The 288,358-nt window shown below is 38.9% G+C and overlaps 13 protein-coding genes, 3 non-coding genes and 2 pseudogenes across 21 annotated transcripts; 9 read left to right on the forward strand and 9 right to left on the reverse strand.

The window, feature by feature from the left end:
• The first annotated feature begins 302 nt into the window (after positions 1 to 302).
• LOC139939449 (uncharacterized) lies at positions 303 to 7,665 on the forward strand. Its single transcript, XM_071935419.1, has 5 exons — positions 303 to 604; positions 3,465 to 3,768; positions 4,969 to 5,025; positions 6,450 to 6,752; positions 7,439 to 7,665. The coding sequence occupies exons 2-5, from the start codon at positions 3,508 to 3,510 to the stop codon at positions 7,514 to 7,516; spliced, it is 699 nt and encodes a 232-aa protein (XP_071791520.1). The 5' UTR covers positions 303 to 604; positions 3,465 to 3,507; the 3' UTR covers positions 7,517 to 7,665.
• A 156-nt stretch (positions 7,666 to 7,821) lies between these two features.
• LOC139939403 (neuronal acetylcholine receptor subunit alpha-10-like) lies at positions 7,822 to 18,455 on the reverse strand (annotated as a pseudogene).
• A 3,530-nt stretch (positions 18,456 to 21,985) lies between these two features.
• LOC139939741 (UPF0669 protein v1g209471-like) lies at positions 21,986 to 28,301 on the forward strand. The gene is made up of 2 exons (XM_071935879.1): positions 21,986 to 22,146; positions 23,707 to 28,301. The coding sequence occupies exon 2, from the start codon at positions 23,754 to 23,756 to the stop codon at positions 24,294 to 24,296; it is 543 nt and encodes a 180-aa protein (XP_071791980.1). The 5' UTR covers positions 21,986 to 22,146; positions 23,707 to 23,753; the 3' UTR covers positions 24,297 to 28,301.
• A 1,168-nt stretch (positions 28,302 to 29,469) lies between these two features.
• On the reverse strand, positions 29,470 to 113,598 carry LOC139939520 (uncharacterized). Of its 4 annotated transcripts, none has more exons than XM_071935602.1 (43): positions 113,249 to 113,598; positions 81,537 to 81,607; positions 80,046 to 80,318; positions 74,851 to 75,033; positions 73,030 to 73,092; positions 72,441 to 72,566; positions 71,417 to 71,572; positions 70,022 to 70,048; positions 65,101 to 65,232; positions 63,725 to 63,850; positions 62,761 to 62,889; positions 61,796 to 61,921; positions 60,853 to 61,005; positions 60,188 to 60,388; positions 59,575 to 59,670; positions 58,837 to 58,962; positions 57,705 to 57,830; positions 56,948 to 57,073; positions 56,467 to 56,592; positions 56,127 to 56,255; positions 55,504 to 55,623; positions 55,105 to 55,230; positions 53,697 to 53,822; positions 52,782 to 52,910; positions 51,849 to 51,974; positions 50,715 to 50,840; positions 50,047 to 50,175; positions 49,412 to 49,531; positions 48,704 to 48,829; positions 48,085 to 48,204; positions 47,414 to 47,533; positions 46,757 to 46,882; positions 44,301 to 44,420; positions 43,023 to 43,148; positions 40,489 to 40,620; positions 39,269 to 39,394; positions 38,624 to 38,755; positions 37,533 to 37,718; positions 35,971 to 36,096; positions 35,052 to 35,240; positions 34,357 to 34,516; positions 33,397 to 34,034; positions 29,470 to 33,041 (listed from the first exon to the last, which is right to left on the reverse strand). In XM_071935602.1, exons 1-43 carry the CDS (start codon positions 113,428 to 113,430, stop codon positions 32,890 to 32,892), a joined length of 6,258 nt encoding a protein of 2,085 aa, XP_071791703.1. In that variant the 5' UTR covers positions 113,431 to 113,598; the 3' UTR covers positions 29,470 to 32,889. The 4 variants fall into 4 exon arrangements, with proteins under 4 accessions (XP_071791703.1, XP_071791637.1, XP_071791781.1 ...); XM_071935536.1 differs by having other exon boundaries at positions 69,977 to 70,048; XM_071935680.1 differs by lacking the exon at positions 46,757 to 46,882 and having other exon boundaries at positions 69,977 to 70,048.
• Positions 113,599 to 119,655: 6,057 nt separating this feature from the next.
• On the reverse strand, positions 119,656 to 119,728 carry Trnat-ugu (transfer RNA threonine (anticodon UGU)). The gene has a single exon. It is a non-coding gene; the product is annotated as a tRNA-Thr (tRNA).
• Positions 119,729 to 121,031: 1,303 nt separating this feature from the next.
• On the forward strand, positions 121,032 to 121,104 carry Trnat-ugu (transfer RNA threonine (anticodon UGU)). The gene has a single exon. It is a non-coding gene; the product is annotated as a tRNA-Thr (tRNA).
• Positions 121,105 to 122,858: 1,754 nt separating this feature from the next.
• LOC139945021 (fibrinogen-like protein A) lies at positions 122,859 to 123,836 on the forward strand. Its single transcript, XM_071942257.1, has one exon. The coding sequence runs from the start codon at positions 122,859 to 122,861 to the stop codon at positions 123,834 to 123,836; it is 978 nt and encodes a 325-aa protein (XP_071798358.1).
• A 135-nt stretch (positions 123,837 to 123,971) lies between these two features.
• Positions 123,972 to 131,832, reverse strand: LOC139939821 (mediator of RNA polymerase II transcription subunit 29-like). The gene is made up of 4 exons (XM_071935995.1): positions 131,506 to 131,832; positions 131,010 to 131,071; positions 130,664 to 130,748; positions 123,972 to 126,716 (listed from the first exon to the last, which is right to left on the reverse strand). Exons 1-4 carry the CDS (start codon positions 131,749 to 131,751, stop codon positions 126,495 to 126,497), a joined length of 615 nt encoding a protein of 204 aa, XP_071792096.1. The 5' UTR covers positions 131,752 to 131,832; the 3' UTR covers positions 123,972 to 126,494.
• Positions 131,833 to 132,076: 244 nt separating this feature from the next.
• On the forward strand, positions 132,077 to 142,440 carry LOC139939910 (RNA polymerase II-associated factor 1 homolog). Its single transcript, XM_071936109.1, has 14 exons — positions 132,077 to 132,245; positions 133,511 to 133,537; positions 134,055 to 134,269; positions 134,612 to 134,678; positions 135,111 to 135,212; positions 135,781 to 135,829; positions 136,192 to 136,248; positions 136,545 to 136,613; positions 137,387 to 137,490; positions 138,116 to 138,232; positions 139,135 to 139,263; positions 139,556 to 139,661; positions 141,030 to 141,249; positions 141,373 to 142,440. Exons 1-14 carry the CDS (start codon positions 132,178 to 132,180, stop codon positions 141,780 to 141,782), a joined length of 1,740 nt encoding a protein of 579 aa, XP_071792210.1. The 5' UTR covers positions 132,077 to 132,177; the 3' UTR covers positions 141,783 to 142,440.
• An 8,765-nt stretch (positions 142,441 to 151,205) lies between these two features.
• Positions 151,206 to 199,059, reverse strand: LOC139940778 (beta-1,4-glucuronyltransferase 1-like). 2 transcript variants are annotated; one of them, XM_071937251.1, is made up of 4 exons: positions 198,915 to 199,059; positions 193,611 to 194,595; positions 169,796 to 169,930; positions 151,206 to 158,392 (listed from the first exon to the last, which is right to left on the reverse strand). In XM_071937251.1, exons 2-4 carry the CDS (start codon positions 194,580 to 194,582, stop codon positions 158,195 to 158,197), a joined length of 1,305 nt encoding a protein of 434 aa, XP_071793352.1. In that variant the 5' UTR covers positions 194,583 to 194,595; positions 198,915 to 199,059; the 3' UTR covers positions 151,206 to 158,194. The 2 variants fall into 2 exon arrangements, with proteins under 2 accessions (XP_071793352.1, XP_071793294.1); XM_071937193.1 differs by having other exon boundaries at positions 198,768 to 199,059.
• Trnan-guu (transfer RNA asparagine (anticodon GUU)) lies at positions 188,409 to 188,481 on the forward strand. The gene has a single exon. It is a non-coding gene; the product is annotated as a tRNA-Asn (tRNA).
• A 1,969-nt stretch (positions 199,060 to 201,028) lies between the features above and the next one.
• On the reverse strand, positions 201,029 to 207,212 carry LOC139941122 (monocarboxylate transporter 14-like; annotated as a pseudogene).
• Positions 207,213 to 209,452: 2,240 nt separating this feature from the next.
• On the reverse strand, positions 209,453 to 212,714 carry LOC139939941 (cytosolic beta-glucosidase-like). Its single transcript, XM_071936112.1, has 4 exons — positions 211,765 to 212,714; positions 210,545 to 210,776; positions 210,178 to 210,397; positions 209,453 to 209,815 (listed from the first exon to the last, which is right to left on the reverse strand). Exons 1-4 carry the CDS (start codon positions 212,661 to 212,663, stop codon positions 209,526 to 209,528), a joined length of 1,641 nt encoding a protein of 546 aa, XP_071792213.1. The 5' UTR covers positions 212,664 to 212,714; the 3' UTR covers positions 209,453 to 209,525.
• A 2,205-nt stretch (positions 212,715 to 214,919) lies between these two features.
• Positions 214,920 to 221,614, forward strand: LOC139945120 (lactase/phlorizin hydrolase-like). The gene is made up of 6 exons (XM_071942392.1): positions 214,920 to 215,376; positions 216,202 to 217,253; positions 217,697 to 217,707; positions 218,567 to 218,886; positions 219,560 to 220,614; positions 221,297 to 221,614. Exons 1-6 carry the CDS (start codon positions 215,078 to 215,080, stop codon positions 221,611 to 221,613), a joined length of 3,054 nt encoding a protein of 1,017 aa, XP_071798493.1. The 5' UTR covers positions 214,920 to 215,077; the 3' UTR covers position 221,614.
• Positions 221,615 to 224,523: 2,909 nt separating this feature from the next.
• LOC139942084 (exosome complex component RRP46-like) lies at positions 224,524 to 231,364 on the reverse strand. Its single transcript, XM_071938816.1, has 6 exons — positions 231,159 to 231,364; positions 229,298 to 229,411; positions 228,820 to 228,941; positions 228,184 to 228,324; positions 226,736 to 226,825; positions 224,524 to 224,659 (listed from the first exon to the last, which is right to left on the reverse strand). Exons 1-6 carry the CDS (start codon positions 231,256 to 231,258, stop codon positions 224,567 to 224,569), a joined length of 660 nt encoding a protein of 219 aa, XP_071794917.1. The 5' UTR covers positions 231,259 to 231,364; the 3' UTR covers positions 224,524 to 224,566.
• Positions 231,365 to 231,629: 265 nt separating this feature from the next.
• Positions 231,630 to 236,910, forward strand: LOC139942825 (peroxiredoxin-5, mitochondrial-like). Its single transcript, XM_071939644.1, has 6 exons — positions 231,630 to 231,796; positions 232,471 to 232,605; positions 233,103 to 233,234; positions 233,563 to 233,601; positions 233,997 to 234,052; positions 234,295 to 236,910. Exons 1-6 carry the CDS (start codon positions 231,698 to 231,700, stop codon positions 234,398 to 234,400), a joined length of 567 nt encoding a protein of 188 aa, XP_071795745.1. The 5' UTR covers positions 231,630 to 231,697; the 3' UTR covers positions 234,401 to 236,910.
• LOC139942670 (Fanconi anemia group M protein-like) lies at positions 235,675 to 265,518 on the reverse strand. 2 transcript variants are annotated; one of them, XM_071939552.1, is made up of 26 exons: positions 265,411 to 265,518; positions 264,327 to 264,449; positions 263,400 to 263,774; positions 262,725 to 262,886; positions 262,208 to 262,380; positions 260,911 to 260,988; positions 259,878 to 260,036; positions 259,032 to 259,163; positions 257,852 to 258,104; positions 256,705 to 256,803; positions 255,998 to 256,206; positions 255,025 to 255,231; positions 253,701 to 253,938; positions 252,616 to 252,770; positions 249,265 to 251,989; positions 248,141 to 248,313; positions 247,678 to 247,795; positions 246,500 to 246,609; positions 245,493 to 245,676; positions 243,707 to 245,025; positions 243,239 to 243,422; positions 242,318 to 242,450; positions 241,454 to 241,533; positions 240,113 to 240,210; positions 239,620 to 239,714; positions 235,675 to 239,146 (listed from the first exon to the last, which is right to left on the reverse strand). In XM_071939552.1, exons 2-26 carry the CDS (start codon positions 264,394 to 264,396, stop codon positions 239,029 to 239,031), a joined length of 7,647 nt encoding a protein of 2,548 aa, XP_071795653.1. In that variant the 5' UTR covers positions 264,397 to 264,449; positions 265,411 to 265,518; the 3' UTR covers positions 235,675 to 239,028. The 2 variants fall into 2 exon arrangements, with proteins under 2 accessions (XP_071795653.1, XP_071795603.1); XM_071939502.1 differs by having other exon boundaries at positions 255,998 to 256,209.
• A 5,077-nt stretch (positions 265,519 to 270,595) lies between these two features.
• Positions 270,596 to 277,967, forward strand: LOC139943923 (uncharacterized). Its single transcript, XM_071940857.1, has 6 exons — positions 270,596 to 270,707; positions 272,131 to 272,247; positions 273,270 to 273,486; positions 274,378 to 274,560; positions 275,042 to 275,253; positions 275,651 to 277,967. The coding sequence occupies exons 1-6, from the start codon at positions 270,651 to 270,653 to the stop codon at positions 275,858 to 275,860; spliced, it is 996 nt and encodes a 331-aa protein (XP_071796958.1). The 5' UTR covers positions 270,596 to 270,650; the 3' UTR covers positions 275,861 to 277,967.
• Positions 277,968 to 288,358: the final 10,391 nt, after the last annotated feature.

The following is a 288,358-nucleotide window of genomic DNA, read 5'->3' on the forward strand; positions in this document are numbered from 1 at the left end:
GGTGCTCACAAATGCTGTTTCACATAATGTTCCTGGTTTATTTACATTTAAAATAAAATAAATACTAATACTGCGTATATCGCCATATTAAATAATTTCTTTTTCTGGTATTATTTGTTAAAAAAGAACTCGGTTGAATAAAAAACAAAATAGTCGTCGGCTGCGATGCGCGCAGTCGGCGGCAAAGATGGAGAGCCCCGTAGGGCCTACGTCATCATCATCGGACAATAATAATATTACATGCGCTGTCGCCATTGCACCCCTCTTCGTACTCACTACTGCTACACACGGCGGCGGAAATGCGCTGAGTCCTTCCCGCGTAGATCAGTTGTGTGAGGCGGGAATTGCACGGACACGAGGCGACATCCAAACCGTCCACGGTCGAACTCGCGCAATAACTGCATTGATAATAAGCTGTGCATGGTCTACAGTCTCTACAACGATAACTGGATGATCAGCTCGCGATTCACAGCATCATCAACATAGCCGTGTAGTAGACTGCATGTTGGGGTGAAGATACACAACATCGGTATCCATTGCATCTTTAATATAACATCAACTATAGGAGCAATAACATCAGCTGAGGAGATAGTGTGCATTGCAGGCAAGTACAGTTACTTCACCCAATGTCAATTTCATTTATGTTATATTCATTGAATATAGACCTATAATATTATTACTGTCTACTGAAAAGGAAGATACCACTGGTGTTATGTTTTGAAGGTTGCACTACTATTATGCTATACCATGGAGGTAGAAATATATTTTTACCTCCATCTTTTAAAATATGGTGACACTATACAATAGGAATACACTGCGATGTTTGGGTGTATAAACAAGTTTACCCCCGAAATAGCAATGTGTTCACCATATCTACAAATGACTTATGGTTCTGTATCTGCATGATACTCTTTTGAAGCATGGAGGAAAAATCTTGTGATAATCACAATTACGCTGAGTGAGATAGCACTGGTTTATTTACACATCGGCTATTAGGCTCGTACATAACTGGATATATAATAACGTTGGGCCAGCAATGGAAATATTGTTTGAAAAATAAGTTGTGTATACTACATCCCAAAGATGTGTTTTTTTTGCGGGAAGGCAACACTTATTAATATCATTATGTAATGTTGATAAAGCTAAGTTAAAGCCATTGGACACTTTCGGTAAACAGTTTTGTCCAAGGCCCACACTTCGTATATCACAACTTCTATGTAAAATAACAAACCGTTGGAAATTTAGGCTCAATCGATCATCGGAGTCGGGAGAAAACAACGGGAAAACCCATCCTTGTTTCCGCACGTTTCGCCGTGTCATGACATGTGTTTAAAACAAATCCGTAATTATCGATATCGAGAATTGATAATGTTTTAATGTTTTCTCAAAAAGTTAAGCATTTCATGGAAAAATATTTCAAGAGAAGTCTTTAACCATTACCTTCTGTAAACCCTGTAAGTTATTTGTAAATCTGTGAGCAGTAGTTTTTTTTCTGTACCGAAGGTGTTCAATGGCTTTAAACAAAATATTATAGCAACGTGTCACATAAAATGACAGATTAAAAAAAACGATTCACACCTTTTTTTCTTAAATCTGAAGTGAAACAAAATCTTTGGTTTATTACAGGTTTGAATTGCTGAATAGCAAACGATCATTATTGATGCCTACATCTTGTCAGTTGTTAAAGATATTCTTGTTGAACCCTCTATTCTACAAAGATTAAAATGCTTTATTCTTGGACGGCTATCATGTGAAACCAGTTTCTAGCCACAAGGTCATACATTCGTTCACTGTATATAAAATATTGATAACTTGGAGCATCATATTTCACTTGACATTTTAAACAATTATTTCTTTGTTGTTGAATATCTGCACTTAACATCCTGAATAATCAAAATTTTGAAATTGAATCTTCTTCATACAATAATTTACGTCCTCCATGATACAATCATCAACTCTATTAGACACTGCCAAAATTAATTATTTATTCACAGCTAGAAATAGCAATAGTCCGTTGTAATCGATTGAACCTGACACGGTGAACAGTGTTGTATTACGCTCTGGAGTTAACCAATTCACACACACATGATAGCTATACACATGGGGTTGTTGTGTTGGGGTGACGATAATTGCACGAGCCATTGTCCTTATTTACTGTGATGTATCACAATAATTCACCCAGTCATACAACAAACAGAATTGAGTAAAATAACATCGGGTTATACCAATTATTTACACACACTTCTACAATGCAAGAATCACTTAATTTCCACGACAGATAATTGCATCGGCCATTGTCCTTATTTACTATTCTGATGATGTTTCATAACACCTTATTTACACAGTCATATTATAACAAACAGAATCGAGAAAACAAAATCTGGTTAAATCAATTATTTACACACACTTTCTGCAGTGCAATCATTTTTCCACAACAAAAAATTTCCACAACAAATAATTCTGCTTCATAAGTGAAGATTATCGCACTGCATCGGCCATTGTCTTAATTTACTAGAATGCATCATAACATCTTATTCACACAGTCATATTATAACAAACAGAATCGAGAAAACAAAATCTGGTTATATCAATTATTAACACACACTTTCTGCAGTGCAAGAATCGTTTAATTTCCACCGTTGGGTAAACGCACTGCACACGGGCATGTGCTGCCTACGCATGGAGGTCGGACTGAAATTAAATAAACTCGAGCGACCGCGTCTCGCGGTAGAGTGAAATTCGTTGTCAGATGTATTTATAGCCTGTGCAGTCGCTACCTTAAAGGTCAAGATAGAATACAAAACCTATAACAAGATTGTGCTTGGGTTTAAAGACAGAGTTCTGGTAAAAATATTAGTGTAATTTGTTTTAATCTAAAAAAAAATACCGATGATATAGCGTGGCCAGCACCTCCAGAGAAACATGTTTGTAAGGCTCACGAAATCCATACAAAACAAGTTGTTTTAACCATGTTTACCAAGGAATTTAGAGGAATTTTTCTCAGAATGTTCGTTTAGACCAATTGTAATTGAAAACTATTGTTTTGATCTCGTGACTGTTTACCATAGTGGGTTTAAGAATACATGCAATTCATAATTTATTTGAACCATAATAAGCATTATTTGTCAATGTCTGTCTTTGTAATTACATTTTGTAAATATGTGATGCTTATTGTTGTTGCTAACTGAGTGCTTGGCCGATTTTAAACTATAGTATTTGATATTTACTAAACATTAGGTCTTCAAGTTGTTTTATCTTTGTTGAATTTTTTGCTTGTTTGATGTGTAAACCCACCCCTTGAAAACCGCTCTTGTCTCTCAGAAGAACAGACACATTGTAATTTCAAAATGATGTACCACGACTGTGTATGGCTAATGCAAATATTCATGCTCCTTTATTACAATTATTCATAACCAGTAATTTTTTTTCTAAATTCAAGCTTTATGTGCCCTATTCATCAGCAGATTAACCAACCAAGTAAAAGACCGAGTAACATACGACCCCGCAATGACTACAGACACCAAATGCACCACATCTGCCGAGGAACAGCCTGCTGTTTCCCAAATAACATCAGAAGAAGAAGGCGCCCAGCCCCCTCAGAAGGAGAGAGGCCCTAGTATGAGGGTTATCACGTGCTTCCTCGTCATCCTTGCATTGCCCCACTTCATCCTCGGTGGTGTGAGTGCTGGGGCAGGTATCATTCTCTTTGGACGGGCGCCATCAACGTGGCTTGCCTATACTGTGGCGCCTATCTGGAGCGGTGGTTGCGTAAGTTATTACTATAACAGACTTGACTCAAGTCCCAGTCCTGTTTATTTTTCAGTCCCATCGCCTAATCATCAGAAAATTCCCCCAAATAGGGACCTCTCGCACGAGAACGGGACTTGGATCGAGTCTATTATTATACGTGTTAGCTTTTTAATAACATAGACGTACTTTTGTCTCAAACTCGGGTGTTATGTTAATACTGAAAAGGTGTTCTTGGGGTGTGACGAAACCTTGGAACAGAATAAACCTGCAGTACAGCATCATCTGTGGACGTACAGTGTTCATGTACCATGTGAACTTATACTGCAATGATCACCATGTATTATCAAACAAAGCTCCCTGAAGCGTCATTGTAAGGGCGACAAAATGATATTATTCAATAGTGCTTTTAATGGAATTGCCCCGGGTCCAATTAATTGGAGAACATCTGGGGCAACATCACATCATGAACATTGCTCAACCATGAGCATTAATTTGAAAACAAAATACTTGCAATTGATGTAGACAAAACCGCAGTTTAGTGGCGTTGTTTAACCCCTTATTAAAGGTGCCAACCCTGTAACCTATGGGGGGTCCAAAATGAGCGTGAGTTTTATTGTGTTCACTCATCTTGTGACATTCCTAATTCCTAATGCCATGTGCCCCATTTTTGCCGCCTACATTCTTAGTGGTCTGATTGTTGATGATGCCTTTTAAAGAAATTATCATATCTTGGTTTTTGGACCTTTATCAACAAAATCTGTAAACCAATTATTATCAAGAAATATACAACAAAATCCACATGTGAGAGATTCAGCTGCATACATTGACTATTGTTAAGAGAACAGCAAAAAGTTGTCATGCTGGCCTATACTTAACGTCGAATCCATCCGGTTATGTGTATACCAACTGCCTCTCTTGTACTGCAGCAATCACAAACGGATAATCACAAAATTTTAGTGATTCATATTTGCCTAAATACCTTTATATTGATTTCTAACCAAAAGGAGACAACTTCAGAACAAATAAATTGGCGGGATGCATATTTACCGTTGTGTTTTATAAAACTTCGGATAAAAATTATACATATTTTTCAGGGTCATTACAAAATTATGATCCTACACCTTTAACACCACATTGTATTAAGTTGTGTTCAATTGTAAACTTCCAAACAAGTTTTTCAAACTCATGATGTTTGTTGCTCATACCTTTGTGTATTAGGTTGTTGTTTGTGGAGCATTTGGAATTGCATCAGCGAAACACAAGACAGCATATTCGGTATGTATTAACCGCTCAGTGTCACTGCTTTTTGCCAATGGATTCCCCTGTTGCGATAAGAGTGAACAATTCTTAACATGTACCTCAGCTCACAGGCAAAGCATACCTTTTGATTTTGAAACAGTTAGTTTATACTCCTATGTATATATCATCTTATACTATAAAACTACATTAGTCACGGTTTTCTTTTAGATATCGTCGACTTTTTTGAGAGAATACGTCCATCACTCTTAGGAAGAATATTCCCGAATATGAATACACACTCTGCTGAGAAGCGTTACGGACAGTAACATCCGCTACTCAGATTCACATTTTGTCGCATAAAAACTGATATACTTTTGCATAACCAGATTATTTTGTTATACATGTATATGTTTCTCAAAATACCATCTAAAGTTGTTGAAGGATTCTTACCAATAGTTGTTATTCCCGTATACCTTCTCTTTAAGACAAATTCTAAGTTCATGTAAAGTGCGTACTTGACGCAACTGCATAATGGAAAAGTAAATACGAACCGCCAGAAACAAGTGGAAGTTCTTGTCTAAGACACATTACCTTAGGGAAGGTCATTGACGCAATGACTTTGTGACCATAAACGTATTCCGGTATGCTTTTACATGATGATTAAACTTGAGATATCAGACAGACCATTCGGCACTCGCACCTCACATTAAACCTCCGAAGGACCTCCCCAAGGATGTTCTCAATCCATTATTCGAATCAATAACTTGAATATGAAGTGCCTGTCACAAAAAAAAGTACTGCCGAAATGACGAGCTAAACGCATTCCGGTATGCTTTAACATAATGATAATCTTGAGATACCATTAGCCCACCAGCACATTCTTTCGTACTTTACGTTCAACCTCCGAAGGACTTGGTCCCACTAAGGTGTCCTCAATCCATAATCCGATTCAATGATTTCAATATGAAGGGCCTCTCATATTTGCATTGCCATAAGCTTCACAGGAAGGAGACAGTACATGTGTCAGATGCAATTGTGTCCGCCATGCAATACTGTCCGCTCCGGACACTTTTGTATATGCAATCGTGTCCGGGGCTATGCAAGAACCGTCCGGTGGACATGTACATGACAGTACATGTGCGTGCGTAAGCGATCGTGCAAGCACTGAACCTACGTATTATGCAGCATGAATAATTCACGTATTTTATGATTGGAGCGGATACCCAACGGCCGAACATTTCCCATGTCATTCATGACATGCACTTAGCTTGTAAAAAATGGCGAACATGTTCCGTCGACCAAGGGCGTTTAATTTACTGCAAGGGCGGTTTTGCACGGGGGCGGACACAACTGCATATGCAAATGTGTCCGGGTGGATCAGATCATCATTCGTCGTTTGTTGATTTTATAGTTTCAGTATTCTAAGCCCGTTCTTTCCCAATTTGACCAATTCCTAACAGATTCTGTGCTTCACCGCCGCCTCAGTCGTGAGTGTAATCGTGTGTTGCATCTGTATTCAACTGTTACGGCTCGGCCTCGTAGATCACACCACGGACGGGCAAACTTTCATCAAGGAGACCTTGGATACCACGGTGATGGTTGCCTTGGCATCAGCGGCCGTCTCCTGTGCGTTCAGCACTGTCTCGGCAATTACCAGCAGCCTTATTGCATGGCATCTCAAGAAGGAGGAGAAGATTAGGGGACAGCGAAGGGTTCTGAATAAAGAAGAGCTGATTGCCGAGAGGCAGAAACAGCTTAGACAGGTTTGTCAATCTTTATAGTTCAGTGGTTGAATTGTTATTAGATTCCAAACGTGTTTAACCTCATCCACAAAAACTACCCTCTGACTTTCTTGCTATATACGCGGCAGTGTGGCGCATCTATTTCGGGGCCGAAATGGTGAGAGCAAGGGCCAATGCAGACATGAGACAACACTTTGTAGGGAGCGTTTAAACTGTACTTTCTTGATGGAGAAAGACAACGAATTATGTGTAGTTCACTAAAACTTGGTTCGATCAGCTAAGGAGGGAAAACAACTTTTGGCTTGATTTGAGCTAAAAGGGATGGAAAATTCGATTTCCTCCTCTTTCGGCAGGGTTTTTGTACCAGATTCTTAATTTATTATCCAAGAAAAATTTGTTGAAAAAAACAGCACAATTTAAACATTTTGAAATTTTTGAACTTCAAGATTTTGTTTTCTAATATTACCCACAAAGTATATAATTTGAGGTAGTGGTGATATTGTTGTATACTTCCTGTGATCATAAACGATTCATATTCACTGAGTCTCGTGATGACGACAAAAACGCACTTGGTGGGCACCAACCGGCCACTTTCAGAACCATTGAACTTCTTCTTAGAAGATAGTTATACAATGGTCTGCCCGGATTAATTAAAACTACGACGTATGGTTTTAATTAACCCCTATACATTTCTTGATTACTTTCAGCAAAAGGAGCAAGAGAAAAAAGTACTGGATCGGATGGAAAAGGAAAGAAATCGAGCTGGACGGTACCACCGAATATGAAACAAGTCCTCCGAAAAAGGGTGGTGACAAATTTTATTAATGTTGCACATTTCCCGAATATAAAAAAACATTTTATACTTACACAAAAAGATTTATACAAATTGCAATATAAATATAAATGGCTGAAATTACTTAGGAATTTTTCACTCGAACTGTATGGACTGTAATTAATCGTTTTATAATACCGTGTTTTAGCAATGCAGATTTCGATGACCGCAGTTTGTCAAAAGAATTATGGTATAGTGTTCAATATGTTGTTTTGTAGTATTGTCTAGTTTGCAAGAAAGAGAACTGACGCACTGTAATAGAATATACGAGCCTTTATTACAAATAGATACCTTGCGTAGAAATAAACTATCAATACACGTTACATACGAATTTCTTCAGATGAAGATATTTTGTTATTATGATTAGGCTAATGTTGGACCTTTTGGACGCTAGGTGGCAGCATACTTATCAGGTAAATCCATTGTTCTTGTGTGCGCAAGCTCAGAACAACGTAAACAATCATGTGAACATAACCTGGGCCCAATTTCATGGCTCTGCTTACCGTAAGCACAGAATCGGCGCTTACGGAAGCAGGGAATTTTGTGCTTACGGCAAGCGTATTTCACGGGTTAGTGGCGAATTTTGGCTTCTGCGCGTGCGTACTTCACATAATAATAGGTATTCTACGCTTACAAGGCCAGGCTAGCGCAGAAATTAGGCGCTTGCACGTAAGCGGGAAATCGTGATCGTAAGTGCAGAATTCGGCGGTAAGCAGAGCCATGAAATTGGGCCATGGTAAGTCTGATGCCCCCCCTTAGCGTTTCAAAGTCTTACATTGAAGATGACAGTGGGAAGACATTTTGTTTATACGATTTGATGACACTGGAAGGGCTTGTCCGAATTAGCGGCTACAGCCATGGCTATGGCTAGAGTTCCATGTCATCATGCGTTGAGGTATAGGATGCCTTAGCAACAGCCGTAGCCGTAGCCGCCGATTCGGATAGGGCCTTAGACTGCGTATAGACCTTTCTATTGCAACGTCACTGCCCAAGTTTTAGCCAACCGAGGTTGCAAAAATATGGAAAGCCATAAATGCAAAACAAAAACAGATAGCTGTTCTTATAACAATGTTTACACACGAACAATACTCAAACAGTGTTGAACGACCAATCATAGGAGGTATTTTCTTAAATTGAAAGTTTGCAGGAACTATTGAATTTGATAAAACAACATCTGTAAACACGAGGTAGCGTTTTAAACAACCGGCCGTCTATGCCAATCGGCGTTGTTTGTTTCAATGAAAATATATATAGGTTAGTTAAAAGTTAGGTGAAGTTAATATTTACAACACTAAATATAACGCTGTGGATAACTCACTGCAGAAGTAGTTCCAGCTTCAATGTTTTTTACTTTTTTTGTAAATATATATAATTAAAAGAAATGGTTTAAACTCATTCAACCAGGTGTATAGGTCACATACCAGAGTAACATAAAAAAGAAGTAAAAAGCACGTATATAACAAATAAAATCTTGAAACCTTTTTGTTTAAAGGCAGTGGACACTATTGGTAATTACTCAAAATAATTATTAGCAGTAAACCTTTCTTGGTGACGAGTAATGGGGAGAGGTTGACGGTATAAAACATTGTGAGAAACGGCTCCCTCTGAAGTGCCATAGTTTTTGAGAAAGAAGTAATTTCCATGAATTTGATTTCGAGACCTCAGATTTAGAACTTGAGGTCTCGAAATCAACCATCTTAACGCACACAACTTCGTGTGACAAGGGTGTTTTTTTCTTTCAATTTATCTCGCAAGTTTGATGACCAATTAAGCTCAAATTTTCCCAGGTTTGTATAGATGTTGAGATACAGCAAGTGAGAAGACTGGTCTTTGACAATTACCAATAGTGTCCATTGCCTTTAAAGATAGCCTATAAGTAAATACAATTTTATTTTATAAAGTAGAGATGAGTTATATACACTTGTTGCAAAGTTGTTTACCCCAAATCTCAGTGTTTGATAGATACTGTTCACTATTGTCGTCATTGTCTTGGATACAAGAGTCATCAATGCCACTGTCATTGCCAACTTTTGCCACAAAGATGAATAGTAAACGAGGTAAATTCAACGCGACCCCAATGACATGTTCCTATGAGACAATACCATTGAGCAAAATCATAACAAAAAGTATCAAAGCGATTACATAGCATTACGTTATGAATAGTACAAACTATGCATTTCAGCCCGGTGATGGACAAGTCGTTAAATGTTTGTCACGGTCATACAGTAAAGACTGGCACGTCCTAACCCCACCTGCACTTTTGTTGTTGTTGCGACTATAGGAGCCAGCATTATTGTGATGGGAGTCGTAGACGCGTTACGAGCCGCTTCAATGACAGAAACGTAATACGAACTGTCCACCATCTGACAGGGTCATTACAACCTTGCTTGACAAATGTTACTGTATAAGGACATGATTTTTACCACATTATGTACAGAGCAAACCACACAGATTTTTACAAAAAGTAGGCGATAGCCAAAATTATCGTTTTCACAACAAAATATTTTACTGAATATGTTCTTGTCCCTCGACATGGCCAGTTAAAAGAAGAAGATAAGAAATCAACACCATCACACTAGCTGCCATTAAAAACACAATAAACATGAATTTGTCGACTGCCTTGGCGACCAACTTCCACGTCATGGTGCTCTTCCGAAGCCTTATAAATGAAGAGAATCGAACGTATGCTTTTGGTATGGGTTCGTCTTCAGGTTTATGGAACAACCTGAGCACAAACACGGTTTCTATGATGGATGCAACGCCCAGTATCACCATACTGAAGAGATATGTGGCTGTAATTTACAAACAAATATAATGTTGTGGTTAGTAAAGACAATGTCGGAGGGAGCAATCAGGCAACCATTTCCAGGCAATCAAAAAAGAAACTTAACAAAACCAATACTTTCACATTTTGACGCGCATTTTGGGAAACAATTAGGTTCGAAGCAAACTATTAAGCATGGTGGTTCCTTTTTCCACAATACGCTTCACAGCACATTTGCATCAGTCAAAAGTTGGACAGGGCTTTTAGTTTTTTTTTAGGACGGGTAACAAAATATTTTATAAAGCAATATTGCATTGATAAATTATTAAGACTTACTAATTACGGGTATTTCGTCACCCTGTGGTGGCATGTTGTCAGAAATGAGCTGCTGGAAGAGTATAAACGCCAACAGATTGGTGATGCCGAGAGCAACTTTCTCACCCGACTCGGGGGGAATGGCGAGGACCATCAACGTGATAACAGTCAGCAATACAGACGGTATTAGCATGCTATAGATGTAGAACTCAGACTGTCTCTTCAATGTTAGCGTATAGATGACTTGAGTATAGGGGTGTTTGCAACAGACATACTTCTTTTCCACACGCTTAAAGTCCAAATTGACGAATCGCCAGACACCATTTTCATTGAATATTCTCTGGTTGGAATCATCGTCATCGACGAAGGTGAGATCCAGGGATGGCATGTCGTATGCCCAAGACATAAAGGTCAGCGTGCACTGTTGGACGTCGAACGGGAAAAGTCGGGTGTGTATTTTGCACGAGACTCGCAACATGGTCAGCGTGTACCAAATCACACTACCGTCTGCGGCAATGATCAGTACCACATCTTCGTTATAGTTCGAAAAGTAGAAATCCACGCTGGAAATGTAACAACATCAATAGGAAGTTAGTCTCAGATACCATAAAGTAGAAAGCAAGAATAGAATGCACCACTGAGAGGAATGGCATGCATCAACAGCAGAAACGTTTTGCCGATTGTTCTCAACGGACACAAGAAACAATGTTCGACAGCACATTCAAGAATTAAAATTCGAATTTAGAAATCAAGCATTTTATTGTCTGCATCATAAATATATGTAATTTAGTTTCCATGGCACATAAGAATAAATTAATAGCTAAAACAATTATTACAACGTTACACAGATTAAAGGAACACGTTGCCTTGGATCGGTCGAGTTGGTCTTTCAAAAGCGTTTGTTGTAATATGCATATCGGTAGAAAGATGCTGTAAGAGTAGAATACAATGATCCACACAAACATGCCTCAAAATTGCACGGTTTTTCTTTTACCTCGTCGACTAACACGGTCGGCGATTTATGGGAGTCAAATTTTTGACTCCCATAAATGGCCGACCGTGTTTGTTCGCACAGTAAAAGGAAAACCACGCAATTTCGAGGCAAACTTGTGTGGATCATTGTATTCTACTTTTACAGCATCTTTCTACCCATATGCATTTCATAACAAACGGGTACAAACGCTTTTGTATAGACCAACTCGTCCAATCCAAGGCAACGTGTTCCTTTAAAGGACAGAACTCATACACAATCAAATAAAACATCAAACGGGTAATGAGAGCTATGAACTAAGACGGCAGTTTCATTGACAATGGACTGAACATTCCTGCTCGATGATACCCCGACACATTGTTCACTTCGCAAAAAAACTTACCTATAAAACTGAACATTTTGGTTTTAGTCCGGGTTTTCATTTGAGCATAATAATGATATCATGAAATGTCACTGTTACGAATTGTTTTATTTTATTACAAACTACTGGTGCCAATATCATAAGAATCGAAAAACAACAAAATGCGATTAGTAAAATTATGGTGGGACGTTGTGCACATCCAACCATCTAATCTCAAGCAGCCTATAGAGTATCTGACTTACTTTTCAACCAATATGATGTTTGGTTCCATATTTGGGATGGAAGGGCGTGTATCACGTCTAGTCCACCGTAGTCGTCAGGATTCCAGACCATGTACTCGTCTTTCCACGACTAAATTTGAAAAGAGAGTAACGAATAGTGTTATGTTTTGTTTATTTAAAAAAAAAAATCGCTCAAATTGCACAGCACTGAAGGATAGAAAGTTGCTACAAACAATTTTAAGATTAACTAATTTGGCCTATCGTAAAACGTTACTTTTATTCCAATTCCAAACTATTGTACATTTAAAACAAATTTATACGTTTTCTTTTTTACTAAAAGGGAAGGTATTTAGGCCTACGTTTGGTGTAGCCACTCTTAAAATTACTGACAGCAAAATCATTTGGTAAGATGGCTTCATACAACAGCGTTTGATAGTATAAAACATTTTGAGAAACTTTCACTTGGATGTAACATGGTTCTGCAAAATGATAAAAGTCGGTAGGCTATGCCCCCAAATCTGAATCCGAGAAGCGTTACAGCGTAACGTTTCTCAGAGTGTTCCTATCTAGGGATTATTCTTCCTGCGTGTATGGACATATCACTCAGAATTTTCGGCGATATTATCTCAAAAACGCAACCACATTTTGGTATAATTATTGCTTACCATTTTTTGCCACGTGTTGACAGTCAACTGCTGTTTAGGCTCGTCCTGTGGAGGTAAATATGACAAACAAACACGGGCTATTGAATAACACTTCTAATTCTGCAAACAATAATTTATCAGGGGTGTGCTGTGCCGCCATCGCTGCGGCAATGGGACTCGGGAAGCGTAAGGTTTTGGACAGCGCACGTGACATAAAATAACTGTTTTTCTTTTGAAAAACTTGTTATGTGGAGGTGTCTGCCTCAATCTCCGACTAGACAGCTTTACAAAATGATGCAGAGCATATGTGTTAAACTTTTTTAAACTTAAAACAGAAACTTAATCTGAAATTCTATCGACAAAATCTTGTTGATTTAACACGTTTTATAAACAGGCAACAGTTTCATTGTCTGCGCCGTCATGCTGTCAAACAGGGTAAATCGTTGAGAAAGACACCTTCTCTACAAAAACAAAGTTTTAAAAAGCAAGGGTTTGTCCATATCTTTGTTTACAACACTGCCAGCGTCTCAAGGTGTGCTTGGCTCGGTCTGTATAGTACAGTCACCATCAAATGTTCAATCCAAACAGTACGCTGACTGATGAGAATCCAGCCGTCGATTTCACAATACTCTTCCTAACTTAAGATTAACCTTTATAGGACTTAGGACGAGTCCCAACCCTGCACTGTAGCACGCAGACCTTAAGATTAATCCTAAGTTATGACGAGTTACTCGTCCTAACTCGAGATAAGACGAGTCCTAACTCTTTGTGAAATCGACGGCTGTACCAGTCAGTGGCGTAACCAGAGGGGGGGCAGGGGGGGCCGGCGCCCCCCCCCCCCCCCGCTCAGAACCCTTGCCCCCCCCCTCTTGCCCCCCCCATATGAAATCAGAGATAAGTATATTCTTATAGGCCTTATATATAAATCGTTTAAGGCTGCATAAAATGCTGCCGTAAAACGGAAAACTTTTATTCATTATCAGTAGGCCCTATGTGGACTATAACATGAAAAATGCGTGGAAACGCGCGCGCGATCGTATTGGCGGTAAATGTTTGTTGTGGTTTTGCGGTTACAGAGAGTACAGGATGTGACAAAGTTCTGTTAAATACGTGGTGGTCTGAACGCAGACCAATAGCTCCGTAAACACAAAGTCAGATCATGGAGGTAGAAATTTCTACCTCCATGGTCAGATGCACTACAGAGAAATTTACTACAGCACAAAAATGGCCAGCGAAAAAGGTTGCTTAGACCATTTCTTCTCCTTTGAAGCAAGCGGTGCAATTGAGAGGTAGGCCTATTATTTTTAAATATCCGTTTCGTAACTAAAATGTGATTATTAAACACCCACAATTTCGATCCTGTATTTTTGGCTTACACTTGTTACAATAAGGCCGAGTAAAAAAAGAAACATGTTTAGTGTCTGGGTTTCTCAAAAATAAGGAAGGAGGAGGGGCTTTTTATTTTTTATTTCAAGATGGTCGCCATGAATGTCAAATATCAACTGGTTTTTTCTGCTGCTGAAATACACAAAACATTAATGAAACAGTTTGGTCAAGGCATTCAGACAAGACATTCAGATTTTTAACTTTTTTTTGCTGAGATCATTTAAAGTAACCCTTTTTCAAAAAAAAAAAGAAAAAAAAAATGTGCATGAAAAAACTTAAGAAAAAAAAGAGGTGTCCTGTAAAAAGGAAGCGGGCGGGGACGCTAAACATTTCTATTTTTCTATTTTTACTTGGCCTAATATTATTATGTTTTGGGTATTTACACACCCACAAAGCCTAGTTGAGAATACCGTGTACAACTCTAAATTGGTACTTGTTGACCACAGTTGGTAATTTAATCCTTTTATACAGTCAAAAAGTTTTATCTTATACAAAACGACATGTTCTCTAAGATTTTGTTGTTTTCGCAATCTTTTGTTACATGCTGACTATAGACTGTTTTAGAACTGCATTGGTGTGTATCAACTATATATCAGTTAACATATTTAATAATAATCTTGCACTTCTTTGGCCCCCCCAAATTTAATCTTTGCCCCCACTTGCCCCACCAAATGAAAATGTCTAGTTACGCCACTGGTACCAGTACATGTCAAATACAACCGTCACATTAAAGGAACACGTTGCCTTGGATCGGACGAGTTGGTCAAAACAAAAGCGTTTGTAACCGTTTTTTATAAAATGCATATGGTTGGAAAGATGTTTTAAAAGTAGAATACAATGATCCACACAAGTTTGCCTCGAAATTGCGTGGTTTTCCTTCTACTGTGCGAACTAACATGGTCGGCCATTTATGGGAGTCAAAATTTTGACCCCCATAAATGGCCGACGTGTTAGTCGACGAGGTAAAAGGAAAACCACGCAATTTCGAGGCATATTTGTGTGGATCATTGTATTCTACTTTTACAACATATTTCTACTAATATGCATTTTATAAAAAACGGTTACAAACGCTTTTCAAAGACCAACTCGACCGATCCAAGGCAACGTGTTCCTTTAAAGGCCACCTATGACGCGATATTGTGATGCCAATGGATAAACATGAGTAGGACAAGAGTGAAAAGAAAACCGCTCTTTGAGGAGCCCTATGAGGAACAATTCTTTTTTTCGAGTGACCTTCCACTCTTTTAATAATAATTATATTTATTGACCAAACCAACAGCGGACGAGCCGCTAATTACAGGAAAGGATTAAAAACAATTAGAAATAATAGCCTATATAAAAACAATCTGATATGTACAAAGTTTGAAGTTTGCATCTTTTTGAATGATTTTATACACTCTGTCCTGGAGTGAAACCCATCTTAGAGTGAAATAACCACCACTCTTTTTAAAGAGCTATTTGAGGGACAACTCGAAATGTAAAGAGTGGTGTTTTTCACTGTTTTACATTTAGAGAGTAACATAACAGTCTATTGAGTTAACAACAAAGTGAGACTCGTCAGACTTATTTGACTCGTGAGACATTTATGTTTGACTCGTTTGAGTGCTAAAACGGATAATTATTAGTATTATGGGCAATTATCAATAGTAGTATTGCAAATGTTCAAAATCTCATTTAAATGTACATGTACATATAGATGAAACGGCTTAAGCCCGGTTCATACTTCCTGCGAATGCGAATGCGAAGCGAATCTTGACGTCACAAATTCGCAACGCGCAATTCGCAGCAGTTGCCCTCTGCTCTATCCCTTGCGAATAATCGTTGCGAAAGGAGGGTGTGACGTCAAATTCACGCCAAATTCGCTTCGCATTCGCATTCGCAGGAAGTATGAATCGGGCTTTAATCAAACATTTTGCTGAAATTTGTACGAGTTGTAATTATTTGCAGCTCATATGATTCTGGTGACATTGACCCAAAACGTATACGATCTCAGTAAACACACTTTGAGTAATTATGTTTTCACCTATCCCGCTTACGAATTTTGTGTTGGTGCCTGCCCCATCTATCAGAAATTCCGGTTCGTACTTCCTACGAATGATAATGCGATACGAATGTTCACGTCAAAGCCCTGTTTACACTGCTAATGTTTCGCAGCAGTTGAGCACATTTCAAACAGATTTCGAATTATTCGCGTCAAAATTCGTCTCGCGTTTGCATTTGCAGGAAGTATGAACCGGGCTTATTATTAATATTATTATTTTATTTGCCATAACAGTACAAATCAAAATACAAGAAAATATACCCCGAGACATGCGAGGGACAGCAAAAGCAAATACATAAGAATGACTGAATATTAACTCACAAGATCGACGATTTGCGCTATAAGAATACGTAGTTCCACATGTACGGTGTCCGAAGCGTTGCGGACAGGTCTGACCGCTTTACTGTGGGTTCCATAATTGCTGAGAAGATGCTCTAAGACATCCCTCTCAGAACTTCCTGAGGCTGGACTCACTGTACAAGAGAAACCATTGAAGAAATCAAAAGGCATCGGTGGTGGATTTCACAAAGAGTTAAAGACACTGGACACTATTGGTTGTCAACTACAAGTCTTCTCACTTGGTGTATATCTCAACATATTATGCATAAAATAACAAACCAGTGAAAATTTGAGCTCATTATTGGTCGTCGAAGTTGCGAGATAACAATGAAAGAAAAAACACCCTTGTCACACGAAGATGTGTGCTTTCAGATGCTTGATTTTGAGACCTCAAAATCTAGTTCTGAACTCTCGAAATCAAATTCGTGGAAAATATCTGCTTTCTCGAAAACTACGTTACTTCAGAGGGAGCCGTTTCTCACAATGTATCAACAGCTCCCCACTACTCGTTAACAAGAAAGATTTTATGGTAATAATAGCTTTGAGTAATTGCCAATAGTGTCCACTGCCTTTAAGACTAGCATCTCGAGTTAAAACGAGTAGCTACTATTCATAAACTTATGACGCCTTTAGTTTGTATTTACTGCTGACGAGTCGGCCACTGGTCCTCAACTAGACTTGTGGACAAGTCGTTTATGTCTGTCGCGGTGATAGCGAAGGCTCTCTCGTAAATATCGCCCGGCTCTGTTTGGCATTTTATACCGGGTATTACTGTAGTGTTACATTAATTTTCATGGAAGATACAATGACCTGGGGCGGATTGCAATAAAACGGTCTTAGTCAGCGGTCTAATCTCTCTTAGACGGTCTTAGCTTAGTCAGTCAAAGCCGGTCTTAGATAAGTCGGCGAAAAGTAGTGCAATACGAACAAATGTCCCATTATACTTAGCACTTCTGCAGTCACTGGCAGTACGGCATTCTTCTTATTGCTTTGGTTTAAATCATTGGATATCAAATCTGTGAGTTGTATCATTTTTTACTCTTGGGAACATATATTTACGATAAACTGTATCATCATTCTAATGCCTCTCATAGGTGTAATCTATTTCTAAAATACAATCTCATCGTAGAGCTCTTTGTATCAAATCATCTACCAACTAACAAATTCAGCGCCATCTTAAAACAAATGAAAAAAAAGACTCATTATAACCAGCTCAAAGCAGGCTTAAGATTCAAGACTGGCTATAATTATAGACCGCGCTATTGCAATCGGTCTATATTTAAAGACTGTCTAAGCGCGTTTCAAGTTAGCCGGCTATAGCGCATAGACTGGTGCAATCCACCCCAGGTGTGATATACAAATAGGCCCACATACGGTAGTTGATTGTATAAAATCGAAATATTCAATTGCAAGACTAACTACAGATGATCCTGGTGCCGGCCGACACCACATCACATGTACATTACGCCATAATATCAAAGCTCATAAAAATATGATGTAGGCCTACATGATGTAGTGGTGACTTTCTCATTGTCCCATAAACGTTTAGAGAGAGGTTATATTACACCAATAATTGTATAAAACATTGCCGAGCTGATCTATCACTTCGACGTAATCATCAACTTACCAATCAATCTTAGAGCAATTAGTACAGCAAAGATATTCATCATAAGACACCGGTAATCAGCCGCCATCTTCCAAGTCGAACGTAAATTCCTCTGTAGCGGCCCACTGTAGAACTTATTTAAACGATGATGTTTTATGTTGTGTTGACGCGCAGAATATACTCGATCCTTGGAAAAATATTGCTGGTATTTTTTTGGTTATTTTCCGAAAGCCATCTTGCAAGTCGAACGTAAATTTCTCTGTATCGGCCCACTGTACAACCTATTTAACGATGATGTTTTATGTTGTGTTGACGCGCAGAATATACTCGATCCTTGGAAAAATATTGCTGGTATTTTTTTGGTTATTTTCCAAAAGCTTTCAATCTTTTGTGAAAGTACAGAGATGGTAAGACCCGCTTATTTCTTCCATTTTCTAGCTCAGTGAATACAGAGGTTACTGGCACGTTGGACCGTGGTCAGTAAACTAATGACAACCAATCTACCTCGTAGTTAGTTTTGGTTCCAAGACCATTGGTGTTGCGCGGTCACACACAACCAACGTTCCGATTGTGCACAGCAAAAACTGTACACGCTTGTAATGAACGAACGCTAGCGGGCGCTCTGTTTCTCTGATTTCCGGATCTCACCATGTCTGTGCTCACCATGGTGAGATCTAAATCAGAGAAACAGAGCGCCCACTAGTGTTCGTTCATTACAAGCGTGTACAGTTTTTGCCGCGCATAGTGACCGCGCAACACCAATGGTCTTGGAACCAAGACTACCTCGTAGTATTAAAAAACACAAGGTCATATTAACGGTTGTGGAATCCAAAGTATACCTCGGGCAGCTTCGAGCCATTGGTTTTTCAAATCCTATTTACAAAAAAACCCTGATTTGTTAAGACATAGGTTTGCCTCAGTCACATCGTATCCGCCGATACCACCCAACAAAACACAAACAAATAACAATTTGCACAATACAGAAAAACGTAATGTTGTGATAGATTTTTGAGATCACTTGAGATATTCTCTATGGACCTGTATGCACTGACGTCACACACTGCTATACATTGAGGTAAAACGATAGCGTACGAGCCTTGCTCAAGGCAGTCGCATTATTCGCTCCGAAAAGACGTCGCTGTAAATCCACCCGTATACCCTGTTCATGGTGCATGCGATCACACCGCATGACCCACCCGTATACGCACTGTTAGATCGTACGACTACTGTCCACACACAAGTCATCGCACTCGTACCACTAACCGCATGCGGAGGCCGTCAGGCCGACAGCCTTGTCGGGTCTGTATCTTCCGGGTTTAATGTGTTGTATGGAAAAAATTCCACTAGTGGAAAAAATTGGGGGGCTCTCGGATATGCTAGTATGCAGCCCATGAATATATATATCTTTCGTCAGACCTATCAGACAACACAGGATGTGAGGCAAATGAATTATTCATTTTGACGTCCAATCACGCACTTCCCTTATCACGACCTTTGGACCCTATCATGCTCGTGTGTGATGTAAACATGTCTCGTCTTTCGCGGGCATTATGGTAATGAGCTGACCGTGGGAACTCTTCGCTTATTATAGTAATGAGTTCAGTGGCTTCAACACAGACCCTACAAGGCTGACGGCCTGACGGCCTCCGCATGCGGATAGTGTACGGGGGCATCGTGTCGTGCGATGTTACGCACAGTGGATACGGGTGGGTTTTTATACAGCGGCGATCTTTTTTCGGAGTGAATAATTCGACTGCCTTGAGCAAGGCTAGGGATTGAACATTTCCATAGTAAAGGCTTACTTTTTTTTGGGGGGGGGGGGGTATATCGCTTTATAATGTCATTACCGTGGCAAAGATGATCATTGTTGTCTTTTCAGTTGGACGTCCATAGTCTGGACAAAATGGCACTGATGACGATCGAGGAAATGTACAAACTTTACTCCTGATAGCGCCCTCTACAGCCCATGTTGATTTCCCAGATTGGGGGGGGGGGGGCAGCAGGCAGTCAGAATTTCCTGGGACACCGATAGGGGCAGTTTCTGTATGGTCCATATTAATATTATGATATGTTCTTACACAATCATGAGTAGCAGTTAGAGGCTGACAAACTTGTGGGAAGGAAACATTGTACAAGCAGACTTGCAAAAAGGCGATTCATCCAGAAATGTAATTTATTCTTTCATGGTGAGAGGTACTCTTAGATGGACGTACAGCATGCCTGCGAAAGCTCAAATAGTAAACAATAAGGCGAGGTTCTTAAATACATTGGACACTATTGGTAATTGTTAATGACTAAATAGCCATCACAGTTGGTGTATCTCAACATATGCATAAAATAACAAACCTGTGAAAATTTGAGCTCAGTGGTCGTTAAAGGTGCGAGATCTTAATGAACGAAAAAAACACCGTTGTCACACCAACTTGTGTGCTTTCAGATGCTTGATTTCGAGACCTCAAATTCTAAATCTGAGGTCTCGAAATCAAATTCATGGAAAATTACTTCTTTCTCGAAAACTACGTCACTTCAGAGGGAGCCGTTTCTCACAATGTTTTATACTGTCAACCTCTCCCCATTACTCGTTACCATTATGAAGAACGCTTGACACGCCTACCTCACCAAAAAGCTAGAAGAGTGTGTGAATAAATTGGTATGATAAGGTAAAGGACCAAGGAAATTATAATTGCTAGCGGGTATCAGGTTGGTCAGGTCAGCTACCTAATACATTGGTACATTGACACGTTCCGTCGGATCCGTCATCAAACTAAAGACGGTTTCAAGTTTCATGCTGCAAGATAATTTGCATCAAAATTTACAAATTTCTCTTAAATTTTGGAAACTTACACTAAAACTTACTGCATCACTTCGGAGCAGACACCACTGCAAGTTTCCCATTGATCTCAAATATAATAGAGACTATTCCATCCGTATAAAGAATGTTGGAAAACAATTATGGTGGGATATTTAAAAACAGTGGACACTATTGGTAATTACTCAAAATAACTACTAGCATAAAACCTTATATTGTTGACGAGTAACGGGGAGAGGTTGATTGTGAGGCGGCTCCCTCTAAAGTGACATAGTTTTCGAGAAAGAAGTAATTTTCCACAAATTTTATTTGGACCTCAGATTTAGAATTGGAGGTCTCGAAATCAACCATCTGAAAGCACACAACTCCGTGTGACCATTTCTTTCATTAATATCTCGCAACTTCGACGACCGATTGAGCTCAAATTGTCACAGGTTTGTTATTTGATGCATTTGTTGAGATACACTAAGCATAATATAGAGGTCTCTGTCCTTCCTCTATTTGACAATTACCAATAGTGTCCACTGTCGGGCATGCACTCATGGGTCATTTTGGGATTTGTTTTGTTGTATGTCTTTGTTTAGTATTGCTAGAAAGCTCGTGATCGTATGCCTTGTAAGGCCTTACCCAGTTATGCTGGTCACGACAATATTTCTTATCATTACGAAGGGTACAATTTCTGTTCAAATTATGGTTTTGTAGTGCATTTTGCCTCGGTGTTTGCAATCCTCCATGGTGTTTGCGGCTCATTTTTAAATATTTTGTTTGCTCTCCAAACATTAAAAGCCATTCAATTGTAAAATTATCAAATAACAGTGTCTAATGTTATGGTTTAAGTTTCAGTTCTCGTTTGAATAAAAGAACAAGATCCACCTTCAGAAAATGAGCAAAATGATACATTTTGTCACCTCCCTGGACTGTATGTGTTCTATTTTATGAATTTTAATCGGCTGGCTGCGGCTTGAAATCTAGACGTCTATTATCGTAGTGGTGTTTGAGAGCCATGACTGTAAAGAAGAGAACCCGACTACCAGCAGTACACCACACACACATCACACTCGAACGTTGCTAAACACATTTCGTGTGTAGTCGTTAAATTTCACAAGGTAGGATACATTTGCAAAAAGCTCCTTCTCAAATGTAGCTCGTGTGTTTTTCTTCTCGTTGTTAATTATACTAAAATGGGATGACTGCCACTTGTTGGGTTGTGGGTAGAGTAGCTGCTTGACATTTCAATCATTTTGTGAAAATTTGTTGTTGTCTAGTTTCCGGACATTACTAACAATAGTCAACTACTTCCACAGAATGGATACATTCTTCAATTTAATGATTAAACTATTTTAAACTCTAGTTGGACGATCCTTAACCCCATCCTAGGCTGCATCCTAGGCTGCTGCTCTAGGCCGCTAGAATCTAAATTCGGACCTTGGCCACACCCACCCACTGGCTGGCAGCTGGGAACACTGTGTCCTACAGCAGTTCTGTTCTGTACATTTACACAGCAACCTTTGTAATATAGTTAGTAAATTGTATTATAGTATCGTATTGAACCATTTCTTTGAAGGCGGACCAGCAGTTTATAAACCAGATAAATATGTTCATTAAAAATACCTCTACTCATAAACAAACCACACCGTTTTACACAAAGCATTCAAAATCAAAGCAGCTTTCTTCAAATTACTTTACACAGACATAATGCAGTTTTTGAAAAGGGGGGAACTGACATTTGTGTTGTAGATGCCTTCTTAGTGTAATAAAACCCTAAGCTGTCAAAAAGGTACCACCATACAGCGCAGTCCTCATTGTTACCTAATAAGAGTAGACCATATAATAGTTGTAGTCCTCATTGTTACCTAATAAGAGTAGACCATATAATAGTTGTCAGTGTTTTCGTAAAGCCGTTCGTCCCATGTGTTGTGTAACGCATGTAAAAGAACCCAGTGCACTTATCGAAAAGAGAAGGGGTTCGCCCCGGTGTTCCTGGCTGTGGCTGCTATATGCGCCGTAGCACCTTGTAAACCCTTATTAGGTGCTAAATAATAGGGTCTCACAATTCATCAGTGCAATAACCAATCTTTCTGAAAGTTTGTATATACTCAGTACCTTGTTTGGTAGATACGTGCGCTATATAAGACTTTGATATTATTATTATATTATTGTATGGACATGATGTACCTGTCAGTGATGTAGAGCAAGGGTAGGGGTGTTCTACTGGATGATTAAACCAGGCCTGCAATTATGTAAGCAGAGGCCACAGAGACCGTCTTTATGGCTTCTGTTGCTCTTGGGCCACTTTCATAGAGCTGCTTAAGCAAACAATTTTTGCTTAAGCAAAAAATTCATTACTTAGTAAAATCAGATTACCGCTTAAGACTCCAATCAATTGTAATGCTAAGTAAACAACAGCTTAATACTAGTCATAAGCAATGTATATGGCAGGACATTTTGGCCAGTAACATGTGTAAAATAAGGGAGCTTTTTTCGTGCTTAAGCAATTTTTTTGCTTAAGCAGCTCTGTGAAATTGGCCCCTGGTCTTGTGCTTGGTGCTGCATCAAAACTTTCCCACAGATTCAAAGCTTTTCCTACGGAAATACCTTAACTGCAAAAAGAAAATTATCCTTCAGTAGACAAGATTAAAGTTAAAAAACTTTCAATTTCTCAACAGTCTCCATTTGTGTTGATGATTAGCTCAGCACCTTCTGGCCAGCCATCATGTACATGTTCGTCAGTCTTCGTCTTTCTACCATCGTACTGTTCCTCCATATTTTGTTGTCATGGTTGCATGGCTACATCTGTGAAACTCACATACTCTTGCAGACAGTAACAGGGTCTGTCCCATCGGGAAATTTCACCTACTACAAACTCAGTCGCAATGGGAACATTCGCTTCAGTCTAAGGACCCTGGAAGGCGATGCTGATGTGTACGCGTCGTCGACCACGATGCATCCAACGTATGATGACTATGATATGAAGGCGGCAACATTCGGAGAAGAAATCGTTGACATCTGCCAGTCAATAGAACGTCCCGTGGGGATAGGGGTTTATGGACATCCGCTTTATCCGAATGTTACTTTATACGAGTTTGACATTTTACTGGATCAGACATTGGAGGAGGTTGATCCATGGAGAATGGAAAGTGAGCAAGAGCCGTCGGTAGGGAAGCTTTATCCGATGGATGAAGAGCCGGAAAAAGAATCTTTATTGTGGAGTCTGTTTATTGGGATCTTAAAGGTTGCATTGGATATCATGATCTGATCCAAGCATCCACTAACTCTTTCCTATTAAAAAATGCACTGTCTTTGTACCCGACCGAGTCCTGGCAAATCATGAATTGTTGTTGACATGAGACAACAAAAAAACCTGTAGAAATTTGTTTGGTCCACTACCTGACTGCCAATGGATCCTATTCTTTGACGTAATCCTGCCACCATCAGAGCTAAAAACGATGAGGTGGAATCGTAGTTTTGTAAATACCCCTCACAAGATGCGCCAATAAGCAAAGGTCGAGGGCGGCCAACTCAAACGACGTGAAGTGCATTAAGGTCTATTAGCAAAAAAGTTGCCTAACATTACAATCTGTGAACACAAATATCACATTATGGACTTCCATATGGAGATTAGAAGACAAAAACAAAGATGCAACTCTGTTGTGATGAGAATTGTTTTAGAATTGAAGCTGTACATTAAGAAAGTCCAAATACTTGAAGATCGGACTAGGATCCATTTAAGATAAAGGGACCATTGCCTTTTGGATTTGGCACATTATTGTTTTGAAATGAGTATGGTTGGAAAGATGTTTTACGTGGAATACTAGAATGTAATGATTCACACGCAATCCCTTGTGTGGTTTTCCTTTTACTTTATGATCGAGCGTCTTCCACTATTTTGTGGAGTTTAACATTTTGGGACAAAATGGGGGACCCTTTTAAGTTCGCAAAGTAAAAGAAAGCCAGGCAATTTCGGGGGAAAGTTGTGTAAATTAATGTATTCTACTTTTGAAAGATAAGATCTCCAACAGATTAATCATTATGACATGCTGTTTTAAGAGACAATCTAGAGACTGAAATCATGTGCCTGAAGGATCATTAAGTACTCAAATCTTAGCATTGTGTTTTTTCCCCACCAAGTTCATATAAACCTGGTGTGCATTAAGAAAAATCATATATTTCTACATGTAGTCTACTGGTCGGCAAATCTTTACATATGACCTAGAATTCAAAATGTGAATCCGTGAATCCAGTCAGCAGAGTATAACTAAACATTTTTTTGACCGCTTGTTATAAATTGTTAATAGATTTGTCTCCCACCAAATTGACAGTTAAATTCCTGTAAAAATTCGCATTTAATTAATTTGATAAAGTTGGGGAGGTAGTGCTTTCTGCTCTACCAGCCAGGCTTCTGATGTATGATACCCAAGCCTACATTCGTATGGACTGTAAAGGGGTAAACCTGTTTCAGCCCAAGGAGTAGGTGGCAATGGCCCCTGGAAAAATGGTCGATTGTTGCCCACACCTTGAAGCGGCCTGTCAGGCCTTGTGTTTCTGGTGAAAAAAAGGGACCAGGGCGTGTGATGGAGAATGTTTTCAATGACACAACTTTATTTGATGTAAACTTGATTAAAGACATTGGACACTATTTGTAATTGTCAAAGACCAGTCTTCTCAATTAGTGTATCTCAACATAATGCAGCATAAAATAACAAACCTGTGACAAATTGAGCTCAATTGGTCATTGAAGTTTCGAGATAATAATGAAATGGAAAAACACTCTTGTCACACAAAGTTGTGTGCTTTCAGATGCTTGATTTTGGGACCTCACAATCTAATTATGAGGTCTCAAAATCAAATACGTGGAAAATTACTTCTTTCTCAAAAACTATGTTACTTCATTACCAAGTAAGTTTTTATGCTAAGTTTTATACGGTTGAGATTCTGAAAGGAAGATTCTAAGTTGCTAACAATGATTGAAATTGTACCCGGGAAAAGAGGAATAGATTTCTGAGACTGATGGGTGAAAACTTAAAACTATTTTTTTTCCCGACTAAAATTATCTGTAAATAGAATCAACGGTGCCTTAATCAGTGACCAAGGATTTTCTATTCATGAAAGTTTGATACTCGTTAAGATATTATAGAAGTATAACTTATAAAAGCCAATACCGGATAGTTTGACTTTGCTACATGTATGTTTTCCGGCTAAAAGATTTAAAGTAGGAATTTAAAACTTTGCATGGTGGAAATATGATATGGAAAGGTTTGTGGTAACAGCATGTAATGACTATCTCTAAAGAGTTGGGGTGATTCTGAAAAGAACTGTTCGTTTCAACTCGTCGTCTTTCTCCAGAAGACGATCAGAGCATGAAGACGATCAGAGCAGCCTGATCGAAACGTTGAGTTGAACCCAACGTTTCATTTCAGAACCACCCCAACTCATTAGATTTAGTCATTACATGGTGTCACTGCAAACCTTTCCAAATCTTACCTTAATCTTGTTTCAGATTTTACTAATAATCAATCCCTTTAGTTACCGCACGTCTCCAAATATGTTGCATTTAACGATTGGGTCACGATTTTGGTGAAAATGATCTTTTAAACAAACTGTGAAATTTTTATTTGAAAGCCTATTGGTATAATGGTGGTAAACATTTTGCTAAATAATTTTGTCTGGCATACCCCCAGCGAAATCAATAAAAGCGGATGAAAAATATGTTGCAAAATTTGAATCAGCAAAAGTTGAGATGAAGTTGTTCTGTTTGTAGTACTTGAACCTCATCGTTCTTAGTGAAAATGTGTATTTGCTTTCGCTGTTTTCAACTAAATCTTTCACAGGTGACTTATATTGTATCTTGATAGTTGTGCCTATAAATATGTTTTACATTGACAAAAATTACCAAACCTTTAAACCCAGACAAACAGCTTTGTGTTTGATCAGTTGAACACACTTTCTACTGTAAAGTGTTATTTCATTTTTATATGAGTTTTGTAATGCCCTTTAGGCAGTGAAGCATGAAGTTGTTTGACTTGATATGTACATGAAAAATCAATGAGCCCACAATCATATTTAAAGAAACCCTGAAAACCCCCAACGTTTGTTTGTTCATGTAATAGTATTACATGGTATTAAATTAACCATGTGAGCATAATCCTGTGTAGGCACAATTTGCCTTAGTATGCTTATAGTCTATCAAAAGAAACGACAGACAACAACGCTCTATGTGTGACATGTATACAAATATAGAGTTATCACAGTAAACCCTATCCAATTCACTTGGCAGCTACATGTAGGTAACGCATGTAACAGTCTAAATCTAAGACACTTGATGCGTTATAAATCAATTCCATACATGTATGCCATGTACCAGTGTTTAACACCAGAAGTGGGACGCTTTTACTCTTGTGTTTAGGTGCTGCCTTTAACTGCCAACATACCTCTTTAGATGGATATCCCTGTGTAGGCACTAAAATGAACACCGGGTGTGACATTCAGTAATGGCAAACAAAAACCCCACCAAAAACACATACACAGAACATTTCCAATGGATTTGTATATAGTGTTAAGGACTTATGTAACAGTCTTTATTTGTATTCCTATTGAAGAATTCACCTTCGTTTAAAAAGAAAGTATGACCTGCTACAACCTAGACTATTTCCTGGTGGCCAAAGTTCGCATGTGGACTTAAAACATTAAATATCATCAGGACACAATGCACTGCTATCTCTCTTACAGTTAACATGATGAGTATTAAAGCAGCTGAAATTTGTACAAAAATGATAACCTTTGATCTCTTGTTCAATGGGCTCATTTGGAAACTGAGAGTGTAATTAATCTCATTGCATGTAAAGTTTGTGCCAGATATTTGGTTATTGAGAATTGGACTCGAGGGAAAAATAGATTTTACATTTTTTATTTACATGTATTAGACACTGATAGAGGGTGAATTATAGACTGGCTCCGCTCTGAGGGACTGGGCAAGTCTCTGTTTGTGTGATACAGATCATATAATATCAAAGTCTTAAAAAGCGCACGTATCTACCAAACAAGGTACTCAAGGCGCTGGGTATTTACAAACTTTCAGAAAGATAGGTTTATACTGCAGCGATGCATTCTGAGACCCAATTACTTAGCACCTTATAAGGGTTTACAAGGTGCTGCGGCGCATGCAGCAGCCACAGCCAGGAACACCTCTTCTCCACTAATTTGTTTTAGAATTAACAGGCGACATTTTAGGAAATTTAACATTGCCAAACAATGCTAAGTAAGACGTCCCTAAGTAACAATCAAAGTAACACCCAAGATTAGATTCAAACAATTTCTTTTGCATATTTTGCTTTTATTGACCGTCATAGATTCAGTACTTACAGTGTACATGGCAAATAACTTACTACATGTATGTAGATGTCATCTTGGGCAGATGACATAGATGCACGATCAAATTTGGAGTGCCATGCAAACATACTGTTCCAATTCTTTTACTATTTTCTCTGGTCAAGTGTTTTATGCACTGAACTCTCTGGACTATATGTATAAACAAAAGTATTTGGGAAGATTATTTTAGGCACTGGACACAATTGGTAATTACTCAAAATAATTATTAAAATACAAACTTACTTGGTAACAAGTAATGGGGAGCTGTTGAACAGCTCCAACTAAAGTACAGAGTTTTTGAGAAAGAGGTAATTTCTCCCTCAAATGTTAAGACTTCAGGCCTGAAGCCTTAGGCATCTGAAAGCGCAACATTTTGTGCAAAAAGGGTGTTTTTTCTTTCATTATTCTCTTGCAACTTTGATGACCACTTGAGTCCAAATTTTTACATGTTTGTTATTTTAAGCATAGGTTGGGATACACCAAGTGAGAATACTGGTCTTTGACAATTATTACCAAAGGTGTCTAGTGCCTTTAAAGGAACACATTGCCTTGGATCGGACGAGTTGGTCTATAAAAGGCGTTTGAAACCGTTTGTTATGAAATTTATATGGTTAGAAAGATGTTTTAAAAGTAGAGTATAATGATCCATCCATCCTCTCAAAAGTGCACCGTTTTCTTTTTACGTTGCGAACTATCACGGTCGGCCATTTATGGTAGTCAAAATTTTGACTCCCATAAATGGCCGGCCGTGTTATTGGCCGAGGTAAAAAGAAAACAACGCAATTTTGAGGCATATTTGTGTAGATCATTGTATTCTACTTTTGCATCGTCTTTCTAATCATATTATGCATTTTATGATAAACCGTCACAAAACGCTTTTCAAAAACCAACTCGACCAATCCAAGGCAACGTGTTCTTTTAACTGACCTCAACTGTGCATAGAGAGTCAGCATTGGATGGGTTGTGAACACTATCAAACAGAATTGGACAGCTTTTTGTAAAAATGCTAAATCACTGGTGTCACAGAGTAGTATGGTATTGGGCACTAACATAGTGCCTTTGAATGGTGCTATTTACATATGCTGTGCCTTTTGGCAAACTGGGTTTTGTTGTTGCTGACAGATCAAGTGTTAGAATCGGTTGCTTTCACCTTACTACTTGAGCATTATCCAACCAGAAGTTTGTTCAGGAAACACACGGGAATACATAGCAAGTTCAGGCCTGGAATCTCATCCGAGAAAGGGAAATTTTTTAAGGGGCACCAAGACCAAGACACGGGGGCAAAGACGCCATAATTTCAGGCCTGAAATTCTAACATCTGATGGTGTAAGATTAATTACCACACCTTTGGACTGTTTGAACAATTCCTACATGTACCTCCATGGTTTGAATAAGCCATTTGCAAGTTTGAAATTATGTCTGATAATAAAGTGACTTACTTAGTCACAACTTACCACTTAAATTTGACTTCCTCAAGACTTCAGAGACAGTTGCTATGTTCCCTGATTATTGGTAAGCTTTTGTGTGATAACACCCATCACAATTTTAAATGGATGTCTATGGCACAATGGTACCAGGTTTTGCTATTTGATTTGGAGGTTGCTACCCAAAAGCTTGCCCTGAACTATTTTAACTGTCTTGATAATGTGATTACATTTGTTTGGGTACTCCTTATCTGTATGTTGTTTGCAATCTTTTGTTATTGTGTTTGGTCTCAGCTTTTTAAATCGCATCCTTGTAAACCGCCCTGATTGTCTTTTTAGGCGAAAGCTATCATTATAATTAAAATTTAGCTGTAGTTTGTGACTGAATAAGTTGTAGCAGAAATAATTTCAACTCGCAAATGGCTTATTGGTATGCATATGTTGTTTGAGCCTTTGTATTCGGTACCTGTATTTTGTTTTAATGAAGTTTATAGGATAATTAATATGGTAAATACATAAAATTTATCAGATAAAATTTATCATTAACAGAATGCAAATGGTAGTTATAGACAAAGAACAGTGCCATACTTCATTAACTAAAATATAACTTCCATTTCCAAACATGCATTTAGATTTACGACTGCATTGGAAGACGATGTACATTACTTGATACCAACTATTTTAAGCAGACGATGTTTGTTTTATATATACACTGCTACAAATACTGAAGCCAAATTGGCAATGCTAACAGTTGGGTATATAATAAATAAAAATATTGGTTTTGAGTAAATAAAAAGAGTCTGGCTTATGAAACAGAGTATGTCTACAATGGGAAACATTTTTTGGTTAATAAAAAACAAAACGAGTAAGATTTTTTGGCTGTTGATAATTTTATGTAAAATTTGGGTATTTCAAAATATTTGGAAACATAATATGCCAATTTACTTCCCTAAACTGATGAATAATTTAAAAAAAGGAAACGTTTTTGGGGGGAGTACATACTATCTAGTAAATAAACAAATAATGTTTTTAAAAAAACTATATATATATTTCTTTGGAATAGGTGCTAATTTGTTCTTAACTGTTTACTAATTTAATGTATGGTTTTATAAATGTCTAATGAAATGCAAGAGAAGTTGGCTGCAGACTCAATTTCCTTGAAGACGTCAGTAAATTTGAGAGCTAGAATGCCAATAAATGTGATCAGTCTCTGTTGAATTTATTTGGGCAGTATATACTGCAAATTTTACATGAAATAACAAACTTATGAAAATCTGGGCAGGGAGAAAATAATGTACCCCAAAAGTTAGAAACCTTGCACATTTTCGGACCATAATAATAATGTCCTTATATTATACTTTTTGTTGTAACAAACTGAAATCTTGTTGCATTTTTGTTAAGGTTTTCATACCCAGTTTGATTGAGTATTACGACTTTAATTTAAGAGGGAAATATTTCACAGAAAAAATTATCCTTGAGCTTTATAACCTGTAAGGTTTCAGACTAAAATTCAACAATGGTGTTTTTCCATCCTTACTTATCCTTTACGATACCTGTAAAGGCTCGGTCATAGATAATGTACTCTCAAAATGAATGGGCATGAAACTTACTTGGTAAGAAGTACTCAGCAGCTGTTGCTAGCATAACAATTTTTGGGAAAGGATTCCCTTCATAATAATAATATCAAAGTCTTATATAACAAGGTACTCAAGGCGCTGAGTATATACAAACTTTCAGAGAGATATAGGTTATTGCAGTGATGAATTCCGAGACCAAATTATTTAGCACATTACAAGGGTTTAAAATGTGCTACGGTGCATACAGCAGCCACAGCCAGGAACACCTCTTTTCGATAAGTGCACTGGGTTCTTTTACATGCGTTACACAACACATGGGACTAACGGCTCTATGCCCCCCATCCGAAGGACGAAGCAATGGTTAAGTGTATTGCTTAAGGACACAAGTGTCAGGGCTGGGGATTCGAACCCATTTGAATTTGGTGCTCTTAGCCGCTCGGCCATGACACTTCCACTTTCATAGTAATATGGTTTGGATAACTTTTGATCTAAAAACATTTCAGTCTGAGAAACGATTCATGGATGAATCGGTTCTCAGACTTCTGAGGGTTGACTGAGAAGTCTAATTTTCTTGTTGTCCGTTTGTGAATGCTGCGGCCAGAGATGTTGTTGGTAATCACCATCCACTCACTAAACAGGGATGGATTCAACATTCTACCACGCTTTGTTTGCTGTACAAACACTGTTTTCAGCTGAAACTTTCACAGGTGACTGGCTTTTACTTTATGTTTCTTGACAATTTCGTCTATAAATCAGTATTTCATTGACAAAAACCAACCTAAGACTGAACCTTTAAGACGAACATGGGCTTCAAAATATTTGCACAAACGGCAAATCAAAAGCAAATGTGTCATGTAATAATAATATACAATTTTCAAAGTTAAACTTCTAGATATTTAAAAGATTATACAACAGATTAAAATATATTCATTTGTTGATATTTATTTGGAATTTTTAAGCTGTTGCAAGTTTAAAAGTCGATTTGACTGCCGCTTGAGCTGAATTATTATACTCGCCTCAAACTAAATCCAGTATTTGATTATGGGGATCTCGAGTAAGCATGGAGAGACAAGTTCATGTGACTTTATGTGACTGCTGGAGTTTCTACGAAACACACAAATACAGTCAAGTAGGCCAAATGATTGCTTGTAAACCTCAAAATATAGAAATTTTGAAACTGACCAAATAAACAAAACAAAAACCCCACCAATAATTAACAATTACCATTACAGAAATGAATGAAGATGTTTCCAATGCTCCATAGCTTAAAATGCAGCATGTTAGTTCGTAGTCTGGGTACATTGGCTCACCATGCAGCTTTGGGGAGGGGGGGGGGGGGGGGTGATAACCACGCCCCGACCCTTCCAATGTGCGTAAGCTGCTTCTTGATAATGGATTTTGTACAATGGAAGGCACAACCGATAAAAACCACATCAAAACATACACAGAAAAAGATATTAAGATTTTAAGAAAGAGTTGCAGATCAGCCTCTGTTGTATCTTGCTCGTACGCAGCGTTTTTGGTCGTTATCAAATGAGAAGCCAGCGTAGCACTGGCATGTGTAGGTCCCCTCCACATTGAGGCACTTCCCTTGACCGCAGATGTTTCGTGGTAAACTATCACAGGCACCTGCACCTGAAGTTTGTTGAGAAAACAAAGGAGTATTTATTAAAAATCAAGATATTTTTGTGTGAATTATTATCATTTGTTTTTTTTCTGTTTTTTTTTGTTCAGTTACTTTGAAGAGCCCATAGTCTATCAATCCAATAACATGGAAACATAAATTAAAGTTAACAGAGAGTTTCAGATTTTCAAATGGCTTCCTTGAGAATCGATTTCAGCTTATAATCTGGCTGTGCTCAGGGGTCATATGGGTCAGTGTGACTGGCTGCAGCTCAAACACGTGGATGTGTCGTGCATTATTCAACTTCTCAGTTGGGAGTAAGGACGATTTAATAGCCACCCAATTTTGTTTTACCATTGTTCTTACCTTGCCCAGATGTGCCCCTGCTTGGCTGTCCTCCACCTCCAGTTTGAGGTCTAGGATTAACACCTTGTGGCCTGGTGTTAGGGTTGGGGTTATAGTTGGGCTGTTGTCGGCCAGGGTATGTTGGTTGCTGCCCTCCTCCTTGGTAGTTCTGCCCACCACTAGGGTATGGTTGCTGCTGCCCTCCGTAGTACGGAGGCTGACCGCTTGGTGTTTGTGACTGACCACCTGTGTAGGGAGGTTGTCTGCCAGTGTACGGGGGTTGACCGCCAGGGTTTGGCGTCTGCCCACCGTAGTAGGGATTTGGACGGACAGGATTTGGTGACTGGCCACCATAATAAGGTTGTTGACCGCCAGTGTTAAGAGGTTGACCGCCAGGATTCTGTGTCTGTCCCCCATAGTAGGGTCGTTGACCGCCGGGGTTTGGTGACTGACCACCGTAGTAGGGAGGTTGACCAGCAGGGTTGGGTGACTGACCACCGTAGTATGGTGGCTGACCAGCAGGGTTTGGCTGTTGACCGCCAGTGTAGGGAGGTTGCCTACCAGTGTAGGGTGGTGAACCTCCAGTGGACTGACCAGTCGGATACGGTTCTCTAAATGGACGAGGACCACCTTGGTCTGGACCAACATTTGGATCAAACCTGAATACAAAAATTTAAAAAAAAAGATTTGTTATCACCATTAAGTACATTTGGAAAATGGAAGATACAATTTCTAGCTAGTTTTTGCTTCGCATTTATAACTACATTGTTTCGTGTTGATCTGTGTTTGATCCTTTGAAACTCTATTTTTCCGTACTATTTCAAGGACATAATTATCATGACTGGGAATTGCACCCACACACCTATCATTCAGCCATCAGAACTTGCCAAGTCTGAGGCAGTAGACTGCTCAAACAAGACATGCCCTAAAAAACAACAACACAACAACAAAACCAAGAAAAAACACTGAACACTAACTTACACTTCCACTACACTGGTCGTCCCTTCAGAAGCGTGTGCGTATATTCCATCCTCACCAGTTGGATGATAGAAGCCGTCTTGGTACTCACGGATAGCGGCCGGTCCTGAGCCAGTTTGACCCGATGGTTCCTGACCAGTCTCACAGAGAACTCCTTGTTCATCTACATTTGGAATACATTCATATAAATATTTATTATTGATTATTGATTGGTTTATTTCAGAAATAAAAGTTTCACAGCCTTCAGGAGGATGAATTGAGTTACTTTTTACATCATTGAAAACAGTTTTTTAAAAACACAAAAAAAGTAGCAATTTAAAATCGATGATTAAAATATGTGGATAGACTTACATATGACTAGAATGATCAAAATTTCTCAAAGCTAGGCAGAATACAGTTCACTGTTTACTGTGGATTATCATATAAGTATTAGGGGCAAGCGCCATCGCTGACAACAAAGTAAAAATACTAAGATCTAAATATCAGGCGGTATGTTAAAATTTCCACCTTTCAGTAACCCCAAGAGTTGGAGATTGCAAGCAGCTTTTGTGAACATTATCCTCAGCACAAGAGAAGCAAATCAGAGAGCAGGATTTCTTTATATTCAGTGAGAAATTTAAAAGTTTCAGTTTTACCACTATCGTTTGTGCGAAAGACAAGGTACGTGAAGTACATAGAAATGTTTAAGATTGACTCACATCCACCGTTGGGAGGGCAAGGGTCGCAACTTGTTCCCCAACCCACTCCTTCAGAGCAGCAACATTCCTTGTAAGTCAGAGCTGTATTAACGATCATTCCACACACTGACTCGTACCCGGGATTATCTGTTTTGTGCCAGCAAAGACTCTTTCTATTGTCTCTTTCTGTACCGACCACACCGATAACAGCTGGGGGGAATTAAGCATACAAGATTGATTAAGAACATATACTTGCTTACTAATAACGACAACTAGTTTTTATAAAGTGCTGTCTTTGCCGCTGTATCAAAGTGCTTATTTAAATTTGTTTTAAAGACAGCTTTTTGAGTTATGAGACAAATTTAGCAGCTCTATGAACCTCAGCCATAATATCGCCATCTTCTTGCTCCTAGAACTTGGGAGACTCCCAAGTAATATCATACTTTTATTTCAATCCAGCTCATTGTAACCAAATTGAGGCAAGACAAAATAGTCTGGTTCCTTAGGTAAAAATGAATATTAGCATTCATTACTGTTTATTAGATACAGGGAACTTGACCAAGATGGCGGCATCATGATAAAGGTCTATACATGTATAGACATATCCATTGTTGATCAACAAACCGAGCCGTTTGGTATGTACGGCCGAATGTTAGCAAAACATTCAGTTGTGTAATCAACAATGCGCATTACAAGTCTTATTATTATTATTATTTTTTGGCAAACTTTCAATTTAATAAAATACCTCCCGTGATTGGTATCAATTGGCTATGACATTTTTACAAACAGTGGCTATCTGTTTTTGTTTTGCATTTATGGCTCTTCATAGTTTGCCACCCTTGGTTGGCAAAAACTGTGGCTGTGAAACATTGCGATAAAAATATCTTTATAGGAAGTACAGATTAACTCCATGAAGAATTTTAAAGCTATTACTACTTACAGATACATCTACGGCCAGTGCTATCCAGGGTCAATGGTTCTCTGCATTCACAACGGAAGGAGCCCTTCTCATTAATGCAGTTACCATACAGACAAACCTCTTCCTGAGATGCACATTCATTTATATCTAGGACGGATAGAAGACAAAAGTAGAAATTAAAGAATATATTGATGTTATTTCTGGTTCATAAAAAAAAGCTGGTTGTAGCCTAGGGGATAGATTACTGTAAAAATTAAAATTTAAAAATTTAAAAACAATAAAATGTAGGCCTACAATAAATTACATATTTAGCATTTACATTTGCAGCTAACAAATTATAAAAAATATTTTTGGGGTTTATATTGAAATTATAAAAAAGACAGAAAAAACCCACACACTTTAAAAGAGAAATTTAGACGTTCAAAATACTGACAAAGACTAGGCCAAACAAACAGCAGTAATTAGCATACTCAACTAAAATAAAAAAGTCTTTAAAGATGGCAATAATAATAAATAGAACTTATACTGTGCATAACATCTAAACCATAATACAAGTAATAATAATATACATTTATGATTATACAGTGCTTAATACTACCAGTAAGTTTTTAAATGCTATGGTGCTGATGTCCTAAAAGACTAATTAGTAAACCCAGGAGATCAACAGCACCACAATACAGTGATACAAACTTACAAAAATAATGCAATAATAAATGCAGAACAAAAATATGAGAAAGGTACACAATTTAAAAGAAAGCACTTAACAACGAAGGAAATAATGATCGATGGAACAAATTTAAAAAGGACTAAAACAAGCACTTTAAAACGTTAACCGAGAAGCACTCTGTTAACAAAATCTGGACTTAAGTTATAGCCACAAAAGCTAACACAGATTTTTACAACAATAGAAACATGGAAGCCTGTAAAAGGAAGCATGGGTCAAAATAAAAAGAAATTAAATTGTGTACAATTCTGTAAAAGCAAAATGCAGAATATACATTAGATAACACATTTATGCAGTGAAACTATAACGCAAACCAATAAAACACAGATCAGCATATTCAATTCAAAACAGTGAGTTTTTAAAGATGGATATAAAGTTAAGAAATGAAGGATGAGAACGAAATATGTCTCGTTTAATGTTTAGAAATTCACTGCAGGCTTGGAAAAGAACACATCAATGTTTTTTGAAGAAATAGTAGACTCTATGACAAAATAAATCAAAAACTATTAAAATTGCAGCACACAGTTCTTGAACCACACAGTTCTTTACTTTCATGAAAACAATAAGTGTCAAAATGTAAAGGCCCTTTTTGAAACCACCTCTTGGGCTCAGACCTTGGCCTTGGAACCATCAGTAAGTTTAAAAACATTAACTCATGGTGCAGGACTTCAAACTGACAAATGATCCATAAGGGTTTTTGTTTTGCTTTCTCTGTCCCAAGTTTTCTTTCGTCTTACTGTGCTACACCTCTACCGAAGTAACACCATTTTCGAAAAAAGCAACCACCCAATCCTTGACAACATTTGCCCTTTTTGAAACCACGTCAAATTTTTGTTTTGAAAAGTAACATGTGACTCACCAACACATCGGTTCTCGTCCTCAATCAGTCGATACCCGTCGGTACATTGGCATCTGAATCCTGCATCAATATCAATGCATATTCCATCGGTGCATGGGCTGGGTGTTTGGTTACATTCATTGATACTCTCCGTGTTGCCGCCGGTGAAAGCGCGTCTAGGGGGCTCTGGCAATGAGTTGGGGTCACCTGAATGGACAGAGGAATATTTGTAACAGTTGTGTTATTGTTCTTTTATGTTGTCTTTTTTTATATTTTATTCTGATGTGTGATCAGACATAGTGGGCCTGGGGGCCTGTTCGGGGTTTCCCTTTTGCCTCGCATTGTATTTTGACGTTTGTGCAATTCAGAATTCTTCGATGCACTTGGCCTCATGCTAAGGGTGTGGTTTTTGGTACCAAGTCCCATCAAATTCAAGTAAAAACCATATGATGGATTTTTGATACAGAAATGAAAAAAGACATTGCATAAAAAAAATTAAAAAAATAACAGTAAAATACATCTTTAAACAGATGTTAGATTTGCATTGGGGATAAAGAATATTATTTGTTTCTACCATAAACCGGTTTGAAATGCACTGTTTACTCAGTATTTTCCCCAGAGTCATGAGAAAAACAAATCCACAGGCACTCGGGTGGGATTGAACCTCAGACCTTTGCACTGCTAGAGCAGATGTTTACCACTGGACCACCGAGCTAGGACCAAGCTCGGTGGCTAGAGGCAGTATGAATCCTATGTGGTAATGCAGCAGTGGGTACCAAACCGATTTAATGGATTATAATTTTGGTTTCCCTTCAACACCGATGTGGGCACTAGGGTGGGATTGAACCTCAGACCTTTGCACTGCTAGAGCAGATGTTTACCGCTGGACCACCGAGCTAGGACCAAGCTCGGTGGCTAGAGGCAGTATGAATCCTATGTGGTAATGCAGCAGTGGGTACCAGACCGATTTAATGGATTATAATTTTGGTTTCACCCTAACACAGATGTGTGTTAACACTGTATACTCATACTCCTGAGTTTTACATATTACTCGATCGGGATTCGAACCCATGACCTTTGCAATTCTAAAATATATATCTTTCAAATTCTACCTGTTGGCACACAGAACATGGAGTTGTAGTCAAAGGCTGAGCGTGCAGGGCAGATGCACAGGAACCCGCCATCCTCATTCACGCATAATCCATTGTTACATATGTCCTCATTCACTGAACATTCATCTATATCTGTGGGCAGAGAGACAAAAACAGCTGAATGATTCATTTTGGAAGACAACAGTTTGGGGGATCATTAATGAAACAATTTATAAAACAAGAAGAACAGTTTGTTTGGTGATGGATCGGGAAACCGTTCCTCTTTAAAGACACTGTACACTATTGGTAATTGTCAAAGACCAGTCTTCTCACTTGGTGTATCTCAACATATGCATAAAATAACAAACCTGTGAAAATTTTAACTAAATTGGTCACCGAAGTTGCAAGAGAATAATGAACGAAAAAACACCCTTGTTGCACAAATTTGTGTGCTTTCAGATGGCTAATAAAAGGCTTTAGGTCTAGAATTGTTTAATATTTGATTACCTCTTTCCCCAAACATCCCTCAACACAAACCCAAAATCAACCAAACAAACGGACAACAAACTAAATCAGAAACCTGACCTAAATAGGAAGAAATTTATCGAAGTTGGGGAAAGGGGGCTTGAATAAGATAACAACTCTGCTTGGTTAACCGTAACTAACCAATACATGATCTGGATGATGCATCGTGTTCATAGCCTTCAATACAAGCACAGCTATAGTCTCCATACGTATTGATGCAGTTAGCCTGGCCACAGATTCTAGGGAACTCTGCACATTCATTGATATCTACAGTAAAAAATTGTTTTTTTATAGATTAGAATGGTTATAGAATAGAAATAGAGTAGCAGTTTTATTAGCAACCTTAATATATAAATGGTTGGATTAAATACACTTGATACAAAGTAACAATTTCTTTAAAATTGCTTAAATGCTACAACGCAAAAGATTTAGCTGAACACGTTTGAAAACATCGAGACCAATGATATGTACAAAACAATGGAAATGCGACTGGTATAAAAGTCTTAAAGGACAATGGGTATGAAACATATAACTAGCAATTGAAATAAAGAGAGAATGGCACAATGAGATCTCAAAAAAATACATATGGCAACAAGAAAAAAACAGCAGAGTCTAACGACAAAAGTTGAGCCAATGATTAAAAACAATCACAGGAATTTGTAGTATTGGACTCACATCATTAAAACATAGTTATCCTCAAATACAATACAATAAATACACAAAATTTATACACAATTAGAATACAAAGATACAGTTAATTACTCCAATAAGAAATATTTGTTATCAATCGAAGTGGGGGAGGGGGTTGAAAAAGGTTGAATGATTGAAATTAGGAAGTCTACATTTCTACCAGGGGCCAATTTCACTGAGCTGCTTCATCAGCAGAAAATAGTGCTTATAAACCAACTTGATGCCAAGTGGTAATCATACAAATTGTACATATTAATGACATGGTATTTTAGCTGGTGTCCTTATTCTAGAAAACATAACTCTGTTGTCTTTAGCAAATCTTTGTGCTATGAAATTGGGCACAGGTAGCTAGGCAGATAAAAATATTGTGTGACATTAAAAATATATACCTATTTATATAATTTCTTGAGCAAGAACATAAAAATGGCAAATAGAAACGACATGAACCAGCAAGATCCTGACGGACTGCCTAGTGCCTGAAAGAAACAAAGGGGGCTCCCTCTATAGATGGAACAGACACAAATATAAAGATATAATGTTACTATAAGTATCACTGGTGGTTTTTACATCAAGTACGTTCTCTCATGGGGGTGGGGGGGGTGGGGGTTCCAACTCTACTTTGAACGCCTTAAATGGCTCTGGAGGCATTGAGTTTGAGATGATTTTTTTACCTTGACAGTGATTACTCTGCCAGCTAAATCTTTCTCCGTCCGGGCATTCGCAGTCATGATCGTCACCGTTAGGTACACAGGTACCGTTACCACAAATACCTGGCACACTGGTGCAACTATTTCCATTCTCAGCTTTAATAAGAAAAAAACATCAAAACAAATATCAACTGGATGATAAATAATTGTGTGTCATTGGTAAGTGTCATTGGTACCAAGTGAGAATTGGTATTAATACTACAATTACCAGGAGTGCGTTTTGGCAGTCGTAACCAAAAACTGTCTTGGTCGATGGCCAGTGATTAACTAAGTGAGTGGTAAACTCAACCGAAACAGTTAGTGGTAACGACCGCCAAAATGCACCCCAGGCCAGGGCTTGAATTTAACACTAGACCGCAAGCCCGAGGCAAGTGGTTTTAGTGTCGGGCCAGTAAACTTATAATTAAACAAGTCCGGCAGTATTGTGTTTTTCAATTGGAAAACATTGTACCTCCCTATGTGTATTATATTAATATATTTCAATAGTATGAAAACAACTTCTTTTGGGTAATACACTGTAGAGCTGCTTAAGCACGAAGTATTGCTGAACCATTTTCTGCTTAGCAAAAATGAGCAGGATACCAATCATGGATTGTACATGTGACATGTTATTTTGGCTGGTAATTGGATTGTTGTTTGTATATTGTTGTCATGCTTATCTAGTTTTTGTGCTTAAGCAGCTCTATGAATGTATCTGATTGTCTTCACCATGTGCAAAGACATTGAGACCACAGATATCTAATAGCCTTGTGCAGCAGTTATCAGAGTTATTGAACAAAATATTGTATGTACATGTGTATAATACTATGGGTAATGGTCAATGGATGTAATTTAAGATAAAATGAATGATGTTGATGACGTGATGTAATGACCACTTTCATCTGAGGTGTCTGACGCTTAAGACTGTGAGGGCTCGACGTAGTCCTTTCAAGAAAAAAACACAAAAGTCGAGGAAGGTTTAAGACAAATCCTGAAATCAGGAGGAATCTCGACAAATCACTGTCTGTTTAGAAGTAAAACAGCAGGAGTTTTTTCCCTAGGTACATATCCGGGTTTTGCTTAGTAAGTTTCATTTCATGCTTAGCACACTTGCCTAACATCTTTATACAATCGGATAACTGAAACAGTGCATGTTATTACAGTGCAACATAATGCAATATAAAAAAGGCATGTGATGTTAGCAAACACCATAGTTTGAAATCAAAATATCAATTATGAATAATCAATGGAGATAAGTATTGTGGAGGATAAGAAAATCAGCATTATCTTGTGGTACTACCGACCATTTTTTGTGTTAATATATCGAAATAAATAAATCAATCAATCAATTAAGAGGGCTCCAAACACCACCACAAACTCATTATAAGTAGCCTTTGCCCTAGTGAGTAGTCTCATAGTGTCAGAGTACGTCAACCCTGCTTGCATTGTGATTTCCACTAACTGCTAAGCATAAATAAAAACCAAAGCAGTCAGAACAAGCTAGGCCGATGCATCGCGGTGAAAGTCACGTCTGGATGAATTAAGATGATGAAGATGCATATGGAGATGATTGATGATGATTGCCAGCCGGTTTCACCAAACTTTACACAAATGTGTGTAAGTCAACTTTTGCAAGATTTGTTTGTTAGTGGAGCACAACTTGGGTGGGGGGGCATTCAAAATAGTCAATGTTGAATTGCGATTAGTTTTTCTTCTTCGGAATTGTGGGTTGGTAGGTCAGAAGAAATAACTGAAAATCTAAAAAAATAAAATGAAGAAAAAATACCAAGCTGGCCACGATCGTCAGATTAAAGGCAGTGGACACTATTGGTAAATACTCATAATAATTATTAGCATAAAACCTTTCGTGATAAAGAGTAATTTGGGGAGGTTGATAGTATAAAACATTGTGAGAAACGGCTCCCTCCGAAGTTACGTAGTTTTTGAGAAAGAAGTTATTTTCCACAAACTTGATTTTGAGACCTCAGATTTAGAATTGGGGTCTCAAAATCAAGCATCTGAAAGCACACAACTTTGTGTGACAAGAGTGTTTTTTTCTATCATTATTATCTTGCAACTCCGACGACCAACTTGAGCTCAAATTTTCACAGGTTTGTTATTTTATGGTTATGCACATGTTGAGATACGCCAAGTGAGAAGACTGGTCTTTGACAATTACCGATAGTGTCCACTGTCTTTAAACTACAAAGCTGTTTGCTTTAAGCCAGGAAAAAACCCATTGAAAAGTACTTGCATGGAGACCTTCCATCTAAAATATCTGGTTGATTTGAGGCATCACTTTGTTCTTCAGTGTAGAAATAACATTATGGAACCATTGAATATTTAAAAACCAAAATTTGGGGTTGGTGGGTGGGTAAAAAAAAAAAAAATCAATAAATAAATAAACTGTCGACTATTCTGAATGGGGGCATTCTGAAAACGTTGCACAAGAGCACTCACAAATTTGCATAAAGTTTTGTGAAAACGGCTCGGAGATGATTGTTATTAACACAACCCACCAAGGCACAATGAGAGCAGGTCATCAAACATATAGCCAAGGGGACAGGTACACAGATGGAATCCATCAAAGTTTTGGCAGGTTCCGTTGCCGCAAGTCTGGAAATCAACCTGGCATTCGTCATAGTCTGTGATGACGACCAGAACATGGTTATAGGAATCCACACTGATTGAATACTAATGATATCAGAGTTGGTCAATGACAGTAAAAAACAATGGGGTAAAGGGGTAAAGTTTCAACTTTTTCAATAAATGTATTTTGTTCTCTCGGTTTGAATAAAACACTTGACAATTTAATACTTTCAAGTATGAGATATCTCACAAAATAAATCTCAGGTTACCAAAATCTTGTTCTGTTCTGATTTGAGGTTGAACACAGACAAATTGACTAGAGTGGGATTTGAACCAACAACCTCCAGAGTAACTTGCTGCCACTCTACATTTTGAGAGAATCAAGTTAAACAGTCAAACTGTTTTCTCTTACGAGTGTGGGGTAAAAATCTTTTAAGAAGTTACTGCCCATACCAGCTTCATCACAAGGAAGCTTTTTGAGGGAATTTTTTCACATTTGAGTCTTCTAAGTTAGGAGGGATGCAGTGCTCTTTAAACAAAATCAAAATAAATATTTCTTTTGAGCCATTCAAATAATTAAATTATGTTACTTTCTAACACCAGTGGTTAAGAGTAAAATATGTTTTATTTTACCGAATGTTTAATTAATCAAGTAAACTCCACCTCTTTCAGTGATAACCGCTTTGGTTTTTTGGTGAAAACAGGAAAAATAATTTCAATCACTGGTTAAATAACAACTACACACTCACATAGATTCAAAAACAAATAAATTTATGAAACTTTGTATCTCCTAAAAGCACTGCAAATTTGAAGGTTTGAACTTGCTTTATTTCACAGAACGATTTTTATCATTGTTATATTCTTAAAAAAAAAAAAAAAAAAAAAAAAAATGAACACAAGAGTGTTCTATTTTGCTTTATCTTATTTCATTGTCTTTTCTCCTGTTGTTGTGTATGTATTTTTGGCATGTTCTTGATGTAGATTTATCCGAATAAATTCAATCAATCAATCAATCAATCACCAAACAGTTATAGACTGTCACCAATTTGATGTTTGCCACTACCCTCAAATGATAACTAAATACCAGAGTGCAGTTAAAGTGCTAGGGTGTCATTACAGGTTTCCACAAAAGAAAAACTACATTATTTTAAAATCGAGCAAGGTTAGTTTTAAAAAAAAAGAGAAACTATATTTCGATGAAAACTTACCTTCGCACAAAAGAGACTCTTGATTAAAGGCGTATCCAGCTGGACATTCACACAGGTGGGAGCCCTCCAGCTCTAAACATCTTGCATTCCCACACGGTCTAGCTTCACATTCTTTGATATCTGTGAGTAATTGTTAACAATGTACACAGTTTAATTTAAAGGGTCTATGTAACTTTTGTAGGACAAAAAACACAATGTCCACAGATTTACACTTAACTTACAGAGTTTGAAGATAATGATAGTAGAAAGCTTCCCTGAAAATATTACGAGCTGATGGGCTGTAGTTTTTGGGAAATGAGTAAAACAATGTCATAAAAATAATTTTCGTCTCATGAGACGAAAATTATTTTAATCATTTACAAACATATTTTCATGACATTGTTTTACTCATTTCTCAAAAACTACAGCACCTCAGTAAGTAATATTTGAAGGGAAGCTTTCCACTATCATTATCTTCAAACCTGTAAGTTAAATGTAAATCTATGGACATTTTGAAAAGGTACTCAAATCCTTGAATCAAGTGTATGAGACATTTTATCTACTCAGGACTACAATGTCATTAGTGCAATTTGTATGGGTTTGATAAACTTCATTTTACACGACCGGTGCTAACCGTATTGCTAAGTGATACTAATAAACTTCAAAGCATGACGCGGCGATCCAATCGTAGTCATACCCACCAACTCGGACATGACAATATAATATTGCCTGGTTCTGCTAAGCAAACTTTTGACATGCTAAGTAAATCTGTTTAGCGTGTTTTCAAGAACAGCTATATTAAAGTAAACAAGTATTAAGGCCAGTATTAAGAATTTGTTATACTTTATGATGCAACATGCTCAAATGGTTTTAAATGGGTCTCTACCCGCCTGCCACCATTAAGATGCAATATCATTCCGGTCACATATAAATTATCTCAGCTTTTATGCACAAATAATACATAGCTTATTAAACGACTTATAGCTAGTTGTCATAAATGCATTCAGTTTAGCTGCTGGCTGGACGTCAACAATTAAAAACCAAGAACAAACAGACAAATAATGCACACATTTAATAATTAATAGCTGCAAAATAAATAAGCAAATTAAAGCAAATTACCACGGCCACATTCAATAGAGCTGCTTTTATAAGCACAAAAAATAGCTAAGCGCACACAAGTTATGCTTACCAGTCTTTTCATTACCAACCAAAATACTATGTCACATTTATGGCTGGTATCATGCTAATTTTTCGCTAAGCAGCAAATTGTTAGCAATATGTTCTGCTTTAAGCAGCTCTATGAAATTTGGCCGAGTATTAAGTTCATCACATTATGGCCTGTTTAAAATTTTAAGTTCTCCCTGCTCAACCGAAATACAATTTCATCCATTAAGGAGGATAATTGTGTACTTGCTGTGGATTCAACTCATATAAACTCAGTCTTTATGATGAGATATATAACAATAGACTTACAAATATGAACATAGACTATGAACTTCCTGTACAAAACTGATGCAATTGAAATGTTTCGATTGAGTTCCGCACAACAAATCAAGCTCGGCATGAGGGGCAATTGTACCAAATGAATTTAAGTAACTCAGGAAGAAGCAAAGAACAACTTTGGTGTTACCGATCAAATTCAGGAGAACAAACATGTATACACACATGGCCTGGGAGGAGAAATACACTGTAGAAAATGTCAGTTGCAATAACAGAAATGCCAAGGCACTGGCTTTGCAAAGGAAAGAACAAGTTGAATTGATTGAAACAACATAATTTCAGTAGACATAGACGATCGCAAATAAAAGAATACATTAGCTGTGTTTTTGTAGTCTAGTTCCATGCTTAATAAACCGGGCAAGGAGGTAGACAGTTTAACTACTTCAATGTCTACAGTAAAGGCTGGTTCATAATCATTGAATGCAAATAATTTTTCATTTCAAGTTGAGCTATGCACTTGCACCAGTGCAACATAGCTAACCGCTGATTCAACAATGACTAGAATAAGTATTGTCATCTTGTTACTGTTAATCGCAGTTTCTTGGTTTGCACAATTCATAATCATCGATGTGAAACCAATGTTTATATGAGAGAGATTGGCTGTTGCTAGCTTGGCATTTATACCCCCTTTTGGGAGTTCCCTTGTATCGGGAAGATTATCTTAACAAACAAAATCTGGTTTTGTTGCGTCTCAATACGCTTTGCATTCCCATATCATATGAACCAGGCTTTACAGGCTACATCTGAAATAATAGGCTGCTTCTGGCTATGGCTGTTACTGTTATAGCTGTAGCGGCATTAATAAAGTACAGGCAAATGCGAAGCGGCTAGCCGTTAGCTGTAGCCAAAGCCGTGGAGTCAGTAAAAAAAAGCCTCATCATCAGGCACCGACGCTACACACAAGCCTTGCATGCTGTAAAGGCTAGGGAGCTTAAGGCTGGGGAGGCTGCTGTCATTCACCAGGCTGGAAGACTCACCGAGACAGGCACGCAAAGACCTGTCAAGTCTAAATCCCGCCGCACATTTACAATCAAACTTGCCAACATAGTTAAGGCAGGTAGCGTTACCGCACACCCCCGCGTAGTGTACACATTCGTCCAAGTCTGAAAGAAGTTACAGTGCTTTTAGAAGGTGAGGGTACAGATTATAAAGAGAGAAACAGGAAAATAAGGGTATACCTAAAACCCTTGGCATGTTTGTTAGCAGTTAACAGTTGGAAATATTGAAAGAAAGAGTTCAATGCAGACATGATTAATCAACAGTATGCAAATTTTTTCCGGCTTTCAAAATAAAACTAATAGTGCTGGTTTTCAAACTTTGTTTGGCATCAAGAGTTTTTTGCAGAAGATTTTTAACAACATATATTCCATTACTTTGAAAAGTTAGACATGTTTTTAAAGCACTTCAAGTCTTGAATGCAGTGATTAGTGAACAAAAATAGATAAAGAGTCAAGATTTGATTTTGTTAGAAATTGTCAAAGACTCAAGATTTGATTAAGTCAAAGCATCAAGTTTGATATTCTAGACATGAATAAATCACGAGGGGAGAAACTACTTAAAAAGAAAAAGAGAATTTCAAGAAGTGCAGAAATAAATGAACATTATTCTAAGGAAGATTTGTGGTAAATTCTTACCAACGCAGATTTGTGCCTCGTCATCAAATATGAAACCTCGTGGACAGCTGCATGAGAAGCTACCTTTGGTGTTCACACAACCAACTCCACCACATGGGTTGGATTCACACTCGTCAATATCTAAAGAGGAACGAGAAAAGTTACAAATAATAATGGTGGCTTCTCATATAGCCCGCATATCCGTCACTCAGTGACACTCAAGACGCTTTAACATAGAGTGTTTCCTGCAAGGTATGTGGGACTACGTTTGAATTATGAGACCTACTTCTTTTACATAGCACCATGTAATGGTTTACAAGGTGCTGTGGCGCAATATTCTGCCAATCAAACCAGAAACACTGAGACAAAGCCCTTCTTTTTTCGATAAGTGCACTGGGTTCTTTTACGTGCGTTACACAAGACACAAACAAAATTACACTTCTAAACAAACATCTAATCAACCACTGAAATATCTGCCCGAATTCAAAAAAGGGTTTCACAGGTATGTGTTTTTTAATACCTTTTATATTAGTTCTAGATTGTTTCAGGGACTGAAAACCCATTAGGAACCAGGGTCCCATAGGTGAAAGGCAATGAAGATACCACTACACCAACCTGACCACCAAAAGTGATTAAATAAACAGAAGTTTTATCACTTCAGTTAAAAAAAAACTTGATACAAAAATGCTCACCAAGACAGCGCCTGTATGAATGGCTATACTCATAACCATCCTGGCATTCGCAGGTATAACTCCCTTCAGTGTTGAAGCATCGACCACCAGAGCAGGGGCGTCGTTCACACTCATTAACATCTACGAGACAGAACACAAACAAAATAAGTAAAATCAGCTCATCAACTTTCTGCACTCTAGTTTTGTTTTTACCCCTACAACAAAGTGTAAACTCAGTACTTCCGTGAAAATCCAGAAAAATCACTGGGTTTGGATTCGAACCCACAACCTTTGCATTGCCATAGAGCAGATGTCTTTTTACTTGACCACCGAGCTAGCGGTGGCTAGAGGCAGTTTGAATCCTACGTGTTAGAAGTGGGTACCACAACGATTTAATAGATGTTAGTTTTGCATCGGGACAAAGAATGTATTTCAACACTGAAAATAAAAACTTAACAATATTTCTGCAGACATTTTCTGAATCATACATGGGCATATTGAAAATCAATTTAAATCAAACTTTGATTGCGTTTGTTTTTAGTTCACAGATTTGTTCAGCTACACATTTTAATGAAGTATCTTGGCTATGGGGATACTTGCTGTTAACTTGAAGTTAAAATAGCACACCAAGATGACCTACCTATACATGTAGTCTGGCGCTCATCCAGAGTAAACCCAGAGTCACATTCACAGGTGTATCCCGGTACATGATTGACACAACGACCTGAGCCACAAATATCTGGATCAGACCTGCAGTCATTTATGTCTAGATGAAGAAATAACAGCAAGAGATAGTCAAGAAATAAATAATCATTGACAAACTTAACATACGTATACAGACTATATAATAGTAATTTCAGGTTGAAAAGGCAAAATTTACTAGAGCAATTTGAACCTGTGACTCCCTGGTTAGCATGCCAGCCATCAATTTCACCAAACTCTTCCTAACTTAGGATTAATCTTAGGAGTTAGGACGAGTTTCCGTATCCATTGACGTTAGGGCGCATTGAGCCTACCCTAAGTTAGGATGGGTTACGCGTCCTAACTCGAGATAGGATTAATCCTAGCTTTTTAAGAAATCGCCTGCTGCGCTCTATCAACTGAGCTATCTAGCCATTTGTTGGCAGCCTCCCTATTTTGTCAATATGTATGTTTGGGGGTGCCAGTCACAATCCCTTCAACATGTGCCTAATAAGACTAGCACCTCCGAACAAAGATATAGCCAAAATAGGGCTTGATAGCTCAGTTGATAGAGCGCCAGCACGTTAATCCAGAGGTCCCAGGTTCAAGTCTCACTCTAGTCAAAATTTCTTTGTTCAGCACAAATTTATTTAATTGTCATACTTACCGAGACAGGTGTAATACTCTGGTCTATATTCAAAACCTTCTGGACACACACACTGGAAGCTATCGGCAGTCTCTTCGCATGTACCATTACCACAATGACTGTTCCGACACAAATCTTGCCCTGTAGAACGGCACGGTTGGTTCATATATCAGGGATGTAGAAAATAATAATAGTGACTTCTTATAGAGTACTTTTCTCATGAAAATTATGGTCAGTACATAATAGTGAAATAATAATAACTAGTTCTTGTATAGCGCATTTCACAATAACCGTCTCAATGCGCTTTACATTAGTGCCATTCATTGGGTCAATAACACTCCTTTAATCTTTCTCAGCTCCCTAGGGAGTATACAGCCCAGAGCTGCCGTGGGACTCCAGTGGCTCTGTCAAACACACTATCAACCTGTACCCTTGCAGGTACCCATTTATACACCTGGGTGAAGAGAAGCAACTATAGTAAAGCATCTTGCTCAAGGACACAAGTGTCACGACCGGGGTTCGAACCCACACTCTAAACCACTCGGCCATGACACCCTAAAATGCAATCCTAAAATGCAACACTAGATTTTCCATAATGCTACATTGGCAAGCTGTAATCTTGTCATTTTCAAAAATTCAATGGAAGCCTCATTTACCTTGACAGGTGCGTGTTGAGCGAATGAACTCCTGTCCTTGTGGACAGGTACATTGGAACCCTCCAAAGCGATCCATCACACACGTCCCCTCACCACAGATGGTCGGATAGCGGGTACAGGTGGTGATTTCTGGAGAAAAAAAAAGGATTATCTTTACAAGTGAAGGTTTACGTTAGGCAAATTAAATCAGTTGTAAAGTTCATTTACCTGTACATGAATGAAATACTTTTGAATAATAATGGCTCAGCAACAGTGGAAATTAAGACCAAAACAAAACGGTCTTTTAAGACAACTTTATAATTAACTATACAGCTATGTGGCAATTATCTTTACATAGGGTGCCCTTTACCAAGGAGAGAATGCCTTGGTGCCCTTGCCTTTTCAAAAATGAAGCATACAGAAAGCCCGGTTTATACTGACGCGAATTTGACGCGAATTTGACGTCAAGCACAACTCTGTTTTTGCTGCGATGTTCGCAGGAGAATTGCCCACAACTCAACCCCTGCGAATTATTCATTGCAAATTTGTGACGTCAACATTCGTATCGCATTCGCAATATTGCTGGAAGTATGAACCGAGCTTTACTCCCTCCAGCCAGCAAACGGGCAAACGGGCAAACCTGCACCCCCCATCAGCGATTACTACGTCCATATTTACAGTAGACTTACCTACACAGACTCTCAGAGTAAGATCAAACTGGTATCTATTGGGACAGAGACAGTTAATGGTGTCACCGACTACCACGCATGTTCCGTTATTGCATGTACTGCCGTGGATTCTGCATAAGTCAAGTACTAAGGGCAAAATATACAAAAGACTTTGATCAACAGAAATATTGAAAAGTAGGATACGTCATCCCACTTAGACAGAAAATATATTGTTAGGGACTTCAGGAATCAGCGCACATGTAGATAAGAGCAAACACTAAGAAATTAAATAATAAAGAGAGTCTAAAATGGAACGCTGTTTAAAACAACATTTTGCTTCAAAAATAGACTGTTTTCTTATAGTGGAATTTTTTTTTTTAAATAGTATCAATTAATTTTTTTTTTATTACGTGACAAATAGTGTTGACTTTATTAAATACTAAAATAAACTTTTTTATATTTGAAAACACAATGTAATAACCCACAAGGGAAACTGACTGGGTAAATTGTAAATAATTTGGGGTTTAAATATTGAAGACAGCAAGATTTGAACCAATGACCTCTGGATTGTTGTGCCAGCGCTCTACCAACTCTGCGATCTACTAGCCCTATGGCTGTAGCTCAGTTGGTAGAGGGCCAGTACATTAATCTGGAGTCATCGGTTCAAATCCCACAGTCAATTTTTCTTTGTTTAACTCAAAATTATACTTGCAAATAATAATAATACCATTTAAAAACAACAATGGGAAAGAAATCAGAAACCAAGAAGGAAACCACGACCAGGCCCGCGGCACCAGGCAAAGAAAGTCCAGCAAAAGCTGGGCCCAATTTCATGGCTCTGCTTACCATAACACAGAATCGGCGCTAACGGAAGCAGGAAATTCTGTGCTTACATTTCGTATTTCACAGGTTACCGGTGAATTTTGGCTTCTGCGCGTGCGTACTCCACGTTATTAGGCATTCTACGCTTACAAGGCTAGCACAGAAACTCGGCGCTTGGGGAATCATGATCGTAAGCGCAGAATTCGGCGGTAAGCAGAGCCATAAAATTGGGCCCTGGTCTCTCTATGACGAGAACGTGCAGGCCAAGCCAGGCGAGAATTAATGATATTAAAACTGACTAATGACAAGGATGTTCATCAAACTGTTTCCTACCTGCACAGAATCCTAGAGTTCCGTCCCATTCGTAGCCGTCGGGGCACATACACTCATATCCAGCTGCATCACTGAAGCACGTCCCATTGCTACATATATCTGGGTACGCTAGACACTTGTCAGTCACTGGTCAAGAAATAACAAACAATATTGTTATACCTCATTAACAAACAGCGAAGTTTGATTGGTCGAGAACCAATCATGTGACGAGCAACAAAAACGCATGTTACATGGCTCGACGGGCCCAGGTAACATGAAAAGTGATGTACACCGGTGTACATCGCCTTGACCGTTCCCAGCGTTGGTCAATTATACAAAGGGATAACAAAAAAATTGTTGCACGCTGTGACTGGGGTCCATGGGTTTTGTACACCCTCAGTGGCAAATGGCACCCTCGGCTTCACCTCGGGTGCCATTTCCCCCCTCGGGTGTACAAAACGCCATGGACCCCGTCACAGCGTGCAACAATTGTATAATGTCAACTTTTTGTAGATCAGATTTTGGGACATGACATGAATCCCTACTGACTGTGAATGAAGATGTATGTAATATAATTCACATTGTACCTGTAGAAGTTTCAGCTTCATTAGTTGACAAGTTTAAAAAAAAAAAAAAAAGTGAAATCACAGAGACATGTTTTCAGGAGAGTCGCATGAATTCGTTGTACATGCAAAAATAAATTTTGTCTCACTGAGGAATTTTGTTTTACTCATTTCTCAAAAACTAAAGCACCTCAGCAAGTACCGGTAATATATTTTAAAGGAAGCTTTCTATCATCATTATCTTTAAACCATAAACCTTTAAGTACCAAAACCTTTTAAATAATTGCACTTAATTTGTTTATTATTCTCCTTTTTTTCACCAATGTGGAAATAGATGTTGATTTGATTGAATTGAATTTATTAACAGATAAAAAAATTGATTTATATTTACTTATGCATCCTCCAGAGGTGTAATCATATTCGTAACCATTCTGGTAGCAAACACAATGATAGCCATCCGATGTCATGACACATGATCCATTACCGCAGATGTCATTGTACGCTAAGCAGTCATCCGTTACTGCAATAAATCAATCAAATAATAGTAACAATAATGACAATTTAAACTTACAAAACATTAAAATCAATACAGTTATAAACCTTAGAGAAAATACAGGTATTAGAGGCAGTACCTGTACACTAACGAATCAAATAAGTAAAAACAGTTACGATAAAAGCTAATTCAAAAACCCATAGGTTTGTCTAACGGCTAGCCTTGAATCTACATGTACCAACATTGTTGGCTTCCCCAAGATGCTTAGGAAGTTTATTCCAAAGTTGAGGGCAAATTACAGAGAACATCCTATCGCCTGCAGAAACCAGCTTGGAATGTCACATGTCATTCACTGAGTTATAACAAGTTATCAATGGGAGACTTTGGATTGCTAGCTGGATGCAGACTCTCAGGATGCTGGCGGCAGACTACCAGGTAATTTCCACTACATACATAGTTCTGACCATGCGCAAATTTACCAAGAATATTGGATTTACAAAAGTACGTGGTTGGTCTGCCGCCGCCTAGAGCTAAAATTATTTATTTTACTTTTTGACCAAAAAGTGTTGATATTCTTTGACCGAAAAGGTATTTATGAATGGGAATCAAAGTGTGTTGAATTGGTTTTCAACTAGTGGTTTACACCCGCCGAGGCCTGTTTCTTGATAATTTACCTTGGCCTCGGCGGGTTTAAACCACTAGTTGAAAACCTCTTCACCACACATTGATCCCCTTATCAAACAAATTTGCCAACACCAGGATGAATAGGGAAAAAAGAAGAACTGTGCAGTTTTAAGATGTGTTTGTACTTACAAATACAATGACCATGTTCAGTATCAAAGTTATAACCAGCTGGGCATTGGCATTCATAAGAGTGGTCTCCGTTCACACAGGTTGCATTTCCGCATATATCGGGATATGCTACACACTCGTTGGAAACTGCATGATTCACAAAAAAACAAAGATTATTGATCACCCTGATCCTTAACTGTAACAAGTAGGATTTGAAACTTTGCATGGTTTCAACTCAACGTTTCGATCAGTATGCTCTGATCGTCTTGTGGAGAAAGCAGTAATAATGAGTATTTACTAAGTTGAAACATACAAAAGTGTCACATATTCTGTTACCTTTTTGGATTTTTTTACAAATTGGCAAAAAGAAACAAAAAACATTTGAATATACTGGTGCTATGAATTGGAAGAATAAAAATGAGAGATTGTTCTATCAGGACAAATCTGTTTCATGTTTAGTTTAAAAAAAACCCAAAATTTAACATATTTTCTAATGAAATATCGCCCGCATCATAAGTCCGGATGGCCACTTCAACGTTACTGCTACACTTGACTGATTTGGGCTATTGACCCGAATCAACTGCAATCCAGGGGCATGTTGCCACCTACTCCTTGGACTGTTACCCCACTTCACAGTCCATTAGGGAGGTATGCATGGGCATCATCCACTAGGAGACTGGCTGGTAGAGCAGAACTTTATACTCTGTCATCAGTTTCAGAGCAGTGAACATTGTGCACAGTGTTTCAAACATCAAGTAGAATAATATACAATTCGCCTCGGGAACTAGTTTGTTAACTTCCAATACCTCGGGGAGCTAATATCGACTAGTCACCCGAATTAAACCATGTTACATTTGTTTTACTATACTTCATACATATTCAGTTACCGGACACATGAGTTTGAGCAAGAGAAAATGATATCTGTGAAACAAAATGCACATGATAAGTTTGTGTATACAAAACGGTGCGTGTATACAAAACGGTGCCACGATCAATAGCGCCTGGGAATGAAGTCGCGCAATGGTAGTGCGCATGACAAGTAGAATAGCTCCCGGGGAACTATTACTTGTCATGCACATTTACCACTTGCGTGAACACTCACGTGCGCGCTTGGTAGTTACCAAAATTAACACCTGGCACGTGATGATGAATGGACCAATAAGAACTCGACTTTCTGTCATGAATATGTATGAGGTATAGTAGTAACAACTATCTTTATAAAGCAGCAATTGCCAAAGAATACAAAGCGCTGAAGCAAAAAAGGGAAAAAAGACAATACAAAGACACTGTCGACCAGCTAAGACTAGGGGAAATAAGGTGGGTCTTGAGAGCCAGTTTGAAGGCTGAGACACTGTTGGAGTTCTTGGTTTGGATGGGTATCTATTCCTTAGCTCAGGTTTAGAGAATGCTTAAAGGCTTATATATTTACCAACGCAAGCACGGTACTGATTCTTGAATTCATATCCGTCCTGACACTGACATCGGTAGGAGCGATCCCTGGCCACGCAGGTCCCATTGCCGCAAATATCTGGATATCTTCTACACTCGTCAAGAGCTTCAAGGTAAACAACAACAACAACAGCACATCGTCAACAATAAACACCTTCTATGATAGACATTTATTTGCTTTGACTTACAAAATGCTGCAAAGATTATGTGGGTTTTTGTTCATTTGTTTTACTCAAATTTTTTATTTCTTGTTTTAATTAAATTTCGCTTGATATCCATGTAGCTTATTAAATAAAATCAAAGTCTTATATAGCGCACGTATCTACCAATAACTTAAAGTAATCAAGGCGCTTAGTATATACATTTTTAGTGGACTAACCTAGACAGGTGTAGTATTCTGCTCTATATTCAAATCCTTCTGGACACACACACTGGAAGCTGTCTAAGGTCTCCACACAGGTTCCATTACCGCAATGGCTGTCTCGACACCAGTTCTTATCTGAGGAATTAAGAAGAAAAAAACCAAAAACTTCACTACTTCAGAGGGAGCGGTTTCTCACACTGTTTTATACTATCAACAGCTCTCCTTTACTTAGTAAGTAAGTTTTTATGCTAATAATTATTTTGAGTAATTACCAATAGTGTCCAGTGCCTTCAAATCATTGCAGTGGCAGTTGCTAACAGTTGCGATTGCCTCTAGCTAGCAACAATCTAGTTGGAAGCTCTGCTCTAGAATTGCAAAGGTCCAAGGGGTTCGAATCCCACCCGAGTAATATGCCTGTGATTTTTTTCCACAGAATTCGGGAAAGTACTGAGTATACAGTGGAACACACATTGGTGTAAGGGTGAAAAACAAAATTAATAACAACATTCTCAATTCTTCATCCATGAATTAGGAATTGATGAGGTTGATGAAAAGTGTAACAATGATCGAGTTTCATTTATACGCCTGCAAGTCTATTTATGTATAACGGGACACCCAATTTAACTGTTAAACATTACCATGACAGGTGCGACTGTTGCGTCTGAACTCCTGTCCCTGTGGGCAGGTACATTGGAATCCTCCAAAGCGATCAATCACGCAAGTCCCCTCACCACAGATGGTAGGATAGCGGGTACAGGTATTGAGTTCTGGGGAGACAAAAATGTTAAGACATCTTACAATCAGAGGTTTACATTATGGGGGGGGGGGCAATATTTCAACTTTTTTGTTCATATTCAAATCAGTGACAATGGCAGCTACAATTAGCAATCAAAATGGGTTAAAGTGCCATAAAAAATGGTTATAAAACAAAAATTGTGTGACGAAAATCAATTTATTTTAGCAATTAAGATTTTGTACCTTCACAGCGTCTGCTTTCTCTATCGTACTGGTACCCATTAGGGCAACGGCAGGTATACAGTGTCTCCAGATCCTCACATGGCAAACTCCCACAGATTCCTGGGTTGACGTCGCACTCATTGATACCTGATGGAAAACACATCAAGCTTTTCTTTATAACGTAAACATGACCACTCTAACCTTTGACCTGCTTGAGGCGCAAATGAAGGAAGTCAGCAAGGGGAAAGGCTCACCAATCCTCCCACCCCAGTAAAGATTTGAAAGGAGTTAATCCACGGAGACTGATCGCCACCAAATGGGAGACTCTTAGGTGGTAGGTGGCTGAAGACTCACCAGGTAAGTACATTGTTCTCTATTTACACAAAACACGTAGTTGTGCATTAAAGAGAAAATGGTTCAAGTTTAAGTCAAACAGGAACTATCTATCAAGGTCAACTATAAATACCGTCTTTTCTTTTTTGTAGAAGTTGTAATGACTTACCCTCGCAGCGACTGTTCTCTCTATTGTAGCGGGTACCCTCGGGGCACTCACAGGTATACATCACCTCAAGATCAACACATTGCTTCCCTTGGCAGATATCAGGGTCCTCTTCACATTCATTGATGCCTTGAGGAGGTCAGACAAGAAAACCCCAAAAGTAAATTTAACTTTTTTTTAGACAATCAACAACTAAAGCAGACTACACTCATCATACTCCCCTTTTAAAGGCAGTGGACACTATTGGTAATTACTCAACATAATTATAAGCATACATGTAAAACCTCACTTTGTAACGAGTAATGGCGAGAGGTGTTTAGAAAACATAAAACATTATGAGAACTGGCTCCCTCTGAAGTGACGTAGTTTTCGAGAAAGAAGTAATTCTCAACGAATTTGATTTCGAGACCTTTGATTTAGACTTTGCGGTCTTGAAATCAAGCATGTGAAAGCACACAACTTTGTGTGACCATGGTGCGACAAACAATAAACCACAAGGGAAAACTGACTGGGTAAATTTTCAATGATTTGAGTCAAAGAAAATCAATATGACTGGAGCGGTTGTATGACTTCCAACTGGCACCCCCAATCAAAAACATTGACAAAATAGGGAGACCGCCAACAAATGGCTAGGTATATTTGTGCATAGCTCAGTTGGTAGAGCGCCGACATGTTAATCTAAAAGTCGTTGGTTCAAATCCTACTCTAGTAATTTTTCTATTGTCAACACCTGAAACAATGTTTTGAGCTAGAAACACACCTTCACATTTTCTGTCGTCGAGGTTGTACCGGAGACCATCAGGACATTGGCAGGTATGAGAGACCTCTAGATCAACGCAGGGGTATCTCCCACAGACACCTGGGTTTGTCTCACACTCATTAATGCCTGCAGAAAGGGGAATTCAAATGATGGCTTTAGTACACACCCATCCGTCTGCTTTTAACACCTGAGCCCAATTTCATAGAGCTGCTTAACGGTAAGCAAATTTTTGTGCTTTATTTGCCAAGGTGTAAGCGTATTTTAACGGGTAAGCTAAAAAACTAGCTTATAAGCCATATTGCCCGTTCAACGTTAATTTGCATTATTCCGTCATTCAATTTGATAAAGTTAGCATTCGAAGCTTTGCTATGAAATGGAAATTGCACAGTAAGCACAACATCGGCAGTTAAGCAGCTCTATGAAATTAGGCCCTGGCCTGCCACAGTAGAGAGGGTTAGCTATACATTTTCTCTTAAAGTTTTTACACAGGTCTGTTTAAAACAGATGCAGACAGTGTTCATGTTTTGTGTGTTCAACCCATAGAGCTATATATATTGACTAGAGCGCTAACTTGCTCTGTCTGGACGCAGACATGTTTGATGTGTTGAGTAACACACATTGCCACGATTTTTTTACATTTGGCGTGTGCACTTACGTACGCGACTGCCCATTCACGAACGTCCGCGCTACGAAAAACCGTAAGTTCAACTTGATTGACGTACTAAAAAAAAAGTATACGCGCCTTTTAAACAGGACGCACAAGACGCTCGCAGTTTGTTCGCTCATCAGGAGATTGTGCTTTCACATTTGCTGCATTTTCTGTTTCGATGACACATAGAAAAGAACAAACACACTATCATGCAAATAGTCGTACAATTGGCGTACAAAATTTCAAGCTTTTGTATTGGTTTGTACATAAACATGGATGCGCCCACACGGCTTCAAAACCTTAGTGCGTGTACAACAGGGTGTTAGTGCTCTAGTCGATATATATAGCTCTATGGTTCAACCACATACCCAAAATAAAAAACAACAAGCCAAGGTGTGAAAGATACAACTTCATAAAAAAATGTATTAAAGGGGAGCACTCTTTACTAAAGAATGGCACGGGGAGCAAAGACAATGAACATACCTTCACATTCCTTGTTGTCCATGTTGTATTGTTGGCCTTCTGGACATTCACATGTGTACATCATGTCTAGATCAGAGCAGGATAACTCACCACAGATCTGTGGAAATACTTTGCACTCATTGATACCTGCAAGGATAGAGAAACGACATTCAAACTAAACCCCGAATGAGTTTTCACATGATTTGATTTGATTTTTATGCAAGTTTTTTCAGGGGCCGTTGCCACCTCAGTACTCCCGGGCTGAAACAGGGTAACCCCCTTCACAGTCCCTTACGGATGTAGGCTCGGGTATCATCCATCAGAAGCCTGGCTGGTAGAGCAGAAAGCACTACCTCCACAACTTTAGGAAGCAATCATGGTTATGTGTCTTGCTTAAGGACACAAGTGGCACGTCCGGGACTCGAACCCATACTCTGCTGATCAAACACCAGAGCTTGAATCTGGTGCTCTTAACCGCTAGGTCATGACGTACCACCAATATGATAAATAAATTTAATTGAATAGAATAGACCCTTCCAATGAAATATGTAAATTGCACGTAGCGCGTGTGCACTAACGTTTTGGTTGGCAAAATGAGGGAACATCACGCTGTTTTGCCCAAACTGGTAATGGGTGCGTGACGCAGACGCGATTGCGCGTCTATTTAGTGCACAACTCTATGGAGTTTGCCAACCAACAGGGTCTTTATGCATGGGTGAATGTAATTAGCATATTTCATGGGAAGGGTCCATTGCTCACCTGTGTCTCTCTGTGCTGCTAAAACAGGATGCAATCCCTCTATGCCTTCAATCGCTGCATGCCCTCGCCCCATTGGACAAACCTGGTTGTATTCAACTGAAGAATACATATAAAAATACAAACTCCTAAGATTTAATCACAAAGTTCAACCATTACTTGTACATTTATTGTGTTAGTTACATATCCTTATTTCAACTTTTTAACCAAACTTGTTTTCTACTAGTTAAAGGGACTCGTTGCCTTGGATAAGAAGCGTTTCTTATGAAATGAATGTGGCTGGAAAGATGCTGTAAAAGTAGAATATAATGATCCAATCAAGTATGCCTCAAAGTTTGTGGTTTTCCTTTTGCTTTGTAAACTAACACAGTCGCCATTTTGTAGTGTCAAATATTTTGCCCAATTGGCAATGACCAGGGCACTAATGTAAAGTGCACTAATACATTATTGTTTCATGCACTAACTAATAACTAGTCATTAGGATTAATACGGTTATCAATATCAGTACAATATGGTATTCGATTGTGAAACAGTGGGCTTATCAATCTACCTAATATCAAATCAATATCAAAACTTTTATGAAATTATTGGCACTAGCTCAATTTGAGTGACTTACATGAGTCTTCCGGCGGGCAAATCCAGAGCTGGCAATCATCTCCCCAGCCAGCACCCACGCTGCAGCAGCATTCCTGCCTGGTAGCATTAGAGGATAAAGTATTGCTGCAGAAATTGGGGTCGTCAACAGAAGCGTAGCAGTCCTTCCTCTCTGGACCTTGCTCTTCTTCATCGGGCGTCACGGGAGAAGCTGGCGTTGTTTCTTGAAAGAAAAATTGAATAATAATAATAATAAATCAATACAAATAAAATGAGAAAATAATCCCTCACATTAACAAAGTAACAACTGGTATGCTTAATCTGAATAAGAGATTCGTAACTCAGTAATTTTTCCCTAAAATGTGTTTTTACTGCTGACAGTGCAAAAAAAAAATTGGCAAACATTTGAAAATTATATTGATCATGGACAGAAATGTAAGCTAGACCAATTTTAGTGGTGGGCTCTAAATCCAATCTAGTCCACCAAGGGCGAGCAGTTCAACAAAATTATTCATGTTTAGAAATGGGGCCATGATTGCTGAAGTACAATCTGGGGGAAATCTGTGCTGGGCCGCACAGTGTATTTTGCTGCGAGTGCTGTGCAAAATTTGTTAGTCTTAGGCAGGGGCACTGCCCACTGTGGCTACAACACTGATCATAGTAGAAGAAGTGATTTTGTATATTTACCAACAGTAAAGGTGTCCATGTAGATGCAGCCGTTCATGTCTTCAACATACATGGCACCATTGGGGCACTCACAGGTGTAGCTACCGAATGTATTGGCGCAAGTAATTCCATTTCCACCACAAACATCAGGTGACTCGCTACATTCATCAACATCTGCGGGGAAAAAAAAGATTGGAAGCTTAACTGCACTGGATTCAGAGGGTGTCACAGCCGAGTGGTTAAGAGCATCGAATTCAAGTTCTGGGAGTTTTGTACAGCAATCAGGAAAATAATTTTGGGGGTTGAACAAAGAATTGACTAGAGTGGGATTCGAACCAACGACCTCCGGATTAACCTGCCGGCGCTCTACCAACTGAGCTATCTAGCCCTATATTTGCGGTGTCCCTATTTTGTCAATATCTTTGTTCGGATTGATATCAATCAGGAAAATATTTAGAATTACATTCAAAATAAAGGGAACAAGTTTCCATCATCAGGGAGATTTTCAAATTTGTTGATCAGAACATGGAAAGATTGGTTTATTTTTAGGGAACTTTCCTCAGAATCAGGGAGAGTAGGCAGATTCTGATGCACATTATGTAGGCATTTTGGACTTTTAACCCTTATTAAAGGCACTGGAAACGTTTGGTAATGTCAAAGACCAGTAAATTCTCACTTTTTATGCATAAAATAACAAACCTGTGAAAAGTTTAGCTCAAGTGGTCATCACATTTGCAAGGGAAAGAAAAAACACCCTTGTTGCATTCCTTTTTTTTATTTGAGTGAGAAATTACCTTTTTCTCAAAAAGGACGGGCAGAGGGAGCCAACAATTATTTTGAGTAATTACCAATAGTGTTCAGTGCCTTTAATGATGATGTTTGTGACTTTTGCAAGGGCCAAAAAAGGCAAAAACCCCAAACAGCCTATAGTAGGAAGAAGATTATGCCTGCTGATAATACTGACCAATGCATGTGTTATCCTCCGTTGTAGACATGTGTGTTCCTGTCGGGCATACACAGCGATAGGATCCTGGTTGGTTGACACACTGACCATTCACACAACTGTCGTCATCATTACATTCATTGATATCTGAAGAAGGAATAAAAGATTGTAAGCAAAACATTTCAGACAGTTCTCAGCCTGAAGTGTGAAACCTTTTTCCTTTACATAGCACTGTGTAATGGTTTACACAGTGCTGTGGCGCAATATGCTGCTAATCAAACCAGGAACACCGGGGCGGACCCCTTCTCTCTACGATAAGTGCAATGGGTTCTTTTACCTCTATTACACAACACACATGATCTATGACGTTATGTCTCATCTGGAACGACAAAGCAATATCGGTTAAGTGTCTTGCTTTAGGGCACAAGTGTCACGACCGGGACTTGAACCCACACTCTGTTTATGACAGGAGGTGTAGACGAAGGCATGACTAGGCAAGTCAAAACATACAGCAAAGAAAGGCTGTTAAAGGAACACGTTGCCTTGGTTCGGTCGAGTTGGTCTTTGAAAAGCGTTTGTAACCGTTTTTTATAAAATACATATGGGTAGAAAGATGTTGTAAAAGTAGAATACAATGATCCACACAAACATGCCTCGAAATTGCGTGGTTTTCCTTTTACCTCGTCGACTAACACGTCGGCCATTTATGGGGGTCAAAATTTTGACTCCCATAAATGGCCGACCATGTTAGTTCGCACAGTAGAAGGAAAACCACGCAATTTCGAGGCAAACTTGTGTGGATCATTGTATTCTACTTTTAAAACATCTTTCCAACCATATGCATTTTACAAAAAACGGTTACAAACGCTTTTGTTTTGACCAACTCGTCCGATCCAAGGCAACGTGTTCCTTTAAATCCCTCCATAGCATTTAGTAAGTTTCCCCGGCCTGCAAAGTGGGCACCCTATTTCAGTGTTGAGCATTACCTCTACAGTGATGTGCCCTGCTGTCATAGTGGTACCCCTTGATGCATGATGAAGGCATACAGTAATAACTGCCATATGTATTCAGACATGCATTCACTCCGCACGGACTCTGTAAGCACTCATTGATATCTGTGGGTAGAAGAAAACACACAAAATAACAGTTTACAACACTCCCTAAAGCCTATGAAATTGGTTACATACAGTTCCACACTCAATCACAAGCTGGCCTGAGGGCACCAGTGCGTCCCTTGCTAGCTATTGCTTGAATATTGAGCTACACAAACAGGATGCCACGGCCTAATGTCTCCGAGCTGCTAAAGCACAAAAAATGGCTAAGCATAAACGCATTTTGCTTACCAGGAAGATGGTAACCAGCCAAAATACCATGTCTGGGGTACTGATTGTTTCCTGATTAAAATTTGCTCATCAAAAGTGTTTACTGGTAAATTAATATAGTCGCTTTTTAAAAAGAACCTTTTGTGAATCCTAGTCAAAAGTACAAATCACTGCACTGTATATAGCCGTGTCTGAACTGGCTTATATGGCTATGGCTGTTCCTAAGGCTGTTGCTACAGGCATCCTATGCTTCAACCCAATGTTCACATGACATTAAAGTCAAAGCCGCTAAATCAGACACGGCGTACAGTTCAATTAAAGTGAAACGAGATCAAATGAGGACAATTGTAGTTTACTCTGACAAGAATATATGTTGCATTTTATTTTGTTTCAGCTCATTGCGATCGCTCATTCCAACAAACCAATGTCAATGTCAGCTTTGAAACATGGACAGGTCAATCTAAAACAACCAAACTGATGTTAGTAATTAAACTGCACGAACACACACAACACTCGTGTATCATGCAGTAGAGCAAAGACCTTTTTTTCCCCATTAGCTTCTTGAATCAATACAAACTGCCAGGCATAAGAAGGATTTTGACTGTGGTTTATGGTTTATCATCTTCACCTCGACATATGTTGCCGTTTTGTTGCAGGCCTCCGCTGTTTGTACATCTGCAGAAATAGCTACCCATCGAGTTGATGCACCGTCCACCGTGGCATATATCCTGATTTTCTCGACACTCGTCAATATCTGGAAATGAATCCCATGTTTATTTAGTCAATTTTTTCTTTCTACTTTTGTTTGGCTTTACGCGTGACCCAATTCAGGATGCACGATACAAGAAAAGAAAAAAAAATAAGTCTTGTAAAAACAAAAAAGGTATGATAATAATAAGAAACAGATGTGTTCACAATGACATCTTCAAACAATGCCAGATGTGGTGCCATATGTTATTATCTAGTCATACACTCTAATAGACATCTGTGGATATCTCGGAAACCTGATACATGTACCCTGTTTTCAGACTTGCTTTAAACCCTTAAAATAGAATTACACCAACTGGTATCGGTTTAACTGACCAATTGGAACAACGGTCTGCTGACCAAAATGCTTGTCAAAACACCAGGGGGACCAGTCAAAATTCTCTCAAAGTGGTCCGGCTGGCTAGTTCAGTTCTTTAGAATCATCCCTAATTATGTAAAATACGGACGAGTGGGAAGCTTGTGAATTAGTGAAAGGACAAGCTAACCCGGGCCTAACTTCATGGCTCTGCTTACCGCAAGCAAAGTACCATATTGGTATAATGCCCCATGGGAAATATTTTTTGTAACAATCTGAGAAACGTGTCATCATGTATGCATCGCCAGTAGCGTTTCAGTTTCACATTTTTGGGGATAAAAGCTTTTTCCATAACCGCATTACTTTGAAGTGAAATAATTCTCAAAGTACTTTATACTATCGAAAGCTGCTGTACGTCTATCCAAGTAAGGTTTTTTCCCTATTAATTTTAAAGGCAGTGGACACTATTGGTAATTACTCAAAATAATTATCAGCATAAAACCTCACTTGGTAACGATTAATTGAGAAACGGCTCCCTCTGAAGTGACGTAGTTTTCGAGAAAGAAGTAATTTTCCACGAATTTGATTTCGAGACCTCAGATTTAGAATTTGAGGTCTCGAAATCAAGCATCTGAAAGCACACAACTTTGTGTGTCATAGGGTGTTTTTTTTCTTTTATAGTTATCTCCAACTCCGATGACCAATTGAGCTGAAATTTACACAGATTTGTTATTTTGTGTTTATGTTGAGATACACCAAGTGAGAAGGCTGGTCTTTGACAATTACCAATGGTGTCCAGTGTCTTTAAAGAGTGATTACCAAACGTATACATTCCCTTTCAACTGATGCCACAATAGAAATCAGCATATCAGAGTGGCATAATATTGGGTAAAATGTAAGAAATAAACAGTTAACCCTGAGGAAAAAGAAAAGAACCCTACCTTCGCATGCTTGTCCATCGTTGATAGATCTAAATCCCCTTCTGCAGTTACACTTGTACCCATCCTGTGTGTTAACACAGTCCCCATATGTACACAATAGACTATTTTCTTCACATGCACTAGGGTCAATGGCTGTTGGGAAAAAGAACATGAAATTGGGGAAACAAAAAAAAAACGGAAGAAGAAAATATGAATACAGAGGGTGAGATGAAGAAAGTGGCTTATGAGGCCCCCAAGCTAACCATCTATAAAATGGCAGTCATGGTGTGGTTGCAAAGCCCCCCCCCATCCCTAAGTTAACCCCACCCACCCCAACAAAGTGAAATATCAATTCAAGAAAAGTTAAAGAAAACTTGATTAAAACATCAGCAATAAACAACAAATCACGGTAATTATCAACATCCACTTGGTTTGCCCAGTAAAGGTTTTCTAGGAAAAATCTTCATACTGTCATTAATAGGTATATTTCATTATTGAATAACCAGCCAGGAAACAAATCAGCCGATAGGCAATACTCCCCAAACCTCATTTAACCTAACCTCATTTTAAACAATCATCTGCAAGTGCAATGATAAGATAAACTTAATTCCAAATACTAGGTTTGTAGAACTCTTTGTTTTCCTCTATATGCCTAGAAGTACAATATCTAATTTTAATCAAAATTTGCCGTGAACAAGATTGGTGTTTCAAAATAAGAAAGTTTGGAAATATTATTTTAACAAGTTGAAAAATTGTCGTATAAAATAATCTCTGACAGCACTCTATAAAATAAAAATATTTAGGATAAAAAGAAAGAAATGTTATCAAGCATGTGAAAGCTAAATTGTAAGAGGTATGTATGTATTATGCTAAGTAAAGAATAATATTTAGGGATAGCTGTAAAATGTTTTATCAAAGTAAATCAAAATATAGGCCAGGTTAATAAAAACTACTGATGAATGAAAAAAAATAAAAATTATATACTTTTTTTAACATGCACAAAACTACTTACTTATTTTGGCAAGCAAAAAATTAATAAAATCAATAAACTAAATAAATGAGTATTCAGATTTAAGTTTAAATAAAATATCAAAAAAATATGATAAATAAAAACTTGTGTTTGTGTATATAAAATGTGATACATTTGTGGACAGTATTCAAGTCTGTAATTTTTTATGTTGAATGTTTAAGTTGATTTGGGGTTAAGCAACACTTCACAGACCATCAGTAAAAACATCAGACATGTCAGATATGTACAATTTTTGTTGTCAATACAAGTTCTCAAATCCACGATAAATTGTGTTCCCTTTATAAACTAAATGAACATTCCTAGTTAAATATGTGACAATGCTGCACTTTATTTCTCAATGTTATACTCTACACTTGTATTTTTGTAATGTAACTGTCTGGTGTTGCTACGATGATTGTTATCTGCTGGTAATAATAGTAATAATGGAAATTTGTACTGCGCCATGTCTGTCAGAAAGACACTTCTGTGTCATAGAAAAGGATTCCGCTAATTATGGCACTTAATTCTTAAAAGCCAAGACTGAAAAAGTGATATTTCAAGTTAGTTTGGAAGCTGGGTGGAGAGGGAGAGTGCCTACTAATCATGAGGAAGAGTGATCATAAATTACTTTTTAACCAAGGCCAATTCTCTTGTGAAGAAAAACTTTTCACCAGGAGACCTAAACAAATAACTACATTTTCAGGAAAACAAAACGAAGACCAGACGGTAAAAACTTCTGTATCCGGCAACTACCAGACTACTTTATCACTATCGCTTATTAGATTTTTGTTATAAATGTGAGACTTTATGCCCCTTTTTAAAATAGTTATCTTGAGAAATTGGTAATTAAAACGCTAAATTTTTACCATTAAATAAAAAGGCAAGTTTACATGCACATTATTTCATCACGCGGACGGAACACTGCCCACGGCTGTCGGAAATACACGCACATGGGCTGGGTTTAAAACCCCTTCTCTCGTTTTGTTCTCAGTTTCAGTTTCTCACTTAGTTGAAAAGTAAAACAAGGCTTACCCTACATGCCCTAAACCAAGCCTCATAAATCTACTTCGCATCACATCTTTGTAAATAGTATGTAGCGTTGATTGGAACGCAGCCATACTCGCACAACTTTTCACAGATGTTTTTGTAGAGGCCGCCATTTTGTACCTTATCAAAACCTAACTCATGGGGGCGCTCCATTTAGCACGACTGGCTCTGCACAAAAGAACACACGGCTGCTTCTGAGCAAATTCAGCGGGTTCGAGTTTTGTGGTACTAAATCCAATAGACCGATACACAACTAGATACCAAAGTAACCAAAACAAATATACATTCAGTAAATATACTTAATCAAACAGGAAATTCAGCTTTAGTTTAAAGTTTAAATGTTGGTCATTAGTTGATCATTAAAAAGTTAACTTTAGGCCTAACTTGGTTTCAAAACGACACGAAAGAAGTTCCGCTCAGGTGGTGCAGGGATGACAATAATAACTTAATATAAAACAACCTTCAGTTCGGATGTTTGCTGTCACTAGTGGTCATTGTAACACTTCATGAAGGTGCTGGGACCGGGGATACAATTATCGTCGAAAGCCATTTAGCATCTTTTGAAAGAACTTGCAAATTAGGGTATGTCTTAGGATCCTCTTTTAGTAGGAACACGTTGCCTTGGATCGGTCGAGTTGGTCTTTGAAAAGCGTTTATAACCGTTGGTTATAAAATGCATATGGTTAGAAAGATATTTTAAAAGTAGAATATAATGATCCACACAAGTATCACTCAAAATTGCGTGGTTTTCCTTTTACCTCGTCGACAAACACGGTCGGCCATTTATGTTTGACTCCCATGATGGCCGACCGTGTTAGTTCGCAAAAAAGTAAAAGGAAAACCACGCAATTTTGAAGCAAATGTGTGTGGATCATTGTATTTTACTTTTAAAACATCTTTTTAACCATATGCATTTTATAACCAACGTTTTACAAAACGCTTTTCAAAGACCAACTCGACTTATCCAAGGCAACGTGTTCCTTTTTAACAACCTCATCATGTTTTAACAAGATATACTAATACGGGGATTGATGTTAATTGGTTCATATAATGATAAGACCCTAAACTTCACACCTGCAAATTTACGTCAGCCAATATTTCTAAAGTCGAAGGGTAAAATATTTTAAAAGATCCCCCACCCAATGACCCCCCCCCCAAACAAACATTCACACCAACTTCTGTTGCCACAAAAAAACTACCGCAAGTGTTCGCTAAAACCGTACTACCCAGCAGGTTCGGGTAGCGGGATATCGGAGGGATCATTGTGTGTTGAGGTTGGAGGATGGAAGTGACTACTCTTCACAAAACCCAAAATAAACTGTCCCTACTTCAAGGAAATCAAATTTTATCAACCAGGATATTACTCGCTTCAATGCCGAACGTGCTCCGTCTTGTTTAGTTGGTAGCGGATTCCTTCCAATTTACGGTCGTCTCAAATGGTTCCGTTTCAAATTTAAAGATTGGAAATCATTTAGAGGATACATACTTTCCATTAGCTTATGTTAATAGTCCTAGGCCTATGCGAAAAACATCAAGAACGGGTTGTTTGGGCGGAACACCTGATCGAAAATAACATTAAAAGTTAACTAACTTTTGAAAAATAGCATCAAACGACCGGATCCTTGGTAACAAAAACATTTATTTCCTAATCCTTATCTATTATTTATTTTGATAGCCGCAATCGAAATAAGCAGGAAACTGATTCAGACTGTGTTATTTCCCAAACCGTCGGAAAAAGAAACTGGGTTTTTGTTCAAGTAAAGACGACATAAATGAATTGTCATGGAATAACAGCAATTCACACTTACTATGAAATATTTCTCATACCGGTCACCTTAGACCTTCACAAACCGTGCATATACACACAGCCACAATCCTGATAAAACATGGCGGTTTTAAAGAAGATCATGCACGCCCAATCATACTTTCTACACAGGCCTTGCCTACACCATGCACACACATTACGAAAATGCCCTGACATCGTGTCGACTCGTCTCACCTGTGCAGCTCGTCCGCCGTCGTTGGTTAACTCGACCTCTGCTCGCTGACTAGAACAATGCAAGACTTTATGAAAAACACGAGGAAACAGTGTACAGCGATCTACCAACGGAATACTATACTATCTATTTTGATTGACTTGTAAAAACGCACGGTACCTACGGTAGTAGGGTTTGAAAGTTTCTTTTATGATGCATGACGAGTAGGCCTACCGACTCTGAAGATACGGTATTCCATAATCTAGGCCTATAGGTTATAACGATAATGGTGTTCTACAAAAAATTGAAAACAATTAGGCCATAATTATAGGCCTATATATTATGCCTATGCTGACGTGCGAAACTCAATTGAGAATACAAAATATGGGATTACCCTATAGAAGTTAGCTAGTGACTATAGGCCTACACACAGGTGTAATATTGTAAGTGAAAGTGTTGGTGTTCTAAGTGTTGTCCGATATGTTATTAGTGTAACTTGTATTTTCATTTTTTTTATAGAACAGAATAGCCTATGTTTCTATAGTAGTGCTGTGCAGACAATGCAACGGTGGTGCGAGTAAAACGGTGCAGTCAGAATGCACGAAGAGGGCGGGAAAGTACACATTAAACACATCACTTCAATTGCAGCCGCTGTCTTCCCTTTATTTTGTTTAGCACACTGGAAGACAATTTGTGCAACAAGAGGAGGTAGGTAGGTAGTTACAGGTGAACAAACGTGCTTGATGGGGTGTATGTGTGTGTGCATATCTCTTCACTGCGCATGCGTGCTGTGCTACACGGCAAAGATGGTGAAGGCAGTCAGAAGGGTTGGTGAAGAGTGGAGGGAAAAGTGGAAATTTATTACCGTTACTAGATAGGCTCTTCCCAGGAACATAATGGTATCCCGTACCTTGTGGGCACATAGCGCGGTATTCAGCTGCAGAGAGTGGGTAAAGGAGAGAACAATAGGTTATAAATCAGGTTAGCATGTTGGGATAGACAGCAATAAGGGCCGAGTATAGTCGGTTGAGTGATATTAATAGATGATTTGCACATGACGTCATTGGCCACCATCTTTGATGAAACATACACGCGCGAAAGGTAACTGGCTGAGAGCTTTGAACAGCGCGTACACACGTGCACTTTTCCGTTGTTCATCATCATCATCATCTCGTATGCTGCTGACCGACAACGTAGCCTCAGCGATTCTATACACTGTTTTTATTATTTCATTAATTTATCACTTTTCGTTATAATAATCGCGCGTCAATGTTTTACCCGCACGACCGACCCAATCTTGAGATCGACGACCCTTATCAGATGGCTTCGGCGGTGGCTGCGGCCGGAACAGCCGGGACACAAAACGGTCTTTGATTCTCAAACGTTGTCATTGCCCGCAGCCAACGGCAATAGGCCCCCTAACCGTATTTTTTTTCCTTCTTTTTTTTAACAGCAAAAGTCACTTAGTGTCGTCACCAGCGGGCCGGAGCTCGGGCCGGATATCGCATAATATCTCAAAATGTACGCATGTACGTATTCGATGTCGTGCTTTTTGTGCGACTTTGTGCGCATTATGCGATGCCGTGAGGGTTTTTCTCGAACTATTTTATGTGCGCATTCGTAAGATGTCGCATACGTATGGGGCACGTATTTGCGATGGCCCGTTTCATGATCATCGAAACATGATAGTCACGTAAACACATAATCAAAATCACCGAGAAAGGGTAGAACATGCTTTATAAACCGTCTCGGAATGCTGGAACGGAAGTGTTTTTTTCATGATGCTCCAGAATGCCTAGTCATCTAGACAATGTATGAGGTGTTGCAGTGCACAAAATGAAAGGTTACGCGCCACACCACAAATATTCCTCCGTAATTTGACTCAGGTGTGGAACTATGTAGAGCACATCGGCTGGAAATCAATGTGAATTAGACTGTGTAGCTAAAGTATCACATACTTTATATTATTTCCGCAAGCTCTGCCCCAAATATCAAACAACAGCTGTCCATGTTCGAATCTCAGTTGATATGGCGGTTTAAAGGGTTGGTATGCTTTGTATTATGTAGCTAAAGCCCCGTTCACACGGCAAAATTGTAACATGGGTGCACAGTTTTACAAGGTGTACCTCGTACGACAGGTCAAAGTCTTGTCCAGTGTCCCTTGTTAAAATCTCGTCAAATACACAAAGAAGTGGCACCTCAATTGGAGTCATACCCGAGGATTTTGCCGCTAAATAAAACATTTGAAAAACAAGAAAAAAGTTTTGCCGAAGTATGTAATAAGCGAAGCTCTAATCACTCTTACCAGATCCTTTGGCCGGGCAAAGCGCACACGCCGTTGAGCCCCATGCCAAGCCGATTCCGCAGCAGCACTCCATTCGTGTAGTCGGCCGACCAGAGGCGCTCGAAGCCAGGCAACGACCGTCGTATATCCGTCTGAAACATCTCCGTTTGGCCTCCACTTTGTTATAAAAAAAGAGAGAAAATTCCAGATATTAAGTGATTAATTCACAGACCCTCACATGTTATGCTTTGTTGTTCCGAATGCAACACCCTTTAAATGCACTGGACACGTTTGATGTATCCCAACATAATTGTGTTTTATTCAAACAATAAAACATCTGTGGAAATTTCGGGCTCATCAGTGAGTCACTGAGGTTGCAAGAGAGTAATCAAAGAAAAATACCTTTTTAATTTACTTTACTTTTTGTGCTTTCAGATACATCATAAAAGGCTTCAGCAGAAGTCTTTTATTATTTGAGTGAGAAATAACCTTTTTTTCTAAAAACTATGTTACTTCAGAGGAAGTCATTTCTCACAATGTTTTTACTATCAATGGCTCTCCATTGCTCGTTACGTGTAGTAAGTTGTTATGCTATCAATACATTTTTTTATACCAAATTTGTCAAGTGCTTTTAAAATGTAATGTCGTTAATATTGTGTGATTCCGTGACATGATTAACCATTTAAAATTGAATGTGGTTAAATATACCGAAAGGGTCATAACTCGAAATGATTTTACAAAACATGTTCAAGGAAGTGCAATGTAGCCCAATTGTCTCCAGGTCAGACTCAATCAAACTTTGAATAACAACTTTTTAAAGTCTACAAATTTGAAGGCAAAACAGTTTGCTTGACATAATTGATACCTTCCTATGCTATTGTCCATAAACTTAGTTCTGCTGTAGCGGACCAGCCACAATTAAATTTCCTCGGCTCTAATTGGTAATGTTGTCTTGTATGCAACAACATGCAGTTATTCAGGAACCAAGGATACATGACTCCTGCACTAGTCATTGTGTGATCCGGATGAATCCGGCTCTACTTACTCGTGCACATAGTTCCGGTCGGATCCAATGAATATCCGGGCCTGCAGTGACAGCGGTAACTACCACGTGTGTTAACGCAGTTGCCATTCATACAAATGTTGTCGAAAGCCGTACACTCATTTACATCTGGAAATAAACATTAATTTATATAAATAAATTTGGCATCTTGTTTAAATGAAAAGTTCATAAACCTGAGTTCATAGGTTTGCTTGAAGTGAAATGCTGCTTTGGGGAGGTCGGATCTGGGCCCAAATTTTGTTATGAAGCTGTTATGCAGATAATACTGCTTAGTAAATGTCTTTACCATAGGCAAAAAGTGAGTGGGCACCGGATGCAACAATGTTAACTTTTTGGAATTTCAGCTGGTAACAAGTTTCTATAAAGCAAGATCTTTCTGTGCTTCGAAAGGTTTTATTCTTACAGGCTTTATGTAGTTGGGCCATGGTGTTATAATAATAATAATTAATACAACCAGTTCACGGAAGCAGACTACAGCCACAACTTGAGAGTTGAGAAGAAAACAATACTGATTTTATCCTAAGACACACTGCTCCTTAGAATTCGAAGAAGGACCCATACCGGTACTTACCCATGCACATTGTTTCCGATCCTGGAACCTTCTTAAAACCGCTATTGCAATGATTTTCACGTCCTGTAAACAAACAAAAAACAATATCATTATGAGCAAATAATGGGAGACTTTGTAACGCTAGGTGGCAGCAGATTGCACATTGTTTCCGATACTGGAACCTTCTTAAAACCTTTATTGCAATGATTTTCACGTCCTGTAAAAAAAACAATATCATTACGAGCAAATAATGGGAGACTTTGTTACGCTAGGTGGCAGCAGACGCCGTGTAAATTTTCATTTCTTACGTAGTTCTGGAGGGAATTGGCAAATCGGTTTGTTTTGATCCAGAAGTCCATGTGATACAAGTATCACACTCCTCCAGTACTTCGTCGAAAACTATTGCCCCTTTCGAAACAACGGCTTCAGCTCTAGATTCGGCTAAGGCTAGCTTGGCCACGCGGTTGTTTTGAAAATTGCGCGTGCTTTGCGTAAACGTGCTCAGGGCTTCAGACGAGAGAACGGAGCCTGAAGCAAAATTCAAAGCCGATGCCGTTGTTTCGAAAAGGGTATATTATACTGTCACTGACTCTTTGTGCTCGAAAGATCCCTCGTTTTTACAACTCAAAGTTCTCCTGATTCCTGATACGTGATCCTGGTTTCCTCTTGGTAGACAGGTTTCACTTATCGGTTCCTTACAGCTGCAAACTATTCCCCATAATGCTGCGTGTGCCAAGGTGCAATTAGTCGTCTGGGGTCTAGACATAAATCGTTTCCCGTATACAATTCCAGCTCTCTTCTTCGTCTCAGAGGAATACGCAGTGTACTTTCACGTTAATGATTCTAGGTTTCAGTTTTCAAGGAGTTCTAAAAAGTAAGATGTTGACTGGATTTTATTTCTTCATCGTATCACACAAAGTTGGAGGATTTATTTACGTCATGACCTTTTCGACTGGACCAATATTACCGTAAGGGTTTTAGAATTCATTTTCATTAGTGAACCCTTTGGGGATGTGGAACGTGATGTCAATGGGCCTGTGAGGTTAACGAGTTCTGTGGAAAGTAATAGAGGTGTTATCTCAAAGATTCTGTCTTAGAACTGTTGACAATCACATTTTGAAAGTGTCCAATGGCCGACATGACATTTGAAATCACCAGCCTGATTAGTTTGGGCATTTTGACAGCTCCTGCCTTTCAGTCCAAAATCGGCATCTCACCCACTTGTTGGAAAGTTATGTCCGAGGTGGGGATGCGGTTTTAATATTGTCAGGCACGGGAGACCAATTTGAGGTGATGTCCAATGTTATTACAATCCTTTTGGAAGCATTGGTAATCAGCACCTTGCCGGGAAACAAGCGATAGCGACTGCCAAACACCTGAGCAATACTAACACACAGGAACTATGTTGGCTATGGGGTTTCATTCCCTGCCTTTCACCTCTGTAGAGCCCGGTTCGAATCTTACCTCAGACCCGAGCCTTGCGTGTTGATATGGGTTTTCAGTCCCCACCTAATTGCGTGGGTTTTCCCCTATCATTTGTGGTTTTCCTCTCAAATCTAAAACTGAGCATTTCTTTTCACTTCCTGTTCCTGTTAATGTTATTGGCGCGAATTGTGCAGTTGAATGTGAAATCAATACATAGCTGTAAACCAAAGGAAAACTGACAAGGAAAACTGACCGGGTAAATTTGAAACAAATTGGGGAATAATATACAATCATTTGACAAAATGACCACTATCACCACAGTGACCATAGTTTCACCACAGTGACACCTACCGGACGTGCTTGTATCTATTTTGTTGGGACAGTGTATTTATCTTTAGGGACAACAATGACACTCACCGAGTTGTTGGGGACACATGTGACAGCTAGTGCCCCAAGCCTGACCGACAGTGGCGCAGCAATCGTCGTGGAGAGTGGTAGCGTCGGACATTGGGGCGAGGCATTGGTTTGTGGTGACTCGTCTAAAGCAAGGCCCTCTAATGTGGTACCGTGCCAAGGGGCTGTTTCCTGCCAGAGTGGAACCTGTACATTAAAAAAGAGAGACATTAGAATAGATACAGATCATAGACGCAATTATGATAGAGTTGATCGAGGTAACCGGGGCAATAAATTCATGAATAAAATGTAGTGTTTCGCAATCACATCCGGGAATCATTCCTTCCTCCATGGTCACATCAAGCGAGTCAAAATAACGACGAGCTACATTGGCGTCGATTTGATATCTAGGTTCCAGTTTAAAGCAAATCCCACTTCGCAATGTTGAGTGAATCTGGGCGCCAATGTTTCTGAGACTTCTTTTTACATTAATTGGCAAAATATCCCACAAAAGACTGAAAAGAGGACTGCTACAAAATTGATGAAGCTGCCGCCTGTAACGGTTCACTGATTTCTGGTTCTGCGGAAAAGAGCAACGCGTTCACACCTACTCGGTTTAACCATGGAGACATCGCTAAACCTTTACTGGAGGAATAAAGAACACTCCTCAATGGTTTAATTGCATCAGTTAAAATGGGCGAGAACCCCCACCAATGCAAAGAAACAAACAAACCAACAAACCCAAAACCCTAACACCCAAACAAACAAACACCCACAAACCCAACAAACAAACAAAAACGAGCTTCAGACCTATGGTAGCCATGTCACACGTACATTGAAGTTTCAACGGGCCATTATTTCAAATTAAGATTGACTTAAACATAAGAAAATTTAAAAAAACACTACAATTAAAAGAAAAATACAAAACCCAGAAAATTTGGTTCGTATAATAAAGACGTCAACCAACACTTCAAATGTTATTCCTGTTACAGCAAATTATTCCTGATTAAAATCTCACTCCACATTCCCAACTCGTTTTCCGCGGGGATTCAAAGCACGCCACCAAGAGTCCCCTAAAGCCCTTGTTGAATAAACCCTGTGTGTGAACACAATAACAAGATCGCTATCTGGGGAGAACAGTCAGCAGAAACTCAGTGGATTTGACTAATTAGATCCTTAGGCAGTGGCACTGGTTCAGTCGATATCACATTTGGCACGCGATTCAAACTCAACGACTCCAATGAACCTTGCTTTGTCTACCTTGTTTTTGATCACAGAGTTAAATAAGAAACATAGTGTAAAACGTTTTGACAGTGTATTCTTTTCATAAAATTGTGCCTTTTTACACCAAGAAGTCAGCAAATCTTTCAAGCTCAACGAAACCCTGGCATCTTTCCAGGATGCCCTCCAAATCAAGACTGGTATTTTTCAGGCAAGCAAAACTGAAAACGGGGACAATATTAATGTAATCCACAAGAGACCAGCGATGAGCCGCTAAGCCGCGCATCCTGGTGGTGTGTTGACATTTTTAGTTGGCCCCTATTCAAGTTTAAGTTCCTTTTTGTATTGACAGGAGACCTTCTGAGAACAAGTGACAGAGGTGTCAAATATCACCCACCCCCACCAATTCCTAAAAAACAAGCACAATCATACAAAAGTTTTGATCTTTATCTCGACACAATCTGACCCATAATGGGTGTTCAATAATAAACGCTGAGGCTGCATAACGGAGCCTTTTCGAAACAAAGACTTCGACTTAGGCCGTGGCTTAAATTCTCCCGACAAATTTGGAAATGCAAGCTTTCGGCCAAGGCAAACTTCCGAAACCGAAGCAAAAGCCGAAGCCAGCCATCCGAGTTGTCTCAACGTCGAGTTGTCCGAACCATCGAGTTGTTCGAACCGTCGAGTTGTCTGAACACCGTCCAGACGCTTGAATGTTGTTGAGAAAACAGCAAGATGTCGGCAATGGGGGAGTAAAGGCCTTTATGACACTAAGCAAGTGTTCAAACCGATTCTTCGACTGTGCCTATATGAAAATATAGCCGAAATTAAAGTCATTGGACACTATTGGTAGTTACTCCAAATAATTATTAGCATAAAACTTTACTTGGTAATGAGTAATGGGGAGAGGTTGATGGTAAAAAACATTGTGAGAAACGGCTCCCTCTGAAGTGACATAGTTTTCGAGAAAGAAGTATTTTTCCACGAATCTAATAGCACACAACTTCGTGTGACAAGGGTGTTTTTTCTTTCATTATTATCTCGCAACTTCGACGACCGATTGAGCTCAAATTTTCACAGGTTTGTTATTTTATGTATATGTTGAGATACACCAAGTGAGAAGACTGGTCTTTGACAATTACCAAATAGTGTCCACTGTCTTTAAGCCCATTCTTCAACGCCGCCATATATACCATAACCGAAGCTGATAATTCGGATGCAGCCTAATAATTAGTCGGGCGAAGAGGAAGCTTTAGGCATCCCATGAATCCTTCATAAGAATGTCCCCACCATTATCAATTGCTCATTTATTTATTAGTAATAGTTGGTACAGATCTTGATAGATATACAAATGCAGCCGAGGTCACTTGAGGTACGCTGCCACTTTAAGAGATACACCCTGTACACAAAGTGATTGTACGAGCATAGTCAAGTGATGAGACACTATTGTTTTGACAGGATACTATTATTGGACAGTCTTGCGCCCTTTTTAGGTTCACCAACCTCGAGGTCATTTTTTATTTTAATTTGAGGGATACACGGGAAGAGTAAACGTAGCTTCACGAGTCCACTAACAAGGGTCCAACACTTCCTCCAGGGATGAACTATTCATTTTATCACGGGTATGAGTCATTGATTTATGCATCATTTCTGTCGAATAACGGTCTGCTTTAAGGTTAAGGCGGCGTCCGAATTGAACATTTCGGGCTGGCCACGGCCAGAACTTCTGCACTGTAAAGGACATAGAAAACCTTTCTCTATACGGCAAGTTTAAAGACACTGGACACTATTGGTAATTGTCAAAGACCAGTCTTCTCACTTGGTGTATCTCAACATTATGCATCAAATAACAAACCTGTACAAATTTGAGCTCGATTGGTCGTCGGAGTTGCGAGATAACCATGAAAGAAAAAACACCCTTGTCACACGAAGTTGTATGCTTTCAGATGCTTGATTTCGAGACCTCAAATTCTAAATCTGAGGTCTAGAAATCAAATTCATGGAAAATTACTGCTTTCTCGAAAACTATGTCACTTCAGAGCTAGAGGGAGCCGTTTCTCACAATGTTTTATACTATCAACCTCTCCCCATTATTCGTTACCAAGTGAGGTTTTATGCTAATAATTATTTTGAGTAATTATCAATTGAGTCCACTGCCTTTAAGGCCGTTTAAGAATTAGCGGATATGGCTGTGGCTGCAGCTTGGTCTCCGCGTCATCTTGCGCCACCCCACTAATGCAAGTTGTTCTCGTAATGGAACCAAGGTTTCCAAACCACTATACGCGATACAGGCAGGAGGCCTGTCGTAACCAGACACTCAAGACGACGGGGGGGGGGGGGGGGGGGGGCACGTGTTAAAATGTGACGGAAGGGAAAACCTACAAGAAAGGACTCTTTAGCAGAGGTCGCCGAAGTCGGATTTGAACCCGTATCATAGGTACCCACATGGCAAATTAATATGGCCAGAATAATGGATAAAAAAGAGGACGATAGATTTTACAAACTTTCTGTACAATTTGGGTCGTGTGGGGGGGGGGGGGGGGGGGTGACACACGCACCCAAACACAGATTCTCCCGCCAAACCAGAGTTCGCAGAGGTCAGAGGAAAAGTTTAGCCCCTATAAGCCGAACAATAACAATAAATATTTTCCGCTCAGCCGTTTATGAGCTCATGTCCAAAGTACTTGATGCACGCTGTGAAAATACTGGATCACATGGCATTTTGGCAATGGCTCCCTTTCGGATATTAAGCAAATTACAGATTTTTGAAAAACAAGTTTTGGGCTGAAAAAGCTAAATAACGGAGGATCCTGGTCTCGATATAAATCAGTCGTTTTCCGAACTATCTCACTCTTCTTAAATGTTTGAAATGCCACTTCGAGAAAAAAATAGTGGCTGCTAGAAGAGTGCATGTGGTTAGACTCTTTCACACAGGCAAAAATGAGTCTATATACTCTACTTGTAAAAAAAGCATTGGCCTATATTAAACCTTCCCTTTAAAGTGAGAAGAATTCAAACTGTTAGACAATTTGCCAGAGGGCTCAAACTGTAACCTTGTGGTGAGAAGGCATGTCAAACGGATTGACACTTAGAAGAGAGCTCTCTGTGACACTACATCCCCCGGTCGCAGCTTGTTTTTGCAGGGGCGCGGGCTGACGCACGGCCAGTGTTCTCTGCTCACGCGAAGCCCCTAAGCACGGGGCGGTTCGGCTTGTCGATGCCCTGGGCATGCCTTGGGACATACTAACGCGGTGTTACTGTGTAATATAGGCGAAGATCATTCAACAATAAGTGTTACTATTTTTAAAAGTTTTGGTTCATTGCTTTATAGGTCAAATAGTCAAGAGTGTAGGTGTAACTTGATAAATAGTTCGAAAACGAAAAAAAAAGATAGACAAATTGATATCAGATTTTCTGGAACGTAGTAAAACACTCCATGAAAAGCCACATTTGTTTGTGGTAAATTTGGCATCCTCTTAAAGAACTAAGGAAATAGTAAATGGGCCAAGGCCTACCAAGGTTTAACATAACAAGATTTAGAATGTGAGTACCTCCTGTTTTCGGACACCCACCTTTAAGGGGACCCTGGGACCCACTTCGCCTCTGCTCGTTAAATTTTAAATATTTGGTTTGGGGCAAGTTACTCTCCTTGTTGTGTTGATGAGATGAGCATAAAAAAAGCTCCCGCAAGGGGATATAAACATTAAACACCAAGCTTGCAACAGCCAATCTCTCTCATACCCATAGCCACCCTGTTATAATTCTACCTCCATGCTCATCAAACATTGATTTTACAGAGTCCATGATTTATGAAGTGCACAAATCATTGTGATTCAGTAAAAAGACGGCAGCATTCAATGTAGCCATTGCGACATCAGCGGTTACCTTATGTGGATTCGAACCCACCCTCCTTGTTTAAAACCATCATAGGATGGGTGCCAATCTTTTATTTTATTTGAAAGAGGAACAAAGGGTTAGAAGGTGTCATTTGTTCTTACCAGATGATGACGTTCTACCATTGTAGTTAACAACAGACGATGAAGATCTCATTGATGACGTCACGACTCGTCCATTAGAGAAAAGACCGCCGCTGGTACCACTTGATGATGATGATGATGATGACGACGATGGGGGTCTGTACCTGCCACCACCAGCCGCACTCACCTGAGCCGACTGGCAGTACGTCCCGTGGAACCCCGTTCTGCACTGGCAGACGTCGGGCCGCGCCTGGATGCAAATGCCGCCATTTTGGCAGCGCCGTCTGCAATCAGCTGTACAGTGAACATAGAAATAAAACTGTTTTATTTGGCTCTAACGCTGTAGCCGGGACGTTTGGGGAGGGACAACATTATGGGGACACAGGAACCATGCTTTCCTTTTAATTTTATGGCACTAAACCGTCTGGATTATTTTTTACCTCGGGCACCTGAGGGGGCACCTGTGAGGAGATGGGACCTTGGGGAAGGGATGAGGTGGGATGGGTACGTGCCCATATAGCCACCCCGTGGCCTGCCGCTGTCTGGCACACCATTCACATTGAACGATGTTTGTACAATGCACCGTCGTAATGTTTCCAGTCATTTACGCAACTCAGAAGCGTAACTGCAGTAATGCTTTTCATATTCAAATGTTGGGGTATCAAAACTGATATATTATTACATAACCACATTACTTCGAAGTGTTTAAACAATCGGCAGCTGCAGTAGGCTTCCCTTTATTCCCTTTAAAGAAGCGCAGACCAGCTACAAATTGTACACATGACAGAGGGTGATCTTGTGGTATTTGTTGAGCACAGGTGTGAAATATAAGATGGGCTGGAACCCTATATTAGTAAATCCACAATGAAACCGGCTCGCTTGATGGAAGAAATCACCCAGGTTGTGAGTAATTTCGTCTATTAAGACAATATACACATTCCCGGAAGGTATTCAGGACAAGATTGGGAGGGGTACAACTTTAATCAACGAGAACCTAATTGTGAATGATCGGCATGTTCAGGTGTGTATTTTGTTCTCGCACCTGTCCCTTAGGGCTACGGCATTTACACCTGGTGTCTGCTTGTAGAGTAAAACATTATTAACGGCACTTTTACACTATTGGTAATTACTCAATATAAGTCTTAGCGTAAAAACTTACTTGGTAACGACCAACGGAGAGCTGTTGGTAGTATAAACCATTGTGAGAAACGGCTTCCTCTGAAGTGCCATAGTTTTCGAGAAAGAAGTAATTTTTAACGAATTTGATTTCGAGACCTCAGATTTAGAACTTGAGGTCTCTCAATCAACCATCCAACTGCACACAACTTCGTGTGACAAAGGTTAATTTTCTTTTATTATTACCTCGCAACTTCGATGACCGATTGAGCCCAAATTTTCACAGGCTTGTTATTTTATGCATATTTATGTTAAGATTCACCAACTGTTAATCCTAGTCTTTGACAATTACCAACAGTGTCCAGTGTCTTTAAGGGACTCTGACTGAATACTTACGAATAGTACACTGTCCTGTATATGTGTCTAGTTTCCAACCGCTGCAACACCTTGACACGCACACGTTTGGTCTGAAAGAGGAACAAAACAGAAAGCAAACACAGTAAGTCGATTGATTGGTCACGTTTGTTTGCTTGTTTGTTTTTGTAGTAGCAACTCTGCATGTGTTTAATCTTCGTGAGGTAAAAACAAAAGAGGGCGCCATATCGAGCATAAAATGCGGTAAAAGGACGGGAGAAGAAGCTATAAACCTGGCCAGTGCAACTCCATAGAAAAGGTATCATAACCATACAATTAAACTATTTATTTGTTGTCGTTTAGTTGTTGCTAATTTCCAATAGACCCCTTGCATTGGCCGCCATCTTTGATGAAACGTGCACGCGTGAAAGGCGACCATTGGCTGAGAGTCTGTGCAGCGCGTACACACGCGGGGCACTTACATCAAAGATGGCGGTAAATGACGTCATGTGCAATCCACCAATTTAAACGCTCGATAAGACCGTCCACCTATCGATACTTTACTATTCATTAGTTTGCTATAATCTAAAATCTGAAATTTATGTTCTACGGACTATGGGGTTAACTTCTCCTTTTCAATCATGCATCAGGGGAACTAACCATGATATAAATCATTTCGATGCCTTTATCAGAGTTGCACACAGACTGTAAAAACCCCAATTAAACTCAACCTACTTCTGACAAACTATGTGTGTCTAGACTACCGATGTAGGGATTCGTTCACATTATACCCCCATGCAAATTTTAAACGGTACTATTATTTCAACAGACAAACCCGTCAGTGTGTTACAAAAGCTTTGGTTTTGTTTGCCTTTCACCAATACCTGTGCCCAATTTCATAGAGCTGCTAAAGCAAATAATTATGCTTAGCAACTTTCTGCTCAGAAAAAATAAGCAGCAAATTAGTCACAGATTGTCCTAAATACACAGTACTTTGCCAGGTATAAATCTTGTTTGGTATAGACGATCAGAGCATACTGATCGAAACATCGAGTTAACCCAACAGTTCTTTTCAGAACCACCCCAACTCATTTAGAGATTGTTATTACATGGTGTTACCGCAAACTCTTCTATATCTTATTTCCACCATGCAAAGTTTCAAATCCTACTTGTTTGGTATAAGCACTAAGTTACATTTTGCTTCAGCAGCTCTAAAAAACTTGGCTCTGTTTTTATCTCAACTAGTTAAGACTATTCTTATCTCAAGTTAGGACGAGTTTATACTCGTTTTATGTTAAGCTTTAAGTTTTCAAAAACTCCTAAAGAGTCCTTATAGCACTAGTTCTAAGTTAGAACTATCTTTATCAAATTGACCCTTGGTACTTTAGAAGATGACTGAGATTCTCTCATTTCTTATACCACGGATACACCATCTATCTATCTACCCCAATATGGTTCAATGTTCAATAGAGGCTCTACTGAAAACTTAGTAGCGAGACAGTCGTCTGGAACTCAACCAGGGGAATAGGGGAGAAACTTAACAACGGGAAACCTAGTTATGCCGTTAGTGATGAGGGACCAGCAGATTGGTAGCGTCTATGATGTGACCCATTTAGCTCTAATTTTCTGCCTCATGGAGTAAGTATTAACGAGGCAGTCGGAGTACGATATAAATCATCGGGCAGCGATCCGCGGCTGCTGACGGTAGGGGGCCCGGGGCTAAAGAGACTTCGTCGCTGATTTATACCAGAACCGTTTCGGGGAAAATCGTCTTATGGAAGCTTACTTGGAAAGCTCTGTTTAAATTTAATGATGTGTGTTTACATTAACAAGCATGACTGAAGTAATGTGTTTAAGGGGTGTTCATGGGTACAATAGTGGGAGGGGTGGTGTTGACTGCCACACACTGACGGTTTTGCTTGCTCGTGTATGGAGCCCGCTCAGCTGTTTGAATTTTCAGCAATATTGGAAAATTAAGTACACTTTCAGACTATTAGGGTTTTATTACTAAAAAGGGGTGTGCCGCGTGCGCTCTTGAGCGGTATTATAAATACATATTGGGAAAAGGGCAGCAGAGGTGTCTGTGTGGATGAAGGTATGGAGTCGGGGGGGGGGGTGGGTTGGGACTTGGTATCTGAGTTGAGGCGGGGTACGTCAAATACAAAGCCTCTTGAACTTGTCTAAACTGGACACATAAACAAAAAAAATCCAACGTCACTAAAAATCGGAGACACAAAAGAGTTCCTTTTTGTCTGGTTTCTGGAGATGAGTCATTGACAAGCCCGGAACAACCTTAAAATGTATGTTATATTATAAATAGTTCTCTGGTACTTGAAATAAAACCCCAGCAATTAGTCATATGTCCCTAAAACATGGGTTGTCTGACGCCCAGACTGATCCAGACACCGCAGGTTTGACCCGTGCCTCGGCCAGGTGACCAGAGTGTAACGCCCCACGGTTTGCCTCGGCTAAAACAAGGTCAAAGGAAACGCCTTTTAACGAAATCCAATCCCGGATCATTATGAGAAAAAGTCGAGTCTGTCTAGGTTTTTGACACAAAGTTTCAAGTTATCAAAAGATCATAGTACAGAGGAAAGAAATTATGACACGATAGCGCGGTGCGATGCTTGCATTTTAAGGGTTTTAATTGTGGTAACGTGGTTAAGCCACTCTTTTTGTTAGGGGATACAAGAGGAAAACATTTAAGATGAAAATAAGTCAGGGGAGCTGACGGCAAGAAATGATATTCCTCAACAGTATAGATTGCAGGGTGGATGTAATACAATGAGTTCAAAAGAGTACAGTGTGTGGAATCAAACTGTTGGAGTGGCTCTTTGTTCCTATTTACTAAATAAGGCAGTGGACACTATTGGTAATTACTCAAAATGATTATTAGCATAAAACCTTGCTTGGTGACGAGTAACGGGGGAGAGGTTGATAGTATAAAACATTGTGAGAAACAGCTCCCTCTGAAGTGACGTAGTTTTCGAGAAAGAAGTTATTTTCCACGAATTTGATTTCGAGACCTCAGATTTAGAATAATAGGTCTCCAAATCAGACATCCAAACGCACACAACTTCGTGTGACAAGGGTGTTTTTTTTTCTTTTATAGTTATCTCGCAACTTCGACGACCAATTGAGCTCAAATTTTCACAGGTTTATTATTTTGTGCATATGTTGAGATACACCAAAATGAGAAGACTGGTCTTTGACAATTATCAATAGTGTCCAAAGCAGTATTGGGTGGGACCAAGGAGAAAGCTTGACGCTCAAACACCTTGATAGGAGGGACCAGATTAAAAACTAATGCCACATTATATAGGATTTGAGGCATTGCATGGTGAGGTATCAATATTTACCACGCAAATATCTGTTGAAAGACAGTGGCTGGTTACGAAAAAAATAAGTTGAGAAAAAGGTTGTACATTCTTTTATCTTGCGATGAGGACCATAAAGCAGGACTGATCAAAACATCGACCTGACTGTCTAATCATCAGCTCTTCTCTGAGCCCACAACTTTTTGCTCTTCTTAAAACAGATGTTGCGTCCGTGGCACAGGCTTGACTCACATCTGCTCGGATATCAAGTTCTTCAGAGTGTGCATAGGATGAGTCAATATTGGTGTTCATATACCAACTTGAAGATGATGTTTTTCATTACATGGGGTTAGGGCGCTCATCGCAAAGCCCGAAGTAAAAGAGATAATGTTTTATCAATGACACCTTCTCCATCTTCATTAACTTTACGCACACCTCTACGGAGCGGCAGATAGTACCACTGAGGCAATAGATGACTATCCCCACCGATTGGCCAATTGACAGGCCCGTTATCAAAACATCTGTCCAATCAGATGCTGCGTCACATAAACTTCCGATCAGGAAATTGTGCGTGTCTCCCGATGAACTGCACCATAGACTTGATCGTCTAGGTTAATCTAGGGGTCCAGACACTGTGTCATGTACGGTGACACGGCATGTTACAGACGTGTAATAAGATAGGGGTTTCTATTCCAAATCAAAGTCTAGCTATAAAAGGTCATTAAAAACATGCTAAAAACCATGGTATAAATTTAGTCTGATATCTCATGTAACGGTACCAATTTTGTCAATGGATACATCTAAACGGCTGCCATAAAAGTCATCAAAGTAGCATGTTCAAGATTCTTTCCCCATCACACTAAAAAAAAAAATAATAATAACAAAAATCCCCAACATATGACTTTCTAACACAATTAAGCTAAGAAAGTATTATCAATTAATGTGAAAAAGACCATCAGAACAGTGATTTTAAAGCTAGACTGCATTGATTAGAACTTCAAATTTTCAACCAAAACCTGGTTTTTCACACACCTGTTCTTATTAAACAGAAGCGAGAATGACAATTTATAATACACATCAGTTTGGTTTTCTTGTAATCTCACAATATTGATATCAACGACCGTCGAATCTGGATGTTCGAGTGAGTGGCATACGCGTTGTTTATAATTTTCCCGCACACTTTTAGCATCCAATTTTCCACCAACTCGCCATGTTTGTGAAAATCTAATCCAATAAATCTTTAAATTACTTTCAGAATGCAACATATGTTCTTGGTAGGCAAACGTAATCCAGTTTAATGGAAAACTTAATCCGCTTATGGTACCAATCTTCCCAAGTTGTGATGTACTTTATGTTTTTATAGACATTGAACATGATTCCCCATATCCTTAATTTCCGAATGGAAATTGCACAAGCTGCCTTATATTACCCTTTTAATACTTTATTGCAACTGTGCGTTTTTGCAATGTAACTCATTTTGCCCCAAACGATGGCAGCTTTAATATACTTGGTGAAACATTTTTTTAATAATGTGGTATGGCGTTTTAACCAACACACTGACGTGTGTCAAGCACATGTACTTTGCGAACACTGGGGTGTTAATATTGACACCATTTGGTGTTGTCACATACTATAGAAATATCAACAAGAATCAAAAATTGGCAGCATATGTAAATAGTGTTAACTATAGTGTTAACTTTTTTTATAATAACACCAATGTAATTGTCTTGCCAGTAATCAGTGTTATGTTAATACCTTATAGTGTAGATGTTGATACCTTTTTGGTATCTATTTATGACAACACTATGGTATCAATTTGAACACGTTTTTTTTGCAGTGTCCTTCCCCGGCCAAGAACCATCTTCAAAGAGGAAACTATCGAGGTGTGTTGATTGTATTACAAACCCACGAATTGTGATTTACCAGACGGCAGACAGGAAAACTGTTTCTTGTTATAGTTTTAAATATAATATGTACAAATTATCTGATCGCAGTGCCATTCCCCATAGAGCTATAGGACCCCAATGCGTGCCATACCTTTCCATTATCAAGACCGGTGTCAGCAGCACGAACTAATTCGAGATAAGACTTAACTCTTTTGGAAATCCACCCATGGATCGTTTTCATCTTCAATGCAACATTCAGACAAATCGTAACGTCTAGGAATGAAACAGAAGCCGACACAAGGGTCACCAAATTGGAGCAATTTGAGATGACTACACAAGTACCACTGAATATTCCACTTATCTACAATTGAAACGGATTAGTTGTCATCTAAAACAATACCCCTTCGGCAATCAACTGTTCATCACACAGAGATGTATTTTTATTTCAGCTAATTTGTCGTAAACGGCTGTCGCCCACATGTCATACTAATACTTCATGTCATTTGGTGTCACATTGTATCGCATTGAATAACGTGACTCACGCTTGCTGCTATAAAATGGAAGAGTGCCAAGTGAATAAAGAAGAAAAACCTGCCCAAAGTACATGAACATGTTCTAGAATGACTTGCTTTTAGGAAAACCGACATCTTGCAGTTTCCTTCATTACAAATTTGGCGCTTTGAAATTGTCATGTAAAGTCCGTTTCTCCGAGGTCTAAATTTAAACTTGACTGTGGAAGTGCTAAATACAGGATAGAACTCGACGAGTGAAACTTCCTTGTTTGAAACACAAGGCGTTCTTGAGACCCACAGTGCATTTTATAAACGGAAGCCCTTTTCTTAAGAGAAGTGGTTCCAAACAACATTGCGTGGTTCAACATTACAAATTAATGCGTACATTGAACTTACAGCTGATAAGAATATCTGACCTGAAGATGGTAAAAAACACTCTATTCAGCTCAAAGCATTTGTTACCATGCTGCAAAATGTACATACACGTAATTAAAGAGAAGTTCAATTGAATAAAGATGTATTTTGTGTACTTCTTTTTATTGTGGTGTTACATAATGCCCTAATTAAATTGTTAGCCGTGTTAATGGAGCCTACAGTTTTTGGGTTTTTTTTTTAGTTAAAGAACTACAATGAGACACAATGGATTAGAGGCAATGGAGGCGCTATTCAAAAGACCAAGAAAAAACCCAAAGTATTGTAAACAAAAAAAGCCTTTATAAAATTGGACTTGGTAAAACAGAAATTTTAAAATGCCCACTATAATCTCCATCACTGTGACATCCATGTAACATATTGACCTCTGCCGTCACACTTATACATATTCACTTGTATAGCCTTCGCCTAAAGATACTTCCAAAATGGCTGAATGTGATTGCTTTCAAATAGTTCCACTTGTACTTTGTCCTGAGAAAAACTTTACTTTGAAAGATGGTCAACTACTAGAAATGAACTTTGTGTACTTTTGTGACATTATGAACGCAGACAACCATAATAAGTGTTTATGCCAACTGTCGTTTTCTGTCCTTGGATGAGGTTTTCGTGCATGTCTCATTCGTCTGCACATAATCTACCGTGGAGCAAAACCTTAAAAGTACAAGAGCGAAGGCACATTCATGATCTTGCATTTTGACCTTTAACCGTTTTTTTTTATTCAAGTGATGACAATAAGAGTTAGAGAAAGCCATGGATTGCCGATGTTTGTCACAAACACAAATTCTCCACAACAATATTTATGTTATTTGATGTGTCTTTAATAAACAATATAGGCATCAAGTCCCTGAAACCTGTGACGTCACGTGTTTAGAAGAAAAAGAGCCTGAACGTGCCATGCGTGGCTCAATGGAGTACAACATTTTATGTGGATTTCACCTGGATGCATTTCATAGAAGAGTTCCAGTGGTAGTATAAGGTGATTATGATACAGACATACATTTTGTCATAAAACAGCAGTGTGGTAGCTGGTTAGAATTAACAATGACCCCCTTTTAAAACAATGTTAAATGTGCATTGTTCCAGCTGATGTCCCAACGTTACTGTTATCTTAACCTATTTCTACATGTATTTGTATTATCCAACACAACGATGCGCACAGGAAGTTTTGTTGTCAAGTGGTATCATCAGTAGTCTCTCATCGTGACGTGACCATGACGTGACCATGACGTGCCCACGGCAAAGTAAACACCAATGGCCCTGTCTTTCATAAACATTTACATTCACTTTAATTATAGTACAAACTCGATTTGTTTACACTACAACAACAGATAATGTAAACAAAAACAACAGCGTCTTAATCGCGTCAGCTATCCATTCAAAATGCCGGATCCAAAGCGGGCTTGTTGACAAAATCACCTTCGATATCTCAAAGCCACAAAATCATCAATAGAGACATGAAAAATTGCTTCAAGAACAAACGGATGTGCTTTTCCCGCTCCTACCTAATTTCTAACATATATTTTTGCTTCACTAACGATCCAACACAGCAATGGTCGTTCAACCCTGGAGTGTGCAATTATCAGAGAAACACCCGATCTATACCGGGAATGTAAGGCTCGTAGTGCCGAATCCACGGCCCGACGGGTGGTAATAATGCGCTACATTACCCGCTTGTATTCAATTATTGACGGCGGGAGGACCTTGACACTGGCGGGGAGAACGTTTGAACTAAAAATCTGGATGGAGAAAATAATATTGCAACAGTTTCCGTTTATTCAAGCCAAAAATAAACAAAGGCGAGGGCTTGAGCGGAGATGTGTACCGTGTGTTGCCGGTCATTTCAGGGTCTGGTTGTAGACAGTGAGTCCGGTGATAGATGACAGATTTTTCTGGTATATGTATAGATCGTAATCAGAAGTAGGCTCATGAGAGTTGATAACAATAATAGAGTCCTATTTGTGATCATCTCTGGCAAAATAGACTGAACTTTATCTGACCTCAAAATTTAAGCCTACGAGAAATTTGGGATTATATTTATACAGCGTGTCGGAATCGCAAATCAACTTCAGCTACGGCTACACCAGGGTATCTGCACACTTCAAAAAGTCAAATATTAGACTTTAAAGACTTGAGCCACCCTTTAAAAATATTAAGACAGTTTTTAATAGTTGAAAAACGCAGGGGAGAAACAGCAAATTCATAACTCTGTGCCAAAAGAAGAAAAGGCCACAGTTTTACCCACTTCATCAATTTTGTAAAGACATAAACAAATTACTGAATTTAATATCTATTAATGCTCCTTAAATTTGGATAATTCAATTTAAGACTTTTTAACACTTGAAGGACGGACTTTTTAACCAAATCCGACCCCACATGCCCGTTAATTAATAGGACACCTCCTTATTATGACATAAGAGGGTGGGGGACTGTGGAATGTTCCCTGTGCATGCAGGTTCCTCGTGGAAATTGATCATTTCTCAAGTTGCTAATCATAGATCTTCGAGGCCAAGCTGTATTCAAGAATCAAGTGCTCCTTCAAGCTGTAAAATAGTTACTTACAGACATCAGTACGACCAAAATGCAGGCATGTTGACATTAGGCTAGATCTAATTGTCATGAATACCTGAGTCTGGAAATTAAAGCACAAACATCAACAACAACAACACCACAACAAATACCGACAACATCAAAGACAGCAACAATACTTTGTAATATCAACAATAACGACGACATTAACTTAAAATGCACCACAAATCCGACAGCATCAAAACATCAATGATGTCACAAGCGATACGGTATCAATTATCAATAATAATAATACCAATGCATGTATTACAACGGCAGCAGTATAACTTTGAACAGAAGTATCAACAAGTAATGATGAGGTACTGGACGAGATCCAGCAGGCATGTAGATCTTGTTGCCAACAATCCCATAACAGACACACAACAATAACACATATGTTGTGACATATGTTGTGACATATCCAAAGATCAAGGACAGATTTAGGTAATGCCGCAATACATAGGGGCTAGATTTAAATGAGGGGTTCTCACTTGGCCACCTTGATTTCCGTCACTCGAAACAACGTAACCAAAACCGAGGCTCGAAAGCCAAATAGTCTGGTTCCTCTTTGTACCATGAATATTAGCATCCATGACTGTGCTTGGATACAGGGACCATGACCAAGTTGGCAGCAGCACGCTAAAGGTCTATTGGAGAAAATAACAGACACAAGTGGAACTCAACTCAACGACCTAAGGTACGCCTCAGGGCCCAATTACATGAAGCCTGTAAGCACAACAAATTTATTAGCATGAAATTTCTTCCTTGGTAAAAACAGGATTACCAACCAAATTTTCATTTGTTGCATATTGCTTGATACTGGTATTCGGCTTTTGTTTGCTTAATCCTGAAAATCACGTGGAAATGTGGTTGGTAATCCTGTTTTTACCAAGGAAGAATTTTCAGGCTAAGCAAATTTTTGTGCTTGGGCCCAGGTAAGATCTACCAGACGGAGATAGTTAGATAGGTACACAGGCAAGGCAGTAATGTTTTTACCAGAGAAAAAAATTTACCCCCCCCTAAAGTAACCATTAAGTCATTAACAACATGTCCGGTTCAATATCAACCCCCCTTGATTAAATCCATGACAGGTATACTAATTGTAGGCTGAGGAAAGAAACGACGCATCAGAACTAATTCAATTTAATTGTGAAGGACACACGGTCTTTGCTGTACCTTTGCTCACCCATTTTTACGACAAGACCAGAGCTGTTCCGTCGTATTTTAAAACGACACCTTGAAATGTATTTGTAACACAGCCCGTTACCCAATAAACGAATTTTGACAGATCATGCAGTTTCACATAATAAGACAACATACATAAGACATAAGAAGACATAAGAAACTCTCCAAAAAGAAGAAGTGTCATTGTCGGACAACAACACAAAATACCTGCACAGTGCTTGCTTGTAAATGTCGACATGAGATATTCTATCGAAATAGCTATTTCAAATCAAAATCTCAATTTTCTGACAAAATGTTTCTGGACAAGTCTGACAAAATGTTAGATTGTTTACATCCATCACGGTTTTGGGCAGAACATTTACAATGCCCTGAACTGCGTCAACGCGTTGATTGGGTGCGTCAATCTTGAAACTTGGAGGCATTTAGAAGCTGGAAGGGAGAGTGACCGGTCCGCCTGCAGGCTTTACAGAAAGCAATGGATCTTACACGTTGTTTCGTGCGTTCGGACCACTTCCAAGAAGACCCTTTGTCACGTTTTCCTGACAAAACAATTTTTATGCTTAAGAAGGCTTTTCGCTTTTGGCCATTTTTTGCCACCAAAAAGGAATTATATTTTTCCCTATGTGTCTAAGCAATTATATGCAGAGACAACATGGTCAGGTGTAGCACAGCGGGAGTTTGGCTCGCATTTTGCTCCTGGTATGCAATGGTCACTCAATAGCAATCAATTGCATGCATTTGTTAGGGGCCGATACTCTAGTTCACTGGTCCTCTCCAAAATTCCATCTGTCTGCAAGGGATTTTGATCTGATTTTTAAGGCAAAACTAAACTCTACGCCTGTCTGTCATTTTGATTATAGCATCGGTTCAACAGCTGAACTAAGAAGTCCACACTGTTTGGGGTATTAATAAGTAGGACTGGTGTATTTACGTTCCGTGCACATTTTGACCATCAGTTCCGTCCGGATCAAGCTTGATCCCGGTTAAATTGTTCCGGTCTTCCTCCGGAACATCTTGTGCAATGTGCAACAGTTAACAATGAATTTGGGGAGGGGTGGTAAAAATAATAGAGGCTTTTTGTATAGCGCTTATAATATTCGTCACGTGACGCACAAGGCGCTTCAACATTCTGATTCAGTATTTTCCAGCAAGGTTTATGGACTATCTTTTATAGCAACATGTAAAGTTTTACAAGGTGCTGTGGTGCAATATGTAGCAAATCAAACCAGGAACACCGGGGCAAACCCCTTCCATTAACGATAAGTGCACTGGGTTATTTCACTCCGGTTAAGGGTGTATAGGCTACACCTTTTCTTAAATTTGTCTGACACATACTATCAGAAAGGCCGACTGAGGGAGACTGGTTCGTATCATTGACATTGAACCTGACAGACTCAATCTGAGTCTATAGACCTTGAAAGTCCTCCACTTTGGGTCCCATTATTACCCATTACTCGCTCTACCAAATACAAACAGAAAAGACCCTTGGACTTTTGAACTCCACGAGTGATGTTACATCTAACGAGTTGCTAGTTGTTGTTTTTCGATGTTGTTTGTTTAGATGATCTTCCCGCCAAGGGAACTCGGCAAACCCCCACAAGGGGATAAACATGAGCTGGCAACAGAACATTACAAATATTGCAAAATTTGGTTTAACGTCTATGATTATTAATTGCACAAATCATGAAATTGTAATTCAGTGCCTAGACGACATAACTTATTTTATAGCTGTTGTGAAATCAGCGGTTAGCTTGTATGATTCGAACCTACAACCTTGTGAATGCAAGTCCTTCGGTAACACGATCTATCTTTACATTTGCAATCGAAAACAAAGGGAGAGTGTTGTAAACAAAACGAAGAAATTTACTCTTATGCCAAGAATGATAAGTTTTATGCAGAATGTGAAACAAGACATTGATGCCTAGGGTCGATTTCGTAACTCGTCTTTACTCAAGATAAGACTCGTCTTAACTAGTTGTGAAATCCACCTAGGGCAGAGACGCTAGGATGTGAATCCCTGTGGCAAAATAACTACATGAATCAATGACTATAGAGAGAAAATGTTCAAGGGATGCATCTACTTCGCTTTGTACGTCTTTTTTAGTTTTTTGAAAAACAATTGCTTTAGTCTGTGCATCTGTGGGCGCTTTGCATTTTAGAAAAAACTGTGTTATCTACCATGGAGGAGTTGGTTGAACAATGTTCCATCCACCATGACTGAACATTATGGCATGCAACATCCAATCCATTCACACGCAACATAAACATTATTTAAGCAACAAGGGCATGCAATATCACCACAAAATATCCTCGAACGACTTACACGCAAGTATAACATTTTATGTTCCTTAGAGAACGTGGCCTTATGGAAAAAATATCCTTCTAGTTTTCCGGCTCCAAAAACAAACAAGTTGGCGAAGCTAAGTTTAGAAAGCTTCGGGGCATTGGGGGGGGGGGGGGGATAACACGCTAAAAGGTAAATCCAGAACACTTTTATTCCGGTTTAGCCAGCACCCAGCATTAAAGACAGTGGACACTATTAATAGTTGTCAAAGACTTCTCACTTGGTATATCTCAACATATACATAAAATAACCAACCTGTGAAAATTTGAGCTCAATCGGTCGTCGAAGTTGCAAGATAATATTAAAAGAAAAAACACCCTTGCCACCTGAAGTTGTATGCTTTCAGATGCTTGATTTCGAGACCTCAAATTCTAAATCTGAGGTCTCGAAATCAAATTCGTAGAAAATTACTTCTTTCTCGAAAACTATGTTACAGAGGGAGCTATTTCTCACAGTCACAGTGTTTTATACTATCAACAGCTCCCCATTACTCGTTACCAAAATAAGTTTTATGATAATAATTTTTTTAAGTAACTGCCAATAGTGTCAACTGCCTTTAAAGAGAGATTACGTTGAGTTTTTACAACATGAAAAAAGGTGAGATCGTTGACAAAAACGAGCTCTCGCGTAATCTCCCCTTTAGAAGTTGGCCGTGATCTCAACCGCATCTGCTCGAGAAACTGTTTACACTTAAAGAAAGTCTGGGGATGTTCTTGTCAATAAACCCATTACGTCTGAGACATTCCCAAACAAAGTTACAGTAATACATCAATAAGGTTTGCTGATGCCACACTATAAAAACCCACTATACACTTGAAAGCTGTTATGAATTACCTTCTAAATAATTGTTGGCTGTCATAGAAACTGACATTTACAGGGGATAAACGGTTAACCCCCGGAACACAATAATACACATGTAAATGTAATTTAGGACCACCCATCGGAAGATCGGTAAATGGCCTACTGCTATCTGGTACAAATAGACCGATCTGGAGCAGCGATTGTCCGGGCCAGGTTTGGAAGCTTCATGGTGAGCCGCCAGATTTGATTATTTATAAAAATATAAATTAAATAAATCCTGGTATATTTATACGTCTCCATTTATGGGAGCCAGAGTGTGTTGCTGTTTACTGTCACAACTGGCGTTCCATAGAGACGAGAAATGAGCTACTGTGGTTCGCAGTGCTTTGAAGTGTACCTTAGCAGGTGAACATTTTAAAGGAATATTTTCAAGAATTTTAAAGACCGAACACCCCATCGTTGCTTTATATCGTTTTTAAATATAGGGGCCTGCACAGATACATTTTGCTACGAATATTATCTCAATAATTTAGAGAATATTCGGTTCGCTAGAGATACGGAGTCTGAAATCGTGGACCTTCCAAATGTAAACATGATGAGGGATAAACACCTCTGGCGGGACTTTGTGCATGGAATCTCGGGTGCCACCGCTTAATTAATGATGAGTTTAGAAATTGGTGGCACGAGTTATTTTCAAAGAAATTTTGATAACAGAAATAGAGAAAAAGCGTCCGTGCAAACATTCATCATAGAACAGTCGTTGGATACTTTTTCGAACAGCTAATCAAGTTGAAATGTGAATGTCATCATATAAGAACAATCATCATGATAACAGTCGTTGGATACTTTTGCGAACAGCTAATCAAGTTGTAAAGATTTGGTATTCACTTCCTGTTGTAATAGTTATGCAGTTAATATCATTGTTTCCTACAAAATGTCTTAAATTGTTTCAGGTTTGACAATATTTCTACAGTGGTGGGGAGAGGAATAGGAAGATGGGGCTCAGAGTACACACTGTTAGGTTCTGTACAATCAAAGTCTATTTCTGGACTGAAAAAAGGGCAACCAAACACAACTTTCATCTCGAGAACTAATTGCTCGGTTTCCAGTTCTCTCGCACCAGCTGACGATGCACCCCCAGACAGGGGGAAATTGGATTCATTATCAGAATCTCCAAAATGTCTCACTGCCTTGTCCTTTACCAGGAAATGCCCGATATCAGATCCCGCCACTGTCACGGTCAGTGTTGACGTCGCGTACCTCCACCCCCTCTATCCTCACCTTAAAGGCACTGGACACTAGTATTGGTGATTGTCAACGACCAGTATTCTAAATGGGTGTACCCAAACGTATGCATAAAATAACAAAAAAACTGTGAACATTTAGGCTCAATTGGTTATCAAAGACAAATACCCTTGTTGCACAACTCAGTGTGCGATCAGATGCATATATTTAAGGGCCTAATAAAAGGCATCAGGCCTGAAGTCTTTTATTTTGAGTAATTACCAATAGTGTCCAGTGCCTTTAAAATGTTGAGTTTATGCTTAGACTAAATCGGCTCTAAAACCTCCAAAGGTTAACTAAGACATTTCAAAAGCGCCAACCATCGAGTATAATTTTTATTCAGTTGTTGTAGAATAACAAAAATGGTACCCTTTTGAATCCGAATTTAGTTTTTGATTCACGCATCGAAATCGATTCTGTGTGAACAACTTAGTTATTTAGAGGCAGTTTGATTTCCTTCCTCCATGGTTTTACAAATGGGTTTAAAGCCATTGGACACTTTCGGTAAACAGTATTGTCCAAGGCCCACACTTCGTGTATCACAACTTTTATATAAAATAACAAACCTGTGAAAATTTAGGCTCAATCGGTCATCGGAGTCGGGAGAAAATAACGGGAAAACCCACCCTTGTTTCCGCACGCTTCGCCGTGTCATGACATGTGTTTAAAATAAATCCGTAATTCTCGATATCGAGAATTGATATTGTTTTAATGTTTTCTCAAAAAGTAAAGCATTTCATGGAATAATATTTCAAGAGAAGTCTTTCACCATTACCTTCTGTAAACCCTGTAAGTTATTTGTAAATCTGTGAACTTAAAAAAAAATTCTGTACCGAAAGTGTCCAAAGGCTTTAACTTGAGCATGTCATTCGTTCATCCGTTCATTCATTAAAATTTAAAGTATGTTAACAATTAATGGATGCATGCAGGTGGAGAAAGTGAGGGTGATGAGGGGGGGGGGGGGGGGGGAGCATGTAAACATCTCCCTGTTTTCTTCATGTGTTGGGAGATAACACACGAAAAGCATATTGATATCTACTGATAAATAACAAGAACTGCTCATTAGCCTTGCCATCAGTCGCTTCCAATTATGCCTTCAATATCTCAAGGTATAGACCCCTGGTACGCATTCAGCATGCTCAGCGGGCTCGACTACTGCGTGATGTCATTATTAGAAGGAAAAGTTGAGTCCAGATGCTAAAACTGGTAGGTTGTAGGACTATTACAGTTATCAAGTTGACATTTTGAGGGATCTGCCATGTTGGCTTTCAAGAAAGAAGAAAATGTCAATAAATCCAGAACAACCAAAGCAGTGTTTTTGTATGTATTAATTGTTTACACTTAAAGACATTGGACATGTTAGGTAATTGTCAAAGACCAGTCTTCTCACTTGGTGTATCTCAACATATGCATAAAATAAAAAACCTGTGAAAAATTGAACTCAATTGGTCGTCATAAATGCAAGATAATAATGAGAAAAAAACCTTGTCACTCGAAGTTGTGTGCTTTCAGATGCTTGATTTCGAGACCTCAAATTCTAATTCTGAGATATCGAAATAAAATTCGTGGAAAATTACTTCTTTCTCAAAAACTACGTCACTTCGGAGGAGCCGTTTCCCATACTATCAACCTCTCCCCATTTATACTCGTTACCAAGTAAGGTTTTATGCTAATAATTATTTTGAGTAATTACTAATAGTGTCCATTGCCTTTAAAGGTGGAGGTTTGCTCCGTTTATAACGCCATTTTCACATTCCCAAACGTAGATAAAGGTCATTCTTGCTCTCAGACAGATGAGAGTACCATGCAAGTTTCCTTAATACAAAATGATCCCTTTAAATTATGAAAACACACGAGACACTAAATGATGCTTAGGGGCCTAGTCCCATATTTTTGGTCGATTTAACCCAAACTTCTTTTTACATTTTTATTAGCTATAAAGATTCGAGAAAGTTACTAGCCTTCATTTAATGTATGGCATGAACAACTGTATGATGAGTGGTAGTTATAAATTAAAAACTAAACACTAAGAATTTTGTCGGAATCCCTCCATTATCTCAAGCACATCAATTTGTGCATGTTAACACGCTTTGTGCAGTGTCTGTGGTGGCACATGCAAAATCTATTGTGCGTTTCGTTTTGAAACACTAAGCATCATCGGTTTGTCAAATTCGCTCAGAAAAAGTCTTAAAAACAGTTTCTCTCGGTGAAAAAAATCGGGCGACACAACTTTAATTCAATCTTACCACGTACGGATGGAATCTCAGCGCTCTGATCAAAGGCTCTAATGTGTAACCGAAGCGCGTGTCACTCGACGGAGTGAGGTAAAACAGCCTGCCCCTACGACCTTGTTTGCGGTGAAAGTTGCGTCCGGGGAAATGTTTCAAATAGCAATAAAAATCTTTCACAGAGGTGCCTGCCCACGAAGCGGTTGGAAATATTTAAACACTTTAAAGCCACGGTATAGATTTTCAAACAACTCTTCGTTGCAAAACAATGATGTGGAACAAAGCTGTACAAATCCTCCAATCCTGATAAAGGCGAAGACAACGAACAAACTGATAGACATTTTCAAGGACACTTGCGCGTGCTGAAAGTTAAATAATTTTCTTTTGCTCTATTTGAGTCTATAAAATAAACCGACAGTAAAATAAGCAAAATAGCCATGAAACAGTTAATTTTAGATTCAAATGATAAGGTCACTCAAACCTATATTTTAAAAACGATTTCATGAGAGATCGCCTAATACCATTAGGCTGGAAGGCCACTTCAAGGTGAGGGCTACATTTAACTTTATTTGGGCCATCGACCCAAATCAACTGTCACCAGGGGTACAATGTCACCTACTTCTGGGACTGTAACAGGGTGACCTCAGTTTGTTTATATTATAAACATGGGTATCACTAGGAGCCAGGGGCCTTATTCATGAAGCCTTCTTAGGCCTTAGTAAGCACTTACGTGTTACTAGTTCGTTCTTAGCGAGTTGCGTCATATTCACGAAGCACTCGTAACTTCAATCGAGTGCGTAAGTCCTTACTAGTGCTACGTGGGGTGTTTTCGGCTTCGTAGCGTTTTCGTAAGCCCTTTTTTCAACATTCCTGGCCAACATTTTCGGGCGAATTGAGCTTTATGTCAATTACAATAACTTTTAATATGTTCTACAATCCTTGCGACATTTTCTCAAACTTTCTCAAAATTTTTGAGAATTTACTAACCTATTTTTTCTCACTTTTTAGTAAATTTTTCGTGATTTTGTTATTTTACTTTATCATTAAATAATTATTTATGTTTATTTATTTAGTTAATAGTAATAATAATAGTGGGCATTTATAATGCGCGGGTATCCATCTAAATATGCTCATGGCGCAGTGACACAATAAACGGGAAAAAGTTATGAAGTCCTCATTAGATGAGGCTTGAGGGAAGTTGTGAACAAAGCTATTGATGGAGAAAGTTTAACATGATCCGGCAAGTCGTTCCACAATGAAGGAGCAGCAGAAGTAATTGATCTTTCACCCCATGATGTTTTGGCCAGGGGTTTCCTTAAAAGATGTTTGTAATTAGATCGCATATAGACTGGCGGTTTGAAGTATGGGGGTTGGAAAAAGAAAACGCCAGACACCGGGGTCGACCCGGGGAAGCTAATCGAACGCACCCTGTATAAATACCCGCTCTGGACAATGAGATCACGCTCCAGTGAAATACATGACTGTTCAGCTCAAGCGCGTTCCCGCTTAAGAAGGCGTTACGAGAGGTTTAGTAAGTAACGCGGTAGTAAAGCGATAAGAATGCTTCGTGAATAACACGTAAGGGCTTACTAAAGTCTTACTAAAGTCTTACTTAGAGCCACGTAAGTGACCGATTTACGAGGGCTTCATGAATAAGGCCCCTGGCTGGTAGAGTAGAATGCACAACATCTTAAGTTAAGGCCCGGTCGCATAGGCCCCGATAACAAAAACGAAAACGAAAACGATAAAAATGCACGCCTTTGATTGGTTGAATGAGCGTAGGCGTATTCTGCGTTGGGCAATTCAACCAATCGAGGGCGTTCATTTTTATAGTTCTCGTTTTCGTTCTCGTTGCCTGTGTGACCGGGCCTTTTTAGGACGAGTAACTCCTCGTCCTAACTTAGGATGGGTTCAATGCGTCCTAACGTCTTTGGTTACGGAACTTAACTCAGTCGTCCCAAGTTTTAAGATCAATCCGAAGTTAGGAAGTGTTTGGTGAAATCGACATTATGAAGAATACCCCTACCTATGAACAAAAAAATCGTTGACAAAAAAATCAAAACAACTAATGGGAAAAGGTTGTCATGTGCCGACAACGTACCACGGGGGCGTTGCAACCAAATTGGTCCTTTCGCTGGAGGGCAAAAGACAGGTATGGTTAAAGGGAAACTCTCTCTTCTAAAAAATAATGGCAATCCAACTTTTGATTAGATGCCTATAACAGCAGCTTAGTAAAGCATTTTGATAAACATTTCACTTCGTAGTACTGCAGATATGGATAAAGATATCAATTATTATTCCAACAACATGTGAATCTAAAGTCGTTACAATAGAGTTTCTCAAATTGCATACTCTCAATTGCATATTATTTTTTGTGCCAGGGCATAACCACTCAAGGTTTTTGGTACTAAAAAAACTCTACCACCTTTTGAAATGAAAATGCCACAGGTTAGTTTTATGTACATATTTACAACTGCATATATGTTTTATTGAAACAAACAAACAAACAAACAAACAAACAAACAAACAAACAAACAAACAAACAAACAAACAAACAAACAAACAAACAAACAAACAAACAAACAAACAAACAAACAAACAAACAAACAAACAAACAAACAAACAAACAAACAAACAAACAAACAAACAAACAAACAAACAAACAAACAAACAAACAAACAAACAAACAAACAAACAAACAAACAAACAAACAAACAAACAAACAAACAAAAAAACAAAAAACAAACAAACAAACAAACAAACAAACAAACAAACAAACAAACAGTGGGTTCCAGAAACCCAACGCATACAATCCCTTTAACTTAAAAGAAAGAAGGCAAAACCATTTAATTCCTCTGTGACTTGTTTCTGAAACAAAACAAGAAATCAATCACTAAATTCTTATCCATCAGGCCTTTGCTGACGATCACATTTCTTTCCATCCCACATCGCCATTCTTCAAGCAAAAACAAAACCGTAGCCGAGGTGACATCAGTTAACTTTCTGATCGGCCCGTGAAGCAGTGATGTCATTAAAGACCTGGGGTCCTCCAAATTAAATAACTCTCAACCCTAATCAGGTTTTGCTGAATACGATACTTGCAATTCCTTGGAACGGTACACACAATGACTGATCAATGTTTGCGATGCGTATACAGTGCGGCGAGTTTCCGAGAATGAGACCATTAGCCAGGCTCATGTCACACGAGGAAATTGATGATTAAAGCCCCGTACGACCGGAAAGAACACGCGCAACATTCCGAAACATTCCCGGTGTTTGGTGACTTCCGCGAAAATGTCCCCATCGTTTGTCCTTGAGGGAGGTTAACGCAGTAAATTATAAACTGCAAAGGTTTGACACAATCCATTATCTCTGACGTGTTCGTTATCAGCGTCAACGCAACAGATAATAATGTCATTGGAACGTAAATATTTGGAGTTCCAAACTAGACGGGACGGTTGTTTTTCCTCCCCAATCTTTGTCGAGGATCCATCACGATTAACGCAGGGGAAGATAAGGTCTGTGATTTGGGGGTCATGACCCTAAGGGGGTCTCTGAGTACCCTCAATGTATCATTGATGTCCTCCCATGACATCTGGACCACACCCAAAACCCCGTGTTGCTGATGAGCGTTGAGGTGAGTGTCATGATAGACAGTTTCTTAATAACCAACTGCCCTTGTAAAATTGGATGTGTTTATGCGGGATGAATAGTTACTCTTTCATTGAAAGTTGAACAAGGAATTTACATCAGTGTCACTTTATTTTCAATCCTTCAGGCAAAATACACAGTTTTTACAATGTTTATTCTAGTAAAAGATTACAGCAACTCAAATCGAAATGATGACATTAATTATAACTTAAAGCAAGAGTATTGATTTATGGATTTGTTGAAGGTCATTGTGCAATAAATCTTAAGAAACTAGCAAAAAGACGTCTAGTATAGTTCCATGAAACGCCTACAGGTTCAACGAAGGCCATTGTTAAAATAATGGGACCGACTAATACAGGCAGTACAGTAGTCTCGCGAGGAGCAGCGCAGTCTCGTGAGATAGTTGCGACAGAACAACTAGTCCAAAGTATGTCGGAATTGATTAGATGGATTCGGCAGTGGCTATGGCTGGAATGCCGAAAATTCCTATTCTCCAACGTTGCCATTGCACCTTAACAGCCAAAGCCGTAACCGAAGTCACTTAATTTGGATACATCCTCATAATAACATAGGGCCACCAGAACAGGGCCTTTCCAGACGCCAGGACTACTGAAAACAGACCATGTCAAGAGCGACATCATGGACACGCCCCTCCCTTCAGCATCCTTCCTGCATACTCAGCATAAGTGTCTTCAAGCAGTTCCCCTCAAAAATGTACCCGGTGATTATTTCCGAACTTTTACCCTCCCATTTACAAGAGCACCAGACGACATTCCCTCGCTGCATTTCCTCTATAGGACAACCACAGGTCGTGTTGGGATTTGTAAAACAACACAAGACTCAGCTCATCAAAGAGCTGTCATGTTTAACCCCGACTGGACTACTCCCACTGTCTGATACACCCACTACTGATATCGTACCTTCTTCCTATAAAAACACAGCACAGCTTTATGCATCCACGTTTATTAAGCCACACTTTAACAGGAAACCGCCAATAATCGTGGGACATTTTATCTACAAACCGAAGTTCGCACTCCCAGTAAAATGGCCACACTTGACTGCAGTCATGACAACTGGTTTCCTGAACAACCTATAAACTATTATCTCAACTACGCAATCATGTTTCATCCAAGGGGACCAGTCTTCCTGATGACGAAACGTAAACTGCGTCAAGATGGAGATATCAACTGCTAGACCCAGACCCAGACCCACCATAGACCCGAGCATTCAAGTCCACCCCCCCAACGCAATTTTTTTCCTTTTCAGTAGCGCGTATAAATTTGCAATCATCAAAAATTGTCCTCATTTTGTTTCAAGGACTCCCTTTATTTAATCGATTGAGAAAAGAAAACCCCCATTGAAAAAGCACTCACGACAGTGGGAATTTTGATGTACAGAAACATAGTCTTATCTCGATTTAGCAATAGTAAATCATCCTAACTTAGGACCAGCCAGACGTTTTTAATATCTCTTAGGACTAGTCCTAAAATAGGACTAGTCCTGACTCTTTGTGAAATCAACCCCCAGAGACTCATTGAAAGATAACGTATATAGTGAAACCACGGAGGAATAAAATGATCCGAACAATATGCGATACATGACTAGTTTCATGGTATACCAGCACTGGCCGCTAACCCTATCCAAAGTCTTGAGAAGAAAAAAACAGAGGTCCAGCTTCACTGCAGTACAGTATATCCGCTCAGGGTAGGCTACAGTTTTACTAACATTTGGGCGTATTTGACTAGACAACTTCATGGGACTAAAAACATAGAATAAACCCATGTTCAAAGTCTCGAGAAAAGGCAGAGGCCAAATTCAGTCTGAGCTTCCATTGCTGTGTATCCACATATGGTACATAACAAGTTTTACAAACATTAGGCGTAGATGACTAGTATTATGGTGTTCTAGCACCGGCCGATAAACCACGTTCAAAGTCTTGACTAGAGAAAAGGCAGAGGCCAAATTCAGTCTGAGCCTTCCATTGCTGTATATCCACTTATGGTACATAACAAGTTTTACAAATATATAGGCGCAGGTGACTAGTATTATGGTGTACTAGCACCGACCGATAAACCACGTTCAAAGTCTCGACTTGAGAAAAGACAGAGGCCGAATCCAGTCTAGCTTCCACTACAGACTACCCACTCATGGTACAAGGTCCCTTGATGGAGGAACTTACATAAATTGTCGGGGTAACATGTGCATGAACCCCGCTGGTAATACCCAAAAAAAACTGAAGTGAAAACAAACCATCCATCTCCCGTGTGGTGTTCGTTATTTATATCTCGCTCACATCAGAATGAACATCCTCAAGAAACAGTTTGTTTTAATGACACTCCAGATAATAGGGATATAGCTAGCTCGCTAACATTCTGTGCATGACCTTGCTAGACACTGAATGCCAGGCATCTCAACATTGATAACAGGTATCGGGGTTTATCGTACAATGTCCGGGATCACCATCTCCTGGAGTGATCTCTCGAGGATTCCAACCCATGATACCAATGTCCCTAAACGCACAAAACATCAGATATCTTATCTAAAGTCATGGAGGTATACAATGATGCAGGAAGAGGAAGGAATACACAGTGACGTGGCGAAAACAAATGTACAAAAAACACCATTCATCATAATGAAGACTGTGTTAGACAACTTGAGGAGTGAAAATAACCTACCCAAAGAGTAGGTATACACATTCAAACCGGGTACCTATTTAACAAAAGTGTACAAAACCAATGGGAGCTGTTGCAAAACAGTTTAAGTATAAACACAAGAGGGACAATAGGAGATCCACGGTTGCAGGCGTATTCTCATCCTCCAGTATTCCTAGTAATTCCTTTGATATTAAATTGAGCCCCTTTTTTTAGTTTACGTCAAGAACCCACCAATGCAACAGAGAATCCAATCCAGCGAATCCAAGTTCGATGTCATCGTCATCTGACATGTGGTAAGAATTATTTTCACACAGAGTTAATCCAGTTATGGTTATTAATTTGAATAGTTGTGTTCACTCACTGGATCCATTCGCTGTTGAAGGTTATGTCAAATTAACTCCAACACTCCCAACAGACGCTACAGCACGCGCCATAATCAGTGGACCTATTCTTCAAATGACTGAGTCTACTATCAAAGTATTAATAACTTGTGAAAACTTATTTCCTTCAATAATCTCCTTCAGGGGTTATAACACACGGAGCTGAAACACAACGGTCAGCTGCATAAAGGGACGCATGCATATTGCTGACCAATCACGACCGAGAACAACGGCACGTCATAAAACTTGCGAGACAGGATAAGCTGTAATTGGTCAGTAACTTTTGGTCAATAGGTCAACTCAATGTCAAAGAAGAGGTGGACGTAGATCAAGACTACCAAGAGCAAACTTCGTAACAAAAATATATGTCTTATAATATAGATAGATAAGACGTAAGGCTATGCATGGTGGAAAGTATAAGTAAGGTTTGCGGTGACACCATGTACAAGTCTCTTTAAGTTTTGTGAGTAGTGGTTGCTCTGAGTTTTGCTTGACGTTTCGATCAGTGTGCTCTGATCGTCTGTGTACAAGTTTACTATACACTTATATATAATATATGAATTCTATAACTTTTGGGTACAACAACCTCAGTACGCACGTAGTTACAAGAAATCAGTCTCCACCACTTCCATGTAAAAAGAAATCCAATACTTATTACCACTTATCTTTACATGCCATAGCGTTATCCATTATGATTGGGGGCCCCCTTGACGATTTACAGAATTTCATTTCGGAATCTCTTGTAATCCAGTAAGACCGCACAGTGTAAACTTACACAATGAACATGCCAGATCTCTTTCCAATAAACAAGCCAGGTGGAAAATTATGAACAGCGAGTCGCACAATGAATAAGTAACAATTCGGAAGAAAACGCCTTTTCAGATAAACGAGACGAAAATAAAGCGTCTGTGAATAAAACACTTTGGTGAGGTCGGCAAAGTGCCGTCTACCAGTTCGCATTGTGAAAACTAAGATTTAACACGACTCAAGTGTGAGGTCAATGCCATCAGTGAATAACTACGAACAATTCAACTCTTATTTAGGTCAGGTCATCTAAGATTTTCTTAAAGAACAGAACAATCTACCATCACACCTTTTTAGGTGAGAAATCTGTCTCCCCATTTCTCAAAATAAATATAAACCATTCTGACATGGCACGCCAAGGCATGTTTTTCCTTATTTTATTTATTTTATTAAAGGCAGTGGACACTATTGGTAATGACTCAAAATAGTTATCACCATAAAACCTTTCTTGATTACAAGAAATGGGGAGAGGTTAATGGTATAAAACATTGTAGTGACGTAGTTGTCGAGAAAGAAGTAATTTTCCACGAATTTGATTTCGAGACCTCAAGTTTAGAATTTGAGGTCTCGAAATCAAGCATCAGAAAGCACACAACTTCGTGCGACAAGAGTGTTTTTCTTTCATTGTTATCTCGCAATTTCGACGACCGATTGAGCTAAAATTTTCACAGGTTTGTTATTTTATGCACATGTTGAGATACACTAACTGTGGTGACTAGTCTTTGACAATTACCAATAGTGTCCAGGTCTTTAATTAATTAATTCATTTATTTATTACTTATTTGTTAATTTATTTATTTATTCGGCAATTTTAAATTGTGACCTATTTATTTATTTATTTGTTTACTTACTTTTTACTTTATTCCTTTTTTTCCTTACTTATTTCTTTTTATCTATCTAATTAAAAAAATATATATTGTGGGGGGGGGGGACAAAGACATAGTTTGATTTTAATGTTTGATGGCACTGACCTTACATTTATTTGTGCATTTTCTTGTTTATCTCACTTCTCCCGTCAGCCCCCTTGGCCAACCCCAACCACCCCCGCATGTAACCCCCACTGCAAGTCGGCACTAAAAAGCGCATATAAAGCCTTCCAAGAAACCCGTACCAGTGTCCCTTTATGACATAATCTTCACAGGAAATGAGAAATCAAATGTGAAAATGAAGCTGCCGCCATTATTTACGACTCGTTGATTACAATGACTTCCTATGTCTGTCATTGCTTGACTGCAGATAATAACTTCATGTACTAATGTGACGAGTGAGAACAACCAGATATGTAGTGAACCATTTTCAAGACCAAGTGTTAAAGGGTTTTGATACCTTTTGTAGACCAAGTTTCTGGCCATGACATGAATCCCTACTTACTCACTGTGAATGAAGATGTATGTAATATAATTCACCTATAGAAGTTTCAGCCTTAATAGTCGTCAAGTTTTTAGAAAAAAAGGTGAAGTTACAGAGCATCCGCTGTACATAAATTTATTTACGTTAACTTGTTTTACTAACTTCTCAAAAACTACAGGATCTCAGCAAGTAAAATATTTTAGCAACGGCTTTTCTACGTGTATTCCTACAGGGGTTATGTTCCCTGCGGACTTTCGGCAATATCTCTAATACGCGATATACCTTTTGGAAATAAATGGTCATGTTAGTTTTATTGATATGTATACATCTACATTTAAATAGGATTAAACAATCGAACGGTTCCAAACACCTAAGGGAAAACGTTGCCTTTAAAAAAAGAAGAAGAGGACATTTTACGTTATGATCAATTTCAGCAATTTCACAAGACGTACAGATGTATAGGCCCTACAGTATCCTCTTGACACACCAGCTTTTTGGTAGCACAGTGTCCAGTCCTTAATTGTCTATGCGTGTCTCTGTTGCTTTATTCCTTATACTAAGATTATGTGTCTTCAATGTCCCCTTTTGCTTTGGCGGGAAAGTTTCTTTTTCAATTATCACCCATTACACGGTATGCCATCAGCAATGACCACATCAAATAAGACACACCAATGACGTTTGTTTAGCTCTTGTTTCTATACGTTTTGTACAGTGAACGACTACGATATACAGTTTCAATGTGTACATAGTCACATCGAAGAATAGCCAAGGGCACAAACTAACAAAGTAGAGTGTGCTAAAAAAGAAAATCGCAAAAGAATGTTTAGTCTGGGTACAGTTAACACTGGGACATTATATTAATTCGTTTGTCAAGTATACCCCGCGTCAGTTGAAGAGGCTAGAGTCAAACTTTAAAAAAAGGAAGTTAATATTGGCGTGACGTATTCTCTGACACAGATCATCGGAAACAACAGTAATTAACAAACCGAAAGTAGAATGTTCAGCAGGTGACCACAGAGTCTCCTGTGACGGGTGGCGAGTCTAGCTTCCATCCATTTATGTGGGCAACAGTCATAATATACAGTACATTAATGAGAGTCTTGGATTGGCTGTACTTCAAATAATTCAGCGAAACGAAAGTATTCTTCCTACAAAGATTTATGGTGTCTTTATTGCGAACAGGAAGAGGGTGTGTCGGTATATTGTCCCCCGCCGAAACAGACTTAAAGTTTATTCATGGAATGGTTGTTCACGAGACATGCAAGGAATACCGGTAGTCCTTATAAGTGAAATTACAGTCAAAACATAAATAAATAACGAAGTAATGAAACAAAATAAAAGGCAAAAACGACAGATCATAAATTATAGCCAGGAGGCACTCGATATTAACGCCTAATTATTTGTGTGCACTTACTAATAGTGCTATCATGGAGCGGCTATCTTTGATTTTGACCCAATGTAGCCGAACCGAGACTCAATGGAATAGGTCTGGTTCCTGTCATGATATGAGAATTTGAACTGTTATCGTCATGTTGCATGCAGGGTATCGGACACATTATAACTACAACATGATCAAGGTCTATGGGTAGGGTTAGGGGGGGGGGGGGTGGAGTGGGTTCATGGGCGGTCTACAAAGTAGGCATACCGGGATGAAAGAACTCTAAAAGGTATTAAGACATAGCATGGACATTGTCACGATCATAACGTGCCGCACAAGGAGTTCGATATCATCTGCGTTTGTATACGAATGTTGATATCAGCCCAAGGATGTGACGTATCCCACAATGACCTCGTTATACGCGGGAGTCTATTAGGACTGACAGACTTATTTAACATTAATCATGTTCACTTTGTTTGCCACTGTGACAGTGTAACCTTAAACTGGGGACATTAACCCGACAGTAATTTCTGCTCCTTCCGTAAAAAAAAAAACTGCTCCCAATTTGCCCCTCATGGTGGCAGTAAACGTATTAAGTTCCTGAGGTATAGGCCTACATGATTGTGCGGCAGTGGAGCACCCCAAGGGTGACTCTGGGGGTCTGCTGATTTGATTTCATTACAAGCAAATATAACAAAATGTTTCCTCAAAAAAAAAAAAAGATTTATTTTGAATTGATGGGGGTCGAAGGAATTGATGAAATCGAGTAGAAACAGGTTCTCTCTCTCCCCGCAAACAGCTAACTAGAATTTCGGTTTCTTTCCTCCTCCTCCTCCCACCCTCCTTACCCCTGGAAAAGGGAAATCCTGACCCGTGCCTCTCGATTACAGAGGCTGTTATGTAACTTTATTTGTTATTGGCTGTCAACTTTAAAATCAAGTCAAAATAATCCGCAAACATTAGTTTAGCCAAAAGAATAAGAATCGTTTTTATAGTCAGTTGCTTCAGTTTGTGTAAAGTCTACAGAAACAGGGCTAGACTTGTGCGCATCAATCACGGTTTTAAAAAAAGGTCTCGTTTTTTTTTTGCAAACGCACAAAACCGAAAGGAAGCTTTATATTTTATGACAATTCGCGCTGGTTGGCATGGACGGCCGAAAGTTAGCAAAACATTCAGATAGTGTGAATAAATTCAACATTTTCTGCAAACTGTATGTCAAAACTATATAGATGACATGTATGTAGATGACATGACCCTTAGCCAGTCTTTTAAAATCTCTGAGAATGCTATTGGTTTGCAAAACGAATTAGACTGTCTCCAACAGTGGGCTGACACTAACAACATGAAAATCAATCCTCCCAAGTGTCAAGCTTTGAGTATTTGTTTCCAACGCACCCCAGCTGTACCACCTAGTTTCCATATTGGTAATTCAGCCATCACTGACACAAGCTGTATGAAAATTCTTGGGGTTCATCTACAGAGTAATCTTAAATGGGATACCCAGATAAATTCAATGTGCAAAGCCTTCAACTATAAATTGTACCTTCTGCGCCAATTAAAACGGTGCCGCACTTCTATTGATGATTTGTTGAGTGTATATACTATGTATGTTAGACCAACTATTGAATATGCTTGCCCAGTCTGGTATTCAAGCCTCATGAAGTCTCAACTTGGATGCCTTGAAAAGTTGCAGCGCAAGGCTCTTCGTATTATCTTGTCCTATGATTACTGTGAAACTAAGTCTTTTGCTGAAATCTATTCCCAGCTTGGCCTCCCTGCCATGGATGTTAGACTTGAGCAGCTCTTCGTTAATTTTGGTAAATCCCTCCTCACTTCTGACAGATATAAACAATGGCTTCCCCCACCTAAAAACAACAACCTGAGAAATTCCAATAAACTTTGTACAATTAAATGTAGGACTAACCGTTTCAAAAACAGTTGCATCCCTTCCCTAGTTGAGCTGCTCAATCACCAATAATTGTTCTGGCCTGTAGATAATTTGTTTTCATTGTGTAAATATTTGTAATGTATATACTTACAGTTTTTAAATTTTACATTCACATCTACTCTATTTTTATAATCTCGTATTGTATATTTGCTGTATTTTTGATGTTTTAATGTATTTTTATATTGTAAACCTAAACACAATTCAGCATTTTGGCTGCTACGTTTGATTTTTAATAAACCAATAATAATAAACACTCCCATGATTGGTTGCCTTGTTTAAAAAAACTCGACACTATTTTTTTTTAAATAATCTGTCGGTAACATTGTTTAAAACGAACTGTGGCTATCTGTTGTTGCTCTACATAATAAATACGCCTCTCTTGTTACTTATGCATGACGTCATAACTCTTACCCAAAATGAGGCTATGGGCGCACGTTCCCCATCACTTGCAGTGGCTGCGCCCATCGCCTCGTTTTGAGTTTACATTTTGACGTACCTCATGCATAAAATAATATTAAGAGAGGCGTACTTATGGCTTTCCATAGTTTCCCAAACTCGTTTGGCAACAAAATCTGGCTACGACGTTGCAGAAGAACTGTCAAAGACGGGCTGCAGAAATAGTCAGTCCCATTTAGAGGAAGTACGCAGCAAATTGCTCGCATACGCCTGGGGAGCAGACATGCACATATGTCCATTGCCTGATTACTAGGTCAAACTGGACCAAATGCAACTATTGGAAACAAAGGTCTTAAGTTGTCTTAAAACCCGTCTAGCCGCCTATGTGACTCATTGCATCGTTTTAGAAGATCTTTATCATGGTGTCCCAATTGTGTCCATCGCAAAATTATGCAAACGGACATCAGCCAATGCCCTTCCAACCTCGCTTTGGATCCATTGGACTGAATGAAAGAAATACAACATGGTGTTACCCGCACAAACTGCTTGCTAGTCTGATCTGCGAGACTTTGTAAAAACCTCTGCGACTTCCGCAAAAATCGCAGATTTCTGTCTTTAAAAAGTCCAGGGCCCAATTTCATAAAGCTGCTTCATAAAGCTGCTTGATCACAAAAAGTAGCTAAGCAAAACAAAATTACGCTTACCAGAATAGGTTACCAGCCAAACTTCCATGTCACAAGTACAATTTGTGACTGGTGTCCCGCTAATTTCTGCTTAGGAGAAAATTGTTCAGCAATATTCTCTACTTAAGCAGCTCTGTTAAAATTGGGCCAAGCTTTTTGCAACTGGCACTGAAATTTACACGACAAACGGTTCACTATGCATAAGTCCACTCATCTTTCCAAAGTAAAAGTCTCGTCCGAATCCTTTATGTCACAAGAGCACTTGAAACTCATATCAGAGGAAATGGTGTCTGGCTTTGCTGGGCGTAAGGACAAAATTGTGGTATCTCAGACCATGCTCAGACAATGATATTTCTCTGGAGGATTTGTAAAAACTGTTACGTTTCAGTTAAAAGATTTTTTTTCTTCGCTCGATTCGTACCAACAACTGGAGTTTGTTTCTCAGTATGCACTTAATTTTGTTGTACATGAATTGTTTAAAAGGGACGGCTACCGGTGTGATGCGGAAACCTCGGAGTAAGTTGAGTGAGTTGCCTGGTATTACTTTTCTGACGAATAGTCGACCAAGATAAACCAACCGAACGTTCTATAGGTATTCATGCTTGTTATATATAAACAATTTCACCCCGACAACTTCAAGTTCTACGACCCCGTGTTTTTAGTTTACGAGTCCATTATACCATGGAAGTTATACCATCCTTGCTCTATGATTATACCATAGAGCAAGGACAGAACTCTCTGATTATACGAAGTTACACAAACCATGCAGACAAGCTATATTTTAATATAAAACTTGAATCTCTAGGACTAACTCATGCGTGTAAACGTGACACTAACTATAGGCATTATGTCCACATTAAACGCGTACCTTACCAAGGTCAACTCTCTGTGGGAACGAAGTTCTAATGAAAATATTGGTATTATGCAATTGACGGAAACAATCGGCCCAGAGGTAGGGTTCAGAACACCCATACACGGATTTACGTCGGGTTCACCTTGGAAAAAATCCACTCGATAAAGATCTCTCAGCGTAAACAACCCACGCACGGAACATTAACACCACAAGGAAGAGTGATTGAACACTAAGGGAAAACAATTAAATCTCATAAATGCATTGCTCATCATTCTTAGGTATGCATGACTAATCCTTTGGTCTGGTGCTATGTTGCATTGACATTGAATATGAACGTCGTTGAAAAGTCATAGTGAGAGATCTACAGGAGCCAGACTGAAGATGTATAAAAATAACATTTATTACGATTTAATGATCTCGTTTGGAAACATACCGTGGATACTCCGTACGTTAACTCATGGACTGGTGTCCTTGCTCTATGTTTCAATATTTCAAAGCGAAATAACATATAACTCGTTACGTCTTATACATTTTGAGATGAGGTAAGAGAGTACACAAAGGCAAGTAGATACACACATGGTGTTACCGCACCGCAAACCAATATATATATATATCGTTACGTCTTGCTAAAATTATTTGCAAGCAGCATGCAAATGTAGTCAACAAATATGATTTTAACATGATAATAATTACAACGAGTGCAAAGATGTACTAGTACATAGTGTGGCTAAAAGAAAAGAAAAAATTGGGGAAAAAGAGAGTTTCCAATGCCTTTTTTTTCGGTAGCTGTTGAGGTAATTTACACCAACTCTCACGAGACTAGAATTTTATATCGTCTTTCTTGTTTTCTAGCGTCAATAAAATACGAAGTATTTAGTATCACTATTGTGAACTTTTAAGAACTCTCGCTGCGTGTGAATTTTTTGTTACCATCCAAGGTTCGATGAACCATTATATGGATGTGATCCACTGATAAATATTCATTTTTTTTAATGATATATCAAAACTTCAAGTTGAGTCGAAGACAAACACTTCTTATGGAAGGAGTGCTCTGGAATCATCAACGTATACCTCCCTCTCTATACGAATGTTTAAGAACTTACCCATCTCGCTGTCTAGGCGCAAGTACAAATCGGACCGCTGCCCATCCCTGTCTGTTCGTCTGCTGACCCTCAGCAGACAGATGAAGTGATGAAAGTGTGATAACGAAGAGCAATAAACCAGCTACAAGTGAAGAAACACGCGCCGGGCGAAACATCATGATGTGACGGCAGCCGATGTGCATTCTGTAACAGTCAGCTGTGATCTGATCGACAGACTGTTTATTACATACTACTAACTACTACTACTTGACACGATACCACGCGTAGTGTGTATGGTGTGTGTATACAGCAGTCAGTGAATCCGAAGACAGACCCAAACATTAGTCACCTCTCTATGAAACTTCCTGAAGTTCTGACAACGCCTGACTGAGCTACATACAGTCAATCAATGTGGTAGTAGTCTGTAGGGGTTGCCCGGGGTTTGCCCTGCTGCAGCTGCCCCGTGTATTTACTCCAGAGCACGGCGTAGATGCGGTGCGTAGACAGAGGGTAAGAGATCAAGTTTGGGATTACTACTGCATCAAAAGGCATACCAGGCTATTGAGTTGGTTGTCTGATCCACTTCGGGGTTGAACTAATCCACTCAAGTCATATATCAGACAGTCGTTTGATTTAAAGGTGCACTCTCCGGTGTTTGAAGGATTGGAACCATATGATTGTAATGAACCATATGATTGTAATGAGACTTAAAGGAACACGTTGCCTTGGAACGGACGAGTTGGTCAAAACAAAAGCGTTTGTAACCGTTTTTATATAATGCATATGGTTGGAAAGATGTTTTAAAAGTAGAATACAATGATCCACACAAGTTTGCCTCGAAATTGCGTGGTTTTTCTTCTACTGTGCGAACTAACACGGTCAGCCATTTATGGGAGTCAAAATTTTGACCCCCATAAATGGCCGACGTGTTAGTCGACGAGGTAAAAGGAAAACCACGCAATTTCGAGGCATGTTTGTGTGGATCATTGTATTCTACTTTTACAACATCTTTCTACCCATATGCATTTTATAAAAAACGGTTACAAACGCTTTTCAAAGACCAACTCGACCGATCCAAGGCAATGTGTCCCTTTAAGATCAACCATGGAGCGATGAACAAAACAAGCGCAATTGTAACAATGCATAGTTGAGAAGATTAAAGGGATATGGTCCGTTAGGTAATAATTATCAACTATGTGAAATATTTGTCACAGCAATTAACATTCAGAGAGGGAAACTACAAAAAGAGTACAATTCAATCAACGATAATAAAACACGGGCTGTAGATTTTCCTGCTGACGTAAAGTCACTTCGAAATGGCTGATAAATTGGAGACAATTCTAGCACTATTAAACAGGACCGGGCTTCGACTTTCAAGGAATCAGGGATCGGGTACGGGGCTAACTTTTTAGGGGGGATGCCTCCCTCTTTGTATTTTCTAAAGTTGTGGATTGATTTTAATGAAACTTGCTAGTATGATGCTCATTTCCATGATGACGTAGTGGTCAAAAGAAGAACAACAAACAACTAGGAATATAAATCATTTAACCCAACGTCAAACAAGGGGTAGCCATGGTAAAAAATTACCCCATATGAAATTTGTTGGTTTACAATACGACTGTAGATGAGATCGGGGAAAGTCATGCAGAAAATGCGATGTTACCCTGGATTGGCCCTGAGCGTTCAGCGGTGGCGGTGGTGCTGGCATATTATGCCCGCTTGCCCCGGTTCTAACAGTAACAGTGTTTATTTTCTTCTTACTCATTTCATATGTATTGTATATTTCTCTTAATACTTTTATATGGACCTGGTCTACTGTTGTAATTGCCTGCAAAGGATGATTAAAGTTTGTTTAATTGAATTGAATTGAATTGAATTGAGTTCACAAATAGCCTCAAATTCGAGCAGAAGCAATCATGCGTTCCTTTCGACAAGAACAAAATTAAGAAGCAAAATTAAACAGTGAGACCTCAGATTTGTATTTCTTGACAAGTGAATTGCGTTCAAGCCGTGCGCCAGTGGAAGTTCCAGTGAGTTACGACAGATCAAATTAATAGGCAGTTACAAGGTTACATCAGGCAAACAGACAAACCGGAGACAAGCGGAAACCGTGCCCGTGTAATAGCGACCCATCAAGGGAGTGAGTGAGAGAGTGAGAGAGTGAGAGAGTTGCCTAATACCGCATTACCGTAACACGTCATGACACCCCGTATGTCTCAACTAGGATGGGGGGGGGGGGGGGGGTTGCGAATTTGCCTAAACTCCAATTTCAAGTTTAATGTACAAAGCTATTATTTGGATGAGCCTACACTTTTGCCATGATTGGGGAATTCGCAGATTTTTAAAAAGATATATAACACTTACTGTTTAATGAGGTGCATGCTGGTCTGAAGCGATCAAACCTGGAGTGCGTTTTGACGGCCCAAAACATGGACATCGGTTGAGCGTTTTCGCATGTTCGGTTATGAGCGGTGACGATGCTGCTCAGACCAAGCGGTAACCGGCTTGTTGAGTCGGTTGGGCTTTGGTTGGGGTCGCCATCCAAAACGCACTCCTGATCGCTAAGACCAGGGGCCAATTTCACAGAGCTGCTTAAGCAAAAAATTTTGCTTAAGCAAAAAATTCATTGCTTAGTAAAATCAGATTACCGGCCAAGACTCCACTCAATTGTAATGCTAAGTAAACAACAGCTTAATACTAGTCATAAGCAATGTATATGGCAGGACATTTTGGCCAGTAACATGTGTAAAATAAGGGAGCTATTTTCGTGCTTAAGCAATTTTTTTGCTTAAGCAGCTCTATGAAATTGGCCCCAGCATGCACCTAAATCCACGCCTAAACGCGCGCGTACCGAGTATCTTGCGTTAAAATGGTCTATATATCTTTGACAGTTCTTTTGGGATGATTCATCTGGCAAGTCATTTCAGAACGTTCATGTTTAGTAAGAGATGTTCCCGACATCAATTTTACGCCTTTCCGACATTTCCTCGAAACTAGTTGGCATCAAGGACCGTTGAGGATTACCGTCAGGGATGTGTCTGCATCCTGTACGTTCATTGCAGCAGTGTTTTTAAAGGCACGTTTTGGTGATAGTCAAAGACCAGTACTCTCATGGTATAGCCTATCCCAACATTATGCATAGCTTGAATAAAACAATCTGGTGACCATTTGGACTCAATTGGTAATCGAAGTTAGAAGAGAGAAAAACAACAACATTGAACACACTTGTTGCAGTGTTGCACAACCACATGTGATTTCAGATGCATAATAAAAAGTTTCAGTCCTGAAGTTTGTTTTATTATTTGAGTGATAAATCTTTCTCAAAAGCTACGTTACTTCAGAGCGAGTTTTCTCACAACGTTGTATACTATCAACAGCTCTCAATTGCTCGTCATGCAAGTAAGTTTTTATGCTCACAACTATTTTGAGTAATATTACCAATAGTGTCCAGTGCCTTTCGTTAGTAATTCTTTGACAAACATCAAGTTCATGTTCCTCAGTTTTAGGAACCGTGATGCACAGAAGTCGGAGTTTGTCTCTAGCAGCTTTTGGAAAGTCGCCAAAAAAGAGAGCTATAGATTCGCGGTTCTGTGAAAATAATGTTATGTTCAGCAACAGACTCAAACTGCCATTCTCGCGAATATTTTAACGTCCGGGGTCATGTTGGTCCACGCCGTTGTGGAATGTTACGTGTGTGTGAGTCTGTTTATGGCTTTACAATATATAATATTGTTTAGAAAGTATTTTAAGTTCGATGAAATATTTGGAAGTAAAATAAATTTCACAAATCACCAAAGAACACCCGAGAATACGACTTGACAACCGTTTCGGTTACCTGTGAACAATAGGAATGTTGCACAACTGCCGTTCATGTCATCATCACTGGAATTTATTGCTTTAAACGGGAACATATACGTTTGGCATCACTTTTAAAATTAATTACATTTACAACTTTTGATTAGAAGCATAAAGCAGCTTTCGATTTAAAGCATATTGATAAACATTTCTTTTTGAAGTAAGCTTTTATTCCCCAAAATTTGAATCTGAGAAGCGTTACTGCCAGTAATGCTTCTCAGAGTGTGCATTTCAATTAAAGGATATTCTTCATGCGTGGACATTATATGCTCAGGATTTTTTATTTTGCAATAAAACAACTACCTTTGGTATAATGAAATGTTTACAGTTTTATTTAATTGTGAACATCTAAATTTATATATGATTCAAGCAATTAAACGGTTCCAAAAACCACCTGCTACCATCTTCACGACTGCGACTGCGTTTCGTGATATTACAATGTAAAGGCCTAACGTCATTCAGAGACACACGTAAGTTATTTTGTTGACGGTCTCTAGTCATTAAAACCGATAACAGGCGCTAAATCCACAGTCTAAGGTCGTAAATCTAACAAAGTCGTAAATCAAATTTAGAATATAACTGTCTTTACGTTTTGTCAGCCTAAGACCAAAGTTGGAAGATTTCAATCAAAACTTTGCACCTGTATTTAATTTTCCGAGGAACGATCGGTGAGCCACCCCCCGTAAATCAGAAGAGCAATTTGTGGGTAGGTATATAAGAGTTTCATGGTCGAGGCTGTAAATCATATTATGTAGGCTAACTTGTTAACAAGAAATACGGCATTTGAGAACCTGTCCATCATTTCCTATTATAGTGCTTTTATCATGATGGCTCGCTGTCAGTTAGCAGCAAAGTTAGCAGCGAAGTACAGCTAGCTACTCGTGTGAACGTGGAACAAATAATATTGCCTTTATCGAGATTTGTCCCTGTTCTATCAGCGAAATCAGCAGCGAAGTTAGCTACTCGTGTGACCCTCGTTCCCTGTGGGGGTACGATCTCGCCGCTCCTGGTCTTCCTACCAGTGTGACGAGAGGTGTGACGCGCTGCTCATGGTAGCGAGGCCCTATGCCACTTCTCATAATGATCACATGGCAAGGCAGTGGATTTATCACATAATTAGAATTAACCAATGACAGTATTGTAGGTTGCATACATCCCTCCCTCTGCACACGACGAGAACAAAACTCATAAAATAGAGATTCCTTTGCGAATTTCACAAGCGCAGACTGTTCGTTCTAAGTTACTATAATTATGGTAGGCTAAAATGGTCTGAAATATTTGGAAACTTGGTAGACCTACACGCACTAAATAGTCATACAAACTTCGCACAGATATTCCTTTTTCTCTGGATGTCAAACTTCTGCCGAAGAAATGGTTAATCAAAAATGATCTGGATTAACCATAATGGGTCAAACTTTTCATTTGTGTGTTTCGAAAACAGCTCGTGCTGCTCTTCGGTTAGAAATTTGACATTTTTTTTGAGGACACAACGCGGCCAACCCCGGAGCCCTAACAGAAGGTTGTTATTTTGTATTGAAGAACACAGGCTAATGACATTTTAAACTCACAGTAAACGTAAAACGGAATAGAAATGGAAAAGGAAGACCAACCTTTCCCGGGCGTTTTAATTTGTTACATATTTCCCCGCGAGAGGGCGCTATCTTCCAAACATGGTGTGCACAGCGCTAATAAACTTCCCATAAGCAACTATTATAACTTTCTGCTTACGAGTCACTACAGAGTCGTAAATACATGAAATATATTTCGGGACAGTTAAACTTAAGATTTCTTTTTAACTTTCGGCATGTCAGCCGTTTGGATTTTTTTTTGCCAATTACCATCAAAAGTAATACTTCGAAAAAAGCCATTTACTTCTCATATTAAGCAGCACTCATCGGCTGATTCTGATCTTTAATGTAGCATAACTAACGCCGTTGTACTAAAAAACCGTTAAATTTGTCTTTGGAGGTCAGTGAATATCCCCGTCCATCAGTTTTCAGTATAACACAACACAGCCTGCAAAACTCTGTTAAAGGCAACTCAGATTGTAACTTGTTTGATGAAAACAACGAAAACCAAAGTCGACAGTTTTGTGGGCAAAACCATTAGCAATGGTGTCTTTGTGGGTTTTCAGATGCTATTTGGTCGACTTATTGTGTTTTTAATGAAAACCCCGTATTTTGGATTGAAATGATCATCTTTGTTCGCTTCTGTTGTCAATGCATTAGCCCTGATGAGTCCATTACATAGTAATAAAGTCATACTGCCGAAGTAGTAACAATACAGGTTAAGCACCCGGTATTTCAAATGCCGTGTTTATGTACTTATAACGACACAAGGTTAAGCCACCAGTAATTGCCTTCATCTTATAAAAAGAAATTATTTTCTTAAATGATCAGAGATAATCACTTTTCAGAAATGTCTTTTCTAAATTATATGACAGGTTGTTGTTATAAGAGGGAGAAAAAGTGTCCAAAATTGAAGATGAACACAGTTAACACAATGGAACGTCAAGGCCGTAGCAGTAAGCAAAATCAGGAGTTTATAGAAAATGTAGTAAACTAAAAAATACTAGCCCCCAGTGAGATTTGAACTCACGACCCCTGGTTTACAAGACCAGTGCTCTAACCACTGAGCTATGGAGGCTTACATATTGAACGAGCTGAAATAAGCTAATTTATTGAGCGCTCTCGCTCTTGTGTTTACCAACAGGGCGGGGTGAAGTTTTAAATGTTATGCTTGGCTAACTTCAGGTTTTGTTCAATTGTTACCAAGCCAGTCTTAGCATGCTTTATGGTCTTAATGTAAAACATTGTCTCCCAATATCAGCTTAATGGACACTTAAACTCTTAGAACAGACGTGTGATTTCCAAGATTTTCAGGATTTCATTTTGCGCCTTAAAACTTTTAAGAGGTTAGTCCAAGGCAAATGGGAAAGAAGTTGTCCATAGTGTGTCTTAAACCTGTGTGAGTTTTTTGGTGCCATGCACAGAGTATGTGCCCAATGTAGTTCTAGAATATTTAAAAAAGTTGTTAAATCCCATCCTTTAATTTGGTGTATTGATTAACGTTTTTTTTTGGTTATATTAAACAACAGGTGTTCGTGACAACTTTATTATAATTATATACTCACTTAAAGGGAAGGTATGCATTTGGCAGTCACTCTTAAAATAAAAACCTCTGGTTAGAAGCCTACAGCATTTTTAATGGTATGAAGCATTTTTAGAAACACCCCAAATTGTGGCAAAAATAAACGGGGAGAAATCCAGTAGTAAATAATAAATTAATAAATGGAAATAGTAAAGTAGAAACAAACCAAAACCTTGTTTGTGTACACTAAACAACATTGATTGATTGGTTGATTTTGAAATGTGGGGCAACCGTGATTCCTATGGTGACACATTCATCAGCATTCTCCATTTTTTGTTCCATTTCTACACAACAGATGTTAGCAAATTAATTTTAGCACATTTCATTGTAAATATCTTGAATAACTGAACACATATTAATCATAAGTTATTCTCATTATAATTAATTTTAAGAGCAACTACCAAACCTTCCCTTTAAGTGATCATTTGTATAAATAAATCTATCGCGAACATCTGGCGTTTGATTTAAAACGTTGATCAATATAGACCCTACGGCAGTTAAAGCGAGATTTTACAAACTTGTAAATATTCTACAATTTCAAATATTTTAATATTCTGCAACGGCACAAACTCTATATAGAAATCTATAACATAATGGAAATCACACGTCTGTAATAAGGGCTTTAAACGTCTTAAAATGTTTTAATAAGACCGCAAAGCATACTAAGACTGGCTCGGTAACAACTGAACAAAACTTAGGTTAGGTAAACACAACGTCTTAAACTTCTACCCGCCTTGTTGGTAAACACAAGAGCGAGAGCACTCAATAAATTAGCTTATTTCAGCACTTTAATATGTAAGCCTCCATAGCTCAGTGGTTAGAGCACTGGTCTTGTAAACCAGGGGTCGTGAGTTCAAATCTCACTGGGGGCTAGTATTTTAGTTTAATACATTTTCTATAACTCTTGCCTTTGCTTACTGCATACGGCCTTTGCGTTCCGTGTTGTTTTCATATTTGTGGATGCTTTTTCTCTCTCTTTTAACAACGACCTGTCATATAATTTAGAAAAGAAATTTCTGAAAATAGATCATCTCTCAATACTTCTTCATTTTCTACATTGAAACTCCTGCTTTTGTTTGCTGCTACGGTCCTTATCTTCCGTGACGTTATGTTTCCATCTTTATTTGATGAAGTAGATGAAGTAGTTGTTGCTATGAAAGCTTTATTGCAGTTTATAGTGTACTACTAATTAGTCAATCTTTTAAAAGCAACCTTCCTTGTTTCAACTTCTTGTGGTCAAACCAGCCCCTTCCCTCAACAGCCCCGTGTCTCCTTATTCTTGTTTACAACTTGCCTTTCTGTCAAAAAGAATAGTTAGTGCCTGAAGTGTCGACCCTAGCAGAGGCTAACCAATAATAACTTATGATTGTTTGTTTGTTTAGCCTTCGAGTAGAAAAACTCGGTGCGAAAGGTCAGGCCATTTATCTGCATGCATTTATACCGTAGTTCCTGTTGATTGGTAAGCAGTTTGCAACATAATTCTTTTTTTTTCTCGTCAATACTTTTCATCGAATTTCCATCACTTTATCCCATTCACCCAAGGAAAAAACGCCCACTTGAAAAATATTCCTAAGATGATATGTTTATTTGTCTCCATAGAAACCAACAGCAAGACAATCTAATGTAGAGGGCTTAGATAATAGGATGCAACTTACAGAAACTAATATCATGCATTGTGGAAAAAAGGAAGATTTTTCTTCATATTGGGGCAAGCAAGGCCACTTACCCTGAAAATAAATAAATAAATAATAATAGTTAAGAAAAAGAATAACAACGATGCTTCATACCATTTGGAACACAATAAAAAAGAAAAGAAAAAAAGATGATCCTCAACCATTAAACAAAATAATTTATATACAATAAACTATTGATGGCTTAACCGAAACATGGCATTTGGAGTCGGGTGCTTAACCTGTATTGTTATTACTTCGGCAATATGATTTAATTACTGTGCAATGGACTCAGAAAATAGAAAGAACAAGGATGATCATTTCAATCCGAGTTAGGATTTTCATCAAAAGTAATGTCAAAGACCCACAAGGACACCTATAGGACTGTCTCTTATTTTTGTGCGCAATCCACAAAACCACCTACTTTGGTTTTCGTTGTTTTCGTCAAAAAAAGATACCGTCTGAGTTGCTTTACAGTTTCGCATGTTGTGTTGTGTTTACTGAAAAATTATGGATGGTTGCTGAGTTTACTGACCCAAAAACAAATTTAAGCATTGTTTTTAGGGCAACGGCGTTAGTTATGCTTCATTAATAAAGATCAGAATCAGCCATTTGAGTGCTGCTTAAAGGGAGAAGTAAAATATGTCTATTATAGCTTTTAAATATGAATTACTGCCGTTTCCCTGAACAACACAACAGTTCCAAATGACCATTAAGCATTAACCTCTGTCGCGACGTTGTCTCGCGTCTAAGTTTTTTATCATTTTTTATAAAGGGCACAACTGGCCATGTTGACGCAGTCCTGCACGGGAGACGGTTGATGAAACACCGGTTTGTGGTAAACCTCGGCAGCGGAATTCTGATATTTCGCGTGTCAAGAATCACACTGACTAGAATACTCAACTTGAAAGATTGTTGATATTAGGGATATGTCTTCAAAATATTTTTGGTACAATATGGAAGAACACAACAACGCCAGTGCATTTATATGCGTACTTATTTCAACTGTTATACTCCTTATGGTAAATCTGACTCAGGCTGCCTCTAAGGAACAGACACAAGTGCACATCTCGGACTTGAAGTTTTACAGCACGGACAACAGAGCTTTGAAAAATGGCGCTTACAGTGTGCAAGACGGGGTTCAATCCCACGTGCAGTGTGTCCGAAACTGCCACATTGATGCCAAATGCATTTCAGTCAATTACATCGAGACAAAACTAATCTGTGAATTAAACAAGGCATCGAGGGCAGAGTACCCAGATGAGCTTTTGAAGGATTGTGAAAGCATGTATTTTGACGCAGAGGAGAGTACTCGTCGCTTACCTGCACTTCAGCAATGCAGTTGTCTTGACTTACTCAAAGATGGCCAGACTGAGAGTGGCGAGTACTACATTTCACCTCCCAGCATCAGCAAAGGGTTGAAGGTCTACTGCGATATGGAAACAGACAACGGGGGATGGATTGTAATCCAGCGACGTATAGATGGCGAAGTGGCATTCAATCGAAATTGGCTGGATTACCAAGACGGCTTCGGGCAAGCATCTAGAGAATTCTGGCTCGGGAATGAAAACCTGCGCAAACTGACCGAGTCGTCTGGAAAGTGGCAGCTGCGGGTTGAATTGCTTGACTGGGATGGTTCAACTAGATGGTCCGGTTACAACCAGTTCTCTGTAAGCAGGGACAAATATCGTCTGACATGCACCGAGTATGATGAGAGAAGCACTGCAGGTGACTCGATGAGGTTGCATAACGGAATGCTATTCTCAACCAAAGACCAAGACAATGATGTCAACGACAACGCCCACTGTGCAGTCGTCAGACCTGGAGGATGGTGGTATTACAGATGTGTGCAGGCAAACCCCAATGGTCAGTACTTTGACTATGAAGATAGGAACATCCCAACCACTAGTGGATCAGGTTGGGGGATCATTTGAAAAACATGGACCGGTCCATATTACTCCCTTAAAGCATGCACAATGAAAATACGTGAACTGGCCTAATATGACACTATGAATTCTTCTTAAACATTTTAATGTAAACTGTACATAATAGTATTATAATACTAGTTTAATTTTGATCAGTTTATCATGAAGTCTGTGTACTTCCCGTGATTATTATGCAGTGATGGTTGCGGCCATTGTTTGTGCATTTATTTTGTTGTGAGCCGAGTTCTGCTGCCTTGGCGAAGTTGATGCCGACAGTACACGAGGTTTGGGCTCAAAAGTTCCTTACAAAATGACAAACGATTTCTTGAAAAACATTTACTGCAATTGAGGTCCATTAATTTCCATTCTTTGTTTACATAATATTAGTCATTAACATCTTGTTTGATTTCACAGAACTGAAATTAGAACTGTCAGTTTACTATCATAATTTTGTTTCAATCCCTATATTCTATATTTTTGAATCTGATGCTGTGCAGATTCTTTAGATGGACATGCCAGTTTGTACCATGGAAAATTTTCTCCATATTTAATTCATCCCATAAGTTTTGCTTATTTATGTTTAAGTCTGTAACTTTGTGTTCCTTTTCCGCATAATTTTTTTTTTTTTTGATAGGCGTTTTTTATACCATCATGCCACTTTTGCAATTGCCAATCTCCTTCATTCTTATTTAATTTTTTTGTTGGTTTAATGTTTTGTATATTTCCCTTTAATGTATGTAATCTTGATGTTTTTTACCTTGTAAATTCAATTGTAGTTTAGCCTTTTGCTACAAATATTTGAATAAAATACCTTGAATTGAATTGGTGTATCTCAACATAAGCATAAATAATAACAAACCTGTGTAAAATTTGAGCTCAATTGGTCGTCGAAGTTGCAAAATAATAATGAAAGAAAAAACACCCTTTTCGCACGAAGTTGTGTGCTTTCAGATGCTTAATTTCGAGACCTCAAATTCTAAATCTGAGGTCTCGAAATCAAATTCGTGGAAAATTACTTCTTGAAAACTAACTTCAAGTTTCTCACAAAGTTTTATACTATTAACAGCTCCCCATTGCTCGTTACCAAGTAAGGTTTTATGCTAATAATTATTTTGAGTAGTTGCAAATTGTGTCCATTGCCTTTCATAGAGACCAACAACATGACAAACTTATTATTAAGGGCTTTTGTGTTAGGATGCAAAACACATATACTTAATATCATGCATTGTGGAAAAGAATAATTTTATGTTGAACAGGCCTCGAATTTGATTCTTATTTTGGGTTTTAACAAGCAAGGCTACTTTCCCAGAAAAAGGGCATTGTCTCTATTACAGAGGGGTGGAGGGGGGCAAGTAACTAGGGGCAAGAGGCACAGACTTGGGCAAGGAGAGGCACAGACTCCTGGGGCAAATGAAAAGCCATAGTTTTCTGTGGAATTTCAAATCTGAAAGTCGGCGGCTATCATTAGGTGTAATAACCCTTGCAATGCCCTGTATTCAAATTAAAACGGAATCTGTAATTCCATTCGCTCACGTAAAATTTTCAATGACAAGACTTTAAAATAGAGACTTCAGTCAATGCATGCTTCACAGAGCTAATATCACAACTGTATTTCCATCACAACTTGGTCATTTTAAGATCACATGGTGAGTTGTATCCAAAACAAATGCACATTAAAGGCACTGGACACTTTTGGTATTTACTGAAAATCAATGTTAGCATAAAAACTTACTTGGTAACACGCAATGAAGAGCTGTTGATAGTATAACACATTGTGAGAAACGGCTTCCTCTGAAGTAACAACAATTTTGAGAAAGAGGTAATTTCTCACTCGAATAATATTAAAATACTTCAGGCCTGAAGCCTTTTAATTGGCATCTGAAAACACACAAACTTGTGCAAAAAGTGTGTATTTTCTTTCATTATTCGCTTGCAACTTCGATGACCAATTGAGTCCAAATTTTCACATTATAAAAGGTGAAAACCTCAAATCTGTTTACAGTCAATTTACATTCCAGTATCAAAGTCTGTCTCTAGGCCTCTCATCAGACCTTAGAGTAGCAGCAACACTTGATGATTTGATCAGTTCGGGGGACAAGAAATGCCAACTCAATCAATTCATCCTATACACATGGCACCTTAGACAGACAGACTGACACAAAGTACGATACCTTCCAAGCAAGCATAATAAGGTGCATGGCTTTCTTGTACCTCAGCAGGTGATACGTGGAAACCATTGCTTGTGTACTATGGACAAGTTTCTACAGTCTCCTTTGGTATTTTGTGGAAAGAGCCAGTTGGGCAGGAGATAGTATTCCTGTAATCTTCCTCAGCTCCTTAGGGAGTATACAGCCTCAGGCTGCCATGGCGCTCCAGTAGCTTTTTCATACACAACGTCAACCTCTACCCATGCAGGTACCAATTTATACCACTGGATGAAGAGAAGCAATTATGGTAAAGCATGTTGCTCAAGAACACAAGTGTTATACCCGGTATTTGAACCCACATCCGATGACTTAACCACCAGAAGTTGAATTCAATACTCTACACTGCTCGGCCATGACACCCTCATTCACTGTGTAACTCCAATGCCCCAGCTCAAATGTCAGTAAGAGGAATGAAAGTAGAAATAATCAGGATTCTCTTATAAAAGTCTGGAGTCCAAACTCAGCTGGATGGTTTTCCTTCTCCCAGCTTATTGGAGCATTCCAGCAGAGCATCGTGGATCTCTCTTGCATAACTAATCTGCGACTTAACAGTTGAGACATACTGATTATAAGTCTGGCTGTCGGTGCTGTTTGTTGGCGCCTCTGATTTGGCGGTGGATAGCGGTAGAGGAGTGTGACGAACGCTGTCTACGTACTGTGCTGAGCCGTCTAACCCTAACCTCTGTTGGCAAAACAATAAGAGTATTACTATACAGCTTTCTCCAGAAGACGATCAGAGCATACTGATCGAAACGTCGAGTTAAAACCAACCGTTCTTTTGAGAACCACCCCCAACTCGTTCAGAGATTATCATTACATACACGTAGTGTTACCGCACCCCCTACTATAAAAGTATTACTACTTGAAGTAGTATTACTATTAATACTATTATTATTTATTCGGCCAAAAATATGAAACAATAATACAGACATACATTACACGAGAGCGAACTAATAATTAATTAGGCCTAATAGTTTATAAATGAACAGACTGAAATTAAAAAATGTATTTTAAAAGCTGGAGTAAGGGGCCGGGGATGGGAGAGAAGGAAACCGGTTTGGGTGTAGAGAGCAAAAATTGAAGTCCAAGTAACAAAACGATGAAGCAGCAATTGGACACAGGCTAATGATTAAAGGCCACATTAATCATAAAGGCAAGAAAGAACTTAACATTTTAACAAACAATTCATTCTAAGATGGCCAGGATAAACAAAAGCAGACCTAAGCACTATAAGTAAAGAGCCTATTAATCCAATCTTAAGATGGAACACTTATTAAATAAAAACTAAACAACTGTAAAAAATAAGAGTCTAATCGATATATATAGGCCTATAAAATATAAGTAGGGTAGATGGCATGATGGCCTTAGCTTTCGATCCAAACCGGACCTTCTTCACAGGCAAAAACAAGTACAAACAAAAACGTATCCATTTATAGCAAAAAGAGGAGCAAAGGATTAAGGGAAGGTACCCAGGAAAAAATGGGAAAATTAAAGCAAATCAAATTTACCAATTTATAAACAATTGGCTGGCTAAAAACCAATAAGAATAAGGTGGTGAGAACAAAGGATGGTCAGTATGAAAGGGTATATTACTGGACCAGTAAGGGGTAAATGGATCCTAGGTATTACAATACAGGGTAACATGAGGGTAACATGAAAGTAAAGGCTGGGATTAGAGTGCAAGCTGCATCAGGATGCAACTAACAATAGGCAGTTAAAGAATAAGAGGATCAATGATAGGATAATATTAAAAATAGGTAAGAGGAACCTGGGGAGAGGGTGGGTTATTAAATTTGTCTGCAAATGGAAATAGTAATTAACCAATATTTAGAAAACAACTTATTGATCGAAATAATGGTGAAAATAAGCCTGTTGAGAACATGGGTTAACTACAGATTATTCACAGTATACATCTAACCTTATGTATACATCTGCGGGGAAACGGAAGGGGGAAAAACAAAAAGTTATTACCGTAATTTTCGGATTATAAACCGCGGTTTATATGTTGATTTTGACATTTTTTTGAACTCCTGCGGTTTATTCTCCGGGCGGCTTGTAAGCCGACGTATAAATATTTAAGAGAAAAAACGGCATTTTTTAAAAGAAAGATCGTTCGTAAACTATTTTAATAATAATGTTTTTTTTCTTCAACGAGAACAAAAACCTGCCTGTGTGATGACAAAATCCTGTTGAAAATCCCACCACAATTGTATTCCGATCCGTGTTTCCTTTGTAAAACGTTTATCAACCGCCCTCAGCTCCCCCTCTCAGCGCAACTCGGGCTAGACTAGACTGGTGCCCGTCTATTTATCCTAGCGATCTCTACATGCTGACGTCAGACATTCAAGCTATACTCGTGTCTCAGCGAAATAGACTCGTCCCCTGTCTATTTATCCCACGATCTTTATATACTGACGTCAGACATCCAGGCTACACTCGTCGTGTCAGCCGGCCAGCGGTTTCTTCAGGTCAACCACGCACACCTCAACAGCAGAATGGTGAATGGACGCACGCAAAGAACTATGCCGCGCCGGGGGTCAAACAAAACGTTTTCAAACCGCCTGATTGTTGAGTCCAGTAACATTGGGAATTTTATTTCCAGGCGGCGCAAATATGATGGCGTAGCGCAACCCGTCGGCGAACATCGCTCAATACGGTGCCCCCAACATCGGTTGTGCAATTTCGAGATTGAGCAGCGCAATTAACAGATTGCTAGCTTTACGAACTCGCATGTGCATAATGTGCACGCTGCAGGATACATTACTACACACACGCTACATCCGTCCGCCCGTCCGTCGTTGCAATATCTGTTGTGGATCCTCGTTGTGGGACTACAATAAAAGGGAGGGAGAAACAACCACTTTTCTTATTGAAAGACCCATTTCAACCTTATTTCCCGTCTACTCCGATGTTTAATAAAAGTGAATCCCCTGTCCTTATGATTACGCAAACAATAAGGTAGCGTATTTTGTTTCAACCGCTATACAATAAAAGTGAGGGAACAACTTTAGCCGTCCCCATTATTATTTCGTTTATATTTTATAAAGGAATTTTTTTAGGAGCTGTTTACATGTTTAAAAAATGTTCCTTTAAACATTGTAAACAGAAACAACAGTCATAGACAACTCTCGTTTGTGTTGTGGTACATGTAGCCCTGAAAAGGACTGTTTGGTTTTGGTTTGTCTATTTTCTATTTAAACAAAACGGAAGGCAAAGGATTCCTTGGATATAAATCTTCGCACTGTTTCTTTATCACTGCTTCTGCAGACGAATCCTATGTTGAAACGATAGTCAACGCACTGTCTGAAGTTAATTTTTATTGCAACACGATCTCACTTACCTACAAATAAAGTAGGATTTAACTTTGTCAATTTTTAAAACTGTTATTGGTTTTTTTCAGTATCACAATAATAAACGTATTTTCAGTTGTAACTTTCATCAATAATTATCCAACACAAACAATAATGTGGTCCCGCAAAGGGGGTGCTGCCAGCTTACAAAAAGAACACTATCCTATAATAGATCATTTCAATTACGATCAATAGTGTAAACTTCAATACATTTCTACGCAATTACGACGCAACTCCCACATTGCGGCAACTATACAAGACTGACTGATGTGCCGCCCGCCTGTCACTGCACATCGCCACAAAGAGGACCGCAAACAAGCACGGCCCCTTTGTGTGTACACATGCGGTGATTGGCCGTTTGATGATTGGCCGTTGTTGATTGGCCGGTGATAGTTCCATTCATAAAATCTTGGCTCGACTTCGGACGGATCGAGTAGAGCGGCTGCCCATTGTACAACAAATAGCTTGAACGTCTGACCCACGCTTCGAGGCTCGGGGCCCAGTCTAATCAAACGTGGACAACTTTTGTCTACAGAGGGCGATGCGATGCAGGGCAAAGTTCAACTATTTCTCGGTGTGCGTTGTCGACCGATCTTTGATTCACGGACAGTTTGTTCCTAAAGAAGTTCACAAAACATGGTCAACACAACCGATCATTAAATCGCAAATTCTTGAAAAGGGTTGTTGATGGAAACAAAGTATAACTCAGGACTGATAGTGTGAGATAAAAAAAATCACCCGTAACGCGCGGCAGGTTTGCGTACTTCACTTCCGTGTTTTGAGGTTAGTTTTTTCATGTTTTTTATTTTTATTTTGGTCGCGGTTTATACGCCGCGCGGCATATACGCCGACACCTAAATATTTTTTTGTATATTTTGAGGAAGTGCGGTTTATACGCCGCGCGGTTTATAATCCGAAAATTACGGTAGTTATTTCCTCCTTGGATATTCAGACCATACATATATACATACAACATTATTTTACTGCTATTCCATAAAGATCACAGCGGTTTGTGATGATACAATGTGAACAAGAGCAATACAAATCAACATGAAATAATAATCAAACAAGAAAAGTTGAATGTCTGGAGGCGCCTTATCCACAGTTTCTCCCTATTCCCTATACAGTCTCCCTGTGGTTACCTAGTGCCTGAAATTTCTGTATTGAGGCACTGTGTTACCAGCCAATTCTTTCAAACTATTGACCATATTATGTTCAATTTTCACCACTTTTAAAAATCAGAACACAATTTTGATAGCAACTTCTCTGTTCTACCTACCAAATAGAGTTCAACTTGATCACAGATAGAGTAAAACTCCTCCAAGTTTTTGTCGAATCTTTGCACTGTGACATCTCCTGCTTTCCTACAGAAAAGAAAGAAGAAAAAAACCCTGAAACATCAGATTCAGACATTTTATATGAACAGTGCAAAGGTCAATCACTACGTATTGGTTAAGCAGAAAGTCCCAAAATATGTCATTAGCTATCCAACAAACATTGGACATTCATATTTTCATACCACAGCGAATCCTGAAGTCGAGGTGGGGGGGGGGAGGGGGGGGGGAGGGGGAGTAATGGGAGCAAGGAGTGTTGGTAGGTGTATGGATTTGTAGACAGATACTTACTGTGATGCATTGTCGATCAAAGCCGAGCATTGGAATCCATGGGCAGATACTTTCATCAAATTCTGTAAATTGTGTAAAAATAGAAGTTAAGTATAAGAAGAGAGCCATTATTCAATAATTTAAATTAAAGGATAAAACTTTCCGTATTCTGCCACCACTTTTTCACTCAAAAAGGAGTATCATTTGTGTGAATTAGGTACTTTTATTTTCATAGGAAATTAAAAAGTGGTGACAAGATACGGAAATGTTTCCTTTTTTAAGAAGCAGTACAAGTGGTGACCTTGTTGTAATAAAATGTCCCATAAACCACCACTGCACTTGTATAAAACAATATCTCTTTTCATGCTTCAAAAGAATCATATTAAAAACAAAACAAAAAGCCTACAATTTAAAATGTTCTGAACGGACTCGCCACAAAACTGTTGTTTGTACTTCTTGTTTCACATATCAATATATCAAAGGTAATACTTTAGAAGTTACATTAAATATTTCTCACCGATAGAGATTCTTTTAAATGAGGAACCAATACTTTCACTTTTGAAATGGGGTCAAATTCAGGCTGTTGTTGCTGTTGAGATTGTGCAGGTTGAGTTGGATGGGCAGTCTGTGTCGTTTGCTGGGGTTGTTGGCCGCCAGTAGCAGTACCGGGAGCTGGTGACGAAGCCCCGCGGACAGCTCCTGGTGTGGCGGTCGGTGCCTGGTTTGGTGGCTGTGATATCGGTGAGGGGCCCTGGGAAGCCATTTTTAAACAATTCACCAAAAACAACTTGTGATTGTGCGGAGATTCTTGTGTTTGTCTGGGATTGATTATTACATGTGGGGCCTATAATGACAAACGGATCCGAACGTCAGTTGATTTACAAGGGGAACTTTTCGAAACTACGGTTTAGAATTGGGCTCCAGTCAAAGCTCTAGCGCAGCTTACATAAAAAACGCGTGATTTTATACACAAGCGTACAAGCCGAAGCTAAAACCCGAAATGAAACCGTATTTTCGAAAAGGTTCACAAACGCCCTCTTGTGTCTTGCATTGACAATCATTTGCTGTTCAGTTGATCGGATCTGAATTGTCGTGTTAGCATTAATCATGCAGAAATGAAATCCTTACTGAACTTGTTCTAAAATACGGATGTTTATGCGTCTTTGTATCTGATTTTTCAACACCCAAAATGGCACCCATGCCACCCATGCCACCGACGATCCAAAGTGGTGAAAAGAGAAGTGATCGAGACAGAAAGTGAGTATATATGCAGCAAAGTGATTTGTTTTCAGAAGAAGTCCAGTTTACGGACATACACACACACACACACATGTGTTCACTGCACTGGCTGTGGTTCTGTTGTGCAGGATCAGGAGGCAGGGCAGGATCATCACTCGCAAACTCATCCAGAGGACTGCCGGTGCACCCTGTAGGTTTCATCCGCAGCACAGTGCAGTGTCTCGAGTGATGTTGAGTGGCGTCACCACTTTTTCATTCGATAATAATACTTCTAAATTCTAATTTTAACCTCATAGTCATATGACATGGTGGCGCCATACGGAAAGTTATCCCTTTATTGTTAGTAAATTTGTGTTATTATGATACTATATATTGAAAATACAACAGTCATGACAGTCAATTAGAATCCAACCCACACAGACAGCAGAGGGCAAGAAAGGGCCACAACATAAACAATCAGTTTAACTTACCTCTCATCTACATTCTACAATCTACGAACAATCTTTTTTTCCCAAAAACACTGAAATTATGGAATAATCTTCAACAATCCCTCACTCCAAATCCCACCAAATCTTCAAAAGCAATTATTTACAGTCACAAATAAAAAAACAAAAACGAATAAGACGATGCTCTCCTGACCTCCTTGCTTGGAGTTCCCCCCGCGGAAGTTTTAAGAGGATACTACCAAGCACCAAGTACCAAGTCAACAGATGTTTGTTCATGTAATAAACACTGCCAACGACCGTCACTGACACTCCACTTATTATTGATAATGCAGTCTCCTTGAAGGAAAAGTTTCTGTATGGCGCCACCACTTTTTCAGGCGATATGAAATAATATAGTATCTAATTTACCCTCAATGAGATACCCCTTTTTGTAAAAATGAGTGAAAAAGTGGTGGCGCCATGCGGAAAGTTATCCTCCTTGACCTTGCCATCTCCAGATCAAGCCCATAAATAGTGCCAAATATGCCGGACTCCCTCCGCTTCTTGGCGCTACGCCCAAGTCTCTGCAGTAGTTGAACTAACTTTCTATATAGAAAACCATATTTTATTGTACCAAGATTTTCCCCCAGTTTGGTCACTTGCGATACCGTAGCTCATTTGTGGAGAGCACATTAACTTAATAACTCAAGTTCGAAAATGTGTGAGGGGACTGTGAGCTCATAGTGGGTATGTAAAAAGTTGACGTAAACAAAATTGGCTGAAGTTAACAAAGGCTAAGTTTGTATATCTTTCAAATAAAAAAATTTATCAAAACTTTTCTCCAATTCCCTGTTGCAGGTCAACAAGGGGTACAGTTCCAGGAAAGTAAGTTGAATTTCAAATGTAATTATTTTATTTAGATTTTTTATTCCAGTGAACGGTACGCAACACGAGGTCTAGAGAGCTCTATCTTCACATGAGTCAGGAAATGTAACTTACTATGTTCTGTTTTGGGCTCAATTGGTCACCTAAGTTGAAAGAAAATGATGTAAGAAACAAACACACTTGTTTATAAAAGTGTGCTTTCAGATGCCATAGAAAGGCTTCAGGCCCGAAGTCTTTCTCAGATTCAAATTTGTTGGTAAAAATTTACCTCCTCTCAAACTACAATACTTTAAAGGGGCCATTTCTAACAATTTTTCATAATATCGACAGCTCTCCAGTGCTTTTAACCAAGTAAGATTTTATGGTCAATAACTTGTAGAGTAATGACCCAAAGTGCACCCTAGTTAAAGAAAGAACTTTCAGATTATTATGGGGGTAAATTACATGTACATCTGTTTTATAATTGAGTGAGGTCTGTTCAAATGAATTCTTTTTTCCTGATCCTTAACACGTCCAGATCTGACCTGGTGTGTCGCATCAAGTACAGCAATAATCTTCCAGATATTCCATTCGATCCCAAGTTTGTAACGTACCCATTTGAGGCCAATCGCTTCGTCCAGTACAATGCCACGTCATTGGAACGTAACTACAAACATGAACTACTGGCGGAGCATGACCTCGGGGTCACCATTGATCTTATCAATCCAGACACCTACAAAATAGACGCAAATAGTAAGTACTTATAAAATTTCTTTAGTGCAAAACTTTATCATTGGTTTTCTTTTTTCTTTTTTGAAGAGTAAATAGTTTTTAAACTGACCTGTGAAAATTTAATCGAATTCTATGCTTACATTATTCCAAGCTTTGCATATTCTGCAAACTTTTCTTGACTGATAAAATCAGCTAGTAACATCTCTTTGGGGGTTTATTAATTTTTCACAAATATTAAATGTAAAAGTTCAAATGATTGTCTCTTTTCTTTTGAGATTGCCTTGAACTGATATCCTGTTAAATTGCTCTCTGCTTGAACTCGTCAACTTCATTCTTTGTTATTTTGTTTTTTGTTGAACACAGCTTATTTAGATCCTGCTGATGAGAAATTATTAGAGGAAGAAATTGCAACACCGGGAGATTCCAAAAGGTACAGTAGATAAGATATTCAGTTCTTTCACTGCAAACCCAAAGTAATAACACTAACAAGAACAAAACAAAAATTCATACAGCATCAACATGTCCATGAAAGACACTCTTGCACCTCGGGAGAACTCACAACAAATAGTTGACAGAAACACAGTGAACCAAAACATAATGTAGTACAACAATTTTGGCCCAGTACAAAGGCTTTTGGAACAGTTCTTGATATTATGATGTTGACCAACAAAATGTGAGTCCATCTCTTTTCCTAGATTTTAAAAACTTTGTTTTCCTAAACTTGTAAACCAATTTTTGTTTCTACATCCGTATAATGAAACACAGCCACGCATAATGAGACATCCCTAATTACAAGTTAGTAACATGGAATCGTTTAGTACTTTCTGGTATTTCTCTTATTCTTCTTGAAACAATCCTTCAGGTCTCGTCAGCATACAAAGGCAGTATCATGGTTGAGGAAGACAGAGTACATCTCCAGTGAATACAACAGATCCCAGTATAGCAGAGACAAAGTAGAAACAAAGTAAGTGGAATTCAAAATAAAATAAGGGTTCTTTTCCTTTACTCGTGAAAAAAAACCACTAAAATTAGCTTGTTTGGTTTGTTTATTGTTTCCTTCACACGTCAAAACTATAAAAAAAAATAGTTCATGGCCCAGTGTTTCGACCCTAGCAGAATCTTTCGCAAGGGCTAAATGACAACAAAACACACCACACACAAACAAGTATGCTGTTATAACTGAGACATTCAAGTCACATAATGATAAGAGAGAAAGGCCAGTGGTTTGCTCTGATGTTCTGATTGAATTGTCAAACCACCAGTCCTTTTCAGCACCATCACAACTCGTAGAGATATTAGAAGGTGTTACTGCAAAGTGCTAACTTTTACTAGAGTATTCTCCCACAAGGCAAAGTTTCAAATCCTACTAAGGTCCTTGAGGTTCCTGGATGTTAGAACTTGCACAGTCAGTAAGCTCAGATCCGAAGCTGATCAAAGATTAATGTTGATTTTGGCCCCCCCCCCTAACCCAACGCTTTCATCTATCAATTTTGCATTAAAAGATGAATGGTTTGATTGTGTTTGTGTTCCAGGGTTGCATATCATTTGAAGAAACAGTTCAATGAGGAAGATTTATACAAGGTAAACCTTACACCAAAATAAAACAAACATTATTCATTACATAGAGTTGTGAAAATGCGATTTTAAATATGATTGTCTATGTCGATTCAACATCATTTCCACAAATATTTGAAAGTCATTTCAGCAACAGAGTTAAAGAGATTATTACTTAACACCTAAAATGAAGTTACATTTTTGGTAAAAAAATGTAGTTCAAAAGTAATGTTTTGAGTTGAGTAGACATTTTGAGGACCGTGTTTGTTTTTCGTCATTGTTATTGTGTTTTCTAAAATTATGCAATTTGATTTATATCAAAAAAAAAATACTATTGGATGGTTTCTGTTATGAATTGTTATTTGAAATCCTTCTTCATTTATTTTCAGGACCAAGCAAGTCAAATCGCTGCAATCGAGAAAACATTTGAAGATGCCAAGCGACCAGTAAGTAGCCCTTATTGAGAAAACGAAACAAATCAAACCCCCTCTCTAATAATTGAACTTCTCTCTACCAAATTATGATGGTTTGGAGCAGTTCTGAGTAGAACCAGTAGATGTCAATACAACAGAAAAGAGGCTCAGACCATATTGTTTAAAGTGTTGTAGTTTTTCAAACCAGATCTTTTCAGAACCATCAAAACTTGTCATTAAACTTTGTGAAAATCATGCAAACCTAAGTTTCTAAACTGCAAATCTCACAGTGAACTGCACTGACAATTAATGTTGTTATTTCCTTGTAGATCGAGCAGCATTACAGCAAACCACATGTCAAGCCAGTGGAAATCCTCCCAGCATTTCCCGACTTTGATGTGAGTTTTATCTTATATTGTTTCTTCCAATCTGAAAGATTTTAAAAAATACTCAGTACTTCAGCATTTTGCTTCTACCTGTTGATATTATATTATAAGAATTGTATTTCATTTGCAGATTTCCTCATTATTAGAGTCAAAACCAAAACAAGCATCTCTTATCTGGATTAATTGTGGCTGTTTCATCATTAGAAGCCAGCTCATGGAACTAAACAAAAAAAACATGTCTTGTGTAATCATCATCAGATCAGAATTTGCGTAAACTTCATTTTGAAACTGTGCCTTGGTGTCATGTCAGGGCCGAGCAGATAAGAAAGCTGGACTTAAAAGCTCTGCGGTTTCGGATCAGCAGAGTGTGGGTTTGAGTCCCATTGAGTCATGACACTTGTGTCCTCAAGCAAGACACTTCACCATTATTGCTGCATTCTTTGGATGGGGTGTAAAGCCTCGAGTCAAGTGTACTGCATGAAAAGAAGCAAGTGCTCTTAACTTATCAGAAAGAGAAGGGGTCTATATAAACAGAAAAAAATAGTTAATGGCCTGATGTTTCGACCCTAGCAGAGTCTTTCTCAAAGTCTAAATGAAAGTGGAAATATATGGAGAGAGAGAGAGAGTTAGACAGCGCACAGTTAAAAAGCAAAGGGTGAACAATGAATAGAGAGACAACGGGGGAGGTTTGGAGGGAAGGGGTTGCTTTGTCCACAGCCAGCGTGCATTCTACTCTTGTAGTGATATTTTCCTGATCGATTTTTACCCTTTTATTTGTTGTATAGATGTGGATCCATCCGTGTGCTCAGGTGATCTTTGATTCAGATCCAGCAGTCAGAGGAAAGTCTGTCCATGCTCAGGTTGAGGAGATGTCACAAGCTATGATCAGGTAAAATATTTTCCCGAAGGCGAGCAGAATATAGGGTTCGAAACATCTTCTCAGAGTAATCACTCACACAAAAGAGATTTAAACATGGTTGTACCCTCAAGTTTACTTTTTGTTAATCTTCCTACATCGCAAAATTATGAAAGATTTGTGGATATAGAGCTTATTTGAAGTTGAATGGTAGGGTCATAGATTTATGTCAAGGTAATGCTGGTTTATGGGCAAAATGATTCAGAAAGATATACATTGTATAAGAAGTCACATGTTATAGTGTCTGCAGCAATTTTGTTTTGATATTTTCTACTTTATGAGAAGTAGGATGATAATTGTTTATGAATTGCTTAAAAAAATGAAAAGCAACGCAATGTATACAAGAAAGGCAGGCAAGTGTCTAGGTTTGTGTGCTTTAAAGTTGGGTTCTATTTTTCGTATCAGAGGGATACTTTTAACTGTGTGTGCTGAAACTTTTACTGATTGATCTACTTTGTTTCGATGCTTCTTTAGTATTTTACAATGTGCTTATGAAAACATGTTTGTTCTGGCTATAAAATAAGATAGGTGTAGAAAACAATAATTCACATTCATCAATAATGATTTGTTAATTCTCTCTCTTTTTAAAACTAACTAGGGGTATGGTTGACGAGGCAGGGGACCAGTTTGTCGGCTATTTTCTCCCGAATGAAGAGACGTCAAGGAAGAGAAAGAGAGATTTTGCGGATGAGGTAAACTACGTCGAAGATGAAGAGTAAGTATAAGGAACAATGTCTGCTCAATTGAGGCATTTTGTAGCGTTTTGATTTTTTAACGACAATATAATTTAAAAATCTTTTTCCCAACTACCAAAAAGTTAAACGAAGCCAACAGTAAACATAAAATAAAAATTAAAACAAAAGCCTAAAACAAATGAGGCTCAATGTAAAAAACATTGAAATGGTTAAACAAAGCCAACATTAAATGAAAAATATATAAAAAAGAAGAAGACAAAAACGAAATGAAGCTCACAGTTAAAAAAAATTTCAGCCCAGGTGATATCCAGGGAGAATGATAGACATCTCTTTCGTTGGTGGAACTGTCTTATCATAATCCCCTACAAATAATGTAATACATCATTTTCTATCCCCTACAACTTTGTTATACATTTTGCTTTGTATGCTGCCATACCTGTGGTTTGTGGTGACAGTGAAGACAGGCTATAGACCTTCATCACGGTGTGGCCATCTTGATTTTACTCCATTCCAACTCATTGTAACCAAACTGAGGCTGGACGAAATAATAGTCTGGTGCCTTGCGCAAAGGATGTTAGCAGTCATTACTGTTATTGGAAACGGGGAACATGACCGAGATGTTCATAAAGTGATGTCAACAAATTGTGATGGAAAGAACTGTTGACAGGATTTCAACTAGTTCAGGGGTTAGATTTTGTCCAATATATAAATCTTCAACTTCCACTTTGATCTCAAAATTCAAGGTCAAATGGGTTCAAGTTCAAATATTACAAAAACCCAGAAAAATAACAAGAGGTGTTTACGACATGTTGCACAAACATGCAATAAATAAGTCTAAGACCAGCAACACTTTAGAATAAAATGTGAAAGTATCATTTGATTGTAGCACAGAACTGATTCAAAGTTTTGTTTGTTTGAAAAGGTATGACTACGATCTGGAGAGGGAATATAACTGGAATGTGAAGAACAAAGCAAGCCGAGGTTACGAGGAGAACTACTTCTTTGTATTTAGGAGCGGCAAGGGTGTCTACTACAACGAGCTGGAAACAAGGTAAAGGGAATCACCATATCCGTCCAATGATGGTAAAATCAAACCTGACTTCCCAATCTTTACTTTGATTTAAATGTAAACTTTAACAAAATGTTTCATGGTGGATGGTAATAAAAGCAAACTGTGTTATAAAAAGCCAAATTGAATCAGCCTTGGACTCTTTTCTAAATTTACCCTCGCTCCAGTGTAGTTGCATAGCACTTCTTTAATTTAACTTATTGCAGACTGAATGAAAAACACCCAAGTTTCCTGTTTTTATCATTTGTGTTTACATTTGAAAATTTTATCCTAGAGTGCGACTCAACAAAAGAAGAGCTAAAGAGAAAGAGGGTCCACCTTCGAAGTCGATCCTCGTAGTTAAACACCGAGAGCTCACTGATCAGGAAGTGATTGTTCAAGTAAGTCTCAGGAATACAACTTTTTGGCTCAAATTTGACTTCTCAAAAAGAATACTATTTTTAGTTTTACCCATACACTGATATATGTTCAGCACTGGGTAATTCCCAAATCTTGTAAATTTTTATATGCACTACTTTTCATACTATTATACCTTCCTAATTTGGATCACAGTTTCAGATCTGTTTATCAGTAATTAATTTCACCCCTGGTATCAATGTCAGGCATGATTTAATATCTGCATAGGTCTGTTTTCCAATTTTTATGCCCTCCCAAAAATAAGCAAAATTGTGGTTAAAATGTCTATCAACGACTCTACCATGTGTACATATAAGTCGGCCCTTGCACTCATTACAATTTTCCTACTTTTTTGTCCAAGGACCAAATATCTCTTTGTATTTTGAGTGGTGCAATCACATTTTAAATTCATACAACCGAGGTGTGTGTTTACTGGAAGCTTACTGAAGAAGGTGTAGACGACCTTTAAACATGTAACATTTACCCTTCCTGCAGCTGCAGTACTCTAATCTAGCTATCATCGAATCAGCAGTGGGTTGACAAAACCTTAACTATCTAATCTCCCTCAGGGTTCTCCGCGTAGGAATCAGATAAGCGCGCCTGTGAGCTCGTGTCGATTTTTAAATGGAAGAGGTTTTACATTTCAATGCTCTTAGGCTGATGAAGTTGTGATTAAAGGATAAGGGGGAAAAACACAAGTTCACTTAGAAAAGAAAATGGAAGCGCAACAGTGTTGGGTACAGATGTTTTTGTTTTTAAAGTTTATTTCTTTTTAGTTTGCTTAAAGGTGCTTCAATTGAATTGAACGTCTTTGAATGGTTGGAATAAGGGACTCTACTTCTACCTGATTTATAACTTTTTGGGGATTTCAAATTAGTAGTTTATATTGTGGTAACAAAGCAAGAATTATTATGGCAAGATTTGAACCTGCAACCTCTGGGATTATGCGCTGGTGCTCTATCATCTGAGCTAACTAGCCATAATATGTTACCTGTCCAACAAAGGTCTGAGTTAGTTCAGTTGCTTGGTGCAAATCCTGCTCTGGTACAATGTCGTAAATTTTAAAATCTTGATTGATAACTATTACCCATTTTGTTTCCCTTGTTCTTATCAGGGATGTGATTTCTATGATTAAAAAAAATAATAACAAATACAAAAATCAAATTCATAAGAAAATGAAGATAAAACCATATGGAACAGCCCAGATTGCAGAGTAGGCCTTTCAAAACCAAAGATTAATGTATGTAAGCAGGCTTCCCACTCGTAAGCTTTTACGCTTTGTGCTCATAGTGGAGGATTATTTCAACAGCCTATCACATTCCTGTCTTATAAACAATTGCTTTTTACTACAGGATGCAAGGTTATCCCAGTTGGATAATGTCATTCACGAAGAAGAAGAAGAAGATGAAGAGGAGGAGGAAGTGGCAGTAGAAGATGGTGTCGAGGGAGCTGAAGAAAAGGATGAGAGTGAAGACGAGATGGAGACACAAGCAGAAGGTGGTGAGGAGATGGAGGTCGAGGAAGAAGAAACCAGAGAAGATAGTGGAGAGGAGGAGGAGGCCCAAGATTCAGGTAAAATTGTCTTCATTCTTTTATAAAGGAAACTTTTTTTTTTCATTCAAAATTTGCTTGTGAAATGTACAGAATTTTTAAGACAACTTTTTAAAGACATTTTTGTGACTGCTGTTATTACAGATGCTGAAAAGGCAGTCAGTGGGAGTGGGAGTGAGAAGGCAGAGAGTGAGGTTGAGAAGGAAGGCAGTGATGCAGAGGAGGAGGAGGTTCATGAAAGAGGTGAAGATGAAGAAGAACAAGAAGAAGAAGATGAAGAAGTGCAAGAGCACAATGAGGAAGAGGAGGAGGAGGAGGAGGTGGCCAGGAGTGAAAGTGAGAAAGAAGACGAACAAGAAGAAGAAGCAGGAAGTGGCAATGAAGAGGTCGAAGATGAAGAAGAGGAGAAAGAAGAAGCAGAAGAGGAAGAAGAGGAGGAGGAGGAAGAGGAGGAGGAACAACGAGGCGTTGAGAGGGACGAGGAGGAAATCTTTGGGAGTGATAGTGATGCTGAATCCGGGCAGGCATCGAGTGCTGAGGAAGATAGTGATTGAACTCATGAACCTATCAATGAATGAATTGATTTATAGCATCTTTGACGGCAAAGACATTTTTGCCACATTTGCTCCCAGGGTATCTTAAGCTTTGCTTTTACATTGAGTTGGACTGGTTTACTCAAAACAAGCAAGATGTGAATCAAAGATGTTCAAGCTTTCTCCAAGTATAGCACAAGTCTGAAGGCTTTGTATGGAGACACTAGATCACTCAACAGTAGAATTTCCCCAAGTAAATGCTGCTCATTTAATTTAAGCATGGAAAAAGCTGTTTGTCCTAGCTAGTGCCTCTGCTTTGTGTGTTTCAAAGCAGATGAAATACGCTATTTCTTATATAACATCCACTTTTTTTAAACTTGGGACAAAAATTTTGGTTTTGAAATACGCTATTTCTTACATGAACTCCTCATTATAAAATCCCCTTATGAAATTTGGGCCTCAAATTTTGCAAAGTTATGCAAGGTTTTTATGAAGTCTTAGCATCTAGTGTTTAATTTCACCTACCAACAAAGCAAGGTATTGATGTGCTCAGAATATGTGTGGTCAAAGCATTTTTCATGAAATAGACGGTACAAGTGGTATAAGTTAAGCAGAAATAATGTGATCCAAAGTTAACAACAGACAATAAATTGAAAACAGTTCTATTTACTTTTCATTACTGTGATGATTTCATGGATACAAGTTTGTCCGTCTTGCAAGCAGTAGGTTTTGCCCTGAACTTTTTCAGTGAACTAGCCAGAAGGGCCAGTTAGGTTTTCAATTCACTGGTTCGTCACCCTTTTCACTTGTCCATAATTCATGTTTAAATAGGGATGCTTTTCAACACTGAACTATCCAGCCGGACTACTGTGTTAATTTTGATTGGTCCTCCAGTGTTTTAACTGGCATTTTGTGAGCGAACCACTGTTAAAGACAGTGGACACTATTGGTAATTGTCAAATACCAGTCTTCTCACTTGGTGTATTTCAACATCTCTTGTTGAAGTGAAATAATAACGAAAGAAAAAAGCACCCTTGTCACATGAAGTTGTGTGCTTTTAGATGGTTGATTTCGAGACCTCAAATTCTAAATCTGATCTCGAAATCAAATTAGTGGAAAATTACTTCTTTCTCGAAAACTACTTTACTTCAGAGGGAGCCGTTTCTCACAATGTTTTATACTACCAACAGCTTACTCGTTACCAAGTTAGATTTTATGCTAATAATTATTTGAGTAATTACCAATAGTGTCCACTGCCTTTGTAACTGGCATTAATTGGCCAGCGGACCACTGTTAAAGGGAAAATGCCTCAATGTATAGAATTATAAACATCAAATTTGCATCGCATTTTGGTTTTACAGTTACACTGATGTATGTTCCATTGTAAACTCAGTACTTTCATGAGTTCTGTGAAAAAAATCACAGGCATATTACTCGGGTGACAAACATCTTATCTTAGTATACAACAATGTGCGAGTATAATCTGGTGGTTTCTGCACAGTACAAGAAGATGATGATGAATTGCCAAGCCAACCTTTGATATTCTAATCTGCTAATGTGTTATAAATCTTGGTATCATTGACATCAGCTTGTCTGAACCTGATAGTGAAATCAATTCAATCAATGGAAAGCTTTCAAATCATCTTTCATGTGAAAATATTAAGAATGTTGACCCGACAACAATGCCAATCTTCAAGAATGATTCAAGGTGTGATATCTCAGTCTTTATTCCGCTTGTAAGTTGGAGAAAGGTCACTGCTTGTTAAAGTTCAAACTTACTTATCTTTAATATGCTTGAATATGGCAGTCTTATGCCTGATTCATGCTTCATGTGAATTTGAAGATGACGGAAAATTGAACATTTACCACGCAATGCATTCACAAGAGGTGAGCACAATACAACATAATAACTTGCATGGAATATATGAAGTCAAATTCACTTCGCATTCTACTATGAAACTGGTTTTAAAGATATAACAATCAGGAAAATAAATGGTAAAATATTGAACAATCAGCTGCACCAGCTAAGAGGTTTTAAAATAAAATCTGATTATTTCTTTTTTAAAACAATGCTGTATGAGATCTTTAATCTATGATTCATTTAACGACGGGGGATTTACCGAGCCGATTTGTGTGATTTATAATCCCTGTGGTTAGATGGCTTTTATAAGCGGATGTCTAGCTTCGGAGGGTGGAGTTAAGTCAGTTGCTCAATTATTTAAGGATGTAATCCTGTGATGGAATAGCTCTCATCTCTACAGCGTAATATACCTGTCATCACAAAGTCCGTTTGATCTAGCGACAATTAATTATTGAAGATGGCTAGAAATAGGCAGACCCATTTTACTTGTTTAAAATATTTTTGTATACTAAATAAAAATGTTGAAATGAAGCACATCTCTATATTGCTGTTTTCTTTCATCATAAAGTCGGTCTGATTATGGGTCGATTTTATCTATTGTATCCAATGCTGTGATGCATAATTTTTTATGATTCACTTACAATTTTAAAAAGAGTTAACGTACTTGTTTTCGCAGGGGATAAAGAATATTATTATTTGTTTTTTACCAATGTGTGATCAGCACTGCGTACTCAGTGGTTTCCAGAGACTTTGTATTGAGTTGAGTAAACACAATGGTGTTGGGTAATATGTGTCTTGTTTTCTTAGTGCATGTACCTGGCACAAAGGAAAGAGCGCATAAGTCAGTTGAAGCATGGAGGAAGGAAGAAGTGCTTAAAAAGTACATTCCCACTTGACGGAAATAATGGCTAAAAATAACAGAGAGCGCTTTTTTATATTGGTGGCTCTACTGAGGGTGTAATAATGCTACAGTGATCCTTCACAAGGTTGAAGATAATGTTGACTATTAATGAAGATTGTTCATCAACCATGCATGAAAATGCAATCAAGTCGGTGGTTTTACTGTTGTTATTAATGCTTGCTTCATTTGCAGGCGGCTTCATTTGCAGGCGGGCGTGATGAGCTGGTTCAAAATGACGCTATGATCTACTGTTTTTCTATGTGGGGTTGGGGTCAGTCTGATTTCTATACTATTATACTGGCTGGATAGCTGGTTGGGATAGTCGTGTGCACAAGACTGGTTCTCACAAACATTGCAAAGTGGCGGCCATTTTGAAACTTGCAACCTGTTTAAAGTATACACTGGGTTTTATCAAGTTTTTCTTTACTCCTAAAGCTCGTTTTCTGACCACAATGTTATTCAATTTCTTGTTTAGTTATTTTTTGTAGCTTAAAATTTGCACCCAACATGCAATAATAATAATCTATCATGCGAGTTTAAATATGGCTTCCACTGACTTCAGCAACATGCTATCAAGTCAATGGTTGGGGTCACCTGAGGGTACCCTGTTATTGAGCCACTCCCACTTTAAAACACAAACTGGCTCTAGTGAGTACCAGCATAAGCAAATTGGAAATGTATTGAGCAAGGTTTTCAATGAGAAATTAGGTATGCCAAAAATTATAATAGTTATCGGAATTTTAAGTTTCTGTCATACCAAATGTCTTCGAATGATGAAACAAGTGATTTCATATTCACTACCTTATGGAGATGCAGAACAGAAAAGGGAACATAAAAGTTCTTTGAAGGAGAGCTGAGGTGCTCCACAAGAATTGTGTGTACAATGTCTATGCATGGCTATGGGAGGTTCTGAAGTGCAAGGACAAAGGAAAGAACAAGAGCATTCCAAATGCTTTAGAATGATGAAGCAAGTGATTTCATATTCACTACCTTATGGAGATGCAGAACAGAAAAGGGGAACATAAAAGGTTTCCCTGAGGGAAATTGAAAGTCTAGGGTGCCCTACAAGATATGTTGTGTACATAGTTTAAGGGAGGTTCTGAACTACAGGGACAGAGGAAAGAACAAAAGATGCCTCCATAGGGATGCACCAAAATAGAACGTGGGAAGTTTTAGGTAAAGTTACACACAAACATATGCCAGCTCTGAAGCCGGTACCAGCCCAAAACTTCAGCAGATGCACACGCGCGCAACGTATTGACTTACCAACAGGATACTACTAGGGGTATGCGATTGTCGATTGTATGTAATGCGAGGGCACTTTGTACCACTTATTCATACCATTAGGTTGTGTGTAATGCGACTCCCTAACTAGCCCACAGCCAGAAGTGCATGACTCATCGGCAAGGGGTTTCTTGCACTCTTTATTTCTCTACTTTTCAATCACAGTACATAGTCGTTAATAAATATCATGAGAAATGAGACAGTAGACAGAATCCGTGCATCCCTAGTGGTTGGATTGTCTGTCATTAGTGTTTTTGTTCCCTCTCTGGAATTGAAGTTGTAAATAACTTGACGCCTTAATACAAATAAGACTTAAGTATTAAAGGCAAGGGTTATTGGTTATTGTAAGGCTTTGGTTATTGTCAAAGACTAGTTTTCTCACTTGGTGCATCCCAACATATGCATAAAATAACAAATCTGTGAACATTTGGACTCAATTGGTCATCGAAGCTGCGAAAGAATATATATAAAAAAAACACCCTTGCTGCAAAATTGGTGTGCTTTCAGATGCTTAATAATAGGCTTCAGGCCTGAAGTTTTTTAATATTTTTGAGCGTGAAATTACTTTTCTCAAAAACTACATTATTTCAGAGGGAACACTTTCTCACAATGTTTTAAACTATCAACAGCTCTCCAATAGAGTGCCAACAAAACGTGGCTATAGACTCATCGTGATATTCTCAACATCTATTAATTAAATCCACTTACTGGAGATTGGTTTGAAAAACATATGCTGAAGATTAAGTCCAGAGTTTTTCCTGGTATCGTTAAAGGTCCATTGCATTTGCGATATTGTTTGATCATGGAGCAATAAACTAGAGTTTATTACTCCATGGTTTGATGAGTATCGCTGAAGCTTGTCCAATGTCTGGCAAAAAAATGAAAAAACTGTGTTTCAAATTAATTATCAATATCTCACCATTCTGGTAAAGGGGAAAGTTAATAAATCTCTTTCAGTTTGCTGTACATGTATGAAGAAGTGTGACAAACTTTCATGTTTTCTTTTCTTCTGTAGTCAAAACGAATAGACATTCACTGATCATCAAGGCCCAATTTCATGGCTCTGCTTTTACTGCCAAATTCTGAGCTTGCGATCACCATTCTTCACATGAAGGACAAGCGCCAAACTTCTGCGCTATGATGAATGTCTAGTAACCAAACCTGGGCCCAATTTCATGGAGCTGCTTAAGCACAAAAAGTAGCTAAGCACATATAAATTATGCTTAACAGAATAAGGTCACCAGCCAAAGTACCATGTAACATGTACAATCTATGACCGGTGTCCTGCATATTTTCGCTAAGCAGAACATTGGTTCAGGCAATATTTTCTGATTATATCAATTTGTGGGTGGACAAAGAAAATACCTATTAGAATAGGATTTAATTTTGATCCTGCGACCTCCAGGTTTAGGCTACCTGCCAGCGCTCTACCAAATGAGCTATCTTAACCTTGGTGTTGGCAGTTTCCCTTTGTCAATACTCTTGATTCAGGGGAGTTTACGATACAACCTCGGATACACCATTGTGAGAGGATCACCTTAAGGGAATGTGACTATTTTTAATTACCCAACAGTTTATCCCTTGTGGGTTCTAATACTTCACATTGGTTTCATTACAAGATAAGGGTGGTCGATCCGCTGATCCGCTGAACAGCTAAACGTAACGTAAAAGTTATGTTTGATTACACATCCTACCGCACATAGTAGGGCCGCACAAGATGAATAGGAATGTTTAGTTTGGTTTTAAACCATATACACCGATGTGTGTTAGCACTGCACTCGGTTTTTACAAGCGCTGAGACTTGAAATCAGAGGCATATTACTCTGGTGGGATTCGAACCCTAGCCTTTGCAATGCTAGAGCAGTGTCTTGCCAACTAAACCACCGAGATTGCCTGGTAGTTAGAGGCAGTTCAAATCCTGCAGTAGCGGGTACCAACAGTTTAATAGGAAACAAAAAGAATGATAATGAGACAAAACAAATAGAAGAAAGGGACCAGTTCTTGGTTTTGAAGTTTCACAATATACAGATATTTTTATCAAATTCTGCAGGCAATATATTGCACATATACAGATTTTAACTTAAAAGACTCTACATTGTACCTATGAAAAATAAACATTTTGGCATCAAATGTTGTAAGAGATGTACAGTGTATCAGGGACAGTGGGTAAACATTAAAGGAAAACATTTTTAAGTTGCAATAATAAAAATATGGAAAAACTACAGTATAAAAAAAACATTAAAGACAAAGATGAAAATAAAAGATGGAGTAGGCCACAAGCGTCCCCAGATGTACATGTTGTAAGGCCATATCTGAATTGGGACTATGGCTACGGGTGTATTTATGTGTCCAGGACGTCCTTGGCAACAGCATCAAACATCTAGCCGAACTGTAGCCGCCAATTCAGATATAGCCTCAGATAATCTCAAAGTTTCATAAGCAAACCCATCATTTAATAAACTTATTGATTAAATCAACGCATCATGATTCAATTAGTTGATTATTCAGTCAATTGATCAATCAATTAATTTTTTGAACCAAAATAAAAGGTGTACCTGGTATACAAAATTCATAACATTTTTACTTCTAAAATCTGTAAATGTTGAAAATTGTTTACTACATACATAAAGCCAACCCAACATTGTACTGTTTATTGGATTTTAATTTTTGTTTATTTGTGTAAGGGTATGATTGATAGAATCAGTTAGCAGCCTATACACATTTCACCTTGTTTTCTTTCTGTCACTACTGCATACCAAGGATCATGGGCAGCTATATAAACTCAATCTTTTGATACTCAAACGAAAGCTGATGTTGAGTGACATTCAAATGCAACTGAATATCAAATGGGTATAGAAGGTATAAATCCTGCATGCTTGGTGGCTTCTTTCTTTTTGACATGGGGGGGGGGGGGGGGCACGGTTTAGTGCAACCCTAGAGAACACCTCAACAAGACTTACTATGCAAGTCTGTAGCTCCTGTATGAACATTAAGGTTCCATGACACAGGACCAAACAGGTTCCCAAAATATTCAAATGAGTGCTGTAGGGGTGGATTTTGAATCCAATATTAAAATACATCATTAACAATGGTAGGCCTGATTGCTTCATGAAGGCAACTAGAGGCAATTTAATTAAGTAAACTACCTCCGAGTCCATTTGGTTGTCACTGCCTTGATGGATGCCCCTTGAAACATCCAGATGAAAGTTTAAATTGTCCTCAACGATTGCCCTTCAAATACCAGGGCATCAGGATCAGGACTAAAAACCTCCTGTATTTTTTTTTTTTTTTTTTTTTTTTATGTCACAAGAGACAAGTGAGATGAAATGTGGACCCCCCCCCCAAGAAAAAACCCCAAACAAAACACAAACAAAACCAAAAGAGAACCTGAAGCCTAGTGAAGGTGAAAAATAGAACAACTTAATGTATTAAAAGAATTTAGATTAGACAAAACAAACAAACTCAGATTGTATATAATATTAAGATTTATAATACAGAAAAAAAAAACATAAGCATACAAAATAATTTTGTAATTCTGAAAAACTTTTGATATAAAATATTACCCTAGTTGAAACAAGATCAGCCTTTACTTTTTACTTCACGCAGAAAATGAGTTTATCTGCCAGGCCGAGGATACTAATTAAAAGTATAACCACTGTTTAAAGGAACACGTTGCCTTGGATCGGTCGAGTTGGTCTTTGAAAAGCGTTTGTAACCGTTTTTTATAAAATGCATATGGGTAGAAAGATGTTGCAAAAGTAGAATACAATGATCCACACAAACATGCCTCGAAATTGCGTGGTTTTCCTTTTACCTCGTCGACTAACACGTCAGCCATTTATGGGGGTCAAAATTTTGACTCCCATAAATAGCCGACCGTGTTAGTTCGCACAGTAGAAGGAAAACCACGCAATTTCGAGGCAAACTTGTGTGGATCATTGTATTCTACTTTTAAAACATCTTTCCAACCATATGCATTATATAAAAAACGGTTACAAACGCTTTTGTTTTGACCAACTCGTCCGATCCAAGGCAAGGTGTTCCTTTAAGCACCTCAAATCAATTACCATTTTACATTATTCAACTCGCTCCTGTACACTCACTGTTCCACCTCGCGCAAAACCAAAGTATAAAACCAATTATTCATAGAAGGAAAGACTTTTTTTATGAATAAAAAAAAAATAATAATAAAAACATCTACAGCTGAAAGCGTGCAATGCTTTTTTTTTGTTTTTTTAAATGTTTTTACAAATAACTGGTACTTGATGTTTTTATAAACTTGAATTTTTTTGTTGCGCTTTCAACAAAACATATTTTTAAAACCTTGCTGTATATCACTAAGTCATATTTGAGCTTTTCACTTGATTCAGTTTAATATGGCCCAGAAAAATAAAATGTTACCACCAAGAGAGAAAAAAACAGAACAAGCAACAACTTTATTGTTTTAAGCAAGAATCTAGCCCCGAGCAGTTATTTTTTATGGTGACCCATCCAGTGATCATGACACTCACTTCAGACATTTTCTTTTCAGTAGAACTCAGAAGGCACCATGTATAGACTCAGAGTGTTTGTCAGGTACCATCTATACCCATTTAATAGTTCCAACAAACTCAGCGACAATTGTAATATTCTCATAACAATGACCAGACTAATTTATTTCCCAGTCTCATTGTGGTTTACACTGCTGTATTAAATAGAAAAGACTCAAGTTTGGATTTCATTCAATGCAATCTTTCACTTGTTATTTTAGGTCAATGTGACATGGACTTCTTTTTCTTGCGGAGACCACCATATTTAGAAATGTTTGCTCCCCTTATCTGACTCATGGTTCCATGTTGGACCATTGAATCAGTCATGAATTGAATAGCTGTGTGTGTTTAAACTCAAGCTGTGGCTGGAATCTCACCCCAACTTTCATTTCTTTTCAAGTCGTCGGGTTTTTCTTCCCATCTTGGGAATTGATTCCATTATTGGTGACCACAAACTGGGAGAGAAACTCTAGCTCTTTTCTTCACATGCAGCTACAAAGGCTCCATGTTGAGACGCGAATACACACATCTACAGCCCTTTTCACACAACAGAAATTTAACAGGAGTCCCATGCTTTATAATTTGAGCATGGTTGAGAAGTTTAACAAATTGCACTTCGTGTGAAAGGACAAAAGGACAACAATGTTTGGACTGTCCAGTCCCCAGTGAAATCTCAAGTTTAATCATTGTTTTCCTTTCACACGAGGTGCATCCCATAAAATTTCACAACCATGCTTAAAATAACTGAAAAGACCCTTGATAAATTGCTGTCGTGTAAAAAGTGCTATACAATGAAGAATTTACACAATGACTAAAAACACATCCGAGATGTACGCAGAATGAGTCAAAGTAAACACCGAAAAAAAATTATAGAATAAGGCAAGAGCTACAGATGGTCTCTCGACAATAATCACTGATAATCGCTGTCAGACTCGACAATATAGAAATAGTGTTACTGAAATCGTGTTACTGCATAAAGCTGTCTTACATTTCTATGCAGAAAATTGTTTCCACGGACCAATCATGCAAGGAGTTTAACAAAGCCCCTATCTATCCATCTTCCAATGAGTACCATCCCTCAAGAGGCGTATAGTCGTGCATGACGCTTGCAGTATTCACGCAATACACATGCGTTAAAAACATGATAATCATTGGCCGACGCTACACTGTGTGATGTCCATTGGAAACCATCTATGGTCACATTATAATTTGTATTGTTTAAACAAAAGCAACGAGTGATGAGACATACATAGTATACTCTGAGTGCGCATACAAGCTCAGAGCGTCTGTGCGTAGTACACACAATATTTCTTACAGTAATGTTATAAAAAAGTGCAGCCTTTAGCCATGAACACCCATGAGTGAAATAAAAGAAAGTATACAAAATAAAATACCCTGTGCACGCCATCGCATTTATCCAATTAATTTTGCATATGTATCAAAACACATCTGCCCACTAGTACCAATCACATTTTTTCCCCTTCATATTTCTAAAGAAGACATACACAGCTATGTACCGTATCAATTCCATACTAACTCACTTTACTATCCATTGCATTGATTGCCCTCTAAGCACAGCCAAATCCCTTGGGAAATAGTTGCAATATGATTAAAGAATTATGAATCCGTTGGCAGCCATTGGCCCAATTTTATTTCTATCGATCGTACCCCCATGTCTTGCTGGATTACACTCTTACATGACCCTCAGCAAACTTGAGAAGTCCTTGGCCTTAATCCGAGAGTGAAAATTGGATTTCAAGAATGTAAACTAAGGCCCTGGGGTTTGGATAGAAACTTGTTTCATGTCCTGGGCTCACTGGTATCAATAAAACATCAGACTTTCATGTTTTGAGAAACACATTTTGTATACAGCAGCCACTTTTGAATTCTAAGATTTTGAGGCAATAAAATGTGTTGCATTGCAAAATCCCCTTTTTTTATTTTGAAGGTCAAAAACAAACTAACCACAACAACAGCAACAAATTTGCCAGAAATGTGACCCTGTAAAGCACATCAATCAATCAGTCGCAAGTACAGAATTCCAAGTTAAGCAGAGCCATACAATTTAGGCCTGCCAATAAAGAACTATGGTTTCCATGGCTACCTCAGTGGTCCAATTAGCCTCCCCCAAATGAAACCAGGACAAAGTTAGAAACAGAAACTGGGCAAGCGTGGAGGAAGACCCCCTTGAGTAATTTCACATTTTCTTGGTCGTTAATTTTCAAGTGTCCATCTCTACATCCAATTACACTGCAGAAGATAGTGACCCCATTTCTTGAAGCTGAGAAAACACACTTCTTTTACATCTGCTATCTGGAGCATGGAGGGTTCCTTAAGTACTATAATGATAGTACTTAGTACCTATTAATGTGTAATTGCGCTTTGAGTAAAATTGGTTTGTGGGGGGGGGTATGAGAGAAAGCATATTTACAGAATACTTATTAAAGTAATAACTTGCTTATAAAAATAAGCAAATTTAGCAAGGAGCCAGTCAAAACAGTTTCATCTAAAATCCTTTTATAGCGCTAAAACTCTGGTTTGATTGGTGTATAACATTTGTATGTTATTTTTTCTTTTCATTGCAAAAGACTGGTACATGTAGAAGTTGTCTGTCAATTAAAATTCTGTTAAAAAATATTAAGAAATGTGCCACAAAAAAAAATAACTGCGAATAAAGCTGAATAAACAACTTCAGAAATCAAGGCGTTAAATTGAAGGGGGTTGGCTGGGCATCCAGCACAATGGGAATGAATAGGATTGACATATCAGGATGGCATAATGCTAAACCCTGGGCCTAGGAGAGAGGCCAACAATTCTCCTTTCAACTGGAATTAATGACTCCAGTAAAATGCTGGTAGATGGTCTACCTATAAATGGTAAACCAGGGATTCAGTTCAAAATGGATTTATAGAAAAGCAAACAATATTTTAAATTTTAATAAAATTTATATAAATGAAAGTTTAAAACTAATTAAAACTTTGATACTTAGTACTGCGATATGATCAGATGATTGTGGTGAAATTTTTTCATAAACAATAATTTACATTAATAAAACAATTGTTCAATCATGCAAATAATAACATGTAGTAACCTTAGATATAGTTTTGGCTATCAGGTACAGAGCAAACAAAGACAAAGTATAAAGATGATAAATATCAACAAATAAATTGATTAGTTTCAATCTGAAAGCTCACTGATTATAAAGTTCACACCAGTACCAATCCTCCATTGTCTGACAGGGTGGTGACGGTATTGTGACTTTCATGACACAAGTATGGAATTTGGTGTACAGTTCGATTACGCCATAAGAAAGATGTCTCGTTATATAGGGCCATCCATTGAAAAGGTACAAGCTGAATAACAAACGATGGCTGCCATTTTGAAAATATTGAAAATGGCTTGTTATTCTACTCGCTGTAATCTTTAAAATTCAAATCTAACAAGGCCCATTAGGCAAATAACTTTCGCATGACTTACTCGCACTGTGTGCCAAATTCCATGCTGGTATCATCAAAGGCACAATTCCCTCAAGATTATAACCCCTAACTGTTAGGGGTTATAACTGTCCCACTTCTAGTTAACAAAATAGCATTTTGAAGGCCCCCAGAAAATAAGCTTATGCTGTTTTGAAATAAGCCTTGATCGATGTAAAGAACTATTTTCCCCTGTTTTAACTTAAATTTTCCAACCAATGGTTGCTCTCAAATGAACAAAAGAAAGAAGGGCCATTCTCATTCTGCTTCTTTCCTCCATGGTTTTATGGTTTTATGGTTTTATGGTGTGTCCATTGAATAAGAAAAATATTTATTTTTCTCAAATAAATACTTAATTCAACATTGTAATGACAGACAATCATCAACATTCATTCAAATTACAAGTACGCAGGAAACCAGTTTCAACTATTAGTAATCATGTAAATTACTCAAATTATGCTTGGTAACCTTAATCAAAGCAAAACCTTCCCTTTGGCAAATCTATGATATTGGTCACAGCTTACTCGCTTCAAGTAAATTGTATACTTATATTTGATAACACCATGTGTGTATCTACTTGCCAGACGGTAAAATTATGTTATTATGAGAAGTTGTCTTGCTTCTACTATCACGGAGTAGATTTTCAGAATTCGGGAGACTTCTCAGTTCTAAAAAGAACTGTCCTGCTTATTAACTACTTCCCCGGCGGAAGGCAGAAAATCAACCAAGGACTACTACTGAATTGTACACCCTACCCAATGAGGGGTAGAACACACTGTTTTGAAGGTTTTGGACTGCAGGCTGCAGTATTTGAATGCCAGACATTGGGAACAAGGTTGTCTTTCAGGGCTTCTCTGTTGTGATAATCAGTAAGCGCTAAAGAGCAACAATTACGATCACTGATGATGGCATTTGGATAATGAAGGTCACTCGTACAGCGCTGGTTCTAAGATAGTTAGGGTTCACAATCAAGGGGCCTGTTGTGCATAAGTATTATACAGCTGTATTAAGCCAATAAAAGTAACGACAATGCAGTAAGGGTTCGTACCAGAATTTGTTTGGGTAATTTTTGGATGACTGCGCTATGTTCGAACACTCCCACATCTATGTTCCAACACCTCTATGTTCCGACACCCCTATGTTCCGACACCCCTATGTTCTGACACACCTATGTTCTGACAAACCTGTGTTCCGACAAACCTATGTTCCGACACACCTATGTTCCGACATCCCTATGTTCCGACACCTCTATGTTCCGACATCCCTATGTTCCGACACCTCTATTTGCCGACATCCCTATGTTCTGACATCCCTATGTTCCAACACACCTACATGTATGTTCCGACATCCTTATGTTCCGACATCCTTAAGTTCCATCATCCCTATGTTTCGACACACCTATGTTCCGACATCCCTATGTTCCGACATCCCTATGTTCCAACACACCTATGTTTCCACGCATACAGGCCCTATTTTTTATACGTTCTGATCACCCCCTGGTGAATTACACAGGTTAGGGTTGGGGTTAGATTTAAGAAAATACACTAGGGGTGTATTCTAGAGCTTCCTTAATTGGGCGCACCTACTAGGTCGTTAAGTGAAAAATGTATGCAAGTGTGTAACAACAAAATGAAAATCAACGAGTAAATGTTTTTCTTAGAAGACAAATCTTCCATTTTGCCAACAACTACTTTGGAGACCACTCTCGATAAATTTACCAGGAGTTCAAAATGACCGTCTAGTCCTGAGCACATGATTTGTTCTACCACCACTCATGCATGCTTTACATCCACAATGTATGGCCGGGTACTTTATTTGGGTTCTCAAGCCAAGGGAGCCTGTATATTTTCATAACTTGACTACTACCTTGAGTAATGGGCCACAGAAATAACAGAAAAATACTTGCTGAACCAAAAGTCCACAAAGCGTGTGTGCTTGAGTGCTGCCGCACAAGTCCAGATTACTCACAATGTACTTGCTGACATTTTGTTTTTACTGGCGCTCAAATCCCACTTGGCACTGACTCTCCTCTGTAAACCATTACAGCATAGTATAAAAAACCAATACTGCAAAATCACAGTAAGATGTTTTCCGTTCTACACAGATCAATGGGTTTTTGTGACCAAACTTGGTCAACCTCCTTTTTTGTGCACATTAAGATTTACTCTATGTAAGACATTCAAAATGTGTATTACTTCAGTTTGGTCAAATGCCACACACTTGACTGATCTTATTTTTATAAGAAAACGAAGACATTCCATAAATCATATTATGTTAATATATATCAACCTTTAAAAAAAAGGTCACAAATACTTGTGACATTTGTGTAGATGCTGCAAACCTTTACAAATGTAGTTAAACAAATACAAAATAATAAACAGATATAAATTGCAATATTTCATGTGAAATTTGCAACAAGAAAAACTGCAATAATTATCTTGAAATAACTCAGTTGGGGGAGTGCAAGACAGAATATCTGAAGGTCCCTGGTTCAAATCCTGAACTAGGTACTTACCGCTTTAGACTTTACATGCTTACCAGCATAAATAAATTTCATTTTTTTTATGGCAAACAATGCTATTTGCAACCCCTTTAACACAACCGTACACCTTGCAACTTTACACATTTATGTCGAGCATTACACTTGTCCTAGTTTGGCTTCATGTTTTTCTTTTAGACCTTAGCAATGACTGCCGGCAGTCATGAATTATGACACATGTTCACATACGAAATGTTGACCTCTTTTAGAAAGAATGAAGAGACCCTTTGATTCAAATTCCAAAATCTCTAGCAGCTGCGTGTGTAAACGATGTAATAAATCACAACATTCTAACATTCAAACTTGTGTCATCTTTTTCTTTCAGATTTCCTTAGGAACATTCCCAGATATTCCATGGTCTCAGACAAGCTGTATGTAATGGTTCTTAAATCAAAATGGTTTCGGCTCTGATGGCAGCTTGGGATCAAGCAACCTTTTTGGAGCAAAGGTTCTAAAACTTGTAGCACTAGCAGTAAAAAGTGTTGCTTGAACAGAGAGTTTTCAACAGGGTCCCAGTGGCATTCTTAAGATATGTATTTTGCTTTCATGTGTGCTTCCACTGCATTCCAAAAAGACCTGCGTACAACTTGTGCTCAAAGTCTATTGCAGTAGCCAATGCAAAATCCACCAATCGGCTACAAACCTGAAAAATACACCAACTTCAGTATGAAAGAACATGGGTGGCAAAGACTAAAGAACAATTCTCTTTTTTATACAAAAACAGTTGTCTCATTGTGGGTGTGGAACAAAACTGCAGAGAGGATATGGAGAACTCAAATGTGCACTACTCATTTGTAGTAAATCTACAAAGCATTACTTTTTACAGAGAAAGGAATTCCAACACTAGCTTTATTTTCACAGAGGTTGTAGATTAACACCCTCTTGACTATCTTGAGATTGGCACAATACTTCCAATCATCTTCTCAACCCCTAATGAGGCAGGCAAAATATGTTTCCCGTCCCTAGCCAGACTCCACAGTATCTTATAATCACAACCTGACCATACATCCACGAGTATAATCTCAACATTTCAATGTGTTGTGTGGCCCGATAAAATAAACTTCAGCTGGGTTGTTTATTTTGCAAAGAAATTTGTGACATGCCGGAATGGACTCCATCATCAATTTGCGACGAGGACCTCCATTTTAGGTTTTGACCAAGCCCTCTATTGATTAACCACCCGTACTGCGACCCGCGCTTAATTACTCAGGGAGGAAGAGGTTTGGATCATTTCCGGTTGAAGTCAATTTTTGCATCAGTAAATAAAGGAGTGCAGGGGCCTGGGAGTAATTGTATGTTTATTGATGAATAAAAAGCTCAACAGCATTGTGTGTATACAGGTATTACATGTCGTCGGCTCAGTGCTATATCAGGTCATCATTTGCAATGTCATATTTGTAATGATCAAAAGGTCTCTAAATGAAAATCAACTAATGACCTTATCGTCCTGAGCAGACGATGTGATGTTGCTGCTTTACGATGGTGAATTAATGATCAGTCATCGACTGAATTTTAATCAACTCAGCAAAAAATGGTCGGACATCAACATCCAGTTTAAATTTAACATTTTTGATATAACCAGCAAGAACTTTACAAATTTGTTACTTAAATTAGTTCATGATGTTTTGTGTACATAAGTATTCTTAATTTAAAAAAAGTTCTCATTTAGACTGTGATAAATACCGATAATATTTCAATTAATCTGTCCCTCTTAAATTCGAGACTGTAAATTCATTTCCAGTAGGTTTAAAGTTTACAACTGTTTAACTTTTCCAAAAAACAACTAACATACCACAAACACCTCTTGGAGGCAAACCACCATACTGTACTGAGCTACTAATAAAGACTACGTCTGACACCTCTTTGACGAGTCAGGATACTTGACTTTCAGCTCTTCCTGAAAATGAAGGAACAGCTCCTTGTTTTTGCGATTTTCGTTGAGTTTGTGGGCATGGTAGGACGATTTCTCTTTAAAGCCCTTGTGGATGAGGAAGGCGTTATCCAAAACGGCAAAGTTGTATCCAGCGACGTTCATCTCACACACCTGGAGAATAAGGACAAGGGGAATAAGACGAGATGACTCAGAGATGTACGTACAGGAATAAGGGCTAGGAATCAATATGACTAGGCCCACTGGCATACAGCTGTGGTCTGCAGAAAATATTACCCCTTAAAATTAATATACCCCCCCTCCACCTGCTTAGCTAAATGAACGACGGTAACCCCCTACAAATTGATAAATTGCATTCAACAGTTTGGCTGGCAACCTTGACGCAATTTACAATTTAAAAAGGCTATAACAACAAGATACACTACAGACAAAAATAACAGGAAAACTGTAAAAGAAAAGATAAAAAATGTAAACACTAAAAATGGCTCCACAAGTAAAAACCACATTAAACATACATAGGCTGACCTCTGTAGGCTATAATAGACTAATTAGGCCTTATTGTTTTTCCAAGAGCAAAAGAAAAGCCCCAGAAATCACACTAAAGTAGGAAGAATATGGAATTTAAATTCATTTTTAATAACAGGAGATTCATTTTCAATTTAATTAGTTTTAGTATTAACATCTCAAATACTACAAGACAGAAGTGAAAAAGACTTAAATTGGTGTGCTGTCCACAACAATAAAAACAAACAACTAAACGATTTAAACAGTAAACATAAAAAGTGATATAAAAATAGAATATCAGGTTCAACATCCTGAGAAAATGGGTAGAAATTGGTCCTTGGCTATCAGTGATGGTCAGGTTTGTTGAGGTTATTCCAGGAGTCAGGATGTTGCTAATAGACTAAATGGATCCATCATGGATCCTTGTGGGAACAATGACCCTATTGTTGTTCGCTATATTATCATTGCCAAGACCTTGGGACAACTTGTCACCATCACTGATTACTTCTGCCTTTAAATAATTACAATAACAGTAATAGTATCATTTATAGTTCTCCATATTATTTAGGTAACCTATTTTCAAGGCATAAGAAAACAATGAGGACTACAGTAACACAAGAGAACTAGGCATGTGTTTTCGGTTGCTGAAATAAACAAAAATTACACAAATACCCAACACATCTTTAATATACAAAATGATTCATTTGGTCGAACCCTAGCAAAACTTTTTGAACTTGCTCTTTGGTCTGTAAAGAAAGATCACAGTGTGGTCAATAAATGTCAAAATAATGTGAATTAAGTTACAAGATGAAAAAGAAATTAAAATTTTAAGACATGTGGTTCAGGAGAACAAAAGAGTTAACAAATTTAGTAAATAATTTTGCATTGGACAGATGTGGGCAAAAACTTATGTTTGGAACATCTATAAATGAGTACCTACATTAGTTCCATACATATAGTTTGGGATCAGCAGTAGAAACAACCCTCGATCACCACAATCAGAAGAAAATGATCAAACCATTTTAATAATGTTATTGCAATAACATTATTATAATGATAATAATAATAACAACAATAGCGCATCAGCCTAAGGTCCCTATGTGCTTTAAAGAGAGAAAGAAATATGTTGAAAAAGGCAGAAAAGAAAGAAATTAACTGCATTAACATTGATTGAACAAACCGGTTTTAAACCAGGTTTGAAATTGATCAGTAGATTCTGCCTGTTTGACATTGTATGGTAAACTGTTCCAAAGATACACAGCAAAGCTCTGGAAGGAGCGAGAACCATAGGAAGTATTATTTTTTAATTCACTAAACTATACACAAGTGAAAAGAAAACACTACAAAACATGTGGAGAAGGCTGAGGAGAGAAACAGATAAAAAGATTCTTATAACTATAACCAAAAGGTTAAGTCTGCAAATAAGATTATTTCTAAGATTAGTTCAGACAAGCATTATAGACAAGAAAAATTATAAGCATTAACAATATTATTTCCACCATATGGAAACCATAAGCCAACCTGTTAATTACATAAAGCTTTAAACCAACTTTCAAGGATTTCCAAAGCGGTATAATTAAATTTTGTCAAACCCACATGACCCGTAAACCATTCCCCATGAGCTCTGATAAGAACCTGTGTAAGTGTCTAAGAGCTTTTAGAAGACTGGTAGAGAAATAAACCATTTAACACAGGCTGCATCTAGAATGAGAAAAACACAACTTCAGATGGACAACACATAAAGACTGAACTCCAATAATTATGACTGGCAGTTCATATGAAACCATAGACCACACTAGACGCAGACAGTGAACTAGTCTTGGTGCAAGACGTTTTTATTAACTGTCACCACTCAACTATCACAATCTTGGCTCTACCTCTCCTCGCTGCGCACATTACTATTGAACGATAGCGGGCATGTTGGAAAACTTCCAGATCACCACACCACTGGTGGGATCACGGCTTACAATACAGTACTAGTCTTGGTGCAAGTCGTTGATATTATTGTCACTCAACAATCAAGATCCTCGATGCGATCCTCGATGCGCACTATGGAACGAAAGAGGGTGCAGTTGGAAAACTTCCAGATCACCCCACCACCCCACTGGCGGGATCGAGGGTTACAGAAATGCTCTCTTTAGGTGGAATAGTCGGGATGTGTGTAGCGTTGAGTGCATGGGGGCCTATGGTCTTACCATAGAGGTTGACCAACTCAATAAGAACGTCTTGTACCAAGACTAACAGAGAACGAGATTTTACCCACTAGAAGATCCACACTCGATGGAGTTCCAGTTTTGAATGGAGCTAGGTCTAGACTTCAGTGTAAAACTAATTTAAGAGAAGACTGATTGACAGGATTCATATTGAATAAAAGTCCACTCAAGTCAGGAAGGATAAATTGACTTAGCTTTTTCAAATTACTAAAGAATGATGTACAGACACGCCTTGGAATGCTAAACTAAATACCGATAGACAAACTGATTGACATCCTGCATTTAATACAACTAGCTCAAGCAGCAGCTAAGATTAAATCCAAACAAACCAGTAAAAGGTTGTTTCTGAATATCCTCAGCTATGGAAACCCAATACACTCCAATTCACTTTTATGCCAGGGGAAAAAAACGTCCATAAATCATACAAAGACATAATCCTTAATGACTTTGTGAGTTGCAGCGTCAGGAATTTTACTGCATGAATGTAAGAACAGAGTGCAGTATGGGTACATATCCTAGTAAGGGCGGCTTTATATTCCTGGATACTGTATTCACGGCCAAGCGCCCAGGATCAAATATCACAGGGCAGTAGGCTGCAAGCCCCGGGGGCCAGCGGGATGAAAGACAAGAGAATACAGCGTAGCAAGAGTATTGATGACAAATGATGATAGAGACAGGTCCTGGAACAGCAAGAGTAGACATCACAGGAGTGATCAAACTTGCCTCTATGAGAGCAGCAAAAACACCTGCCTCATCCTTTGTGATAATTGCTAAATTGGCCTTGGGTATGAAACATCTACTTCCATCTCTAAAAATAAAGATCCAATCAACACATTAGTACAGAGAACTTTATGCTTTTTTTGGTGCTTTACTCCTCGGCAGAGTCTTATCTCACCTTAATGCAACAAACAATGTCTTATCAGTTTAAGGGAAATACAAATATAGCACAATGGAAAAAAAAACTTCCATATAACAAAACCTGATGATAACGACTCAAGATTCAATGACAATGCACTCCCTCAAAAGTACCAATGTAAAATAAACGTATTTTTTAGAAAGAATCAATATTTTCTTAGATATAAAGATGTGGCATGTATTTTTTTCCTAATTCCATTTCTGAAGAATGAACATAATCTGAAACAAGTCATCCCGGGTCCGAGAGGACTTCTCAGCGAACGATTTCCCTTGTATAGTAGAGCAAAATGCTACAAACATTGTGTCACTTGCTACTCAAAAATCACGATTTGCTACTCAATATTGGCATTCAGTGTGCAGTTTAACAATGTTTGCTATGAAACTGCCGGATAAAAACGTTCCCCGCTTCTCAATCCTCAGCTTAATAAATCTGTAGCATCTCACTCAGCCTCTTCTTCTTGAGACGTTGGCCCTCCCTAACATCTCTCTTCATCCTCCCTGTGAGCCTAGTAGAAGAAGCCAGTCTGATAGATATAAAGGTGGTCCAAGCACGGTCAGTATTACAGACACCTCATACACACACCCTCGTTAAAGGCACCTCGTTAAAGTTTCCTCTATGCTTCTTTAAAGGCACGGTTCACTTTTGGTTATTCAGCCAGCAGCACAATTACATGAACAGAAACATTATTAAAATTCTGGAATTCTCAAAGACCAGTATTCTCACTTGGTGTATCCCAACTTATCTTCCAGTATGCTCGAACTGGTGGATGGTTAAAAAAGTTATAACCTACTCCCGGTTTTTATACTGCACACTGCATATTGTGAGTGTCAATGCGTCACGCTCCGCATACAGACAGTACATTCTAGCTTTGCGCGTGCATGCTGTTTGTTATGAAATAACATTCTTAAATTTTAAACTCTGCACGTTGTACGTGAGACTGGAAGATAAATTTGTTATAACACGCACGCTCGTGGAATATGGGAAAATATAGGGACTCTGCGTCCCATATCCAATGAGGACGCAAAAGCGCTATAGTTTTCCACATCCCACTCGCGCTTGTGTGATAATTTATCGAAGTTGCAAGTACATCCTTGTTGCACCAATTTGTTTGCCTAACAAAAGGCTTCAGGCCTAAAGCATTTTAACATTTTAAAAATTACCACTTTCTCAAAATCTAACATCAGAGATAGCCATTTCTCACAATGTTTTATACTATCAACAGCTCTCCATTGCTTGTTACCAATTAAGTTTTTATGCTAACAATTATTTTGAGTAATTACCAATAGTGTCCAGTGCCTTTAACATTGAAGAAATCGTCACCACCCATGTATAGGTTTACCCAGGGAGACTTGTCCCATGTTGCGCACATGCCGACTGTGCATGCCTTGTCGTGAATGAGATGTAGCTCTTGATGTGTTAATGATATTTGCCAATCCAACCATCTCTGCTGATTCATCACTAGTCACGTACATTAGCATGTTCAAGCATGTTCAAGTAGCCATTGGAATATCTTTATTATGCCAAGATGTCTACCTTGTGATTTTTAATTGGAGCAACCCTACAATGTAGTCTTACATAACATGTCATGAAAACTGTTTCGAATTAGTGCACTTATGGAGGAATAACTTTCTCCCTCCATGGCTCAGATGGTGCAATCAACTTATATGCAGTTTATCAATATTCCAAGAAGGAAAGACTTCATGTAAAACTTTGTTTTAAAACCGGAGATTAAATGCATTGTAGTAAGTTCCACCATCGAGGAAGGACCCACACGTACCTGATAAACTTTAAATGTCCAATCATCTGCTAGTGTCACAATTGCTTCTTAGTGCTTCAGTTAGACCTCGCTGTTCTGTCTTTGTTCTACATACTTTATAAATCCAAGATCAACCTTAAAAAAACATTTTCAGCTCTAAATACCTGTAGCTGCACTGTAGAATTTAGACCCCCATGTGTAAAGACTCACAAGCTGTACAAATTTTAACTCATTAAAATAAAATAAAATGGTGAAAGTACAATATCAGATATCAGACTCTCTGTTTGATTATTCACAATGTTCAAATGTACTCCCTTAACGTATTATCAATTCCAACAATTTCCCGACCCTTTTCTCCTCAAATGACAACATTTCAGGGGGAAAAAAGCGTAAAGTCCAACGTAACACGGTCATCAATCAGCATTCAACTTGAAACCCACACAAATGAATATCCTGATGACAGGTCTCTTGTCATCTTGCACCAATGACCCACATTTTCCGATCTCACAATCAAAACGGGGGAATGCAGACAATCCAATCAATCATTCATGACATCAGGTCGGTCAGACATCAACCACTCCACAGTCCACTCCACAAAACTTACGCACCTATCGCAGGTATCGCAGGTATCACGAGAAACCTCTGAAGTAACCTCTGAAGAGGGTGTATCGTTTACAGCCAGCTCCACCAAACACCAGATATTGATACACCCTGTGATTCCATGGAGTGGACAGTTTTGTTCCTGCTGCTAACGATGTTTACCTTTATAATTTAGAGGTGTTGATTTCAAACTAGGCTTTCAGGGAGAGACTTGATGACAGTTAGTTATTCAGACAGTGACAATTCTTGTCGGAAGACAACACCGACTGTGATATAGAAGCTCCTTAAAACACTGACCGTGATGAAGTTGACAAAATGCTTACCTGTCAAACACTGTGTGTTGAAGATGCTTTCAGGGGCCTCTCTCATTATTTGACGCCAAGTTGAAGAGGTTATGAAGATCACCAAAATACCCAACAGTCCATAACAACAACGCCCAGAAGCTGACGGTCAGAGCACACTGACCGTAGTGTCGAGCTGTTCAAAACAGTTCTTCTCAGAGCCATCGCTACTCTTAAAGAGACTTCTACACGGTGTCACCACAAACCTTACTTACTTACATGTACATTACACCCAGCTGTCATTACCGTTGTTCTTTTTTATTTTAAAGGTCCTATGAAAATATCACTAGTCAACAACCCTCTCATGGTGTTTTCAAGGAGCTTCCAACATCCTCAAAGAATAATAGCTACATTCTAGTGGTTATGGACCAAGGGCTCGCACCATGATACATACATTCTGCGCCTCATATCCTACATGTTGTAGCGAGACCCATTTGTTATTCCTGCTTATACCTGACTATAAACAACCAAACTCTAACTTTCTCAATCCCCTGACGAGCATACAATCCTAAGCAGCTTAAATTTGCGCTAAGGGTGATAATCCATCACAATACTGTTTCAGCCCTCTCGGTTTCCCATTTATACACTTGGGTTCAACAACGGCTTAGTGCCTTGCTCTTAACAACTAAAGTGACACGACGAGGAATCGAACCCACAATCTGATGATTCAGCCATAAGAATTTGAATCCAATGCACTGAACCACTCGGCCTTGACACGTACTGGGCCGATAAGTTGAAAGCAAATAATTATTTCTCAAAGAGAATGGAATAATCTAATGACAAGAAGGGGCCGCTCAGAGAATTCAGTGTTAAAAATTGTTTTTTCTTCAAACTTTGCGTGGATGATTCAAAAGAAATAACTGAAAAATGAAAACACATAATTCAAAAACAAACACAAACAACAATGTATGCCAATTCAAGTATTGTGAAATTGTATACATGGACACATAAATAAAATAAGCTACACTTCATTTTAGTTTGAAATTGAGAAGCATTTTGTCCCCAATTATCCCCAACTTTAATAAAACCTCAAAGAATTCGCCTGACAACTTTAGTTTCCAAAATGTCAGCGAGAGATTGATCGGAGCCCAGGAAAAAAACCATTACAAGAATGAACGCCGCGAGTAGACAACGTGCACCACATATTATCAGCACTACCACCAAGGGAAAGAAACTAGCGTAGAGCTGGGGGCTTAATGGATCGTGTTTGTGGGACTGTACTGATACAGTTAGAATCGGCCTGGGGGGTTCCTATCTTGGCCTGCTCCCTTGTCTACCGCTGACGAGTAAGATCTACCAGGGCACATCTTTTGTTGCAAAGATACATCGCAGGCTCCACTTCAGAGAGCCAGAAAACCTACGGCTGTATGGATTTGCATAATTGAACACACTGTTTTTGCATGAGAAGGGGGAATTTGAGAAACATGGATTTTTTCTTCTTCTTTTTTTTTCTTTGTGAGGAGCTGACACAGTGTTGTTGATAAACAGTTTACAAGTATACATTTGTATAAAGAGACTTTTGTAAGACTTGTGGACTGCCGCTTTTGCAAATGCCATCAGTGCTTTGAAGTAGAGTAAAGATCATACATGTATGCTAAAATTAAAGAAATAGTAATGGCAGTTTCAGTATGTTTTTACTTATACTTCAAAATAATTCAATACACATAAAATTATAATAATGTTAAAACTTTGGGAGGCTTATCATCCTTACAGGCAGCTGAGAAGCTGAATTGCGAAGGACGCGCCTACAACACAAGTCGAGGTATTCACAGTCACGGAATTGTCTTTGGCAGCCAGCCACATCAACATATGACCACCAGAGATCGAAATGACAGCCAGAGATCGAAAGTGTTTGATTTTTCTGGAAGGTGAAAAACTGGAGGGCCTGGAGAAAAGAACCTTGTTGCATAGGAGAGAACCAATGCCAGAAAAAACTCACATTTGGCCTTTGCCGGGAATCAAACCAGGGCCACAGTGGTGAGAGGCGAGTGCTTTACGCTCTAGCCACCCACGCCACAAACAAATTCCACCAGGCATGTATGCTTTGTAGTGAAAGGGCAAGGGCACCAAGGCATTTTCTCCTTGGTAAAGAGCACCCTATAAGGAAATTGTCAATTTCTACTAAAGGCACCAAGGCAATGCCCAGGGGGCATGAGGGAAATCGCCTTTGTTACCTCCGTGAAGTACATGTATCAGGCCTGACTACCTATATAGAAATTAGTATGCGAGTCCATTGTGATGCAATTTATGCGCACAGCCGTTTATGCAAAATTCAGCTTTCCCCAGTGGTCAATCCAATAAATTTTGCTCTACAAGTCTTTCATGTAGTAAAAAGGCATTCTTTATCCATTGCTGAGAAAGATAACAGAAGGCATGCCAGGCAGTCACACAAAAATGATCAGGCACAGTATTTTCTCACTCAGTTCTATTCTGTGGCTCAAATGCATTCTCTGTCAGGAAAAACAAACGCCAGCTTCCTTCGTCTGGATGGTTATTGTCAAAATTAACTCAACTGAAAAATTGTCTCACTTTTTTAAAATTTTATTTCATTGCATACAAAGACAGCAACAAAACATGCTGGTGTCAAATGCAATAAGTGCTAAGAACTGTATAAATTATATTCTGAATTGGGCTTTTAAATAATTCAACACATCAATTTCAATTAGTATACACATTGCATCAGAAGAAGTTGAGTAATGAAAACTAAGACCAAACAAACCCTCAATAGTATACTGTGAAAAAACCACAATAACTACATCTGTCACTGTACTTACAAGTCTATTACCAACTAAAGAAGATTGTTTTAATAACTGAGCTGGATAAATTGTTCTGCTTCGTGGAAAATTCAGGCGCCACTCGCTCTGCGTAGGTAATTTTTTCTCATAATAAACCAATATTGATCCCAATCCTAAAAAGGTTGGTACAAAGTGTTTTCACAGCGGCCAATGTCTCTCTTGTGAAACTGATCAATGGCCGGTGTTAAATAAAGCGGGGAAAATGGTACTGGACTGTGACGCCTTGCACAAGAACCCCAAGGCTCTCTGAAATTTCAGATTCAAACCGAGAGAGAAAAACAAAATATCTGGAACAGTGCCTCACCGCGGGAAGCCATGATAGTGTTCATGTATCCCGACTAATTGAAATGAATATAAAGGGATACATTACCTGGATCTGCAAGACTAATGCCCGGACTACACCAACTTATCAGATTAAGGAAAGCTTTAAGGTATAAACCTAAGCAACGGAAATTCCGGCCGACACATTTTTTCATAAATGCAGGAGGTGTCTCTCCGGCATACGTATACGGACTTTGCAAATTTGACAGGGACGACTGATCGATACTGACAGTGGTAATAGCATCATGTTTTACTGGTTTGTGGCGGGGCGGTATTTTTTTTAAGAAATGAAAATTAAGGAGTTGAGTTTAATGAAGGAGACAGCCCTGATTGGTCAATCGGATTAGGCGAATCTTGACGACAAACCGAGAATGAAATGAGCTGGTATACCGCTCTCATCCCTGCAAGATGGGATCCCAAGGTTGTTTGCGCACCGGTGAAATCAGCGGCGTGTTTAATTTCCTACACGGCTTATCAATTCATGAATTTTGATTTAATTTCATATCTGGTTGGCGCGTCCCATCCAGACGGATATCAAGTCAGTCAGTGTGAAGCACAGCTGAGTGAATCTGCCCTCTGCATTAATTAAGCTCACTTTCATAGCGATGACCCGCTGACATTTCTTCTTGTCTATCTACATTTTACTCATTTTGTAACAGGAGAAAAAAATGTATGTTAAATTTGCACTGGGGATAAAGAATATTAATTTTGGTTTTACCCATACACACTGATGTGTGTTTCACTGTATACTCAGTACTTTCCTGAACTCTGTGAAAAAAAATCACAGGTATATCACTCGGATGGGATTCGAACCCACGATTGTTGCAATTCTAGAGCAGTACCAACTAGACCAGAAGATTGCACGGTAGCTAGAGGCAGTTCAAATCCTTTTTGTATTTTAGCAGCGGGTACTGCAAGAAAAAACATTTTACACTCTGTATATTTTGGGTAGAAACATACTGGCAAGTTTATTTTTCTTCTTCCACACTACGCCTACATTTTGCTAATTTTGTAAAAAAGGAAAAAATATCACACTTTCTTTATTGTCGGTAGAAACATACATGTACTGGCAAATTTATCTTCCTCCACACTACATGTATGTCTACATTTTACTCATTTTGTAGAAGGAGAAGAAAAAAGTCACACTTTGTCTTTTGTCTGCAGAAACAAACTGACAAGCTTATATTTCTTCTTTCACACCATGCCTACATTTTGCTCATTTTGTGTCTGGAGAAAAACAAAATCGTCTATCGTATATTGTTGGTAAAAACAAACTGACAAGTTGATACTTTCCTAGTGAGAGAAGGGAATGAGGAGAGGAGGGAAAGAAACGTTTGTAAATTACAATATCATTATAATATCAGTAATTATAAAACACATTTATATAGCTCGGAATCCACTGCAAAAATGCTCCCAGGCGCTTTACAATAATAAAAAAAGAACAAAATAAAACATTTAATCACAAAAAGTAAAATCATGAAAAAGTCACAAATAAGCTCCACAGATGTGATCAATATAAAGCAATAACGGATAAAGTATACAGATATCTATCAATCAATCAATCAATCACAACAGTAAAATCCATGTGAAATATAAAAACACTGAAGAAAAAGTTACAAGACTATACACTAAATAAAAATATTTAAAATGAAATCAGTATTATGTTAGGGATGATCTTATTATAAGCTTATGTCGAACATTTGTGCAACATTTTACCGGTGTCACTGGGGCTTACTGCTCCTACCCCCCCCCCCAAAAAAAAACCAACAAAAAAACAAAACAAGTAACAGGTAAAATATGAAGCATACAAAAACAAAATACATACAAATCATTGAGAGAGTAATAATAGTAAAAGGTAAAAAAGTAAATGGTTAAGTAGAAAATAGTGTGATACAATATTAAGAGATTGTACAAAAATACAAAGTGATTAAGATTCTTTAGATGATAAACTCCCTGAAATATTACTCTGACTATTCCCAGTATTCCCAGGTATAAAAGGGGCTGTATTTAAAAGCATACATCGATTGTAATTGGTTGACGGATTGGACAACGTCTGATAGGAACCTAGACTGACAGCCCAACAACAGTGAACACTAAAACACTACAGTACCTGACTGATGCGATTGTATCCATACTGCTTGAATCGTTCATCGTAAAGCGGCACGTCCCGGTGTCCGATGAAGAACGGTTCCCATAGGGGCTTCCATTCTACTGTGTAGGCGATGTTGACTGCACCAGCGGTACCCTGCACAATACAAAAACCCATCAAATATATCAAATCTCAAATTTGGATTCATCCAGGTTTTCTTTTGAAGGAGATCTCAATGTGACACAAAAACACAGAAAAGTGATCACTGACCTCACGTTTTGACCCCAGAGCAGGGTTCCAAATAGTGAAGGGACATGCAGTGTTCTCAAGATGTGATTAATAAACCCTGCACAATCGAAACCCATCAAATATATCAAATCTCAACATTAGATTCATCAAAGTGGTTTTTTTTTAAGAGATCTCAATGTGACACCAAAACACAGAAAAGTGATCAACGACCTCACGTTTTGATCCCAGGGCAGGATTTCAAATAGTAAAGGAACATGAAGTATTCTCAGAATGTGATTTATTAACCTGAATGTCATCTAACAATTGGTTAAAATTTTCCACAAAGTTCCCAGATACAGTGCAAGAATTGCTTCAATGCACTGTATTTGTGTGTTGGGATAGCACAAAGAATTCATGTGATTTATATGGGGAGCACCTGTCTACTTTCAATAAAAGTATTGTCAATTTAGGACTAAAGCAGGCCTGATACTTCACGGAGGCAACGAAGGCAATTGCCTCCGTGTCCCCTGGTCATTGCCTTGGTGCCCTTGAAATGCTCCAGTACAAATTTGCAATTTCATCATTTAGGGTGCCCTTTACCAAGAAGAAAATGCCTTAGTGCCCTTGCCCTTTCAAAAACGAAGCATACAGCCCTGCTAAAGGCTACATTGTAGATCTTTTTTTTCATGCAATATCAGGCATGTACATGTATGATAATGGGTCCTCCTTCGAAAAAAGTGGGAATTTTTAGTTGAGTACAAGGTTTGACCTACATGTACGTACATACCATGGTGTAGGCCCTAATACATTTCAGGCTTTTTAATCACAATTTTTTCAGATTTTTTTTTTTTTTTTTTTTTAAGGGCAAAAAAAACCCAGACTAAAGTAAGGAAACATATCATGCCTGCAATATGCTGCACTTTGTCATGTTTCTTCCAGTTCCATCGTGTGTTTTATTTGCAAACTTTAGCACTTTTCACATTAAAGGAACACGTTGCCTTGGATCGGACGAGTTGGTCTTTGAAAAGTGTTTGAAACCGTTTGTTATGAAATGCATATGGTTAGATAGATATTTTAAAAGTAGAATATAATGATCCACACAAGTATCACTCAAAATTGCGTGGTTTTCCCTTTTACCTCGTCGACTAACACGGTCTGCCATTTATGGGAGTCAAATTTTTGGCCTGCCGTGTTAGTTCGTAAAGGAAAAGGAAAACCACACAATTTCTAGGCAAGTTTGTGTGGATCATTGTATTCTACTTTTAAAACATCTTTCTAACCACATGCATTTTATAACAAACGGTTACAAGTTTAACGCTTTTTAAAGAACAACTCGACCGATCCAAGGCAATGTGTTCCTTTAAAGAGCCACTTCCCAAGAAATAAAACACCAGGAAATTTGTGGGGGAGACATAACCCAGAGCTGCCAACATTTGCAATCAGGGATATTTTGTACTACGGCAGTCAGGGAGATATTTAGAGTAATACATTCAACAAAATAGAAACACAGTTTCCATAGTCAGGGAGACTTTTAAATGTGTTCATCAGATCAAGGAAAGATTGGTTTAATTTCAGGGAACTTTCTGCAGAATCAGGGAGAATTGGAAGCTCTGTTAACCCAACCATGCCCCCGCCACACCCCTGGGAACATTAATGAACCACTCAGTATGATAACCCTGGCGCTTTCTCCATTAATCCTACTCCAAAGCAAGGGGAAGCTTTTTTCCCTGGACGATGCAAGGGGGAGAAATTTAAGTGTGAAAGTGTCAATCACACTTTCCTGGGAAACACGTTTAGTGTGAAATGGGTTCAATACTTATGATTGGGCAGGGCCCTTTTGCAACAAATCTGTCAAGCACGAAAATTCACTGGCACAGAAAAAAATTGCTTAGAAGGAACAGGTGATGACTAGCAAAAAAGCCATGTTGTGAATTTACTCGTCTCTGGTCCACTCATTTTTGCTCATTAATCAGTAATTGGGTTTAAAGACATTGGACACTGTTAGCAATTGTCAAAGACTAGTCTTCACAGTTGGGTGTATGTCAACATATATATGCATAAAATAACAAACCTGTGAAAATTTGAGCTTAATCGGTCCTCGAAGTTGAGAGATATTAATGAAAGAAAAAACACTCTTGTCGCACCATGGTCACACGAAGTTGTGTGCTTTCAGATGCTTGATTTCGAGACCTCAAATTCTAAATCTGAGGTCTCAAAAACAAATTCATGGAAAATTACTTCTTTCTTTTTATATTATCAACCTCTCCCCATTACTCGTAATCAAGAAAGGTTTTATGATAATAAATGTTTTGAGTAATTACCAATAGTGTCTACTGCCTTTAATAAGCTTCATGAATTTGTTGCCTATCTTTTGTTAAGACATAAGAAACTTACATGTGTCCTGTCCCCTTCAATCTCGTTCCATTAACTATAAGTTACTCTGGTTATTATTAGGCCTATCGTTAAAGGAACACGTTGCCCTGAATTGGACGAGTTGGTCTATAAAAAGCGTTTGTAACCATTTTTTTTTAAAATGCATATGGTTAGAAAGATGTTTTAAAAGTAGAATACAATGATTCACACAAGTTTGCCTCGAATTTGCGAGGTTTGCCTTTTACTGTGCGAACCAACACGGTCGGCCATTTATGGGAGTCAAAATTTTGACTCCCATAAATGGCCGACCGTGTTAGTCGACGAGGTAAAAGGAAAACCGTGCATTTTCGAGGCATGTTTGTGTGGATCATTGTATTCTACTTTTACAACACCTTTTAACCCATGTGCATTTCATAACAAACGGTTACACACGCTTTTCAAAGACCAACTCGACCGATCCAAGGCAACGTGTTCCTTTAATATTTTTGCAATGTACACATAATTAATATTAAACTTCTAAGTATTAACCTAAAAAAAGTAGACATAGGGGGCCTACATTTGTAATGTAAAAATGGTATAAAAGTTACACAAGTAAAGACAATGTCTCTTATTGATCTCTTCACCCTGATGAAAGTCTCTTGGGGAGGGGGGGGGGGGCACCTGAGTACACGTATGTGCTAAAGAATTGCATATTTCAATTCAAGAAATTCAATCAAAAAATCCAACCAGCATCTCCACAAACAAGCCTCTTTGCTCTTTGTTCCGAACAAAAAAACCTGCCCCGTGGAAAACAAATAGGAATGAAAAATCCTGCTCTCGCTTAAGGATATTTTTTCAACAGGCCTTCAGCTGGAGAGCAAAGCTTTCACTTTAACAGCCAATGGGGCAGCGTGCATCTGCCCGATAATTACTAGCATTACCATTTCATTTTGAGTGGCTTATCCTCGGCCATTTATATCCTACTTGCCCATCAATTTTCTTTATGAGAAGTTCAGAGGAAGCCTGCGGCGAAACTGACATGTAAATATTTTGTTTCCCGTCTCTTCTTGTTTCTGGCGACAGGCAAAACTTGTGTCAGACATTTGTGCATATCATGAGAAAAATATACGCCATGACTGCACTACAAATGTACATGTACACAGTATGGTAATTCTCTTGTGTGTTAAACTATTTCAAATACAGTTCCCTGACCATTTCATTTTTGTGATGCACTCAATTTCCAACAAACAGAGCCCTCATGAAAGTGGGGGGGGGGGGAAACAATTACAAGTCTCTAAACTCAACGTTGAAATGGTGTATTGAATGTCAATTTATTTGATACTCTTTGAAAGGGAAATTTGAAGCATGTCTTCAGTGAACATAAAAAACAAATTGGTCTGTCAATTTCAAATGGGATTTTCAAATTTTGGTGTCAATCAAAAGGTCAAATTCATTGCTGTTTTGCATGAATAGCACACAAATTCAATCATTTTAATTCAAATTCTCTGTACAAAATGTGACATCATTGAACGTTTCGGATTTTGATCACAACTGCACTTGAATGGTATCAAACACTTTCACCACTTTAATGTGAGGTTGGACTCTTGGAGACAAGTAATTCTTGTTCTCCATTTACATAAGGACTCTCTAGGAACATGAGCGGATCTCAAACACTGAAATTGACCTTGGAGCCCCTCTTTAAACTTTAATGTACAGTTCCACATCACAACATTCTAAGAAATCAATATTCAAGGATCGAGGCATGTCTCACTTCAGGACCCGACTGAACAAATATGTAGTGTATAGTCAAGGTTGCACATTCATCAAGCCTTACATATTACACTGGTTAACCTTCAAATGTAATGAAACTTATTTGTATTATTCATAAACCTTATTATCCAAATTACTTTTCCATAATTACAATGGCATCCATTTGGAGTTGTTCTTGATGAAAGTTTACACCAGCGTGGCAGACTGGAGACAGAAGTCTCGTTTAAGTTCACCACTACTTGTTAATTTAAACAGCATTGCACAATGAGCAAACTAACATGTATACGATGCGTGTTCTTGCATACGTATTGGCGCAGCGCATCGAGCTGTGAAAGACAGTGTAATTTCCTTTCCTGACGATAGTCCTAGTTTATGATTTATTTCTATTAATTTCAGACGGAGAAAGCCAGACTCATTATAGCTTTAATGACTATTATGCCATTAATGGTAATGAGGTAAAAAAGAGACAGGCTATAAATTTAGATAATGGCAGATCATTACCATAACAAGCCACTCAGGCATTGAAGCAAGCCACTCAGGCATTGAAGTATCCCATTCCAAAGAAATCTATCCGCAGGACTTGGACCCAGTTTTTGAGCAGAAACTACTGTTTGCCAAATACTTAACTCTTGAATGATTCTGAGTTCATTTTGGTGAGAATATTTTCATTTGTTGAAATATGGAATCATCCAAACAACTCGGCTTCACCTCATTGAATGGCTTATTGAATGGTACACAAATAATGAATGTTTTGAGTGCAACGGTGCAAATATTTTCATGAGTTGAAAGATGGAATGTCCGCCTTGCTATATAGAACATTTCATCTTTAAACTCATGGAAATATTCTCACTCTTGCATGAATTAAAATCATTCATTATTTGTTTTATATAACATCCAAGTAGATCTTTGTCACAAATTTACCGTATCAGAAATATACACCAAATACCTACTTTACAGGATGCATCATGTACATCGTTCTATACCAGAAACAAAATATTGATCTAAAACAGGAAATTCCACCCTTACAATCATCAGACACATTTCAGAATTCCATATTTCTATCCAACTAAAAAGTCTACATTCTCCAAAGGTGTGTTGTTTTACACAGACCCTGCCATCTACATTACATCTTAGCCAGGCTGTTCAACTTGAAACCACAGTTCCTCGGCATTAAGAGAGGGATTGAAAGCGTATACACAAATGTGTAGGTATCTTGGGAGGCCTCTTCAGATTGTATTGATCTTCCGTACTGAAGTCCCCACTGTCATGTAAGATGTGTAGTGTGTAAGACCGAGTTAAAAAAAAAAATTAGCGTCCGGGTTCCTCAAAAAAGTAAAGTGGGAGGGGCATTTTTTTATTTTTTTTTTTCAAGACGATGGCAGCCATTCTATTTAAAATTTCATTGTTTTTTCTTCACTATTCAGATTCTATTGATCTTCAGTACTGAAGTCCCCACTGTCATGTGTGAAGTGTAGTGTCTTAGACCATGGTAAGACAGAGTTAACAAAATAATATTTAGCGTCCAGGTTTCTCAATAGAGGAATTGGTGGTGGGTTTTTTTCAAGATGTGAGCCATTCTATTTTTTTTTGTTTTAACCAGCTCTGGTTTTTTCTTCACTCTTCAGATTGTATTGATCTTCAGTACTGAAGTCCCCACTGTCATGTGTGATGTGTAGTGTGTTAAACAGAGTAAAAGAAGTAAACTTTGTTTAGCATCCGGGTTCCTCAAAGTATATATTTTGTATGTTTTATTTTCAAGATGGCCGCCATTCTATTTTTAAAACTGGGTCCTCATTTCCATTTGGGTTACCACATGTAACTGCAGTACAGTTCTCAATTGGGCTAAATGGGCAACATACTGGTTCCCAGTTGGGCTAATTAATGTGTGAATTTATACAAACCATCTTCAACCATCTTTTTGTTTTACAGCCATAATAATTGCAGCCACAATTGTTCTCACGGTGAAAAACTGGAAGATTGGGTTCAACCAGCAGAATAAATGAGCCCTCCTCTAGAGATCAGAAACCTCTACTTGAGTGGGAGGGTCAGATGCTTAGGGTTGTGCTAAGTCAGTTGAACTTACATGTACACTTGGAAAAATATCTCTGGCAGGACTTTTTTACCCCACCACTTCTCAAAAACAACCTGTGGGATTATTTTGTACTCATGAGTTGATGCACCTGCATACCATGCATGCCGAGGGAGAAAAAAAAGTGTTCCTGACCAACTAGCCGAGTGATCTGACAGGTATGATATTTCTTGGATGCAATGAAGGCGATTGCCTCCATGCCCCCAGGTCATTGCCTTGGTGTCCTTGAAATGATCCCATAGAAATTTACAGTATATGGTGCCCTTTACCAAGGAGAAAATGCCTTAGTGCCCTTCATCTGAGAAAAAAACAACATACAAGCCTGATCTGATATTCAAACACTGTACATGAGCACACAAAATGTGTAGTTGAAAGTATTTCTTTGTGTTATGGATTGTCCTTGTGTTAACTTTTGGTCCTCGGTTGAGATGTCCAGTGTAAACTTGTTTTGGTTGTAGTCTCCCGACTGTTATTTCATGCACACAGCTCAAACCACACTTGGTTCCGGAGACATCAGTAAGTTGAAGGACGAAAGACAAGATTCCAAAGTCTTTTTTTTTTCATTCTTGAATTACGTGTACCATTACAAGGGCCATCCCACGCCACGCTATCTTTGTAAATGAAAGCGAGCAGGAAACGAGAACTGGCCTCTTGAAATTCTCACCGGGCATCTTCAGTGGTCTAGTCGGCCCTAGAATATGATTAAGGGGTGTGGGTTCGAATCCCACCCAAGTAGGTTGGAGTGGATTATTTTTCCACAAGACTTTGGAAACACTATGCATACAGCACTTACATCACTTATCAGTGGAAGGATAAAACCAAGGTACATGTACTATTCTGTATTCCGGTTGAAAGTTATTACATCTAGATAATAACAAAAAACTTCTCTGTATTTCCCTGTTTCAAGGCTACATACAAATTCCACCTATAATGTAGGGTCGTGAAACACTATGTGTTTTTTACGTGTTGAGGAACAGGTTTGTCCTTAAAAGTGTACAGAACAAAGGAATGTCAACAGAATGACTACAAGTGCAACACAGCGACACTATACTGTGTGTGTGTTCAGACCTTGGAGTTTATTGCTTGCGCATAATAACCTCTATACACACTATTTTCTCATCTAACATTAGACCAACATCTTGGTTAAGGACGGTTGTGTACATTAGTGATAGGATCTGGAAGCGATTATTCAAAAGAGCAGACAATTCCAATATTTGAATAGCTCAGTATACACAGAGCAACTTGCCATAGTTGTACAGGTTTGTATGGAATGGATTGGCATTAGCTTTTGCAGTTCGATACAAATTGTTGCTGTTTAAACAGTCCAAGAAAAAAAAAAATATCACGGTACAGTATGCCTCAAATGTCAAACTACTAATTCATCATAAAACGACCTTTTAATTTCCTGGCCACGGATAGTGCAAGACAACTTCTTGCTTTGAACATCGTAGTGAGCCTAGCTCATTTTTGTTTGAGGGGGGGGGGGGGGGACAGCTAAACCGGGCTTTTAGTTCAAAAGTGTTACTAGACCTGAATGTTTTTTTCACAATACCAGAATCATAACTATTCTTATTTGAACAAGCAAGGTTTATCTCATTTGTCTTATTAATAATAGTTTCACACTTGAAACTAAAATTTGAAAATTTCTTGCGTCACTTTTGTTTACTTTGTAAAAGATTTGTTGTTGTTCTGAGTTTGAAACAAATTAAGAGTTAGTCATTCTTTTTTTAGTTCACAAAACTATTTCTGGTGGGCTCATCCTTATTCCCAAACAAAGGGGAGGGGCCTCCCCTACAGGCTAATAAATGCACATGGTAGGGGCAGAAACCTAGACAATGCCTGAATGCAGTCCCACATTCATGCCCGTGGCATTCCCTTCTTGCCGTTTCCAAACACACTGCATGTTTACCCTCTCTCAGCCAGCATCCCCAGGTACACATTAGAACACTCTGCCCAAACCCCAGCTTGTCAATTCCCCGCTCGATTCATCTGAAATGAGGTGGACACCAAGCAGCAAATTGAGACAGATGACGCTGGCCTTTTCTTTATGGTTCGACTTTAAAGGACTGGGGTAATGCAGCAGCCTGTTGAGGCATGATGGGTCCCATACATACGAAAAGCACATTGTCAGATCTGATACTTCACACAGACGCTGCAAAGGTGATTGCCTCCCTATGCCCCCCTGGTCATTGCCTTGGTGCCTTTGAAATGCTACAGTAGAAACCTACAATTTTTCTCATATTAGGGTGCCCTCTACCAAGGAGAAAATGCCTGTATTGTTGCCTTTTGAAAATGGGGGAATGTACATGTACATGTATGATAGATTTATGGCATAAAATGTGAAACATCTTGAGCATGCTATCCTCAAGAGTTTTTATGAAAGGTCTCTAGGCAAGTATGATTGCTAAATTTTTGAAAGGGCAAGGGCGCCACAGAGGCATTTTCTACTGTGCATTTCAAGGGCATCAACAGACCAAGGCAATGACCAGGGGGGCATGGAGGCAATCGCCTATGATGCCTCCGTGAAGTATAAGGCCTGGGTCTACATGTAAAGTGACAGACTATTAGAGTCAAATGGATAGGTCACTGGAGCCTGGAGCAAATAATTAAAATCAATGGAGAATATATCATGGAGTATACCATGGGGTACTCAAATTGATGGACCAAGTGACTGATGGACCACTAGAGCACACACAGATCAAAATGACCAAAATGTACCATCAATTCCCTCAGAAACCTAAGATGGTCAATGACCCTAAATGTATATTCCTTCTGGGTGTGTCGTTCTTCAATCGCTTGTCAGTAACTTCAGAAATCCTTTACTAATCTAATATTGAAGAAAAATAAACTCCTGCAGTCAAAACAAGCCTCATTCCCAATCCACTTTGTAACCGTCCCAAACCAACTGATCCTTTTAGGATTTCCAACTAGACTAAAAAATTCCAGCTGCAAAGCTCATTCCAAAGAGGGGGGAGAAATTAAGTTGGAACCAATTTGCAGCCGGGTCTCCTGAGCACTAGAATTGAGAAGCAAATTTTCTTGGGATTCTGTCTGGTTTGGGAATGATAAGTGGTTTGGTGTACAGATTTTGGGTTCATGTATTGTGCATTGGACAGTGAATGACTTCCCTTGTCTAGCAGAGCAAAATGCTACGCAAAATGTGTCAGTTGCTACGCAAAAGTCATCATTTGTGCCATGAGCATCGTTAGTGATGGATACTGGCGCATTTTAAGTGCTCTTCTTCTTATCGTTATTTGCTCTTCAATGTTAGCATGAAAATATTTCGCTATGCTGGATAAAATTGTTCCCTGTTGGATAATCTGAAAAAGTGAAACACTACTAAAGTGAGTTATGTATGACTGCGTTAGTCTACATGTACATCAGTGAAACACATTAGGGACTTTTCGTTTTCGACGACGGATGGTTCTGTGACGGCAAAGAATTTGGCGTCATCTGCGCATGCGTCGGCTTTGAGGACGGTCGTCTCTCAATTTCTGGGGATGAGTCTTCGTTGTGCCGAAAACGACAACGTTTAGCTGAACAACCGTCGCAGAACCATCCGTCGTCGAAAACGAAAAGTCCCTATCACTACAGCAGTACAGGGCCCAATTTCATTACTCTGCTTACCGCCGAATTCTGCGCTTACGCTCACCATTCTCCGCTTGCACGACAAGCGCTGAATTTCCGTGCTACATGTAGCTGAGCGAAGAATGCTTAGTAACTAGAAGGACAATAAGTGTGTGAAAGAGCCTCCACACACATATACTGTAATTAAGGTAATTTATCCTTCAACTATGCTCCCATAGTTCCCCAAACTAATTGATGGAGAGAGGAAGTCTGAAACCATCGTTAAAAACGTGACTTAAACTGAATTATAGATCTTCCTTGGTTAGATTCCTTTTTCAGACGATAAGCCATTACATGTAGTTGTGTCCACACATTAAGTCCTAATGTGTCTGTTCACTCATGTGAAAATGATTAGCGTCAAATTAAAAAGCAATTAAATGTGCACTCAGCAATTCTAGGTGCATTTCATTATTCATAATAGGATGACAGGATGACAGAGGCAACTCAGCATTTTCTTCAATTTTAAATTACGTTGGTCAGAAACGTTTGAAGGGTGCAATGGATGTTTTTAAGTAGAAAAGGGGGGGGGGGGGTGAGCTAGTGACTGGTGAGGGGCCATTAGAAATGGTTTATTCAGCAATCGATTATCAGATTTCGGACTTATCAAAGAAACGATAACCAGCAAGAGTGAATTTAAACATCACTGGTGGTTTGAAGAGAGTTTGGTCTGGCAAAGTTTGTTATAAACATCAAATGAGGACAACCAAAAAATAAGGTATTATAAAGTCAATTTTAGAGTTATTTATTTGGTTGAGGGAGAGGTTTTTAGGGACGTGGTGCAAAGAAACCATGTCTGTGGAAAAGTTACCTCACTGCCACGAAAAAAGAGATAGCTATGCAAAAACTGAAGATGTTTAAACATAAGATATTTATTACTTTCCAAACGAGCCAAAATTACTGCTCATCTTTGCAAGCTGCATTACATTCTGCCATTATATTTACTCCTAAGCCAAGGTTAACAATTCCTCAGTAATGAAAATTGTCTTGATTCTAGTTGGTAAGACACTGCTCTATAAATTGCCACGGTCCTTGGTTGGAATCCCATCCAAGTAATATGCCTGTGATATTTGTGCAAGTATTGAGTATACAAAGCTTACACACATCAATCGGTGTATTATGGGTTTAACCAAAATTAATATACTTTATCACAGATGCAAATTTATATCTATTATAGTTTAGTTGTAATTGTATTGATTTTTCACTGGCTTGTTCAGATTGTTTTAAAACTGCCTAGAGCATATTTTTGTAATTGCCTTTTTTAAATAGTATTCTGACGGGTACCCCTTTAAGAGAAAATATTGTATTGTATTGTAATGTTGTAATTTGATAAATTTCCTTTTTATCTTTGTATGCTTTGGGGCCATTATGGCCATATGGCGCGTTATAAATATCGTTCTATAATTATTATTGTTATTATTATAATTATTTTCTCTTATTTCATGTTTGAATATGCTAGAATTTGTCTCCACGGTCACTTTGGTTCATCATCGTATACAACATAATGTGGATGATGGCAGTTGACTGCCTTTAGTTCTCATTCAATGCAGGAGCCTTTTGACGAGAACTTCCTCGTCAAAAGATTCCTGCATTGACTGCATCAAGGGAAGGGTTATCAATCATTCACTGCAGCTGCAGGCAGTGTGATTACAGTCCTCAAATAAAGTTTCAAATAATCTTGAATTGATTTTTTGTTGTAGCCAGATCTCAGCCTTGACTTTGACTTGGCGGCCGGACAAAGATAAATTGTTTGGTGAATGCAGCCTTCACAGAGGGAGCGTACAATGTGTGCGTGCCACGTACCTACATCAACAGTAATTTGTTTATACTTCTCTAGGAAACGGAATACCATGACTATTGTCAAATAAAATACGACATTAAGTCTATGTCAGTAAAGTATGTAGTTATGAATGAAAAATAGGATCAAATTAGGTCACTATGAAAGACACATGAAAGGGAAAAAAATAGGACACCAAAAATGTAAAAATTCTGGGTTAGGGAAAAGGCCTACAATAAGCAATGTTTACTTTTAAAATGTACTAATATTGGGTCACAAGAAATAACTGAAAATGGAAAATTAAGTTTTCAGCTGCTCTTACGAAGAACAAATTTAGAAGGAGAAAGTATAGAAATATAAAGAGGCCCATTCCAGATCATTCCAGATCATATGTCATTTCTGCTATTCCCCAAACCTTGTTTCAACGCCAAACACCAGGCCCAATGGGGAGTTGGCACGAATTTCCTCATCTTTTTCAAACTACAAAGTTGCATGCTGGAAGCAAGGAGAAGACCATCCAAAAACTCCTGAGCTGGGAGTATATTGATGATAATACTATTTTATTTGTGGCTTTGTTCTTCAATGTATAGGGGGTAGAGTGGGTGGTCAAGTCAAAAACATTTTTGGAAAAAAAAGATCATAACTTTTATATCGATTGTTCTGAATGTATACTAAGATTTGGAAAAATAGTTTAAGTCTGTACATGACATTGTCCAAACCTTCTGCTCTAAATCATATCTTAAATGGATAATGTTGGTTTAGAATAGAAAATCAGTTGTACCTGCAACCATGGAGGTAGAAATGAACAGTCAAAACTATAACCACTCATCTTATGTTTCTTTTCAGCTCAATCGCAACCTTCTCAAACAATTCCAACACCCCTATTAAAAATAACCTTCTCATAACTCTAGAGATTGATAGTGGTGCCTGCAAAAGGTTCCACAAACCTCTGTAAACCTGAAATTCATTTCCAAGAGTCAGTGTGAAATGCCAGCACAAAGTACCCGTCATTACAGATCAAGTAAAATAAACTGTCAAGGGCAAATGCCGCAGCGAGATATCCAAGCAATGTGTGATTGGACCACAGTTGTTATTGTTGTTTTTAGAGTTCTAAGCCATCTGTCATATATACCCCAATGATTTACTCTTTAGTCTGCTTCACTATGTTTGCGAATCCATGTGTGTGGGATCGTTTAAGTCGGCGCTAGCTCCATCCATGTGAAATTGAATGTTGATTGAAATAGAAAAGATATCAAGAGTTGTAAGATGTTGATGGTGTGAAAGCAAGAACTCATTGGTAGGGAAAAGTATGCATGCTTTGACTCAATCAAACATGCATCTACAGACATTTTTGTGTCAATAAATAGTATATCCAGAAACTGTGGTTTGTAAAGGTTAGTCTCCTATGGTACAGTAGTTGTAGCATTTATTGTTGATACTGAAGAAATATGACCAAACCTGAGCTTATTTTTAAACAGGGGCAGCTCCAGACATTTCAAAAAGGGTTTAGGGGAGAAGTGAGGATGGTGCATCTTCAGTATAGAAAGGTTTTCTTTTCTGCTAACTATACTTGTGTTACATTTCCAAAGTGCATTGTATGCAACAGTGTTGCAACATGAAAACAAACTAAAATAGATTTTGTTCTCCTTCTGTTTTTTGCTGAGTTGCTTGCAGACCTGTATGCTTCGTTTTGAGCGGCAAGGGCACCAAGGCATTTTCTCCTTTATAAAGGGCACCTTATGAGAAGTTTCTACTGGAGCATTTCAAGGGCACCAAGGCAATGACCCGTGGGCACGGAGACAACCGCCTTTGGAATGGAGCCTAGTCCAGTGGTGCAATCGCCATCCTTTCCCATTTCATTTGTCCAAGTCACACAGTATGCAGATGAAATAATGAATAGTATAACTAGCCGGATCCTTGGTTATATCGCAATCAGGGATGTACATATTAAATTGCCTAAGTGCCTACCTCTAATGGTCAGTACAATCAATTTCACAATATGTCTGGTCACACCCAATAACCCTGTACAACTCTGAATAAATAACTTATTAATACCTCAAGTTTATCACCGCTTAATTTGTGCTGTTCATCGTCTATAGCACACACTGGTGATGAAACAAGGTGTGTTACATATAATGTACATCATGTAAATTCAGGGTTCGCAGTGTTGGGATTTATTCACAGTGTATTTGTTAGCCAGGTTTACATTGAATACAGTACATATATCCAACATGACAGTTTTGTAAGTCAAGCTTTCTTCTCGTATTGCGAATGCATACGTCCATTCCAGTTTAGGTATTAATGTATCAACAGATCATCGGTAATGCAACTGCCCGACAGTCAACGACTCATTCTTGCTGAATTAAGCCCAAATACTCCGAATCCATCACAATTCAGCTAGGCCTATACTTGGGGAATGATTCTGATGGATCTGGGATGATTAAACCCGACGGGCAAAAACACTTTGATTAATTCTGATTTATCAATTCCAACACCGTCTAAGACTTTGATTTACGTTTTAATGCATAAATTTATGGGATTTAGAATGTTAAATGGTACAAAAAGTGTGATGTATGATCATTGCAGAATGACAGAGAAAATTGTGCTGGAATTTACACAACTGTAGGCTTTGAATTTTGTTCTTGAAGGGGCGCAGCAAATCTCCTCTGGTAAGGGGGCACTTCTACATGCATGAAGAAAATATTTGTATTAGAACTTTGCACGGGCTGACGGGTATGTAAAATGTTTCTGTCCAGCAAATAAATTTCTCAGGTCAGCAATATATTAAATTGCTCTCATTGGCAGACTGCTTCCTGTGCACAATGTCATACAGCTGGTTTTAATAATACTGGTAAGCATTTTTTGTCTGCTAACTACATTACAAAAAAAAAGAAGACTTTCAGCAAAAGAGCATTTCATAAACTATCAAGAATATTTTACACTTTGTGTGCGCGTCCACAATGGATTTGCATTGTTGCGTCACTCTGATCTGCCCACTAGAACCACCAATAACCATAGCATGCCTTTTGCTTCAAAATGCTAACAGTCTGTCTTTATGAAACAGTGCTACACAGTTCCGTTCCATCAGCAGAAAAACATCTGCGTACAAGCTTTGATGAAATTGGGAGTTTGGTTTAGAAAGAGGCTGATGTGTGACAGTAGAAACTCGGTAATGCGAGATATGAAACCCGTTTTTTATGGTGGTAACCTAAAACTGTCCCGGTTGTTGAAACTACATGACAAAATATACAGTTACTCTCACCACATGGCCACAGATGGCTGTGAAGGATTTTCATGATTATTGAAACTTGTTAGTACTACTGACAAATTTTAACAAACATTTTGTGCTTATGATATCAAGTCATGGAAGATCAGTCAGAAAACCATATTTTTAATAGGAGGAGACTATAACCAAATAGTAAACTCGAGGGGTACATGTACAACCGTGTGTAAATTTATTTGTGGGAGTGCCGGCTCTAAATAAAAATATTAAAAATATAAGGCCTACTTTAAATATTTGACATTTCTAGTCAATTCAACCTGGGGAAACCATGGTAATGTCAATCTGCTAAATAAGACTCAAGTCACCTTTTTTTTCTGAGACACAATGTACTTGAATGCTCTGCAATATAATAAATGTCATCATGCTTATCGCGATCAGAATATTTTGCCAACAGCATTTTATGAACCCAAAACCCAACAAATTATTGACGTGCGTCTCTCCTTTTGAAACCTGGGCCACATCGAGTGACTCTGGACCAATCAGAATAGAGTTTCCCAAGATCCCATGGCCCAACCGACATCAGTTTTTCTCTTCATGGTTATTCACCTGGGATGATGACAGCTGAGATGTGCAATTTTGTTTGCCCGCGGCACAACTGCACTACCAGATATTAGAAAAAGCTCATGTTACTAGACACACGGCATATTGGCTAAGGGCATAATCGCACAGTGATGGGCGAAAACACCTCATCGTTTGGCCCCAAACTGTCAGTAGAGGTGCTGGGACAGGATCAATGCTGTCATGTTTCTAGCAAGACTGTAAATAGACAGCCATAAATATACAAGAAAGTGTGTTATTGCGGACTTAATTATTTTTAAGATGAAGTATGTTAATAGATTCACTATGAGGTTAAATTACAGCAAGACCAGATGTTCAACCACTTGATAATAAAATTGTAAAACTTTACAAGTACTAAGTTTTTATTATTAAGAAGTGCAGCAGAAACAAGCAATAAAAAAGTGCTGTACAACAAGTTTTATGTCCGACTTCTCAACAAATTATCAACGAATGTAAAATTTTGTTATTGTTAATGAATGGATAATTCTCAATTTTCACAGTTCGGTTTGTACGAAATTGCAATTCAACTGCATTTGAAAAGGTTCGGTGAATCCATTATTTCTTTTACATCAACTCAAATCAACCGTTCATTTGTCATGTAGTCCTTACTACAAATCAGTGTTCGACAATAGAAAACTTTTATTCAGGTTTGTCATGCATGATAACTCTTATTGCTTTTTAACTGCAAAAGTTTTCCACAAATCATGTCTAGATGCAGGGTTGTAAATGCTTTACAAATTATGATAAAGAATATTATACAACACACTATACACAGTGAAAGGTTATTTTCAATTTGGACTTATAAGTATGAACTTTGAATACCTCTTCAGAGGCAGTTGTACATTTGTATCTAGGACCAAGGGTAACTAGACAAATTTCTGCTGTGATAATCTTATTTTTTTTATATAAAATTTTATGACAGACACTGGCAATAATGTTACGTGTCAGGGTGCTAGTGCAGTACTTTTTGTTAATTTTAGTAATACTTCTATTTTGTAAAAAAAACCGAGTTAGACTTCAGAAATCCTGTAAACTCATACCATGAAGTGGAACATTTAATAGACGCCATTTAATTCTTGCTCAACTGCCAGCATCTTTTTTTCAAATTTTAATATTACCATTATTTTTATTTAGCATGGTAGACAATAATAAAAATAGCCGTGTTAGTCTGATTGTCAAAACAAGGGAGATACTGGTAGCACTTCTGTAAAGATTTTAAAATAAATACACAACTACTGCATCTGATGAAGTTGTTGCTACAAAAGTTTCAATATGTATTTCTATTTTTGGTAATTAGTTAGTCTTTAAAGTGCTTAGAAACATTGTTATTAAACCCAAGTGCTTACAAACCCTGTAATAAACCCTATATAAATGCATGCTATTATAATTATTATTACCACTACTTCCCTTGTTTGAATAGTATTGTTATTTGTTTATTTATTTATTTCTTAGAGTTGAAACCAACGGTTCTTTTCAGAAACACCCCAACTCATTGAGAGATTACCATTGAACGTTGTTACCGCAAATCTTTTTTTGTTTTTACGCACATGTATTTCCACCATGCAAAGTTTCAAATCCAACTAATTTTTTCTTATGTATTTATTTATTTGTGAGGTGGGGGGGGGGGGGGGGTGAGAGAGAGAGTACAAAATATAATAGCAGAGACAAACACGAAAGGTTGATAACCATTCATCCATACTAGTCACCTGTATCGCACAACATTTCATAATGCCATTACAGAGATTGGCTCGTGTACTCCGTATGTTGAGTTGCCGGAGATACAGAAATTTCAATCCAATCACTAACGAGCCGAACATCTCTAATCAGAACATCTAATTCTTTAAGCGCCCCAGGGTTATTTTTTTTCTCTTTTTCTTCTTCATTCATTAGTTTTCTCGAGCGGGTTTATAAAAAGCAACTTGCAGATTTCCTTAATGAAATACCGCAGTTAAAAAATTTGCGAGACGCCATCACTGGTCCGCGGAAATTGGAGACTTTCTCATGAATTGCAGATTGGGAATTGACCAAACTTTACCGCCATCGATTGGGGGAAGGCGATGTTTGTGTGCCGACTCTCCAGAGAGATTCTTGCTTCACGTCAGGTTTAATGCTCGCCACAACTCACAAATTAAATCTTAGACTCGAGTTTTTAGAAAGACACAGCATTAGCCGGGTACACAGGTTTGACACCTGGGCGTTGTGTGCAAGGTGTCTGAACAAAATCTATCCTGCGCTGAGTGCATTATGTACATATTCTCGGGAAGAGATGTGTCACTGACATCAGAATAGTGGGGGGGGGGGGGGGGGCTATCAATAAGATGCAAGAGCAAATTTAAATTTCCAAGGTAATTTTTTTATGTAAATCCTGCTTCTCTAACACTGTGTATGTAGTGAGATTACATCCTTATAATCCTTGATCCCTTGAGTGTTTTAATGGGATTCTTCTTCAGACATTCTAACAAAATCCAACTCCATATGGTAGCTCAAAACCCAAACTGTACTAGAATCTAATTATGATGATTATGGTGGTCTGCATGATCTCCCGTAATGTGCAATCAATTAATAGACCAATAAGGAAAACTGACTGCGCAAATTTTAATTAATTTTGGGTTGAACAAAGAAAAAGTCAATTTTTTTCTTCGTTCAACACAAATTTATATAAACCACAAGGGAAACTGACTGGGTAAATTTGTAAATGATTTTTGGGGTTGAACAAAGAATTGACTAGAGTGGGATTCGAACCAACGACCTCCGGATTAACGTGCCGGCGCTCTACCAACTGAGCTATCTAGCCCTATATTGGCGGTGTCCCTATTTTGTCAATATCTTTGTTCAGGGGTGCCAGTCAGAAGCCATACAACCGTTAACTGCAGTTAACAGTTAACGGTTGTATGGCTTCTGACTGGCACCCCTGAACAAAGATATTGACAAAATAGGGACACCGCCAATATAGGGCTAGATAGCTCAGTTGGTAGAGCGCCGGTACGTTAATCCGGAGGTCGTTGGTTCGAATCCCACTCTAGTCAATTCTTTGTTCAACCCCAAAAATCAACACAAATTTAATTAAATTTACCAAGTTAGGCTGTTTCCCTCATGGTTTATTCATAATAAAGAAATAAAAAGCAAGATCCCTCTGATGTCGTTTCCATGCCTCCATGCCCCCTGGTCATTGCCTCCATGCCCCCTGGTCATTGCCTCCATGCCCCCCTGGTCATTGCCTCCATGCCCCTGGTCATTGCCTCCATGTACCCCTCCCATGCCCCCCCCCCCCCCCCCCCGGTCATTGCCTCCATGCCCCCCCCCCCCCTGGTCACTGCCTCCATGCCCCCTGGCCATTGCCTCTATGCCCCCCTGGTCATTGCCTCCAAACCCCCAGGTCATTGCCTTGGTGCCCCTTGAAATGCTCTACAGTAAAAATTTACAATTTACAAAATGCCTTGGTGCCTCTCAAAAATGAAGCATACAGGCCTGACCAGTTACAGTCAGAAGCTTGTTGTATTGGTTAGAACAGTTTCAATGAGTTAAATATGGTAATCAATGTGTGGTGAAGAGGTTTTCAACTAGTGGTTTAAACCCAACGAGGCCTGGCTCTTGATAACTTTACCGAGACGAAGTCGGTAAATGCAAAAATTATAACTGTTCAATGATTTCTTTCAACACAACACCCCTTCCGCTATGAAACGGTAAGACAACTCCTTATAAAGGGAATGCTGTGTGCGTCGGGCTTATCGCGCAATGTGGCACAACTGTTTCAGCCTTTGCTCTCGACCAATAGGAATGAAGAAACTGTCTTATAAGCACAGGTGCAAGCTCGCGTGTCACGCCCATGTTTCAACACTTTTTACTGGTCATAAACAAAGGTTTATGCACAGTTGCGCCCACGTGACGCGCTCTCCACCAATAAGAATAGCAAAACTGTCTGAGGAATTTATGAATGCAGTTTTTATGTATGGGCTTGAATTTCTTGCAGGCTGTGGTGTATAAATGTACAGAGTACACATGTCCTGTAGCGTGTTCAGAACAAGCCATCTGGACCCCTTAGTGTGAATTGTATCAACTCGTTAATCCTCTGGGCCCAATTTCATAAAGCACAGTAACTTGCTACTCACAGAAAAATCGTGCTTAGCAGAAATAGGTTTCCAGCCAAAATACCATTCAGTTTACATTGCAGCACCTGGTACACCACTCATATACATGTATCTTGTTTACTTTTCTGCTTTATTTGGCTCGCATGAATTGCATTTAGGTTCTTTTGGACCAATTCACTGTAATGAGAGAAAACTCACAACTAGTCAGTGAATAGCTCCATAAATTTAAAATTAAAATAAGAAAGATTTACTAGAGTGGAACTTCAACCTGCAATCTCCAGGTTAACGTGCATTCGCTCATGTACTAACTATCAATTCTAGCCTTTGTGGTTTATCCATAAATTTACTTACAATCAAGAGTTTGATTGAAACTTATGGAGACGTCATTTCTTATGAATGTTACATGTCACGAGCAATTCTGTTTACATTTACTGGATGATTTTATTTTCGATCTTTTGAGTATGATTATGTGATTGAAGTCGGCCATGGTTGACTTGTCTGGGCCGAGTTTGACAAGGCTTGAGTGATAACGAAAACTTGCATTTGATCGTGTGTGAATAGTACGCAGTGAAGCAATGATGATTAGATGTGCATTGTTTGAAAATGCTATGACCCTCCCCTGGGGCTGTGTATGTTGACATGTTAATCACAGAGTGTGACTGCTTGCCAAGAAAGTGTTACATCTGTCGCTTGCAATAAAATCTAGAGGAACTATTAAACGCACATTGTATCATGTTACAAACAAATTTTACAGAACATACACTTGAAATCTAAGGTCTACTCTTACACTGTACAGGCCTTGAAATAACCCACGGCACTTCAATTCACTTCAAAACCCACGGTACATCAATTGCTGTGGTGAACACTTACATCAACTGCCGTGGTGCCCTGCGCTTTTGCTGAGCAGGTGCCCTTTGCAAAGTTCCAATACATATTCAAATTATCCTCAAGAAGAAGTACGCCTTACAAGAGTAAATTACTTTCTCCTTTAAGAACGAGATTCAAGGCCTGGATGTACAAAAACACCTGACAGCGACAAACCTGTTAAAGTTCACTCTGGACGTCACATCAGTGATGAATGTGAACAACTAAATTCAAAATCCCACCATTGCTAATTTTTGGATCATACCTTCTCCTCACTGACTTGGCTTACCGAGTTCGGTGGTCTAGTTGTTAAGCCACCTGCTCAAAGATGCAGGGGTCCTTGGTTCAAATCCCACCTACAGTGTATGTTCTCATATGGTTTTGATGCAAAAATTTCTTTGCAACATTTTGTGTCTCTGAACCCAAACCCAGACAGTGTGAACAGATCCAGGAAGAAGTTTAAAGAGTTTGTATTACATGCACATATGGAAAAATCATTGTGAAATAAAATAAGAAGAGTATCAGCTAATTACGCACGAGCAAGCTCCTTCCAATGACCCGTATTAATGAGACCTGCGCAAGTCCACGTGGGAGTCCCACCACAACAACAAAAAATAGGTCTCCTCCTGTGAAACTCATTTCCAAGAGTTAATCAGGTGGACGGAGGAGAGCTCAAGATGATCAGCTCTCATCCCGGCTGGCCGTCGAAGAAGGTGTGACTCACAAGATGTCGTCAGCCATCTCAAAGTGGCGGGGTGCATTTATCATTTATCAGATGTCTGCACTTTACAAACACACCTTGATATTGTTATTTGCTTTTAGAATGAAGTATGGTAAGTGGGTATAGTGTTGCTTGAACGTATGAAGTTGCTATGTTTTGAAATATTGATGTTATAAGACGCGATTGGCAGCTCTTGGTTTCTAGATTGGATTATCATGAACACTACGCACTAGAGAATAATTTTGTTTTTGTACACTTTTTGTCTTTTAGAGAATTCTGTGGAGATTGAACAAGCAAACATCGTAGGACAAAGTTGGCCTATGACTGTAATCCCGAGTCATGACACTTGTGTCCTTAAGCAAGACACTTAACCATTGCTTTGTCCTTCGAATGGGACGTAAAGCCGTTGGTCCCATGTGTTGTGTAATGCATGTAAAAGAACCCAGTGCACTTACCAAAAAAGAGCAGGGGTTCGCCCCGGTGTTCCTGGCTGTGGCTGCTGTATGCGCAGTAGCACCTTGTAAACCCTTAGAAGGTGCTAAATAATTGGGTCTCAGAATTCATCACTGCAATAACCTATCTTTCTGAAAGTTTGTATTATACTCAGCGCATTGAGTACCTTGTTTGGTAGATAAGTGGCTATATAAGACTTTGATATTATTATTAGTATTAAAACTATTACACTACATGTACATAGGTGCACACAACCTTACCGATTGGGTTTGGTGGGTCCTGCTATTGTTATTCTATTGTTTACTTTTCTAAAGAATTCCTCTGTGGGGTCCAAGTTGAAAAAAAATAAATGCCTTGTGGGGTCCATATTATTCCATTGAGTAAAAAAACCGCGAGGGCCCTTCCATTTAAGCCCATATTACACTACCTACACACAACGTAAATGTATAGCGTACATGTAGTTAAATCTTTCTCTAAATAATTTTTTAGCATACACATCACAGACATACTGTATTGTACAGCACTTAATGAAAGTGTTGACCAGTGTCATCTAAACTAACAGCTGACCAACGTGTGATAACAGCAAAGCATTCAGCAAGTCTGAACAAGTTCTTAAGTTGCATTTAGATTATAATTGCTTGGATAAACTAATAAATCCAGCGTATCAAACAGGCTGAGTTCAGTTCACTCTACTGTTTACTACAGATACCCAACTGATGTGAATATCAGCGCTGAAATTATCAAGTTCAGGAGTACTTTTTTTTATATAAACGTTATCCCAGTTCTCGTGAATCATTTTCTTTGTGTGAAGGGGGTGCCCTTCGGCGAAGTTCCACAATACAATGCACTCTCAAAGGCAAATTGATTTGGATTCCATCCTGGTGGTATGATGACTCAATATGTGTGTGTGTTTTTCTTGTCACAATGCATTTCAGCGAAGATAATACATCTGAAGAAACACCGCAGACTGAGTCAAGAAAATGAAATCAAAGTATGACGTCTACTGTATTGCTAACCAATCCTGACAGAGCGGTTGGTTTGATCCATGGAGAAAGCACTTTTAAAAACTACTGTGTCTAGCGTGATCCACAACCGATTAACATTTGCCTACATTTTTACGTCAATTTGAGAATTACTCAAATTAGAGCATTTTAAGGGCACCAAGGCAATGACCAGGGGGAATGGAGGCAATCACTTTTGTTGCCTCTGTGAAGTGTCAGGTATGCATAATGTGCTAAGCTTTTATGTATCAGGTACATATGTACATTAACCTGCCATATGAGAAGCCATTGACATTTTTCCCTCCCAGGGTAGGGTGGGGTTAAGATCCGGGCAATGGAGGTCACACACCCTCCAAAAATTTCCAGACCAAAACAAAGGAATAGCTGACTGACATAAACCAAGAAATACTGATTCCAAATTACCCCTACATGTACCACAACCCTAAATTTAAGAACCATAACATTGCTATAAAAGACAAGCATTAAATCATTGCTATTTTTATTGCCTTTCAGGCAATTTAAAGAGTATGAGCTCAAAGGATGACAGCATCAAGGCCAGGAATATTATATGAATTAAGGGGCCATTCAGCAACATGTTTTAAAAAAGTTGATATATTTTAATATCTGAAAATAGAATATTTTAGTTTTTTTTCTCAAATTGAATACAGTATAATTAACAAATACACAAAAAAAGTGGTAAAAATAGTCAGCCATGCCAGCTGTCAAATATTGACAATTTTGTGTCTGATTAAACTTAATGGGAAAATCTGAAGGAAACTGCTGATGTCGGAAACCTTTGATCTAAAATAGCTGGTTTATTTGAGGCATTACATCGTGTTATTATTTATAAAATCAATCAATATTTAGGCCTAATTGAAATTTGGGGTAGATGAGTTTTCCCCCAAAAAAACTGTTGACTACTGGATGGCCTCTAAAATGTAAAAATACGAACTTTATACCAAGTACATGTAAATCACATATTTTAAAATCGGTTCTTAGCATCGTTCAATGTCAAGCAGTATTCTTACCTTGGTATTCTCCCATCTATGGTAGTCAGTATGGTTCTGACAATACGAACAGTCCTCAATGTAAAATGGTCTGATATGTCCATAGTGGGACATATCATAAAGAAGTCTTTCCTTGTTGAGCGGCACATGCTGATCATCGCGCATCTCAAACGCCGGCACCACAAAGGCCGTCCTCTTTGAATACTCCGTTTCCTCTTGCAAGATGATGCTACTCCGAGAAAGATGCAGGAATTCAGTCCTCAAGTTCGCACTCGGCACCATGTCAATGTCAACCACAAATATAAATCTGGATAGCGCGCCGCTCCTGGCCACGTTGCGCAAGACGTTACTTGGGTACGGGACCTGATGGGCGTAGTTCTTCTGTTGGGGCGACTCCAAAGACTGATCTTTGATGTCATTTAAAATGGTGTCACACGACAGTTTAGTGAAAGACAGTGCTTTGGCACTGCTCAGAGTCTCCGTTATTTCAGTAATGGGTTGCACAAGATGAAACGTAACATTTTCCTTGACGGCCGGAAAACACTCGCGTAACGTAAATAAAACATTATTAAAAGTACTGGTATCTGGTCCAAAGGAGAAAACGGCAACCGAGAGAGGACCTTTCCATCGTACGACAAGATCTACAAGGTGATATAAATTGTTTACTGAACACTGAGTGATGAGGGTCACATCTGAGTTTGGGAGTTCCTGACTCTTGCTCTTTACGAGGGCAGCACTCTTCATGTAGGAATGATAGATTTTATAGGACCCCGTGGTGTCCAACTTGGCCTCGAGGTGCTGGGATCTAGTCCGGTCACGGCTGGAATGATTGTGTTTGCCGGGTAGGCTCCCGGAGCCTGCGGACCTGCGCCCATTGCTGATTGACGTGGCTTTATTCTCCAGCCAGGAGATCATGGACAAGTGCACCAACTGTAGGATGATGAGTACGGATACCAGACCTCCGATCATTACACGCACGATGGTTAATCGCATCTTGTCAACCAACCTTCAAATGAAACAAATGAAAAAACGTTATTTTTTTTCAATAAATCTAGCACAAGCAAAGCAATCGTCCCATGATGTGAAAATGTCAACCCTTCATAGGTAAGAGCAAACTTGTTACAAATATTAACTTTTATTTTTTATTTTATTTTATTTTTGGCTTTTACCCATACATCGATGTGTGTTTCAGTACTTTCCCGAATATTACAGGCATATTATTTAATCGGGCGGGATTCGAACCCACGACCCTTGCAATTCTAAAGCACTGTCTTACTAACTAGAGTACCGACATTTCCCGGTAGCTAGAGGCAGTTCGAATCCTATGTTTTGGCAGCGGGTACCGCAACGATATAGATGCATTGGGGATAAAGAATATTAATTTTGGGCTTTTACCCATACACTGATGTATACTCAGTACTTTCTCAGAGTCCTGTGAAACAAATAGTCCTTGTTACAAATGGACACAGACTTTTCTCTTGACTCTTATAGACTTTCAAATACATGTAGACAAAGACTTTTCTCATGTAATGACTCTATAGACCGATTGAGCTGTTTAAAACTTTACATCCAATGTCATTTCATGTATGTTAGGTCACATAGTGCAGACCAGTCTTTTAAAAGCTACCAATGTTAAATACAAACGGGAGGGTGTTACATTTCAAATTGGAACTAAATGTACTCAAAAAAGGTGAATGACTATAAAAACTTATTTGGTAAGAAGAACAAAATTCAACATTTTTGTTCACCCTCCCAATACTCAACAGCCCTGTAATTGAGAAAAGTGGCTGTGCTACAAACGACTCATTTTCATAGACCCTGTCACATAATGGAGTCACTGCACTATTATAGTGAATTCACGTGTATGGAAACTTTTTTCTCGGTTGAATAAATAAATACCACGCTGATAAACTTTCCTACAAATCATACAGAAACACCTGTAGTGTACGTCACATACAAAAAGTTCAAATCAAAAGTTGGGAAATGACAAAAAGTACTTTTGAGCTTTGTATACCTGTAGGAGCGAAGCACTTTTATTAAAAAAGTTTGATACAAACAATAACCACCCAAGTTAGTATCTGCAACATTAGCAAGGATACAATTCACCAGAAATGCATCTTTTCCCCCTTTTTCACACTTTCTCCAATAATCTTAGAACTTGTTTTGTGAATCCAAGCATCAACTGAGCTTATATTCATTGAGCTGCTTAAGCAGAGAAATTAGTGTTTGTTAGTAACAAAATTGAGTTAGTGGCCAGGCCTTTTTTTTTTCTTTTTTTTTTTTGTTAGCCTTGAAGAAAGTCTCTGCTAGGGTCTAACTAACTTGTTTCCATTCAAGAAAGCAGTTTGCAATCAGCTCAGTCTATTACCTCAATTAAAGGCAATGGACACTATTGGTAATTACTCAAAATAAGTATCGGCACAACACCTTACTTGGTAACGAGTAATGGGGAGAGGTTGATAGTATAAAACATTGTGAAAAACGGCTCCCTCTGAAGTAATGTAGTTTTCGAGAAAGAAGTAATTTTCTGCAAATTTGATCTCGAGACCTCAGATTTAGAATTTGAGGTCTCAAAATCAAGCATCTGAAAGCACACCACTTTGTGTGATAAGGGTGTTTTTTCTTTCATTATTATCGCGCAACTTCGACGACCAACTGAGCTCAAGTTTTCAGTGAGATAGTGTCCAGTGTCTTTAAATACTTAGCAAAAGTAAGCATTGAAAAAACATGTTTGCTGGTAAACTTGTTCTGGTAAGCAATAATGCTGACTGTGCTTAGCTCTTCTTTGTGTTTCAAAGCAGCTCTATGAAATTGATCCCGCAGTCCGAAAAGCATAATCCCTTTACAATTCAGTACATTATCTAACCTTTTACCAACTTTAAAAAGTTCTACTGTATGTGTAGGAAGACAAACGGCATGCATAACGAGGTCAGCAAACAATCATACATTGCACAAGTAAGATGTAAGCCTTTCAATTAGGTAAGAAATTCCATGCACATTTCTCGACGAAAGAGCAAAGTAATCGGTAATACATCAAAAGACCAGAACGCAATCAATAATATCATTATAGGTAAGGCCAAAACATTGCGTGATATATAGAAACAAACTAGTAGGGTAAAAACCCCCGAACCAAAATTAAATCAATTATTGATTTATTATCCGACAGATTGGAATGTGAATACCGATCAATAGATTCTGGGGCACCAAGGCCATGACCAGAACGACAGAGAGGCGTGTGACCAAGCCATCTTGACCAGTGCTGGGCGCCCCAAAAATATTAATCTTCTAATTTTGTAATACAGTTTTTGAATGAATTTTAAATTCCTAATAAATCATTGTCTCAAACCACAAGCCCCGTACATGTAAATGATACATTGCTCATGATTGAATGGGCACTTCCTGCAGCGCCTGTAACAAGTGTGCTTTTGTTGTACCAATAATGTATCAGTGGCCAACCTGACCCCTGACCTACCGTTGCACAGCGAGGACAGTAGGCCGGGCACCCGTCTATTCCAAGCATCCAATGAAGGATTGTTCAATGAAAGGTTATGTGGTGTCTTGCCTTGCTTTCCACCTCTGGGACTCCGGATCAAATCCTACTGGGGGCACTATGTGGATTGGGTTTTCAGTCCCTACCCGACTGCCTGGGCTTTCCCCTGCAATAATTCTCTGGGGTTATCCCCCCACATCTAAAACTTAATTCCCTTCATTGCCTTCTCCAGATGCTGAACGGGCTTTGACAAGAATTGTGGTGGACTTGCACATCGTCAATTTGGAAAAGAAAAAAATTGATCACAAGTAGGCCTACAATCTATGCCTAAAGTTGCATCTTTGATAGGCCCTATGAATAATTTCAACCTATTGTTTTGATGTTTTTCTTTTGTCATTTGGGGGCATTTTGAGGCTAGGTGTTTTGAAAATCGTAGCAAATCAGCAATCATACAGGGACATGGCTTTACTGATGAGGGCACTAGTACTGTATGACCGCAGATGTAACAAAAAAAACACACACAAAAAACGGAGTTACAGGTTGCCCTAAAGGTTGCACCAGTTTTTGGATCTAGTGTGAATACCTAACCTAGTCGTTGAGTAGTTGCAATTGCATGCTCTTAAAAATTACACACTAAATAGTAAATGGGAATTAAAGGGCCAGTTAAAACCGTTAGATTCGTAGCCCTGTAAAATTACCTAGCCTTCTACTTAAAATTTAACCTTTATCACAGAGGCTACGACAGTATGACCCAGCCGGTTTCAAACAGCTGCATTGTATTTTAAGACCTGACCTTTTATATCCCATGTTCCACTGACTGGCCTCCTATCGACCAGGGCTGGGTCTTATTAGTAGTCCTAGGACTATTGAGGTTCATTCCGCTATCCATTCATTCCGTCTCTACGGATGACGAAAGAAACCTCATAGTTCTCGTAGGTTCTTGTCTTGTTTTAGTATCTCTTTGATTTCCTTATTTGAAAATCATAGCAAATCAGCAACCCTTACCAATATTCTGCCTTTTCATTGGTTTAGAGCGCGTCACATGATATGTCTTAGTTTTACTAGACGACGGCCATGTGATAGTGCATCGGTTTGCCGGGCGCTAGTCTGAAGACTATCACACGGCGCCGTGCGCTATAGTCCGACAGACTAGCACATGGCGTGCAGTACCCAGACGTCCGTTGCGTGTAGAAGGATGATAAATTAATAGTCTGTAACCATTAATTTCTGATTACACGACACTACATGCAGCACAGTAAAAGTTTTCGCAATCTGCATTCGCGTCGTCCGTGGATTGTAGCATTCAGGTCGGTAATACAGTATTTAGAAATGTTTGGGGTGTTCAATAAAACAAGTATTGACTGTTTTTACTCGTGCAATGGTTAAAACTATGACTCCCTCGGTGATCCCCGGAGGGTTCTATTTTCCTTCGGCTTCGCATCGGGAAAACAGAACGCCCCGGGGGTCACCTTGGGAGTCATACATGTAGTTTTAACCATACACTCGAAGCAGTCAATATTTGTATAATATCAATATCTGTCGGGTACAGAAATGTACACATGACACAATGGACGTCAAGTGAAAGTAGAAATTAAACACATGCATGTAATGCATACAATAAAATAGTACAACAAAGAACAAGTTCAAGTACTGGATTAAAAACAATTGTTAAATATTATTTTGCTCACCACCACAGCAGGCATGAAGACAGAAGAAGAGTTTTGCATTGCAGCAAGCAGGTTTTAATTAATAGATGATTATGATAGCAGTCTCCTAGCTAGAATTCAGGATTGAGGAAGAATCACCCCCTTGTCCATTGCATGATAATTAAGTACCGTTGTTTCACTGTGAACACACTGTTTACATTCAACGTTCTGCCCCTAGCCCTCTCGGTCGCTTGCACTCAGCAGAGGTGCATGCCGTCTGGAGCTCAGATAGCCGGGCTGCTGCTTTGCTGGTGACTGTGTGGTAGTGTGTGCATGTTGTATGTTGTTGCATGTGATTGTTGGAGGGCCAAGCAAGTGACCCGATCAACATGGCCACTTATACACACATGGTGGCGCTCTTTAATTTTACCGTTATCATCACAGCGAAGAGACATCATCACATGCACAGACATTGCAATTATTTTTCAAATATTTATTATTTTCTTTAAAAAAAAAAGGGTAATTCTTTTGAAATGTGGGTACTATGTTAACACGGAAAACATTGTTGACCTTTGGGTGAATAGAAGTAGACAGTGGACGTTTGTTGTGCGATCACTTTTGTTTTTCCCCCCTTTTGTCTTCGACCCCCACCCCACCCCGTCTCTCTCCTTTACTATCGTTTTTTATGTTAATTAAAACCTTTGAAGACATTTTGACAAATCTTTTGTCAAAATGTCTTAAAGCGTGTTCAATTTTACCTCAACCGTTTATAATTCATGATAAAAGTTGTTGACAAATTAAATGGCACAATATCTTTACCATTATAATTTGACTGAAATTACTATTGTGGTAAGGGTCAGACGGATTAATGTTGATCTTTGTCACTCCTAGGGGTGCAATCCCACTAAAACAACCCCTAAAGGATGTATTGCAACATGCAAAATATTCAAAAATACATGAACAACTTAGAAGTTGAGGTCGGACTGGGACCCCGACCACGTGCAGCAATCTTGTCGTTAAAATTGCCAACTTTGAGATAAAAATACGCAACAACGAATCAAAAAGTACATAATATAAAATAACAAGAATCGAATTTAAAACACAAACATTTGAAAACTTTTTTATATATAAAATCTATGCGTCTTGCTTACTAATTTGAATGATCTTTTTAACCTTTGACATTGATGCGTCTTATTTTGACCAGTGAATGCTAATGCAATTTAATCACTTCTTCTTTGACTGTTGAATGATGCAGTGGAGGGCAATACTGTTTTCCACCTACACCCCAAGTCTTTATGAGGGAAACGTTCTTTCTTTGATGTTATGACACACCAATAATTTTATTCCGACTGCTCAACCTATGTTCTGACCCCCCCCCCCGGAAAAACAAAACAAAACAACAACAACACCCCACCCATGTTCCGTTATACTCCGCCAATTCAAACCATCTCTGTATTTGTGGACGCCCTCATGTCGCACTAATACTCGCCCTCAGTCGCACTAATACTTCAATATTTTTCAAGAAATACCCGGAAATTAATTGTCTTTTCCGACCCCAACCCCCATCCAAAGACATCCGTTTTCTCAGGTTGCATGCAAACGGATTATTTTAACCATCGCCTAATGACTTTTCACAACTTAGAGCTCATTCTCTATCAATAATTTGGTCAAAATAAAACAACCTGGTAAGGGCGTTTGTTTTTAAGCACTTCGATGAGTTGACTGATTATTTCCACCAGGCTGGTATTAATGAAAAAGAAAGTCCCTTTTCTACGATGAAGATCTATAGGGCTATGTGGAAGTACATAAGCATTGTCAGAAACACAGACCTTCGCACCCGCACGAATAATCAAAGCCATTTTTTTTTATCAAACTGCGTTTTAGTCCGTGGTTCTATTAGGCGGCCTGCTGGTAAACACATGCGCGTGTGTATTATGAGGAAAAACCAATATTTAGTTTGTGACGCTTTTGTTAAAAAAAAAAACACGAAGACCCAATGACATTAAATAAAATAGGTACAAGGTCCGATGAAGGCAAGCAACTTAGAAATTGCTGGTGTCACAAAGCGGTAATAAGTGGCTTTTAGTCCACCCGATGGCCTAGCACAGACACACTATTGCCCGAAATAGCGCCCTCTTGCAGATTGACCTCCGTCATTGGCCTACCGTCTCACAGACTTTGGACCATTGTCAATGGTTTGTGCACACCCGCCCCGAAGGCGGATTATTCCACAGGTAAAGTCTACAAGTAAAATCGTACGGCGTCCTGTGCGAAATGCAGAACAAAACAGTTACACCAAAATGTTTGGTTTCAGCAGTGTTGTTGTACAACCGTGGGTTTATTTAGGCCTAGTTAAGCTATAATGCAATTTTCAACTGGGATGGGGCAACCGATCTATTGCAGTAGGGACATCTCTCTCTGAGAATTTCCTTAGCTGTTTTACGAAATGCCTTGTTGAAGAGACAGTAAATGACTACATTGCAAAAGCTATCGCCAGCCAGTGGGCAAGAAATTGCACTCTTCTAGATTCTTCTAATCAACTAACACTGACCCCTCCTACTGTGACACGGAACGCTCGTCGTACACGTGCATTGTAGGAGGAGTGACCTATGTTAGCGACAGTTATTTTCAGGGCGGGTACAGTCGATTGCTACGGGGCATAGTTAACTAGGACGTCATCTTGACAGAAAGAGAGGCCAGGCTTTTTCAATTACAATCAGATTAGAGGAATCTATAGAAAAAATATAATATGAGGTATATAATAACATGGAGGTAGAAATGACAGTAACATTGTATTCAAGAAGTACAGATATTAACAGATGTTGGGGTGTCAGCCCAAGAGTCGCAAATTTGAAGTGAGTATTATCGTAAAATTGATGACCTGTGTTCGAAGCTTCTACGAAACATTCGCTGCGAGGGCACTATGGCATTTGCGTCAACAAAATTCGCTTTTCATTCGCAGAAATGAACCAGGCTTCAAACTGCGACTCAAATAGACGACTGTTTTAAACTCTATGAGACTGTCATTAGAGCTAGAAGTGTTCATGGCACGTTTCCGGTTCTCTTGGGAGATGTCCCCCACCTGAGTAGCATCCATTCCACAGCAAGGGCTAGTATCGTTAGAGACCAGATAAACCCCATCAAGATGAAAGCCAAGTCGTAGCTCCCTGTCACATCGTAGATCCAACCTGAAACAAAGATCACACAATCATGTATCATTTACACTGTAAAAACTGGTGTGTCAAAACTTGACACCACGGATGTTGTAAATAATATCAAACAATAATCAAATTTACACCATTAGGAGAAAAATAACCACCAGCAAAAGTTTCAGTTTTTGTTTTCGTTTTAAACAGCAATAGGCCTAATCTGGCACAATTCGCTCAGAGACAGCTTTACTCAATCAAATTAACACAAACAAATTAAACAAAATAACAAATTTGCGAATTAAAATTAATCAGACATTGTAACTTTAAACAACCGTGCTGGGTTTACATTACTCACCGGGGAAGAATCCAAGACCAAAAGTGGCAAATCCTCCCATGACTCCCATCCAGCTGAACGCATTCACCAGTTGGTCTGCACCCAGTAAATCCTTAGTGTATAGATCAATTAACGATCCAAGCGCCCCCGATGTCCCCATGAAGACTACGGCATTAATGAGCATCAACCAAAAGGTGTTCATCCAGGGATCCGCGAATAGACATAGCATTGCAACAGTCGTCATCAATACAATCATGGGTCTTAATTTTAGCCAACCCCAGTCTACGATTGGACCATGAAGGACTTTGACCACTAGATTCCCCACTCCAGCAACCGAGGTGAAGAGCACAGCATCTGCAAGAGAGAATCCATTCGCCTCGGCGTGCGCTACGAAGTAAATAACCCATAAGTCGTTCACCAAACGATTAGAGATATACGGAATGGTTCCTATCCAAAATGGAACTTTCCGCAGAATGTCCAGTCCGAAGTTTCCGAGACTGCAACTATTTCCAAAATCAAAGCAAGTCTTGTTCTCACTTTTGGCCTCTTCGTCTCCTAGAGGTCTGGTGTCACTTTCAGCACCTACGTCTCTTAGTGGAGAATAGGATTCACCCGCGTTGTTCCTCTCGTGGTTGTGGGTAAGAGCACCACAAACGACAAGGTGGAAGAAGATCGCACCAAATAATAACATTGAGCCACTCCAGCCGTATGTATTTAGAAACAGCTGCGTGAGTGGCGGGAACACAATAAGAGCCAACGGGTGTCCAGTGTGGCCGATACCATTGGCTGTGGCATACTGTGTAGTAAAACAACGTCCAACCATCGCTCTGGTTAGAATGTTTGCAAAACTTATACCAGGTGCTGTATAAAAAAAGGGGACAAAAAAAAAAATAGTTCTACCAATAGAAAAACATTTCTTCGTACATCACCAAGCTAACCCGTATCATCATTATATACTGCTTAAAAGCAGCTTCCACTATCACTATCAGAGTCCAGCGTTCCACAGAAGACGATCAGAGCATGCAGATCGAAACGTCGAGTTGAAATCTACGGTTCTTTTCAGAACCACCCCAACTCAATTAGAGATTATCATTACATTGTGTTTAATACCGCAAACCTTTTAAAAAATATACCAGTTGAATAAACATGCAACTTTCAAAAAGCGGAATTTGTTTTCACCAAGTCTTTATACTGTGGGTGCGTTCGTTTAGCTTCCCTTGGTCGACTCCGGTCCGTGGCGTTTTTTTTCCAGGACGAATGTGGGTAATTATCTGCACACGTTCGTCCTGGAAAAAAACCGCCAAACACCGGGATAGACCCGGGGAAGCTAATCGAACGCACCCTGTATGTCATAATATCGTTTTCAGTCCCGAACGAGGAAATCTATCAATTTTATTCAGAAAATTGAAACAATTTACGTCGAAATGAAACAAAAGAGAAACATGTATACCTGACAACACAACAAGAGCTACGGCAAGCTGAACAATACTAGTTGACATGGAAGACACGATGAGTGATGAACCAATCATCAGACCACTTATCATTATTACAGCGCGGGTCCCAAATCGAGCTTCAAGCGGTCCAGAAAATGGTCCTGTAAATAACAACAAAATAAAGATAATCATGCTTACTGAAGTAATCAATAACAACAAAATAAAGATAATCATGCTTACTGAAGTAATCAATAACAACAAAATAAAGATAATCATGCTTACTGAAGTAATCAATAACAACAAAATAAAGATAATCATGCTTACTGAAGTAATCAATAACAACAAAATAAAGATAATCATGCTTACTGAAGTAATAAATAACAACAAAATAAAGATAATCATGCTTACTGAAGTAATCAATAACAACAAAATAAAGATAACCATGCTTACTGAAGTAATCAATAACAACAAAATAAAGATAATCATGCTTACTGAAGTAATCAATAACAACAAAATAAAGATAATCATGCTTACTGAAGTAATCAATAACAACAAAATAAAGATAATCATGCTTACTGAAGTAATCAATAACAACAAAATAAAGATAATCATGCTTACTGAAGTAATCAATAACAACAAAATAAAGATAATCATGCTTACTGAAGTAATCAATAACAACAAAATAAAGATAATCATGCTTACTGAAGTGGCGCCAATTGAAACGCCTAGATTTGTTAGACATCCCATTATGGGAACTTGAATGATAGTGTAGGACAAAATTCTTACTTTTTATAAGTAGCCAGAAGCTGTCTTATTCTGGAGTTTTCTTCAGAATGTTGTTACAAAACCTTTGGTAACTTCCATATGTCTAAATAAATTGTACTTTCCCCATAATGTTTGTATAATTTGTAGGCCATAATACAGCCAATAAACTTTGTTTTACTAAAGTGAAGTAGAAGCAGTAACGCGCACACGTTAAACTCAATTGGGACCAACTCGGAAGGTTGAGTATGCCCGAGACTTGCACTTTTTAGGCGCTCGGCTTGCAGCTGAAGACCTATTTTTATATATATTTTTTTTTTGAGGTTTTCGAGACATTCACTATTTCTCGTCCTCCCCAACGCTTCGTAAACCAAAAACCAAACTGAATTGAGCCTTGAAACTCGAGTATTTGAACATCAGCGTGAGACGGCCCCTGAACAAAGACGGCATGATGACGTCATTGGCGCATACAATCAACGTTTCTTGTTTGAACAAAATCACACCACCTCTTGTTTTTGTACAATACCGGAAAGGTTTCAAAAACAACAACAAACAAATACACATTCCGGTTGTACTGACATAAAGTTGTGAAAGACGGGAGAAAAATTTATTAAAAAACGAGTAGGCCATACAGTTTTTGATCATAGCTTATTTGTATGAATCGTAGACCCGTCATAGACTCTTCGAATGGACTATGTAAATTGTATTTCGTGGGAGCGAACTACCACACTATTACCACGCGCCTTTTTGATGGAAGGGCTGATGATGGAAACTCGTTTTTGTATCAGTGCACAAAGATCTATATATTCTTCTTCTTTATGTTTTAAAGGAACACGTTGCCTTGGATCGGTCGATTTGGTCTTTGAAAAGCGTTTACAACCGTTTGTTATAAAATGCATATGATTAGAGAGATATTTTAAAAGTAGAATATAATGATCCACACAAGTATTACTCGAAATTACGTGGTTTTCCTTTTACCTCGTAGACTAACACGGTCGGCCATTAATTATGGGAGTCAATGTTTTGACTTATAAATGGCCGACCGTGTTAGTTCGCAAAGTAAAAGGAAAACCATGCATATTAGAGGCACATTTGTGTGGATCATTGTATTCTACTTTTAAAATATTTTTCTAACCATCTGCATTTTTAAAACAAACGGTTTCAAACACCTTTTAAATACCAACTCGACCGATCCAAGGCAACGTGTTCCTTTAACGGTTCATGAGGCACGGGCTGAAGTTTCACATAATCGGTACCAACTCGAGGTACCTATTCCAACAATCATTGTTCATCATTCTTGTTGAAAATAATCCAAACTGCGACAGCCTGTAAATAAAAATTAGATTAGACCAGTTTTCGAAAGATTTTCAGCGTAAAACTTGAATAATCTCTTGCCGTTAGAAACATTTCTTTGGATCGGACGGCTATGACAAGAGTTTAAAACCGATTGTTATAAAATGCATTAGAAAGATGTTTTAAAAGTAGAACACACTGATCCACACAAACATGCCTCGAAATTGCGTGGTTTTCCTTTTACTTTGCGAACTAAACTTGACTATACACAAAATGGCGTGCCGTGTCAATTCACTATACGTGTAAGGAAAACCATGCAATTTCGAGGCATACTTGTGTGTAAACTCTGGTCAACTCGCCCGACCCAAGGCAACGTGTCCCTTTCAGCCAGCGGATGTTAAGATAGTATTGTTCACGGAAAGTGGATATATAGTCAGACAACCGTTGTATATGAAGCGTTTATATGAAGAAGGTCTTTCTTGAATATTGCAGTACCTGCTATAAGCCGTACTTTGTTCTGCGAGGTCAGCGGCGTAACCTAGAAGTGGATATGTATAGAAAAATATTGCATACTGCTTACATTACCAACCAAAAGGACCTTTAGAATACGTAGTAATGGTATAAATGCTAGGGATTAAACGGCAGGCCACTAACTTAATAACTAAATCGCAAAAACATTTTCACAAGACGAAAGAAGTCAAATGAGGGGGAACAGTTGTGCAATTACAACACAGAAGTGGATCAACCACAGGACTAAAGAAATATCCAATTATATTTGGGTATTTCAAAGTCACAAATCCAGGGTTTATGACCAATCAAGGCAAGGGGTGAGAAGAAAAATACCGCCAGCCAGATAGTTCCCCACTGGGAACGAGGCTGGTTTGCGTACATGTTGACTCCCAAAATGGCGGACGGGACTGGAGGCTAATTGCATTGATGGCAATCTCCTTATTCTTGATGAATTCGACAGAGTTCAAAGATAACAAAATAGTGCAGCTTTGGTAAAACTGACTTCAGCATGTGAACAGACACAAGTGGCTGATCTGGCTCGGTCTTTTCCCACAAATGATTTTAATGGTTTCAGTTGAGGAAGTACGGAAATTGTTTTACAAATTAAAAGTTCTCATAAAGCAAAGGGACCGGATGGCGTGAGTTGTAAAGTTTTGAAACTGTGTGCTAATCACTAATCAGTTAGTTTTCCCTTTACATAAGCTTTTCCAGGCGTCTATCACTGTACTGGGAACTTGTTCCCACCCTGTGGAAATGTTCAACCATTGTTCCTAATCGGTAGAAAAATGGTGGCAAGATACAGAATGTGTTTATTTAACCTACCTGCAAAGTCGGCGACTCCGTTAATCATAGCGATAATCCAGCCAACCAGCCACGTTTTAGAGTGGAATTGTTGCTTCAAGACAGGTAGCATTACTCATAAACCCTTGATGAGGCCAGTCCATACAAACCAAGTGACGGAAACACACAACACGGCTTTCCAGCCACCTTTTCGCCACTCTGACATGCCAGCTGTTTGCTTTCCGCCTACACCGATCCGTTATGTTATGGCTGCTTTTGGATCACCATCCGCAGAAAAAAAAGTTAATGCTCAGACGTGCTCGACCCGTCATAAGTAGAGTCTTTCTCGAAATCAACACAACACACATGCACATGAACAGGCGTATTACTCGTACCCCTGCCAACTCGTCAAACGAACTCGTACAAAACGCCTGCCAACTCGTGCACAAAATAAACTCGTGCGCCCACAAACATAAGTACTTGTTCACCCTTTGTAGACACACAAACCCGTACGCATGGTGTATGAGTTAGTGTTCGAAAGCTAAGCTGACATCGGGAATTGTTAATTCAAATACCTATTTCGTAACAACCATAACATCATTATTGATTCCCTGATGATTTGACTAAGGCTTTTAATTTCACATCACTTAAATAATACTATAATTTTATATTCAGTAATAAATGAAATGCGTAGGCCGTGTGGACGGCCTTTGGCTTTCGATCCAAACCTACGGACCTTCTTTAGAGGCAAACACAAGAAATGCACAAACAAAATCAATTTATGGCAAAAAGAGGAGCAAATGATCAAGGAAGGGTATCTCAGAAAAAAAACGGGAAAGTTATGGCCAATCAAAGTTACTAAATGTATTAATATTTATGATATAGCCAACCGTTTGAAACATTAACGGAGGAGTAAACATTTCCAAACGGGGAAAAAAAACTTTTTAAAATCTGTCATGGTTATAAAGTTATTTACTTTCAAAAACATAGGTGCCGTCTGAATATTTTAACATAATAAAAATTCAATATCAAACCATACATTCTTAACAAAATTCAAACAAGATACACTCTATCTTTCAGGTTAACTAAAAGTTGTTAACCATTTTAATAAAGAGTAACACTTACAACTTATCAGCAATATTTGTTATACTTTGCATACCAAAAGAAGTGGATTATACTCGCGTCGAAATGGTATAGTGTACGACTTTTCGTGTGTTTGACCAGCGTGTTTAATAAAGGTCGAAACGTCGAATCATCAATTCTTCGTATTTACAAGTCCTTATGTAAACATAAATGGTGTTGATATTGAAATGGTCACTGAACATAAATACCTTGGGACTCGCATTGAAGGCCATTTAAATTGGAATGTTAATACACAGAAATTATGCTCTAAGGCTAATCAATGTTTGTATTTTTTAAGGAAACTTAAGATTTTTAACATTGACCGGGATATTATCATGTTGTTTTACAAAAGTGTAACTAAGTCTGTCATTGCATTGTCTTGCATTGCATGGGGGAATGGTCTGTCTGTGGGTAATCAAAATAAAATCAACAGAATCACTAGATCTGCTAGTAAGCTCATTGGTATTCCTGTATAAAAGACTTAGGTTCCATCTACGAGGCAGCTCTATAGTGTCAAAACTCGAAAGTATACAACTTGATGTAACCCACCCACTTCATACACTTTTGTTTTTAATAAGTCTGAGAGATTGCGTCAACTCAAATCCAACTCTAATCGTCATCGTCTGTCCTTCTTACCCATCAGTGCAATTTCTTATTTTAACAACAATTTTAGTAGATAACTTGCTTCGTACTTCCCAATCCATGTCTTCAATGGCTCCAGGTAAAGTGGCGTAAAGTTTACGGATATTTTTTACAGTGTAGTGGGAGGGGGGGGGGGGTGGGGGCGCAGGAAACAATCAATAGAACCATTTCAAACAAAACTGACCAAGAAAACATATTGTACAGTAAACCAGCTGGATACCAAGGAAGAATAGTAACATCTGGTTTAATATCAGAACAACAACATCAAAATAATAAGCTATAATTTTTACGACAGCGTATTGGAATTCGAAGAAAAATTTTATTACAGGAAATTTTGCAATACATTATTATGATTTGTATTAATTTATTTATTAAATTTTCTATTTGTTTATTTATTTTGTATTATTGACTTTAATTTGATGTATTTGTTTTTGTAAATTGGGGGTGTCAGAGTTCCCTTCAGTCTACAGTGAATTACATATTTCATTATACATTGTATTATTTTCGAAAACACCAAGTTCAACCACTGGAAGGGTATTTTGTTAGTTTGTTTGGGTGTTTGTTTGTGTTTTTTGTGTTTTTTTTTTTGTGTTTTTGGTTTGTTTGTTTGTTTGTTTGTTTGTTTGTTTGTTTGTTTGTTCTTTGTTATGTGTGTGCTCGCTTGTTTGTTCGTTTGTTCTAGTTTGTCTATTGGGGTGTTTGTTTGTTGATTTTGTTAATTTGTGTTTGTTGCAGGATCTTGTTACACCTTTCTGTGGGCGTGGGTGGTAAGCGCCTAACAGAGGCGGAGTTGAATCAAACACAAGAGCAGCATGAATGCAATAATATGATAATACGGAGTGGCTGCAGATGCCTTATTGCTCTCATTGGGATCCTGGAACCCATTGTAAGCGGCCAGACCAGCGAAGAACTTTGCCGATTCTTTCTCGGTTCGTGGACGTTCCGGATCGTCAAAGTCTACATAGTGGAGACCAAAGCGCTGACTGTAACCAGAGGTCCACTCAAAGTTGTCCAACATTGACCAGGCGAAGTAACCTCTGACGTCATTCTCATCCAGTAATGATGCTACAGAGAAAAAAAAAACACGGTTTGGGGAACAGTTTAATATATATGGGCGTATCTGACAGTAACGTCTCTCACATTGTGTAACCCAATTACGGATTATTCTTCTTGCGCTGACATAAGTAATTTCCCCGGACTTTTGGCGATAACTAAGAAAAAACGCGACACCTTTTGAAACGAAATTGTCACAGGTTAGTTTTATTATACATATCTATAATATAGAAACCTATATTAAAGGTTTTTACTTGTTTATGCCTCTAAAGAAGGCCCGGTATTGGATCGAAAGCTAAGGCCATCTACCCCCTACTCATTAAAGCATTAAAACAGTCGAACGGTTTGATAAAACCAATAAGGCACGCCTTTACCTTTTAGAACTTCGTTGATGTACGCCCCATAGAAAGTGATCCTACTGACATCGTTGAGTTCGGACACATCGGGAGTAGAGACGCCATTTTCAGTGATGTAAATCGGTTTGCCGTACTCTTTTTGAACCCAGTTCAAGAGTCTACGAAGACCCCATGGCACTGGACGAAGCCAGTCACTGCCCGAGGTGGGCCACTCTTGCGGCTGGTACCTAGACACGTCCTTTAAAAATGAAAATATGAAGGTGAAAATATGGTGAAAATATGGTTATTTTTAGCAAGAAATTAAACTTAAACTCTCTTAATGTAAAAGAGTGAGGTGTTCAGTAAACGGAAAATAAATAATCCACGGTAACCATTTTGACCTAACCTGGTCTTCCTCGTAATTTGGATCTGTGGATGATTTGTAGTTGTCCTTGCACACTGTGGTGGTGTAGGCGTTCAAACCAAAGAAGTCTCCGGTACCAGCATTGAAGAGTTTCTCTGCCTCGGTGAAGGCTGGAAGACGGCTCTCGCTCAAGCCCTGAGACAGGCTCTTGTTCCCCACCTGCCATTTCATCACGTCCGGGTAGTCACCATTCTTGAAGATGGGATGAGCAAACCTGGATGGAAACAGATATGCTTGTGGTAAGGAGATTGATGTGGTTTGAAGAGGAACACACATTCTCAAAATATGCATCCCTGTAGAGACATCTTTTGTTCTTTTCTTTCTATTGTCCCTGTACTTAATATTTCCCCACATAATTTGTACACAAAACTCCCTGTGGAGCACCCCGGTTTAAAATGTTCCTATGAAGTTCTTTTAGTTTCCCTTTTTGTTTTGTCCTTGGTCTACAGAAAGTGTCAAAATAATGTGAGAGCTCATTGGTAAACTTACAGAAGAGGACTTAATTTATTGTCGTAAAATATTGATCGATTTAGAATATTTTGGAATAACTTTTGGACCTGTGTGTGTGTCTACCTCTGGAGAGAATCCCTTTGGTCTACTCTGAGTTATCTTGTTAGTGTGACTCATCATATAAAATGCTATTAACTCTCTCACTGAAAAGTTACCACTTTGTGTATGAAATATGTACTAAAAATGTACATGTTATTGGGTCAAGTCAATATCAAAACACATTTTATACGCGATGCAAAAATTAATAGCGAAAACGGCGAACACTATAGGGTTGCGATTGGCGACGTTCGTTTTTCTTGTGTAGTCGTGATCAACACGAGAAGAGATACTTAAGAAAGACTCTGCTAGGGTGGAAACATCAGCCCATTTTAAAACTATTTTTTTCTTTCTTTTCATTAGTACCATCGGTCCTTTTGGTTGCGGGTAAGTTGTTTTGCATTGGCTAATTATATTTTTTAAAAGTGATATATTGTTTTGTGTCCAACAAACACCTGGATCCAGATTGGTAGACTTGCCCAGTCCTTCCGAACCAGTCGTTGAGCCCTCCACCATCAGTGATTAATAGTAGGCTATTACTAAACTAGCACCGCTAATCAGTCTACGTTTCGGTTAAGTGTCTTCACATTGCATTATTCTTTGTTCCCCCAAACTAACTTATAAAACTTAAGATAAAGAGCAATAAGTTGACTTACCAGCCGGCCGTAAACTGCATGTAGCGTTCAGCTGCAGCAACATGATTTGGGTTGGTCTCGTCTTCAGGCAGTCCAAAATCTGTACTCAAGGTGATAGAAACTTGTCCATTGTACATCGCTTTGTACTTGTCCTGGTACGTATGATACGCCTTGGCATGAGACTTGACGATGTTGTGTGCACACCTGTACGGCGAGTAACCCGGGTCGTATTTCCCAGGGGCGAAAACACCGATACCGTAACCCAACCAGCAGACGACATACGGCTCGTTGAATGTAATCCACAGTTTAACCTTGGCGCCAAGCCGTTCGAAGCATACGTCAGCGTAGTCGTCGAACAGCGCCACCAGCGTTTCGTTCTCGAATCCCCCGTATTGGTCCTGGAGAGTCTGTGGAAGATCCCAGTGGTACAGAGTCACCACGGGCTCGATCCCCTCCTTTAAAAGTTCATCCACCAGGTTTTCATAATAAGCCAACCCAGGCTCGTTGAGGCTAGCCCGGGTACCGTCTGGCATAACCCGGGGCCATGAAATGGAGAAACGGTAATGGGTGAGACCGAGCTTTTTGGCGAGTTGGACATCCACTGGGTACTTGTTATAGCTATCACAAGCTACGTCACCTGTCTGGTACGCGAAACATCTACCTGCCTGTGAGAACGTATCCCAGATGCTTTCACCCTTGCCGTCGGCGTCCCAGCCTCCCTCCACCTGGTAGGCGGACGTCGCCGATCCCCAGGCAAAACCTTCAGGGAACTTCCCGTAAATCGGTACATCTCTCTCGGTGTCGTTAAAAATATTGGGGTAGGCGAAATTTTGAGCCGCGGTCAACGAGCTGGCCAGGATGCAGAGGGAAATAACAATTCCACTCATCTTTAAAAATCTGAGTCCATCGGACAGAGGCATTGCTGGGTTGTCCTTCAGTAGTGTGTAGGGTGGTGTGAAATGGTATGACCAATAGCCTCAACGGTAACCCGACAAAAGCAGCTTTAACTCCTGTTTATTTACAAACATAAGAGATCGGCTTTGATTGGGTAGTTGGATCACGAGACCCAGGACCCAGTGAGCATAATCCGTTTATGATCAACGCTAATTTGACACAATGATGTCAACAAATAGTTATACGACTTGGGGATTTTACAAGCCGGGACTAATGTTGTGTAATGAAATACTGGCAAATAGTACATGCAAAGTTGAAATTATCTTTTACGGGGTTGGGGGCGTATCCCTTTATCACTATAAGTAAGAATATTAACTTGTTTGCTCAACAGATATATAAGTTATTGCGGCTCTTATCGATATGTTTCAGGGGAGACGCTTATCGTTAAGTTTCATAACATTGATTCTCCTAAGACTTGTGCAGTATTGGCACAAATGGTTGAAAACCACATACACGTCCTAATTTTACCATGATTCTGACCAAGATATAATTAAATTATATATCTGAACATTTACAGAACATTTACAAGCAAAAAATATTGATTTCATTATAACGATAACAGTAATGACAACACGTTTTTGAGTATAATAGAAATAAGTCCGGGAACTGTTCTCATAAGAACAAATTAAAAACAAGTTCCTGATATATACCTCGGATTGCAGCAGATCAATATATGGTTCAACCGTTTCCACTGACCTGATTTTTTTTTTTATAGTCATCAGGATACTGCAATGTCTCAAAAACACACATCTTTAAAACAAAACTTTGAATAGAGGGCATATCATTGGCAATTACTCCGAAAATAAACTGCCATAAAAGCCTTCCTGTTAGGAAGCACTGTAGCTGTTGAAAAAGCCAACGTTGAGATACGATTCCCTTCCAAGGAATGGTTTAAGAGAGAGAGGGGGGATTCAACAACATTTAAACTTGAGAAACGTTTCTGCATAAAAAGGTTTCTTAGATTGTGTTCTAAATTATTCTTCATTCATGCACAAAAACCCTTAAAGGGAAGGTACACTGTTGGTAATTGTCAAAGACCAGTGTTCTTTCTTAAGGTATCTTAACATAATAATTATGCATAAAATAACAAAATGTGAACATTTGAGCTCAATTGGTCATCAGAGTTGGGAGAAAATGATGAACGAAAAAACACCCTTGTTGGACGAATTTGTGTGCTTTCAGATAGGAATAAAAGACTTCTAGGTAGAAGTATTTTATTATTTTAGTGAGAAATTACCTCTATTTCAAAAACTATGTTACTTCAGAGGGAGCCGTTTCTCACAATGTTTTATACTATCAACAGCTCTCACATGCTCGTTACCAGGTCAGTTTTTAAGTTAATATTTGTTTTGAGTAATCACCAAACGTGTATCTTCCCTTTTAGCTTTTCGGTTATATTAAAAACACTTCCTCTTTTGACATTTTCACATTAATTGTATACTTATTTTTTATTTTAACAAACGAACGTTTCCAAAAATCAAAGATATACTTTGCCTTAAAGATCAATAGCCGTAAACTAGTAAAATGCCGAATTAGATTTTTTGGTGGATGTAAAATGCTGTAAAAAAGCATCTTCGGGTGATAAATCCAGCATTATCAGTTACAAAACATTGTGGGGGGGGGTCCAGACTCAAGTTAAGATTATGATAAGCACTCAATTTGTTGCATCCCTATGTGAAGACATCTTTTGTTCTGTCCTTGTCACTGTGGTTAAGAACCTCGCATAGACCCCTTTCTGTTTTGTTCTCAGTCCCCGTAAGCCTGAATAATATATGGGCGTTCAAATCACTGCTATGGCTCATGTTGCCCAGAAATCAAAGCAAAACCACGAAAACACTGCAGTTATCTGATGTCATGGCTGTCCTTGCACTTATTTAATAGGATTACACATTTCAAATGAGGCTATCTCTCATACTTTATAGACATTTATTATGGTGCAGCCATCTTGAATTTCTCGTATTGATAATAGGGTAACCAAACCGAGGCTGGAAGAACAAAATAGTCTGGTTCCTATTTGCAAAAATGATTATAAGCATACATTATTGTTACGTGATATGAGGAACATGACCAAGATGGAGGCATCATGACAAAGTTCTATTGCAGTAGCTGAATTATCATTGATGCCGATATCAAACCACTCTGTTATATTAAGATAACAGCCCGCGGTATCATCAAAACCCATCTCGACCCTAGTTAGGTAACAGTCACGTTGTTGTGACAAACAGTACACATCACCTCAGCTAATAAAACCGGACAATAAGTCAACATTATCCGCAATCTCGACACCGAGTTCGCAAAATCAGTGGGGGTAGAACCACTGGTCAGTTTTCAAAAAAACAAAACAAAACTATTTTTCGTTGAGACCCAAGCCTCCGGAACGATGCAGACACGATTACTGATTCTTTGCCTTGCGGCAGCTGCTGTTTTTAGCTGTGCGAAGGGGGCAGAACGGATCGAGTTTGTGTATCCTGATGTATTCAACGATCCAGAGCGTGATACCTACTATTATGGTACATTCCCTGATGGTTTCATATGGAGCAGTGCTACTTCCTCGTACCAGATAGAGGGAGGATGGGATGCAGATGACAAGGGAGTAGGTATATGGGATACCTTCACGCACGAGGGTGGTCATGTCTTCAATAATGACAATGGTGACATTGCATGCGACAGCTACAACAAGTGAGTATAGAGTTAAGTTATGTTTGAAGCTCTGCATGGTGTGAAGGATTTATAATTAATAGTTAACTTGCGGGCACAACTAATATTATAATAATTATCTTTTGCGGTAGTGTTGGCTATGAAAAGAGCCGGTTTTGTATTTTCGTTCCGAACAGTATTATACCCTGCTCGTCTTCAGGAATAAAAATAAGTAGAGTGTGTCTTCTTTGTCTTCTTTGCCACAGTGCATTACTACAGGAGCAAAACTGGAGCATTGTGGCATCATGTAAAATTTGACTTCCGTCAATTTAAAAAAATTTAAACCACCTTTTGATTGCAGTTATTAACAATCCCCATAATATGTGAAATAAAATTGAAAGTAGTATCAAACAAATTGAGCTGTCCTCCTCATTCGATCTATAATAACGCATTTATATACATAAAGCATTTGGTGTTATGAGAAGTCGTTACCAGACTGGCTATGTGATTTACACACTTAATACGAGGCTGTGCCAAGACCAACACAGCGTGCCAATGTTTATCAGTGGTGCACTAAAAGCTGCAAAACAAAACAAAAACAAACAATGTATACACATTTTTCTTAATTGAATCATTAATTTGGTTGTCATGGTGAAAATTGCGTTCATGCTGCTACATTCTAACTGTGGAACTAATGTTGATGTTGAGTGGAAAAGAAAAACATGGTTCCATTTTGAGATCGGGAGCCGGAAAATGTTGGTAAGAAACTGAAAATCTTCATACAGCCATTTGGCGTCATACTGGACAGAAGGATTGTCAAATCAGTTACCTTTCTCATGCATTACGGTTCCTTTATTTGACTTGCAGTTACAAGGAAGATGCTGCCATGATGAAAGCAATGGGCCTTCCATACTACCGATTCTCCATCTCATGGCCGCGTCTGATGCCAGACGGCACCGCCGCCAGCCTCAGTGCCGCTGGTGTACGTTACTACAATAACCTGATTGATGAGCTCATAGCCAACGACATCTCACCCATGGTTACACTGTACCATTGGGATCTTCCTCAAGCTCTGCAAGACCACGGTGGATGGGCAAACGAAACAATTATCAACAACTTCAACGACTATGCCAGGGCTTGTTACGAAAACTTTGGGGACCGGGTTAAGCTGTGGATCACTTTCAACGAGCCGTGGATCGTGTCTCTCCTCGGGTACGGCAGCGGGGCGTTCGCCCCGGGCATCGCTGAGCCAGCCATGTTGGTGTATAAGGTAACACATAACATTATCCTATCGCATGCACATGCTTACCACACCTATCAAGATGACTACAAATCCTCACAGAATGGACAGGTTGGAATCACCCTCAACAGTGACTTCATTGAGCCGGCCAACCGCGACCTTCCAGCTGATATCAAGGCAGCAGATGATGTACTTCAATTCAACCTCGGTTGGTTTGCACATCCCATCTACCTCGATGGAGACTATCCCGAGGTCATGAAGTCCAACATTGCAAGAAAGAGTGCCTACCAGGGCTTCAATGAATCACGCCTCCCGGAATTCACCGCCGATCAAAAGCTATTCATCAAGGGGACTGGGGACTTCTTCGGACTTAATCACTACACCACGACCCTGGCCACCAACGGTTCATCGGACGATCTTCTCCCATCTCAGGCAAGCTACTGGGCCGATCAGGACATCTGGTCGTGGAAGGACTCTAACTGGCCCGGGTCTGGCTCCAGCTGGTTGCAGGTCGTACCGTGGGGACTACGTCGCTTGCTCAAGTGGATCTCCGAGGAGTATGGACGCGAATTGCCTGTCTACGTCACCGAGAATGGAATATCTACCAAAGATGTCTTCGATTTGGATGACACCACCAGAGTCAACTATTACAAGTCTTACATCAATGAAGTGTTGAAGGGTGGGTACTCTATTGCTAGATTTCTTTGTTTAAAGGCACAGGGCACTTTTGGTAATTGTCAAAGACCAGTCTTCACACTTGGTGTATCCAAACGTATGCATAAAATAACAAACCTGTGGAAATTTTGGCTCAATTGGTCATCGAAGTTGCAAGAAAATAATGGGAAAAAACAACCTTTTTGCACAAAAGTGCTTTCAGATGCCTAAAAAGGGCTTCAGGCCTGAAGTCTTTAATTATTTGAGTGAGAAATTACTTGTTTCGCAAAAGCTACGCTATTTTAGATGGAGCCTTTCCTCACGACGTTTTATTTTATCAACATCTCTCTGTTGCTCGTTACTAAAGTAAGTTTTTATGTTAACTATTATTTTGAGTAATTACTAAGTGTCCAGTGTCTTTAAAGCAAACCGATCGCAAAACCGTCCTTGTACATTTTTTTCATGTAGTCCCAATCACAGTAAGTCCATATTCAATTTTGTAAATTAATATTAAAAGCGGAACTTTAGGAGGCCTACTAATTGAGTTTATACATGGCTCATAGACTTCCAGAGAGTACTGGTATTTACATGGCTTTGCGTCACGTGCCTCATTTCTAGCCAATCAAAATTTCATTGATCTCTATGGGGTAGGCCTACCGCAATAATCAACAAACATGAAAGGTTGGTCACTGGACAGTTAAACCGTAATTATACCTTCAATAGAAGACGGAAATTCTTCCTCCGTGGTTGCACCATGGTTGAACCATGAACGCACATGCACATCCAAACACACAACATCAGACCAAAGATTTATCTACCGCCCCCGCCCCCCCCCCCCCCCCCAACGTCATAGGGAACTTGCTCTTTTTCTTGTTCTACAGTCTTCATCAAGAGAGCGTTTTTATGGTTGCTGATGAGTTTGTTTTCGATACACTGCAACAAATTAAAAATGCTGTACCTTAGCAATGACCTTCCCAAATGGTTATCGTTGTGTCATAAATCTCTCCGTACATCGTTTTCTTTAGGCTCACACCCCAAGCTTGTTGCTGGGTAACGAGCATGCATCTCTGAAATGTCACCCCGTAACCCCAACTCTCATTGTTTGCCTGAACCGTCCCCATCCACCAGATATGGTCCATAAAGTTTTTCAACCCTAGATAAGCTCGTGTCGTTACGAAAGAGCTTAACAGTCTGGAAAGTAAACACGCATCATAAAATTCATATTCAGTTGTGAATAATGCACTTTTATTGTACTCTGAAACATTCTAGCACAAAGATTAAGTAGTTATGCAAGTGACACACATGACTTGAACACAAACCAACACAATAGAGAAATAGGTACAGCCACCTGCAATGGCTGACTTTCAACTCCTCTTCGTTGTCACTGCCTGTCTGGCGTTCTTAGTAACCCGATGTCTCGCGCAAGAAAGAATAGATTTTGTGTATCCTGAAGTGTTTAATGACACGGAGAGAGACACGTTCTTATACGGTACGTTTCCCGATGACTTCTTGTGGAGCACCGCTACCTCCTCGTACCAGATTGAAGGGGCGTGGGATGTTGCAGATAAAGGGCCCAGCGTGTGGGATACATTCACCCACGAAGGGGGACGCGTTACTAATGATGACACTGGAGATATAGCATGCGACAGTTATAACAAGTGAGTATCACTGCAAGAACTTTACCATTAGGGCCTACCCTTTTTTGAAAAAAATGTTGGTCACTATGGGATTGCGCTGTTTGGTTTGGGTGGATATGGTCAGATTTACCCAAACCTAATGTAAGGGTTAAAATGATGTGTCCCCCATACCTCAGTATGGCTTATTGCGGCCATCTTGTTGTTTTATATTCCCATTAAAATCAATGTAACCAAACCGAGGCTGGAAGGAGAAACATGTTTGGTTCCCTTTTTGTACACTATTGTCAAGAGATTTTGTTGCTTTTTATGTTAACTAATTAAAGAGGACGAATACTGAACAGGCAAGAACGCTATTGGGCTGGGCTGTTCAATGAGATATGGTGGTGTCTTGTCATTCCTCCATACGAGCAATACAAATTCTAGGCATTATTTGTGCAGAGGGGTGGGACCAATGTTTATAGGCTGTAGGGGGGGGGCTTGGTTTTAACACAATTCTTTTCGGTGTTTCAGTAAAAAATACCGTTTGTTGTATTTCCCTATAGGTTTGAAAATAACTAAAGCTAATTATTGACATTATTCAACTTTGAGATAATATTTTAATATGAAAATAAAATTCGGTTTTGTTAAATGCATTTAGTAATGTTGATTTTTGAAAGATAATCACCGCCAACTTGTTTCTCTTTCTGCTATCCAGATACAAAGATGATGTTGCACTGATGAAAGCAATGGGCTTACAGTTCTACCGATTCTCCATCTCATGGCCGCGTCTGATGCCAGACGGCACCGCAGCCAGTCTCAGTACCGCTGGTGTACGTTACTACAATAACCTGATTGATGAGCTCATAGCAAACGACATCTCACCCATGGTTACACTGTACCATTGGGATCTTCCTCAAGCTCTGCAGGACCACGGTGGATGGGTGAACGAAACCATCGTCGATCGTTTCAACGACTATGCCAGGGTCTGCTTTGAGAACTTTGGCGACAGGGTGCCGTTTTGGATCACGTTCAACGAGCCGTGGATATTCACTCTTCTCGGGTACGGTTCAACCATGTTTGCACCGGGCAATATCGTCGATCCCGCCGTCAAGGTTTATACAGTCGCCCGGCACATTATCCTGTCCCATGCACACACCTATCACACCTACCAGACGGACTTCAAAGCGGCACAAAACGGTCGAGTTGGGATCACGTTTAACACGGACTTCATCGAGCCCGCTGACCGCTCAAAGCAAAGCGATCTTGACGCCGCGGACAGAGTTCTTCGATTTAACCTGGGCTGGTTCGCCAACCCCATATTCGTTAATGGCGACTATCCCGAGGTCATGAAGAGTACGATTGCAACCAAGAGTGCCTACCAAGGGTTCACAGAGTCCCGCCTGCCACCTTTCTCCACAGAGGAGAAAGAGTTCATCAAGGACACGGCAGATTTCTTCGGGTTGAACGCGTACACCACCGTGTACGCAACCAACGAGACTGCCGATGATTTCTTGCAGTCCCAGGCCAACTACCTGAGCGATCGAGACGCTCGAACCTTTAGAGATCCTTCGTGGCCCGGTGCGGGATCCAACTGGCTCAAAATAGTCCCCTGGGGGATCCGCCGTCTGCTGAAGTGGGTATCAGATGAATATGGCAGTGACATCCCAATTTACATCACCGAGAATGGAGTGTCAACCCACGATGTTTATGAATTGCAGGATACAATCCGCGTTGATTATTACAAAGCTTATATTAACGAAGTTCTTAAAGGTATTGCGTAAATAATTCGATCTTTTTTAATAACTTCTATGCCCCTTTTCAATACAAAATGGAGATGTATTTTTTTTTTTTGAAACCATAAACTGATTTGCGTCAGTGGTTGTTGTTCTAGCCATAGGCCCTATATTCCGTTATCATTATCTGACATTGGACTTCAATAAAACAATGATCGTATCAAATACTGTAATAATATTATGAATGAAATATCCTAACACAAGGCTGTGATATCAAAAATGTAATGAACATGATAGAAAATGCGCGGCTGCAGCAGGCTGATGACCTAGGAGTATTTAAGATTTGTCACCCCTTTTGTAGAATCTTCGGTAGACAATTCCTTTTGCTGTGAAAGGCAACGGTTCCTCATCAAACCCGCTGAAGATTTCAAACATATTCTGGTGATTCCTTAGAAGAAATAACCGTTAACAAACTACAATGTGCTACCCAACTCCTTCCTCTTTACTAAAGATGTATAAAAAAAATCAAAATCCTGTTCATGTTTGTTGTGTTGTCATTTAGCTTTCGAGAAAGACTCTCCTAGTGTCGTAATGTCAGGCCATGTACCACAGGTCATTTTGGTTGGTAAGCAGTTTGCACCAGCAATTTTATTTTCTCACGAAACCCAATTATTTGCAGAAGTATTAACCGTGGTCTATTTTTCCGTCACTGTTTCCAGCTATTGACATGGACAACGTCAACGTGAAGGGATACACGGCTTGGTCTCTGATGGACAACTTTGAGTGGGCATCAGGCTACAGTGAGCGATTCGGAATGCACTACGTCAACTTCTCCGACCCGGCAAGGCCTCGAACCCCGAAGGCATCAGCGCTGTTTTACGCCCAAGTGGTTGCTGAGAACGGCTTCCCCGAGCCCAAAGACGATGCCATGACCACATCTGATGGGGGCGATACCTCCCATGCTACCGCTACGGCAGTAGTGTCATTCACGCTCAGTCTTTTAAGCGGCATTGTCGCGTTTGTTCTCAATTACTGATTGTTTTTCTAGCACTCGTCCGTGGTTGCCATGAGCTTCTCGCATTGTGACATTTTTAGATATACAGTTTAGATACATTTCCCGTACAGAGGTTTTGCATTTTTTACGATCCTTTTTTTTATTCAAACGTTTTGATGAGCGTTGGAAATACTTAATTTTAAGTTAACAAAACCCCCCAATACTAAAAAAAAAGAAAAATGCATCCAGGATAAGATATTCGATTATTCCTTTGCGAGCTTTTATTCCTTTGCATAACCATGGTAATCCTTTCTCTGTGGTAAAACATATTTAAAGGTTTTGAGCCGGGGTTGGGTCCAGCAAGGGGGGGGGGGGGGGCCATCAGGGGAGGGTATGTATTTTTACTTTGCACGATGACATGCCATGCGCAATCTTTCTCTTGAAGAACACTTTTAGTACTCGTTCTTTTGAAGAACACTTTTAGTACTCTTTCTCTTGAAGAACACTATTAGTACTCTTTCTCTTGAAGAACACTTTTAGTACTCTTTCTTTTGAAGAACACTTTTAGTACTCTTTCTTTTGAAGAACACTTTTAGTACTCTTTCTCTTGAAGAACACTATTAGTACTCTTTCTTTTGAAGAACACTTTTAGTACTCTTTCTCTTGAAGAACACTTTTAGTACTCTTTCTTTTGAAGAACACTTTTAGTACTCTTTCTCTTGAAGAACACTTTTAGTACTCTTTCTTTTGAAGAACACTTTTAGTACTCTTTCTTTTGAAGAACACTTTTAGTACTCTTTCTTTTGAAGAACACTTTTAGTACTCTTTCTTTTGAAGAACACTTTTAGTACTCTTTCTCTTGAAGAACACTATTAGTACTCTTTCTCTTGAAGAACACTATTAGTACTCTTTCTCTTGAAGAACACTTTTAGTACTCTTTCTTTTGAAGAACACTTTAAGTACTCTTTCTTTTAATAAAGAACACTTTTAGTATTCTGATTGGGTCGAGTAGATGATCAAATGTTCAAGTCTCTCTACATCTAAGTCTTCTCCTATAAAACCTTCACAGCCCAGATTTAAATACATTTATTTTGACAAAAGAACATCTGATATAGTTGTATTTTTTAAACAATTATTAGCAGTTTTTGTTTTTTGATAAATAGCTGGATAAGTGCATCCGTTAAATAAAACGAAAGGATAAAACAAAAAAAGTATCCACTGAAGAACTTCGTATTGTCTCCTTAACTTTCTACCTGACAAAGTGTCTATTTACCAAACTTATTTCAATATTGACAATGAAAACATTTTATACCGTAGTCAACAATATTAATTATGTTGCAAAGTAAACATTTTCATATTTTTGTTTTGTTTATTCAGTTGCTAAGAAATTAAAAATGGTTATCATGGTAACAAGATGATGCTCTAATGTCATGTTGTCCTTCACTTATCTAAAGACACTGGACACTGTTGGTAATTGTCAAAGACTACATGTAGTCTTCACAGTTGGTGTATCTCAACTTATGCATAAAACAACAAACCTGTGAAAATTTGAGCTCAATCGGTCGTCGAAGCGGCGAGATATTAATGAAAGAAAAAACACCCTTGTCGCACTATGGTCACACAAAGTTGTGTGCTTTCAGATGCTTGATCTCGAGACCTCAAATTCTAAATCTGAGGTCTCGAAATCAAATTCGTGGAAAATTACTTCTTTCTCGAAAACTACATCACTTCAGAGGGAGCCGTTTCTCACAATGTTTTATACTACCACCCCCCCCCCCCCATTTACTGGTAATCAAGGAAGGTTTTATGATAGTAATTAATTTGAGTTATTACCAATAGTGTCCACTGCCTTTTATTCTGCGTGTTTCATATTTCAAAATCCAGGACCCAATTTCACAGAGATGCTTGTAGCAACAAAAAATAAAAGAGCTGAGCAAATACAACATTGATAAATAAAAGTGACTGGTATCCAGGGATACGACTGGTATCCAGGGCCTTATGTCATAAATCCTGTAAGCAACAAAATCTTGCTAAGCACAGTAAAATCATGCTTAGCAGGAACAGGTTACCAACCATTACACAATGACGTTTTCATTGTTGCAACAGGTAGCCAATTATTTATTTGCATTTTCTGCTAAACACTTTTATGAAATTGGGCCATGCTTAATTTTGCTCAACAGAAATTGGTGAAGCATAGATGTCTACTTAACTGCAGCAGCTCTATGAAATTGGGCATGATGCCTACCTGAAACATAACTGGTTCTTTAGATACAATGAACTCAAGTTTAACTGAGCTTCATGTAGGCATATATAACTTTAACATCGACAGGACATCCAGAAACAAAACCACACACTTCAATGGGTTAAAACAATTGAATACAAGCGGGACTTTCACAGCCAACTGCGAAGAAATTAACTCTTTTTCGTAAGCCAGCATGACAGAAAGTTGTCCCAGAGCACTTAGTTTAGAAAGGAAGATATAAAGGCAGCTATGAGTGAACCAAAATAATGTCAGTTACATAAACTGATTAGTTGCCCAACTGCAGTGTGCCAAGTAGCATGATGAAATACACAACAATATTTATACAGAAACCTGTCTTCGAATTTGAAGGATGGTAATAAGTTTGTATCGAGCTGGAAGACATGTACATGGTATTTGAATAAACTAGTAAGCCAGGCCCAAGTACAGACAATATGGAGCCGGCTTTGGGAGATTTGAAGTGAGAAGCCTTTAATCAAGGCAAACAATGCATCTCTCAGATGGTAAAACTTTGAATAAGAAAAAAATAAAAAACCACTAGTAAGTCTTCTTTCGAGTCTGAGATGCTAGCATCTGCAATGTCCCGTGAGCCAAAACTGGACGCTTACAAATTCAACACAGATATTCTGTCAAACAATCATTTCCACACTTACTGTAGTTTTTGTGTGGAAAACAAATTAAACAAGTTAACAAGGTTAAAATGGAAATGCTTTACAGTCTGACATCGACTCTTTGTCATGATTTGGCGAATCTTTTCTCTGCTGATGAGCGGTAAAATTCAAATACTTTTTCACTCGCTGTTTGGCAAGAAGCCAAAAGCATCTGGTACTGTGGAAAAGAAGAAAAAAAGGAAGAAAAAGGACATTAACAACTGAGGTCCAACAGTTCATTAAGTGCCTCCACCAACCTCTCAACCAAAAGTAATGAAATAAACAAACAAATAAATGTCAGACAAAATTCAAAATTAACAGTTGATTTATTTGTTTGAAGGATTAAGATTTCATCTTCCTTAACCTTTAGCCAATGAAATTGGATTTGGCAATCCAAACATGAATAGCCTTGGACGAAGAGTTTGCATTTAATAATAATAATAATAATAATGACACAGCATTATAAAGGCGCACTGAATCTGATAAAAACCATTCAAAGGCGCCGGACAAGATGGAAAAGAGGGAATTCTCAGTTGGTAGGAAAAGCAAGTGTGAACAGGTGTGTCTTCATTAAAGGAACACGTTGCCTTGGATCGGTCCAGTTGGTCTATGAAAAGCGTTTGTAACCATTTGTTATAAAATGCATGGGTAGAAAGATGTTGTAAAAGTAGAGAACAACGATCCAAACAAACATGCCTCGAAATTGCACGGTTTTCCTTTTACCTCACCGGCTAACACAGTCGGCCATTTATGGGAGTCGAATTTTTGACTCCCATAAAATGGCCGACCATGTTAGTTCGCAAAGTAAAAGGAAAACCACACAGTTTCGAGGCAAATTTGTGTGGGTCATTGTATTCTACTTTTTAAAACATCATTCCAACCATATGCATTTTATAACAAAACGGTTACAAACGCTTTATATAGACCAACTCGTCCGATCCAAGGCAACGTGTTCCTTTAAGGTCAGCACAATAGGCATTGTTTTCATATTTGATAGCAATGCTTTAGTAATTCTTTCTCCATGATTGACCTCCATGATTGACCTCAGTGAGGGGACTGTTCTGGCCTTGGGTACATTATTATGTAATGGTCTTATCTCAGACCACGTCCAGAGAGCGTGCTCAAAAATTCCTGTCTACTACATGTACGTCATCCAGACAGCTTAGCATGCCTGTGCTTTTAAAAATACACCTGTAGACTTTGCAGTCTCCCGCCTCACAGGAAAAATAAAGTGAGAACAAATCAACCAATTTGTGAATGTGCTAAAAGAAAAATAAGAAAATAGGGGAAACATGGACTGTGTAACTAAAAGAATTTGGAACGAGAAGGAAACTATACATCCGAGGTTGTGTTGGTATTAGTGGCAGAGCCTGGCACTGCTCTATTGTTGGCAAACATTGTTAATAGATGTCATCAAGATTAAGATCAATGCCCTATAATGATGACTCGGGACAATCAAGCAGATTGTCTCTACCTCTCATGGTAAACAGATGTTACCATAGCAACCACAAACATCAACACCCCCCCCCTTCCGCCCTCCAAAACCAATCCTAATGTGGTATGCCATCAAAAGCAGTGTTGTAGCTAGACCCTTTCCAGTGGTGGGCTCTAAATACAATTTAGTCCCTTAAAGGATTCGGGTACTTTTTCAAAATGTCCACAGATTTACATTAAACTTACAGGGTTTGAAGATAATGATAGTGGAAAGCTTCCCTTCAAATATTACTAACTAAGGTTGTGTAGTTTTTGAGAAATGAGTAAAACAAGTCACAAAATTATTTTGGTCTCATGAGACTAAAATTATTTTAGCATGTAAATCCCCCTAACCAGTTATGATATTATACCAAAACCATAGCATAACTGGTTAATACGTTTTAACATGCTAAAACTGAGACGAAAATTATTACTTTTACTCATTTCTCAAAAACTACAGCACTTCAGTAAGTAAAATTTCAAGGGAAGCTTTCTACTATCATAATCTTTAAAAGGTGTAAGTTTAATGTAAATCTGTGGACATTGTGTTAGGAAAAAGTACATATAATACACTTTAAGGGTGTGCGGTTCAACAACATTATTCATTATTCATGTTTAGATATTGGGCCATCATTGCTGAAGTGCAATGTGGGGGGGAATCTGTGCTGGACAGCGCAGTGTTTTTGGCTCAGAGTGCTGGGTGACATTTTTTAGTTCTGGGCAGGCTCGCCCGGCACCGCCCACCGTGGCTACAGGGGTGAGAGCGCAAGTTGGTACTGACCTCTTGGACTGTGCATGACCCTTGCATTGTTGAAGTGATGACCTTTTTGTTACTGCTGTCAAAAGCGAACGTGGCACAACATGCTGCATCCTAAAAAAAAATTGAATGGAAATGAGCAGGTAAATAATCATAATAATAATAATAAATCTGTCTAAACAGACTGTCATGTCGCTTTACAGATTAAATGAAGTAAAACAAGCAGCCAATAAACAGACAGAGATATAAAACAACTGTGTAAGCATATAAACAGGAATTCCATGCACCACTCACAAAACCAAAACAAAACCCAATGATACTACAAAAATACTTAAAGGAGTCCTAACTACATGTATAAGAAGGAGGAAAACAAGAATAATTAACCTTTTTTTCTCAAGGCAGACATTAAACATTCTGAATTTCGAATAAAAGTCTGATATGTTCTCATCCCTGACTATGATAGGATTGGGTAGTCTTTTCAAGCTATTTAAGAACAGTTGAGGCAAAAACAGTTGAGGCAAAAATCTGATTTAACTAAAAGAAAAATTATCATAACTGGTAACAGCATCTTTGCCCATCTCTTTTTTGGTTGTAATAAATGAATCGATTCTAAACCCAACAGCTGCTACTGTTTTAATTTATTAATAATTTATGATTGTTTCACATTTTAAACATTGCTATATATATATTAATTTACAGGAACAGTGTTGTAGTACACCAGACTGACTCAAGTAGTAGGCCTACTACAAAAATACAGTTTTGATGGGACTAATATTTATTTCTAATTATATTGATTTCATTTCTTGGGTAGATACAACGCACAATAATGCACATTAATTAGGTAAAAACGTTAAACGATATAGTATTGAGCAGTTAAAATACAGAGAAAGGAAAAGGAAACAGCTGGAGCGCGAAGGATTGACTAAAAGAAACTCAGATCCTGTCTCTCCTCTCCACATGGTCCTAAAGAGCACAAATATATATTGAACAAAAAAATCAAATGAAATCGTCTTCTATCACAATTCAGTGGTCGATACATTTCTGCAGAGCTATAAAGAAAATACAATAAAATTGAAATATAAAAATGTATATGTAATACAAACCGTTGAAAATAGTACAAATGCGCATATAAATATACATACAAGGGCATATACGAAAGGTTAAAACATAGATAGTAACCATATTCTGGTAAGCATAATGGTGTTGTGCTTAGCTACTTTTTGGGCATTTACCGGTATCAGCTTTATGAAATTGGGCCCTAGTTAATTGTTAACATATGATGAAAAACACAAACTACAATGATTCAGAAATCAGAGCCTTCTGTCACATGATATTTCATCAAAAGTGACAACTGAGGACAAATAATAATAACCCTATTTATAAAGCGCCTTTTCCGAAGGATACAAAGCACAGATGTCCAGTGAACACGTACAAATAAACACCAAAAAACGAGCCGGAACTTGCATCCATACCTCGGTTTGCTTGTCAGTTGGGTCTAGGAACAGCCTCTTTTCCTTGTCAAGCATACAAGTCACACCGGCAACCAGACACTTCATTGGTACCCCGGCATCAATCAAAGCCATACATGATGCATTGATACTGCATGATAAGAGCTGGTTGGTAAACGTTAAGGCAACAATGTTTGTTCAGTGATGATACTGAATAGTTTTAACTCTTTAAAAAGACTAACACTGCACTTCTGCCTTTTGCTTCATTTCAACCCATTTCTCCAAGGCTCAATGTGAAAGACTATTCTGTAACTTACTATTCTGGGGTCCAAAAGTACGTTTTTTTTTTCATTTATACCACTTGCCATTTAGGTTGGTAAGCAGTTTGCAATAGTTAATCCCACGGTACCAGGGATGATAAATCAAAATGAAAATGAGTTATTTATACAACTTGCATTACTTCTAAATATTGACAGTTAAAGGTAAGGTCATAGATTGGTAAATACTCACAACTAATTAATGACAATTTTGTTGACATACTTTTTACATTTAAATGTAGGGGGCCTGTAACATTCGTCTGACACAAGTGCAACGTGTAATTACAAACAAAATGTATAAAATCACCGGAACCATAGAAACAAGAACAGTGACAAAGGATACTGATCCAGCATCGTGTACAACTTGTGTTACTATGGTAACCGATGTCCTTGGGTGTAATGTGGTCATGATCACTGCTCCACAGGTGTTACGGATCAACTCCTCCTGGAACTTTTCCTTGATACCTAGAAGCACAAGAAGGAGAGAGGTGAAACTTGAGTTACATAGATGTATATGAGGGTGGTTTAAAGGCAATGGATACTATTGGTAATTACTCAAAATAATTGTTAGCATAAAAACTTACTTGGTAACGAGTAATGGAGAGCTGGTAAAAGTATAAAACATTGTGAGAAATGGCTCTCTCTGAAGCACATGGTTTTTGAGGAAAGGGTAAATTCTCACACAAATAATAAAAGACTTCAGGCCTGAAGCCTTTTATTAGGCATCAGTGTTTTTTCTTTAATTAATCTCTTGCAATGCTTACGAGGCAAATTGTAGACGTTACGCGACAAATCTAAGAGGGTTTAAAAAGGATACTCACCAGGCATACCAACGGTTGGTTTATAAATGACCTCGACTGTTGCCCGATCAATGATTTCTTTGGTCTGTCTGACGTCTCCAGGACCATACACTGCGGCCATTACCGATGTGTCTCCTAACAATATTAAACAATATAATGCTTTTTTTAATCAAGTCCTTAAAGGCAGTGGACACTATTATTAGTATTGGTAATTGTCAAAGACTAGCCTTCACAGTTGGTGTATCTCAACATACACATAAAATAACTAACCTGTGAAAATTTGAGCTCAATCGGTCATCGAACTTGCGAGATAATAATGGAAGAAAAAACACCCTTGTCTCACAAAGTTGTGTGCGTTTAGATGGTTGATTTCGAGACCTCAAATTCTTAACTTGAGGTCTTGAAATCAAATTCGTAGTAAATTACTTCTTTCTCAAAAACTATGTCACTTCAGAGGGAGCCGCTTCTCACAATGTTTTATACTATCAACCTCTTCCCATTACTTGTCACCAAGAAAGGATTTATGCTAATAATTATTTTGAGCAATTACCAATAGTGTCCCCTGCCTTTAAAGGCAATGGACACTCTTACTGGACACAAATAGTGTGGTAATTACTCAAAATAATTATTAGCATAAAACCTTACTTGGTAACGAGCAATGGAGAGACATTGATAGTATAAAACCCTGAGAAAAACGGCTCCCTCTAAAGTAACATAGTTTTTGAGAAAGAGGTAATTTTTCACTTTATTAGGAACCTGAAAGCACACAAATTTGTGCAACAAGGGTGTTTTTTCTTTCATTATTCTCTTGCAACTTCGATAAACAATTGACCAACCAAGCTGGCAACACCCAATCTCACTTATACAAACGTTGGTTTAACTTTAACATCTATAATTATGAATTCCACAAATAAAAGAAGTTGTGATTTAGTAACTAGACAACAACTAATTCTAGTCATTGTGAAATCAGCGGTTAGCTTGGGGGATTCGAACCTACCAACATTGTCGTGTAATTGCAGTTTAACCACTGGACCACACGGTGACCTAGAGTCTAGACCCAGTAACTGGGGCTCTGAACAAAAATTTACATACTTGCATTGTTTTTGTACAATGAGATGTAAAAAAAAAAATTAAATAAAAAATTCTTTTTTTCAATTAAATTCATTTTATTTCCAGTCCTTTAATAAGGTTATCAATACACAAAGTCATTAGTCAAAGGGTAGTGTATAACATAAGACAATAGTACTTAGCAACAATTTAATGTTAATGATGAAATAGAATATAAAACAAATTCTTACAAGCAAATACAATCGTACAACAACACTACAGAAGACAAAAACTAAAACCCTAAACAAAACACATGTGATCGTGATGGAGATCGAGTTGAGCTTGTCGAGAAAGACAAGAGTACAGACCCCCTTCACAAAGAAAGAAAGCAATGTAAGTAATTCTATTAGGTTGATGGAGCCTAAACGAAGAAGGAAAATGGTTGCGGTAAAACAATTCTAATTAACAAGAAGAACAAAAAACTACAAACAATAGTCTTAATTAATTGTTTATGAATACACCATTATCAAAAGCAATAAATTGAGTGATGAACTGTAAAGCAAACAACTGTAAAAATAAACAAAATTCCTAACAGTAACACATTAACTAACAATATTACTGCCAACAGGTGCTCTATACCTAAATTTGAAATTTTGACATTTGCATTTATTATGTACTGCTGACAGCGCTAGCACGAAGATGCAATTGCCAAAATTTGTAAGTATTGGTACAGAGCCCCAGTCGGCCAGTGCAGTAAAAATACACTTCATTCGTTCAGTTCAGCCGTCATGGCCGTCCGGCCGTGGAACTGTTTTGAACGATAAATTGTAGTTACCTTGGGTAAACGTTGCCGATCCATCTGGCCTAGACAACAAATTCTGTACCGTGCCAAATGTTCGCATTTCAGACTTCCGTTCACTTGAATCGCAAGACATTATTACGAATCACTCACTTATTATAAAAAGTTAAATTTAAGGAACGAGTTTGTTCTCATTTCGTGCACATGTCGTGCTTCTCCAAAATGTGGGTCACTAGAGATTAAAGGTTATAATAAGTAGGTTGTACCATTTTCTGTAAAGGGGGTGTATAGATTCGAGGTACATTTCCAAACCAAAGAAAATTTTGAAACACACAAAATATAGAATTGCAAAATGGTTAAAGGAAACAATAAAAAAAATTAAAATTTTTTTTAATGCACGGTAACAGCGGGTGTAAACATCAAAATGTTATCCACCAGTGAACCAACTCCCTCACCTTACACCCTTGACTTTAAGTTCATCATCGCGCGCGAGAGGGCGTCTTTTGCTAATGTCAACAGAAATTGACATCCTCGTTCATCTTTTTTGACCACGCTTCACTGCACTGAATATCGTGATGTTGCAGTTGTTTCAAGTGAGAACTGCTGGTAGTCGTTTGTTGACCACAGCTTTCAGAGCGCTTTCCACAACATCCACTCAAAACATGCCGATCACGGTAAGTTTCAAATGGAAGTTTGAGCTGAGAAAGGAGAGAGCTTTGTTTCGGTAATTGCTACGATCACCAGTTACAATATACAAAGTCCATCAAAGCAATAGTTTCATGGTTTTGTGATGACCTTCCTCCCACTACATCATTATGATCATGTACATGAGGAATTCAAATTTGGAGCTCCAAATTCATATTGTTAACAATATTCATACTGGGTATGATGGGGAAAATTTCTGCGTTAGACCACCTGTATGGGTTTAGACTGTCACGTTTTCACTCATTTGTTACCTAACAAAAAGCATATTCGCATTAATCCTTGACTTGAGTACTGTTTTATTTCAAATTGAATTTAAAAAGTGGCAGTCGGATACTATACTTTTTTGTTACCTACTTTTCACTAGGCTAGTTAGTTGTGATAATTCCTCCATTTCTCTATCATGTCTATTATTGGTCCCTGGGTTACGATTATTACAACTAAATCAAACATTTAATAAACCTATTATGTTTGAGATCTTTATGTATTGTAGGCCGCGCCTACTGCCCTGGATTCAATCAGGGATGCAGATTTGAAAGACTGGGAAAAAGTCACTAGAGTAGAATATCCATTTTTTTGTAGAGTATGGTATTCAAAACCCTGATTTGAAAATGACAGTTTTGTTTTGTGCTCAAAACTGCTTTAGGTTGGAGACAAGCTTCCCAGCGTGGAGCTGATGGAAGATAACCCTGGTAACAAGGTCAACATAGCTGAACTAACTGCTGGGAAGAAGGCTATCATCTTTGCTGTCCCAGGAGCTTTTACACCAGGATGCAGCAAGGTGTAGTATCATGAGTGCATTCACTGGTTACGATTCTGTTTAGTCTTGGTGCCAAGTCGCTCCTGTCTGAAAAAATTAGAAAACCAAAATCATCGTCGATAAAGAAATAATTACCTTTGGTATGAAAATAATGAATGTTTATCAAAGACAAGTATTCTCACTTGGTGTATCCTATGTATAAACTAACAAACCTGTGGAATTTTTGGCTCTTTGGTCGTCAAACTTGCAAGAAACTAATGAAAGAAAAAAACACCACCCACTTGTTGCATAGAATTGTGTGTTCAAATTTTGGGGCTAAAAAATTACCTCTTTTTCTAAAAACTACATTCTTCAAAGAAAGTCGCCTCTCACAATGTTTTAAACAGTCATCAGCAGCTCTTCATCATTCCTTCATAGTAAGTTTTTATGGTCACTAAACTGAAGAGTGATTGCCAAAAGTGTACCCTGCCATCAATTTGAGTGTATAATATTTAAGTATTTATTGTTCTTCCTTTAAGACGCATCTTCCAGGCTACGTGAACGACTTTGACAAGTTGAAGGCTAAGGGAGTTGATCTGGTGTTATGTGTTTCAGTCAATGATCCGTTTGTCATGTCAGCTTGGGGAGAAGCTCAAGGTGCTGCTGGCAAGGTAGGAATTTAAAAAGCACATTATTCATTACTCTAAAACTATAGCATTTCAAGCAAAAATACTTCAAGGGAAATTTTCAACCTTGATACCATGTAAGTTGCGTGCAAAAAGAATGCCTTTCAAAATGTTGTGCACACCCTTTAAAAGCAGAGTATGTACATGTATACTTTTGGTAATTGTCAAAGACCAGTATCCATATAAAATGTGGTGTGTGTCCGTTGTATTTAAACAAAAATGTAAACTATTTCTCTCTGCTTTTTTTTACATTGAAAGCATGTGATTATTGATTCATATCTGCCAATTGCTTATGTCTTATTTGAAATTTCAGGTTCGTATGCTCGCCGACACTGTGGGTGAATTCACAAAGGTATGTATCATTGTCTGATGGAGTCATGTTGAGTTTCAAGTCCAAAACTTTTTTTTCGATCACATTTCAAACAATTAAATTACTGTAAAGAACTCTTACAGAAAAGGTCTCTTTTAGGCCTTGGCAACTGGTGAAATTTACTACCCGATTAGTCAGGCTAGTCGAAAGTAGTCGTAATAGTGCATGACCAACCGAAGGATCGAGGGATACAATTTCCAATTTAACAATATAACTGATGTTGTCTTTGGAGTCAATTCTAGAAGTAGCTACATGCAAGTTTGGCTCGTTTATCAACTTGAACTATTTACAATGAAGTGAATTAATTATAGCAGGTGACTGTTGACTGGCAGGCTGAGCAGGAATAACTAATTCATTCTTCATCTTGCACTTTTCAGGCTGTGGACATGGAGCTTGATGTAACAGCTGTGCTTGGAAATGTTCGATCCAAACGGTAAGATTTAATAAACATGTCAAACACTGGATCTGTAAACATTAACAAACAAACAGAAACACTAACATTTTATAGTGCTTGTTTAAAATTGAATTTGTCGATTGTCCCAAAATGTACTCTGCTTATGCGCTCATTGTTGGAGCTAGAATTTTAAAATCAATAAATCATTTGAGAAGAGATTAGAAAAATTGATGACTACCATTTTATAAATTTCTTCTCTCCTTGTCTCCTCCTCCCCACAGTTACGCCCTACTGGTTGAAGACGGAGCTGTGAAACAGGTGCAGGTTGAGCCAGACGGTACCGGCCTGACTTGCTCTCTTTCAAACAACATAATCTCTCTCCTGTAATAATGGCTGGTCGCAGGATAGAGTCGGTAAAACCTGAGCTGAGGCAGAAGAACACTGGAAACTCGTTTAAGCCCGGTTCCTACTTCATGCGAGTGTGAAATGAATTTTAACATCACAAATTCGCATCGGTTGAAATGTGCTCAACTCCTGCGAAATATTCGCAGCGAAAACAGGGCTGTGACGTCAAAATTCGTATCGCTTTCGCAGAAAGAATGAACCAAGCTTAACTCTCTTAATAATTGTGTCACCCACTAGGGACTGAATTGTTAGACCACTCAAGTATGAAGTACTTTTATCTTGCACAACAACTCGCTTGTGTTCAGGGGCCATTTTACAATCTCTGTTACCAACCAGAAGAGTTTACAAAAGAGATAACACATTTCTTGTTTTTATAACCCTTGCATTTGCCACATTATGAGGGAAGAGTTAATCTGTATCAGGATGAGTGCCTCGACCTTTCTCCGTTTCATCTTTAGTTATTTTTGTACTACAAGGCTGCATGTTTGTGCTGTGTATTCCTAAAATGTATTCCTAAAAGGAAGGTTACGAATCTGATAAATATAATTTATCAAAATGCGTGAAGATTATTGTAGCTAAATCTTAGATTTTTTAAAATGATATTTAATACTCAGACCATGCTATTCTTGATATTCATTCATATAAGTGATACTTTTATCAAAATGTATAGTATTGCTATTATTTATCCTTAATTAAAACCTATATTTGTTTGATTGATCACAGAACTTAATAGGTGCATCCGATTAGCTTTTCTGTGTCGACCCTGCGGTGCTCATTTGGGTTAGCCCTGACAAGAGCTAATTGACTGACGTCATGCACCTCAGGCCAACCCACAATGACCCGTTCCACAAGCAGGGCACTTGGGGCTGACCCGGCTGAGCCCCTGGAATGACGCCAAAGCTATTTGAACGTAGTGGGGGCAGACTGGGGTCGACGTTGGGAAGCCTATCGAACATTCCCATTGTTCCAGTTGAAACCCATAAAGTGTTCCATATTGCCACGCAAAATCATTCATAATTTACTGGTTTGCAAATAAACATAATCCCTAAACAACTATATTCTGATTAAATAATTCTCTTTACATCCCTGCAGCGAGGGACCAGTTTATTTAGTCGATATGCCCCTGTAGTACATTGTTAGCATGGGCTAAAAAATTGCTCCCATAGTGTAGAGTTTGTTTTGCATTTTTTCAACAATCATTTTATCTTGCAGTGTTATTACCACTTTCAGGTATTGCATGGGTTAATTTAAGCTAGTTTGTTTACCTACCACTAGTATTTAGAGGATAACAAATTTATTGTTCACGAATTGGTTTTTCAATTGGTGGGGATGAACAGTATTTATTTGAAGGGAAATCCCATATTAAAGCAGCTGATAAGGTTAATCAAGCTACATGTAGGTTTTGGTGGTGAAGTCGTGTTTTTTAATTTCTACCTGAAATCATAATTAAAACATCCAAGTTGATCTTTGTCATTTGACAAGATTGTGTTCTGGCATCCACTCAAATGAATGTGTGTGGTGTGTTCTCGGACTGGATGGAATACACTGTAATGGTTTGAATAATTTAAACTTGACCAACAATCCTCAACACAAGTCCAACAAGAAGGGGCTATTCATTTTGGTTTTACCCATATACACCATTGTGTTAGCACTGGATACTCGGTACTTTTCCAAGGTCTTTGGAAACAAAAATCACAGGCATATTACTCGGGTGGGATTTGAACCCACAAAACTTTGAAACTCGAGAGCAGTGTCATACTAACTAGACTACTAAGACTGCCTGGTAGCTAGGGGTCAGGCTGCTAGGGGTAGTTAGAATCCTGTTATAGCAGCGGGTACTGCAACGACCATTAAACAAGGGTCTACTTGGGTGTTATATAGAACACGCTTTAAAAGTATGGCTAATGGGCTAATAAGGTTAAAATGGCTCTTACGTTTGTAGGAGTCCAATACTTATGGTGTGGGTTCACAGACTTTTACTGAATTGGAACTGAACTGCAGATTATTTGGAATTGGACATCTTAAGACTATCTGACAGGTGTTGTTTTTCATCATGTATTGCACAGAATAAGTTATTTGTATAACAATTATTGGTTGTTTTAATGAGTGGTTTGACTACAGGTTTTTTCCCCAATTTTTGGTGCGACGGCATTTTAGCAGGGCCACTTTATTCCTAACGTTACAAAAAAAACCATTCCCTGTACTCTTCTTCTTGAAATGAAATATTCTCGTCTCCCGTCCCCCTGCTCAATGTTGACTGTAACGCAGAAGACTGTGCATTCAGAACCAACATTGAAAGGGGGCAGGGGGGCCCAACGAGATATGGCCGGGGTTGTAGTACCACACTGTCCGTGTAAATTGCCGGCCAATGCATGCAAATGGGGGCCGAAACACACAACAAATAATATTATTTAAAAGCAAACAAATTAAAACCAGTTACAATGCCCCAGATTGCACAGTAGGGACTTAAAACAAGGACAAACACCCCCCCCCCCCCCGAAAAAAAAAAAAAAAATATATGTTCTTATGATCTTGTTTTAATTCAGCATAATCAGGCCAGACATCCTGATATTGGGTCAAGAATGCCTCACAGTTTCAACAAACCCTGGGAGAACCCTGATTCAATAAATAGGAAGAATATGTTTATCATTTATTGTTCTGTCTATTCGGAATCTTGGGTTTGGAATGATGGATAAGAACATGTAATTCTTTTGAGTGTTTCGTTTTCTTTTAAGAGATCTATGCAGTGTATTCAAATAAATATAATGGAATAGTGAAATTTTGTTTTTCCAAGTATTATTTTGTTTGGATTAGTCATTCAACAAAGACGGTTGGAGCACAGGGCCCAGTTTCATAAAGCATGTAAGATTACCAACCAAAGTTTTATTTGTTGCATATTGCTTGCTACTGGCATTCAGCTGTTGTTTGCTTATCCTGAAAACCACGTGGGAATTTGGTTGGTAATCTTGTTTTTATAAAGGAAGAAATTTCATGCTAAGCAAATTTTTGTGCTTTATACAATTGGTCATCATCAAATTCTTTTAACAAATCTCTGAACAATTGATAGCCATGCTCAAGGCAGTCGCATTATTCACTCCGAAAAAAGACACAACCCACCCCTATACACTGTGCGTAATGTGTATCACATCGCACGACGCCTGTACAATTACTGTGCGCACTTGCACTCGTACCACTTTTCACATGAGGAGTCCATCACAATAAACTTCAAAACGAAAAGAGAGTGGAATAAACAACAAGTGTCAGACAGGATAATAATGATAGATTATTAATAAATTTTATTTGTATGTAAACCTTTTCTTACAACAAAAATACTTAATTGAAGGCATCAATAAACTCTATTTCAATTTCTGTTCATTTTACACCCGATGCGTTTAATCGTTGATGTAGGAAGACTAATTTGCATATCCAACCATCTAATGATTTCACACTTTAATCAATGATGCTGGGTGACAATTTTTACATTTTCCTTTCATAATAACTTCTCTAAGTATAGAAAACCACAGTTGCTTCATTTCTCAACATGATAAATTTTCACGGAATTTACAAAACAAAAAGCTTTTTATTTTAGCTTTTTTCGCAATTCTGTCTACGAAAAAATCACTAAGTCTTTCTCACCAAACAAAGTGTATCTTGCTGATTTTGTTTGCCTTGGTACATCCCATCTCAATAGTATTTCCTGAGTGATAGTGCTCTCTTCTGATGGCATGTATATTTTGGGTCATGCATACATATACGATTGATGATACTTTTTGAGTACATAAAACAGATCATAGATGTATGACAATGGCACTTTAGGAATATATAAAAATTATCGTACGTGTAAGAACTTGCCACTGAAAGAGTCAAGGCACTGAAAGACAATGAGCATAATACAGTTCACTTGTACACAACTACTCCCTTATCACATATAAATCTCTCTCAAATGTGTAGAAAAATTGTATAAAAAAAAGAAGGATGTTAAGTATTTGATTGGTACAGGGCTGAGCTACATTTACACATGTAGGATTTTATACTTTTCAGGCCTTATTTATAGCATTTTTGCCCTGATCTTTCATGGGCAGATTGGACAATATCAAGAACTTATGGTGAATATGACTGTTATGATTATAACAACTTCTCCTGAGAAAACACCTGGCAAACACAATTTTAAAACCGACTTTCCAAAGTGACTTTTTAGGCACCCTATCAAATGAGGTAGAAAAACGATGGTTAAGTTTGAAAGCATGTGTGCTCGCCACAAAACTTATAAGGGGCATAGTCCCCATGACTTCTTTCCATTGCAATACAGCAGTGGAAAGACTAAAGTTGGTTCCTCGCACCGATTAATGACAATTGCTGAACACTCAGCGTGTCCAAGACCTGTACACAAAACCCACAGGCTGAGCTAATGGCCAGCTGGGGTTTGAATCAATGAGACTCGTGCGTTGGAGCCAATAACCTGACCCTCTCATTACAGAGTTCCCAAAAATCAGTATTCATGATTAGGCCCCTGCTAGTGCACTCGGGGAACATAATAGTCATGCTTGACGCATGAAAACTGTCACAAGAGTGGCATGGATAAGCTTGGTAGCTCGGGACTGATGCCCGAGTCACCTCTTGGACCCTAAGCAGGTCATCTGTTCATCAAACCCGTGATGTAAGAAACTTAGTATCTCCTTTGCTCTGGCTTGAGAAATCTTAGCTCTGTGCTGCAGCTGTTCCTGTGAGCTGAAGAAACAAAACATAGTGGGGATTTAGAGGGTTGAAACTCGGGCCGTATCTGAATTGGCGGCTAAAGCTATGGCTAAGGCTAGCTTTGTGTGTCATCATGTGTTGGAAGTATAGCAAGTTCTTAGCAACACCCTTCCTTAGCAACAGCCGTAACCATAATGGCCAATTTGGATAGGGGCTGACAGTGCAAATATAAAAAAGTGGCAGAGAAAAACTGCAACTGAACTTCAGGAGAATGAAAATCATAACTGTAATGGGGTAGTAATTACAAGTTGCACTGTATCTACACTTAATGTGTCGCCTCCCGTGTGTTAAGGAAACAAAAATGGCGAACTATTACACACACCATTATTATAATATTTTGTACAAGACTTGCACAGTTTGTTTATACAGAGATTATTTCCACAATATTACTGAAAACTCTTTTTGTCAGACACAAAAACTTGTTGTTCCTACTGTTGGGTGTTTACCAGTTAATAAGTTGTTGGATACTTGGAAATGCTGTCATCATTGACTGTGCAGTAGCGAAGCTCACCCTGGGCAATGACATGTAGAACCTAAATACCTGGATGAAATAACATACAAAATGGTGGATAATCGCTCAACCATGTCAACTCAAAGGTCCCATTGAATCCAAACCACTAGTTCACCAGCACAGGGCTTGCAATGAGGTTATTAATTGCAATTTTAAAAATGCATATACATTTGAAGAAGCAAAAGTTAAAATCAACAAATAAATGTTTCACTTAATGTTTCACTTTAACAGGCTGCACAATATTTCCACATTGTTAAAGTCTTTTAATTCATTCAAAATCCACTTTATAACAATTTTACTCCAAATGTGATCAGTACAACCTAACGCAATCTTTCCCCCAAGGGAACACTAATAAAACAATAAACTCGGCCACAACACTCCAAATGGATATGGAATGAAGTAAATAAATGTATTGATATAAGTGTTACCTGTTCTTGCACAGAGTCCATAAAGGGTGGAGGAGACAGTGCAGATCCTTTCCTTGTCTCCATACGTACTAACTCAGCTAGGATCCTTGCTGTATCCTCTGCAAAAACCACACACCACAAAAAGTTAACATCAAAATCAAGCCGGGTATTGGTGACTTTACCACTTATTGGAAACTCCTGAGATGGGAGGCAATTGATCTGAAATATCTGCTTCATTAGAGGCCATTAGTGTGTTCTTTAAAGGCAGTGGACACTATTGGTAATTACTCAAAATAATTATTAGCATAAAACCTTACTTGGTAACGAGTAATGGGGAGAGGTTGATAGTATACAAATATTGACTGCTTCGAGTGCTATGGTTAAAACTATGACTCCCGAGGTGATCCACGGAGCGTTCTATTTTCCCGAGGCGAAGCCGAGGGTAAATAGAACGCTCCGGGGATCACCGAGGGAGTCATAGTTTTTAACCATTGCACGAGTAAAAACAGTCAATATTTGTTTTATAACACCCCAAACATTTCTAAAACCTGTATTATTATTATTAAGTTACAGACCTGAATGCTACAATCCACGGACGACGCGAACACAGATTGCAAACACTTTTACCTACTGTGTTGCATGTAGTGTCGGACAATCCGAAATGGTTACAGACTATTAATTTATCATCCTCGTACACGCAACGGACGTCTGGGTACTGCACGCCGTGTGCTAGTCTGTCGGACTAGCGCACGGCGCCATGTGCTAGTCTTCGGACTAGCGCATGGCAAACCGACGCTCTATCACACGGCCGTCGTCTAGCAAAACTAAGACATGTCATGTGACACGCTCTAAACCAATGAGCAGGCAGAATACTTGCAAGGGGTGTTATAATATAAAACATTTTGAGAAAGAAGTAATTTTCCACGAATTTGATTTTGAGACCTCAGATTTAGAATTTGAGGTCTCGAAATCAAGCATCTGAAAGCACACAGCTTCGTGTGACAAGGTTGTTTTTTTCTTTCATTATTATCTCGCAGCTTCGACGACCGATTGAGCTCAAATTTTCACAGGTTTGTTATTTTATGCATATGGTGAGAAGGCTAGTCTTTGACAATTACCAATAGTGTCCACTGCCTTTAAAGTACTAGGTGTATTGAATCGGAACCCCCAGTCAATATCTAAAAAAAAATTCTGGAGCGGATGGGTCAAAAAATATCTTGAAAATAAAAATCAACAATTTTAAACACATTGATTGTCTTTGAAGTGTTCAAAGTTTTAAGAAAAGATACAACCCATTTATAATCAATATTGTGTATAATTTGTAAGTATTATCTGACGTCCGATAGCAATGACATTTCTTACCCAATGAATCCGAGTACAGTACTTTAATGTGGGTCATACTAAGAGTTGCTAAGGTACTGTCAAGGTACTTGGTTCGAATCCTGTAGATGGGGATATAACAGAGATATGCAATTTGTTATAACAATAATAATAACAGCAACAAAAGATCTTATATAGCGCAGAATCCGCCTAAAAAGATGCCCAAGGGGCTTCACACAAACAATAAAAGTAAGAAGTTAAAAATGCACAATGCATTTAACTAAAACTATACAGAAGAATTAAACATTACATAAAAAGTACATTAATAGTAACTTACAAACACTGACAAGAGGATACTTCATAAAACTACAGAAGAATTAAATATTACTTAAAAATTACAATAGGCCTACAATGAAGAAATACGAACAATGACAAGAAAATATTATCAATGGGCTACTTCATAAAACTACTGGAGAATTAAAAGTTATAACAGATGTTTAATTTGCAAGATATGCAGTTAATATTTGCCACGACAATTTATAACCTTTCAGAAATAGACACTGCATAAATTATCATTATTATATATTTCTGGGAAACCAAGGATACCTCTCAAGTGAACTTAAAGGCACTGGACACTATTGGTAATTACTCAAAATAATTGTTCACAGGTTTCTTATTTTGTGCATATGTTGAGATACACCAAGTGAGAAGACTGGTCTTTGGCAGTTACCAAACTTGTCCAATGCCTTTAATCTAGCTTGCAAGCCTGAGGAACCTGTAAACAAGGGTGCTTGCTATGTGAACCACAAACACCAGGGTCAACCCCAGCGTCAGCTATGAATTCTATGTAATAGTTCAAATGTCTGTTACAGTTAGTTGCCTTCCCTAAAGGCCCATTTAACTTACATTGGTTTGGGGTTCTTGGCATCCGAAACTTTGACTCGATCTTTCTCTAAGATGAGACAAGGTCTGTCAAAAAGCTCACACAGATGTCGGACTCTATCAATCAGCTTGTTCTTGTTGACACTACTCCCAAAATCTGGCAATTTCAAGTCAGAATATTATAAAAAGACGAAAAAGTGCTAACCAATTTTCTCCTAAGCAAAACTTAGCAGAAACTGGAGAAGAATATTGATGAAAAGTAAATAAAGTTATACAACTAAATTTATAATAATATTAATAATAACGACATTTGTTAAGCACCTAATGCAAAAGCCTCTAAGCGTATATAAAGAGAACAATAAAATATACATTGAGTAAAGATACAAGATACAAATAAGCTGATTACAAATAAGCAGTTTCAAACAAATGAGCTTTTAAAACATGTAAAAGAGACTTAAATCCATGTAAAGATCTAGCCTGGCAAATATGTACAGGAAGACTATTCAAAAGAAATGGTGCAGCGTAAGAAAATGATCTGTGGCCACAAAAAGTGAAAGAAGCTATTGTAGTTGAAAGCAATGACTGTTGAGATGATCGTAGTTGCAACCAGAGGGGGTAAGACCCTATTGTAGTGGAGCACCGAAACTGCTGTATAAAATGCTGCACTGGTTGAACAAAATTAATGACAAGTGTCATATCAAAGTAAGCTATAGATAGGCTTTATCCGAATTGACCGCTACAGCTACAACTACAGCTGTTGCTAAGGGTGTTGCTTAGGACGTCATCTCAACACATGTAACAAGGAAATCTAGTTGTAGCCCTAGCCATAGCTGCCAATTCAGACACAGCCTTACCCTCAATAAAGCACATTTTTCGGAAAAAAAAAAAAAAAAAAGAGTTATTAAAGAAAAACAAAGATATGAAATGCGTTTTATGACAACCCACCTGACATGGACCTCTTCTCGACGCCCATGCGAGTACTGACGATGTAATCACACCCACTGAGCTGGCTGACGATGGGGTTGAGGTTGTGTCTTAGAGCCAGGGTGGAGACAATGTGGGAGGAGCTGGACAGTTCCTTGGAGTCTACAAGAATCACTGGCTTGCCTCGATTCATCTCACCTTGAGACTGGAAAAGATGAAATCATGTGTGCAGATAGAGAGAGAGCAATATACAAAATGTATCTTGTATTACAATCTTACTGAGACAAAAGTTATTTTTCTTGAAATTGTTTTACTTATTTCTCAAAAACTACAATGCCTCAATGAGTAAACTTCTACGGGAAGCTTTCTATTATCGATATCTTTAAACTGTGCAACTCTAACATGTCTAATGGACATTGTGTTTTGTGTCGTACAACAAGATGCCAAACGGGAAACCCTAATAATCGCTGGACCTACTCAGCTACTCACCCCTGCCAGTGTTGTCCTGCTAGTCATTTGAGCAGAGCTCGGCGAGAGAGGAAGGCTCTTGGGCTGAGCTTTGACAGGTGATTTCATCGTGGTGTTCTGCAGCGCTACTGCTTTAGCTCCACCTCCAATCACATCAACCTTTGGTATCCCTGAGTACTGTGGAGTAGATTGACAAACTAAGGTACGAGTAGCTCCGGTTCTTTCAGCCAGGTATTGTCGTTCAGACAGTTGGGTTTGACCGTTGCCAAACCCTGCATTATTTGATGAACTACCATGGAGTGGTTTGGGCTGATTCAGATGCTGCACCTGCTGAGTGGATTCCTTTGAGATCCGCAGCAGCTCCTGTTTCTTCCGCTCCTCCATCCGACGCAAGAATTCTCTTTTCTTCTCCTCTTGCCTCTTCAATCTTTCGGCCTTTTCTTTCTCCGCCAGTGTAAGACAATCATTGCCGATGCTAAGGGGCACACTGTTTGATTTGACGGGACTTTGCTGCTGTGTGGATTGTTTGCCATTTGTTAAATCGCTCCGGCAAGAGTTGACTGTTGTTCGATCTCCTTCTATAAACTGCCTGATGACAGAGCCTTGGCTTGTGCTAATGTTTCCCTGACTATATGGTTGATTTTTTGTAGGAGAGTCTCCAGCCTGTCTCTGAGAGTCCTTGCTTGTGTCTTTCGTCATCTTGTTTTGAACGTTTATTTGAGTTGTTGTTGTTTTATGGAGTCTATTTTTCAAAATTTGGGTGTGATCAGTAACTGAATGTTTGGCACTGTGTACAGATGCTTGTTTGTCACTGTTACCAGTAGTATTCTGTGTTGATAAACCTGAATTTCTATTTTGGCTTGTCTGAGGACAAGTCGGTACTCTCACAAAGTCCTTCCTCATCCCTGCAGGTGGTTTCCTCTGATCGTGGCGTCTTGATTCTCCGTCAGTCTCCTCAGCGCTGGTCGATGATGAGGATGTCTTGAGAACTTTCCTCCGTCCTTCCATCAGAATCTGCGCCGCCTTGCTCAATCCCTTCTGGCGCCCTCGCCGCTTTGATACGAGAATATTATCCGGATTTATGGTGTTCTCAAACAGACTTCCATCCTCATCGTCCTCCCTCCGAGCCTTCCTCACGATCTCCTCAAAATCGTCCTCCTCACCTTCCCGGACGACGAAGCTGTTTTCATAGTAGCTCTCATCTTGGACAGGAACCTGGGAGAAGATGTCCAGGTCATCCTCGGCAGCGTTACGGTGGACCATCTTGAATCTGTTCTGAGCTGGATGTATTTGTCCTGTGTGTGGAGTGCGGACTGATTGCATATACACAGCATGCATATCTGTGGGATCAATAACATCATTATAACATGTTAGTATATCCTTCATAACAATATATTAGCCAACAGCTTTACATAATGCAACTAGGAATAAAAAATAAAAAAATAAAAAAATTGAAAATGGCAACAAAATAAATTTTTTTCATACAGGGTTCCATCCAAGATCAAATTTAATTTTATGATGCACTAATTTTCCAATAGAGAGAGTCCTTTATAAAAATGGGTAGATCAATTGGTACGCCTTACATTAAAGTTATGTTATACCCTTCAAGATTAATTTTTGTTAGAAGATGAGTGAAATTTTAGCATCTATTATAAGAACTCGTGAAAATTATCATTGTTATTTCCGCACCACTGTGTTTCACAGAGCTTGGAAAAGTACTGAGTATACAGTGCCAACACATCATCGGTGTATGGGTAAAACAAAAACATTGTAAATTTAGCATTTATTATCATTATTATTAACACACCACTGTGTTCCATGACAGACTGCGAAGCTTGTGAGGCCTGGGTTGCATTATTGATGAATCCTTCCAAGGAGTTATCCAGGTCACTCCCCTCCTCATCGGATGAACAGTCCTCATCGGCAGAAACCTCCACTTCCTCCGCCAAGAAGCCCCTTGCCTCACTAGGAACGCGTCTTGGCTTCTTGGTCTGCAGAAAGAGCAATCAGCAGATGTTAAATGCACAGGACACCTTTGGTAATAAGCCATTTGGGTGTTAGATTTGAATGATGAGGGGCAAGATTTTGTGTAATTACGTAATAGACAGTGAACACCTATACACGATACTGAATGGATGTGTATGGCACAATCAGGCATGCAACTGTAACTTCACCAAAAAGAGGAAATTACAAAGTTTCAATGATTTTGTACAGTATTGTTTCAATTTTGAATGGTAAAACTGAGATTACAATGGTACCAGGGTTTGCTCATCTGGAGGTTGCTATGTACAGGCTTGCACTGTCTCTCTAGTCTGAGGGATTCAAATGTAAGCGGTACATTGTGACTAAGCAAGACATTATACCTGACATTATTCAAATGTAACTCGCAAATGGATTATTGTCAAAGACCAGTATTCTCACTTGGTGTATCCCAACGTATGCATCAAATAACAAACCTGTGAAAATTTGGTTTTAATTAGTCATAGAGAATAAGAGAATAGAGAATTATGAAAGAAAAAAAACCTTGTTGCACAAAATGTGTGCTTTCAGATGCCTAATAAAAGGCTTCAGGCCTGAAGTTTTTCATTATTTGAGTGAGAAAATACCTCTTTCTCAAAAACTACATCACTTTAGAGGGAGCTGTTTATCACAATGTTTTATATTACCAACAGCTCTCCATTGCTCTTAACCGCAAAAGTTTTTAGGCTAACAATTATTTTGAGTAATTACCAAGAGTGTCCAGTGCCTGCAAGAGATTCTGCAAGATAATAAATATTTCACACTTCAAAGTTGAAGTTTATTTTTAATACAAACCTTTTTTTGTTTGGTGTTGGCAGGCTGAGCATCCAACTTAAGGTTCCGCTTCTTGTCAGTGCAAGATTTCTTTTTGACCTCTGACACAGATTTCTTCCTGGAATCATGGCCTGTTATTCAAATGAGAAACTCATCTATTTGAAACTCGCCGAAAAAGATGTAATATATTTGGTAGCAATAACAAGTAATTGAAAATGCCCCAAGAGGAAAATTACAAAATTTGTAAGAAAAAACTTGTCTAAGATCACAGATAAACATAAAACTTTCAAGGTCTAATGATGATGCTAGTTGAAAACATCCCTTGAAATATTTCTGTCAGAAATGTCGTATTTGATGAGAAATAAATAAAACTAATTTCCCCATCAGAGGGTATCGCTTATTCTTTTTTTTTTAATCGATGTCATGCAAAATGTGTAATAGGTTTTCACTATTTTCTGGAGACCGAGATGGCCGATCGATCTTAAACTTCTGCAGGTTTGTCAGTTTATATACATAGTGGATTACATAAAGTTGTTACACTGCCAGCAACTGTTTTGTTTAATAGCACAAACCAATTTTGTAATGTTTCTTGAAATGAAGTGTCATGTCGATTAGACTGCTGCAATGCAGTCCTGCTGTAATCAATTTGTGTACATTCACCCGGTCATTTCCCTTACAGGTTATTATTTCACAGCTGCCAGCATTTGCATCTTGCAATCAAGGAGATTGCGTACAACAATCAAGGAGATACATAGAATTACTCTCAATAGAATATGATAAATTTGTTCATAATCACAGATATTTTCAAATTTGTTCATCATAACATGGTAAGAATAGTTGATTTTCAAGGAACTTCCTGCAGAATCAGGGAGAAATGGCAGCTCTGTTATTTGATATGTGAAACAGAGGGCGTGGAAGGTGAACGGGGCCCAATATCATGGCTCTCCTTACCGTAAGCAAAGAATCGGCATTTGCGGAAGCAGAGAAATCTGTGCTTACAGCAAGTGTATTCCTCAGGTATGCGGGGAATTTAGCCTTGTGTGCGTGCAAACTCCACGTTACTAGGCATTCTTCCTTTACACAGTTAGCGCAGCCTTCAAGCGCCGAATGGTGGTAATAAGCGCAGAATTCCGCATTAAGATGAGCCATGAGATTGGGCCTCGATCACGTCTTGATTTAGAGGGGGTTACCCTTCCTACCTATGAAGTCTTCATCATCTTCGTCGATGCTGATCATCATTTTATTGAGCTGTCTGCGTTTCTTGGGTCGTCTGATTAAGGGAGATTCTAAGTCATCCTCACTGCTACTCGTCACATTCTGTGATTAAACAAACAAGTAATATAAAATGAAGAGAAATGATTCCTAGGATGAGATTCTAAAAATATAAAAAAAGACTTGCCAATCCATTTTACGAACTTAAAAACAATCTCTCTTTGGGATTTTACCACCCTCCCCCTCATTTATTGTGACAAGAAACATAAAAGATGTATGCATCTGAGAAATTGTTAAGGAGCTAGTGGTGTTCTTTTTTATAGTTATCACAAAATAATTGCCTTGTTGGGGATTTGTGATGTACGTGTAGTTGTATGAGGTTTATAGTGAATAAATGCATGGTCCTAAAATAAAACAAGAAATACAGAATGTGTGTCTCTAGCTTCTTACCTGAATGTTCCTGTTCGTCTTGTGGGAACTGTTGCTGGGTTTACTCGGTGTCTTAAATGCCGGTTGTTCAGGAGATTCCAGTACTACAGCTTTACGACGTTTCTTGTGTTGGACAACTTGGCTGAAAGCATTCTCTTCATCAGGAGAATCAGCCAGCACCTTGCTAGGAGATACTGATTGAAACAAAAAATGTCTTGAAGTAAATTTTCAAGACTATAATTTTTATGGATTTTTTGTTTTGCATTTGGGATAAAGAATATAACTTGTTTTTGCCTTTACACAGATATACTTGTACATTATGTGTACTCAGGTATGTTCCCCGATTTCAGTGAAAAAGATCCACACGCTAATCACTCGGGTGGAATTCAATCCCATGAACTTTGCTTTGCTAGAGCAGATGTCTTACCACTAGACCACTGAGCTAGGCCGGTGGCAAGAGGTAGACGAATCCTATGTGTTGGAAGAGGGCATAGCAACGATTTAATAGATGTAATTTTTGCATTGGGAATAAAGATTATAATTTGCTTTTATGTGTATTTAGCACTGTATACTAAGTACTTTCCCGTGAAAAAAAGCTATCCACAGGCAAATCACTCAAGTGGGACTCGAACCCCTGAGCAGAGCAGATGTCTACCACTAGACCACTGACTGGGCTAAATATTCCAGTTTTGTTTGTTTCCTCTGTTAACAATTATTAGTATTATTTTGTTTGTGTGTGTATCACTTAAAGACAGTGGACACTATTGGTAATTGTCAAAGACCAGTCTTCTCACTTGGTGTATCTCAACATATGCATAAAATAACAAATCTGTGAAAATTTGAGCTCAATCGGTCGTCGAGTTTGCGAGATAATAATGAAAGAAAAAACACCCTTGTCACACGAAGTTGTATGCTTTTTGATGCTTGGTTTTGAGACCTCAAATTCTTAACTTGAGGTCTCGAAATCAAATTCGTCTAAAATTACTTCTGTCTCAAAAACTCCCTCACTTCAGAGGGAGCTGTTTCTCACAATGTTTTATACCATCATTACTCGTAATCAAGAAAGGTTTTATGATGATAATTATTTTGAGTAATTACCAATAGTGTCCACTGCCTTTAAGATCAAATCTACAAAACATACATACCTAGAATTGTTCGGACATTTGGTGCAGGAGCCAGCCTTACTCTTTTATCATCGACACTATCTGAGACAAATTCCTCCACCTCCAAGGATTGACCTCCAGTCATCATCTCTAAATCCTTGGCACCCAATGCTACGACGACTAAATCTGTTTCTACAGCAGCTGTTGGAGACTCAGACGCAAGTCCGAATGGTGTAGACTTTCTGCGCTTTACGCCAATCGGATTCCCTTCTGAAAATGTGGAAATCGGTTCTGAGCTTTTCCTCTTCCCAATAATTGGACGTTCTTTCAGTCTGGACAAGTTTTTTGGCGCCGGGCTATTATCCCTGCCCGATTGGCACTTCTTTCTAGAGTCCTTAGTTTGAGAAAGTTCTACTTGCTTGTGAAGGCTCTGTGGAATTTCTTCGATAAAGGAAGAAGTTTTTTCACCGGCAAAGATTTCAGTTTGTGGCACCGAGAGGACCGTCAAACCTTTCTCAGGGACATGATTGCACTTTTCTTGCTTGTACTGGGCAATGGGTGACACTATTTCATTACAAGATATTGAACTTAGGCTTAATTTAGTCTTTTGTGCAGGAGTTGACGATGCCCTCATCCAGAAACTGGACATTCCCCTGGATTGAGAAGAGCATGGTTGTTCCTTCTGTGTAGCCACTTGGCTAAGGTTTATATACTCCTGCTGCTGTTTCATGTCTGGAGAAGGTGGAACAACACCATGTTCCTCTATTTCGTCTTCTTCCAAGCTATCAAGATCGAATCCGAGGTCGAAGATGGGCTCGGACGAACCCAGGACCTGCAATCTCATTCTCTCAATCTCAGCGGTATCCTCCTCATCAAAAACCTGTGCTTTACCATCGCAGGAAACCGGTTCACTCATTTTTTGTGGCTCCAATAAATTCAATTCTCTCTTTGAGCTGATACCAGTTGAGACTGGCCTATCTCTAATAAGCTGCCCTGAAGGTCTCTGTTTCGGAACAGAGTCCCGTCTGGATTTAGGCGTTTCAGAAAACACTGCTGTGGTCCTTTTATTTCCACCTAGCAAAGAGCGTCTGTTTGATATACCCTGCTGGGAAAGAGTATTAGCGTCTCCAGCCTGTGCATGACCAGGACTCGGTGAATGTACAGAGGAGACGGGTAATGTCTTCTGGGTATGTCTGGAATCCGTCTCGAAAAGAATAGACTCTACCTGAGGTGTCTCAATTTCAAATGCTACCGGAGTTCTCATTATACTCTCCGCCTGATTATTGATGACCATAGAAACCTGGTCCTCCACTTCGTTCCTTTGCTCTGACATTTTCTTTTTATCGTTTGGTGTGTTGCCTTCTTTGTCAGATTGAGGCTGTTCAATGGTTTCCACTTCATCATCGTCAGAAAAGATTGTGAAGTCCATGTTCAAATCAAAATTTGGTTTGATTCCCGCTAGAACCTCTGTTGCATCTCTCTCGGCAGTACTGCAATCATTGTTTGTTGGGTGATCAGAAGAAGTTGAAGAGTGTTTATTCTTGCTATCATCACAGTGAGGTGGAACCGAGTTCGATGCTCCATCCTTCATCACTTCCGCAGATGTCTCTGAACTTGAAATTTGTGTATCTCCAACGGTCACCATATGCTTATCTGAGGCTGCTATTTCAGGCTGGTCTTCCTGTCTTTTACTACTGCGGAAGAAGTTGGATTCGTTTTTAAAATGCTGGGTGAGGTTGACGCTGATATCGATGTCATCTAGAAGGTCCAGAGAGGATAGGGAAGGTGGTGGTGGAGGGATAGAGGATTTTCCACCAGGCCAAAGCCTGATTCCAGAGCTGACATTACGATCATCTTCAAGAGTCAAATCTAAATCATCTGGAAAGCTGAGAAACATTATCGACAGATTTTTATCTGTTTTGTTGAATTGGTTACTTGAAAGTGCTGCTTGAGTCGACTGGGAGACCTTTCCAAATGTTGGCGACGTAGGAGGAGTGTCGCCATCAATATCCATCGGTTCGGGTGTTTCATACTCTGGTGATCTGGGTTTCTTAAAAACCTTAATTTCATCTTCTGATGCCTGGACTTTGTTACCTACTACCTCAAGTTGTGCCAGCGTATCTCCTGAAGTCGCAGCTCCAGGAGACTTCTCTTGCTTGTTGTCTGCTACTTCAAAGTCATCATCGTCAGAGCTGTCCAGCTTGGTCTTGAGATGTTTCAACTTTTGTTTGTGTTTTCTTGGCTTGTTTGTTTTGGATGTGATTTGGTTGGCTGGGTCTGACACTGTCCCATGTTTCTCTGTAGGAGTTCCTAGAGGAATCTTAGAGACTGTATTGGCCTCCATGAAGACATCTGGAAGGTTGTCATTATCACTGTTTGACGGACTAGACACGAACTCAAGAGGCTTGTTTTTCTTCTTTGATTTCTTTTGACCACTCTTCTTGCTCACAGACCCTTCATCGTCAGGTCCCACATTGTCACTTCTGGCATTTTCCGCAGCAGTGTCTTTACTGACTCTTGTGCAAAATTGCTCAATTCCTTGTCTCTTAGGCTTGATGATGTCTTCCTCGTCGAGGTATGTTTGCATCTCCAATCCGTAGATGTCTTCACCTTCTGTGAGATTCTGAAGGTCAATGAACTCCATGAGTTCGACGAACTGGTTGCAGCGTTGGGAATGTTGTACAAATCTGATTGGCTGCTTGTGCATTTGCCATGGCGACCACTCTGTCAAGGACAGTTCAGAACGACTGTTTTTTCTTTTCGAAGGCTGCGGAAAAATTAGACAATAATAGAAACAGTTGGAGTGACATAATACTTTACTACAAGGATATAACAATGCAAATTTCTGGACCAACACATTGATTGAAATATGGTTAAAATTAATATTAATGATGCACATTTTTAAAACCTTAGCACAAACATTTGCATGGTGAGACCACTTTCACAACTTGAGGAGAAAACAATGGATTGTCTCACATGGGGGTGCACAAGGTTCCTTGTGAAAAATTCCGCTGGCGAATGAATTTGTCAAAGGTCGGCTACTACAAAATTTCAAAATGTAAGAGAAAATTTCGCAAGGAATGCAGAACATGTAAAACTTGTCTGTCCTTTCATGTGGGTTTCTAGCTATGTTATGGCACCATTTAAAATAATATTAGCCAAAATCAATTTATCATGGCCCTGCTTACCTTAAAATTCTGTGCTTACAGCACCCTATGAAGCGCCTGATGCTGCGGTAAACAGAGCCATAAAGTTGGGCCTAGTTTTATTATTCCATTTTTTATTAGTTTACTGAACTGGCAGACAAGCCAGCCGAAAAGTACATTTATAAGTAAAAATAGTTCATATAGGTAAAAATATATAATTGTTGGAAAGGAAAGGGCTGGAAAGTACCTGTCTTTTTTTTGTGCTCGCTAATGTTAGAAAGTGGCCGTTGTCAGCCATGGCTGGAAGACTTGCATTCTCAGCTGGGTCTAGTTTGAAGTTGGCACTCCAGTAGGCTAGCTCCTCTGCACTCAAAAACTCACCGCTTTTCTTGTCACTTTTAGCTGAACAATTATTAAAACAAACAAAAAAGTCATTGAAACAAGGGCTGCAGTGAAGTTCAAAGTCAATTTTCCAAACTTGATTTTGGTCACAACTTGAAGTTTCAAACTGGGGCCAATTTCATAAAACATGTAAGCAGCTGTTTTGTGCTCACCCTTAGCAAAATTTCTATTTCATAAAGATTTCTACTGCAAGCTATAGGGTAAATGCTTGCTAACCCGCGGTAAGCACACAAGTGACATTACAATTTAAATCCATGCCACACAGGCATGCGCGTCGAGATTTGTTTTGCTAACTTGAGAAATCATGGTAAAATAAGTTTTTCTGCTCCAGTAAGCAAACAAATTTGCTTACCGACAAACAGCTTTATAAAATTGGGCCCTTTTTTAAACCCAATTTAAGGTTATGCGGTTTGTTATTTTCCAAAAATGATTTATACATTCCAAAGCTGCTGTGGGCTATGGACTGTGGGCTAAGTTTTGAATTCCATTAATATTAAGAGTGACGACCAAACGTAATCCTTGGGTTAATTGGTAATTGTCAATGACCAGTTTTCTCACTTGGTGTATCCCAACATATGCATAAAATAACAAATCAATGAAAATTTTGACTCAATTGTTCATCAAAGTTGCAAGACAATAATGAACGAAAAAACACCCTTGTTGCACAAATTTGTGGGTTTTCAGATGAATAATAAAAGACTTCAGGCCTGAAGTCTTTTAATATTTGAGTAAGCAATTACTTCTTTCTCAAAAACTACATTACTTCAGAGGGAGCCGTTTCTCACAATGTTTAATACAATCAACAACTCTCCATTGCTTATAACACCAAGTAAGTTTTTATTCTGTGTAATTATTTTGAGTTATTACCAAAAGTGTCCAGTGCCTTTATAAACAGTAATAGCAAAAGTTTCCATATTTGTTAAAAATTACCTTTCAAGAGAAGTGTATCAATTCCAGGAGCACAGCTCTTCCTTGAAGCAGAGGAGGACGATCTCTTGCTTTCTTTCTTATTAACATACGCCTGAACAGAGATGAACATCTTATGGGGTTGAGGGTCGATACCTCTGGGCACCATACGGGGGCTGTTTGGGTACAGTTGCAGCGATTTGGCATTGCCCTGCAGAGCCTTGTGAATGCCTTTCTTGTTGTACTGGCTTCTGTCGTAAACCTGGGATTGATTTCACAAAGCAGTAAAATTCATCGCAAGACAAATTGTAAGTAATTTCAAAGTCATTTGTATTGTGACGTCACACTAGCAACTATGATTGACTTGCAGTTTTTATCAATTTTATGTAACTGTAATTTTCAACTTTATATATATTAAAACTTGCACATAGTTTTAATGATACCTGTAATTAGTGGCTATCCGCTGTTTGATATCAATAATAAATAAATAAAATAAAAATAAATTAAGATCAATCTTAGCTCTTAGTGACATCGGCCCCTGACTGGGTTGGAAGAGAACAAGACACCAATCGAGGGCTTAGGTGCCAGTCACAATAACCACGCTCTCAGATTTGTGGGTTGCGTGTTCAAAAGAAGCAACTGAGAATTTAAATAAAGCTTTCAATAATAAAATAATAGTAATAATAATAATTGTGGTTTCTTATAAAGCGCACATGTCTGTCACCCAGTGACGCTCCTGGCGCTGTAACATACAGTATTTCCTGCAAGATGTGGGACTATGTTTTGAATTATGAGACTTAATTCTGATAGCACCATGTAATGTTTTACAAGGTGCTGTGGTGCAATTTGCTGCCGATCGGACCAGGAACACCGGGGCGAACCCCTTCTCTTTTCGATAAGGGCACTGGGTTCTTTTACATGCGTTACATAACACATGGGACCAATGGCTTAACGTACCATCCGAAATTAAATGTAAAAACATGTGTATATACCCTGCCTGTCCTCATTGAATACAACTGGACATTATAGGAGCTTTTACACATGTCTACAACATTTCTGCTTCTGTTACACCAGTATACCTGGCACTTGTGTTGTGTTGTCATATAGCCTTCGAAAAAGACTCTGCTGGGGCAAAAACTTCAGGCCGCTTGGTATTTTTTTCTCCATTTATACCACAATTCAAAATGCCTTAGGTCCTAATTCAAAATACCATAGGTTTTAATTCATACCAACAGTTAATTCTATTTTCTTAACTTTTCAGGTTATGAGCTGATTTCCTTGTTTATTTCAGTCATAGTGTCAGACAACAGCAGTGGGTAACCTGGGGGTCAAAGGAGTCAATACTTACCGCCGCCTCCTTGCCCTCGGTGACCAGCATGACAATCCGACCCTGCCTCTTCCTTCCAGTCCGTCCCATCCTCTGGACCAGCCTGATGGGACTCTTGTGAGCGTCGTAGCACACGATCAAGTCAACGTCCCCAATGTCCAGACCCTCTTCACCAACGCAGGTAGACACTAGAGTGTTGTAACCGCCCTCTCGGAACTCCTTCACCACCTGAAGGTAAAGGGTATCACAATAACAATAATAACAATAACAATCAATTTTAATATAGCGCTTTATCACAGCCCAAAGGGCGTCTCAAAATGCTCACAACATCATTTCCCCTGGACACTGGCCTTAAATCATTCCTTAAACCATCTCAGCTCCCTGGGTAGTATACAGCGTGTGCTGCGAGTTACTGCGTTACAGACATCAATTGGTAGCCAGGGCCCAGTTTAATAGAGCTGCTTAAGCACAAAAAGATGATAAGCACATCAAAATTATGCTTACCAGAATGTGGTTACCAGCCAAACTACCATGCCACATGTACCACTTGTGACTGGTATCCTGCTCATTTCTGCTTAGCGGAAAGTTGCTAAAGCAATATTTTTGCTTAAGCAGCTCTATGAAATTGGGCCCAGGCAATGTGACACTTCTAAAAGGTTAGACTTGTGGACTGCAGTAGTATTGCAGGGACCGGCAATCTCACAAGAACATTGCCAGAGACAGTATGAACGCTATCATCGTTACAAACATTTAACGACTTAAGAATAAACTATAAAGTAATACTAAACTTGCAGGTACAACAATGTAATAATTCTCTTTCGAGGGAGTGTTGGCTCTATTAAAAGGGGGTAGGTTTGGTCTGCTCGTCTTCAGGAGGAAATTTAACGACTCGCCAACAATTCCCCCAAATATTTCCACTCTCTGCACAGTTTGAAAAAATTAACGACAGTTTTCTGATTCCCTAGAATGTCTACCAAGAGAAACCAGCACGTACCCTGAGCTGTTCTTTCTGTGAGATACCCTTGCTATTCTTGCCAGACGACGCCTGCCCAACAAACCCCATGCAGCGCAGCAGCGGTCGATGCCTGTTCAACATCTCCGCTATCTCATTCACACTGTCTCGGTACTGGGCAAAGATCATCACTCGCGTACTCTTAGCTGTCGGTTGTTGTTGTTGTTTACTTGTTGACGGGTTGTCAGTGTCTACTAGGGAAAAAAAAGATAACAGTTTGTGTTTAAAGTGGTGGTCGGTTTTGAGATCAGTGATCATGTTATCCGTGACATCAAAAATGAAGAAATATTATTGTAGAGACAAAAGATGAAACACTGAACTAAAATCGACCCCATGTATAAGTAGCCATGGCATGGGACATAATATGGAAACAGGCTAGGTAAGTATGCACTATGCACAAGTTGATAAAAGGTCTCTGTTTGACATCAGTGAGGGCGCTGTTTGGATTAAGTGTTTGAAGCCATAGGGATCTGATTTCTTCCCATCAAAAAAAAATGTCAAGACAAAGAATATTAGAATGAAGCTACATCACATTTACAGTGCCTCCTGAGCGACCTTTACAAAGATATTTAATTTTATAATTTGCAGATAAAAAGCATTACTCAATGGACACCCACAACCATTGTGGTTCCACCTTGGCTAGTTTTGTCACATTGGGTGGGCTTTCCAATAAGCCAACTAACACATACCTGAAACTGTGCTAAAATTTCTGAAGTGTTGTAGGACAACCTCCTGTAGTTTGGCCATCTTTGGGTGGCTAGTCACATAGGGTTTGGATTCTTTCACTCCTGTGAAAAATAAAATCACAATAACTACAGATAATTCAACTGTGAGAGGTGGGGAGAGGTGGGGAATTCTAAAGGTTGGGTCATAGGTCATTTGTTGTCAACAAAGACCCTTTTCAAAGGCTAGCTTGTTTTGACAACTGCGCATGCTTTGCCGAATCCAAAGCCGAAGCGGTGGTTCGCCACATAGTTTACTTTATATCAACAGACATAGTGCTTTTCACCAAGTAAGTTTGAATGACAGTGATTCATTTTCAGAGTATTACCAATCTTTGACCCTACCTTTAATTTGTTTAAACACCTAACATAGATAGGTTGTTGGCATACACATCATTTTGGTGGACTGTGTGTTCAGCTAGTTGTATTTCAAGAGGCAAATTTATGATTTTTAACTACTACTCATAAGTTAAAAACAAATTTTGTGTTTTAGTGCATCAGAACTCTTAAAGACACTGGACACTATTGGTAATTGTCAAAGACCCATTACTCTCCCCATTACGCGTTACCAAGTAAGGTTTTATGCTAATAATTATTTTGAGTAATTACCAATAGTGTCCACTGCCTTTAAAAAGGATAAGGAGAAATTCCAAACAGAAAATTGTTAAGAGATATGAAGGTAATATGCGCTTTAAAGCATTAGGTAATTGTCAAGGACCAGTATTCTCACTTGGTGTATCCCAACAAATGCATAGAATAAAAATCTGTGAAAATTTGGGCTCAATTGTTCATTGAAGTTGCAAAAGAATAATGACAGAAAAACACTATTGTAGCACAAATTTGTGTACTTTTAGATGCATGATTAAAGGCTTCAGGCCTAAAGTCTTTTATAATTTAATTGAGAAATTACATCTTTCTCAAATACTTTGTTTCTTCAGAGGGAATTGTTTCTCACAATGTTTTGTACTATCAACAGCTATACATTGTTCTGTTACCATGTAAGTTTTTGCTAGTACAAAGCTAGTACTACCAATTATTTTGAGTAATTAGCAATAGTGTTCATCCCAGTGCCTTTAAGTTTATTGAAGACAAATTAATAATATGTAATGCATACCTGGTGGCGAAAACATTCTACTTCTGTTCAAATCCTCCTCCTCTGCGCCAAACTTCTCCTTCAATGTATCCATTAAACTGGTGAATTCCATGTTCCTCATCAGCTCCTGCCTGGTCCTGGAGAAGCCCTTGGCTCCATCGATGGTGCTCTGGAGGAAGTTGTACAAGGAGCGGAGTCCGTGCTGGAGCAGTAACTCAAAGCCGTGGTAGAGGCTGATGGAGAGGGCATAATCTCCCTCAATGGCACCAGTGGCCTGTGGGGGGCGTCAATGAACAAGACATATGAAATATAATCGTTAAAGGCAGTGGACACTATTGGTACGTGGTTACTCAAAATAATTATCAGCATAAAACCTCACTTGAAAATGAGTAATTGGGAGAGGTTGATAGTAAAAAACATTGTGAGAAACGGCTCCCTCTGAAGTGACATAGTTTTCGAGAAAGAAGTGATTTTCCACGAATTTTGATTTCGCGAAATCAAGCATCTGAAAGCACACAACTTCGTGTGACAAGGGTGTTTTTTTCTTTCATAGTTATCTAGCAACTTCGACGACCAATCAAGCGAAAATTTTTACAGGTTTGTTGTGTTATGCATATGTTGAGATACACCAAGTGAGAAGACTTGTCTTTAACAGTTACCAATAGTGTCCACTGTCTTTAAAGGGAAAGTATACCTATGATGGTTTTTTGAATCATGTAAGCGAACTTAATCACTGTACTAGCCAAGAAGACAAGGAAGGACGTTTCAGTTTAAATGCGGGAGGAAAACTCCAGAGATTTATTCCAGTGAAAACTTGCGCAGTAAGGTAGGAACTGATACCCAATCCACGTAGTGCCCTCGGCGTGATTCAAACTGGGGTCCTATCCTAGATGTGGAAAGATACCACTACGCCAAACCGACCAGCAATTTAGCAATTAAGATTGATACACTGTTAAGATCAATCTTAACTCTTTGTGCAATCTGCCCCTGGTTCTTGACTCTTACAAATTGGGAATTCCAGCAAAAATCAACAGTTGTGATCTTGACCAGGATGTCCATAAAGTCAAAGAAATAATTCCCAATGATAAAAGGCACGGCCTCCATTTCATAACATGGTTTTGAACGAGAGAAAACAACGCAAGCTTCACTGTGATAAATGTCTGTTGGGGTTTGACCCCTCTGATATGACCTTTGACCTTACCTTGACATGGGAAGGCGGGTCTTGGCGGAAGGCTTCTCTTGATTTGAGGATCTGGAACTTGGTCAATGTTGCCGGGTCTTGATTGTAGAGGGCGCCACAGCGATTGAGCCGCCCGATATACACACTCAATATCTGCAATATCAAATAAAAAGCAATATTAATTGATTATTTCAAAACTGGCTCGTTCAATGTTGAAAAGTATCCCTGTCTTTTTAAATATGGACAAAAGAAAAAGCTGGTGGATAACTTAACTGACAAGCCAACTAGTCCTGCTGGCCAGTCACCAAAAAAGTTCAGAGCAAACCCTGGTTATATTTGTAGTCTTTAACCAAGGAAGGCAGGGGGGGGTGTTAGATTCAGCGTGCATCTCTCAAACTTCAAACACTCCCAAACTTCTTAAGTTTGCAATTCTCGGAAGAGTTACAAAACTATAACACTGTGAGGTTAGGGTAAATTTGAATGTATACACCCAAACCAAACAGTCCTATTGAGGCCACCCTATCTCGTGGGTTTCGAAATACCGTTTTGCGTCCAATATAAATGCAGTAATCACAGGAATCTTAAAACTTCTAGTATAACGTGTTGTATCAAAAAATTGATGGTTTAAACAATGAACGTGTGGCAAAGTCTGGTATCTGGTCTACTTGGTCTAAAATTCAATGTGAAAAAATCAACAGTTGGGGCATGACTATTAATTCTAAGGTCTTCTCTCAACAAAGTAGGCCAGTATACAAGATTATATTATTGTAAGAAACAAAGAAGAAAAAAAAGATGCGGTTAATCTTACAGGGGGATTCAGTAAGTAAATTTATAAAAGACTCCGCTCAAGGAAGTGGCATATTTCACCTTCAAGTATCGATCTCGGAACGATTTCATGAGATCATCCAGAGGGACCACAACTTTCTCCACTTTGCGCTCGTGGACGTAGCGCTGAATATCGATGGACTCCTCAGACCGAATCTCAATATGAGAGATGAGAAGGTTTGTCAGAACTTGTTGTACGGCCTGGCGGAGATCAAAACAATTATACATCACTGGGTCAGTCTTAAAGGCACTGGACATTGGTAATAACTCAAAGCAACAAGCAATGGAGAGCTGTAGATAGTATTCAAGAAGCGGCTCCCTCTGGAGTACATAGTTTTTAATAAAGAGATAATTTCTCTCAAAGCTTGTCTTTCTGTCCCAAAGCTTCAATCTGAGAGGCATAACTGTCAGAAACATTTCTCAGATTGTGTATTCCTGTTAAAGCCATTGGACACTTTTGGTAAACAGTATTGTCCAAGTCCCACACTTTGTGTATCACAACTTATATATAAAATAACAAACCTGTGAAAATTTAGGCTCAATCAGTCATCGGAGTCGGGAGAAAATAACGGGAAAACCCACCCTTGTTTCCGCACGTTACGCCGTGTCATGACATGTGTTTAACATAAATCTGTAGTTCTCGATATATCGAGAATTTATATTGTTTTAATGTTTTCTCAAAAAGTAAAGCATTTCATGGAATAATAATTCAAGAGAAGTCTTTTACCATTACCTTCTGTAAACCCTGTAAGTTATTTGTTAATCTGTGAACTTTTAATTTTTTTTTCTGTACCGAAAGTGTCCAATGGCTTTAAGGTTTAATCTTTCTTGCTTGGACACAATCGCTCCAGATTTTTGGCGATATCTAAAAATATGACCTTTTGAGGATTAAAACAATCAAACAGTTCCCAAAACAGTACATGTAAGTATACTGGCATTTGATCCACAGAGAAGGAGTTTGTCTGCATAAATTAGCCTTAGGGCCAAATACCATAGCCTACTTTTAACGTAGCTTACCTCAAATAAACAAACCACAAAAAAGTAACTTCACAAAAAAATGTTTTATGGGTCTTACCTTCAAATCACTTCCTGGTGTAGCACTGAGAGCCAATACTCGAAACTCAGTTGAGTATTTATACAATTCCCGTATGACCTGTTTACAGTTATTAACACAAGGTATTTTTTTAAAATAAGTTACAAGAGATCCTGAATTTCAAACATTAAACACAAAACTTGTTACAAATGGTCTCAAACTCTAGTTTTACGTTGCATTTGGTAAAAAATAAGTATATTAGAATGATGCTTGGAACAATCATTATTCTTACGAGTTTTGTTTGGGCTTTTTATTTTGTAATCTGATTTTCTTCTTCTTTGGGCTGTAGGGGGGAATGGTGTGGTGCAGGGGCACTGACTAGTTGTGTGTCAAGGCCATGCGCTTAAGAAACCTGGACTCAAGCTCTGGCTTTTTTGATCAGCAGAGTGTGTATTTGAGTCCCGATCGTGGCACTTGTTTCCTTGAGCAAGATACTTTATCATAATTTCTTTGTCGTTTGGATGGGACAGTAAGCCATAGTTGATCATGTGTACCAGATTTAGTAGTGCCTGTTAAAGAACCCAGAATACATCAAGAGAGAGCAGGGGTTAAAGACACTGGACACTATTGGTAATTGTCAAAGACTAGTCTTCACAGTTGGTGTATCGCAACATATGCATAAAATAACAAACCTGTGAAAATTTGAGCTCAATCGGTCGTCAAACTTGCAAAATATTTATGAAAGAAAAAACAACCTTGTCGCACCATGGTCACACAAAGTTGTGTGCTTTACATGTAAGACGCTTCAGACAAGAACTCTAATTCTAAATCTGAGGTTTCAAAATCAAATTCGTGAAAAATTACTTCTTTCTCAAAAACTATGTTACTTCAGAGGGATCCGTTTCTCACAATGTTTTATACTATCAACCTCTCCCCATTACTCGTTACCATGTAAGGTTTTATGGTTCCAGGTAATAATAATTTGAGTAATTACCAATAGTGTCCACTGCCTTTAACCACAGTGTTTCTGGTTTGTATTGCAAGCACCCTCGTCTACAGGTTTCCTCATGCTTGGAAGCTACAGATCACTTATAAAGCCCCTTTCATACTTCCTACCAATGGAATATGAATTTTGGAGTCACAAATTTGCAACAAATAATTTGCACCAGTTGAAATGTGCTCAACTCCTGCAAGACAGTCGCTGCGAAATCAGCATTGTTAGGTCAAAATTCGCTTTGCATTTGCAGGAAGTATGAACCGGGCATATAAGGCATCCACGGTTTTATTACCAAAAATATATAAGAAAACAAATAATAATAATAATTAATTGTGTTAATACCTGGCAGTATGCGTGGTTACCCAATGCCTTATGTGCTTCATCGACGACTAGGCATTTAACCTGCTGAGTTGGACATGCCCTTCTGCTCAGGTCATTCATCAGGACTTGCGGGGTCAGGAAGAAAACGCGACATCTTTGCCACGCCTTCTTTCGTTCCACTGGGGGCATGTTACCTACAATGTCAAGAAGTTGGGGAAAGAAGAATTAGTCACAATAACAACCTTCTGGATCATGAATTTCTTGTTGTAGAAGGGGATGTTTTTACCAGTATTTACAAGTACTTGTATTACACCAATACACGTAAATACATTTACATGCTAAAATAATTTATTCTCTTGAGACGAAAATTATTTCTGTGACATTGTTTTACTCATTTCTCAAAACTACAGCACCTCATCAAGTAATATTTTAAGGGAATCTTTCTACAATCTTTATCTTCAAACCGTGTAAGTTTAATGTAAATCTGTGGACATTGTATTCTGTGCTACAAAAAGGTACCAAACCCCTGACCAGTTACCTGTCATTTCTGCCATGTCTGTTTGGGGTATGCCCATCACGTTGTAGCATGCCTCGATCTGCTGTGCCACAAGAGGTTTAGTCGGTGCCATGAAGATAACCTTCCCTTCAGGGTACCAGCGATAAAAGTTATACATGACGACGGCTGCCACAAAGGTCTTGCCTAAGGAGACAAACAATTAAAACAACATCCAGTGACATAGATTGTTAGAATTACTCTGGGGGGTTAAAGAATGTTATTTTGGATTCGACCATACAGCAACAGGTGACATGCACTATACCCATGAGGTGTGGTGGCCGAGCAGATAAGAGCACCAAACTCAAGCTCTGGTGCTTCTGCTCAGCTGAGAGTGGTTTCGAGTCCTGGTCGTGACTCTTGTGTCCCTGAGCAAGACAAACTAAAACTTTATTTGCTTCTCTCCACCCAGAGGTAAACAGTACCTTTTAGGGTAGAGATGGTTCTTCTGCCACCAGGGGCATGTTGACACCTACTCCTGTGGCTGAATTAGGGTTACCACTTTCACAGTCCGTAAGGATGTAGTCATGGGTATCATCCATGTAGAGCAGAATGCAATACCTTACCAACTTGTGTGAGGTGTAATGAAATAATTTATAAACCAAATCAGTATGCAATTTTACCAAGGAGGCATTCTACGCTTTAAACTGCAACTCTTACCCAATCCTGTTGGTAGAGTCACCATGGTGTTCCTGAACAGAGCCCGCTGTACGATGTTAAACTGATATTCTCTCACTGGGTAGTTCGTTGGGTAGATCCAGATATTTCCAGCCGACACATCGAACCCAGGAAGGTCTTCCAGCTGAGTTGCCTGAGGAATGACGGGCTGTTGATGACCTGCTGGTCTGGAGGACTGTTCCAGAGAAACTCTTGACCCCTGACCTGTTCTGTCAACACTGCCCTCATTGCGAGGATCGGCGAGCGTTTGTTCCTCCCAGTCTTGGCAGGCTGCCAGGAACATATCGTCATCAAAATTCTGGTTGTCCAGGTCATCCAGGTTGACCTGGGGCTGATTTCTGGCTTGAGCAGCATCGTCTGATGAGGCAAAGAAAATGTCAACTTTGTTTAGGGACAAGGCTGAAAGTATTTGAAAATAATACCTAAAACTACACTTGTTCCATAGGAATGTGCTTACAGACGCCTGAAAGTGGGTGAAAAATTACCTCTTTCTATTAAACTACATTATTTCAAAGGGTGTCATTTTTAACAATTTTGATAACGTCAACAGATCTCCAGTGCTCTTTAACAAGTAAGTTGTTATGGTTTTGGAGTAACTACCCAAGGTGTACCCTGAACAATAACTTTCTTGATTATTAACAAAACAGCACAAGTTCCTTCCAATCTAAATTATTCTGATGAGAAACTCAGCCGTTGACTCAGTCCTTGATTTCACCAAACTCTTCCTAACTAATAAGATTAATCTCAGGTTTTAGGATGAGTTGAGTTCCATATCCGAAAACATTAGGGCGCATTTAACCCATCCTAAGTTAGGATGCGCTACTCGTCCTAGCTCGAGGATAGGATTAATCCTAGTGTTTCATGAAATCGGCTGCAGGGTTGTTCAAGTATACCTCAGGAACAACTAACCTTTTTGAGATGTGGATGTGGTTGCTCTTGAAGTGAAGTGATGCAATAGTGTTTGCTGACTCTTCTTCATCTCTTAATGTCTTATTTCAACATCCATTGAGTTGACTGGTGATGACCCTAAAACTGAATCATAATAATCATTTTAAACACAATTGTTATCACTACTATTATTATATATTTGTGGTAGTGAAAACAAGGATACCTCATAAAAAGTGAACTTTTAAAATCACTGTAACTGGACTGGAACAACCTCCCAGCATGCGGTGGACCCGTCTCCCGACGCCTTCAAACTGGTGTTAAGGGACCCCACGACTGAAGTAACCCCTCTCCAGCCTTTTCACTCGCACCTGAACATAATTCTTTCTGCACCTGACACAAATTCCTGTTGCCTAAGTCAACCCATGCGCTCACAAGCATTGCGTACATCTTCAATCATTTGAAGACTACACTTTACAAGGGAGAAGAAGAACCAAATCAAGTGACTTTTATAAACCGGAATCAAAAACTGCTCTAAAAAAAAACTAAAAGTAGCAATTTTCACAGAACTTGTGCCTAACTTAGTAAGTAGAACTTACAAGTGGTAGTGCACTAAACCACTCAGCTACTTTAATTGATCATTTTAAGGGTATGACTGTCTGCACTCTGCACAAACAACTACTCGGCCAAAACATCATCATGCTACTCGGCTACCAAGGCTTGAAATCAGCGAACAGCTAGCCCAGTACAGTGGCAATGTGTGCTCAATTGTATTATTTATATAATTATATTGTTATGTAAAGTTTTACTGCAATTAACGACAACGTGGCGACCGACGTCCTCTGCTATCATAATCTAGTGTAGCCCACCTTGTTAAGCTGTAAATGGCTCCGCTTTTAACATCGGTCTCATCACTGTGAGCTGTAAATGGCTCCGCTTTTAACATCGGTCTCATCACTGTCACTATTGTTGTGACAGTGAGTGATGAGACCGATGTTAAAAGCGGAGCCATTTACAGCTCAACAAGGTGGGCTAAATCTAGTGCTACCCCTCAGCTAGCTAAAGATTAAAGCTTTCACTAAATCGAACAGAACACAACATCACAAACCTGTACACGTATCCGACTTTCAAATCATGACTGACAAACAAGTAAAATGAATTTAACCACTAGTTTTTCTGGTGCTATTTTTGGCGACAGTTCTTATTTTGTAAATTTCACGCCAAAATTTTCTCGTCGAAAATAGCGCCACCAAGCGTTACAAAACGGGGTGTACATTTTGTACAGAGGGCCGGTGTCCATTTCACATGCAACTAGCGGGATGCCGCGCTTCGCGCGGCACCCCGCTAGGATATAGAAATCCTTTACACAAATATTTCGAAATGTGGGTGAGGGTGTTATACGCCTCTCTCAATATTTATGCATGGCGTCATAATTCTAACCCAAAATGAAGCTATTTCGCACGTCCACCACTACTTGCAGTGGCTGCGCCCACCTCGTTTTGGGTTAGACGACGTACCTTATGCATCTAGAAACTATAAGGCTCCCCCGTGAGCCTTATAGAGGTCTAATAAGTTGGGCCTCCCTAGCGTTACACGTTTTAAATCAGCGTTGATAGGTGAAACTGACCGTTAGCCAGCAATAACTAAAGTTTCTTTTGTACTACACTACCAAAACTTTCTCCACACACTCAATATACATTCATAATGCTTGCATTTCCTTTTTAAAAAACTTCGTCAAAAATGACATTTTTACGTCCCACGATACATAGCGTTGCTACAGCACTATAAGTAAACAGAGTTTTTGGAACATGCTGTGTGCCACAAATCTAATTTATCTACTGTTTTTTTTTTGTTTTGTTTTTTTCGGGGGGGGGGGGGGCGGGGGCGGTAAGAGCGTAGGCCTCTTTTTAGTTTATTCTCATCTGAATTGGTCTTGTAAACTTTCTGGTCCAGAGGCCAGCTATGTGTGAGATTTTTCAAAGCTCAACCCCCATCCCCCGGAAAAAAAATTGCCAGTTTAAAAAGGCCTTTTTAAATCGCCGCCCAACCTTTTTTTGTTTGTTTTTTTTATAAATAAATAAAACAATGTGAAATTCAATTGTGGACAAAAGGTGTTTCAAAATGCATCAAAAACCTCCTCAGAATAATTAAAACTCACTTGAGGTACACAGGAGATGTTGATGGTTAATGTGGAGGTTCGATTGTGTCAGATTATTTCCTTCCAAACTTGAAAAAAAAATAGACTAAAAATGATGTCCAAAATCAATCGCTCACTTCTTCTGCCTGTTGTGTCTTCGCTAGTGGAGCGCATTTCAACGAATTTGCTAAAAGAGTCGGAACAAACTTGTGCGCAATAAGCGTTTTGCGCTCTGCCGAATTTGAGCTGAACCTACTGGATGAGCAAAAGCGTGCGCAATCTGCAAATTTGCGCTCTGTTTGTACAAATTTTGTACAAAAAATGTCGTTAATTTTTTTTCCCGATCTCGCCCCAATAATGGTTGATGTGCGTGTGAGCGTGAGACAGAGCCCAAATGCGTGAGTCTCACGCCTAATGCGTGAGACTTGGCTGGTCTGGTTTTGTTTTATTGTCACTTTGGGCTTCTTGCATCTCGCGAAATTTGAACGACAAAACGACACAATTTCTGACCGCGTTCATGTTCACGCTGCTCTAGGAACAAACCTCCATACATCCCATATCTCTGGAACCCTATATCGTACAAACTAAATAAAAACGATAAACTCGTCCCCACTCCTTAATTTTCTCTAACTTATTTCATTTTCAGAAAGCATGTCAAGTCATGTTTAGGGTTTGTTACGTCCAGTTTGGGTCAATAGACAAACTCCTAAAAATGTACCCCATTCAGCCGCACGAGGTCTCTTTTGTTAATATTATCTCCATGAGTAACCAACCCGACGGGCCGATGGCTAAATTAGGCTTCAAAATGGATTTGGCAAAATGTACATTCTGAGACCTGACCGACACACTGCTCTAACCAATTTTGTGAATGGACTTATTCAAAAGGAAACTTAATGTCGTTTTGCTTAACAACTTTGACCAAATGCAAAGCAAAGTTCTTGTTTTACAGCTTCAAAACAGCCTTTGACGTACGTGTATAGTTTCACCATAGAGTAAGGAATGGTTTCACAATTCTACCTCCATGGTTAAACTCTGAAACTGCAACATTATACCTCCATGAACAGACCGTATTCTAAAACGGTATTCATGTACCCATTTGAGTTTACTGGCAAAAGGTCCAAGGTCGCCACCCACTGTCAACCTAAAGTGGTCCCACGGCGACCTTCTTCGCCAAGCAACAGGTGGCCTGTCTCAAACCAGACAACACACCACTCACAATACACTGACCAGAATGGCTCTTTGTGTAAGCCCCCCCAACCCCAAAATGTTATTAATTGTAAAGTTCCCTTACACCTTCCAACCTATAGCCGGCCCTACCCAATGTTTCCAAATTATTAAGCTTCCGTTTGATCCCATCCTTGTTCATCATGATAATTCTCATGCCGTTTGGAAGTGAATGCTTTTTTATAAATATTATCCATTTAATCTTTTCAACAAATGAGTCACCCGCAAAAGGATTTCTAGGAAGTCTGATAACAACGTCGACCAGTGGTTGACACATGGTCGCCTGCGAAACATCAATCTACGGTACTTCATCCATTCAATGCAAATTCGGTCAAATTCGTGAGATTGGTTTCGGTTTTGTCCTGGCACCCAGCCTCTTCGACCCTTTCGACCCTGCGCGGCAATGAATGAACCAATCCGGAGAACCATGCTTAGTACAACACGAAAGTAACCTGACCAAAAAGGGCGGATCGAATGGCGGGTGGGCGGGCAAGGGGCAATGAATTAACCAATCCGGAGCACCATCTGCGAAACATTGTCCAATGAGTCACCTGTCAGAAAGATTTCTAGGAAGTCTGGTAACAACATCGACCAGTGGTTGACGCACGGTCGCCGCCCAAACTTCCTCCAATCACATGACTTGTAAGTGCGAGTTTGGATCCGGGTTTTGCAGACTTGCAACCCGACGTCTGAAACCACACAAACGTATTGAATTTCACACAAACAACCGTGTTGGATTCCACAAGGATGCCATACCACTGGACCTTCTAATTTTCAATCCAAGATGGCGCAGGTTACGCTTTTAATAGTATAGATAATGTCCGCTGGACGGTTTTGCGTATGCAATCGTGTCCGCCCGAACGCTGCTGCATAATGCAATTGTGTCCGCTCGGACACATTTGCATATGCAGCCGCCCCATGCAAAACCGTCATTGCAGTAAATTAGCCGCCCTTGGTGGTCGACGGAACACGTTCAACATTCTTTTTACAAGCTAAAGTGCATGCCATGAATGACATGGGAAATGTTCGGCCGTTGGATATTCGCTGTAATCATAAAATACGTGAATATTCTTGCTGCATACATACATATACCGGTACGTAAGTTCAGTGCATAGCCCCGGACACGATTGCATATGCAAAAGTGTCCGAAGCGGACAGTATTGCATGGTGGACACAATTGCATCTGACAGGCCGGCCAAGATGGGAGGACTCGACTGCTAATCGGCCCGTTCTCTTAGACAGTAATTTGGGTGTCTGAACGTTGAAGCTTTTTTAACGCTGCATGATGTTTGAACCATTTAGAGAGCATGCAAGTACCTTTTTATCGATAATTAAATCCAACAGGATCAACTATGCATGTATCTCATGATGGGGCCTAAACGAAAAACACTTTGGCGAGATGGCGGTTTACGTGAAGGAATTTTTTTAAACCTATAATCACACGTTCTCGCTGCATGTTTATCTTTACCTGGGCGGGTCAAGACTGTTTATGTGGACATAGAGTGGACCAGCAGCCCACGAAGGTAGCCTGATCATCTGACGTCACACCGATCGTCATTGGGTGCGTTCGTTTAGCTTCCCCGGGTCGGCCCCGGTGTGTGGTGGTTTTTTTTTTCCAGGACGAACGTGTGCAGATAAATTACCCACGTTCGTCCTGGTGAAAAAACCGCCACACACCGGGGTCGACCCAGAGGGAAGCTAAACGAACGCACCCATAATTATACGCGTGATGGATGAGCGCCATAACCAGCATTGAGTGCAGAGCCCGGCGGCTACGAGAAGTACTAAGTAAGTAGGCTACCACTTCGACCGGCATGTTTTGATTGAAACAACAAGTGCAAACATTATGCGCCGCGGCAGACGATCAACGAAGCGTGACTGACAAACTACGTCACTTGGAGGCGGACCAATCGCAAGACAGAAATTGAAAGCTTATGGCCCCCCTACGTTTAAACTAAACTTTTCATAGGTTTTTGTTGTTGTTGTAAATACGTACATAATGATTAAAAAACAACAAAAAACGGATCTAACAAAAATCACCCACAGATGTTTAATGCCGGGGGCGGAAAAATAAAGTCTACATACGCCTACACGACATTTTCAGGTGGGAGTGCACACAGTTGTTCTTATTCGCGGGCTCAAGAATGCTCATAATTGAGTTTTTATGTCCGATGCATGGAGTCCACAAGAAATGCTGAAGCTTTTTGGTGGGATACTTCCATAATTACCAATAGCTTAAAGCTGTCCTTACTATAATATTCATACCAAAGATACAACGCGGAAATTCAGCAAAATGGTGGGATGAAATAGCGTGCGAAGTGATATTGCGAATGATATTGTCTTTGTTTTATCTAATTTTAGTTCTCATAACGTCTCTTTTGACTTTCGCGTTTAAATTTGTAATGTTTCTTGTGTATAAATATTCTCCTGTGCTTAAAAAAAAAAATTAGATAAAAATGTAGATCTGTATTTTAGTCAGTCTCTGGACTGCGACAAACAGATGTTTTTACAATAAACCAGCAATAGAAATAATAGCTGGGGGGGGGGGGGTAGTACAAGTGGACAAGGAACTTGACATTGCGTGCGAGTTGCTGTTGGAAGCTCGGGGAAACCCCCAATACAATGGCGGCCAATGACATTGAGTGCACATTATTGCAAAGCGCTTGGGAAAACCCCAATTATGGTGGTCATGAGAGGACATTGCAAATCGCGTATTTAATGCCTGTAATATTAATTATTCTTATTATTATTATCATAATCATACTTTCTGTCAACGAAACCAAGAATTCATGAAGTGTATGCACTTTTGTATCAGGAGGGGAACAAGCAACATCGCAATATTCTATGCCCGTTGTAAGATGTGCGGTGTCCCTTCAGGGCCACCACCAATACGGCTACGTATGCACCTTGTACATGAGGTCAAAAGGGTTGTCTGGCATGAGTTCGGAAGAATAAAAGAGGGTTCTGCATCCACCATAATACCAACCATGGCTGAACAGGAACGACTTGTTCAATCAGACGAGAATTGGGAAGGGCCGCTAACGGTTCGTATCCACATGATTATGTTTGTGACCAGTAGAGAGGGGGTCTTAACAAGGAGCATGTGCGAACAATATTGACTCTTCTAAACTACAATTTGTAAAAATATAGACTAGGGTCTAACTATACCAATTTAGAAAATTACTATTTTTGCACGTGGCAGCCACAGGTGAAAAATACAAATTTTCAGAATGTTGTGTTATTGTTATTGTTATTTTTATTTATTTTCTATTTATACAGTTTATTTTATTGTTTACTTAAATACTGGCCACTTGTCATTGAGAACTCTAGGACCTGCCCAAGTTCTATTTCCGGGCAGAAATGAGGACCCTAGGTAGCCATTGCTAAACCCGAATATTATTTTAAGTACATTTTTATAGAGGGACGGGTTTTGCGTTGTCTCAATGCACTGGACCCGTTTGGTAAAATTTTGTCAGATACCAGTATTCTCTTTTGTGTATCCCAACATGTGCATAAAATAACACAGCTCAATCTGTGTCCCAATGTATGGTGCCTTTTTTTTTTAGGAGATCCTACCAGAAGCACGGTAACGTATGCCAAATGTTTCACGCAATAACATAATTATGTTGAGTAAACTACAAAACATAGTGCAGTGGACACTATTGGTAATTACTCAATTATTACTATAAATAAAACCTTACATGGTAACAAGTATGTGGAGAGGTTGATAGTATTTGGCAACTTTGTGAGAAATGGCTCCCTCTGAAGTGACGTATTTCACGAATTTGATTTTAAGACCTCGGAATTAGATTTCGAGGTAATGAAATCAAGCATTATGAAAGCACACAACTTTGTGTGACATGGGTGTTTTTTTCTTACTTCACGTGACATTCGCTATTACTCCCATTCACACCGGCGATCAAAAAGACCTATTCGCCCATGGGGAATAGCATTTCCCATTCAACAGTTAGGATCATCCTTGTTCCCAATGTTTTTGAGCAGTACAGTGCTGCCGCGCCGCTGCTAAAACAAAGGAGCACCTGTACAAAAGGTTGTGATCCGATTTTTTGCATTGTTGCCGCTACGCGGCGCAATATGATTTTTGGTTGTCAGTAATTTGTGTGGTTTCTCATAATGTTATACTTTTAAAATGCATCAAATGACAAGGATCTGTCAGTTATATAAAACAAATATTGAGTGGCTTTAATTCGTGGAATGGAAGGAATATCATCGCTCGGTAAAATTTGGACTGTTCCATTTCACTCGGCTTCGCCACTCTGAGCCACTCAACATTTGTGTACTATTTTATGTTGAGATACACCAAGTGAGAAGACTGGTGTTTGACAAATACCAATAGTGTCCAGTGTCTTTAATACGGGAACATTTTTAAGCAAGTAAGCCTGTAATGTCAATATGTTTCTCATAATTATTAATACACAATGAGATCTAATAACTCACTGTTTTCAGAGTTTAAAGAACTTTGAAGAGTCATCAAGAGCGGGACTGTGTGGTGTCGGCCCAACAGGCCCAATGCAACCAACCATGCCGGTGGTTACCCAACCACATTGTATGCCTCTTCAACAGGTAAATATCAATATTATTTCTTGCAATAGAATTCCGTGCCGCCAGACAGTGTTTTGCCCAATGTGCTTATCTTTTCCATATTATCTTGCCATGAAAGTTCCCTTCTTTTTTAGCATATTTTTTATTATTCCAATTTGTGCATAGACTTTCTGAATTCTGAACGGCACATAACCTAGATCTCTATGAGTGATGTTTGTATTTACATCAACTTTTCATCAGAGAATTATTATTATTGTTGTCATTTTTAGGGCTTTCTGAATCGGGTATTTTAAGCTCGTATGTAGTCTCGTGTTGGAAACGTTTGCCCTTCACATAATCGACTGTACTGTGCTATTTGTATTGAGTGCTATTGATTGGTGGAATAAAATCCGTTCATGTGCAGGATATTTTATAATGGTATGGATGTTGCTGGAGTATTTTGGTGAATACTTTGGCTCGTCCTTTTTTAACAAGAGCATCGGCCTCCTTTCCGTGCCTTTAAAATCTGATTTTGCCAAAACAACGTTGTTGTTTGTTATTGACCTTTATCACGCGGCTGTTACCATCATGGCACCACTTTATTATTTCGTCCAGCCTCAGTTTGGTACAATGAGTTGGAATGGAGTAAAATCAAGATGACCACGCCGCGATAAAGGTCCATACCCCATGATTGGTAGTGGTGCGACCGGGCGGGCGATCTGATGTCCCATTTCAGTTGTTGAGTAATCATTGCACGATACGTTATTCACGATTCTTGTCTCACCGTCGCCATAGGCTACGACCAATGGGAGACTTTTGGGACGCTTGGTGGCAGCAGACTAACCAGGTAAAGTCGATTGTTCTTGGTAATGTGCGCATGCTCAGAACTACGTAAACAATGAACATTTACCTGGTAAGTCTGCTGCCACCTAGCGTTCCAAAGTCTCCCATTGACAGGACGACCAAACATTGGCAAAACAATACTTCGACAAAATTTGACCGCGGACTTTCGATGTTTTATTTCTCTGACTTGAGTTACCTCGTTGAGATGGTTCACTTTTCAGGTACCGTTTGCGAGATCACTGCAAGATCAACTTGCTGCGTTCAATTTTAGTCCGACATCTTGGTCCGTTCTTCAAAACCTGCAACTTCGATATGGTAGCGAGAGTCGAGCAGTCAGTTCAGTCCAAGACGGACTGAGAAATGTCATAGCAACTGCTGGTAACGCTCGCCCGGAAGGTCTTGAGAGTTCTGAAGACAAATACAGCAAACTTATTGTAGGTTAGCTACTATTCTTTGGACTATTACTATTTTATGCATCGATAATAGGTACTTTTGTTACGACACAAAACGCAAAAGCCCACATATTTACATTAAACTTACACGGTTTGAAGGTAATGATGGTAGAAAGCTCCCCTCAAATTATTACTTGCTGAGATGGGTTGTAGTTTATAAGAAATTAGTAAAACGATTTGTTTTAGTCTGAGTGATACGAAAATTGATTTAGCATGTGCAACGGATTTACGCGACTCTCCTGAAAACATTGCTCAGTGGTTTTCACTTTATCCTCAACAACTTGACGACTATATAAAGCTGAAACTCCCACACAGGTAAATTATATTACATACATCTTCATTCACGGTGAGGGACTCGTGTCATGGGCAAAAATTCCTGGTCGGGTCCTGTCCGTTGTACCTTTGACCTCGCAACCATTTCACATTGAGATTCGCAGTCATAAACCTCTGCTCAGATGAATAAGGTTTGTTTACAAATAACTTACAACTGCTTTCGGAGCTCATGTAAATAGAGTTTATTGATCTGAGAATTTGTTTGGCAAAAAAAAATTCGTATTGATTCATATTGATTTTATAAACCTTTGACGTGTTTTTTATTCAAAGGCATTTCGATCAATACGTATTGCCATTAAAGACCTATGAGCAGAACAAGTACAAAATTAACAAGCTACTCGCAGACGATCGAAAGTGCAATTTGACAAACCTTGGACCAATCATGTCACATGGAAATCTTACGTCACTGCAATTTATCCAATGAAATCATTGCCTTTAGTGACATCATTTGTACATGTAAGACCAAGTTCCTGTCTTTATCATTGGTACACCGAATCTGGTAAATTGAATTAACTGATTCTATATGTTGTTCTTTTTCATGCAGGGGTTCTGCTTACAGGAGAGAGGCTCACGGGAAATAACTTTTTGGATTTCAGTAAAGTGGAGTTTCAACACATACTGGATTCGCAACAGGGAGTGACTGCGCAGCCAAAACCTGCTATGAATGCGGGTCGGATTTACCTGACAAATCAGCGACTGCTTCTTCTCTCTACGGGAGACGCGACAGGTGGGCGTGACTGACTGTTTTTCTTTAGCTTTATTAAAGGCATGGACACCTTTGGTAATTGTCAAAGACTGGTATTCTCACTTGGTCTACAAAACAACAAATCTGTGAAAATTGTGACTCGTTGGTTATCGAAGTTGAAGGGGGAATATTAAAAGTAAAAACACACTTGATGCACATAATGTGCGCGTTTAGATTAGATGCTTATATAGAGGGCTTCAGGGCTGAAGTCTTTGAGTGAGAAATTATCACAATTTCTCACAATTTTTTGTTATAGTATAAACCGCTCTCCATTGCTTGTTACATTTTGAGTAGTGCCTTGGAACCTTCAGTGCCTACGCAGATAATTATTTGTAGATTAACATAATAATACAAATATATTACAATAATATTTGCTATTAAATTTTGTTTTTGCACAACCAGCGTTTCCCGTATCTTCCCTTTTAAGTGACAAACTACTGTTGTGGTAAATTATTTCTATCAGGCATGCAGTTGAGCGAGTATTCACAGCCATTGGGAAAGCGCAAATGCGTGACCTTGTCCATTACCGGCTGCAAAACCAGTACTTGCCGCTACGAGAGCATCCAACTAGCAGACATTCGCGGTGTCGACATGAGCTCGGTGTTCAGCGGTACTTCGTCGACAAACGTCAAAGGCGTCATACCGTCACCGCCTTGCTTCCTGTGTTGCTGCCCAGTAAGCATAAAGACCAGTATTCTCACTTGGTGTATCTCAACATACTATGCGTAAAATAACAAACCTGTGAAAATTTCGACTTGATTGGTCGTCGAAGTTGCGAGATAATAATGGAAAAAAAAACACAAGTTGTCGCGCAAGTTGTGTGCTTTCAGATGCCTTGAAACCATTTCAAATTCCTTTTATTTTCCTTTTAAAATAATGTCAAATATTTTAGTGAGAAATTACTTCTTTTTCAAAAACATATTATATATAGAGGGAGCCGTTTCTCAAAATGCTTTTATTATCAAAAGCTCTCCATTGCTCGTTACCAAGTACGTTTTTATGCTAACAATTTAGTATTTTGGGTGATTACCAATAGATCATGTCCCTTTTTGACTTTGCTTTGTAAATCCAGGAGGAGGCTGAATGGGAATTGTCGCCTCACATCTCATCATCAACCAACTTGGTCGGAGTGATCAATCTGGGTACACTCCTTCCTCCATGGCAGACCAAATGTAATGTTGTCATCTTCATGCCGCCGAATAACGAAACGGCTGCAGGGGTGGAGTTCATCCGGGCACTTCAGTATGCTGCTCCTGCTCTTCAACCCAGTCCAGGAAACTGATTAAAAAAGGAATGAGGTTTTGGGGTAGAATTTCTGCGTTTGGGCTCGTCGTTGGTTGTTGTTTTGTTCACCTTTCCTTTTGTTGAAGCAACCATCATGTGAATCTTGCCGCGTTGCAATATGAATATCCTATTGGTTGGATTATTATTACTTTATTATTATTTATTTGGCAATTCACATAAAAATACAAAAATACAACTAATTTATACGGTTAGGTTCAGTTCAGTTCAGTTCAGGTCAGGTCAGATCAGACTATAGGAATTAAATGATTTATCCGCGGGTTTCATGTGGAGATTTTTCGAGAACGAAAGGATTGGATTCAATGTCCATTTACAGGGTCTATACTTTTTTACGGTATGATATCATAACTGGTTAATATATTTTTTCCATGCTAAAACGGAAACGAAAATGATTATTTATTATCGTGACATTGGTTTACTCATTTTCTCAAAAACTACAGCACCTCAGTAAGTAATATTTCAAGGGAAGCTTTCTGCTATCATTATCTTCAAACCGTGTACGTCTAATGTAAATCTGTGGGCATTTTGAAAAGTACCAGAATCCTTTTAACTAAAAAGGAGTTGGTCCATGTTCTAGTGGGCATTGTCATTTGTCATATTGTTTGTTACATCATATTAATAACGGCTGTTTGAGCGTGGAGGTATGGTTTGAGTAATGCTTCAACAGTTCAGTTCAGTTCAGTACTAGAAAATGATTATCCATGCATCCGACGAAATCATTTCGCATTATGCTTTCCACCGTTACAATCACTGTTACAAGTATGTTTAGAATAAAAAATTTACAATGAATATTCATTATACGAAAGACCAGCGGCGGCCTACTCCAAACTGTCAAGATTATTTTAAGTACATAACACATTTCCTGCTGCCACTTATCCAGAGCTTCTTTTTAAACAGGTACTTGAGCAATGTTTTTTTAAAAACGAGAATGCTATTTAAATTTGTTTATAATCTTTTTATTGACCGTTTGATAGTTCGTTACGCACTTCTGAAAATGGGCACCAACCACATGCTAACAGAGCGCCGGTACGTTAATCCGAAGGCCACTGGTTCAGGTCCCGCGCTAGTTAGTAAAGTATCAAATCAAAGTCTTTTTTAAATTTACCCAGTAAATTTCACTGTGGTTTATTGCTTCGTTAAAGGAATGAATAGAATGGTAGCTTTGAATTTAACTTCATATTTTAAGGGGCAAATCATTCTGTTAAATGAACACGTTGCCTTGGATTGGTCGAGTTGGTCTTTGAAAAGCGTTTGTAATCGTTTTTAATAAAATGCACATGCACAATGGGTAGAAAGATGTTGTAAAAGTAGAATACAATGATCCACACACATTTGCCTCGAAATTGCGTGGTTTTCTTTTACGAACTAACACGGTCGGCCATTTATGTGAATCAAAAAATTGACCCCGGGCATAAATGGCGTTGGTCGACGAGGTAAAAGGAAAACCACGCAAATTCGAGTGATACTTGTGTGGATCATTATATTCTACTTTTACAACAGCTTTCTAATCATATGCATTTTATTAAAACAGTCACAAACGCTTTTCAAAGACCAACTCGACCGATCCAAGGCAACGTGTTACTTTAATGTTTGTTCTATAACGGATACAGTCGAAACAATACTCTCTGATCACTGTATCCTTCCAACTGGTACCATAGTCTTGGTTCCTCGCGTTCGGTGTGTGCTTCAAAGGACAAATTCAAACTGCAGAAGACGGTTAACACTGTGATCCAGATGCAGTGTAAGTATTGAGACTGTAACGTCTTGGACCAAGACTATACGGACACCAACGTGCACAACCAAGACCAGTGCCGCCTCACAAAGCTGTTAAGCAGATAAAAATGCTTAAAAGATTCGTTTGTCAAACACAACTTTGCAGGGAACCATCCATAGGTAATGTGCATTACCTGTAATTTTATACTGGTAACCCAATTCTGCTCAGCATGATTTGTCTCTACTTATATAAATTGGGTATTATGATAAATAACAGCTTTATAAAACAGGACCCCGAGGTTAATAAACTTTGTCTCTAGTGCATGTTGAAAACGTTTATAAGCTAACTGCAACAGTACTGATAATAAAACTTGTATACAGAACACCTGTTTTAATGTGTGACGTCATTGTGGGGGATTGAGCCAAGTTCAAGTGTGCACAATGATGATTAATATAACTAAATGTTGACCATTATTGCACTCGAACCCAGGCTGGTCGACCATTGGTCGACTACTGTGGTCAGTCAATCCGCAACAAACAATCATTTCCTTTTATCTGCAAAATATTTATGGTTTTTCGTGCGTGACCTCGTTATGAATAATTAATTAGTCAGAAGGGCTTCTGGAATTCAGTCTTTTCGGCCTTTTCTGAAAAGTATTGACAAAAATTATGTACCACTAAATTGGAATGAAGAGCATATCTGTCGTTTTTATGAAAAAAAATCGGTGCAACTACAAATTTAAAAAGATAAATTTGAACGTAAAAAATGGCTTCAAAAAGAAAGAAAACAAGCCACAAAACACGGCAGATTTTCCCGTTATCAATGTCGGCAACAGTCCCCAAATAGTATACATGGATGTTATTTAATAATCTACCTGGGAATGTTAAAAGCGAGACCGGATCGTAGCTAGTCCAGCCAGGATACAGCGATTTCCACCGGTCGTCCAAAACTCCAGTTATGAAAAAAAACACAATTAGAAAGCATGGTTTTCCTTCACGGTGATTGGCTGACGATGACATCATCGATCGATAGGAGAGCCTGCTGTTTTTCGTGGGTACGGTGCCCCGACCGCCAAGCCAGCGTTAGTCAAACAACAAAAGAGCCTGTTTAGTATGAGCGGCCCCCAGATTAACAAAAAATAAATCAAGTACAATTTGATGTGAAAAAAAATGATAAAAAGATCAAGCTTTTACAACCATAAAAGCAACTTTCAAAGGTGTAGGCTTCTTCATAAAACAGTCAACAAGATTTTAATTTCTTTAGTTTCAAGGAGTTCACTTCAAATTTACTTTGGAAAACTTGTGGTAACACATTGAGCTTCCAGTTAGACTTGGTTCCAAGTCCTTGATCGTGGCTTCTAGTCGTCCTGAGGATAGCCGCTACAAACAGCGCCCTCTTGTAATCAACCTCCGTCATTTAGCGAGTTATGGTGCGTTCGTTTAGCTTCCCTGGGTCGACCCCGGTCTGCCCCGGTACGTTCGATTAGCTCTGACCGGGTCAGCCCCAAGTGCGCTGCTTGTGGAGTTGGTCACTTGGGGTGACCCGAGGTGCATGGCGTCACCACGAGAGGGCGAGTGTGATCGTTCGATTAGCTCTTGTCAGGGGCTCACCCGAGTGAGCACCGCGGGGTCGACACAGGGAAGCTAATCGAACGCACCCTTATAGTGCGCGTGATAGACTGGGCCCCTGTCTTCATCCGCAAGGATGAAGACAGGTCCCTGCCGCTAGATCCAGTGATTCCATTGGATACAATCATATCATAACGTGCAGTGACATACGATGCCCAAACAGTCACCGTTGTCACCGTCTTTGACTGCGTGTCTCTATGTGAAAATGAGGGTAGGTCTGCAGGTCTCTGGCGTTATTCACGAGCCTCCAAGTGTGACGTCAGATGTTCAGGCTAGGTGCGTGATAGCTAATAATGTGGGGCGTTTTTCGTGGCTGAGATGCTGAAGAATAACCGCGATCTAAGACTTGAAATCAAGTCTTGCTTCCGGTGGGCACCTGTGAGCCATGTTTTTACCAGGGGCGCATGCATGTTTTATGCGCTTTACTCAGTTTCCTCCACTGTGTTCTATATTAGCTGCGAAGTGCCCGGTGTGTTGGCTCTTGATGATGAGGTCCGATCCGTGGCTCAGCCAGGGCCCAATTTAATAAAGCCTTAAAGGTCTTTTGCGTCATTTTGTTGTTTGGCCGCTCATTTACAGCTTGTTAAAAAAAAATCTTTTATGCAAGTTCGCCCAAAACAAGGCCACTCTAGGCAGAGGGCTATGTCACCATTGGTAATCGGTCTATTACGGTGGCAATGAAATGACTTTGCAAATCTTCTTATTATTATTAATCTTGTTACCATATTTCTGTTAATGAAACAAAGCATTGGTGTCAACCAGGGGAGGTACAGGGGGACATGTCTCCCCCCCCCCCATTTTTGGAGGGTGGGGGACACAATATCAAATGTCCCCCCCCCATCTTTTTGACCATCTTCATCATGAAGCCCAAGTATTGCATTGTGTAAGACAACACCCTGTGTCCCGCCATGAGCATTTATCCTGGCGGCAAAGGATGACACAACACTTTGAATGGGGGATACTATATCCTGGGCCCTTAAGCGGGCCCGGATCCCACGCCGTCAAGGCTTCTCACGCACTGCTCCATCATTGACAGAGTTGCACCTCCCCCTTGAAAGGGGGGGAGGATTGAAAGGATGGGGAGTATAGGATTGGTTGGTTCAATCCTATACTAAAAAATTAATGTACACAAAAACATGTGAACATTTTATTTCAATAGGTTATCGCCAGAGCGGTTAAAGTCAACGCAGGATCTGATTAATTATTAATCCTTATAATAAGAAAACATAACCTTCTTTTGTGTGAACATAACAGCTTTTGAACGATTATCCCCACAACGCACTTTTTTTTCAACTAAAATGTTCAAAGGTTGATTTTATTGTAGGTACATAAAGATTAAACCAAACAAACGGTTATACAAAAACTAAACAACAAAACGAAAGATTTACTTCCCAGAAGAATTGTTATTGCGAATAACTTTGGAAAAACCCACTGAACTTGGCATTGTGTACGAGTTATTAGTAGGAAGCTCGGGGAAAACCCCAATTATGGTGGCCATGGTTGCGATGCTCTTGAGATAACCTCAATTACGGTGGCAATGAAATGACTTTGCAAATCGCATATTTAATGCACATAGTATTAATTCTTCTTATTATTATTCTTAATATCATATTTCTGTTATTGAAACAAAGCATGAGCGTCAATCAGGGGAGGGACAGGGGGACATGTGTCCCCCCATCATTTGGAGGGTAGGGACACAATATTAAATGTCCCTCCCCCCCCCCATCTTTGACCACCTTCATCATGAAGCCCAAGTATTGCACTGTGTAAGACCAAACCATGTGTCCCAAACCCTGAGACCCGTCATTGGCATCAATCCTGGGGTGGGGGGGGGGGGACAATGTTCCCCCAGTTGTTGTTAACTCGTGTGTCTAATGAGGGCACGTGCGTGCGTGTCATCTCCATATTGTTTAGTGTCTGCAGCTTCTATGGCTAGTTCGAGCGATATTGGTCATGTTTTACCCAAGTAACTCCACACCCAAGGCTGTTATTAACTCTGTTCTATTTGACACAATATAGTCAATTGAGACGTTTCTGAGATTGTTTTCTTTTTCCGCAACCCTTCCGTACAAACATTGCAAACAATGAACTACACATACTAAACTCATCTTTTTCATTTTGTTATAATGGAAGTTCAAGTAATTCCAAAAACCAAAAAGGCCGAAATTCCACTGCTCAAATTTTGAAGGCGTATTGTTTTGTTTCGTTTGCCATTGGGCTCTAAATGTCCTAAGATTGCATCACAGAGGATCTAAAATGCGAAAAACTCCCGGGCCCTTAGGCGGGCCCGGACCCATGCCGTAAAGGTTTCACACTCGCGTGCATGCTCACTCTTCGACAGATTTGCCCCTAAGACTTGTGTCATAGATCTTAGGTCATGTCTGCGAGGCCTTTACGGAGTTTTTAACGACCTTTTCGATTATGTATCGATTGTAAGAATCCATCACGTGGATCAAAAATAATGATTTTTTGTAATAATAAAAATTATAACTCAAGAATGGATGACGTCATCATGACCTAACTAACACATTATTCCACTCCTAATTCAGGCATCCTCTTCAATTTTATTTTATGTAACAAGCAAAATTATTAATTTACTGATTTTATTTAAAAAAGGTTAATGGCTGTTAGCAAACTGCGTCCAACTAACATTACATGGTGTACATGTACTTGCAAAATAGTGTTACTGGCCTCACGTTTTGACCCTACTAAATAGCTACGTGAGAAGAATGAAACAATAAATCATGAATTCAGTTCAAAAGGATAAAAGTTTGTTTTCGTCATATTATTCATCAAACTATAAGCCTTTACATAATTAAAATCTTCACAACAAAATGTATGTATGGAAGGTACCAGACAGCACGTCACGGAGCCGAGTTGAAAAGTGACAATACCAAAGTGCAACCATCAGCCGTGAAGTTACATTATATAAGCTGGTTATTGTCAAAAGGATAAAAAGGTTGTTGTCGGGACAACCAACCCCCTTATATTCAACGAATCATGTGAATCTATTCAAACAAACACAACCTTCTAAAGAATATCCATGCATAGATTTGTCAGGTGCATAACATTATGTCCCAGCCAGCACTGTGATTTATGTGTGTGTTTTACTAGTTTCCTCACTCCCCAACCAAAGTGACTACAATACGTCTCTATTGAATAACAATGGTATATTTCGACATGGTTTCTATATTCAGCTTTTCCATAGATCCTGGTTTTTATGACTCCCAAAAATGGCCGACCGTGTTAGTTCGCAAAGTAAAAGGAAAACCACGCAATTTCGAGGCAAATTTGTGTGGATCATTTTACATCTTTCCAACCATTATGTATTTTATAACAAACGGTTACAAACGCTTTTTATAGACCAACTCGTCCGATCCAAGGCAACGTGTTCCTTTAACGCATATAATGTTATTTACACAAAATAAGAAAATACTGGAACCCAAAACCGGGCTAAGCATATAATAATTATGTATCGTTTGGAACCTCCGTAACATCTCCTGCCCTAGTGGTGCCCGATCCAAGGCGTCAAACATGACTTAAAGCCATTGAACCCTTTCGGTTAACAGTATTGCCCAAGGCCCACACTTCGTGTATCACAACTTCTATAACAAACCTGTGAAAATTTAGGCTCAATCGGTCATCGGAGTCGGGAGAAAATAACGGGAAAACCCACCCTCGCGAGAGGAAGAAGAAAAACCAAAACTAGATATAGTGTTTGTAAAAACAAACACTAGGTGTTCAGCTATTGTTGGGTCAGTGTTTGAATAAATGAAACGAGTATTGTAAGTATCCCGTCAAATTACAAAGAAATTTGTACGTAAAGCCCTTTCATATGATGTATAGATTGTCAAAATAGCGTTTGTGGTTGAGGAAATGTGAACTGATGAATAATGACGACTGGAGAAGAGACTAACTAACCGGAAGGGAAATGTTTGTTGAAAAGCCTTGAAAACAGACTACGTACGTAGAGCCCTTTCATATCATGTACAGATTGTCAAAATAGCTTTTGTGGTTTAGGACATAGGAACTATGCATAATGACGACTGGAGAAGAGACTAACCGGAAGGGAAGTGTTGTAAAAATCCCTCATGTAGATCAGAAGTTATGATTTTTTGAAATAATAAACTTTGAATTAGTGTATCTCGTCAACTGATGACGTCATCGTGACGTAACAACTTATTGTCTACCTGTGTGCAAAGTTTAAACTCAATGCAAGCTTCGCATCTATGCTTTTTCTTGCGGACAATCGACAGCGAGAAGAACAAGAAAACCCCCCCCCCAAAAAAAAAACAAAAAACGAACAAAATCAAAGAGTTGTTCGGGCTGTTGCCCGAACAGCTAAAAAAAACTAGATATAGTGTTTGTAGAAACAAACACTAGGTGTTCGGCTATTGTTGGGTCAGTGTTTGATTAAATGAAACAAGTATTGTTGATAGCTCGTCAAATTACAAAGAAATCAAACCAAACAGTTTTCTCGATGTGTAAAAATTTTATGGAAAAAGCATCAAAAAGTGTACATTTCAACCTAAAAGCCTTTAAACACTGCCTTTTCAAAGCATTTTACAGGCTCTTCCAGTTTAAAAGGTCAAAAAGTCAAGAGAAGGTCACCAACATACCGATTTTTGTGGAATACGTGAGGCCCTTTCATATGATGTATAGATTGTCAAAATAGCTTTTGTGTTTGAGGAAACGTGAACTGATGAATAATGACGACTGGAGAAGAGACTAACTAACCGGAAGGGAAATGTTTGTTCAAAAGCCTTTAAAACAGACTACGTACGTAGAGCCCTTTCATATCATGTACAGATTGTCAAAATAGCTTTTGTGGTTTAGGACATAGGAACTATGCATAATGACGACTGGAGAAGAGACTAACTAACCGGAAGGGAAGTGTTTGTTGAAAACACCTTGAAAACAGACTACATACGTAAAGCCCTTTCATATGATGTATAGATTGTCAAAATAGCTTTTGTGGTTGAGGATATAGGAGCTTAAAGCATAATGACGACTGGAGAAAAGACTAACTAACCGGAAGGGAAATGTATGTTGAAAACGCCTTGAAAACAGACTAAAAACGAGGCTATTTATAGGAGAAAAAAAAATAAAAAAATAAATAGTACAAATTTTGGTCTCCACGTGGTCTCCCATCGAAATACTGACTGGGCCCGATTCTGCTTAACCTCGTTGACCGGACGGGAACCGGTGTTATCAACGCAGTATGGTCGTAGATAAAACCAAGTAATTACTTTTGAAGAAAATTGACATTGTGTTGAGAACGCCTCGAACGCAGACTAAAACGATCAACACGTGGTGCAGAGCGTGGTTATGCTCCTCAATGCACCGCATACTTACACGTGGTGACCGCAATGCACCGCATGCTTACACGTGGTGACAAAGTACATGTACATGTAATCGTAAAATCTTTACGCGCAATCAATGGGGAATTTTGTAGTTCTTTATACATGAATTTTAGAATTTTCAACCTCTCTTTTGAGCCGGAAGACAATATCAAACAGGGGTCGTGTCTGCGAGGCGTTTACGGAGTTTTTAATGCTTATTCCGATGATGTATTGATTGTAAAAATCCCTTATGTAGATCAAAAGTTATGGTTTTTTGAAATAATAAACTTTGAATTCGTGTATCTCGTCAACTGATGACGTCATCGTGACGTAACAACTTTTGCATCATCTACTGGTTATTGTCTACCTGTGTGCAAAGTTTCAACTTAATGCAAGCTTCGCATCTATGCTTTTTCTTGCGGACAATCGACAGCGAGAGGAAGAAGAAAAACCCCCCAAAAAGAAAAAAACGAACATTAACAAAGAGTTGTTCAGGCTGTTACCCGAACACCTAAAAAAAAACGAACAAAATCAAAGAGTTGTTCGGGCTGGCCCGAACACCTAAAAAAAAAAAACTAGAAATTTAGAGTTTGTTTTTAAAAAAACTCTAGGTGTTCGGTTTCCGGGAGTAAAAACCTGGTGTAAAAAAATATTCCACCTTGCTTTGTTCTCAAGATTTGTACTCAAGTTTCACCTCAGTCGAACATTGGTTTGGCATACACACAGCTTTGAAAAGCACACCTTTAAAGCAATACCACCTGACACATGATGACCTCATCAAGCTAAGACTGCACGGATACGTTGCTATTATGAAGGAGATTATGTATACCAATATTGAAACAATTGTCATAAACTGAGACACAAACATCTAGTAAAAGTGTATTTTTAGATGTTTATGATCTGCCGCTAGAGGGCGCACTTATTTTTGGTAACGTCATCAGTAGTGTTTTTTTAAACCAGACCTTTGCCAGACTTGTATGCTGTGATGGTAAAGCATCAAAGGATGTATATTTCAACCTAAAAGGCCTTTAATAACGCCCCTTCAAATCATGTTTACAGTCATTTCCGGTTTGAAAAGGTCAAAAGGTCAAGAAAAATTCACCAACATGTCCATTTTTGTTAAGTACGTAAATCCCTTTCATTTGATGTATAGATTGTCAAAATGGTTAATGTGATTGAGGAAACATGAAGTAACGAGAAACTGACGACTGCAGAATAGACTAACTAACCGAAAGGCAAATGTACCTGACATGTTGAAAACGCCTCGAACACGGACTAAAACGATTAACACGTGGCGCAGAGCGTGACTATGCTCCGCAATGCACCGCAGACTTAAACAAGTACACGCCGAGTACAAGCCAAATTCAGATCTATGGCACTCCTGGAGCTCCGTATAAACGTAATACTGTAATGCCCCTTTAAATGATGTTTGACCAGGCAAAGATATAAAGTAGGTTCCAACGGTTACAAAATATTACTATGATTAGCCCGTGCTTAGCCCGCTCATGGGGGTTCCATTGTTTGTGATTAAATTTACTTCATTATCAATATGTTTGACAACTTGGACCGAGCATCTCTGGGTCAAAAGAATTACGGATTTATTTGAAACACATGTCATGACACGGCGAAACGCGCGGTCACGAGGGTGGGTTTTTCCGTTATTTTCTCCCGACTCCGATGACCGATTGAGCCTAAATTTTCACATGTTTGTTATAGAAGTTGTGATACACGAAGTGTGGGCCTTGGGCAATACTGTTAACCGAAAGGGTCAAATGGCTTTAAGTCATGTTTGACGCCTTGGATCGGGCACCACTAGGGCAGGAGATATTAAGGTTCCAAACGATACATAATTAGTATGCTTAGCCCGGTTTTGGGTTCCAGTATTTTCTTATTTTATGTAAATAACATTATATGCATTAAAGGAACACGTTGCCTTGGATTGGACGAGTTGGTCTATAAAAAGCGTTTGTAACCGTTCGTTATAAAATACATAATGGTTGGAAAGATGTTGTAAAAGTAGAATAAAATGATCCACACAAATTTGCCTCGAAATTGCGTGGTTTTCCTTTTACTTTGCGAACTAACACGGTCGGCCGTTTTTTGGGAGTCATAAAAACAGGATCTATGGAAAAGCTGAAAATAAAAACCATGTCGAAGTATACCATTGTTATTCAATAGAGACTAATATTATAGTCACTTTGGTTGGGGAGTGAGGAAACTAGTAAAACACACACATAAATCACATTGCTGGCTGAGACATAATTGTATGCACCTGACAAATCTATGCATGGATATTCTTTAGAAGGTTTTGTTTGTTTGAATAGATTCACATGGTTCGTTGATTATAAGGGGGTTGGTTGTGGCGACAACAACCTTGTTATCCTTTTGACAACCATCAATTATAATGTAATTTCACGGCTGATGGTTGCACTTTGGTATTGTCACTTTTCAAGTGTGTAAAGGCTTATAGTTTGATGAATATGACGAAAACAAACTTTTATCCTTTTGAACTGAATTTATGATTTATTGTCTCATTCTTCTCACGTAGCTGTTTAGTAGGGTCAAAACGTGAGGCCAGTGACACTATTTTGCAAGTACAAGTACACCATGTAATGTTAGTTGGACGCAGTTTGCTAACAGCCATTAACCTTTTTTTAAATAAAATCAGAACATTAATAATTTTGCTTGTTACATAAAATAAAATTGAAGAGGATGCCTGAATTGACTAATACAATCGGAGTTGGACGAGGTGTAGACTTGATTCAAGTCTTAGATTGTGGTTATTCTTCTGCATCCCAGGCACGAAAAACGCCCCCACATTATTAGCGATCACGCGGGCCCTAACTCGCAATCTCAATATACACACGTTGCAACGTGTGCAGGCTGTGTATAAGTAAACTTCTTAATTAGTTACTGATTGTTTTGAATAAGTCGACTTAGCAAAATAATACGTCGGTAAGTAACTGATTCCACGAAATAAGTCGTCTTGATGAGATAACGTATGTCGGTAACTCGATATGTCGGATGGCACTCCTGGAGCTCTGTAGGTGACTTTTTGCCAGTCAAAACTTATAAATGGAAAATCACGCCATGTGCACGCACATGGCACTGGCGTATAATGTGTAAACAAGTCTGAACAAGCTATAGTCGCGAGGTGTATGCTGCGTTAGGCATAAACACTTAGGCCAAGAAAATATACAAATGCTTACTTTTGAACCGTAAGACAAGGTCAAAATGGGATTATGTCTGCGAGGCGTTTACGGAGTTTTGAATGATGATTCCGATGATGTATTGATTGTAAGAATCCCCTGTGTAGATCAGAAGTTTTGATTTTATATTAATACAAAATTTAAATGACCATCATTCAAGAACGGTTGACGTCATCATGACGTAACTTAAACGGTTTTCTCTCCTAATGAATATCTAACTATGTGTGAAGTTTCAAGTTCATACGAGTTTGGGAAAGGTGCTTTTGTGAGCGGACAAGGTATTTTTGAGTTGGCCGAACAAACTTAAAAAAACACTAGATATAGTGTTTGTAGAAACAAACACTAGGTGTTCGGCTATTGTTGGGTCAGTGTTTGAATCAATGAAAAAAGTGTTGTTATAGCTCGTCAAATTGCAAAGAAATCAAAACCAGTTTTCTCGATGTGCAATAATTTTATGGTAAAGCATCAAAAAGTGTACATTTCAACCTAAAAGCCTTTTCAAAGCATTTTACAGGCACTTCCGGTTTCAAAAGGTCAAAAGGTCAAGAGAAGGTCACCAACATACCCATTTTTGTGAAGTACGTG

This window comes from Asterias amurensis, chromosome 1 (genome assembly GCF_032118995.1).
Source record: "Asterias amurensis chromosome 1, ASM3211899v1".
Classification (NCBI taxonomy): domain Eukaryota; kingdom Metazoa; phylum Echinodermata; class Asteroidea; order Forcipulatida; family Asteriidae; genus Asterias; species Asterias amurensis.

What these genes read in the sequence shown, in the direction of transcription:
- LOC139939520 (XM_071935536.1), bottom strand. Translation starts at nt 113,430, where the DNA reads ATGCACATCGGCTGCCGTCACATCATGATGTTTCGCCCGGCGCGTGTT. An exon ending in TTGCCCGGCCAAAGGATCTG is followed by an intron (nt 70,049 to 71,416) that starts GTAAGAGTGATT and finishes CACTCTCTGCAG; the next exon opens with CTGAATACCGCGCTATGTGC. An exon ending in CAACAGTCGCACCTGTCATG is followed by an intron (nt 55,624 to 56,126) that starts GTAATGTTTAAC and finishes TTAATTCCTCAG; the next exon opens with ATAAGAACTGGTGTCGAGAC.
- LOC139943923 (XM_071940857.1), top strand. Translation starts at nt 270,651, where the DNA reads ATGGCTGAACAGGAACGACTTGTTCAATCAGACGAGAATTGGGAAGGG. An exon ending in ATTGGGAAGGGCCGCTAACG is followed by an intron (nt 270,708 to 272,130) that starts GTTCGTATCCAC and finishes CACTGTTTTCAG; the next exon opens with AGTTTAAAGAACTTTGAAGA. An exon ending in GCTTCCTGTGTTGCTGCCCA is followed by an intron (nt 275,254 to 275,650) that starts GTAAGCATAAAG and finishes TTGTAAATCCAG; the next exon opens with GAGGAGGCTGAATGGGAATT.
- LOC139940778 (XM_071937251.1), bottom strand. Translation starts at nt 194,582, where the DNA reads ATGCGATTAACCATCGTGCGTGTAATGATCGGAGGTCTGGTATCCGTA. An exon ending in ATAGATGGGAGAATACCAAG is followed by an intron (nt 169,931 to 193,610) that starts GTAAGAATACTG and finishes TGTATTGTGCAG; the next exon opens with GGTACCGCTGGTGCAGTCAA. An exon ending in GATACAATCGCATCAGTCAG is followed by an intron (nt 158,393 to 169,795) that starts GTACTGTAGTGT and finishes CTTATTCTCCAG; the next exon opens with GTGTGTGAGATGAACGTCGC.
- LOC139939941 (XM_071936112.1), bottom strand. Translation starts at nt 212,663, where the DNA reads ATGCCTCTGTCCGATGGACTCAGATTTTTAAAGATGAGTGGAATTGTT. An exon ending in ATGCAGTTTACGGCCGGCTG is followed by an intron (nt 210,777 to 211,764) that starts GTAAGTCAACTT and finishes GTTTCCATCCAG; the next exon opens with GTTTGCTCATCCCATCTTCA. An exon ending in CATCAACGAAGTTCTAAAAG is followed by an intron (nt 209,816 to 210,177) that starts GTAAAGGCGTGC and finishes TTTTCTCTGTAG; the next exon opens with CATCATTACTGGATGAGAAT.
- LOC139945120 (XM_071942392.1), top strand. Translation starts at nt 215,078, where the DNA reads ATGCAGACACGATTACTGATTCTTTGCCTTGCGGCAGCTGCTGTTTTT. An exon ending in GCATGCGACAGCTACAACAA is followed by an intron (nt 215,377 to 216,201) that starts GTGAGTATAGAG and finishes TTTGACTTGCAG; the next exon opens with TTACAAGGAAGATGCTGCCA. An exon ending in TATTAACGAAGTTCTTAAAG is followed by an intron (nt 220,615 to 221,296) that starts GTATTGCGTAAA and finishes CACTGTTTCCAG; the next exon opens with CTATTGACATGGACAACGTC.
- LOC139939741 (XM_071935879.1), top strand. Translation starts at nt 23,754, where the DNA reads ATGTACATGTTCGTCAGTCTTCGTCTTTCTACCATCGTACTGTTCCTC.
- LOC139942670 (XM_071939502.1), bottom strand. Translation starts at nt 264,396, where the DNA reads ATGAAGAAGAGTCAGCAAACACTATTGCATCACTTCACTTCAAGAGCA. An exon ending in ACCCGCCTTCCCATGTCAAG is followed by an intron (nt 258,105 to 259,031) that starts GTAAGGTCAAAG and finishes CGCCCCCCACAG; the next exon opens with GCCACTGGTGCCATTGAGGG. An exon ending in CGAGAAGAGGTCCATGTCAG is followed by an intron (nt 242,451 to 243,238) that starts GTGGGTTGTCAT and finishes TGAAATTGCCAG; the next exon opens with ATTTTGGGAGTAGTGTCAAC.
- LOC139942825 (XM_071939644.1), top strand. Translation starts at nt 231,698, where the DNA reads ATGTTGCAGTTGTTTCAAGTGAGAACTGCTGGTAGTCGTTTGTTGACC. An exon ending in TTACACCAGGATGCAGCAAG is followed by an intron (nt 232,606 to 233,102) that starts GTGTAGTATCAT and finishes TCTTCCTTTAAG; the next exon opens with ACGCATCTTCCAGGCTACGT. An exon ending in GGAAATGTTCGATCCAAACG is followed by an intron (nt 234,053 to 234,294) that starts GTAAGATTTAAT and finishes TCCTCCCCACAG; the next exon opens with TTACGCCCTACTGGTTGAAG.
- LOC139942084 (XM_071938816.1), bottom strand. Translation starts at nt 231,258, where the DNA reads ATGTCTTGCGATTCAAGTGAACGGAAGTCTGAAATGCGAACATTTGGC. An exon ending in CAACTGACAAGCAAACCGAG is followed by an intron (nt 226,826 to 228,183) that starts GTATGGATGCAA and finishes ATTTTTTTTTAG; the next exon opens with GATGCAGCATGTTGTGCCAC. An exon ending in GGTCATGCACAGTCCAAGAG is followed by an intron (nt 224,660 to 226,735) that starts GTCAGTACCAAC and finishes TCTTTTCCACAG; the next exon opens with TACCAGATGCTTTTGGCTTC.
- LOC139939449 (XM_071935419.1), top strand. Translation starts at nt 3,508, where the DNA reads ATGACTACAGACACCAAATGCACCACATCTGCCGAGGAACAGCCTGCT. An exon ending in CTATCTGGAGCGGTGGTTGC is followed by an intron (nt 3,769 to 4,968) that starts GTAAGTTATTAC and finishes TTTGTGTATTAG; the next exon opens with GTTGTTGTTTGTGGAGCATT. An exon ending in AACACAAGACAGCATATTCG is followed by an intron (nt 5,026 to 6,449) that starts GTATGTATTAAC and finishes AATTCCTAACAG; the next exon opens with ATTCTGTGCTTCACCGCCGC.
- LOC139939821 (XM_071935995.1), bottom strand. Translation starts at nt 131,751, where the DNA reads ATGGCTTCCCAGGGCCCCTCACCGATATCACAGCCACCAAACCAGGCA. An exon ending in ATTTAAAAGAATCTCTATCG is followed by an intron (nt 131,072 to 131,505) that starts GTGAGAAATATT and finishes CACAATTTACAG; the next exon opens with AATTTGATGAAAGTATCTGC. An exon ending in TTGATCGACAATGCATCACA is followed by an intron (nt 130,749 to 131,009) that starts GTAAGTATCTGT and finishes TCTTTTCTGTAG; the next exon opens with GAAAGCAGGAGATGTCACAG.
- LOC139939910 (XM_071936109.1), top strand. Translation starts at nt 132,178, where the DNA reads ATGGCACCCATGCCACCCATGCCACCGACGATCCAAAGTGGTGAAAAG. An exon ending in TTGAAGATGCCAAGCGACCA is followed by an intron (nt 136,249 to 136,544) that starts GTAAGTAGCCCT and finishes ATTTCCTTGTAG; the next exon opens with ATCGAGCAGCATTACAGCAA. An exon ending in AACTACGTCGAAGATGAAGA is followed by an intron (nt 138,233 to 139,134) that starts GTAAGTATAAGG and finishes TTGTTTGAAAAG; the next exon opens with GTATGACTACGATCTGGAGA.
- LOC139945021 (XM_071942257.1), top strand. Translation starts at nt 122,859, where the DNA reads ATGGAAGAACACAACAACGCCAGTGCATTTATATGCGTACTTATTTCA.